The following is a 288,358-nucleotide window of genomic DNA, read 5'->3' on the forward strand; positions in this document are numbered from 1 at the left end:
CTCCACCCAGAACAAGCCTAGTGCAAAATAGGTCTGAGAATTCTAGCTTTTCCTAGTATTTCAGATCCAGGGGTTCCTTTGCTAGAAGCCAACATGACAATTAAAGTGGTCTGAAAACTGATTTACATTTTTAGTGTAGAAGAAGAAGAAGAAGATATTGGATTTATATCCCACCCTCCACTCCAAAGAGTCTCAGAGCGGCTCACAATCTCCTTTACCTTCCTCCCCCACAACAGACACCCTGTGAGGTGGGTGGGGCTGGAGAGGGCTCTCACAGCAGCTGCCCTTTCAAGGACAACCTCTGCCATCTGTTTTGTTAGTACCTCCTTCATTTGGTTTAGCGCATCTAAAAAATTTAGTTGGATGTCTTTCAACGTATCCTGTGGTATTGCTGCACCGACAGCCTTTGGCTGCCCTGGCGAAAATTTTGTTTTCCCTGGTTGAGACATTATTCTAGCATACAAAGTCAGACTAGCCTGGTTATTCACTTATTTAAACTAGACAGGAGCACCAGATTAAATAACTATACCCACAATTTGGCGAATTTGAAATATTACCCAGCAACTAACAGAAAATAACCCTTCTCACGCTAATACACAGATTTGTAACAGACCTAAATAAAACAATAACATAAGAAAATCTACTTAGAAACCAGTCACAGGGGTATTAACCCAGATCTTTCCAGAATCCGCCACCAGCTAGGAGTAGTCTCCAACATCCACCGGCCAGCTGGAACCAATACGACTTCAGTACAGTAGAGTACAATACAGTATATAATTCAATACATAATATAGTTCAGTATACTATTAATACTGTGGAGGTCTCATCTGGAACCTTTGACAGCCAATATAAATGAACCTGGAACGTCTATACATTCTCAGTAGTGCCTTTTCTTCTATCCGCTCTATCCACACTAACCGTTCTTGTTAGCAACAAAAAAGAAGGGAAAATAAACACAAGCAGTGAGTCAAACAAACCCTGTCCTGACAGGATTCGGCTTCTTCCTGTCTTCCTGTCTTCCTATCTTCCTAACGTGCTACATCTATCTTCAGCTTTTCGCCCCTTCTTCCCAAGGCTCTTGTGTCTCCTCTCGCCAACCAACGACCAATGCGCCCGCACGTCCGAATGTCAAATACACCAGCGCGTCAGTACGCCCTCCACCACTTCACATTAACCTCTAGTCCCTGGAGCGTTCCTCAGAAAGAAACAAAAACAAGTGAAGATGGCTGATACTTTCAGCTTTAAACTTCACCTCCCGTTGTTTGGTTGTATGTCCGGTCTTCGCAAAACCGCATTGCCCAACAAAGAAAACAAAGCTGGTCTTCTTCCCGGTCGTTGCAGCGAACCTCGAAGTCCATGCTGCCGCACCGACTCGCTTCACCTACCCCTCCCGCAGAAGGGGGGGAAACACCAAACAAGAGTTCCCACTGACGAACGCTGGTAAAGAAATTAGCAAATAAATAAAACTTCTCCTTCACCGCTTGTTTTCTCCTCAGTCACCAACCACAGTCCACCTCAGTGATCCGGTGGCTGGGGCTATTTCGCCCGAAGACGCCTTCAACCACGGTGCAAAGACGGAGGGTAAACACTTGGGGAACACTTATGCGGGCTCCCCACTATTCCCCTTGCTCTTTCTGCGCACTTTGCCTCCCCGACTGGAGGTTGTGCGGACCCGAAGGCCCCCCCAAAAAGGTTGAATTCGCGGTTCGCCCCGAGAAGCTAGCTCAGGACGCTGCGGCACCGCCCCGCCGGAACCACTTTTCCGCAACAAGCAGAAACCACTTGTAAGAGGATCTTGCTTGCTGCGGAAAAGTGGTGTGCCAACTTGCAGCTGCGAGGCAGCTTATACGAAAACGGAGAGAAGTGCCGGGAGCAAAGGGGCTCTCCACCCGGAACAAGCCTAGTGCAAAATAGGTCTGAGAATTCTAGCTTTTCCTAGTATTTCAGATCCAGGGGTTCCTTTGCTAGAAGCCAACATGACAATTAAAGTGGTCTGAAAACTGATTTACATTTTACATTTTTAGTGTAGAAGAAGAAGAAGATGATATTGGATTTATATCCCACCCTCCACTCCAAAGAGTCTCAGAGCGGCTCACAATCTCCTTTACCTTCCTCCCCCACAACAGACACCCTGTGAGGTGGGTGGGGCTGGAGAGGGCTCTCACAGCAGCTGCCCTTTCAAGGACAACCTCTGCCAGAGCTATGGTTGACCCAAGGCCATTCCAGCAGGTGCAAGTGGAGGGGAATCAAACCCGGTTCTCCCAGATAATAGTCCGCACTCTTAACCACTACACCAAACTGGCTCTCCTAGAAGTCATGTGCTTCACTTAAAAACTACAGAAACTGTAGAAAGAGGGGACACCATGTAGCGAAAGGCATTATAGGTCACAGGATCACTGCTTCCTGTGCTAAATTTTTCTGCCAGGGCTTGTATAGCTGTTTTTTATTTACAACATGTCTGTCCTGCCCTTTCACAAAGTCCATAGTTAGGTAAACACAATCTAAAATCAACAGAATATGATATTACCATCAATAATACATATAATACCACACCTGTAATGAGTAGCAGCAAAATCCAAATAATAAAGAGTCAATAAAAATTCAACAAGTATAAAACAATTTCCAGACAATCTCCAATCTTCCATCCTTGGGCAAAGTGCTAGAATGGATGCTTCTCAGCTCCAGGGGCTCTTGGAAGAGACTCATTCGGGGAGGGATGGTGGCTCAGTGGTAGAGCATCTGCTTGGTAAGCAGAAGGTCCCAGGTTCAATCCCTGGCATCTCCAACTAAAAAGGTCCAGACAAATAGGTGTGAAAAACCTCAGCTTGAGACCCTAGAGAGCCGCTGCCAGTCTGAGTAGACAGTACTGACTTGATGTACCAAGGGTCTGATTCAGTATAAGGCAGCTTCATATGTTCATTTTCTGGACCCAACTCAGTTTAGTTTTGACTGGGTTTTGTAAAACAGTCTGCTTTGGTCACCTTGGTTCATGAGCTGTACCAAATAAACTAGTCAGGGAAATGTGACCCTGCTAGTTCTTCTGGATCTCTCAGTGGTCTTTGACCATACTATCTTACTGAACCACCTCTTGGGGCTGCCATGAAGGGGGACCATGTTACAGTAGTTCAAGTCCTATTGGGGTGTGTGTGTGTGGTGGCAACAGAAGGCAGTGTTGAGGGATTCCTGTTCCGTCCCATGGTTAGGGCCAGCACGTTGAAGTAGGCCAAGAAGGCAGCTGTTTAGGGCACCACTTGGCCTAGGGTGCCCCCTCTCCCACACCCCGTGCCGCTGCCGTCCTGACTTTGCCAAGGTCTCCTGAGGCTCGGGAGGCCTCAGCAAAGTTGGGGGGGGGCGGCTGGCACCAGGTGCGCTCTAAGCATGCCCGCTGCCCTTCTGGACTTTGCTGTGGTCTCCTGAGGCTCAGGAGGTCTTGGCAAAGTCGAGGAGGGACAGTGATGTCATAGGCACACATGCGCAAAGTGCACATGAAAAAAATGGGGTGGGGGGGCGGAGTAGCAGGGTTCGGCCTAGGGGCACAGGCAACCCTAGCCCTGGGCCTGCCCATGGCCATTGACCTGTGGATTTCCACAGGGTTCAGTCTTATGTCTCATGCTATTTTATATCTTTATGAAGTCACTGTGGGAGGTCATCAGGAAGTATAGGCTGCTGCATCACCAATATGTAGATGATGCTACCTTTCTTTTCCACCTAATTCTAAGGATGCTGTTCATATTTGGAACTGGTGGTTGGGGTCAGTAATGGACTGGATGAGGGTGAACAAGCTGAAACTTAATCTTGACAACTGGGGACTTGAGCTCTGTCCTGTTTGGATTCAGTTACAGTGCTCTTGAAAAGCCAGGTTCACAGCTTAGTGTGCTGTTTATTGTTGTTGTTGTTATAATTTATATCCCGTCCTTCCCCAAATGGGCTCAGGGCAGGTCACAACAAACGATATAACGATACAACCAGTTAGTATATTACTATTAAAAAACCATAAAACAATTGAACAATTGAAAGATGGCGACAGGATAAAAGATATTAAAATAGAAAAAAATTCAACCACTGAATAGATGGTAGCAAGAATACACCATTCATAGGATATTAAAACTCCTAATGGGGCATATGGTCAGGGCAACTTCTGTTCAGGGAGGCCAAATAATTTGGTATCCACCACTTCAGCTCAAAGCCTGGTGGAACAGCATCATTTTACAGGCCCTGCAGAATTGCAATACATTCTACAAGGCCCTGATCTCAGGTGGAAGCATGTCCCACCAGGTAGGGGCCAGGACAGAAAATGCCCTGGTCCTGGATGAAACTAAGTGGAAGTCCTTTGGGCCAGGGCCCGGGGCAACCAGTAGATGTTGATCTGCAGAGCACAAGGCTCTCTGGAGGGTATATGGGGAGAGATGGTCCCTTAGATATTCTGGTTCCAGGTCGCTCAGGGTTTTAAAAGTTAATACCAACACCTTGAAATGGATCCAGTATTCAATTGGTAGCCAATGCAACTGGTGGTGGAGCACCAGTTGAATATGAGGCCACATAGGTGTTGCAATCAGCAGGCAAGTTGCTGCATTTTGCATCAGCTAGAGTTCTGGATCAGGTTTAAAGGCAAGTCTGCATAGAATGAGTTACAATAATCTTACTTGAAGTGACCCTTGCATGGATCACTGTGGCCAGGTCCTGGGCAGAGAGATATGGAACTAATTGCCTGATCTTGCTGAAGATGACAAAAGGCAAATCTGGCAATAGTGGTGACCTGGGCCTCCATAGAAAGTGAGGCACCCAGAATCACCTCTAGGCTTTTAACCCTCAGTGCAGGCACCAATGGCACCCTATCAAAGGTTGGGACTCTGATTCCCAAACCTACCATGCCCTGGCTCAAGCACAGGACCTCCATCTTTGATGGATTCAGTTTTCACCAGCTCAGTTGTTACCACCCAGTCATGGCTTCTAATGCCCTGTCCTGATTTTCTGGGGTGGAGTCTGTGTAGTTGTCCATAAATAGATAGAGATGGGTGTCATCAGCATACTGATAACAACCCAGCCCATTCTTCTGTGCCAGTTTGGTGAGGGTGCACATATAGATGTTAAAAAAGCATCTGCTCTTTTTGACAGAACAGACACCTTAGAAAACGAGGTGACTGCATTGGCTTGGAGTGCTTTTGACCATTTTCAGCTGGTGGTCAGCTGTGTCTGTTCCTGGTTCAGTCAGACCTAGCCACAGTGTTTGATGCCTTACTTGCATCTAGGCTGGTCTATTTTGGCATTTTAAGCTGCACCTTGCCAAAGGCTGAGCACATCTCATAGAGGTCTGAGAGAGAGCAGAACAGAGCAGAGCAGCTCTGATAGCTGAGACAGCTGGAGAAGTTGCTGAGAATTTCGGAGTTTTCAAAGACTTCATTCTGAGGTTTGTGGGACTGCCTAAAATTCTGAGTTGTGATAGCTGGGGAACTGCTGTTTGTTTGGTTGAGTGGGCTAAAGGTGAAAGTGATTGAGAGTGATTGCTGCTGATTGCTTAGGAGTGCCTCTGCTCCACCCTCTTTGCATTTTAAGCTGCGCCTTGCCAAAGGCACGAGCCAAAGGGCGAGAGCTAAAGGGCTCTTGGCCTGTAGCTCTTCGCCTAGGGGCTTTCTAAGGACCAGGAACCCAGATCCCTAATTTCGTTCTCCCAATAAGGTAAGTTGACCCTCCAGAAGGGGAGCCACTTAAACAAACAGCATTTAAAGAGGACTGTATATTTTATATATATATATATAATGAAGATAAAATGCCAGCAGGGGGGTGGGGGCTTTCCAGTGTTTTGCACTGAGTGTCACATGTATGACTATCTACCCAAAGGACAGAAGTCTTGGGTGTGTGCTTGATGCAAGGAGCTCCTGGTGTTCAGGAAACGAGTTCGTACCCTTGAGGCCGAGGTGACTGCCCTGGAGAAGCAGAGACGGTCAGTTAGGCACTTGGAGAAGACTCTCGGGGGCATATTAGATGAGCCCCGCTCTGAACGTAGCAGCCCCGTTGCTGCCAGCGAGTGTGAGGGTCAAGAGGGAACAGGGCACCGTGCTGAGGATAAGGGGAATACGCCCTCAGAAGGGACCTCTTCTTTGATTGGTGAGCGGGAATCCTTTCACGCCAAGGAACCATCCCTGGGCAGGGGGAGAGGGGGGGTAGTTGGTGATTCGCTCCTTAGGCAAGTAGACAGCTGGGTGGCGAAACCGTGTACTGACTGTATGGTGACTTGCTTGCCTGGTGCGAAGGTAGCGGACATTATGCGTATAGTAGATAGGCTGATAGACAGTGCTGGGGAGGAGCTGATAGACAGTGCTGGGGAGGAGCCTGTGGTCGTGGTGCATGTTGGCACCAACGATGTGGGGAAACGAGGTTCTGGAGGAAAAATTTAGGCTGCTAGGCGGGAGACTTAAGGCCAGGACCTCCAAGGTAGCCTTCTCAGAAGTGCTACCTGTTCCACGTGTAGGGCAGGAGAGACAGGCACAAATTAGAAGTCTCAATGTGTGGATGAGATGATGGTGTAAGGAGAAAGGGTTTAAGTTTGTTAGGCACTGGGATGCTTTCTGGAACAAGCGGGAGCTGTACAAAAGAGAGGGTCTCCACTTGTCCCCAGATGGAACCAGGCTGCTGGCGCTTAAAATCAAAAAGGTGGCAGAGCAGTTTTTAAACTAAATCTTGGGGGAAAGCTGACAGGAGATGAAATGTCTCTGGATCGGGATGACTCATCTCAAAGTGATGAAGGGTTGGCTGCTATTTTTCTACCAGGTAACGAATCAGAGTTGTCCACTGAGATGGTGACAAACAGTATGGACTGTCTGCCAGAGTCTCGAGGTGGCAGGAGGAAGGTGGCGGGCTTAGCTTGCCTGGGAAATTATAGATGTTTGTATGCAAATGCTAGAAGTGTTCGAAGTAAAATTGGTGAATTGGAATGTTCAGTGTTGGGAGAAAACATAGACATTGTGGGAATTTCAGAAACTTGGTGGAATGAGGAGAATCAGTGGGACACGGTGATTCCTGGATATAAGTTATATCGGAAGGATAGGGAGGGAAGGGTTGGAGGTGGGGTGGCTCTGTTTGTCAGATAGGACATATGGTCCAGTAAGACTGAGGTCAAAGAATTAGATTCCCTTTTAGAAATGCTTTGGGTTGAAATAGAGGGTCCAAAAGGAAATTTAACTGTGGGAGTTTTTTATCGCCCACCAAATCAAAAGAGAGAGGACGATTATAATATGATGGAAGGCTTAAAGATAGCGGCTAAACGTAAAAACTGTGTCGTAATAGGTGATTTTAACTACCCGCAGATTGATTGGGTCAATATGTGTTCTGGTCGAGAGAAAGAGATTGAGTTTCTTGATGCTCTCAATGACTGTGCTATGGAGCAGATGGTCTCAGAACCTACCAGTGGTGGGGCGATCCTGGATTTGGTCCTAAGTAATGCCCAAGACTTGGTGAGAGATGTAAAAGTGATTGCGCCGCTTGGGAGCAGTGACCATAATGTTAATGATATCACCATTTGTATAAATAGGGAGTTGCCCAAAAAGACCGCCATAACCACGTTTAACTTTAAAAGGGGTAAATTCTCTCAGATGAGGAGGCATATGAGGAGGAAACTGTAAAGAAAGGTAAATATGGTCAAAACCCTTGGGGAAGCTTGGAGACTATTTAAAACTATAATCCTAGAAGCTCAGATAAAATACATACCACAAGTTAGGAAAGGCACAAACAGGCATAAGCAAAGGCCTGCATGGTTAACAAAAAAAGTAATGGAAGCTGTAAAGGGTAAGAAGGACTCCTTTAAGCAGTGGAAAACCAGTCCAAGTGAGATTAATAAAAGGGAACACAGGCTGTGGCAAATCAAATGCAAGACTGTGATCAGGGAGGCAAAAAGGAACTATGAGGAGCATATTGCAAAAAACATAAAGACCAACAATAAAAATTTCTTCAAATATATTAGAAGTCGAAAACCAGCCAGGGAGGCAGTGGGGCCCTTGGATGACCATGGGGTAAAAGGATTACTGAAGGAGGATAAGGAAATGGCTGAGAAGCTGAATGCATTTTTTGCCTCCGTCTTTACTGTGGAAGATGAGAACTTTTTGCCCGCCCTAGAACCACTAATTTTGGAAGGGGTGTTGAAAGACCTGAGTCAGATTGAGGTGACAAAAGAGGAGGTCCTACAACTGATAGACGAATTAAAAACTAATAAGTCACCGGGTCCGGATGGCATACATCTGAGAGTTCTGAAAGAACTCAAAGTTGAACTTGTGGATCTTCTAACAAAAATCTGTAATCTTTTATTGCAATTTGCCTCCGTTCCTGAGGACTGGAAGGTAGCAAATGTCACCCCCATCTTTAAAAAGGGTTCCAGAGGAGATCCGGGAAATTACAGGCTAGTCAGTCTGACTTCAATACCGGGAAAGTTGGTAGAAACCATTATCAAGGACAGAATGAGTAGGCACATTGATGAACACGGGTTATTGAGGAAGACTCAGCATGGGTTCTGTAAGGGAAGATCTTGCCTCACTAACCTGTTACATTTCTTTGAGGGGGTGAACAAACATGTGGACAAAGTAGACCCGATAGATGTTGTTTACCTTGACTTCCAGATAAAGTTCCTCATCAAAGGCTCCTTAGAAAACTTGAGAGTCATGGAGTAAAAGGACAGGTCCTCTTGTGGATCAAAAACTGACTAATTAATAGGAAGCAGAGAGTGAGTATAAATGGGCAGTCTTCGCAGTGCAGGACGGTAAGCAGTGGGGTGCCGCAGGGCTCGGTACTGGGTCCCATGCTCTTTAACTTGTTCATAAATGATTTAGAGTTGGGAGTGAGCAGTGAAGTGGCCAAGTTTGCGGATGACACTAAATTGTTCAGGGTGGTGAAAACCAGAGAGGATTGTGGGGAACTCCAAAGGGACCTGTTGAGGTTGGGTGAGTGGGCGTCAACGTGGCAGAGGCGGTTCAATGTGGCCAAGTGCAAAGTAATGCACATTGGGGCCAAGAATCCCAGCTACAAATACAAGTTGATGGGGTGTGAACTGGCAGAGACTGACCAAGAGAGAGATCTTGGGGTCGTGGTGGATAACTCAATGAAAATGTCAAGACAGTGTGCGTTTGTAATAAAAAAGGCCAACGCCATGCTGGGATTTATTAGGAAGGGAATTGAAAACAAATCAGCCAGTATCATAATGCCCCTGTATAAATCGATGGTGCGGACTCATTTGGAGTACTGTGTGCAATTCTGGTCGCTGCACCTCAAAAAGGATATTATAGCATTGGAGAAAGTCCAGAAAAGGGCAACTAGAATGATTAAAGGGCTGGAACACTTTCCCTATGACGAAAGGTTGAAATGCTTGGGGCTCTTTAGCTTGGAGAAACATCGACTGCGGGTGACATGATAGAGGTTTACAAGATAATTCATGGGATGGAGAAAGTAGAGAAAGAAGTACTTTTCTCCCTTTCCCACAATACAAGAACTCGTGGGCATTCAATGAAATTGCTGAGCAGTCAGGTTAAAACAGAGAAAAGGAAGTACTTCTTCACCCAAAGGGTGATTAACATGTGGAATTCACTGCCACAGGAGGTGGTGGCGGCTACAAGCATAGCCAGCTTCAAGAGGGGGTTAGATACAAAATATGGAGTAGAGGTCCATCAGTGGCTATTGTGTGTGTGTGTGTGTGTGTGTATATATATATATATATATATATATATATATATATATATATATATATATTTATTTATTTATTTATTTATTTATTTGGGATTTATATCCCGCCCTTCCCACAAGTGGCTCATATATATATATATATATATATATATATATATATATATATATATATATATATATATATATATATATATATATGTAAATTTTTGGCCACTGTGTGATACAGAGTGTTGGACTGGATGGGCCATTGGCCTGATCCAACATAGCTTCTCTTATATTCTTATGTTCTTAAATTCACCTATTATGACACAGTTTTTACGTTTTGCTGCTATCTTTAATCCTTCCATCATATTATAATCATCCTCTAGTTTTTGATTTGGTGGGCGATTACAAACTCTTGTAGTTAAATTTCCTTTTGGGCCCTCTATTTCGACCTAAAGCATTTCCAGAAGGGAATCTAATTCTTTGACCTCAGTCTTACTGGACTGTACACCCTCTCTGACATACAGAGCCACCCCACCTCCAACCCTTCCTTCCCTATCCTTCTGATATAACTTATATCCAGGAATCACCTGGATTAAGGGGGCCCACTTGCCACTGGGCAAGCTGACACCCTGGCCAGTCCACCAATGTGTGTCTGGCTCTCTCACTCTAATCCTTAGAAGCCCTCTGGAGACAGTTTTATTCATGACCACATTTGAGTTGTTATTTTTAAAAAAATGTATTGGCAGTTTTTAACTTTAGATTCTAAATTGTGGTCTTTTATGCATTTTAATTATTATTATTTTAGTCATGTTGTAAGCTGCCTTGAATTCCACAAGGTAAAAAGATGGCTAATCAATGTTTTAAATAAAGTAAATCAATAAATGATAAACAATTCTATATAATGAAGAATAATTGAAAATTAAAATATAACTGAAAGGCAATTAATTTCTTGAAAAAAAGATGAAGGACCCTCAGTGGAAACCCATCCTACACCCACGCATTCCAAATTAGTAAAGTATGAAGTCCAGATGGGTCAGCAGGTCTCAAGAGTTATAAAAGTATTTGTACATTTCTAAAATTATCACCTATCTACCAAATTACATAAATTATTTAGGATTAAAGCTCCACCATTAGGAGTTAGTAAATTTCATGGAACTAGTAATGGATCTTTTTTATTTTGAAAGCATGTTTCATTTCTTTTCTAGTGGAGATCAGATTCTGTGGCCTCTAATAAGTGAGTGAAACCAGTGGTAGTGGACTGCCAGAAGTGGAAGTGATCTTCATAAAAATTACTAAGGATGGGCATGAACTGGTTTACAAATAAAAGTTTATGATGAATTTTGACTGGTTTATGATTCATGAAGGGGAAGGTCAACTGGCACAAACTTTTCATGAATTTTCAAGCTGTTTGTGGAGGTTCATGAATGAATAAATATTTATCAAACTTCAAAGCAACATAACTTGGAGGTCATATGGAGGAGCATCTGAGGGAGGTCCCCTGTGACTTTGATGTCTCCAGCTTGCACAGGATCCATTCTATGCACTCCTGAACCTCATGAAACAGCATCTGTCAAAATGGCTGCCTGTCAATGGCATCTGTCAAAATGACAGGTGGTTATTTTGTCAGGTGCAGGTTCAGGAGTGTATAGAATGGATCCTGCACAAGCTAGAGCAGGGGTCCCCAACCACTGGGCCTGGACCGGTACCAGGCCTTGGCCTGCTAGCAACCGGGTCATGGAGCGAGGCAGAATAGCCCCGGACTAAAAGGTTGCAGGGGAGGCAGTCTCAGAGTGAAGCCACACTGCCTCTTTCATCCACCTGTGTCCCGGACCAGCAGAAGGAACAGCACTGCTGTGATCTTAGCCTGCACCTCATTTATAGACCTTCACCTATCAGCTGATTGTCAGGAGTCTTTAAATGGGAGGGGGTTGCAGAAACTGCACCAGTCTCCCCCCCCCATTTAAAGACCTCTATGGGGGGCAGGGATGTGGAATGGGTGAGGGGGCAGCCTGGGGTGGCAAAAGAAGAATTGAAGATTTATACCCTGCCCTTCTCTCTGAATCAGAGCCTCAGAGTGGCTTACAATCTCCTTTATCTTTTCCCCCCACAACAGACATCCTGTGAGGTGGATGAGGCTGAGAGGGCTCTCACAGCAGCTGCCCTTTCAAGGACAACTCCTGCAATAGCTATGGCTAATCCAAGGCCATTCAAGCAACTACAAGTGGAGGAGTGGGGAATCAAACCCGATTCTCCCAGATAAGAGTCCACACACTTAACCACTACACCAAACTGGCTCCCAGTGTGAAAAGGTCTCATAGACAAAAAAAAAAAAAAAAAAATACAGTAGGCCAGTACTTAGATTTAAGCAAACTCTGGTGCTTAGTTGGAATTTATCCAAACAATACCTGATGCATTTTTAAAACATTACTTTTTATGTTCTTGCAGAAGCCAGTTTAGTGTAGAAGGCAGTTAAGGGTATGAGAAGTCATCTACAAAGAATCAGTTGGCCTTCAGAACCATGCAGGTGTAATATTCTATATTAGAAAGGGCTTTTCTTTAGTACAAAGTCCCCCCTCCCCCCAATTTGGGTCTAGCACAGAGAGAGAGAGCACTGACATCCACCCATTTCTGCAGATACAGTAAGTGACAGTTATGAATCTGAGGAACTGATACATATTACAGGACAAGAAAGGTTTTGAGAGGAAGTTGATAATTGAAGACTCACTGTATTGCTCCTTACCAGAGTTTTGTGGCCAGCTAACAATAGCATTAATGTTAATTCATGCATACAAAAAAAGCACATGGTTGAATACTTCCTGAATGTTACAGTTTCAGGCTGCAAGTGCATTATCCCTGGATGCAGCAGTAACTTTGAGAAGGGAGAAAAAGGAGTAATGCATTTTAATAATTATCAGCCTCAAAAGGCTGATACACCTTAATTTGTTCATGTGATGCCTTTACATTATCTTGCGAAGTTGTGGTAAGATCACAGCTCACTCATTACTTCTGTACATATCATTATATAAGGCAATAAAAGAAAATGAGACACTTCTGAGTATACATTTTAAGGCATGTGTGACCATTTTGAAAAGAAATTGACCTGCCTATATAATTTTTACTGGCATGAAAAGCACTGCATATGTGAAACAGAATTCTGGACTAGATGGACCAGCTGTTTAATCCAGTAGAGCTTATTTAAGGAGGAGTGGGGTGAGGGGAAAATGAGGGTACTAGGCAGGGGTCCCTTTGTAGAAAAATAGGTGGTGGAGCTCATCCAGGGATTGTTATGCAGCTGCACCTACTATTCAATGGACAAGGTGGGGAGGAGGAGGGGGAACCCTCAGAAAGGTTAAGGAGCTCTGCTCCTGTGAGCTCCTGCTGAATCCGCCTGGTACTAGGTATTCATAAATGGGCTGGGGTGTTATCAGAGCAGAGAGTAAAGGCCAGTTTTCTTCTTGTTGATTATGCATAGTATTTGAACTGGGCAGCAGAGATGGAGGGAGGTATCTTCATTCTCCCAGAAATTTTTGAGATGAAAAGATCAAAAACTGGAATGAAACTAATTTGGAAACTAGTTATACTTGCGATGTAAAAGAGTAAACAAGCAAATACTCACTGACTTTTTCTAGTAATAGCTGATTAGTGAAGCCTTTAGTATTTGTGTTGGAGTTCATTTCTTTGTTCTGTGCTGGAGCAAAATGATGTCTTTTCAAACCAGTGGCACCATCTTGTTCAAGATGAACAAGCACTCCAAAACATCATTAGCATGACAAATGACTAGAAGCAGAAAGATCGATACATGTGGTGGATAAACATTGTTGGACTCTGTGTGCTTACCTGAAACCTCATTTTTCCTGTGAAACCAAAGAAGGGGTAAAGGGTGAGAGGGCTCAAAGGGTAAACTCTTGTGCCTTGTCACATGGTTCAGATTTGAAAGGAACTTTGTTGGAGAGGTATGTCCATGCTGCTGTTCATGCTATTTTAAAATAAAGTAGTAGATTAAGTTAGAAAATAGAAATGAGCACAATATGAAAAAAGGGTGTTTTTCAAAACCCTAGAACAATACGCTCAAAATTTCAAAATCTTCAGAGACATTACAGCAAAGGGCGGAAGCTGGTTCAGGTAGCTGGCTCCAGGTCAACTCAGCCTTCCATCCTTCCGAGGTCAGTAAAATGAGTACCCAGCTTGCTGGGGGGGAAAGTGTAGATGACTGGGGAAGACAATGGCAAACCATAAAAAGTTTGTGAAAACATTGTTAAAGCAACGTCACCCCAGAGTCAAAAATGACTGGTGCTTGCACAGGGGACTACCTTTACCTTTTTTAACCACAATGAGAGAAGGGGCCATAGCTCAGTGTCAGGGAGTGTATTTTTTGCATGCATAAATCCCCAGTTTATCTCTGGTATTTGGGCTGGGGTGAGAAATCCTCTCTCTATCTGACATACTGAGATAGACAGACAAATTGATTGGAGGAAGCTTATAATGGTTTACTGGAGAGAAGCACACAGCCTTTAAAGAGGCTTCTGATGCTGCTCTTGCAGATTTGCTAGAACTGTCAACTCCTTCTCCACTGCAGACAGAAAGCATCCAGTAGTCCCTCTGGATTATAGGAACAAAGAACGCAATCCACTGGGGCAAATGCTTTAAGGAGAAAACAGACAGGTGTGCTGCAAGGCAAGGATAAAGGCCTTGGCAGAACATCCTCCATGTGCCTCTTTCCTCTTTTCATGGAAAAATGCTACTGTTGATACTTGAACCAATTCCACTCTAGCTGCAGTATGGAGAGTACAAGTAATTTTCCTTGTCATACTGGAGAGATGTCATGGGAAGAAAGTGTAGACCTATTTCTTGAGCAGTAACTAAATGGTAAAAAACTCCAACACTTTCACAGCTGAGTAGCCTGGTCCTATAAATGGAAACTGTGTAGCAACTTCACCATAGCAAGACTCCCTCTGTGGCTGGAAGGTTTCACTGAAGGCTTGTGAGCATAAAGATTGAAAGCAGCACCACTGAAACAAATGGCAAGCCAGCCTTCATCACCAGCAAAGTGCATGGCTTCTTTTAATCTGCAATGGTCTCCAGCAGCAGTTCACCTTTACCCCCTCAACAAATCCTTACAAGCTATATATGTGCAAGTCTAGCTAGAACAGTTGAACTGTAAACAGAGGCTGAGATCAAAGGTGAGACAAACAGGAGGCCGTGAAAATCAAGTAGCATAACCAAGAAGCTCTCAGATGAACTGTGTGGAGACTGAGCTGAAGTCCAAGAAGCAAGCCCAAACGCTGCTGCTGTTTGCTTGCCCTCAGGAGCAGAGAGTTCTGTTTGTTTTCCAGATTCCCCATCAGGAATTTTGCTGACTAATGCTAGCAAGGCAATGGGAGGCCATAGTAGTTAAACACAAGACTATATACTTTGCGATAATTAAATTAAATGGCAGTATTTAATGAATATGTTAACACACCAATAAACCAGCACTTTGCTTCCACATTACTGCTTGTTGTTTATATTGTTCAAATAGCACAAAACAATGGCAGTGAACATAGTGCAGTTATTTTCTTCATGATGATCCCCACGCCCCATGATGATCCACACCACATCCCCACCCCCATGCCCCAATCCAGAAATGTTGAAAGATCTGTGATAGGATCTTCTGGGTGTTTTTGAAAGCTAAATTGTAGCATTTGGATCGGGGAAATGATGGTGGTGCAGTTTAACTCTTTCCATTCTGTTGCGTATGAGGACTAATGTTGCAATTACCCGTGTTCCTGCCTGCCTCATTGGAGCCTTTAGGACTAAGTTTGGGGACTCAGGAACAATGGGCAGTAGGATCCATATCCCTGCTGCCTTAGTCCAATCTCAGGCCCCCTGCTGGTTCGAATGACCCAATGGCGTTCTAACGTGGGAATCTTGAACTGTATATAGTTGGCCCTGTTGGCCCAGTTTAGGAGTCTTCTAGTTCAGCTGTAACCATGCTGTACTGAATAAAGATCACTGAATAAAGATCTCCTTCATGCATTGAACCCACTATATTATAGTGGTGATGAGTATGGGATCCTGTTGAGCGAGCCCCAGCAACGGGCCCCACACCGTGCATTCCTGTCTTCCATTTTTCCAGCTCCGTGCATCACATCGCCACTGCTGACTGAAATGGCTACTGCTCCAGGATTGTTCCCTGAGTTCAATCTGGCTCACGCTGAGCTCTGGGAGACATGGGCAAAGATGCTCAAATACTACCTCGTGGCCGAAAAGCTCGGAGACAGAGATGAAGACAGAGAGAAGAAGAAGGCCTTGCTACTGAGTTCCTGTGGCATCGCCACCCTGAGACTAGTGGAGAGCCTGGTCATGGTGGCAATGGTCAATTTCTCCCCACAGCAGACCATGATGACCAGGAGGCTTCAATTTTATGATCGGTACCAGCAGCCGAATGAGTAACAACTACCACCAGCTACCTCGCCTCCCTTCATGAACACGGTGTCAAAGTGGATTTTGCACAACTAGAAAAAGTCCCACTTGACCATTTCATGCATGGTCTCTGTGAAGAGAGAGCTCACCAAAAGATTGCTGAAATGGACAACCCAATGCTCCAGAAGGCTCTGAAGATCGCTACCATGGCACAGAAGGTGAGCAAGGAGAAAAGCCGCCATTCCAAAGCCAGTGCCCACCAGTTCCCCACCTCATCATAGGAAGTCTCTGATGGCAATGACACTCTCAAGCTGCACCATGCAGCCCCGAGATGCCCGACACCACATGCGATAGAGATCGTGCCTTCCCGGGCTTGTGCCAGCTGCGGGGAGCCCGATGAGCGCTGCTCGTGCAAATTCAGGGACATCATTTGCCACCAGTGTGGAAAGACGGGCCATCTGGTGTGGGTCTGCCAGTCCAAAATGACCTGCTCTACATCTGGAGGAGCAGCCCAGAGACAACATGGCTGATGTCACGTGGCTGCCAGAGTCAAGGAGCTGCACTCCCTCAATGCATCCACCACACAAGTATGCCAGTTGTCCATGCCCTACTCAGACAAATTAAAGACGTGGTTATCAAGGGTGCTTCATGCAAGATGGAGATAGACTCAGGGAGCACTTTCTTGGTGATCTCGGCCCAGACCTTAAGCAACTGTGTCCAAGGGGGGGGGACCCCGTTTGCACCCCTCCCCAGTGATCGTGCAGGACCTCCAAAACCAGGAAGTCACCATGAAGGGGTCGGGTTTTTCCAGGTTAAATATGGGCAGTACGAGGGAACCCTGCCCTTGTTGTCATTGCTGGATCCCTCTCTAGCGTATTGGGATGGTTGTGGTTCGATCCTCTAGGGATCAAAGTCACTGGCATACACCAGGCCCATGTGGGCATGGACTTCCAACATATTTGTGGGGAGTTCCCATCTGTCTTTGATGGAACTCTGAGGACTTACACTGGACCCCCTGTGGCCCTGCAACTTAACCCCACCATAAGACTGAAGGCCCACCATGTCCCCTTTAAAGCCTAAAATCAAAGAGGAGCTGGATCACCTCATGGCACAAGGGGTCTTAGAGCCAGTCTCCAACGCATGGTGGGAAACCCCCATAGTGACTCCAGTGAAGCCCAACGGCAACATCTGCATCTGTGCAGACTACAATTGTACCATTAATAAAGCCCTGAAGGACCATGCCTACCCAGTCCCTGTGGCTTCACTGGTGGGAGCCAAATTTTTCAGAAAATTAGACCTGGTCCAGGCCTACCAACAGCTCCTGGTAGATGAAGCTATGGCAGAGGCGCAAACCATTGTTACACACCGGGGAACTTTCTGGGTTAAGCACCTACAATTTGGTGTCAGTGTGGCCCCGGGGATCTTCCAGAACTTAATGGATTCTTCATTAAAAGGTATCCCCAGGGTCCAGCCATTCTTTGATGATGTGCTGATCACCGCTGCCACTGAAGATGAGTTCGAGATAAGATCCAGGCCCACCAACAAGGCAGAACTACTTTCTCAGCCTCTTGAACTTCTATCACACGTTCCTCCTCCACAAGGCCGCAGTAGCCAAGCCCCTCCACTGGCTACTGACAAAAGGGCACCCTGGGTCTGGGACCACCGGCAAGTTGCCACCTTCCAAATGGTAAAGGACCTTTTAACTTCCAACAGCTTGCTGGGGCACTTCTATGAGCAGCTACCCGTCGTCTTGGCCTGTGATGCCTCTTCCTACCGGGTAGGCACCATTTTGGACCATCAGCTACCAGATGGCCACGGGGTCCTGGTAGCCTATTACTCATGGACTCTGCAGCCCTCTGAGCGCAGCTTTGTGCAGATAGATAAAGAGGGTCTGGCAGAGTTTCTTCTGGGCCAGCACGCTATCCCCTGCACTGTCATGGGCCGCAGCCCAGCGGAACTCCTCATGGGCTGGTGGCTGTCCATTCTCCTTGACCGACTGCACCTGGACAGGGCCTTGGACTTACAGAGCTCCCCAAGGTGCTCTGGGCACCCCATGGGTTCGCTCTGGGGGACACAGTCTAAGCACAAAACTTTGCAGGCAGCCCAGCTTGGGTCCCTGCTAGGGTTACTGGGCCATAGGGACTGTTTTGTACGAGCTGCAAACGGAAGGCGGGTTCCCCCTTTGGTGCCACATTGACCAGCTGAGGTCCTGTAGCCTTCCCAAGGAACAAGTCACCAGCTACAGCCCCATTGGCTTGCCGGAAGCTCCATCACCACAACTGACTGAGCTGACCATATCTGAGGACCCAACTCCAGTGCCACCGGCTGAGCGGACGGCACCCGAGGATTCTGCTCTGCCTGCAGAAACACTGGCATTGCCCACCCCTTTGCTTGCCATGTCTGGAGCCACGGGCCTGGGACAAGTACCCCTTGATTCTCTTCCTACCCTGGTGCCCAGGCTGTCAACAAGGGAGCACCGCAAGCCAGCTCACCTCAAAGACTATGTCTGATAGGCTGCGGACAGGGTGGTGGTGGTGGTGGTGATGGGATGTTGTGTATGTTGCTGCCTGGCTCATTTGAGCCTTTAGTACTGAGCTTGGGGACTCAGGAACAATACATTCCATTCCACTGATCAGAATATCCTTGCCTCACCACCAACTGTTATTGGTCTAGGAAGGAAAAAGACAGACACTCTACCCTTGTCTCTCTTTTTCTCTTCCTACGCTAATAATGTCTTGGTGGTGAGATTCATTTTTAATAGAGAAACTGAAGGATGGGAAGAGGTGGATCCCTTCTATCCCTTGCCACATCTCCAGTGCAAATAGGGCCTTGAAGCTGCAATTTCTATTGACAAATGTTGGGAAGACCCAGTCATGGATTTTTCATCCTTTTGTCTGCATTTGTTCTAAAGCTTGCTACATATAATAATGTTTTCTTCCATGGGGAAATAAGGAAAATTCAACACATGCTTAGAATTCCCTTGTTTCAAACCCTGTTCCAGATCTGCTAGGTTTTTTTTATTGAGAGATAGGGTTGCCAGCCCCCAGGTGGGGCCTGGAGATCTCTCACTTTTACAACTGATTTCCAGCTGGCAGAGATCAGCTCCCCTGAAGAAAATACCTGTTTTGAAGGATAGACTCAATGGCATTGTACCATGCTGAGGCCCCTCCTCTCCCCAAACTCTGCCATCTCAAGGATCCACCCCTGAAGTCTCCAGGTATTTTTTTTTTAATTTTTATTAATTTTATATTCCATCGTTATCTGTTTCAAGGACTTACGTTTCATAAATCAACTTTATTTATGTTCTATCTCCTTCTGTTTGACAAACCATACTAGTTTACCAAGTGTCCATTTCATAAATTAACTTACTGCCTTCAGCCAGTCATATAATGGCTTCCAGGTTTCTTTACATTCTTGCATATTTCCTTCTTTCAACTTAACTGTTAAAAAAAACCATTTCGGCTGACTCAAGCAATTTTTGAAGAAATTCCTCTCTTCTTGGTATCTGCTGAGTTTTCCAGTACCTAGCATAAATCAATCTTGCTGCAGTTACAGCATGTAATAGAAATCTATTTGTTAATTTAGACAGAGAGTTCGGACACATATTCAACAAATACAGTTCAGGTAAGTATTGAATATTTGTTTTCAATATTTTTTGGCTCTAGCTATTAATTTGACCCCAATATTTCCTAGCCTTATCACATTGCCACCAAATGTGTTAGAGTGTACCCTTTACCCTTTTACACTTCCAGCATTTATTGGAGATATTGGGATACATCTTAGACAATTTCTCTGGTGTAGTGTACCATCTGTACACCATTTTGTAAAGGTTTTCCTTAAAGGTGGATGATCTTGTAAATTTTATATTTTCTCTCCATAGCTTCTCCCATTCTGAAAGTTCTATAGTGTGCCCAATATCTCGCATCCATTTTATCATGCTTTCTTTAATAATTTCATCTTGCATTCTAATCTCTAATAAGAAATTATAGATTTTTAATCTGTTTCTCATTGGTTCCAGAAATTATAGCATCGAATTCATTCATCTTTTTAGCAAATCCAACTTCTTTATCACATTTATATCTAGATTTTACTTGCATTTTTATTAACCAATCTAATTGTACATTTTTCTCTATCTTCAGATTTCCCCTATCATCTAATAGGGATCCATAGGTATGTGTTTCTTTCCATTTAAATAGGTTTGGGTGTACTGAAGCTTCCACTGGTGATAACCACTTTGGCATGTATTTATAAATTTGCAATTTAATTCCCACTCAAATTCTATAAATAGATTTTCTGATTTCATGTCTAAGGAATGTACTATCTTTTGAAGGTATTTGGTACCAGATGTAAGAGTGCCAGCCTCTAGGAAGATCCGCTCCCTCAAAAATCAATAACTTTTATTCTCCAGCAACATCCAGTCTTTTGCCCACATCAATGTACACACTTTATAATATGTCTGCCAGTCCGGCAATGCAAATCCGCTTCTTTGTTTAATGTCCTGTAAAATTTTCAGTTTAATTCCGGGCCTTCTGTTTTGCCATATAAATTTAGATACTATCTTATTTGACTGTTGAAAAAAGGATGATGGTAACATGATCGGGATCATTTGAAACAGGGACAACATTCTAGGTAAGACATTCATTTTTATTGTCGCAATTCTTCCTAACAGAGAGATTTGTAAATCTTGCCATTTCTCTAAGTCTATTTTTATTTCTTTCAAAATCTTATCATAGTTGTCATTTTTCAAGGTTTTCAATTTGGCTGTTAAATGAATTCTCGGGTATTTTACCCTTTTTTCATATCCAAAACCAGATTTATTCTCTAATTAAATAATTTGTTCCTTTGACATATTTTTTGCTAAAAACTTAGCTTTTTGGTAATTCACTTTAAAACCTGCTACTTCACCAAACTGTTTCAGCCTTTCTTTTAACTTATCAGTTGAGTTAATCGGTTCATCTAATCGGTTCATCAGCAAATGCCTGGACTTTAAAACTTTCGCTTTTAATCTTTGTTCTTCTTATTTCCTGATCTTTTCGAATAGGATCAATCAAATATTCCAATGTCAAAACAAACAATAATGGCGAAAGAGGACATCCTTGCCTTGTACCTTGTTCAATAGAAATTAAGTATGATGGTTCTCCATTAACATTAATTCTGGCTCTCTGATTAGAATAAATGGCTTGAACCAAGCATCTAAAGTATTCTCCACAACCAATATCTTCTAGGCATTTTAACATGAATTCCCAGTTTACATAGTTGAATGCTTTTTCTGCATTCAACATGATACAGGCCATTTGCTTATCTGGATGTTCTCGGTAAAATTCCAAAATATATAAGATAGTTCTTATATTTTGTCTCATCTGTCTTTTTGGGATAAAACCAGATTGATCTTCATGTATCACATCTGGAATGACTTTCTTAATTCTTTGCACCAAAATGGCAGCAAATATTTTATAATCTGAGTTTAAAAGTGATATAGGCCTGTAATTCTTTATGTCCGTTAAGTCAGATCCCTCTTTGTGTATCAAGGAAATCAGTGCTTCATTCCAAGAGTATGGTACCTTTGATGTTTGCTTTATACCCTCTATAACTCTCTTATGTGGGAGTAATATCACTTCTTCAAAACATTTAAAAAATTCTGCTGGTAATCTGCCTGGGCCCAGAGTTTTATTGTTTTTTTTAATTCTTATCATGTCCACAATCTCTTGTACTGTTATAAGATTTTTTGTTGTTCTCTCGATATTTTCTTTATTTTGACCTGATTTATATATTCTTGTTGTATTTCCAATTTTCCCTGTTTTTTATACAGCTTTTGATAACAATTTCTAATAATCTCTTCTATTTGTTTTCTTTGTGAGACCTCCTCCAGATTTTCATTTTTCAGGGTCCTTATCATTTTCTTCTCCCTTTCCTTCCTTAATCTGTAAACCAACAATCTGTTAACTTTGTTGGCATTTAAAAAAAAATTGTTTAGCCCATTTAATTTTTTTCCTCCAGTTCTTCATTTAACAATAAATTAATCTGATGTTGTATACTCTGGATTTTCATTCTAATTTCCTCTATATTTTTCTCTTTTTGCATTTTCTCTTGTATATGCAATTTTCTTACAAGTTGATTATACATTTTCATTCTATCTCTCTTCCTTCTTGAGGAATATCGAATTGCAATTCCCCTAAAAAAGGCCTTAAAAGTGTCCCATATTGTTTGGATTGATGTATCTTTTTCCAAATTCTGTTCAAAGAACATTTTAATTTCCTTTTTGGCTTCTTTCAAGAATACTTCTTCCTTTAGAATCTGGAGATTCAAAGTCCATCAAGCGCTTTTTACAAGAGTTGAAAATGTAATCTGTAATGGGTTGTGGTCTGCAAATGTCTTGGGCAGTATGACAGCTTCTTCTAATAGAGAGGATAGAGGGGTTGAGATCCAGCACATGTCTATCCTGGACCACGAATCATGTACCTCAGAATAGTAAGTGAAATCTTTGGTTCTAAGATTTTTTTTGTTCTCCAGGCATCTATTAGACGTAATTCATCCGTCATCTTAATAAAAGTTCTAGGCAGTTGACTACAATGTTTCTTTTTAATCTTTTTTTCCATTTTTTTGTCTATGTCAGCATCAAAGACTGTGTTGAAATCACCTATAATACAGTGCTCTTGGTAGTCAAACTCAATAATTCTATCATGAATAGCCTTATAGAATTCTTCTTGCTTTTCATTCGGAGCATATATATTTCTTAGTAATATTTTTCCCCATTATTTATTATTTCAATCAACAATACTCTGCCACTGTCTGCTGCGTATAACAGTCTAGATTCAATCTGGTCTTTGATATAAATTGCAACATCTCTCTTTTTCTTCTGTTGATACTTATAGTTGGCCTAGCTTTTTGTTTTGAAGATATTTCACATCTTTTTTAGTAATGTGTGTCTCTTGCAGACACACATTGGCCCATAATTTTTTTAATTGTAGGAAAATTTTCTTTCTTTTTTGTGGTGCATTTAATCCATTAACATTTATCATAGTTATTTGTAGTCCTACCTTGCCCATTATTCCTTTAGTATATTATTATCTACTATTTTTCCTTGCTCTTTTTGTGTTTGTGATCTTGTTTTCATTTTATCTTTTTTTCTTTTTAAAACTTCTTCTCTGTCGCGCTCTGGGTACCTCCCCCGGTCTCCCGGCACCGCCGTCGCTCCTCCCGGGCACTCTGGGGCGTTCCCTGGAGGTCTCAAAAACAGGGGTGGGAGCCAGGTTACTTCACCGCAGGCCCCCGTTCCCCTTCTGGCTGTGCTGCGGCTCCTGTCGCTCTCTCTCGGGAGGCAGCCTCCATAAGCACTGGCCAGCTTCCTCCCCGACCTCCTCCTTCCCTCCCTTTATCCCCCCGTCTCAGTCCTCCCCCCTCCTGGGTTCTGCCCCTCTCTGGCTCCTCCCCCCCTTCAAAGCCCCAGACGCCCGGGAGAGGCGGGCCGGGGCTGGGCTGCCTGGGCGTGCCTCGGGCGTCTCGGACTTCTGCAGCGTGCTGGGGTGTGGCGTCTCTCGCGACCATGGGTCAGGCGGCTTTCCTCCTCTCTGCCCAGCGCTGGGCTCAGCTTCTCCCTCCTGCTCTCTGACGTCTCGCTCTGGCCAGGCTCCTCGGACCCGGAGATGGGCGCGGTGGCTGAGAGGCGCCGTTCGGGCGGCTGTTGGCACTCCGTCAGCCCAGGTGAGGGGTGGGGCCGCCGCGGGGGCTTGGGAAGGCGTGGGAGGCTCTCGGGGCGGCGGCGGGGGCCGGGAGTGGCTGGCAGGCGCCGGGGGGTCTCCCTTGCGTAGTCCTCGCCCGGGCTGGGCGGGACATTCTCCATCTCTATTTTTATTTCCTTCTTCTTCATCATCTTCTCCTCTTTCCTCTTCCTCCAAATCTGATTCTTGACCGTCTTCTTCTACGTATCTATTCAAAAATTCTTGTAGTTTAAACGTCGATGTTATGTTAAATCTTTTACCTTGAAATGTGAAGAAGATACCTTCTTCACATTTCTTTTTGTGTTTGTGATCTTCTGGTACTAGCCATCTAAATTGGATAGCCTTTTCAATCAGCCATCTTGTCAATTTCTTAGAGCCACTTCTTCTCTGTCGTATACTCCAGGGTATTTCTTTTAAGATTCTTATTTTGTTATCTTTCCATGTTAGGTCAACTTCTCTAGTAGCCCTCAAAATCACCTCACGTCGAGACTTTCATGAATTTAACATGTACTTCTCATGGTAAATTATATTTCTTTGTGTAAGCTGAGGCAACCCTTTTAACCCAGTCTATCTCCTGTTTAATATCTTTTACTGCCTCTTCTTCACCAAATGTCACGAGATCATTGATTTTCATATATATATCTTCCCCCTTCTCTTTTGGAAGATTCTGGAACCTCAGAATATATGCAGCTTTGTCCATTTCAGATTTAACAGTTCTATCCTCAATGAACTGTTAGTCCTCAATGTTCGAACATTTAGTTGATAACTTGTGTGTTTGTTGATTCTTGAGAAGGAGTTGTCTCTGAAATTCATCAACTTTACCATTAGTCTTTCTTATTTCTTCTTTTAGTTCAAGCTTAATATCCTCTAACGCCTCTTGGTTTTGTTTAAAATCTGTCATCATTATTTTCTGCAGTTTCTCAATAGCATCCTGGTTTAATGCTGCTGCCACTTGCTTGTTCACACCCTGCCCCAGTTTTTTTTATCTTAGTTTCCATATTTTTTTCCCCCCGTTTCACCTTACTACCTTCACAGAGGTTGAAGATTGCTTAGATTACACTTAAACTGTAGAACTCTCCTGAAGGCACTTGCTTCTATTATCTACGTATAATCCTCTATATGATCCTTAATGCCTTCTTATCAAATTTAATTCTTATTTACTTCATTGGCATTGGTAATATTTACACATTCACACTTTCCTTACAATTCATTACACTCTAAATATTCTTCATCACTCTAATTAATTAAATTCATTCACTCAAATTAAGTTCATTAGCTCAATTAATCACAGTTATTCATATCATTACTTCTACAATTAATTACAATTAACTAGTTCTTATAATTTTTAAAATATCACCAATTATATTAAACCTATCAATTTTATCCTAGTTCAATTTAAATTATTACATTCATTACTTCGTTTCTGTCATCTCCGTCACGCACATTACATATATTAAGTTCCAATCTGCATTCACTTTCATTTAGGTATTAGCAGTCTTACTTCCTCCTCCACATCGAGTTCTGTTTTTAGAGCATCTCAGTGCACTGTTTCTAGTTCTTCCTTCTTCCTCCTTCTTCTTCCCAGAAGCCCCTGTAACTCAGTTCCAGACTTTCTCAATAAGCCATTTTAGTTTTCCACGTCTCTATTACATACCCCACATAAACACAGTACAGGGTTCTCCAGATCACTCTTTTTGTTTCTTGACACAACATTCCAAATCAGCGACCCACTCTTTGAAGAAGAGGCAGCTGCGGCCCCGGTAAAAATCGCCTCTTCCTCCTTTTGTTCTCTCTAAAATGGCACCTCTTCTAACATTCTCCAACACCAACTCTCTGCACCTTCTGCTTCACTCATCTCTCCTTACAGCCTGTCTGTACCTTTAACACTGTCTCCTTAAATGTATCTCTATACATCTCTATTCATCCTCTCACTCCCCTCACACAAGACGCATGTTCTCGATCTCTCTTCACTCTCTCTCTCTCTCTCTCTCTCTCACTTTTCACCTCTCTTTACCGCTGCCTCCACCGAACACCATGTCCTCATTTTACTTCTTTCTTTGCTTTCTTAACTCCCTCTTTTGCTCCCTCTCGGTCTTGCTGCCTCACTTACTTTTTAAACTCTCAGTCTTTTAAAGTCCGTACTCCGCTCTGTCGCTCTGTCGCTTTGTTGTTTTCCATCTTCATCCAAAACCGCTACTGCTTCCCTTCTCTGCTCTGTCCCATCAACTTTAGGTAAATCAGTCTTTTATTCTTTGTTGTCTTACATCAATCCAAATTAAATTATTCTTTTTTCCCAGATGGTCGATAGAATAAAATAAGTAGATGGATTATCCAGTATCCTCATTACTCCATATTCCGGCAACCCAGTTCAAACGCACACGGCATTTACAAACCTTGGCATGGGAAAGGCAAGAGCTGGTAGGGAACTTCTGCTTCCCTTCCAAAGTTCCTGCCAACTCCCTTTGCTACAGAGCATCTTCCTGACACTTTTTAAAGGGGTGTCTCAAGAAGGAGGCCCCCTCTAAGGCTTGAAATCGGAGGTGCCTGCCAAGAGCCCTCAGTCAAGCCCTCTACATCACTGCCTCATTTCCCCAGAACAGCCCCATTTTCCCAGAACAGCCAAAGTCTCCAGGTATTTTTATGGGCTTGCATGCATGACAGGGCTATAGAAAGGTCAGGCAATGTTCAATTGAAGTCAGTTATGTTTTTTAATTGTAGTTAATCCATGCTTACTAACCCCATGCCTAATAAAATGCTAACCCACTAACACTTGCGCCCCACAAATGAAGGAGGGGTGGGAAAGGAGGTTGCCAGAACTCCAAAGGGCAGCACAGCCTTTGAAGTGCAGAATACCCTGGCGCCTCCTGGGCGAGAGCAAGGACACCACCGAGAGGGAGGATGTAACTCTCCCTGGTGAAAGATAAGTGGTGTGTGAAAGTAGCAATTGTGGGGACGACTGTAGATTTATTATGAGAAGCAATTTAAAGCCCTAGTCTTTGAAGTATATTCATAAATACCAATGGCTCAGACTATAGGTTATCAGTTTCAATAGTTCTATGTAGAGAGTAACATTGTTGTAATCAATAAATGAAACTTGGTTTCTTAACCAAGTCGACTTTGATCATTTCTGGGACTTCAATGAACCCTTTGCTGACAGTAACGACTGAGTTCCCCTCAGCATTCGAACAAAATCAGGCTCTATCTGTCCCTCCCAATTCACTTGTATCAATCTGATAGAGTGTTGGACCTCCGAAATAGAGAGAACCTTGAATAAATACTCAACTCTAATTTCTAAACAACTGCTTAATAAAGCTAAAAATTGCCAGCATCCAGGTGGGAACTAGAAACACAAAAAAACTGTGGGAAAATAATGAACTGCTATTTAGAACCCAAAATTAGACCAATTTTCTCCATGTCTGATGTTGTGTGTGAATGATGCATTGCGAATTGATAGATGGGAGACACCTCTCCGAGGAAGGTCCCATCAGAAACTGTAACAAATATGAGCATTGCTGTAAGAGGCTATTTCTGAACCCACTTCTGCAAAATCATTATAAATAAGTGGAGCCTTTAAATGTGTGACTTGGAATTTGAAAGAAATATACAGCAAAGAATATGAGAAGACATCTTTGCACAGCATCATTGCAAGCACTGATACTTTAATTTATCTGCAAGAACGGCTGAATTGTTCTTTAGCATTCGAAGTTGGAAATTGACATGCATTGATAGAACTTTGACACTTTGATATCTGAACTTACACAACCAGCAATTACATTTTGTAATACTTTCAAATTAATATACTGTTTAGAATGAATTGCAGTTAAATATATTTTTTCATTTATATTGTGTTATTGGTTTAATTTTGGGGTCTAAATTGCGGTTCGTTATTTTTCTACTTTTTTGTGTGTTTCTAGTTCACCCTTTACTGTGGTACTCTAGGGTTACTCAGCATCCAGGTGGGGCCTAGAGATCTCCTGAAACTACAACTGGTCTGCAGAACACAGAGATCTCTTCTCCTGGAGAAAATGGCTGCTTTGGCAAGTCAACTGTATGGCATAATACCCTGCTGCCTCCCTTCTCCAAAGCTCACCCTTCCCAGGCTCCATGCCCCAAAACTCCAGGAATTTCCCAACCCAGAGTTGTCAACCCCAATTTTAGCCCTCTCTTTTAGCCCCAATTTTAGCCCTCTCTTTTAGCCCCAATTTTAGCCCTCTCTTTTAGTCCCCGTTTTAGCCCTCCATTTAGCAAATGGAGGATTACATTACAGAAAATTTTCTCATGTCAAAAATGCTTGATTGGTGTCAGCATTTTTTATTACTCAGCTCCTCTGACTTTTGGTATTGGCAAAGAATGTTGAAACCAGTCGACTGAAGGAAACAAGGCACAGGAGGTGGCAAGGTTTTGGTCCCCTCACTTGCACTCTATTTTGATTAAATTAGACACTGATAGGAGTGTTGCATTTACCCATGAATGGGCATGCTTACAGATAAATTCCTGTTGGGCTCTTAACTAAAAAGGTTGTATACCCACCCTGCCCCAGGGGCTGCCTCCTAGCTAAATGCAGCCCACCCTGTGACTAAATGAAATATAGAGAAAATGAAAGACCTGATAAATCTGAATCTCTTTAATGATGTCTCATGTGAGAAATGCAAGGCTAAACTACACAAGCTGTTTTGTTTTTTTAAAACAAGCTGGGGCTGGATACACTGGACTTGACTTGCTTTACCTATAGTCACACTGAAGCTGCAAGGAGCATCCATTTAAACTCTTCAGGCGTGCAATTTGGCCCAGGACTGTGGCTAGGGTTGCCAGGTCTGACTCAGAGAATATCTGGGGGCTTTGGGGTGGAGCCAGGAGACTTTGGGGGTGGAGTCAGGAGCAAGGTTGTGACAAGACAATTGAACTCTGAGGGGAGTTCTGGCCATCGCATTTAAAGGGACCACGTTCCTTTTAAATGCTTCCCCTTCATTGAAAATAATGGAGGTTGGGGGCACCTTCTTTTGGAGCTCATAGAATTGGACCCCCTGGTTCACTATTTTTTGAACCTTGGGCAGTGCTTTTGAGGAAAGGCACCAGATACTATGCTGAAAATGTGGTGTCTCTACCTCAAAAGCACCCTTCCCCGAACCCCAGATATCCACAGATTGATTTTCCATTATACCCTATAGGAACTGGTCTCCATAGGGTATAATGGAGTGCCCAGTGGACATTCAAACCTCACCCCTGCTTCCTGATAACCCTGAAGCAGGGGAAGGGCCTCCAAGTCAGGGGATCCCCTGTCCCCAGCTGGGGATTTGCAACCCTAAGAACATAAGAGAAGCCCTGTTGGATCAGGCCAATGGCCCATCCAGTCCAACACTCTGTATCGCACAGTAGCCAAAAAACCCAAGTGCCATCAAGAGGTCCACCAGTAGGGCTAGAAGCTCTTCCACTGTGCCCCCCAAGCACAAGAATACAGAGCATCACTGCCCCAGACAGAGAGTTCCAACAGTGCTAATAGCCACTGACGGACCTCTGGTCCATATGCTTATCCATTCCCCTCTTGAAGCTCTCTATGCTTGTAGCTGCCACCACCTCCTGTGGCAGTGAATTCCATGTGTTAATCACCCTTTGGGTGAAGAAGTACTTCCTTTTATCAGTTCTAACCCAACTGCTCAGCAATTTCATTGAATAAACATAAGAACATAAGAGAAGCCATGTTGGATCAGGCCAATGGATCCAGTCCAACACTCTGTGTCACACAGTGGCCAACACACACACACACACTGTGGCTAATAGCCACTGATGGACCTCTGCTCCATATTTTTATCTAACCCCCTCTTGAAGTTGGCTATGCTTGTAGCCGCCACCACCTCCTGTGGCAGTGAATTCCACATGTTAATCACCCTTTGGGTGAAGAAGTACTTCCTTCTATCTGTTTTAACCTGACTGCTCAGCAATTTCATTGAATGCCCACGAGTTTTTGTATTGTGAGAAAGGGGAAAAAGTACTTCTTTCTCTGCCTTCTCCATCCCATGCATAATCTTGTAAACCTCTATCATGTCACCCCGCAGTTGACGTTTCTCCAAGCTAAAGAGCCCCAAGAGTTTTAAACTTTCTTCATAGGGAAACTGTTCCAAACCTTTAATCACTCTAGTTGCCCTTTCCTGCGCTTTTTCCAATGCTATAATATCCTTTTTGAGGTGCGGTGACCAGAATTGTACACAGTATTCCAAATGAGACCGCACCATCGATTTATGCAGGGGCATTATGATACTGGCTGATTTGTTTTCGATTCCCTTCCTAATAATTCCCAGCATGCCGTTGGCCTTTTTTATTGCAATCGCACACTGTCTTGACATTTTCAGTGAGTTATCTACCACGACCCCAAGATCTCTCTCTTGGTCAGTCTCTGCCAGTTCACACCCCATCAACTTGTATTTGTAGCTGGGATTCTTGGCCCCAATGTGCATTACTTTGCACTTGGCCACATTGAACCTCATCTGCCATGTTGACGCCCACTCACGCAGCCTCAACAGATCCCTTTGGAGTTTCTCACAATCCTCTCTGGTTCTCACCACCCTGAACAATTTAATGTCATCTGCAAACCTGGCCACTTCACTGCTTACTCCCAACTCCAAATAATTTATGAACAAGTTAAAGAGCATGGGACCCAGTACTGAGCCCTGCGGCACCCCACTGCTTACCATCCTCCACTGAGAAGACTGCCCATTTATACTCACTCTCTGCTTCCTATTAATTAGCCAGTTTTTGATCCACAAGAGGACCTGTCCTTTTACTCCATGACTCTCGAGCTTACTAAGGAGCCTTTGATGAGGAACTTTATCAAAAGCTTTCTGGAAGTCAAAGTAAACAACATCTATTGCATTGCGTCTCCTTTGTCCACATGTTTGTTCACCCTCTTAATTGCACACTGTCTTGACATTTTCAGTGAGTTATCTACCACGACCCCAAGATCTCTTTCTTGGTCAGTCTCTGCCAGTTCACACCCCAACAACTTGTATTTATAGCTAGGATTTTTGCCCCCAATGAGCATTACTTAGCACTTGGCCGCATTGAACCTCATCTACCACGTTGACACCCACTCACTCATCCTAACTGTGGCTCAGGGGGAGGAGGGACTTTTACTTTCTCCTTTTGTTGTTTTCCTGAGATGAAATGGCCTGGAGTGAGTTATTCGCTCCATTTTGCAGTTAAGTGGGGCAATTAACTCCCCTGGGCCATTTTTGCTTAGAAAAATGGAGCAGAGGGAAAAGTAGGAGTCCTCCTTTTCCTGCTTCATGGTCACAAGCTGGGGCAGGGGGGAGCAGACTCTACTCATTTTAGAACTCTTGTTTAAGTTTGGCATTCTGATCCTTCCTTATTATTGAATCCTCATATATTATGCAGTTTGTAGATGCTCTAAAACTAGACCAGTGCTAAAGAAGTTAGAGTTTCAGAGCAGGGGTACCCAATTCATAATCTAAACAAATATGTGCAGTGAAAATGTCAGTCTGTTATTTGCAAACATATAATATTTTGTTTATCATACCATGGTAGGGTTGTGAACACTGCATGGGCAAAACCTGGGACGTGCTCAGGGAAGGTGCAGTTTTAGGGGACATGACATCATATCTTCTGTGACTGATGGGTACAGTTGCTTGCTAGTACAGCATACTGTTGGCTAGCTATCCTGAGGGGGAAAACTCCTGGTCTTTAACTGAGATTTAATGTGCGGAAACTTTTCATAGCATGGAAATAAATAACATCACTATGTAAATACTGTACCATTAAGCCTGTATTAAAGTGCCAGGACGTTTTCCTCCAAGCTATTTGGCAACTCAAGTTCACTATTAGGGTCAGCAGTACATCAGACCAGGGTTTTTTTTTAGCAGAAACACACAGGAATGTAGTTATGGCTGGCTTGGTGGCAGGAGGTGTAGCCTGATATGCAAATAAATTCCTGTGTGAGACTATGGTGATGTCAGCATTGTGGCCTAATATGCAAACGAGTTCCTACTGGGCTTTTTCTACCAAAAAAGCCCTGCATCAGACCCTTTTTTCCCAGACCTTCACAGTAAAATTGGTTTGTGTAAGAAGCCTGGAGCTTTCTCTGATTTCAGTCTTCTGAACTGCCCCCCATGCTTTACCTCATAGATTTGCTGTCATACTCCACTGTCTCCTTTCTGCTTCCCCTGCTTTCCCCCAATCTCACTCTTCCCTTTCTCCCTCACAGGAAGGGCAAGTCTTTTTCCCAGGTTACACAGTGAAGAATCAGAGGCTGCTGGGAAAGGAACTGTGGCCTCAGCTCTGTAAAGTGATAGAAAGATTTTGGCAGCGATGTGGCTGCCCAGTGACAGATGAGCGGTTGAAAACCTTCCAACCAGTTGATGCCAGAATTTCACCTAGAGCTTTGTGTTGACTCAGGTGTGGGATTCAAATAGGTTCTCAGTTGGTATTAACCACAGCTATGCTATAAAATGCTGTTCTTTCTAATCTCTCTGTGTATGGATAGCAATTATAAAACCACACAAATTAATGCCTAACTGTTCTGACAAACTGCCAGCACACAAGAACGTGCAGGAAATTCCTTGAGTCACAAATGGCATTCTAAGCTATTCAAGCATCTATGAATTAAAAAGGTTTAGAAAAAAAACAAACAAACCTTGACGCAACAGGCAGGCATGCTTTGCAACACATGTTGTGGTGTCAGTTGTGCCTCAGAGCGTAGGTCTAAATCCCAAATGAATGGTATATTACGAAACTTTCTTGCATCAGCCAAGAGTGAATGAGCATGTCAATTGTACCCATGTAACACATACACATATATTTTATTTTTAAAAATTTATATTCCACCTTTCCAAGCCAAAATATAGGCAATCATATAAGACAATAAAACTGCCTCAAATCTGCATAAAATCCAAAAGGAAGTGACCAAAGCAAAAACAATATTAGAAACTGTTACAAGGTCTGACATTAAATTGACACTGCTGTGATGTTTCTTACCACTCCATCTCTGTCTTCTGATTTAAAAGCATTTTAATAAGTTGAAAACAGGGACAATCTACATATACATCTGGTTCAGTCATGGAAGTTGTAAATCAATAGGATAACCAGCCCCCCAGTTGGAGTGAGGTTTCCCCTGATTTCGGGGGCTCCAATCCACCATCGGACACCTGGCCTGAAGGGGAAGCACCAACTTTGAACAGCCCCCTCCTGCATCAATGTTGTTGGTGCAATGATGTCAACGGGTAGGGACATCATTGCACTGGGCATGTCGTGGATAGACACTCTGGCATTTTGGCCAAAATGCTAGAGTATTGTTTGTGTTGTTTATTATTGTTGAAAACAGCAACAATATGGCAAGAAGATCCTGGAATGGTCCTAGGAGGCCCCCAATGAAAGCCCAGTAAGACCTGGCAACCCCATAAATCAAACATGTTATGTAATGCAGAAAATCCAGACCAAGTCAATCCTTTCTGTCGCTTTTAACTACCTCATGAACCTAATCTTCTCTTTCAGGGCTAATTGCCACACCTTACCCTCAAGTCTCAACTTTTAACCTTTTTATTTATTGTTAAATGTTTAAGACCAAACCTGTGCACAACATAGCAGCGCTATAATCACCACCATATTGAGTATTGTTACCCAGGAACAGGACAGTGGTTGTGCCTTTGTCAGAATAACAGTGAAAATGTTGAGGGCCAAACTCATTCCACTGAATTATTCCATGACAGGATGAAAAGCCACATTAAGATGGTGAAACATGTGTCAACTGAAATTCAAATCTGTTAGGAATGTGACCAAGGGCATCCCATACTGACAGGCATAGGCATAGTGTCAATACAGCAGAGGGCCTGGTAATGATTACAGTGTGCACCACCTATCACAGCTGGCTCCAGCACCACATTATACCACTGCTACTGGAAGTATTCGCTGGCACCCAAACTGTGGCTACTGGGAGCAGAGGCACCCAGATTAGACAGGGACTGATGAATCTCCAGATCAAACAGAAAACCAATGCTAAATACTTTGGTCTTTTTATGCTTGTTTCTACATTCTGCATACAAACCCTGACCAAACCTCCCAAGTTGTCTTTCCTTGGTGTTAGCAGCAAGTCAGTGGCACCTGTAATCAGGGCATGGACACTGGCGCCTCCACCTAAGGAACTTCACACCCTATTTTTTATGAGCAAATAATGCAATAGATTTCAGCATTCCTAATAGCAGTCACTTCATGCTGTAATGCCACAGAGTCCACATTTCAGAGCCTCCAATTTCTCCTGGCGAACTGATATTTGTAGTCTGGAGATCACTGGAAGTTGACACCCGTATGTTTACTTCAGTAGCCAGATGGGTGGCAAACAAAGAAGGCCTGTTTCTGAGGTGGCTCTTTACCTATGGAATGTTTTCCCCTTGGGTATTCACTTGACAGCTGATCAAATTAGTTTCAGAGGCCAGGTTAAAACACACACACATGCACGTGCACACACACATGCATGCGTGCGCGCACCCATGTTCCCACTGATGTTTCAACATTTATAGATTTATTTAATAGGATTTCTATTCCATTCATCTTGCCACAGCAGGCTCAGCATAAATAAAGTACAATATATCATTAAAAACATAACATTTCTCAATGTGAACAATATGCAATATGCAGTTTTTAAGATGGCAGTATCTCCCTAAGTCTGCTCACTAACATTTTAATTTCACTTCAGTTCATAGTAGTATAGGTTCTATAAGCAGCTGAAGAGCAGGTTTGGGCCAATTTGTTGCAGGAAGGACTGATCATATCATATGTCCATGGCCTCAGCTAAAAGCCTGGTGGAAGAGCTGTTTTATAGACCCTGCAGAATTGTAATAAATTCCACAGGGCCCAGATCTCCATGGGAAGCTCATTCCACCAGGTCAGCGCCAGAGATGAAAAGGTCGTGGCCTTAATGTCAGACGATGGGATCTCCAGGCCTTGAATTGTTGCAAAGTTAGGCTTTATTTGATAATCCATAAGCATCAGAACGAAAGAAAATTGAGACTGATACATTGTAGCAGTAAGGAGCAGGCTATAAGGCAGTACATCAAAGGGAACTACACAAAGCCACAATTCTAAACATTGCTGAGTTGAGGTGCAAAGATTCACATGGTCTCCTTCTCTTATCTTATTGTTACTGTTAGTCTTCTGGGGATGGCCAAGCGGCTGTCCCTGGAGGCGCTTTATCTTCAAAGGGGAATTTCTGCCTTTGTTAATATCAAGGGAAAGAAATGTTCACACCAAGCACTAGCCACAATCTACAACTTTCTACTTTGATATGCAAGGCCTTTCTCATGGTTAGTGACAGCATTTCAAAATGGCTACAGTTCAGCTATGCATTTCATTTCAAGAAAGTCACATCGGCTGACATACTGCCCCGCCCTAAGCTCTTGCTCGGGGTTTGTCTGGGTGCAGCAGGTAAAATCTTTTTAGGAGGAAGGGGGCTCGTAGGTTCGATGATTTGACCCATTCGTCACAGCTAGGAGGGAAGTATTTCCAGTGTACTAAGAAGTACAAAATCCCCCTCTTCATTTTTGCGTCTAGCACCTCCCGCACCTCATGATGACTCTGACCCCTCACTTGAATAGGTTGGGGCTCTGGAGGGTGGGGGTGCCAAGACGTAATCCCAGGATCTTTCCGAAGAACACTGCAATGGAAAACAGGGTGAATTTTACTAAACAGTTTAGGTAATTCCAGTTCTACTGTCACCTTGTTTATTACTCGTTTTATTTTGAACTTTCCCAGGTATTTGTATGCCAGTTTTCTGCAGGTCTGTGGCAAAGGCAAGTTCTTAGTGGATAGGAAAACTGTCTCCCCCACTTTAAACTCCCACTCGGGTGAATGTTTTTTGTCGAAGTGGGCTTTATAGTCTCTTTTAGCTGTTTCCAAGTTCACCTGTATAATGGTCTAACCTTTTTTGATTTCCCCCCACCATTGTTGACAAGAGGTGGAAGACAAGGTTGCTTGGCTGCTGGGCAGCAGGGGAAAAGGCTTTCCTTCATAGCCGTTCACGATCTGGAATGGGGAGGCTTTAGCAGAGCTATGCAAACTGTTATTGTACCCGTATTCAGCAAAGGGAAGTAGCTCAACCCAGTTTGTTTGTTGGTAATTTACATAACATCTCAGGTACTGCTCTAGAAGGGCATTTAGGTGTTCCGTCTGTCCATCCGTCTGTGGGTGGTAGGCGGAACTCAGCCCCTGTTCCATGCCTATTAATTTGCAAAACTCCCGCCAGAAGTTGGCAACGAACTGCAGCACGTGGTCACTAATGACCTTGTCAGGGAATGAGTGTTATTTAACAACATGCTGGAAAAATAAATACGCTAGCTTCTTCGCTGTGGGGAGTTGCTTGCATGGAATAAAGTGGGCTTGTTTTGAAAAGGTGTCTACCACTACCAAAATCACCGTCTTGCCCTGAGATGCTGGCAGCTCTACTATAAAGTACATTGACACTACTGACCATGGTCGTTTGGCTGTGGGGGTGGGCTGAAGGAAGCCCGGTGTCTTACCCCCCCCCCATTTTTTTGCCATGACGCAAGTGGGGCAAGAGGCCACAAACTCTGAGATGTCTTTCTTCATGTGCGGCCACCAAAACTGCCTATTGACCAGGTGCAGTGTTTTTACATAGCCAAAGTGGCCAGCCAGCTTGCTGTAGTGACAATGCTGTTAAGACTTCCTGACGGAGGGTTTTAGGAACGTACAGCTTCCCCTCATAGTACCAAAAAACCCCTTCTCCCTTCACAATCCCATCCGGTCTGCTAGTTCCTTCCCCCTCCATCTCCTCAATCAGTTTGCTGCCCCCCCCCCCCACGGCTCTGGAGGTTTCATCCCTTTTCCTGATTGAGTGGTCACCGCTCCCGCCACCGCGGAGGGGGAATGATAGAGTCTATTACTTCCTCCCTCTGGCTCTCATGTTGAGGCAGTCTGGACAGGGCGTCGGCTTAAAAGTTTTTTGACCCTGGGATGTGTCTGAGGGTGAAGTTGAATTTGGCAAAGAATCCGGCCCACTGAATCTGTTTGGCAGTTAGTTTCCAGCGCCCTGTGAGGGCCTCTATGTTTTTATGGTCTGTCCAGATCTCAAACGGAACCCTCACCCCCTCTAGCCAGGACCGCCAAGTTTTCAAAGCAAAAGTAACTGCGAACGCCTCTTTATCCCAGACCGACCAGTTACGCTGCTCCTGTGAAAACTTTCTAGAAATGTAGGCACAGGGTCTCAGCCTTCCGGCTCACTCGTGAACAAGCGCTTAAGTTTATCGAAAGCCTGTTGGCACTCCGGCGACCAGCTTAATTGAGCTCCGGGCTTCTTGGCCTCCAGTCCCTTCCCCTTAGTCTTAAGCAAGTCCGTCAGGGGTAACATCACCTGGGCGAACCCTTGAATGAACCCCCTATAAAAATTTGTGAACCCAAGGAACGATTGAAGCTGTCTACGTGTCCTCGGGGGTTCCCAATCTAGCACCACCTGTATTTTGGCCGGGTCCATCACCAACCCCTTTCCGGAGACTTGGAACCCCAAGTAGTCGAGTTCTGTCTGGTGGAATTCACATTTGGACAATTTCGCATATAGCTTGTGCTCGTATAAAGTGGATAGCACTTTCCTCACCAACTGTACATGGGAAGGTAGATCTTTCGAATAGATAATGATGTCATCCAGGTACACCACCACCCCTTTGTACAGATATTCTCTCAGCACTTCATTGATAAAGTTCATGAACACTCCTGGGGCCCCCTGGAGACTGAAAGGCATCACCAAGTATTCAAATTGTCCCATTGGCGTGTTGAACGCCGTTTTCCACTCATCCCCCTCCTTGATTCTCACTCGGAAGTAAGCATCCCTTAGGTCCAATTTGGTGAAGATGGACCCTTCTGATACCGTGCTTAACAAGTCTCTGATTAGGGGGATGGGGTAGGCATTGGACATCGAAATCCCATTGATGCCGCGAAAGTCAGTGCAAAGTCTAAGGCTCCTGTCCTTCTTCCGGAAGAGGAGGGGTGCGCTTTAAGTTTTTATCAATGAGCTTTCGCAACTCTGCCTTCTCCGCCCACCCCATGGAATATAGTTTGGCCTTCGGGAGCTCCTGGCCCGGTATTAGTTCAATGGCGCAGTCGGTACTGCAGTAACTCATTGGCCTCCTCCTCGCTAAACACCTTGTGCAAGTCCCGGTACTCCTTTGGGATTGTTCGGATCTCCTCTACCGACACGGACATCTTTTCGTTCTTTGGGGGTGGATTCGGCCCCCATTTCTCTAACCAGTGGTGATGCGCGCACCGCTTGTCTGTAAAGTCTATGGTTTGTGCTCCCCACTGTATATCCAGTTGGTGTCTGGCTAGCCAGCCCATCCCCAACACCACATCGAAAGAGGACAAAGGGGAAATAACAAAAACTTCCACCTCCCAATGTTCTTCTATCTCTACCGGCAAGCCCTGAGTCTCTTCTACAAACGGTTCCCCTCGCATTATGGACCCGTCCATCTGTTCGAACTGGATCGGGTGTGGTAGAGGGGTCCAAGACAGTCCAAGGCGATCCACCAGTCTGGGGGTTATGATCTCTCGGGTGCACCCAGAGTCAATTAGAGCTCGGGCGTGCATAAATCATTTGAGTTTTGGGTTCAATAAAGTCAAGGGGACAAAGAATAGGGCCCCAGTTATTCTCACCCGTAGTGGTGCCGTTAAATCCACGACCTGCCTCCCGGCACCCATCAGTGCAGGTCGCTCTCATTTCCCGCTGGCTTGGGCTCCCACGACTCTTCGCTCAAGTCATCAACAATTATAGTATCCTCGTCAAGCACCATCGAGGTGGCGGTGCTGCCCCAACTGGGTTCTTTGGCCTTTGCTGGTATCTTCTTTGGTCCCACCGCTGTCGGCTTCAGGTTCGGGGGGGGGGGCTCGAGGTTTCTCCAGGCAGTTAACTGCTAAGTGCCCAGGGTCGCCGCATTGGAAGCACTTTCGACCAGTGGCGACTTTAGGGGTCCCACCCTGGGCTTGCACCTTTTTTCTTCAGTCTTTGTGCCCGGCCGAGCCTCACATCCCCCCTTCCCCTCTTGCTGCTGTTGCTGTTGGAAGGCTATGCGCTTCATATTGGTTTAGACTTCCCCTGCCATCTGCATCCACCCCAACAGTGTGGTGGGACGAGCTTGGTGAAAAGCCCTGTCCAGGAGGCTGGCGTTGAGGCCCCGCTGATAAGCCTCGATCTTCATCATCTCACTCCAATCCTGGACTTTCACGCAGTGAGCTCTGAAGTCCGCCGTGTACTCTCTCACCAATTTCGACCCCTGCTGCATATCGCATAGGGTGGTAAGGCCCGAGTCTCCTGGAGGGGGTCTTCGTACTGGAGCAGCATGGCTTGCAGGAAACCCTCGACACTGTTCAGCTCTGGGCTCCGGCTCTCGTACAGGCTCACGTACCATCACCTAGCCACCCTTTTCAGCTTCGAGCCCAGATAGTCCACCCGGCTAGGTTCGTCAGGGAAGGTGTTCCCCCAATAATGCATGTAGCTGTTGGCTTGTATGGTGAAATACTCCACCTCTTCGGGATTGCCATCGAATATGATGTCTAGTCCCCGGCCCCATACGAGGTCCCATGGCCCAGGCAGTCCTGGTGGCCTTGGGACTGCAGGGCCCGCCGGTGGAGCAGGTGCTGCCAGTGGTGCTGGCAGGTCCCGGGGCGCCGCTGGGACGTCCGGACTGGCCGGTCCCGTTGGAGGTGGGCCTGCCAGCGCTGGCTCGGCCAGCTGGCCTTGCCCGAAATCACAGAGCAGCAGACGGTCGATCTGCCTCTGCACCTCTCACGCCATGAGAGCAGTGTTGGAGTGGATCTCATCCCGGAGGTCCTTGGTCATAACTCTCATCTCCTTCCTCATCTTTTCCATGATGTCCTCACCATTCGGGGGGGCTCCCATTTCCCCCCTCTGAGTCGGTCCCCTGGCCGCGTTCCTCGTCTGACCCGACTCGGTCTCTCTCCCCGCTGTCTCGGTCCGGGTTGCCCTCACTCCCCGGGTTCTCGCCTTGACTGGGTCTGGTCAGTAGGTTCTCATGGCACCCCGGGGTCTCGTCCATCAGGGTGGTTGAAGTTCTCGGTTGCCATTTCTGCGGGGTGATGAACAGCGTCTGGATGTGTAGTGGGGATCCCCCAGTTCTCCGAGCCCCGGAGATGTGCCAGGGGGGAGTCTTTATTTTCCTTAAAGGTTCAGCAGGTTCTCTGTTATCCGGAACTTTTTCAGCCATCCGACTTAAAAGTGGCCGGTTCAGATAAGCTTTCAAAGGGATCAGTCTCAAAATGTCAGACGATGGGATTTCAAATTAATCAGGTCTTGAATTGTTACAAAGTTAGGCTTTATTTGATAATCCATAAGCATCAGAACGAAAGAAAATTGAGACTGATACATTGTAGCAGTAAGGAGCAGGCTATAAGGGGGTACATCAAAGGGAACTACACAAAGCCACAATTCTAAACATTGCTGAGTTGAGGTGAAAAGATTCACACTGTCTCCTTCTCTTCTCTTATTGTTACTGTTAGTCTTCCGGGGATGGCCAAGCGGCTGTCCCTGGAGGCGCTTTATCTTCAAAGGGGAATTTCTGCCTTTGTTAATATCAAGGGGAAGAAATGTTCACACCAAGCACTAGCCACAATCTACAACTTTCTACTTTGATATGCAAGGCCTTTCTCATGGTTAGTGACAGCATTTCAAAATGGCTACAGTTCAGCTAAGCATTTCATGTCAAGAAAGTTATATCGGCTGACACTTAATTGAGGCCAAACATCAGTGGGGAACCCACCAGACTGTCCTATGGACTGGCACACAAGCTGGCATCTAACACAAGAACTATTCAAGCCCAAGAGGTTTACTGGGGATTTCTTGTTGAGGGGTGGCATAACTTCCTTAAATAAATACATTACCATATAGAAAGACCATCTTCTTGGGAAACATGTATTGCCTTGCCTTGGCCTTTTTCAAGATTAATTTCACCCCCTCCCCCCGAAAGGCATTCTCTATATACTAGTATAAGTTATAATCACATGAATATTATCATATCAGCTCTCATGCTAGTGTATACTATCCTGCTTCTTTTTTTTTAAAGTTTCTAGACTAGAGCATTGTTTGCAAATCAGTTCTGGTCCTGTCTGGGAAAGACAAAGGATTGGTTTATTATTTTAAAGGTGCCCTATAGCATTGCTGAAAGTGAAAGTTTTATTCTTGTTCCTGCACCTGTTAAGGAAATGCTGCTTCTGGATATCTGAGAAAGATTTATTAGGCCGTCAAATTAGACAGGCTGCAGTGATAAGGAAGCCCATGTGGGATGGGTTGACTTTTTGAACTGGTGTGATTGCATTTGGCAGTCATGGCTTACCACAATGAGTTTGGGAAAGGTGTGGTCCATCAAATAGGAGTCTCTGCCAAAATTTCAGAGCACATGTGTAGTGGCAATTTCTTTGCTGAGTGCATATAAGCATGGGAAATCCTCCTCAGTTTATTGTGTAATGCTGATTAGTTACTTCACACAGGTAAATTAATGGTGGTTTTTCTTACATCTTTAAAGTCAGTATTATGTGTTTGCAAATAGTCTTGCTGATTTTCATTACAGAGGAAGAAAAAAAGTTACTTAAATGAGCTCATTCAAAATAACTATTAGTGGTTGCCTCCAAACCTTCTCCTTCTATCACACACAGTACATTAATAATCCACCTACATACCCTTCATCCCATCCATAAACTTCATGCATTTGCACAGCCTTACATCCCATGCAAAATATTTTAAAGGTTGTGAAAATCTAACAGGCCCTTTGATATTCTTTTTTCACTTCCTCAACCTATATTTGATAACAGTTAGAACTCAGAGACACTTCCTCACAGTACCAGAAGACAATGTTGCCAACTGCCTGGAGAAAAAAAATCCCTGTCCTTTGAGACTGGGTAGGATTTTACGGCTGCTGACTGGATTGAAAAATTCATGGTGATTTGGGGTTGGAGCCTGGGGTGGGTGGGCTGTGGGGAGCAGAAGGACCTCAGCAGGGTATAATGCCATAGTAGATTATACTCTTCAAAGTAGCCATATTCTCAGGGGAACTGATCCCTGTTGTCTGAAGATAAGTTGCAATTCTGGGAGATCTCCAGGCCTGGCAACCCCATGGCACAGAAAGTTTCAACTGCTCATTTCTACATGTTAAGTCAAAAGGCACATTTTCCTCCTCCAATTATGGGAAACAGCAAGTAGCTAAGCTGCAGTTATTGAATCTATAAGCCACTATTATCAACATTATTATTTTCTTATTTCATGTGTTTATATTTAATACAGTGAGATTGATCATTTATGCATGCCACATAGCAATATTCTGAGGCTGTTTGTCATGAGGAATAAATTCTGTCCAGAGACTGGACCCTTAATAGGTTCCAAGTGCGTTATCGTGGCATACAACCATAGGGAACAAGGATATCAAATATTTGACTTTACTCTGTAATTCTTTACAAGTTCAGAGTAAACAGGCTATACAAAAGGGATTGTGGATAAGTACAGATACACTGTTCACCTTCGAAGCATTCTGCTGTCCCACACAAATCAAAATGCTGTTTGACTGTATCAGTGGAACAATAATCTACATATTTTGCTCATTATTGAAAAGATGAACAAGTGATTTATATTTAGAAAACTTTCCCATGCAAAAGGCCTGTGTGCTTGAAAGCCACAATTATTTAGCGTACAGAACTCTCATGTTCTGAACCTAGGAAATAGGAGTATGAGTTTGCTCAGAATGCCAATATTTTATTTCATTTACAGGGCTGGGGGAGGTGACAGGTAGAGCCCAGTAGGCTCTGGTCAGTCAAGAGGGAGACTCAAATTAGGGTTGCCAAGTCCAATTCAAGAAATATCTGGAGACTTTGGGGGTGGAGCCAGGAGACATTGGGGGCGGAGCCAGGAACAAGGGTGTGACAAGCATAATTGAACTCCAAGAGAGTTCTGGCCATCACATTTAAAGGGACAGCACACCTTTTTAAATGTCTTCCTTCCATAGGAAATAATGAAGGATAGGGGCACCTTCTTTTGGGGCTCATAGAATTAGACCCCCTGGTCCAATCATTTTGAAACTTGGGGGGTACTTTGGGGAGAGGCACTGGATACTATATTAAAAATTTGGTGCCTCTACTTCAAAAAACAGCTCCCCCAGAACCCCCGAAACCTCCAGATCAATTCCCCATTATACCCTATGAGAATCGATCTCCACATAGGGAATAATTAAGACGTTTTCCTCTCCTCCCCCTCCCCCCCGTTTCTGGCAAATCTGATGCAGGGGATTGGCCTCTCTACTCACGAGTTGCTGCCAGCTTCTTCACAGCAACACAGACACACCATCCCAAATTGAAGCCTTTCAATCAAGCCTCCAGAGGTGCAAAGGCACATGGTCCTTTGCAGGTGGGGCGGGGTGGGGCTCCCCCCCCCCGCCAGCCAGCTGAATGGAGGCGGGAAGCAGCCTGGGAAAACAGAAGAACGGCTGCTGCGATCGGTGCTGGGTGGGAAGGGAAGGGCAAGGAGAAGCTGGTGCAATCCAGGGTGGGAAGGGAAGGGACGAGGAGAAGCATTGGGGATCGGTGGGAAGGGAAGGGACCAGGAGAAGCTGCTGGGATCGGGGCTGGGTGGGAAGGGCCGCCATTCCCCCTCCCCCCCGCTTTCTGGATTTTTGGCGAGCGAGGGGAGGAGGCTCCAAATCGGGGGTCCCCCGCCCAGGCGGGGGATTTGGGAAGCCTAACTCAAATATAGAAGTGGGAATAACAGCCATACCTATTACTCTGTCAAGCATCATTTTTTTCCTTCCGGCAACTGGTTAAACTCCTTCCTTCAAGTTAACAAATACTGTGTAGGCCATAGATAGGTCATAGATATGTGTTCCATGACATTGATTGCTAAGGGCAGTCAGCGTAGCTCTTTGCCCTCAGAGAAAACTGATGACATATAGGGATGCTGTGAATTTTGCTGTGGAGATGTTTGATGGTCAAACTTACTGTGTTCTAAGATAGCAATCAGATGTGAGCCAATCACGCAGTCTCTTCAGTTTGTGCCAAGCTGCAGCAAAAATCTGCCAAACTTGTTTGCACCAGGTTTTTCCAAAGCTGCATACACACAGGAATGCTGCTGATTCAGAATCAAACTGATCTGCATCCATTAGACTACTTAGATGAACACCAAAGGGTAGGATTTTATTGAAACACAGCATCTATTGATGACTAATTTATACAATTTGTGAGCAATCTAATTACCTATTTAAACAATTGCCTGCAGTTATGCAGAAAGGATGGGGAGGTAATAGACCTCAACTGGGCTGTGTGAGAACCCACATGCTCAAAAAGCCTATTATGCAGTATGGCATACTTAGTAGGGAATACAAGGAAACTATCAATTGAACGCCCTCATTACAGATCACATGGATATTGAACTAAGTAAAAATATCGTGTCTCTCTTCACAACTGGCAAAAAGCCAAATTGGTGGGTATTCGTGCATCACTAATGATGTATCACATATTTCTCTAGCCTTTTCTGTGATGGCAACCAGCCTTTGGAATAGGTTGCGAGCTGGAAACCATTTATTTCTGGGCACAATTCAAAGGGTGCATTCACACACACGAAATAATGTGCTTTGCAACTGGATTTTTACTGTGTAAGAACAGTAAAATCCACTTGCAAACAGTCACTGTGGAAAAGCATGTGAAGGCTGGGTCCAGACGGGCAGTTTAAGCTACATCCAAATGTGCACATCTGGCTCTCATCCTGCTCTCACTCCGTCCTTACCTGTCCTTTTGCTGTCTCAAAAAGCTACCACATACAAACTGGCAGCAAACCGGTGAGGCATTTCTGAGGCACCTTTCCTGGCTGTCTGAGCAGCCGGGAAGTGCTCAGGGAGTGGCGGAAAGCTGCATGAGCACTGTGAATGCTTCTCCAGGGTGCCTGCAGCCTGTCCCTGTTTTGGCGGCGGGCTACACATCATCTGACCACTCCAGGTCGCTTCTCTATATGCTGGCTCACTTTTGGGATGGAATGCTGCCACCCCAACCAGCCGTCTGGACCCAGCCAAAGTGTTGTTTCTTACCTTCAAAGGCCTATTGACTTGGGCCTGGGTCTTAGACCAACATGCCATATTACATAAATGCTTAATTGTTCACAATGATACTGTGGCCTATAACTGATTTGGGCCTATAACTGATTTGGCTATTCATGTATCATAATTTTGATTCTGTGACTCCATTGTACTAATGGCACAACCTTCATCTAGCTTAAGGAACCTTCTACCAGTGGAATATGTTTATTCTCTTGGAGCAAGGCTCTTTACAACATCCAAAGTCTCCAGTGCTAGTGGGACAACATCACAGGGTAGAATCTAGCAATACACAAAATGCAAACTTACTTCCTGCAGTTCTGCTTATGCAACAAATGTGTATGTGTAAAGTGCTGTCAAGTTGCAGCTGATTTATGGTGACCTCCATAGGGTTTTCAAGGCATGAGACAAACAGAAAATGTTTGCCATTGCCTTCCTCTGTATAGTGACCCTGGCAGGGCCATAGCAAATGGTGGTGGTGGGGGGGGGGCACAGGTCCAGTGCCCCCTATAAAATCTGCAGCACTGAAAGAGAAGATTAGGGAAGATTGGGTGGGGGTGCTGCAGATTCTATAGGGAGCACTGCACCTGTGCCCCCTGCTGGCTACGGTCCTGGACCCTAGAATTTCTTGCTGGTCCCCTATCTAAGTACTAATCAAGGACAACCCTGCTTAGCTCCCAAGATATGACAAAATCAGGATAGCCTGGGCCATCCAGATCAAGGCATGCAAGAAATAGTTCCTGACAAATCCCAACTTAATCCCAGCAAAATGGAGATGCCACTCCTGGGAGGAAGGTCTAATTTGGGAAATGGGTTGTGCCCTGTGCTGGACGGAGTTGCACTCCCCACAAAGAAGTAGGTTTGTAGTTAGGGGGTGCTCCTATTGGATAAACAGATGGAAGCAATGGCTAGAGCTGCCTTGCACCAGCTTTAGCTGGTGAGCCAGCTGTGGCCCTTCCAAGGCAGAAAATATCATGTTACTGTGATGCTTAGTTTACTGCAAGTTGCAGAATAATAGAATCACAGTTGGAAGCAGGGCCAGTGTGAAGGAGTAGGCAAGATAGGCAGCTGGACAGGACACAGGGGTGGCTCCCAAAGGCAGCAACACCTTGCCAGACTCCATTTCCCATCCCCATGGGCTGGCATGCAGGTGGAGGCAGACTGGGGCTTATAGTGTCCCTGTGACAACTCAGCGGTTGCCTTGGCTCCCAGACACTTGTTTTCCCAGCAGCACTCATTTTCCCAATGTCCTGCTGACATCCTGGGTGGTGATTTAGCAGTGGCACCCATATGGCACTGGAAGGGATGGAGAGGGTGCATGCAGGAGCAGCTTCCTGTTCTAGAAAGTCCACTGCTGGAGCCCAGAGCCTGCTGCTACCCATGGGCTTGGCACTGGAGTTTCACCACAGCACCGGGCTCTCTGTAGCCAACTCCAGCAGAGGGTGAGTTTTGTTTGTCTCTTCTGGCCAGTGCAGGAAAGTTGTGAAGAGGTGGCCGGCCAAAACTCAGTCTGCTGGGCTGCTCCCGCAGCTTGCTGGCTGTGGAGAGGCTTCTATAGTCGGTTGAAAGTGAGGTCCTCCAAGTGAGGAGGTTGTGAGGCCTCCTGGGCAGTGCTCCTCGTGCCTGGCTGATCCTGTGATCCAAGGCTGTTCCAAGGATTCCCTGCAAGGAAGTGGAGCGCCTGGCCCTGGCATGGCACAGGGCTGCAGGAGATTTGGGAGAAGAAGGGCTGAGCACAGCTTGGGGCAGAAAGATGGGAGGGTGGCAAAGGTGCTTTTGGAAGCCCTGTGAAAGTTCTGGCTCTGGAGGGGGAGAGCCTATGCTTGGCATGCTGAAGGTCCCAGTTTCTGTCCCCGGCAGCACCTCCAGTTCAAAGGGCTAGGGAGGAGTGGGAAGAGGAGAGACCCTTTCTTCCTGAGACCCTGGAGAGCTGCTGGTGGTCCAAGGAAACCAGACTGACCTTGAGGACCAAGAGGGGTCTGGTTTGATGGAAGGCAGCTTCACATGTTCATGTCTCATGCTTTTTAGAAGGGGCATGGCTCAGTGGCAGAACAACTGCTTTGCATGCTGGAGGTCTCAGATTCAATTCAAATCCTCTCCAGTGAAAAGTAGCAGATAGTAGGTAAAGTGAGTTAATCACATGTCCCTGGAGTTCACAGTGTCCCTCCTGGTTTCTAGACTGGGTTCAACACATGTGTGTGATTAAACCACTTGTGGGTTGCTTGTCTGCAGTTTTGTCCACCACTCTTGCATACAACACAAGAGATCTTGTTCGTCTTGCACAGGAGGGCAACAGCGATCCTCTGCTCAAGCAGGCTCAGCAAAGGGAGAGTTCTGCTCCCCCCCTTTGATGTTGTGCAATTTTTCCCTTGGTTGTGTTGTGTCAGCAGACAGGTGCTTCAAATCTGGGGTGGGGTGGGGGGGCTGTTCTCTGCATAATCCCCCCCCCCCCCGGAGGCTAGCATTGCCTGTGAGAAACAGTGCAAGGCTGTGCTGCAAATCAGCACCACTAGAGACCTGATTTGTAAAGGAATGAGGGGCTGGTGGGTTTGTAAGTTTGCTGACTTTTGGTGACAATTTGGGTGGTCGTCACCATGATGTGAGTGGGAATGGTGGGAAAGGTTAAGTGTTGGTAATAACTGATCCTCTAATCATATTTCTAGTGCTTTTTGGCTGTTTCTCAAGCAATGTTAGTATTCTTTTCAGACTCATTCTACAAAGTGGCAGGAGAAGAGGGTAGCCTGAGCAGATTGCAAATGAAGTGATTGTTTACTTAGCTACCAGATGAGGTTCAGGATGCCTATACTGAAGTTTTGCCCTTCACTAAGTGACAGCCCTTCAGATACTTAAAGATAGCAATCATGTCCAGTTGGTACTGAATGATGCAGCCAGAATGTTGATTGGCCTGGGTTATAGAGACCATATCACTTGAGTCCTGTTCCACATACACTGGCTTCCAGTGTGCTTCCAGGCTCAATTCAAGGTACTTGTATTGACCTTTAAAACTCTGTGCAGCCTGAGACCAACATACCTTAACACCTTCTCCCATATGAACCTACCCACTCACTCTGGTGATCCTTGGAGGCTGTTTTGGTTTCCTCTGCCATCTGAGGCTAGATAGGTGACAACTTGAGAAAGGGCCTTCTCCATTGTGGCAACATAACTTTGGAATTCCCTTTCCAGGGAGATTGATCTCTCTCCTATTGGTATATTTCCCTAGACTTTTCAAGACTTTTGTTTTGTTTTGCCTGGCATGTCTCCAGTAATGATTACTGACTCTCCTTCTAGTGTTTGTTTATGTGTCTTTAATTGAATTTTATAATTTTAACCACATTTAAATTGTTTAAACATTTTAATGCTTTCATGGTTGAGGGCCTGCCTATCTATGAAACTGCCTTTCTCCATATGTTCCCCAGAGAGCAAAACCTGTTATCTATCCCCAGACCAAGGGAGGCCAGACTGTGCTCTACATGGGCTAGGGCCTTCTCAGTGGGAGCACCAACAAAGTGGAACGCCCTCCCAGAGGCCATAAGGGCCCTGTGAGATCTCTCCCAATTCCACAGGGCCTGTAAAACTTTATTATTTCAACAGGCCTTTAATACCTAAATGGGAGAGGACTGCCACCCTACACTGCTGAATGACATCATTCATGAGGAATTATGATCACCATAGGATCATTGTTAGAGGAAAGAAAGTTTCCCGCCTATACTGAAGTTTTGAGTAGCACCATGAAATGTATTTTAATTGTTATTTTATTGTTTTAAATTGTAACCTTAAATTGTTTTTTAAATTGACTGTTAGCTGCCCTGAGTCCGCTTGCGGAGAGGACGGGATAGAAAACTAAAGTAATAAATAATAAATAAATAATAAATGTTCGCTGCTTCGTTGACCTGATTGGTGGAAAGGTAGCTTTAAAATGTTTTAAATAAAATATGGATATTGTGATCTGTCATTTCCTTTGATAGCCAGTTGGAGTAGTGGTTAAGTGTTTGAACTCTTATCTGAGAGAACCAGGTTTGATCTCCCACTCCTCCACATGCACCTGCTCATGTCACCTTGAGTCAGTCACAAGTTCTCACAGAGCTGTTCCTCTCAAGAGCAGTCTCTGTCAGAGCTCTCAGCTCCACCTACCTCACAGGGTGTCTGTTGTGGGGAGGGTAAGGGAAAAGAAATTGTAAGCCACTCTCAGGCTCCTTCGGGTAGTGAAGGGTGAGGTATAAATCTCCTCCTCCTCCTCCTCCTCCTCCTCCTCCTCTTCTTCTTCTTCTTCTTCTTCTTCTTCTTCTTCTTCTTCTTCTTCATCATCATCATCATCATCATCATCATCTTCTTCTTCTTCTTCTTCCATCAAATAATTACTTGCACAATATTTTGCGCAATTTGAGATACAATAAGCTTGATCCAGTGCAAGCTGCTAGCATTGCCCTTTTCATTTGTTTTAACTGGCATGGGTGGAAATTTTCTCCAACTCATAGAAGCCAATCTCACATTTCTATGAGCTCTTTGATAACCAATGAAACCAAAACGTATTACAGCAACACAATCCAGAACTCAACCATACATAGATCTTAGGTATACTGTACTGACCCATATTAATCCATGTCTTCACCCCAGCAACCAATAATCTTTTATTCCCTGGATTGCACATACTGCCTATTATGGTCTTGTGGATTTGAGTTCCATGCTATTACTCATTTAGTGTTTGCACCTGTTGTTGGAATACGCAAAAAACTAATTTGATCAGCTCCACCAAATCCTATTGGCTGGAACCCAGCTTGTTGGACTGATAGCAGATTCCATATTCAAAAGAATGTTTGAAAGGCAAGGATATGTGTTGACAACACTGCTTGATCTTCATGTCAAGAGTAGAATTAACACCATACTTCAGCTCCAAGCAGGCACAGATCACTCAATTAATATTGTTAGAAACTAAATTCTAGGAATTATAGCATCATCTTATTCTTTTCCTTCCTGCTGTGTTGTTCAAAGATATCTGTTAATATATAGTCGGTTTAATAATGTATGGGATTTGTTAATATCTGATAAGTTGGCAACACAGTTATAATCAGTTCCGCAGGGCCTGTAAAACTGTCCTTTTTCAAATGGCCTACAAGATGGAATCCTGAAGTGACACCTAGCCATCTGATATATTCTGTGTTGTACTATAGCACCTTTAACTGTTGTGGTTTTAATTAATTTATTTGAATGTATTTTATTGTATAATGTATTTATCGTAATCATGGCACATGCCATGTCTGTGAGCCGCCCTGAGCCTGCCTCGGCGGGGAGGGCGGGATATAAATAAAAGTTATTATTATTATTATTATTATTATTATTGATAGCTGATAATCCTTTATATAAAACAAATTTTGAGGAGAAATGGTTCCCTTTTAAAATTACATTGCTTCTTTTTACTCACCCATTTTATTTCTTTCATTCTGATTTATGTTATTCATTAAAAACAATAATTCCAGGAGTATAATCGCAGTTTCTAATTGATTAATTCATCATTACTCCATGAATTTCAGAATTCTAGAAATTCTTTTAATGTTCTGTTTCAACTGAGATGGCTAACTTTTTGTCCAGCATTGTTGTTTTGCCCCACAAAGCAGCTCGAGCTGCAGGGATTAGTGTAACAGACAGAATAGTTTTGTTGGTTAGGAAAACAGAATTACTTGGAATTAAATATAAAAGAAAAAGAAAACATTTCAAAATTTATGTAAGTTTGATTTGTTCCAAGATGCACTTGACTTCAACAAGATGCACTTGACTTCAACAAGTCCTTTTCAGGCCATGTCAGTAAAATGGCTGGGCCACATTTTGACACATCATATCCATCTTGTGGTATCAGTAGAAATATGGCTGCACTGAGTTACTGCCCTTCTGCCTAGTAGCAAGCTAATTAGAATTTTAATGCTAATGTAAGTACAGGTATAATAAACGTACAGTCTCATCAGCCCTACCCATTTGTAAAAAAATCAGCCATTCAGGACTGAAAAAGTGACATGGAGTACTGAAACAAACTAATCAGTTTCTTACAAGACCTTTAAAGGTATTAAGAGGCAAGGCTTGTAATCTGGGTACAAATTACATGTATGTACCTTTATCCAAAAGAGCCTCATGGGGCAGAGTGGTAAAGCTGCAGTATTGCAGTTGGAGCCCTCTGCTCATGACCTGAGTTTGATCCCAGCGAAAGCTGGTTCAGGTAGCCGGCTCGAGGTTGACTCAGCCTTCCATCCTTCCGAGGTCGGTAAAATAAGTACCCAGCTTGCTGGGGGGAAAGTTAGATGACTGGGGAAGGCAATGGCAAACCACCCCGTAAAAACATTATGAAAGCAATGTCACCCCAGAGTCAGAAACGACTGGTGCTTGCACAGGGACTACCTTTACCTTTATCCAAACTAGTAACATGTTTATTGGAATTTCACTTGTTAATTCCAGAGAAGATAGAATTCTCATCTGATAAATTATCAGGAACTGACAAGTTTCCTCCAGTTTTTTTTTTTTTTTTACTACCTGCAAAAATGGTTTCACCGTATTTAAAATAGGAAGCCAGTAATATCAGGTTTTCCAAGACTCAGAAATCATGGCCACATTTGTCACACTTAAACATTTATTCTATTTTAATACCAACTGTAAATTAGTGATGCTGAGTCACTTTTGTTTAATTCATATTTGCTCACTATGACCTTTAAACCACAGTAACGTTTGCACTGAGAAAGCCCACTTCCTTCTTTCCTGCCTGCAACACTCGTGATCCTACTGTTGACCAAAAATAAAATCTGGGTGAGCCATCAAGATTTGGCTGCCTCTATCTTAAGAGTAAAGGAGATGTGGGATAATTGTGTCATTTTGCAAGGTAGAAGCATATCCTGCATTCAGAAACATATCCTGTGTTCCTCCTGCCTCTTAACTCCACAATTAGACCCAATTACTTCTGTGAAACTCCTCCAGAGTTAAGCAGTTTGATGACTGTAGTGTTTTACTGGTTCTGTAGGACTGCAAAGAATGCATGGTTAGCATGTATTCTTATCAACATGCCACCCAAGAGGCAATGGCAAGGATTAATCTTTGGGACATGACACCCAATACAATAGCATTAAAAGATTATACCTTTGCCAAGAGATAATGGCCAAACTCCCATGATTAATATGTGGGTCTTCTAGTTTTTCCCTTTGACTATTTGATAATCATGTCAATTGAACACTGAGTGCATATCAGGAACTTCATGACAAACTCTGGTACCACCTACTACTATAGCATGTTTGGTGGTTGTAGATGCCTGCATATCTTTGTATCAATTCATCCTTTACTGAATTTGGGAAGGATGTGGGAAGTGCTTTAATACTGTGTATATATCCACACATATGAGTATGTTTGTATACCCTGTTGTGTAGAGTGTGTGTTAAATATCACCTGGAAAAAATGCTGTATGTTAAATAATATTGCCTGGTCTTTATCTTTTTCATGTATGGCTTCCTCCTAAGACTTTACAAACATTAAGGAAACAAACTCCAGCTATAAAAATAGCTTCTGCCCGCCTCACTTGGTCTATTTCAGGAATCCATATATTATAACTGTCCCGCCCGGCCCGGGCGAGGACTGCGCGAGGGGGACCCCCCGGCGCCTGCCAGCCGTTCCCGGCCCCCATCGCCGCCCCGAGAGCCTCCCACACCTTCCCAAGCCCCCGCGGTGGCCCCACACCTCACCTGGGCTGACGGGGTGCCAACAGCCACCCGAGCAACGCCTCACAGCCGACGAGCCCGTCTCCAGGTCCGAGGAGCCTGGCCAGAGCGAGACGTTGGGGAGCAGGAGGGAGAAGCTGAGCCCAGTGCTGGGCAGAGAGGAGGAGAGCCGCCTGACCCGTGGCGGCGAGAGACGCCACACCCCAGCACGCTGCAGAGGTCCAGGACGCCCGAGGCACGCCCAGGCAGCCCAGCCCCGGCTCGCCTCTCCTGGGTGTCTGGGGCTTTGAAGGGGGGGAGGAGCCAGAGAGGGGCGGAACCCAGGAAGGGGGAGGATTGGGACGGGAGGATAAAGGGAAGGGAGGCAGGAGGTCAGGGAGGAAGCTGGCCGGTGCTTATTGAGGCTGCCTCGCGCGAGAGAGGGACAGGAGCCACAGCACAGCCAGGAGGGGAACAGGTGCCTGTGGTGAAGTAACCCGGCTCCCACCCCCTGTTTCTGAGACCTCCGGGGAACGCCCCAGAGTGCCCGGGAGGGGCGACGGCGGCACCGGGAGACCAGGAGGGGTGCCCAGGGTGCGACAATAACATACCTCTGGAAACTATAACCAGGCAGCTCCCATTCAAAGCTAAACTTACTCTTGTTGAACCTAGAATGATGCCTTTGCACCATGTCTCCTTGCACTCCTTAAAATAAAATTGAGTCTCGTTTTTCTTTTGCTTCTTTTGCCTGTCAGGTTTGGCAAATTTGTATTTAATGGCAGGACTTTAGACAATATTGTAGTGGCATCACAGATCCCTGACCTACTAAAGTTATAGAACAAAGTTGGAGTCCAGTAGCACCTTTAAGACCAACAAAGTTTTATTCAGAATGTGCGCATGCACACTTCATCAGACAATGAATGGATCTATCTCCTGAAGTTATTTCTGAGATTCCTGAAGTAATCATTAGAATACAAATAGGCATGGTATGTCTGTTTTTGGTTTTAGAAGGCTATGTTCCTAGAAGATGGCTGTGAGCCTAGTTTAAAATTGAAATCAATAGGCCTGATAAGACTGCCATAAATTTAGCATAATACTGGTGAATCAATAAGCTGCTCATGAAATATTACTACAGCATTGTGGCACTATTTGGTGAAGGCTCGGAAGATGTGAGATCATATGCAATTTGTGAGGAAAGTCTAAAGGTTAAAAAGGAATATGGCTTTGGCAAGAGAACACCAATGACTAATACAGAAAAGGCTTGAGTAAAAATTTTGTCCTCAGACTGGAGTGTCTCACTTACAAAAGCCACCATAAACAATAGCATGATTGGAATAATGAAATTTCTAACCTAATAGATGTTTTCTTTGCAATTCAGTGGAGTCAGAAAAATCTACTATCACAAATTATCTTAAATGACTTAGTTCTTAAAGGGAGGAGAATGAACCAGATCAGAATTAGATAACTTTATTCAACCCCTGGGCATAAGGTCTGTTTAAAGGCTAGAAAGCGTCATAGCTGTACACATAAAGCGTGGTGTCATCTGTTATTCTTATCGAATAGGAAGGCGGCTAGGCGGTGGTCCCAGTCCCCCTGCACTATATGGCCCAGTGCTTCCTTCATGGTGCGCACCATCCGCTCGGCTTGGCCGTTGGTGGCTGGATGAAAGGGGGCGGACCAGATGTGCTGCATCAGGTATCGCTGCATGAACTTCCGGAATTCCCGGGATGTGAAGGCTGTCCCGTTGTCCGATACGATGGTGTCCAGGATCCCATTTGTGCATAGGACCCTGCGTAATGCCCGGAGGGCCACCACCGTTGAGGTTGAAGCTACTGGAATCACTTCCAACCACTTGGTGTACGCATCCAGCAAGATAAAAAAATATTTGGCCCTGGAAGGGCCCTGCGAAGTCTATGTGTAGTCTGGACCACGGCTTCCTGTGTGCTTCCCAGTGTTGTGAGGGGGCGCTGGGCGAATCGGGTCGGGACTCCTGGCAAGCTTTGCACCCTCGGACCCAACCCTCTATTTCTTCATCCATCCCCGGCCACCAGACATAGCTGCGTGCTAAGGCCTTCATTCGTACAATTCCTGGGTGTGTTTCATGAAGGGCCCCCAACACTTGTTTCTGCAGCGGGGGAGGAACCACCACCCTGCTCCCCCATAACAGACATCCCTTGTGGGTGGATAGTTCTTGCCTGCCCCAGAACCACTAATTTTGGAAGGGGTGTTGAAAGACCTGAGTCAGATTGAGGTGACAAATGAGGAGGTCCTACAACTGATAGACAAATTAAAAACTAATAAGTCACCGGGTCCGGATGGCATACAACCGAGAGTTCTGAAGGAACTCAAAGTTGAACTTGTGGATCTTCTAACAAAAATCTGTAATCATTCATTGAAATCTGCCTCCGTTCCTGAGGACTGGAAGGTAGCAAATGTCACCCCCATCTTTAAAAAAGGTTCCAGAGGAGATCCGGGAAATTACAGGCCAATCAGTCTGACTTCAATACCGGGAAAGTTGGTAGAAACCATTATCAAGGACAGAATGAGTAGGCACATTGATGAACACGGGTTATTGAGGAAGACTCAGCATGGGTTCTGCAAGGGAAGATCTTGCCTAACTAACCTGTTGCATTTCTTTGAGGGGGTGAACAAACATGTGGACAAAGGAGACCCGATAGATGTTGTTTACCTTGACTTCCAGAAAGCTTTTGATAAAGTTCCTCATCAAAGGCTCCTTAGAAAGCTTGAGAATCATGGAGTAAAAGGACAGGTCCTCTTGTGGATCAAAAACTGGCTGAGTAATAGGAAGCAGAGAGTGAGTATAAATGGGCAGTCTTCGCAGTGGAGGACGGTAAGCAGTGGGGTGCCACAGGGCTCGGTACTGGGTCCCATGCTCTTTAACTTGTTCATAAATGATTTAGAGTTGGGAGTGAGCAGTGAAGTGGCCAAGTTTGCGGATGACACTAAATTGTTCAGGGTGGTGAGAACCAGAGAGGATTGTGAGGAACTCCAAAGGGATCTGTTGAGGCTGGGTGAGTGGGCGTCAACGTGGCAGATGCGGTTCAATGTGGCCAAGTGCAAAGTAATGCACATTGGGGCTAAGAATCCCAGCTACAAATACAAGTTGATGGGGTGTGAACTGGCAGAGACTGATCAAGAGAGAGATCTTGGGGTCATGATAGATAACTCACTGAAAGTGTCAAGACAGTGTGCGTTTGCAATAAAAAAGGCCAATGCCATGCTGGGAATTATTAGGAAGGGAATTGAAAACAAATCAGCCAGTATCATAATGCCCCTGTATAAATCGATGGTGCGGTCTCATTTGGAGTACTGTGTGCAGTTCTGGTCGCCGCACCTCAAAAAGGATATTATAACTTTAGAGAAGGTGCAGAGAAGGGCAACTAGAATGATTAAAGGGCTGGAGCACTTTCCCTATGAAGAAAGGTTGAAACGCTTGGGACTCTTTAGCTTGGAGAAACGTCGACTGCGGGGTGACATGATAGAGGTTTACAAGATAATGCATGGAATGGAGAAAGTAGAGAAAGAAGTACTTTTCTCCCTTTCTCACAATACAAGAACTCGTGGGCATTCGATGAAATTGCTGAGCAGACAGGTTAAAACGGATAAAAGGAAGTACTTCTTCACCCAAAGGGTGATTAACATGTGGAATTCACTGCCACAGGAGGTGGTGGCGGCCACAAGTATAGCCACCTTCAAGAGGGGTTTAGATAAAAATATGGAGCAGAGGTCCATCAGTGGCTATTAGCCACAGTGTATGTGTGTATATAACATTTTTTGCCACTGTGTGACACAGAGTGTTGAACTTGATGGGCCGTTGGCCTGATCCAACATGGCTTCTCTTATGTTCTTATGTTCTTCCTTGTGTGTTGTGTATGCCCTGAACTCTTCGCCCTGTTTTCCCTCTGGCCAGCCCCTCACCACCCAGTCGAGAACCCCCGCGAGTATTTTATCTTGCCCCGTTGCTTTCGCTACCTCGGCTGCATGTAGGGGTCTTTCTGGCAGCGTTTCAATGAGCATCACATGGTGGGCTGGGGCTGGGTCGGGGTCCATGGAGGGCAGCAGGAGGCAACTGAGTGCGTCTGCATGGCCCATCACCTTGCCCGGCCGGTGGACCAGGGCATACGTATAGGAATTAAGAAACTGATTCCATTGCAAAACGCGCTGCGATAGGATCTGTGGCGTTTGGCAGTCCGGAACTAAGAGGCCCAGGAGCGGTTTGTGGTCTGTGGCAATGGTGAACCACCTCCTGTACAGGTAGTCGTTAAACTTATGCACACCTGCTACGATCGCTAAGGCTTCCTTATCTATCTGGGCATAGTTCCGCTCTGCTGGGGTCAGGGTCCTCGAGTAGTAGGCTACTGGAATCTCCCTCCCGTCCGGGAGTTGGTGACCCAAGACAGCGCCCACCCTGTACGGTGACGCGTCGCATGCTAAGATCACCGGTAGGCTCTCGTCAAAATGGTGTAGTACATTTTTTGATACGAGCAGCCCTTTTACTGCTTGGAACGCTACGTCCTGCTTCTTCCCCCAGACCCACAGGGCATTTTTGTCTAGGAGTCTGTGGAGGGGTTCAGCAATGGCGGCTTTGTGGGGGAAGGACAAATGGTAGAAATTTAATAACCCCAAGAAACTTTGTAGCTCCGCCTTGCTCGTGGGAATGGGGGCTTCCACTATGGCCTTGGTTTTGTCGTGTGTGGGGTGGATCCCTGCCGCGTTGACCGCAAACCCAAAGAACTCTACCCTCGGTACCCCAAGGGAACACTTTTCTCACTTTACTTTCAGACCGGCCTCTTGGAAACGGTGGAGGACTTCTCGCAGCCGGTTGCTAAATTCCTCCGCGTCCTGTGCGGCGATCAAAACGTCGTCGAAAAACGGTTGCACCCCGGGGATCTTTTTGAGGAGAGTATCCATCAGGCTCTGAAACACCCCCGGGGCCACGCTCACCCCAAACTGCAACCTCCGCACCTTAAACGCCCCCCTGTGGGTAACTATGGTCTGTGCTTTGGCCGTCGCGGCGTCCACGGGCAGTTGCTGGTACACCTGGGCCAGATCTAGTTTTCCAAAGATTTTGGACCCCGCTAATTTCGTCAGGACGTGGCTTATTACTGGAACGGGGTAGGGGTTATCCTGTAGTGCCCTGTTAATGGTGCACTTATAATCAGCGCATATGCGCACCTCCCTGAGGTAACTATTGGGGTTTCCCATGCGGCATAGGCCACAGGTTCTAGCACTCCCTGGGCTGTGAGGAGGTCTAGCTCTGCTTCGATTTTAGGCTTCAGAGCGAATGGAACCCGCCTGGCCTTTAGCCTTATGGGTCACACGTGGGGATCTAGGGGTAAGGATACGGGAGGCCCCTTGTAGCACCCCAGGGCCCCATCAAACACCTCCAGGAACTCCCTGCACACATTTACGAATCCCCGCATCCCCAGCTGTTGCACCCCCACGATCTTTATTCCCAAGCTGAGCTGCCTCTTAACCACCAGTATGTCGAGTTTGTCCCTAAACCCGTTGTATTCCACCCCCACCGTTGCCCACCCTAAGACTTCAACAGGGTTCTTTTGAAAGTCCCATAGCACGAAGTGTGCCGGTCGCAGTCTGGGCAGGCCACGTGGGCACAGATTTCTCAGGCTTTCCTCCGTTACTATGGATATGGAGGAACCCGAGTCCAGTTCCATCAGGCAGGGTTTGCCCTCGATCCTGACCAAAACCTTGACCTTCTTGGGGGTCTCGTTGGGCAAGTTCATTACCTGCATGCTGGTTGAGGCGGTCGAGTAGTCCCCGGTCGATTCCTGGTTGGTCGACTGGCGGCAGTGGGTGGCCTTGGCCCTGCAGGCCCTCACAATGTGGCCCATCTTCCCGCAGCTCCTGCAGACCACGTTGCGGTAGAGGCAGTCCCGTCGCTCGTGTGGGTCTCCGCAACTGGTGCACTTGGTGGAGGTGGGTCTCTTGGCCGCTCGGGGTCACTGGGCTGCTCGTGGGCCCGTCCCCGTTGGGTGGCGTAGCTGTAGTGCCTCTTCTTTGTCCGGTAGGCTGGGGTCCCTCTCTTCCCGATGGACGGCTTTGGCCCTCGTCTTGGGGAAGGTTCTCGTGGTCCGCTCGAACAAGACGGCCTTGTTGAAGGCACTCTGGAGGGTGAGCTCTTCCCTCGTCAAGAGCTTTTGTTGCAGCCTCTCATCCCTCAGGCCCCACGTGAAACAGTCCCACAGGGTCTCCTCTAGCTTTTTGAAGCTACAGTTGCCCGCGATTTGGCGGAGAGCAGCCAGGTAGTCCGCTGCCATCTCTCCCGCCTCTTGGTCTCTCCTGTGGAAGAGGAGCCGGCGGGCAACGAGTGAGGGTTGGGGCAGGAAATGCCCGGTGAGGAGTCTGATTATCTCCTCGTAGGATTTTTCTGTGATCCTCGCAGGGGCCGAGAGACCCTTGGCGATCTCGAACGTAGCCTCTCTGCAGACGCTCAGGAGGATGTCTCTCTTTAGGCTATCCTCCGTTATCCTGTTCGCTCGCAGGTAGCACGCGACGCGCTCCGTGTAGGTCTCCCACCTCTCCGGAGTAGCGAGGTTGAACTCTTCGAGACGGCCAGTGGATCTGCTCTAATTAGCCATGGTGGCTGTGGCAGCGGGCCTGTCAGTCTACCTCGCTTTGCTTTCGTCGCCTCCCACCGGATCTGCCGGCCCTATGGAGTGGGCTGGCTAGAATCCCACCTTCGTCGCCACTGTAATGTACTGAGAACCAAGACGGTTTGAAGGCAACATAGTTTATTCAGTAGCACATTACAAGAGAGAGAGCACGTGGGCCGGGCCCCGCTTATATACAATGCCCGGTACAGCCCCCTTGTCCGACCAGGCCAATCCTGGTCGGTCAAACTTCCCGCCACAGATCTTGATGGGCGGGGCCTCAGGCGAGCTCCATCTGGGGACCCAAGGGTCACCTTTAGTCGCGATCACCATGAGGTCTGGTTGCTTATGTTCAATACATAACAGCCACTAATGGACCTGTGCTCTATATTTATCCAATCCCCTCTTGAAGCTGTCTATGCTTGCAGCTGCCACCACTTTCTGTGGCAGTGAATTCTATGTGTTAATCACTCTTTGGGTGAATAAGTACTTCCTTTTTTCTGTTCTAACTCGACTGCTCAGCAATTTCATTGGGTACTCACGAGTTCTTGTATTGCGATAAAGGGGGAAAAGTACTTCTTTCTCTACCTGCTCTTCTCCGAGTTCATGAATAAAATCTCTATCATGTCACCCCTCAGTCTGACCACTTGCCTCTTAGAACTGTGTCCCTTATGGCTGGTGAAAGCCAGTGGTGAAGGAATATGGGGGCCCCTGGTAGACATTAACAATCTGTCCCTGGATTTGGGGGTCTATCTGGAAGGATTAAAAGAGTCTGTGGTAATACTGCTCTTAAAGAAGCCATCCTTCCAATTACTGCCCAATCTCAAACCTTTCGTTTCTGGGTAAGGTAATTGAGAGAGTGGTGGCAGAACAGCTCCAGAATTTTCTGGAAGACACATTAGCACAGGACTTGTTCTAGTTTGGCTTCTGCCCCAGCCATGGAATGGAAATAGTGTTGGTTGCCCTCACAGATGGCTTATGCAGACAACTGGATTGAGGTGGGTCCTTGTTGCTGCTATTGCTTGACCTTACAGTGGTGTTCAACATGGTTGATCATGACCTTTTGATCCACCACCTTGCTGACATAGGAGTTCATGGGGTGGTCTTGAAGTGGCTTACCTCATTTCTCCAAGGTTGAGGACAGAGGGTAGTGTTAGAAGAGGGAGTCAACTAGAGACCCCTTAATATGTGGGGTCCCTCAGGGGGTGATCTTCTTTCCAATGTTTTTCTAAATGTGCCCCCTTACCCAGCTGGTATGGAGTTTTGGGCTGGGATGTCACCAGTACACGGATGACACCCAGTTGTATCTGTTGATGAATGATCAGCCAGATGCTGTACCCCAGTAAATCTGGCTGACAGGTTGGAGGCTGTGGTGGGATGGTGGAAACAGAGCTGGCTGAGACTGAGTCCTGCTGAGGTTCTGGGTATGGGTGGATGGGACTCGGGATCCAGGCACCAACCCCCACTCTTGATGGTGTGCCCCTGAGTCCAGTATCAACTGTCAAGAGCTTGGGTGTGGTCTTGGATATCTCCTTACCAATGAAGGCTCAGATCACAAATGTTGCCAAACTGGTGTTTATCCAGCTACACCAGGTTAGGCAATTGGCTCCCATTCTGTTTTGCCCTAACCTAGCCACAATAATCCACATAATGGTCACCTCTAGACTCGACTACTGTAACTCACTCTATGCAGGGTTACCCTTCAGGCTGATCCAGAAACTGCAGCTGGTCTGGAATGCAGTGGTGCAAGTTCTTACTGGAATACCACAGGCAGCACATATTTAACCTGTGTTGCACCAGCTGCACTGGCTCCAGGTGGAGTACTGAATTTGGTTCAAGTTTCTGGTACTGACCTTTAAGGCCCCAAATGGTCAAGGATCCACATATCTTTGGGACTGCCTTCTCTGGTATACCCCCACCTGAAGAATGGTAGACTTTGCAGAGAAAAGCCTACTAATGATCCCTAGCCCAAAAGATATTCAACTGTCAATGACCAGAGCCAGGGCCTTTTTGGCCTGGCTCTGACCTGGTAGAACTCTTTGCTCAATAACATCCATGCCCTGTGGGACTTAACACAGTTCTGCATGGCCTGCAAGGCAGAGATGTTCTGCCAGGCTTTTGGTTAAGGACAGTGAAGGGTTCCATCTAATCTGGCACTCCACTTCCCTGTTTTTCTGGTCCCTCCACAAGGCAGTGGCACAATTTGAAATTTTTAGTGCCATCTGGAAATACGTATTATTCTGGGTTGTTCTATTAAGCTATGAATGTATTTTATTATTGATCACCGTTGATCACTTCTGTATACAAAGGAAGGTGATCTAAAAGTTAAATAAATAAATATTTTACCAAAACTGGATGATTAAGACTGCAATCCTGCACATAGCATGGATCCTCCATAAGTCGGAAATGCTTCCAAACTTCTGAGGTGTATGGATGCCCAAGCTGACTGGCTGCTTGGGTGTCCAGAGCCACCTCCTGTGAGTAGGGATGTGCATTCGGTTCGGCCGAACCGTATTTACAGCCGAATCACCACTGATTCGGCTGTATACGGAATAGGCTGCAGCCGATCCCCATAGGCGCCCATTATACGGCAGCCGAATACGGCTCGCCGTATACTTACGAATGGCTATTCGGAAGTATATGGCTGTCACTTCAAAAGGCGAGAAAGTAGCTTCTGCAGCCTCAAAGGAGCTGCTTGCCTACTTTCCCGCCTTTAGTTGCTTTTTCCCGCCTCTCCCATAGCCTCCCTGGGATCAGGGAGGGGGGGGAGGGGGAAGAGGAGCCCCAGCAGCCAATCCAAAGCATGCATTTGCAAAATGCATTGCAAATGCATGCTTTGCAGGGCTTTTTAAGGAGTCTTCCTTCCTGGCTGGACTCCTCCATTGCTGCTGTGTTGAGAGATTGTGCTGCTGCTGGCTGGCCCTTGGCTTCAGCTGCTGCCTGCTGCTCTCTCACTCAGCCTTACCAGACTTCCCTGGACTAGAGAAGACAAGGTAAGACAGTCTTGGGGTTCTTGTTTTTATTTATTGTTGGTAAAAGGACTTTTTAAGACTTAGAGTCCCTTTACTTATCCAGATTTTGGTGGTGGTGGTGGTGGGGTAGCTTATTTGGGGTTAGGGGGTTAGGGGTTTCTGTTTGGGGAGGGGGCCTGGGGTGGGGGGTTGCCAATTTGCCCATATCTTAATTTAGTGAGAGGACTTTTAAAAGTGCAGTGTCCTTTTACTTCTCCTGATTTGGGTGGCTTGGATCTCTTGGGGTTAGGGTGAAGGTTTTTTTTTGGGGGGGGAGGGGTTGGCAAAGTTCCTGTATTGTTAAAAGTTAATTTTTTTACTGTTTTAAAAGTATTCAGTGTTTGATTTGTTGCTGCTGTGTTGTGCTGCTGCTGTTATTCTTCTCTTCAGGTTCTTGGGGGGGGGGGTGCTGTTTGGCCTAATTTCCATTGTTTAAAAGGCCACTTTTGTCCCCCTTTTCCTGGTTCTGGTTTTAGGGGGGGGGGTTGTTGACTGATTTGGCCTGAGCTTTCTTATTGGTGAAAAGGCCATTTTTTAACACTTGAGTTGCTTGGCCTTTTCTCTTGTTGTCCCTTTTCTTGGTTTGGGGGTGGGGGTGGGGGTGTTGTTGACTTATTTGGCCTGAGCTTTCTTGTTGGTGAAAAGGCCATTTTTTTTAACACTTGGCCTTTTGTGATTCTGCTGGTTTTGTTTTGTTTGTTTTTTTAAATTACCTCTGGTTGGTGTGGGGGTTGGCGAGGGTGTGTGTGGGCTGGGTCACTTTCTTGTTTTTATAGAGTAGATTGTGTGTTCTGTGGCAGGGAAGCTGGCACCTGGGTGAGAGACCCAGAACCAGCAGGCTTGTTGTGGTTGGCCAGCTCTCCCCGTGTTGTTTGGGGCAGGGCTGGAGAGCTGGCATCTGTAGATTGTGTGTTCTGTGGCAGGGAAGCTGGCACCTGGGTGAGAGACCCAGAACCAGCAGGCTTGTTGTGGTTGGCCAGCTCTCCCCGTGTTGTTTGGGGCAGGGCTGGAGAGCTGGCATCTGGGTTTGCTGCAGCCAGGTCTGCAGAGCAGACCTTGAGCAGATTGTGTTTTGTGTGGCAGTGACATTGGCAACTGGGTTTATATTGCTTCCAGGCCTGCAGGGTTCATAGAGTAGATAGAGGGATGTAGTGCATTTGGGTCCTATAGAGATTCTCTGATGTGGTTAGGTTTGGCTTTGGGTGCCCCAGGAATTGGACCGCCTGGCCCAATTTTTTTTGACCTTGTGGGTTTTGTGTGTGACTGCCCTGAAGCTGCACAGCAGTTTGGGGGGCTCTCCTCAAAACCCCCTGCTCCCCAGAGCCACTTTTCCCATGACAATTACAGTGAGGAAGTAGCTAATTGGGCTTTCCCCATCATTGTTGGCAATGGGGCCTTTTGGGGAGCCCAAAGACAGGGACCCCCTGGCCCAATCTTTTTGGGACTTGAGGGGGTTGGAGGGGAGAGTCCCCTGCAGGTCCCCTGCAAATTTGGGGGCTCCCCCTCAAACCCCCTGCCCCCCAGTAGCCTCTAATTATGCCGTATTTTGCCATTGATTTCAATGGCCCATAGGGTATAATGATGGAATAGGGGCACCCTCTTTGGGTGCCCCTGGAATGGGATCCTCTGGCCCAATCTTTTTGGGACTTGGGGGGGGGGGGGGTTGGAGGGGAGAGTCCCCTGCAGGTCCCCTGCAAATTTGGGGGTTCTCCCTCAAACCCCCTCCCCTCCATTCGGCTTCAAATATACCCTATTTGCCATTGATTTCAATGGCCCATAGGGTATAATAGGGCCATATATTCGGTAATAGCCGCGCATCTACCGTATATGCGGCTATTCCGAATGCGGTATTCAGGAGTATACGGGGATTCCGAATATTTTCCCCCCGTATACTTCCGAATCCGTGTAAAACCGAATTTTTTTTTTTTGCACATCCCTACTTGTGAGGTGCTCGGGGCAGACACATTGTGTCTCGGGGTGGCAGGAGGAGCTGGCTGCGGGGGGGAAGGCACCTCGTGTTTCTCCAGCCCATGTGGCCTTCCCTCCTGGCCATCCCCTGAAGGACTGCTGGTGCCCGAAGGAACCGAAGAAGGGGGATGGTCCTCCTCAACCAGCTTCTTCTCCAGCTCCTGCACGACACTCTGTCCCCAAAGCTAATCTCCAAGGAGGGCTGCTCTTGCTGCCCCTCCTCCGGCTGCTGAGGCCAAGCAACATCAGCTGGAGGAGAGACTGCTCGAGCAGCAGACCCCTGCTCAGTGCCAGCACCTAATGGCACCTTGCTGAGGTTGCCCTAGCAGCAGCCTCAATGAAGGGCCCAAGGCAGGCCTTCTTCTTCATCACACTCCGGCCAGAGGTTGGAGTGCTGGAGGGCAGCTGTGGAGTGGCCCTACACACAGGTGGGGGGAAAACCTGGGTCCTCCCCTCCACCCCTCTAGTCTTCTTCTTGGCCTTGCCCCCAGGGCCCCTTTTCTGCTGCCTGTCACTCATGTCACCCTTGGCCAGTCTCACACAACCTGAACTGAGAGTGGGTTTTTTAACAAACCTAACTCACTGCACTGTACCCTGAACTAACAGGTGCCCTGACTTCTTTTTAAAAACCCTCCCACCAAAACTTGTTTGTTTGTTTTTTTGGTTCCTAACCTGTCCTTCTTTGGGTTGGGGGTAGTAGTGATCTGGTAAAGTTTAGGAGACTAGGTGATCCTGCTCTACCTGGTTACAGTTTTTAAAAGGCTACCTTGAGATGAAGGCAATCCTTGTTATATCCTGCTAGTTAAACTTCTCCTAACTAGATCCTGGACAAACTGGATTTCCTTGCAAACTAGAAATCAGGTGTCCCCTATAACTTGAGAGAAGCTGTGGTTTACCCTATGGAGATCTAAGGATGCACCAGCTTTCAGTGTCTGAAAGCAAGATGCACTGCAACCCTAGTCTCTTTAAAAGGGAGCCTGATGTGGCCTAGTAGTCTGTCTTTTATGAGAAACCTAAAATCTTTTAAAATTACCCCTATCTGGCCTAGTTGAATTTTGAAAGAAGATAAAGCCCTAAACTGGATTAATTTTTTTTAAAAATTTCAAAAAACACAATCCCTAAAAACACCCTTATTAGTGGGGCAGCCTATTTAGTGGCCCTAGCCAAACCAAAAGCACCCTCAGACTCCAAAAATAACTCTATAAAAACATGAAAGTGACCCACCCCACACAGCCAACACACCAACCCCCACACCAACCAGAGATAATTTTGAAAAACCAAAACGTGACAGAAAGAAACTTAACTTTTAACCCACCCACCCGCCAAAACCAGAACCAGGAAAAGGGTCAACAGAACAGGAGGATTCAAAACCAGCAACAGAAGAGAATAGATCCAAACAGATCACAGAAAAGGCCAACAAACTCAACTGTTAAAAAAGTGACCTTTTTAACAATGAAAATTAGGCCAAACAGCCCCCCGCCCCAGAACCAGAAGAGAAAATGAACAACAGCACCACAACACAGCAGCAACAAATCAAACACAAAATCCTTTAAAAACAGTAAAAAACTTGATTTTTAACAATACAGGAACTTTACCAACCCCTCCCCCCCAAAAAACCCTTCACCCTAACCCCAAGAAATCCAAGCCACCCAAATCAGGAAAAGTAAAAGGACACTGCACTTTTAAAAGTCCTCTCACTAAAGTAAGATATGGGCAAATTGGCAAACCCCCCCCCAGGCCCCACCTCCAGCAGAACCCCCATAACCCTAACCCCAAATAAGCTACCCAGTACTCACCCACCCAAATCCGGATAAGTAAAGGGACTCTGAGTCTTAAAAAGTCCTTTTACTAACTAAAATAAAAACAAGAACGCCAAGACTGTCCTACCTTAGATGTCTTCTCTTCTCCAGGCAGGTCACGCAAGGCTGAGAGCAGCAGCAGCTGAGGCCAAAAGCCAGTGCAGCACAATCTCTCTCTCACACCAACACAGCAGCAATGGAATGGAGTCCAGGCAGGAAGACTCCTTAAAAGGGTTATCTGGCCCTACACAGAGCAGTTACAAAAAATACCACTGCTCTGGGATTGGCCAGAGAACACTGTTTACTTGGATACCCAAGTAACAAAAGAACAACAATGTTGCTGATGGCTGGAAGATTAGCTCAGCCATCAATTACACAACAGCCCTGCAAAGCATGCATTTGCAATGCATTTTGCAAATGCATGCTTTGGATTGGCTGCTGGGGCTCCTCTCCCCCTCCCTCCTTGATCCCAGGGAGGCGGGAAAAGGCTTCCAAAGGTGGGAGAGGCGGGAAAAGGCTTCCAAAGGTGGGAAAGGAGGCAAGCAGCTTCCCTGAGGCTGCAGAAGCTCTTTTTCCGCCTTTTCCATGGGCTTCCATGGCTCCCGTATAATGGCTTCAAAATGGATTCAGAAGTGTACGGCACCGTATACTTCTGAATGGGGGGTTTCTTTGATTCGGCTGAACCGAATGCACACCCCTGGCTTGATTCCCCACTCCTCCACTTGCACCTGCTGGAATGGCCTTGGGTTAGCCATAATTCTGGCAGAGGTTGTCCTTGAAAGGGCAGCTGCTGTGAGAGCCCTGTGAGAGCCCTCTCAGCCCCACCCACCTCACAGGGTGTCTGTTGTGGGGGAGGAAGATATATTGTAAGCCGCTCTGAGTCTCTGATTTAGAGAGAAGGACGGGGTATAAATCTGCAATTCTTCTTCTTCACAACAACCCATCAGACCCTAAATTGTCCGTTCTGGTTTTCTTTATTCAATGTATGTTTTTACTCAGAGACACTTTATTCACTCCTTGGGTACTATTGTTAAATTTCCTGGTAACCATTGACTGACTCGGTAATCCCTTCACTGGACCCTGCCCCAGGTCACAAAATTGTCTATTCAAGGCAGAACCTCCTGTCATTCATGTGTGACTTTATCCTGATCAGTTTGAGTCCTTTCTCCACATGGTGCTGGTTGTCTCATGCCCCCTCCCCATCTCTCTTGCTGCTGAATCTCTGCTTCTTGCCTGGACAGGTAACATATTACCCACCAATGATACTCCTACTAATGCAAACATATCTTTTCTAGCTATTTTCCTAGTTCTGGACTGCACATGTTGAATCTATGATTTTCCCTTTTATGCTTGAGTTTCCCTTTTATGCTTGAATAAAAATAATTTGCTTTAAAGCTAAAATTTCAACATTGATTATGGTGTGTAAAAACAATTTTATTATACTGTAATATACTGTATCCACATATAAACATTTATCATTAAATGTTAGTACACATATATAACTTTTTCACCACCCCACCCCTCCACTTTTGTGACCCCCAGCAGTGCATACCTCTTATCAAGCGTCCCCATATTGTTATTTAATCATATTTGTTATAAGGTAATAAACTCCATCTATTAAAGACTCTTTTTCCAGAAAACCCCCCAAAACCCAAAAGTTATAATAATCCATCATCATATTATTTCTTCTTAATCGTCAGGAAGTAAAAAAATAAAAAAATAAAAAACCAAAAATCCATTAATCCAATAATCCAATAACTGTAATCCATATATTGTTTCTTTAAAAGTTAACCATTGTCAAAGATCACCAGATGTCTTTTAACATTCCATTGTTTTTCAATATATTTTTGAAATTTTCTCCAGCCGTTTTTAAAGTTCTCTAAATCTTTTTCTTTTAAGATTCTTGTAAATTTGTCCATTTCACTTCAATACATAACTTTCAAAGTCCATTCCCATACTTCTGGTATTTTATCTTGTTTCCACATTTGCGCATATAAAGTCCATGCAGCTGAAAGCATATACCAAATTATTGTTCTATCTTTCTTTTGGAATTTTTCCATTTGTAATCCCAACAGGAAAATATCTGGTGCCTTCTTAATATTATCTCCCAATACTTTCGAAATCTCCTGCTTAATCATTTGCCAAAATTGTTTCACCTTTTCACAAGTCCACTACATATGGTAGAAAGATCCTTCATGACATTTACATTTCCAACATCTATCCGACAACTGATTTTTCATTTTTGCCAGTTTCTTAGGTGTCATATACCACCTATATAACATTTTGAAACAATTTTCTTTGATGTTATAACATGTAGAAATTTTTATAGAGTTCTTCCATAAATGTTCCTATGACTCCATTTGTATTTCCTTATTTATATTTATCGCCCATGTTATCATTTGTGATTTGACTACTTCATCTTCCGTAGACCATTTCAATAATAATTTATATGTCCTTGAGACCAGCTTTTCGTTTTCTCCAATCAGCATTCTCTCCAGTTCTGTTTGTTCTTGTCTTATTCCGTAATCCTTGATGTCCTGTTCAAGCAAGCTCTTTATTTATTGCAATTGAAACCAATTATATTTATATTGTATTTCTTCAGCTGTTTTCAACTCCACCTTTTTTCCTTGAATTTTTAAGAGTTGGTTATATGTTAATCCCTTCTCTTCTTTGATATCTGAATACAATTTTATTACTTCTGCTGGTGCAATCCAAAGTGGTTTCCTTTCATCACCATATCTTTTATATTTTGACCAGGTATTAAACAAATTACTTCTGATATAGTGATGTGAAAAGAAACCATCCATCTTATTTTTCCCATAATATGTTTAAGCATGCCATCCAAAGACATTTCCATGTCCCTCTAATGTCAATAATTTTCTATTTGATAATGCCATCCATTCCCTAATCCACACCAGACAAACAGCATCATGATACAGCTTTAAGTTAGGCAGTTGGAATCCACCTCTTTCTTTCGCATCAGAATTTTCATTTTAATTCTTGGTTTTTTCCCGGCCCATACAAATTCTGAAAGTTTCTTTTGCCATTTATTAAATTGTTTATTGTCTTTTACTATTGGAATTGTTTGAAACAGGAACATAATTCTCGGTAAAACATTTATCTTAATTGCAGAGATTCTGCCCAACATAGATAAGTTCAATTTATTCCATTTGATCATAAAATTTCATCATTGATTATGGACTCTGATTCTGTTATACATAGGTCAGGGGTGGCCAAAGGTAGCTCTCCAGATGTTTTTTGCCTACAACTCCCATCAGCCCCAGCCAGCATGGCCAATGGCTAGGGTTGATGGGAGTTGCAGGCAAAAAAACATCTGGAGAGCTACCGTTGGCCACCCCTGACATAGGCTATCGACTCTGTGCTATTTTTGCCATCTTGCTTACTTAACTAAAATCCCCCAAAATTCACTTGAAAAGGCATTTTGGCTAACAGTATGGAGTCTCTTCAATGGCAGAGAGATACACTGATGAAGGGGAATGGTGTTGTTGCAAAAGGAGTCAGAAGATCAAGCAATCAAGAGAGGATGATTCTACAAAGAACATAAAAAAACAGGACCCAGTCACGTATTTGTTGTAGGGAAAATGTATATTGAAGTTACTATTTTAAGCCTAGGGCATAATCCAATCAGGACTGGCCCTAGGGTGTGGGGCGCCCCAGGCAGGCTCATTGCCCTCACAGCTTCCCTGCCCTCCATTCCCCACAGAGACTGCATGCCGGCCAGCCTCCCCACCCCCTCTCTGATGATTGGAGTCATCAGAGAGCAACTGGGGAGGTCACTCGCGGCTGGTGCACAGTCTGTGTATCATTCTCTGAGTGTCCTCCACCCAAAAATGGAGGACACTCAGAAAATGTTACAGAGACTGCACACTGGCCAGGCACCCTCCCCACCTACTCTCTGATGATTGGAGTCATCAGAGATCAGGCAGGGAGGGTGCCTCACCAACACACAGTCTCTGTAGTATTCTCTGAGCATCCTCCAAAGCAAAGGATGGTCAGAGAACATCACAGAGACTGCGCACCGGCCGGGTGCTATCCCCGCTCACCCTCTGATGATCAGAGTTATCAGAGAGTGGGCGGGGAGGGTGCCAAAATTTGGGCATTTGCCTATGGTGTTGGGCCAAGAGGGCCCAATTTGGTGCCCTCACCAGTGTGGTACCCTAGGCAAATGCCTAATTTGCCTAGTGGGAGGGCCAGCCCTGAATCCAGTGTTCTCTTGCAAAAACCAGCTGAAGGAAACAGTAACTGTTCCCACTTTTCACACTTGGGCTAGCCCAAGAGAACTTCCTGTCAAGCTGAACCCTTCTTTGGATTGCACTTGCCTCTGGACTCCATGGATGTAGTCATTCATTTGGATTGCTCTCTGCTTTTTAGGAACTCTCTTGTTCAATAATGGAAAAGGTAATTATGTCACTTTGACCTCATGCCTTTTTGTAAAGCTGTAAGCCAATCACTTTAGGTGCAAAAAAGGACAACAATATATAAGCAATAATCCAAATACTTGGCAAAATATAGCTCAGATATGCGAATCCTTTGTTAACTGACCAGAGAACTATTGCCTTAGTGAAATGTTGGAGAGCATGCAATAATGATCCCATTCAAACCAATCCTATTCAAAGTGTCCTTGGTATCTTAAAAATGCATTGTCGATGCCCTGTTAAATCAGGTGGGACACACACAGCTCAGACATGTAAATTATTTCTGGCACCTTTGATCCCAGTCTATGCTGTTATTGTTGAACATAGTCTGTATTTACTGGATGACATGGTGCTTGGATTGTCAAAGACAATGAGCCCAGCCCAGGGTGAAGGCACTTATAAAACAACTATAACTATTCATCACAAAAAGCCAGAAAAAATGAATGAGAACAATAAAACATAATATTTATGGAATGTGATACAAGCCAAAGCAATATAGTGGAAAAACTGAGGTGGGGTGAGGCCACCATCATCAATACACAGGAAACAATGGCTCTGTGTAAACTAATCTCTATGTTTTCACCTCAGACACCATCCAGAATCACAGCATGTGAATTCATCATGCTATTTCCAACAAGGAGGCTTATACAGCAATGTGTGAAGAAATGCTGATATGATGGAGATGCCGTGACTTTCCCTCTTCAATAATTTTGTATGATTGCTATGTGAATTCTGTGCAATTCTCTATGCAATCTGACATTGACTTAACAGTTTTCACTCATGCTTAATCTGATGCAGTGAGATCTGACACCCAAGAGCATATGCTGGAATATAAATTTGTAAGGTGCTATTGGACTCTTGTTTTTCCTCAACATTTAAATAATTGCATATGCAGAGGGAACTGCAGGTCAGTGGTGGAATAATGGCATTTCCAGATAAAAGAATCTTGAGCAACAGGTGAGAAATACCTCTCCTTGCATTCTGGAATGTCACTGCCAGTCAGAGAAGGTAGTATACTTGTTGGAGCAATAATCCATTTCCGCACAAGGCATTTCCATAGGTTCATAAAATACCGCCCCCCCCCCGAGTTTATAATTCAGAAGCAGTTCTAAAAGTAGGCATATATTACTCAGCAAGTTTTATGCATATAAACTGCACATGCTTTCACTGTAACTGGCTGAACTGTAGACAGACCCAATGTCCTCCATTCCTTTAGCAAAATAAGCTTGACTTTCCCTTATAATGTCTTATGTGTGAATTGTTTCCCAAACAACCAGTTTTTGAGCCCAGTATGTTTGTTTCAAGTACCATGTGGATTACATAACATGCATTTCGTGTTATTTGTATGTTGATACTGACAGCGACCCCTTTGAGAAATGGATTTCTCTTTCCTAATGTGTTACTTGCCATGCATTTTTCTTCATTCTCTGGCTGGGACCTAAAAGAACCTCAGAAACATCTGTCTTAAAGCTGTCAGAGGTTACATTCCCTTCTTACATTTAATGCCATCTATGCCTCTTTTGTTTCTTGTTTAAAATAAATATTGTCCTTGGACTGAAATCTGCTCTGTAAAAAGCCTTCTTATTGTTCAGAGGAGACATCTGTCTTCTACCAGAGCATCACTCTATGCACTTAAAGTTGGCTTGTCTTCTGACAGCTTCCTCCACCTATGAATTTGCCTTCCTTCTCCAGCTGTCTTTCCTCCCGTATCTGTATTGCTGCAAACTCTCTCATCCTTTCATATCTGTTGATATTCCTCATTGCTGGCAGCTACTGGAAGCCTTTATGTTTGAACTGAATGCCAACCAGAAGTACCAAAGGGACTATCTATGCAAAAGGTTGTTTTGTGCTGCTGAGGGATTCCTTTTCCACAATCAGCTGGAAGCAGTTAATCACCAACCTTCCACAGCTGTTTGGCAGTTGCTTGAATTAGTCCTTCCCAGGGGTCATTTTGTAGAAAAATAGGTGGTGGAGCTCATTAGCATAACTTATTAGCATATGCTACCACCCCCCAGCAAAAAGCAACCCAATGCAAGAAAAGAGAGCTGCAAGCAAGCGAGGCTTGCTTGAGCTGGCTAGAGATCCAGCCAGCTCAAACAGGCCTCACTTGCCTGTGGCTCTCCTGGGCTCTCTTCCCCAGTCAAAAGGCCAGCAAGCCACCTGCCACCCAAAATCATATAAGAAACAGAGAAAGGGTGGTGCAGGCTTCTCCAGGGGTTAATGAGGGCTGTTGGGGGTGTGGTAAAGCTCCTGATGGCTGGCTGGCTCTTAGTCCAGGGATTGTTATGCAGCTGCACCTACTATTCAATGGACAAGGTAGGTGGCAAGGAAGAGGGGGAACCCTCAGAAAGGTTCAGGGGCTGCACTCCTGGAGGCTCCTGCTGAATCTGAGACCTGGTCCTTCCTCATAGTACCTGTCCATGTATGTGTGTTCCCAAACAGCCTGATGGAGTTTTACTGATCTCCCTTTGCTACAAAACTGTTCCGCTCTCCATTGAACAGAGAGACAATTTGGTGTGATGGTTAAGAGCAGCAGCCTCTAATCTGGAGAACCTGGTTTGATTTGCTACTCCTCCACATAAAGCCAGCTGAGTGACTTTGGGTCAGTCATAGCTTTCTCAGAGCTGTTCTCTCAGAGTTCTCTCAGACCCCCCTACCTCACAGGGTGTCTGTTGTGGGGACAGAAAGGGAAGGAGACTGTAACTGCTCTGAGACTCCTTCAAGTAGTGAAGGGAAGGGTATAACAACCAACTCTTCTTCACTCAGCAGACAGTTGTTTAAATAGATAATTAAATCAATCACAAATCATATATGTTGTATTCCCGTTGGACTTTAAAACTGCATTCCTATTTTTTACATGTTCACACTGATGATGAGAGATCTGCTGAAAAAAGTCTTTAAATAACGCATGTTGAGATTTCAGCAGGCTTGCCCACTCACTTTAGTGCACTGTCAGAGGCCATAAGGACTAGTGTCTTTCTTTTTTAATTGAAAGCTAAAAGCTGCCCTAAACCATCATTTTTTGAAAATCAAAAAGGCAGGGTATAAATATTTTAATACATAAATAAATGTATAAGAGTCTCAGAATTCTATGTAAAGCACCATATTCTACACTTTTCTTGCATGTTTTAAGGTTTTAAGGTTTTAAATGTTTTGATTGTTTTAATTGTTTATATATTTAAACATTATGTCTTATTTTCTGTTGTGAGCCGCCCTGAGCCACTTTTGCGGGAAGGGCGGGATACAAATCATAAATAAATAAATAAATAAAAACCCTTCTTAGTTACTGTCACTACACTGTAAGGCCATTATATGCTGCCAACATTCATTACATTACAAATAAGGTATTACCCAGCCAGTTCAAATGGAAGGGGTGTATGTGTTTGCCTCCTAAGTAGCATTTTTTTTTTGACCTGCAAACTTTAAAAAGGCAAATTACCAAAAATTTACTTCTGTGCTCAACTATGTCCTGGTCTATGTATCAGACTAATGATACACAGACCAAGGTTTGTGGTAGGGTATTCCTAGCACAATACCCTACCTAGGGTTGTCAAGTCCAATTTAAGAAATATCTGGGGACTTTGGGGGTGGAGCCAGGAGACATTGGGGGTGGAGCCAGAAGCAAGGGTGTCAAGCATAATTGAACTCCAAAGGGAGTTCTGGCCATCACATTTAAAGAGACCATACACCTTTTTAAATGCCTTCTTTCCATAGGAAATAATAAAGGATAGGGGCACCTTCTTTTGGGGCTCATAGAATTGTATTTCCTGGTCCAATCTTTTTGAAACCTGGGGTTTTTTTGGGAGAGAGGCACTGAAAGCTATACTGAAAATCTGGTGCCTCTATCTCAAAGAACAGCTCCCCCCAGAGTCCAAGATACCCATGGATCAATTCTCCATTATTTCCTATGGGAATGTCTCCATAGGGAATAATAGAGTTCCCAGCAGACATTTTCCTCCCCTCTCCCCGCTTTCTGATGACCCTGAAGCGGGGGGGGGAGGGCCTCCAAACTGGGGGATCCCCTGCCCCCACCTGGGGATTATCCAAATTTCACTTTGACCTGATAAGCTCCCGGTGCAACCAGGAGACAACAAACCAGCAGTTCAAAATGCACTTAAATCCACTGCAATTATTCAATTGATTCAGAGGCAGAAACCAGTACAATTCTTCAGAGACTGTCTGTGGCAAAGAAGCTGAACCCCAATTCCATCAGTTGATCATGGGGTCGCAAGCTGGAGCCGGCCGTTTCACACAGAGACTTCGTCAGATGCTCACACTGGAGTTACACAAATATTCATATATTCATAATTCAAAAACATTTCAAGTCAAAGGCTGTATTTAATGGCAAGCCAGCACCTTTGACTCAAAATGTTTTTGAATTGAGTATGAGTACTTTGGGTTGGGAGGGAGGCTGCCCTTGCCTAGACATTTTTTAAAACGTTTTAATTGCTTTGTTGGGTGGCATAGTTTTGACTTCCAGAAGGTTGTTTTTCAGGGGAAAGCTGGTTGGTCTGAGAGTTGTTCAGTGGGTGCTTCTGAGTTTTTACAACTTAGTTAGGGCTATTAGTAGGCTTTTTTAAATAATCAGGGTCCGAGACAGGAAATTCTTTGAGTAACATTGTTGGCATAGAGCTTTAGCACTTCCCCTGTAAGTAGGCCAGATAAGATCTTAAAAGCAGGAGATCTCCAGGCCCCACCTGGAGGCTGGCAACCCTAATTTAAGCAGCTGTTTTCTCCAGGGGAGCTGATCTCTGCGACCTGGAGAGCACACCAGACCTCACCTGGAGATTGGCAACAATGGTTCCCCAGGAAATCCCTCCTACTCAGTTTGATCTTTGTTCTGTTTTGGGGGGGTTTTTTGGCAATGCCATAGTAGCATCGCCTCTGCTGGGCACATGCACTAGTTCTGCTGCTGACTGAAAAAACAGTTTTTTAGGTAAGAGATTCTCTTATTTGACCTTAGTCATTCCCCCCCCACAATTGAAACCAATGGAGTTTTTGCAGCCATTGATTTCAATTGGGATAGGGGCACCCTCTTTGGGTGCCCATAGGATTGGACCTCCTGGTCCAATCTTTTTGAAACTTGGGGGTTCTTTTGGAGAGAGGCTTCAGCAGGTACCCAGCAAATTTGGTGCTTCTCATTCAAACCTCCTCCCCCCCCCCCCGAGCCCATGGAATGTACTCTGAGGGATTTTGCCATTCACTAAAATGGCCCATAGAGTATAATGGAGTTGAAAAAAATTGGGATTTTTTTTCAGGTTTTTTCCCTTTACCTAATATGAGATTCGGCTTTCCAAGGGAATAACATTTTTTTTTGTTTAATCAACCCAAAACTGATTTTTAACGATTTTTTCCATGCACACCCCTAACTGTGAATACCCTTCCAAAAGTACTGGATAGAATGAGCTGCCATACTGACTCAGCACAAGATTCTGTCCATAATTTACTGGGAATTGTATTTTGACTTTTTAAAAGTGCTTTTTATTCAATTTGTAAGACTAGGCTTAATTTATCATCTTGTTATACTACCTTAATCAAAGGAACTCAAGATGATATATATACACCCAGAACTTTTTTCCTGTAGAAAAAGCCCAGCAGGAACTTATTTGCATATTAAGCCACACCCCCTGATGTCACCAGGGGTTTTTTTGGTAGAAAAAGCTCAGCAGGAACTTATTTCCTATTAGGCCACACCCCCTGGTGTCAAGCCAGCCAGAACTGTGTTCCTGTCTGTTCCTGCTCAAAAAAAGCCCTGCATGTGCCCTCCATTTAATCATCATGATATTCCACTAAGATAGGTTAAATTGAGTGACTGATTCAAGCAAATTGGGTGGAGATTGAACTGAAATCTTAATAAACAAACATTTCAGTAAAATGAAAATTGATTCCTAAGCATATATTTATTAAATATTTAAGATTACTATTTAACAAATATATATTTAGGAATCACTTTTATCTCATTGTTTTAATCCATTTACTGTTCTTATTTGACTCTCAGGAAATGTATTATAATTTCATTATGCTTGTCATGTGAACATTATTTAAATTTTAACCTGCCCTCTTCCAAGACCTGAGGTTGGCAGTAAAAGTTTTAAAAGAGAGTGAAATCTGTTTATAAAACACATCTTCAAACACAAAGTGCTATTTGTGAAAGCGACCTCACACTAAAGGAACTGCAGGCATCCAAGGTATGGGCAGATTTTCTAACTGAGCACTCAGCAGCACACCCTGTTGAAGGTGCTTAGTTCTGGACTCATTCTGGACTGATTCTATCATTACTGGGGCATGTGGGCAATGAAACAGTAACGCAGAACAATGTTCCAGAAAGAGACCCCGGTTACATATGCCTGTGTGTATGCAATTTTATCCAGAAATGTTTTGCTCTCCCTCAGTTTTACTCAGAAGCTGATAAAGTATCAGTTGCTGCACAGTCATATGAGTGACCCTTGGCCAGGCTGCAACAGCACACAACTCATCCATTCCAAGCACACATTGCTTGGCTTGAGTTCCCAAGGTCATGTGCTGTATATACGTTGCCTGTGGCTCTGGATTGCAAAAGAACGACTGCACCATAAGTTACAGGGCTTGCTACAACACGCTTCCTCTTTTTTGTACTGCAAGCTCCTGAGGTCGCACTCTGAAGTTCCTACTCATTTCCACCATCAGCTCCCCCCACTCTAGGTTCACACCCAGATTTTGACAGAAGACATAATGGCAGATCATGCTACAAAAGCAAGTATTATGTATATCTTGGACTTAATTTTCACAGGCTGCTTACTGAGCAGCATCTATGCTAGCTTGGAGCATCTGAGCTGCATTGCTGGCAGTAAGAGTAAGGAAGCATCTCAGAATGGATGTAACGTGTAGGCACTGAAGACGATTTGCCATTCTGAAGAGCACATTTCATAGCTTTGGTATAACACAGGTACAAATTCCAATTATGCCAGAATATTATGGAGCTTTATCTCCATTGGAGAAAAAACTCCCATTTATTTATTTCTTATGTTCTATCCTGCCATTCCTCCAAGGGAATGATGATCCCACTTTATCCTTAAAATAACCCTGAGAGTTAGGGGGTGGAAATCCGGAGCCAGAGTGGCAAAACCTTACTCCACAAAAGCTTGATCAGCAGAGAAAGAGCAACAGTGTTCCATGGGATGCAAATGAGTCTTTGAATAATTCTGTAATGTTGTTTGAATAATTCTACTCTTCACTGAGGGGGGAGGGGTGGGCTCCCTCTTGGGTATCCTGCCCCCCCTAGGGAAAGTGTATGCGCAATACATAGCCTCTCCTTTCCCAGTGTAGTGAACGCCGCGTGGTCATTGTCCGGCTATGCCTGGCAGATGGTCACTGCAATGGCCTCTCCTGCATTACTGCATCCGTGGCAACACCTTCCCGCTGGTCCCCCCCATTTCTCACAGAGTTTGCCACGTCATGGTGCGACCGAATGTCCGGCAGTATAACCGGATGGACAGGCTGGGCTCATCAACCTCGACAGCCAAGTGAAGAAAAACTCTAACATCAAACCCGGGCAGATAGAGCTCGTTAATGTAACACCTACCACCTGGAGGACTCGCTGCCGGCGTCCCGGCTTACTGGGCCATGGCAGATGACTCCAAGGTGAAAGGGTGGAGCCAGTACCGTGCACACTGTGCTTCACCTAAAAATTCCTCTGCGCAGGCCTGAAGGGCATATCCACATCCACAACCCACAACACACCAAGTCCTGCAGCGATGGGCAAGGGGCGAAACGGCAAGTGGAAGATGCCACTGGAAGCCGCAGTCCCGATCCTGCATGTAGGCGGTTCAGGGTATTGGTCGCCTGATGCTGACCCGGAGAAGAAAGCATTTTTCGGCAGCACCCTGAACGACCAAGCAGCCTTATCTAGGGACAGCACTGCTTGCTCCAGACGGAGAGGGGCCTAGAAAAGGTGGCCTAAACAAAGCTCGTCTCCCCCACCCCAGTTGGCTAGCCGTGGTCAACGGGCATCCTTACTTGCGGTCAAAAAATAACAACAAAGAAAAGGCATGCACCTGCCTCACAAAGTGTGCAAAGACTAAAGCTTGTGTGTCGGAACATCAGAACCATGCTTGACACAGTAGACAGTGGTCGCCCTGAACGACGCTCTGCTCTAGTTGCCCACGAACTTCTCAGGTTGAATATTGACATAGCAGCTCTCAGTGAGGTCCGTTTCCCTGAGGAAGGTAGTCTTCAAGAACATGGTGCTGGCTATACCCTCTACTGGTCGGGTAAGTCAAAGGCTGAGAGCCACCTTTCTGGCGTTGGCTTCATGGTCAGGAACTCCATTGCCTCCAAACTCGAAAACCTGCCAACAGGTCACTCAGATCGCATCATGTCCATGCGCCTCCCACTTCAAAACAAGCAGCATGCAACACTCTTCAGTGTGTATGCCCCAACCCTTCAAGCAGATCCTGCAGAAAAGAACAAGTTCTATGCTGATCTACGCAACCTCATACGGAAGACCCCTACAGAGGACAAGGTGATCATCCTTGGTGACTTCAATGCCAGAGTAGGTAAAGACTTGGAAGCCTGAAAAGGAGTACTTGGCAAACACGGCATTGGCAACTGCAATAATAACGGGCGCCTCCTGCTAGAATTCTGCACGGAGCACCAGCTCACCATCACCAACACTATCTTTCAGCAGAAGAACAGCCTGAAGACAACCTGGATGCACCCACGGTCCAAGCACTGGCACCTTATCGACTACATTCTGGTGCGCCAGACAGACCTTCGAGATGTCTTACACACCCGAGTAATGCCCAGTGCGGAATGTCATACGGATCATCGTCTTGTACGCTGCAATCTCCATCTTCACTTTAAACCCACACCCAGGAGAGGAGGTATCCCTCGGAGGAAGCTTCAGGTTGGCAGCCTTCAGTTAGCCGAAGTTAAAGCTGCCTTCCAGGCAAAACTCCAGTCAAGAATTGAGGACCCCAGTTGCCCCACAGACCCTTCTCCAGAAGCACTCTGGGAACACCTAAAAACTACCATCCTGTCAATCTCTGAAGAAGTCCTCGGGTTCTCCACAAGAAAGAACAAGGACTGGTTTGATAAGAACAATAAAGAGATCCAAGAATTACTAGTGAAAAAGAGATCTGCCTACCAAGCACATCTTGCTCAGCCCTCCTGTCCTGGGAAAAAAGCAATCTTTCGCGCTGCATGTAGCAACCTCCAGCGCAAGCTTCGAGACATTCAGAATGAGTGGTGGACCAATCTTGCAGAGACAACCCAGCTGTGTGCAGACACTGGTGATTTAAGAGGGTTCTACGAAGCCCTGAAGACAGTATATGGCCCATCATATCAGGCTCAGAGTCCCTTGCGTAGTGCAGATGGCCAAGTGCTCCTCACAGACAAGGCATCCATACTGAACCAGTGGTCGGAGTATTTTCAGGTTCTCTTCAGTGCCAACCGCGTAGTTCAAGATTCAGCAATCCACCTCACCCCACTTCAACCAGTGAAAACAGAGTTGGATGAGATCCCCACCCTAGAAGAGACTGTTAAAGCCATCAAGCAACTGAAAAGTGGCAAGGCAGCGGGAGTTGATGGAATCCCACCAGAGATCTGGAAGCATGGAGGCACAGTACTACATAGCACACTTCACAAAGTACTTGTCACCTGTTGGGAACAAGGCAAACTACCACAGGACTTTTGCGATGCAATCATCATCACTCTACACAAGAACAAAGGGGAAAAGTCAGACTGCTCCAACTACCGGGGGATAACCCTGCTCCCCATCGCAGGCAAAATCCTTGCCAGAATACTCCTGAACAGACTGGTGCCCACCATTGCAGAAGAACTCCTCCCAGAGAGCCAGTGCGGCTTCAGAGCTAACAGGAGCACCACCGACATGGTATTTGTTCTCAGGCAGCTCCAAGAGAAATGCAGGGAACAGAACAAGGGTCTATATGTGACTTTTGTCGACCTTACCAAAGCTTTTGATACCGTCAGCAGGAAAGGCCTGTGGCAAATCTTGGAACATTTAGGATGTCCCCCAAGGTTCCTCAGCATGATCATCCAGCTACATGAAGACCAGCGAGGCCAAGTCAGACACTGCAACGACCTCTCGGAGCCCTTCCCAATAGGCACAGGTGTAAAGCAAGGCTGCGTTCTCGCGCCAACTCTCTTTACGATCTTCTTTAGCATGATGCTTCAAAGAGCTGCAGTAGATCTAGATGATGACGATGGTGTCTACATCTGCTATCGCACTGATGGCAGCCTGTTCAACCTGAGGCGACTAAAGGCTCACTCCAAGACAATGGAAAAACTTATCCGAGAGCCACTGTTTGCTGATGATGCTGCACTCGTCTCCCACTCGGTATCAGCTCTGCAGCATATGACGTCCTGCTTTGCAGAGGCTGCCAAGCTATTCGGCCTAGAAGTTAGTCTGAAGAAGACAGAAGTTCTCCACCAGCCTGCACCCCAGGAAGATTATCACCCTCCCTGCATCACTGTGGGTGAATCAGTTCTGAAGACAGTCCAGCAGTTCAGCTACCTGGGGTGCATCATCTCCTCAGACGCCAAGTTCGACAAGGAGATTGACAACAGGCTGGCAAAGGCAAACTGTGCATTTGGCTGACTGCACAAAAGAGTGTGGAGTAACAAGCATCTGAAAAAAGGCACAAAGATCAATGTTTACAAAGCGGTTGTGATTACAACCCTCATCTACGGCTCCGAATCGTGGGTTTTATACCGTCATCACCTGCGACTCCTTGAGCGCTTTCATCAGCGCTGCCTTCACACCATCCATAACATCCACTGGAGTGACTTTGTGACCAACACTGAAGTCCTCAAGAGGGCGGAGGTTACAAGCATCGAGGCACTGCTGTTGAAGACGCAGCTGCGCTGGGCAGGGCATATTTTTAGGATGGAAAACCACCGCCTTCCCAAGATTGCTCTGTATGGCGAACTTTCCACCGGCCATCGAAATAGAGGGGCACCAAAGAAGAGGTACAAGGACTCCTTGAAGAAATCCCTTGGCACCTGTTGCATCAACCATCACCAGTGGTCTGACCTAGCCTCAGATCGCAAAGCATGGAGGCACACCATCCACCAGGCTGTCTCTTCCTTTGAGAACGCACGCATAGCTGGTCTTGAGGACAAAAGGAGATTGAGGAAGAATCACACTGCTACAGCACCAACCCCAAATCAGACTTTTCCGTGCAGCCACTGTGGCTGGATCTGCCTGTCCCACATTGGTCTTGTCAGCCACCAGTGAGCCTGCAGCAGATGTGGACTACTGCACCCTTCTTAAATCTTCGTTCATGAAGTCAAGCCGAGAGAGACTCTTCACTGACAGAGAATCAAGCACCATAGGAATCCTGAATGGATTTTCATCATAATTTTTGTGAAGATAATTGCATATTGGACCCTAGACAAAGGAGAAATCCAAAATGGAGCACTTAACCAGTGATCTGTCGGGGCTACTAACTCCACATATTGGACTAATAATTTTTGGTGCCAGGAAAGAGAATAGTCTACAGAATTACTGCCTATTAGGACTGTACAATGGGAATGTGTGGAGCTTTGTATGTGTAGTGTATCAGTAACAACATGCGACCAGGCGCGGGGGCAACTGGGCTGTCCCAGACGCCCCAGCGCCGGGCGCGGAATCCCCTGCCAATCAACAGCTGGGGCGGGAAGTTTAACCGGTCAGGATTGGCCTGACCGGCCCAGTAGGCTGTACCGGGAATTGTATATAAGTGGGACCCGGCCCGCGTGTTCCCTCTCTTGCAACGTGCTCCTAATAAACTATGTTGCCCTACTCTCGTCTCCGCATCGAGTACGTTACACTGGCGACGAGGATGGGATTCTAGCCTCATCGGCTACGAAGGAGACCAAGGGCACCACCCGGCCACGACCGCCGCCGCAGGCACCATGGCCAGCCAGGGCGGAAACACCGGTCACGTCGAGCCGTTCGAGCCCGCGAATCCAGAGGCCTGGGAATCCTACCTGGAACGGGTCGAATGCTACCTGAGGGCCAACAAGGTCACGGAGGACAGCATGAAGAGGGACGTTCTCCTGAGCGTCTGCGGGGCGGCCACGTTTGAGATCGCCAAGGGTCTCTCGGCCCCCGCCCGCCTCACGGAGAAGTCCTTTGCCGAGGTCAGCAGACTCCTCACCGGCCACTTCTTACCTCAGCCTTCACGGGTGGCCCGCCGGTTCCTGTTCCACAGAAGGGACCAGGCAGCCGGAGAATCGGCCGCCGACTACTTGGCGGCCCTCCGCAGGATCGCCGGGAACTGCAACTTCCCCCAGCTGGAAGACACCCTGGCCGATCGCTTCACGTGGGGCCTCCGCGACGAGAGGCTCCAACAGAAGCTCTTCGCCAAAGAAGAACTCACCCTCCAGAGCGCCTTCAACGAAGCAGTGGCATTCGAGAGGACCGCGAGGACCTTCCCCAAGACTCGGGCAGATGCCGTCCACTGCGAGGAGCTGGACCACGACCGCCCAGAGGAGGAAGAAGCGTACCAGCTGCGCCGCCCAGCCGGGCCCCACAGTCGAGCAGCCCAACGCCCTCGAGCGCCCGAACGACCCCCAGCGACGGAGAGGGTCCCCACCACCAAGTGCGCCAGCTGCGGCGACCCCCACGACAGGAGGGACTGCCAGTACCGGACCTGGGACTGCCGGAGCTGCGGGAAGACCGGCCACATTGCACGGGCCTGCCGGGCCAAGCCCAACCGGCGGAAGCCGACCACGCATCACGAGTCGGCGGAGTTCCACTCCACAGACTCCACGTCCCTTCAGGTACTGAACTTGCCCCTCGCCACCCCCGACAAAATCAAAATGGCGGTCCTCATAGAAGGGAACCCCTGCCAAATGGAGGTGGACTCGGGTTCCTCCATCTCCATCATAGCGGAGGAAACCCTGAGGAAACTGTGCCCCCGCCAACGGCTGCAACTAAGGCCGGCGGACTTCATACTCCGGGACTTCCAGAAGAATCCGGTGCAAATCGTGGGGTGGGCGCGGGTGCAAGTCGAGCGGGGGCCCTTCTACGGCCCGCTGGACATCCTGGTGGTAAAGCGCCAGCTCACCACCCTGCTAGGACTGGCGTGGTTCAAACCCTTGGGGATCCGCTTGGAGGGGGTGGGGCAAACCCTAACGCCCAGAGGGTTCGGGGAAATATGCCGAGAGTTCCCGGACGTGTTCGATGGGTCCCTAGGGAGCTACAAAGGGCCAGCCATTTCCCTACCACTAGACCCCACAGTCAGGCCGATCAGGCTCAAGGCGAGGAGGGTCCCGTTCGCCTTGAAGCCTAAAATAGAGGCAGAGCTAGACCGCCTAACGGCCCAAGGTGTTCTCGAGCCGGTGGACTACGCCACCTGGGAAACCCCCATCGTAACCCCCATCAAGCCAAACGGGGAGGTGCGGATCTGTGCCGATTATAAATGCACCATCAATAAGGCACTACAGGACAACCCCTATCCAGTGCCGGTGGTGAGCCACATCCTGGCCGCTTTAGCGGGAGCTAAGATATTTGGGAAGCTAGACCTGGCACAGGCCTACCAGCAGCTGCCAGTAGACAACAAGACGGCGGAGGCCCAAACGATCGTGACGCACAGGGGGGCCTTCCGGGTGAAGAGGCTACAGTTTGGGGTTAGCGTCGCTCCGGGGATTTTCCAGAGCATAATGGACACTTTCCTTAAAGGGATCCCAGGAGTCCAGCCATTCTTCGATGACGTTTTAGTCGCCGCCCCGGACCCCGAAGAATTCGGCAACCGCCTTCGAGAGGTGCTCCACCGGTTCCAGGCAGTAGGGCTCAAGGTTAAGAGGGAGAAATGCTTGCTGGGGGTCCCACGGGTGGAGTTCCTGGGGTTCGCCGTAGACGCAGCAGGAATCCACCCAACGGAAGAAAAGACCCGAGCCATCGTGCAAGCCCCGTCCCCCACGTGTAAAGCGGAGCTACAAAGCTTCTTGGGGGTGCTCAACTTTTACCATTCATTCCTCCCCCACAAGGCAGCCCTGGCGGAGCCCCTTCACCGGCTGCTGGACAAAAAAGCACCTTGGGTTTGGGGCAAACGACAGGCCGCCGCGTTTCAGGCGGTCAAGGACGTCCTGGTGTCCAATGCGGTGCTCCACCATTTTGACGAGGCCCTCCCCGTCATCCTGGCCTGCGATGCGTCACCTTATGGGGTGGGAGCAGTCCTGGGGCACCAGCTTCCGGACGGGAGGGAGGTACCGGTCGCTTACTACTCCCGCACACTCACTCCAGCCGAGCGCAACTACGCGCAGATAGATAAGGAGGCCCTGGCAATCGTGGCGGGGGTCCGCAAGTTCCATGAGTATCTATACGGGAGAAGGTTCACCATTGCCACGGACCACAAGCCCCTCTTAGGTCTACTGGCCCCAGACCGACAAACCCCCCAAATCCTCTCACAGCGCGTGTTGAGGTGGAACCAATTCCTCAACTCATACACGTACACACTGGTTCACCGGGCCGGCAAGGCTATGGGTCACGCGGATGCGCTCAGCCGCTTGCCGCTTCCTGAAACGGGTCCAGACCCCGCCCCCGCACACCAGGTCATGCTGATGGAGAGCCTCCCGGAGCAGCCCCTCCATGCAGCGGAGGTAGCCAAGGCCACACAGAAACACAAGACACTGGCACGGGTGCTCGACTGTGTGGTGAGGGGCTGGCCAGAAGGGAACATGGGGGAAGAATTCAAGCCATATAAGACCAGGCGGGAGGAACTAGCAGCCCACAAAGGGTGCCTATTATGGGGAAGCAGGGTGGTGGTCTCGCCCCTGCTGCAGAAGCGGGTCCTGGAATCCCTACACGAGACCCATCCCAGCATAGTCCGAATGAAGGCGTTAGCCAGGAGCTACGTCTGGTGGCCGGGGATGGCCGGGGAGATTGAGACCTGGGTTCGGAGGTGCCAGACATGCCAGGAAACGCGGCCCGAGCCTCCCAGCGCCCCCGCGACACAGTGGGAGTCTACCAGGAAGCCATGGTCGATGCTCCACCTCGACTTCGCGGGGCCATTCCAGGGGCAGATCTTCATGATAATCGTGGACGCCTACACCAAATGGCTGGAGGTCATTCCCGTAGGGTCCACCTCGTCAGCCGCCGCAATCAAGGCGCTGTGCAGGGTCTTATGTACACACGGTATCCCGGACACCATAGTCTCCGATAACGGGACCGCGTTCACCTCAGCCGACTTCCAGGCGTTCCTCCAGCGATATCTGATTAGGCACATAAGGTCGGCCCCCTTCCACCCGGCCACCAACGGCCAGGCAGAGCGGATGGTCCGCACAACAAAGGAAGCCCTGAGCCGAATTGTACAGGGCGACTGGGACCACAGGTTGGCCGCGTTCCTCTTCGATAATCGGATCACACCCAACCCGGTCACAGGGGTTAGTCCGGCAGAGCTCCTCATGGGGCGCAAGCTCATAACCCGACTGGACAGACTACATCCCAACTGGGCTTCAGACACCCGCGAGAGCCCCGAGGTCCGGGACGCAGTCAGGGGTTTCTTTGCGGGCGACCCGGTTTACGCCCAGAACTACGCAAAGGGGCCCGATTGGGTGGTGGGCCGAGTGCTACGGGTGACCGGGTCCCGCCACTACGATATATCAACCGAGGGGGGCCAGGTACTACAACGGCACATAGACCAGTTGCGGCGCCGCACGCTACTGGAGGAGCCGGCGGACACAGAAGAGGCAAGATCCGGGGAGGAGCCAACCAGGGGCCGACCTGAGGACACGGCCCCAACACCCATAACGCCGGCGCAGGAAGCACCGGAACCGACAGAGCCCGAAGGATCCGCAGAACCAGTCCCGCCGCCTCCGTCCGCACCAGGGCCCACCGAAGCACCAGCCACGGTAGCCGCGCCGCCCCCACAGGACCTCCCTAGACGGTCCACCCGGGAGCGCCGTCCTCCCGCGTATCCGCAAGACTATGTTCATTAACCAGGGGGGGAGGGGTGTAGTGTATCAGTAACAACATGCGACCAGGCGCGGGGGCAACTGGGCTGTCCCAGACGCCCCAGCGCCGGGCGCGGAATCCCCTGCCAATCAACAGCTGGGGCGGGAAGTTTAACCGGTCAGGATTGGCCTGACCAGCCCAGTAGGCTGTACCGGGAATTGTATATAAGTGGGACCCGGCCCGCGTGTTCCCTCTCTTGCAACGTGCTCCTAATAAACTATGTTGCCCTACTCTCGTCTCCGCATCGAGTACGTTACAGTATGATTAAAGAATTTTGTAATATGGTATTGTATACACTGATAATGTTGATTGCGGTTGTATATAGTCAATAGTTAAACAAATACAAGCAGATATTGTTGTGTACATAGCATAATTATTTATTTGCACATATTCACAATCAACATGGTGATTATGTTACAGAATAGTCTGAGTTTTCTGTGTTCCCATTTGTTGGTAGCTTTTCAGCCAGAAGGATCTGCGCAACCCAGATTCAAATCTCAGCTCAACCATGAAGTTTGCTGGGTGTATCTGAACCAGTCATACTGTCTCAGTTTACCACACAGAGTTGTTGTGAGGAAAAAAAATGGATGAAAGAAGACCTATGTACACTGCCCTGAGCTCCTTGGAAGAAAGGCAGGATAAAAATGTAAGTAATAAAGAGCTTTTTTTCTCATAATTCCAGAACATAGGGATACTAAAGGAAGTTAAAAGGCAGTAGATAGGCAAAAGTACACCACACAACACAGAATTAAGAGACTTGCTATGACAAGATGTAATGAAGTATTTTAGGTGTGATTTTCACATAGTTTCTTATGAAAACACAGCTGATGTGATATGCTTTCAAGTTACCACATACTAGAAATTACTAATATTCTAATATATAATTCCCTATATCTTAAAATATTTCACCAAGCCACTCTGAATATCAGTAATTCCAAAACTGTTGTCTGATGGCCCCATCTCTGTTGTCCTGCTCACATAGGGTTGCCATTCCCTGATTAGGGTTGGGATCCCTAGTCCTCAGCTGGCATTTCTGGCTGATGCTCTATGCAGCAACAGGAGAAAAATAAAATTAAAAAATGTCTGATGGACAAGCATGATGTCACTGGGAAAACCCTAAGCCACAGAGTTTTTGGCAATTATTAGGGTTTTCCATGAAAGTGACATCAAACCTCTCTAGGATTTGCCAATCTATATAGAGACATGATGTCACTTTTGGGCTTCCTCAGAAGTGATGTCATGCTGTCAGCTGATGGGCACTCCCATGTCTCCTCTCCACCCCCTCAGTCTCCTATTAGTTACCAGGTTGGACCTGGTAACCACATGTACCCTCAGGTCTAGGGCTGCCAAGTCCAATTCAAGAAATATCTGGGGACTTTGGGGGTGGAGCCAGGAGACTTTGGGGGTGGAGCCAGGAGCAAGATTGTGATAAGTGCAATTGAACTCTGAAGGGAGTTCTGGCCATCACATTTAAAGAGACAGCACACCTTTTAAAATGCCTTCCTTCCATAGGAAATAATGAAGGATAAGGACACCTTTTTGGGGGGCTCATAGAATTGGACCCCCTGGTCCAATCTTTTTGGAACTTGGATGGTATTTTGGGAAGAGGCACTTTCTGATGACCCTGAAGTGGGGGGAGGGCCTCCAAACTGGTGGATCCCCTGCCCCCACCTGGGGATTGGCAACCCTACTCAGGCCTTGTACTGCTAGAACAAGGTGACCATAATTAAAATGCTTGCTTTTACTGGGCCCAGTTTACTGGAACTGTGCAGAAAATAAGCACACTTTCCACCCCACCCCTCTCAGCATTAATCTTTCTTTCTGTCAAGATCAGGGCAGCCCGAAGAATTATCATAACAGATTTCAAAGTCCCTAGAGCATGTGCGTAAGTGTTTGCTTTTTGTATTTGAAATGCCACTCCCATATTTATAAACTATGACAGCTTAAGACGTCCCTCCCCCATGTTTATGTAATTAAAAACAGTGATTTGGTGCCATAAAGTAGAACTGCTTGTCATTTACTCAACCCTATTACAAAGCAAAGAGCAACAAAATGCCAGACCAGAGGGATTGGTTAGGAAGCCTACAAGTAATGCCAGGTTGGAACAAGGAAGGAGGAGTGATGTAAGGCAGGGGATTTTGAAGGAGAAAGTGATTATATGGAAAGTTGTAGGGTTTGGATGGGACATCTTAAGGAGGGCTGTTTGGGGGAGTGCCCCAGAAGTGACATCACAGGAAGGGATGGGTTTGGAGAAATGTTCAGGAAGTGAGAACAATGTGCTAGAATTGACAGCAAGGGACATGACATCACAAAGTGTGAAGCCCTACCCTCCAAAACTCCAGGTATTTTCTGAGTCAGACCTGTCAATCCTATTTTATTCCCTGGTTGTCTTTATGGTGTTTTTACCCTATAGCTGAGTTTTATTATTTGAGGTTTTAAAAAAATAATTTCATCATATTGTTGTTGTTGTTTTGAGGTTTTTTGAGCATGTTTTTATTGCCTTGAGCAGGTCTGTGGTGAGGTGGTGTATAAATTTTCTAAATAAACTTTTATCGGCATTTGTCAAAAATTAAAACAACCCAAGACCTAAAAATTACCATGCTATGCTACTGAAAGAGGGAGATCTCTTATATCTTCCATGTTTGCTATAAATTGGGGTGTATCAATTGGGTTATCAGTGTATATAACGGAAGAAATTATTTCCCTAATGTTTCATGGAGATCCTGAACAAAAGTTATGGAAATGAACTGAATATTTTTACATGAGCTTGAGCAACCCAGCTTTAGGACTGATGGTCCTTCTCCTACTCAACCTGCTAATGACTTCAGAGCACATGTTGGAAATGTAGGTCTGTGGTTGCTTTTAACCCTACCACCAGGAACATCTACCATTACTCTAGAATTGCTTGTTGAAGGACCCATCTGTTTCTTCCTACAGCCTAATCTCCTGGCATGATTGATGTCATCACTTGGAGCAGACAAAGTGCCCAAAATATCATTGCTTGAAAAGAGATGAACTAACAGAACCTTCAGATCTGGATCACCCTGAAGACACATCAGGCAACAGGTTTGCTGTAGCAGGTCAATGACACAATCTGCATTCAGATGTTTTCTTGAGGTGGAGCTAAAGTGAGGAAATCAGTCTCTGCTTTAAAAACTGGTAGTAAGAATTGGATTAAGCTTTAACACAATTGTTTTATCTCAGATATCTATTTTTTTTCTCAAAACATGAAGGACTGTCTTTATGTACTTTAACACAAATTGTTTTATCTCAGGTATCTAAAAAGTTGATTGGTTATTACTGATGGCCTAGCAAAATGCTGTCAGCAAGTAAGAGGAGTAAAAGTGGCAGATGGATACATACCAGGACAGACAGTCCTTCAAGCTTTAAAGGTACAAAACAGCACCTTAAACAGAGCTTGGAAACAAATGAAAGCTGTTTTAAGACCAATACTATATGTTCATATTCGCTAAGATGAGAAACTGCATGTCTCACTTATGGGGAGTTTCTGGGTTATCTTTAAAGGCAGCAATGAAGTAATCTGGCCTTGAGGTTACAGTAGCATGCAAACATAAATATTCATAAACTGCTTGAGTTTGATTAGCCAAGTTACTTGGTTGTCATTTTTAAAGAAGGAAATGAGAATACCAGGGAAAGCAATTTTGTCATCTCACAGATCATTCATTCCAGCATGAAAGCAACAGATCTATGGCCAAGTGATTCTGTGGCTTTCACATTTTCATTGTGGCTCCCAAATCACCAATTTTTTACTATGAATACAATCGGTCGTCTTGTTTAGGGGAGAACACATAATTCATAGAGAATTCTACAGATAGTTTGAGTGGCCCACAGCAAGACAGAGTCTGGAGCCATTGTTTGTCATTGGCAATGAAGGATGGCCAGGGTTCCAATTCAGCATAACATCCAGTGTAATCTCTCTCTCTCTGCCACACAGACACTCAGGCATATTTCTGATTACCCCTTCAGCTCTGAGTCCTAGGCAGAGATCTGAAGAACAGCAGCTCAAAGACATTTCATCTATCATGAAGGGCTTCCAAAGGTATGCAGATCAGGTCTTTTACAGGGGTGCATTAAAATTCTAAGCTTCTTTTTTGGAAAGGCTGCCAAGCAAAACAAGGTGGTGGGTTTTCAGTTTGAGTGGTACTGTGTAACATTTCCCCCAGTTTTGCAAAGCTTGTGTAGCTTTGACCAAGGTCACATTTTTTCTTCTATAAAGTTTGCGAAATAACCAGCTTTTCTAATAATAAACAATTCAAACAGAAAAATAAATGACAGAGTTTTGAGGTAAAAGTTCCTCAACAAAAATAATGAAAAAATGGTAATAACTTGGTTTGCAGAGTCAGCTGTTAAAAAACAGGGTAAAGATAGCTCAAGGTATCTAATCAAACAAGGGATGCTGCAACCTTTGACATAAATATGATTGCCAACAGAATGCATCATCATTTATACATGAGGCAAGCCCCTTCATCAGATCTGCTCAATATTGTTGTTCAGTTTGTAATTAGAATGCCATGCCAAAGCCACTTTGTGCCAGTGCAGTAACTGTTTGTGCTTCAGGGTCATGGACCAGCTGTGCCTTGGTAAAAGTTTTTGTTGCAGCTTGTGCTTACATTTCAGCTTGTGCAGTACACAAACTAAATGTGCAATCCTAAATACACTTTCCTAAGAGTAAGTCCCATTGAATAGACTTGACTAGGATCCTGAGTAGACCTAATTAAAACTTAACTGTAAATCTTCCCAGTCCATAGAAAAAAGGCACATATCCACCAGGATCATCATTACCTCATTAAAGCGATCTAATTACTGAGCACAGAATCATTTGTGCTTTGTCCTCTTCATGTATTTGGAAGCATCCTTTTAATTACCTGCAGTAGATACATTGCCTAGTTTTTGCACCTGCATGGTCAGTGGCCAGAACTGCCAATAGCCTGAAGAAAAAATGTCCTGCTCCTTTAATAGAGACTTGATGAGATGTGATATTGATGCTATTTATCTTCATGCTATAAAAAAACGTCAACTGCTCATTTCCATATATTTAAGCCTCTGTTAAAAGGACAGGAATCCTGTCACAGGATATTTGTGAGAAAAATATCCCTAATTCCAGAACATCGTAGTCACCCGCTTGGTTGGCAGGGTGCCTGGAGATTCAGCTCACACACCTGCCAGGAGAACATGGGTTTTGTCTACCAGACTGGAAGGGACTTATGAGTATTTACAGGCACCCCATTGCAGCAGCACTCCATGTCTCTGGAAGGAGTGCTAACCAGGAGAACAGATGGTTTCCAGTCGCCCCGTGCGATCCCCATCTTGGCTTTGGAAGCTGAAGAAGGTGCGCCGCCAGGAACTGTCCAGGCAGACGGTTTCCAGCCTCAACCATAGAATCCACTTTGGGAGGCTAACACCACCAGCAGCTATCTTCCTGCAGGATCAGACTCCATTACAGTGAAGCGGGAGGCTCACGTACTCAACAGGTGTCACCTATGCATAAGAGCCATCAAGCTTATCTTAGGCGTGGATCCTGTCAGACCTCCTAAGCCTTTGTCCAACGGAACCCAAGACAAAGACTGGTGCCAATAGAAGATCAAAGAGGAGGAAGAACATCTTCACCCAGAGCCAAGTTCCATTGCATAGACCGGGTATTACCTAGGTAGCAATTTGGCCATCTATTGTCACTTTTTAGATAAGTTTGATAGACTTAAGTACCCCCCACCTTAACAATTTTTCCACATTCTCTCCTTTAACGGTCATCCTGGAGCCTTCCCCTTGGTCCATTGTTACCTGGAAGTCCAATCAGGTAACTAAGGCCAAGTCTGCTCATTGGCTAGCTATGAGCATCCAATCAGGGATTGCCAATTAACTGGCTATTGGCTACTGCAGAAGTCACTGCAGGGCCTCCCCTTTTTCTGAGGTCATGTACCAGCTGACCACTGTCATCCACCCCTGTACCTCCCATTCCCTGAGGGCTCAAGGTAGTCCTTATAACCTGTGACCCAGCTCCTCACAGGTGTGCATCTAGCAGTACCCCAGTTCCGCTGTCTAGATACATCCCCGATTCTTGGCAAGTTGAGGGTCCCCTCCCCCGAGTCCTCATTTGTCACCATTGGAGCCTTCCTAGAAGACTACGATCGGTAATTATCATCCTGTTTGTCTATCTTTGTGTTGTCTCTGCATCTCTCTCTATTTTTCTTAGGACTGTATGCATGTTTTATGAATTTATTATCTTGTATATGTGTCTATATTTTTCTGGAATAAATTTTAATTGTTTTTACTTAATTAGTGTCCCTGGTAATTTTAAGCAATAATTTCTGGACGTATATCCTGTATACATAAAAGATCCTGTTTAAGCCAGGTGCCCACCTGTCAATTCCCCTACCTCAGTTTGAGGGCATTTTGGCTTACATATTCCCCCCCCCCCAGGCTGATGGAAACCCTGTCAGTGATACTGATCATGACTGCAAAGTTTTGCAAGATTCATCACCTAGTATAATATAGTGGGTTCAATGCAAGGAGGAGACACAGCTGCAGTGATCATAGCTCTCTTTGTTACTTACAGCTGAACTAGAAGATTGCTTAACTGGGCCAACGGGGCCAACTATATACAGTTCAATGTTCCTGCCCTGGGATGTCATTAGATTATTTAAACCAGCAGGGGGCTCGTGGTTGGAACAGGGCAGTAGGGATTTGGATCCTTCTGCCTATTGTTCCTGAGTCCCTAAGCGCCGACGTAAAGGCTGCAATAAGCCATGCAGGAACCTGGTTAATAGCAACATTAGTCCACATACACAACACTTGGGTTCATGGAAAGCCCGTGCACTTTTGTTAAAAGAAGTTACTTGCACAATAAATGACAGCTCTTCTTTTGTACAATTTCCATAAGGTAGTTCATGTTTGAATTTATCTGATTTAATGATCAAGACAGTTTGACTTTTTTCTTTTTAACTTAAAATTTTTATTAACTTTTACATATAATTTTACATAATTAATAAAAATAAAAAATCCATCAGTTAACATCAAGAGATAATATTAACAATACAACTGAGTATTCTATCAATAAGATACAAAATCTTTATACTTAGTGGGTAAAGTACAAATATCTGAAGATTGTTCAGTTATATAATAAAAAATCCAAAACATTTTCTTACTTAACTTAGGGTTTTCCATTTGAACAAGTTGCAAAGCCAATTGCTCCATGACCACAATGTCCCAAAATTTCACAAACAAATGTTTCAAAGTACAAAGTCTTTTGGTTTTCCAAAATTGGGCTAATACTATTTTTCCTGCCAATAATAAAAGAGATACCACTTCAATATTTGATTTTTGAGGACTATTTGGCTAAAAATTAAGTAAAATGGATTCTGGTGTATTAGGAATTGTTGACCTGCTATCTTACTTATAATTAGGGGTAATTTTGAGCATGAATGCACAGGAACACAGTCCTGGCTGGCTTGGTGTCAGGGGGTGTGGCCTAACATGCAAAATTGCTCCTGCTGGCTTTTTCTACAAAAAAGCCCTGTACAAAACAATGGTGACATCAGGGGGTTGTGACCTAATATGTAAATTGGGGAAGGACGGTGGCTCAGTGGTAGAGCATCTGCTTGGTAAGCAGAAAGTCCCAGGTTCAATCCCCGGCATCTCCAACTAAAAAGGGTCCAGGCAAATAGGCATGAAAAACCTCAGCTTGAGATCCTGGAGAGCCTCTGCCAGTCTGAATAGACAATATTGACTTTGATGGACCAAGGATCTGATTCCGTATAAGGCAGCTTCATACATTCATATGTAAATGAGTTCCTGCTGGTTTTTTTCTATCAAAACAGCCTTGTAAGTTATAATTGTTAGTATCTTTTTCCAATAATCATAAACTCTGGGACATGCTACAAACAATGTAAAAAAGTACCTACGTTTACACAGCTCTTCCAACAATTAGAATCTGGTTTGAATTTACAACGAAATAGATTATATGGTATCTTATACCAATGTGAGTAAATCTTATAATTTTGAAATTTAATGCTTGTCAATTTAGATTTATATAGAGGAGATGACCAAATTGTTTATTGGTCATAATTTATATCCCTATTGCAGTCATTTATATCCATATTGCAGTCCTTTTCCCATGGCAATTGTTTAACCGGTTGTGACCATTGTTTTGTGTTTAATAGGACATGTAAGGAGATTAAACCCTTGGTGTTAGTAATTCCTTGTTTTATATTGTTCTCAAAAGAGATAAGTTGTCTGTTTATTTGAATAGCTGAAATAATTTAATGTAGTATATGGTGAATCTGGTTATATTGAATCCATGGTATTTTTATATTTCTGTTCCAATCAAGAATATGTACCCAACCTGCCATTTATACAAATTACTTAGTTTTTATATCCCATTTTAAGATTTCTCTGATCTTAAATTCAGAAATTGATTTGCCAGGCTCAAACCAGGTTTGTCCAAAAAATGCCATAACAGGTAAGGTTGCTGGGGCCAATATATTTCTATGCTTATCTCATAAATCTTGTACAGCTTTAAAAGGGGTTAGATGGTTTATTAAAGTTTCAGTCTCTAGATTTGTTCCATATGTCTTCATGTAAATATACAGATGAAAGGTCAGTACCTGGAATACTGTAATGGAACAATACCTGAAACACATCTCTTTTAGTTGGGTAAAACATTTTAAGCAATTCCCTCCCCCCGCCCCAATACTGACAGCTCAGCATCTGAGCACACAGAAATATCTAAGTAGTAAGTCCAACTCAGAATGTCAAACTTTGTTTTCTTCTGATAATTTGCCTTTTAAACTGGAGGGATGGCAGCTGTGATAAAGCAGATTATAATTTATGCTTGCACTGTTGTCTTTTTCCACAGTCAAAGATGCTGAACATCCTTCTTCCATGATCACTACCTGTAAGCAAGTCATGCACCAAATCAACAGCTGATTGAACATCCCTGCAAGAACCTCATCCATCCATTTTCAGTATCTGAAGAGTCATAGTTTCACCATCTTCATGATCAGAGTAAAATATAGGCATTTCTGTTGTTGTTTAAATGAGCAAGACTTGTGCTTTAGTGTTTAAAATGAAGAACAACATTCTGGAAATCATTAGATTTTCAGTGGGATTCTTCTTGTGGATGAATTTTGGCTGATATTCCAAAAATGCATGTTTGTAATTGTTTATATGCCCAGATTGCCATGGGTATTCGGTTGTGACCATCTGATTCCTGAGAAACCACTCATAGTTCAAGGCAGGAAAATAGCACCAGATATAGTTTCATATTCCCACCATGCTTTGAAATGCTGGGTCACCCAAACCCCTTACGCTCCTCATGTTTTGACTTCAGCCTTCCTGGCTCTCTACTATGGGATGCAGGAAGACATCTCTGGAAGGCTGATGAATTTCCTCACAGCTCCTTCGTGATTCTTTTGATTTCTCCTCTCCTGACTCTTTTTTGTGAACTTCTTCTTTCGTGTGTGTGTGTGTGTGTGCTCTGCATTGGTTTTACCCCTGGATTAAGGCACGTTGATTAAGGCATGCTGAGGCCAAAAGCTATGTCAGATTTTGTTACTAGTTGCCTCCCCAACATTTTTACCATTGCTGTGATTGTATTATGCTGTCAGATATTGGCCTATATGCTGTTGTTGTGGCTATGCCTTCCTATGTCTGTTCATCGATATGTTATATTGCCCTCAGACTTTTATAGTTTTAATGTTTTTATGACGTTCCTATATTTTAATCCGTAATATGTGTTAAATTTTGTTGTAAAACGCCTGAGTCCACTTGCTGGAAAGGGCGAGATATAAATCCCAAAAAATTAAATTAAATTCAAGAGGCCTGTAACATGACCAAGGCATGTTTTAATAAATTTAGGCAAGTTTTTAAATGATTATTTAGAGGCCACTCATAATCTGAAGCCCCTACCTGTGATTATCATCTTGCACATAAATCCAGTTCAGCCTGGTCCAGCTATATCAACCATATCCTGGCTGTCTCCTACCACTGATAAACAAGGGCTGTTTCCATGTAAGTGATTTTGCCCAGGTTCCATGCTGTTGGGAATGAAGCTTTTCTTCCTGCTTCTCCACAGCATTCTGTGCATAACTTAAGTCTTCCTTAAGTTTTCAGTGATCTTGCCCAAAGCTGCTTTACTCTAATGGTTCAGGAAAGATCACAGCAAAGTCAAGCTGGCTGCCAGTCATGCGGGTGGGAAAGTCTGGATTTCCCTGGTCCCAACAACACAGCAGCAATTTTCCATGTCCGTGTCCCCACAGCAGCAATCCCCCCCCCCCCTACGCATTGCTGCCAGGATTTTTAAAATTTCTCTCTCTCTCTCGGCTTGGCTTCGCGAACGAAGATTTAAGAAGGGTGCAATAGTCCACGTTTGCTGCAGGCTCGCTGGTGGCTGACAAGACCAATGTGGGACAGGCAGGTCCGGCCACAGCGGCTGCAGGGAAAAGTCTGATTTAGGGTTGGTCCTGTAGCAGTGCGATTCTTCCTCAATCTCCTTTTGTCCTCAAGACCAGCTATGCGTGCGTTCTCAAAGGAAGAGACAGCCTGGTGGATGGTGTGCCTCCATGCTTTGCGATCTGAGGCTAGGTCAGACCACTGGTGATGGTTGATGTGACAGGTGCTAAGAGATTTCTTCAAGGAGTCCTTGTACCTCTTCTTTGGTGCCCCTCTATTTCGATGGCCGGTGGAGAGTTCGCCATACAGGGCAATCTTGGGAAGGCGGTGGTTTTCCATCCTAGAAATATGCCCTGCCCAGCGCAGCTGCGTCTTCAACAGCAGTGCCTCGATGCTGGTAACCTCTGCCCGCTTGAGGACTTCAGTGTTGGTCACAAAGTCACTCCAGTGGATGTTGAGGATGGTGCGAAGGCAGCGCTGATGAAAGCGCTCAAGGAGTCGCAGGTGATGACGGTATAAAACCCACGATTCGGAGCCATAGATGAGGGTTGTCATCACAACCGCTTTGTAAACATTGATCTTTGTGCCTTTTTTCAGATGCTTGTTGCTCCACACTCTTTTGTGCAGTCGGCCAAATGCACGGTTTGCCTTTGCCAGCCTGTTGTCAATCTCCTTGTCGATCTTGGCATCTGAGGAGATGATGCACCCCAGGTAGCTGAACTGCTGGACTGTCTTCAGAACTGATTCACCCACAGTGATGCAGGGAGGGTGATAATCTTCCTGGGGTGCAGGCTGGTGGAGAACTTCTGTCTTCTTCAGACTAACTTCTAGGCCGAATAGCTTGGCAGCCTCTGCAAAGCAGGACGTCATATGCTGCAGAGCTGATACCGAGTGGGAGACGAGTGCAGCATCATCAGCAAACAGTAGCTCTCGGATGAGTTTTTCCATTGTCTTGGAGTGTGCCTTTAGTCGCCTCAGGTTGAACAGGCTGCCATCGGTGCGATAGCGGATGTAGACACCATCGTCCTCATCTAGATCTACTGCGGCTCTTTGAAGCATCATGCTAAAGAAGATCGTAAAGAGAGTTGGCGCGAGAACGCAGCCTTGCTTTACACCTGTGCTTATTGGGAAGGGCTGCGAGAGGTCGTTGCAGTGTCTGACTTGGCCTCGCTGGTCTTCATGTAGCTGGATGATCATGCTGAGGAACCTTGGGGGACATCCTAAACGTTCCAAGATTTGCCACAGGCCTTTCCTGCTAACGGTATCGAAAGCTTTGGTAAGGTCGACAAAAGTCACATACAGAGCCTTGTTCTGTTCCCTGCATTTCTCTTGGAGCTGCCTGAGAACAAATACCATGTCGGTGGTGCTCCTGTTAGCTCTGAAGCCGCACTGGCTCTCTGGGAGGAGTTCTTCTGCAATGGTGGGCACCAGTCTGTTCAGGAGTATTCTGGCAAGGATTTTGCCTGCGATGGAGAGCAGGGTTATCCCCCGGTAGTTGGAGCAGTCTGACTTTTCCCCTTTGTTCTTGTATAGGGTGATGATGATTGCATCGTGAAAGTCCTGTGGTAATTTGCCTTGTTCCCAGCAGGTGACAAGTACTTTGTGAAGTGAGCTATGTAGTACTGTGCCCCCATGCTTCCAGATCTCTGGTGGAATTCCATCAACTCCTGCTGCCTTGCCACTTTTCAGTTGCTTGATGGCTTTAACAGTCTCTTCTAGTGTGGGGATCTCATCCAACTCTGTTTTCACCGGTTGAAGTGGGGTGAGGTGGATTGCTGAATCTTGAACTACGCGGTTGGCACTGAAGAGAACCTGAAAATACTCCAACCACCGGTTCAATATGGATGCCTTGTCTGTGAGGAGCACTTGGCCGTCTGCACTATGCAAGGGACTCTGAGCCTGATATGATGGACCATATACTGCCTTCAGGGCTTCGTAGAACCCTCTTAAATCACCAGTGTCTGCACACAGCTGGGTTCTCTCTGCAAGCTTGGTCCACCACTCGTTCTGAATGTCTCGAAGCTTGCGCTGGAGGTTGCTACATGCAGCGCGAAAGGTTGCTTTTTTCCCAGGACAGGAGGGCTGAGCAAGATGTGCTTGGTAGGCAGATCTCTTTTTTGCCAGTAATTCTTGGATCTCTTGATTGTTCTCATCAAACCAGTCCTTGTTCTTCCCTGTGGAGAACCCGAGGACTTCTTCAGAGATCTGCAGGACGGTAGTTTTTAGGTGTTCCCAGAGTGCTTCTGGAGAAGGGTCTGTGGGGCAACTGAGGTCCTCAATTCTTGACTGGAGTTTTGCCTGGAAGGCAGCTTTAACTTCGGCTGACTGGAGGCTGCCAACCTGAAACTTCCTCCGAGGGATACCTCCTCTCCTGGGTGTGGGTTTAAAGTGAAGACGGAGATTGCAGCGTACAAGACGATGATCCGTATGACATTCTGCGCTGGGCATTACTCGGGTGTGTAAGACATCTCGAAGGTCTCTCTGGCGCACCAGAATGTAGTCGATAAGGTGCCAATGCTTGGACCGTGGGTGCATCCAGGTTGTCTTCAGACTGTTCTTCTGCTGGAAGATAGTGTTGGTGATGGTGAGCTGGTGCTCCATGCAGAATTCTAGCAGGAGGCGCCCGTTGTCATTGCAGTTGCCAATGCCGTGTTTGCCAAGTACTCCTTTCCAGGCTTCCGAGTCTTTACCTACTCTGGCATTGAAGTCGCCAAGGATGATCACCTTGTCCTCTGTAGGGGTCTTCCGTACGAGGTTGCGTAGATCAGCATAGAACTTGTTCTTTTCTGCAGGATCTGCTTGAAGGGTTGGGGCATACACACTGAAGAGTGTTGCATGCTGCTTGTTTTGAAGTGGGAGGCGCATGGACATGATGCGATCTGAGTGACCTGTTGGAAGGTTTTCGAGTTTGGAGGCAATGGAGTTCCTGACCATGAAGCCAATGCCAGAAAGGCGGCTCTCAGCCTTTGACTTACCCGACCAGTAGAGGGTATAGCCAGCACCGTGTTCTTGAAGACTACCTTCCTCAGGGAAACGGACCTCACTGAGAGCTGCTATGTCGATATTCAACCTGAGAAGTTCGTGGGCAACTAGAGCAGAGCGTCGTTCAGGGCGACCACTGTCTACTGTGTCAAGCATGGTTCTGATGTTCCAACACGCAAGCTTTAGTCTTTGCACACTTTGTGAGGCAGGTGCATGCCTTTTCTTTGTTGTTATTTTTCGACCGCAAGTAAGGATGCCCGTTGACCGCGGCTAGCCAACTGGGGTGGGGGAGACGAGCTTTGTTTAGGCCACCTTTTCTAGGCCCCTCTCCGTGTGGAGCAAGCAGTGCTGTCCCTAGATAAGGCTGCTTGGTCGTTCAGGGTGCTGCCGAAAGATGCTTTCGTCTCCGGGTTAGCATCAGGCGACCAATATCCTGAACCGCCTACATGCAGGATCGGGACTGCGGCTTCCAGTGGCACCTTCCACCTGCCGTTTCGCCCCTTGCCTATCGCTGCAGGACTTGATGCGTTGTGGGTTGTGTGTGTGGATATGCCCTTCAGGCCTGCGCTGAGGAATTTTTTAGGTGAAGCGCAGTGTGCACGGTACTGGCTCCACCCTTTCACCTGGGGGTCATCTGCCATGGCCCAGTAAGCCGGGACGCCGGCAGTGAGTCCTCCAGGTGGTAGGTGTTACATTAACGAGCTCAATCTGCCCGGGTTTGATGTTAGAGTTTTCCTTCTCTTAGGCTGATGAGGTTGGTGGGCCCAGCCTGCCCATCCGGTTATACCGCCGGACACTTCGGTCGCACCATGACGTAGCAAACTCTGTGAAAAACGGGGGGGGACCAGCGAGAAGGTGTTGCTACGGATGCAGTAATGCAGGAGAGGCCATTGCAGTGACCATCTGCCAGGCATAGCCAGACAGTGACCACGCGGCGTTCACTACACCGGGAGAGGAGAGGCTATGTATTGTGCATGCACTTTCCCTGGGGGGGGTAGGATTCCCAGAGGGAGCCCACCCCCCACCCCCACACATCAATAAAATGGCATATCAGTATGTTAATTATTAGCTAAAATAAAACCTTGGATATAAGAACATAAGAGAAGCCATGTTAGATCAGGCCAATGGCCCATCCAGTCCAACATTCTGTGTCACACAGCGGCCAAAAATACACACACACACACACACACTGTGGCTCCATATTTTTATCTAACCCCCTCTTGAAGGTGGCTATGCTTGTGGCCGCCACCACCTCCTGTGGCAGTAAATTCCACATGTTAATCACCCTTTGGGTGAAGAAGTACTTCCTTTTCTTGGTTTTAACCTGACTGCTCAGCAATTTCATCAAATACCCACGAGTCCTTGTATTGTGAGAAAGGGAGAAAAGTACTTCTTTCTCCACTTTCTCCATCCCATGCATTATCTTGTAAACCTCTATCATGTCACCTCGCAGTTGACGTTTCTCCAAGCTGAAGAGCCCCAGGTGTTTTAACCTTTCTTCATAGGGAAAGTGTTCCAACCCTTTAATAATTCTAGTTGCTCTTTTCTGCACTTTTTTCAATGCTATAATATCCTTTTTGAGGTGTGGTGACTAGAATTGCACACAGTATTCCAAATGAGACTGCACCATTGATTTATACAGGGGCATAATAATAATAATAATAAATTTTATTTCTATCCCGCCCTCCCCACCTCGGCAGGCTCAGGGCGGCTAACAACATTTTATGGGAACATACAATAATGGATAAAAGCCTTTAAATTTAACAATATAAAACATTAACAATAACTTAATAACATTACAAAACCAATCTAATAAATACAGTTATTCGGCGGTATAGATCTTCAAACCGCATTGGCGGATCTTAGTTATTATGATACTGGCTGATTTGTTTTCAATTCCCTTCCTAATAATTCCCAGCATAGCGTTGGCCTTTTTTATTGCAATCGCACACTGTCTTGACATTTTCAATTAGTTATCTACCACGACCCCAAGATCTCTCTCTTGGTCAGTCTCTGCCAGTTCACACCCCATCAATTTATATTTGTAGCTGGGATTCTTGGCCCTAATGTACATTACTTTGCACTTGGCCACATTGAACCTCATCTGCCACGTTGACGCCCACTCACCCAGCCTCAACAGATCCCTTTGGAGTGCCTCACAATCCTCTCTGGTTCTCACCATCCTGAACAATTTAGTGTCATTTGCAAACTTGGCCACTTCACTGCTCACTCCCAACTCTAAATCATTTATGAACAAGTTAAAGAGCATGGGACCCAGTACCGAGCCCTGCGGCACCCCACTGCTTACTGTCCTCCACTGCGAAGACTGCCCATTTATACTCACTCTCTGCTTCCTATTAATTAGCCAGTTTTTAATCCACAAGAGGACCTGTCCTTTTACTCCATGACTCTCGAGCTTTCTAAGGAGCCTTTGATGAGGAACTTTATCAAAAGCTTTCTGGAAGTCAAGGTAAACAACATCTATCAGGTCTACTTTGTCCACATGTTTGTTCACCCCCTCAAAGAAATGCAACAGGTTAGTGAGGCAAGATCTTCCCTTACAGAACCCATGCTGAGTCTTCCTCAATAACCCGTGTTCATCAATGTGCCTACTCATTCTGTCCTTGATAATGCTTTCTACCAGCTTTCCCGGTATTGAAGTCAGACTGACTGGCCTGTAATTTCCTGGATCTCCTCTGGAACCCTTTTTAAAGATGGGGGTGACATTTGCTACCTTCTAGCCCTCAGGAACAGAGGCATATTTCAATGAAAGATTATATATTTTTGTCAGGAGATCCACAAGTTCAACTTTGAGTTCTTTCAGAACTCTTGGATATATGCCATCTGGACCTGATGACTTGTTAGTTTTTAATTCGTCTATCAGTTGTAGGACCTCCTCTCTTGTCACCTCAATCTGACTCAGGTCTTTCAACACCCCTTCCAAAATTAGTTGTTCTCTAGCAGGCAAACACTTCTTGTCTTCCACAGTGAAGACAGAGGCAAAAAAATGCATTCAGCTTCTCAGCCATTTCCCTATCTTCCTTCAGTAATCCTTTGACCCCATGGTCATCCAAAGGCCCCACTGCCTCCCTGGCTGGTTTCCTGCTTCTAATATATTTGAAGAAATGTTTATTGTTGGTCTTTATGTTTTTTGCAATATGCTCCTCATAGTCCTTTTTTGCCTGCCTGATCACAGTCTTGCATTTGATTTTCCACAGAACTGTGTTCCCTTTTATTAATCTCACTTGGACTAGCTTTCCACCGCTTAAAGGAGTCCTTCTTACCTTTTACAGCTTCCATTACTTTGTTTGTTAACCATGCAGGCCTTTTCTTATACCTGTTTGTGCCTTTCCTAACTTGTGGTATATATATTTATCTGCACTTCTAGGATTGTAGTTTTAAATAGCCTCCAAGCTTCCCCAAGGGTTTTGACTGTATTTACCTTTCCTTTCAGTTTCCTCTTCACATGTCTCCTCATCTCAGAGAATTTACCCTTTTGTCTGTTGTGGGGGAGGAAGATAAAGGAGATTGTGAGCTGCTCTGAGACTCTGAAATTTGGAGTAGAAGGTGGGATATAAATCCAATATCATCATCATCATATCTGTAGAGAGGTGATATAGCACTGCCCTCGTGTGTAATAACGAGCAGAGAAAATGTGGAGAAAGCTGCATCTAGATGTACTGTATTGACAGCTGCAGGAACACTGGGTCTTCCACTAGGAAGTGCTGGCATTCTTGTTTCAAACAATTTTATTAGTAACATATGGTAATAAATTTCAATTTCTTACATCATTAATAATAACTTTTTAAATCTATCCCATATATTACTTTCTACCCACCCCTCCCCCCGTTACTTGACCCCCGCTGGTATTATATACTTAAAATCTTAATATTAAAGGTACCCTTAATTAATAAGAACCAAAATTAATATCCTCCTCCCTCTTATGCTTAGTCATTATCAAAAATTGTCCAATGTCCTTTTATTTTCCACTCTTTTTCTACGTATCTTCTGAACTTTTTCCACTCCATCTTAAATACTTCAAAATCATAGTCTCTGAAGGTTCTTGTTAACTTGTCCATTTCACTCCATGTCATAACTTTTACAATCCAATCCCATTTCTCTGGTATTTTTTCTTGCTTCCACAACTGCGCATACAATGTCCTAGCAGATGAGAGCAAGTACCAGATTAAAGTTCTATCTTCTTTTGGAAATTTTTCCATTTGTAATCCCAACAGAAAAGTCTCTGCAACTTTGTTAAATTCATATCCCAAGATCTTAGAAATCTTTTGTTGAATCATCTACCAATACTTTTTCGCTCTTTCACAAGTCCACCACATATGGTAGAAAGAACCTTCATGTTTTTTACATTTCCAACATCTATCTGGCATCTTATTGTTCATCTTTGCCAACTTTTTAGGAGTCATATACCATCTGTACATCATCTTAAAACAATTTTCTTTAATACTCTGACATGTTGAGAGTTTCATAGAGTTCTTCCACAAATATTCCCATGTGTCCATCTGTATTTCTTTATTTACATTAATTGCCCACTTAATCATTTGAGATTTCACTACTTCATCTTCCGTAGACCATTTTAAAAGTAACTTATAGATTTTTGAAATTAATTTTTCATTATATCCAAGCAGAATTTTTTCCATTTCTGTTTGTTCTCGTCTTATTCCTTCAGTTTTAACATTGCTTTCCACCAAACTTTTTATTTGTTGCATTTGAAACCAATCATATTTATTATTCAACTCTTCAGCAGTTTTCAATTCTATTTTACCACTTTGTATATTTAGTAATTGATTATATGACATCCCTTTATCCTCTCCTGTCTCAGCTGTTATTCTTATTACTTCTGCTGGCACTATCCATAGTGGTTTTCTCTCATTGCCATATTTCTTGTACTTCATCCAAATATTTACTAGATTATTTCTTATATAATAGTGAGAAAAAAACCCATCCAACTTTTTCTTTTCATAGTACATATAAGCATGCCAGCTAAATTTATTTCCATGACCTTCCAACGTTAAAAGTTTTTTTATTCAACAGCGTCACCCAATCTTTTATCCACATTAGACAAACTGCTTCATGATATAATCTTAAATCTGGTAGTTGAAGTGCTGGCATTCATGAAAGGGCAAACACATGGGCAGAGAAGACAGAGCTCAGATGCTGAAAAAGAGTAAAGGGACATCTATGGTAGAAATATCATTGGACTCCTGGGCTAATGTCTAGGACTGAGGAATGGGTAGAATCTGACAGCCCCTTTAAATGTTGCTTTCTTTGTGTTTCTGTGCTTTATACAAAGTGGACAAGTTACAGACATTAATGGATGGGAGATGCACATTCTCTTAATCAGGGAAGAGTAAAAGCACCTCCCAATAGTGGATATGGTCATCACCTCTCTCCAGATATGATGATGATGATATTGGATTTATATCCCGCCTTCTACTCCAAATTTCAGAGTCTCAGAGCAGCTCACAATCTCCTTTATCTTCCTCCCCCACAACAGACACCCCGGTGGGTGGGGCTGGGAGGGCTCTCACAGCAGCTGACCTTTCAAGGAAAACCTCTGCCAGAGCTATGGCTGACCCAAGGCCATTCCAGCAGGTGCAAGTGGAGGAGTGGGGAATCAAACCTGGTTCTCCCAGATAAGAGTCTGCACACTTAACCACTACACCAAACTGGCTCTAGAGCTAGACACATGGTGAGGAGGAAATGTAAATTACTTCTATGCAGGGCTTTTTTTGTAAAAAGAGCCCAGCAGGAACTCATTAGTATGCGAGGCCACACCTCTGACATCACATCATTTGCATAGCCGGCCACACCTCTGACATCACCATCATTTGCATAATAGGCCATGCCTCTGACATCACCATCATTTGCATAATAGGTCACACTCTGACATCACCAAAAGTATGGTCATCTAGCCACATCCACCTCTAAGATGAGTTAGTGTGAGCTAGCTCATAGTTTTTTAGCGTCTGGCTTACACATTTTTGTCTTAACTTGGAAAAATGACCCCAGGGCACACTAATTTATGCAGTAGCTCACAATTTTAATGCCAGTAGCTCACAAAATTCAATTCTAGCTCACAGGACTACACAGCTTAGAGGGAGTACTGCTTGCAGTGTTCCCTCTAAGCTGAGTTAGCGTGAGCTAGCTCACAGATTTTTAGCCTCCAGCTCACACATTTTTGTCTTAGCTCAGGAAGGATGACCCCAGAGCACACTAATTTATGCAGTAGTTCACAACTTTAATGCCCAGTGCCTCACAAAGTAGAATTTTTGCTCACAAGACTCTGCAGCTTAGAGGGAACATTACTTGGGAGGTCCTCCCATCTAAATACTAACCAGGGTCAACATACAGGAGCACATGAAGTTGCCTTATACTGGTCCATCAAGGTCAGTATTGTCTACTCAGACTGACAGCAGCTCTCCAGGGTCTCTGGTGGAGGTCTTTCATATCATAGGTGCGGTTGGGCCCTCCAACCCCGGCCGGTGAGTGGGGAGCCCAGAAGAGGCCGCGCAGGTGTGGTTGGGCCCCCCTACACCGGCCAGCAAGCGGGGAGCCTGGAAGAGGCCCCACAGGCGCGGTTGGGCCCCCAGACCCCGGTCGGTGAGCAGCGAGCCCGGAAGAGGCCCCGCAGGCGCGGTTGGGCTCCCAGATCCCTGGGGCTGAGTTGGAATGCTAGCGCAGGCAGCCGTAACACTGCCTGTGCCAGCCGGAATGGCGTTCCAGTGTGTTCCGGCTCAAAAATAGCCCTGCTTCTATGTTCTTTCTGTCTCCCCCTTTCTGTTTCTTGAGTATCTGCAGCAACTCTACAGATGTAAGACTTCCTTGCCAATTTTAAGGGCAGGTTAAAGACCAGTCACAGCTTGATGATTTTCGCTTGGCATAGATGACACCCTGAAAGGCAAGAAGTTCCACTGGTTTCCTAAATCTCCAGGTATGACTTTGAGGTACTCAGAGGTTCCAGCCTATGGAACTAAAGGACCAGCATGCCAGCACCTGGCATAGCCATATATCACTTCAAAATTTCCAACATTAAATCATGATTAATAGTTTCAACTGAAGTAATACTTAAGGACCTCATTGGCTCTAGGGCTCAGCTGGCAAGAACTTCAAACACATATTATTTTAAAAAGCAAAACTTGCCCCTCCAAAGGCTACTGTTTGAACAAGTGATGAGAAGCCATTTAACCCTAAAGCAAGTTTCATAGCACAGGGAAAGCTTTGAAGTGCATTTGTAGATAAAACAGCAATAAGAGGTCTTTAAGGACCACTATGGCAAGGCAGCCTCCAGAAAACATTGGCAGAAGCATACCCCCTGAACAAATATCTAAGAGCAACATAAAAACCTGATGCTGCAAACTAGCAAATCTTGTATGAACCCGATACATCCAAAATTATGCTGCTTTTCAAGGAAGAAGGCATAAGCATGTGAAAGGGGTGTAAATCTTAGTATCACTGTACAGATTTTTTAAAATGTAATTTGAACAGGGATGTATGTATAATATATTATTGAGACCCAAGAAGATTCATATTTGGTCTGCTCTGAAAGCAGAAAATGTTACATATTGAATTGTTACTATTAAGATTGCTGAGGAAGATATTTATTAGCACACATAAGGCTTGGCTTATGTCTTGAACTGATGGGCACTGTAGCATACACAGGATTTACCTAAGTGACTTTTTGATATCCTTACCAATTAATTGCAGAGTATATTTCAGTGAAGATCTGTTGTTTGTATGGAATGTTGGCTTAATAGTGAAAAGTCAGGGCCCAAATGTAATAAAATCTTTTGTTATCCAGCTTTAACCCCATGCTTGACTCAAACAAACTGTATTTCAGTTCAAAGCTTGTGAAGTCACTTTGAGCATCAGTGAGTGCTTTCATAGCATCTAATCCACTCACCTCATCTCTTTAATCGCATTATATATGAACACGAAATATAACTTAAGCTGGCACCTGGGAAGCTCTTGGCACAGGCCTTGCAGTCAAGAAAAGAACATGGAAAACGTCGATTAGAGAATTAACTTTGCCAAGTGGTCTTTTCTTCTCTTTCTTTAAACAGACAGTGAACATTGTTGTAGTTGTGGGGAGCTGTGAAGGCATGGGGTGGCATCTGAAAAACAAATCGTCTGAATGGTTAAAGAAATCAATGGGGTGCAAATTGTAGTATGTACTGCTTAAGAGATTTGCCCACTTTCACTGGTGCTACTTAGAGTTGCCAAGTCCAATTCAAGAAATATCTGGGGACTTTGGGGGTGGAGCCAGGAGACTTTGGGGGTGGAGCCAGGAACAAGGGTGTGACAAGCATAATTGAACTCCAAGGGAGTTCTGGCCATCACATTTAAAGGGACAGCACACCTTTTTAAATGTCTTCCTTCCATAGGAAATAATGAAGGATAGGGGCATCTTCTTTTGGGGCTCATAGAATTGGACCCCCTGGTCCAATCATTTTGAAACTTGGGGGGTACTTTGGGGAGAGGCACTAGATACTATACTAAAAATCTGGTGCCTCTACCTTAAAAAACAGCTCCCCCAGAGCCCTCGAAACCTCCAGATCGATTCCCCATTATACCCTATGAGAATCGATCTCCACATAGGGAATAATGAAGTGCTCAGCAGACGTTCCTCCCCTCTTCCCCCCCCCCACCCCGTTTTCTGGTGACTCTGAAGTGAGGGATTGGCCTCTCTACTCACGAGTTGCAGCCAACTTCTTCCAAGTAACACAGACACCCCATCCCAAGAGGAAGCCTTTCCAATCGAAGACTGGAGCCTTCGGAGGGGGAAAAAAAATCACATGGTGGCTTTGGGGGTGGGGCTTCCCCCTGCCGGCCAGCTGACTGGGGGCGGGAAGGAGACTGGGAAAGTAGAAGAACCCCCGCTGGGACCTGGGGATTGGCAAGCCTAGTGCTACTAGAGGTGGGATAATGTCTAGGAAACTTTCTATGTATGTTCAAGGATTGAAGAGAAGGACTGGATAAATGGAGTTTGTAACCTTGCTCTGTATAGCTAAATCTGAGATTCATCAGCAGCAATGTCTCCTGTATATCAGACACAAGTTGAACATGGAATATTAGCCCAAGCACAGTTCTGGAAAGTGGTTTCCAAATATATTTACTGAGGACCTATTATCTCTCTCTTTCTCTGTTTTTTTAGAACACAAAAATATATTCATTTTCTTGCACTCATTCCTTAAAAATACAGAAATTAGCATTTGAAGAATGCATTTGATTGATCCTACCCAAGTTCATGTGAAAGGGGCAAACACTAAAAACCATGTGTATGTGTACCTCGCTTCTTATAAATCTCACACATTTTTTCCTGGGATATGATTAGTAGACATATGATTGTGCAGCTGTGCTGAAGCTGAGCAAGTCTAGGTCTTTTCAATGCCTCGAAAGGATGCATCCTATGAATTCTACACATATAACTTCAGCTCCACAAAGGAAGAGATGTGACATACAATAAAATATCTGGCTATTAACAGTACCCACTTTTTGACTGTTGTCTTTGAGTGATCAAAAATGTGGTGGAAATAGTAAGAAGACACATTCACTGTGTTCTGAAGTATTTGCTTTTGGATGTGACAGAGATCCAATGTTATTAGAATGTCTAGCATATTATCATGTCCATCTACCTTTGCTGTTGTCTTCATTCCATTCTGACTAAGACATCTCTCCTCTAGCAAGTATCCTGCAAGTCAATTGAGATCAGGACTGACAATTTGAGACTTACTGTTCCAGGGTTTGCTTCCTCAGCAGGACCTTTCCTACAGAAAGGTGTTTTGTGCTCATTTTCCTTTATCCACTCTAGCTGAAGCAGCTGTGTACACATACTATTCCACCGTTACACCATTGAACAATTTGAATTGTTCATCAATGAAAGGCATGTGATTTATTACTTTAGTGCTCCACACCATCCAGGGGGGAGTGGAGAGAAGGAGAGCAGGAAAAGATGAGTTTATGTCCTCTCCTTTCCTGCACTAGGGCAAGATCAAGCCTGCATAAACCAATAATTTCATTCTTTTATAATTGCGCCCAAAAGAAGACTATGATTGAAATAAGGACCCAAAAGAAAGAAAATTGGCTGCAAATCAAATCCAGCAAGGATAGAAGCAGTGATTGTTGGCAAAGGAAATATCTGAGAAGGGTGGAAATCGCTGGTGCCAAAATTATCGGCTGACGATACATGTCTACTTCCAGCCTTAGTGAATTTACTCATTATTTATGAGACAATAGTAATAGCCCTAGGTAGGAACTAATAAATGCCATGAATCATTAAGGGAAGAAGGAGTACAGGCAGGAATATACTTACCAAAGTAGTGTTAAAGAGCATGATATATAGAGACATAACTATATATTGGCAAAAGTACTTCATTAAAAAATTAGAAAGTATATCTGCATTTTTAAAAATCAAGACTTTCTACTCCTAACATTGGATATTCTTTTTTCAACAATTCAAGGAAGCAATAAATAATCTTTTGCATGCTTGGGTACAAAGCAAGATATTGTGTTAGGTCTGGAATGTGGAAAAAGATTAGCATGGGGGAATGAGGTCAGAAGAGAAGGAAGAGTTAGAATGACAATAAAGCCTATTGAAGGGAGGGGGCTTACAGTGTGAGCCACTGGCCAAATTCTCACAAGTGATTTATTTGGAATTATACGAGGACATAAGTTTTTTCTGCTCTGTCATCCATTTCTCCTTTAGTTTCTATGGACGGTGCAGATGCACAGCAGCATTAAACTCCCCCCCCCCCCAAAAAAAAGCTCTTAACACATTGGTTAAACACGTAGCTTGTTACTTTGAACTGGAACAAAGAACTAGATCACCATAGAATTAGGATTGTCAGTTTTTGAATCAATTAAAAAATCTTTTAAAAACTCTCCATGTTACACTAACATTAGTTCAGGTGCCTGTGGTGCCCTCTGGGTGCTGGGAAATATCATATATGGGTTCCATTGGGTCTTTAAAGCACCAGCCCAGCCACTGCTTTCTTGTACAAGCTGTTTATTGGAAGCTGACCGATCCAAACGTCTGAAGGTGTAGTTAGCTTCACCCACCAGAAGATTACCATGCATCACAGGGGAAAAGATCCACAATCCTGTGACCTCCCACTGACCTAGGAACTTCCCTGAAACAACCCCTCCCTTTGGAGCTGCTTCTTCTTCTTCTTCTTCTTCTTCTTCTTCTTCTTCTTCTTCTTCTTCTTCTTCTTCTTCTTCTTCTTCTTCTTCTTCTTCTTCTTCTTCTTCTTCTTCTTCTTCTCCTCCTCCTCCTCCTCCTCCTCCTCCTCCTCCTCCTCCTCCTCCTCCTCCTCCTGGCTGTCTGGTTTTCCCTTTCTACCTGTTCTCCTGCACCCTCTCTCTCTAGCCAGCCGTCTCCTGTTTCCCCTGCCTCCCTTTAAAGTCCCAGACCTGTGCTAGGCTCTTCGTTGTTCCCTACTCCTTAGCCAGCTCTTCCTCTCCATAGCCAAGGCCTGCCTTAAACTACCTGGGTCCAGAAAGCCATTGCTTCCTTGTCCTGTCTGCTATCTCCATGCCTCCTGAGCCTTGTGGTGGCACACTGCCTAGGGTGACCATAATGTCTGAAGGCCAGCCAGGGACACCTTTGGGGGGGGGGGAAGGTAGGGGTGCCACCGCCAGAAACAGGAAGTGACGTCACTTCCGGTGACGTCATGCCACCGCCGGAAACAGGAAGTGACACAACTTCTGGTGACGTCACTTCCGGTGACGTCATGCCACCGCCGGAAACAGGAAAGTGACACCACTTCCTGTGACATCATTTCCCCGCGTCACCTGCCGGAAACGGGAAGTGACATCACTTCCTGTGACATCACTTCCCCAAATGACATCATTTCCCCCAAATGCCACTGCCGGAAACAGGAAGTGACTTCACAGCACTTCCTGTGACGTCCCCAAAAATCCCCCAAATATCACCGCCGGAAACAATTTTGTTCTCAAATCCTGTATATACTTCATCAGTATATGGGATAAGGCACTTTCTCAACTGTGCTGCATAATGCAGCCTATTTATTTTGTCCTGTTTGCTCTGTTGGCTCTATCTGCGCCACCTTCATCACTTTCGGGGTGTGGATCCCCCAATGGGGTGGGCTCCCGACTCCCTCCGCCGGCTGTTTCTGATAGCCCTGCGCCCCCTCTTTCATTTGATATGTGTCCCGTGCGGGTGCCACCCTCCCGCCAGGAGATGCCGCAAAATGAGCCCCCTTGAGGCTTATGGCGGCAGGGCTCGGGGGAAGCGAGCTAGACTGCTGTTCTTTTGAGGGGTTATAGAGTGTTTCGAGCCCGTCCCTGTGGCATCGGTCCCATCGTTGTGGGACCCAGGGGGCCGGCGCAGCGGCACGCCGAAGCAGCCTGTCACTAATAACACAGGTCGAGATGCAGGACAGGAACCCGGAAGTGACCGACAGGCTGCTTCAGCGTGCCGCTGCGCCGGCCCCCTGGGCCCCACAACGATGGGACCGATGCCACAGGGACGGGCTCGAAACACTCTATGACCCCTCAAAAGAACAGCAGTCTAGCTCGCTTCCCCCGAGCCCTGCCGCCATAAGCCTCAAGGGGGCTCATTTTGCGGCATCTCCCGGAGGGAGGGTGGCATCCGCACGGGACACATATCAAATGAAAGAGGGGGCGCAGGGCTATCAGAAACAGCCGGCGGAGGGAGTCGCGAGACCACCCCACTGGGGGATCCACACCCCGAAAGTGATGAAGGTGGCGCAGATAGAGCCAACAGAGCAAACAGGACAAAATAAATAGGCTGCATTATGCAGCACAGTTGAGAAAGTGCCTTATCCCATATACTGATGAAGTAAATACAGGATCTGAGAACAAAATTGCACCAGAAGACACAAACACAAAGCTCCCTTACACTGAATCAGTGCTTGGGTCCACCAAAGTCAGTATTGTCCACTCCAGTCACAAACACAAAGCTCCCTTACACTGAATCAGTGCTTGGGTCCACCAAAGTCAGTATTGTCCACTCCAGTCACAAACACAAAGCTCCCTTACACTGAATCAGTGCTTGGGTCCACCAAAGTCAGTATTGTCGCATAAGAACATAAGAGAAACCCTGTTGGAGCAGCCCAGTGGCCCATCCAGTCCAACACTCTGTGTCACATAAGAACATAAGAGAAGCCCTGTTGGATCAGGCCAGTGGCCCATCCAGTCCAACACACTGTGTCACATAAGAACATAAGAGAAGCCCTGTTGGATCAGGCCAGTGGCCCATTCAGTCAGAAAGGGAGGAGGGAGGGAGGGAGGGAAGGAAGGAAGGAAGGAAGGGAGGAGGGAGGGAAGGGAGGGAGGGAGGGAAGGAAGGAAGGGAGGAGGGAGGGGAGGAGGGAGGGAAGGGAGGGAGGGAGGGAAGGAAGGAAGGAAGGAAGGAAGGAAGGAAGGAAGGAAGGAAGGAAGGAAGGAGGGAGGGAGGGAAGGAAGGAAGGAAGGAAGGAAGGAAGGAAGGAAGGGAGGGAGGAGGGAGGGAGGGAGGGAAGGAAGGAAGGGAAGGAAGGAAGGAAGAAAGGAAGGAAGGGAGGGAGGAGGGAGGGAAGGAAGGAAGGGAGGAGGGAGGGAAGGAAGAAAGGGAGGAGGGAGGGAAGGAAGGGAGGAGGGAGGGGAGGGAGGGAAGGAAGGAGGGAAGGAAGGAAGGAGGGAGGGAGGGAAGTAAGGAAGGAAGGGAGGAGGGAGGGAGGGAAGGAAGGAAGAAAGGAAGGAAGGAGGGAGGGAGGACAGAGGGAAGGAGGGAGGGAAGGAAAGAAGGAAGGCCAGCCGCCCCCCCTCCGCCAGCCGCCCCCCCGCCAGCCGCCCCCACCCGCTTTTGGCTTACCTTGATCCAGGGCGGTGGCGGCCTCTCCTCCGGGCTGCTGGCGGGGCTGGCGGCGGCTGCGGAGGCCGGGAAGGCGGCGGAGAGGCCGGCGCTGGTCTCTGAAGGGCCTCCAGGGACCAGCGCTGGCCTCTCCGCAGCCTCCGCTGGCCTCTGGAGGACCTCCAGGGACCAGCGCCGGCCTCTCCGTGGCCTCCGCGGGCCTCTGGAGGGCCTCCAGGGACCAGCGCCGGGCTCTCCACTGCCGGCGCTGGCCTCTGGAGGCTTCCAGGGACCAGCGCCGGCCTCTCCGCGGCCTCCGCGGGTCTCTGGAGGGCCTCCAGGGACCAGCGCCGGCCTCTCCGCGGCCTCCGCGGGCCTCTGGAGGCCCTCCAGGGACCAGCGCCGGCCTCTCTGCGGCCTCCGCGGGCCTCTGGAGGGCCTCCAGGGATTCGCGGGGGCCTCTCCGTGGCCTCCGCGGGCCTCTGGAGGCCCTCCAGGGACTCGCGGGGGCCTCTCCACTGCCGGCGCTGGCCTCTGGAGGCCTCCAGGGACCAGCGCCGGCCTCTCCGCGGCCTCCGCGGGCCTCTGGAGGGCCTCCAGGGACCCGCGGGGGCCTCTCCATGGCCTCCGCGGGCCTCTGGGGGGCCTCTCCACTGCCAGCGCTGGCCTCTGGAGGCCTCCAGGGACCAGCGCCGGCCTCTCAGCGGCCTCCGCGGGACTCTGGAGGGCCTCCAGGGACCCGCGGGGGCCTCTCCACTGCCGGCGCTGGCCTCTGGAGGCCTCCAGGGACCAGCGCCGGCCTCTCCGCGGCCTCCGCGGGCCTCTGGAGGGCCTCCAGGGACCCGCGGGGGCCTCTCTGCGGGCCTCTGGAGGCCCTCCAGGGACCCGCGGGGGCCTTTCCACTGCCGGCGCTGGCCTCTGGAGGCCTCCAGGGACCAGCGCCGGCCTCTCCGCGGCCTCCGCGGGCCTCTGGAGGGACTCCAGGGACCCGCGGGGGCCTCTCTGCGGCCTCCGCGGGCCTCTGGAGGCCCTCCAGGGACCCGCGGGGGCCTCTCCACTGCCGGCGCTGGCCTCTGGAGGCCTCCAGGGACCAGCGCCGGCCTCTCCGCGGCCTCCGCGGGCCTCTGGAGGCCCTCCAGGGACCCGCGGGGGCCTCTCCACTGCCGGCGCTGGCCTCTGGAGGCCTCCAGGGACCAGCGCCGGCCTCTCCGCAGCCTCCGCGGGCCTCTGGAGGCTCTCCAGGGACCCGCGGGGGCCTCTCCACTGCTGGCGCTGGCCTCTGGAGGCCTCCAGGGACCAGCGCCGGCTGCTCCGCGGCCTCTCTGCGGCCTCCGCTGGTCGCTGGAGGTCCTCCAGAGTCTCTGGAGGGCTTCCAGCGACCAGCGGAGGCCGCGGAGAGGCCTCCGCCACCGCCGCCAGGCCCCGCGCGTGGGCGGGGAACGCGGCAAGTGAGGGAGGGAGCGGCCCTGCGCACGCGCAGGGACGCTCTCTCCCTCACTCGCCGCCTTCCCCGCCGGCGCCAGCGGCCCTCCGCCTCCGGGGCTGGCTAAACCGGGACCTCTAAATGGTCCCGGTATAGCCAGCCCGGGAGGTGGGAATAGGGGGCCAGAACCGGGACATTCCCGGGCGCCCGGGACGGTCTGGCCAGCCTTACACTGCCAGACCTTCTGAAAGAACTCAAAGTTGAACTTGTGGATCTTCTAACAAAAATGTGTAATCTTTCATTGAAATCTTCCTCTGTTCCTGAGGACTGGAAGGTAGCAAATGTCATCCCCATCTTTAAAAAGGGTTCCAGAGGAGATCCAGGAAATTACAGGCCAGTCAGTCTGACTTCAATACCGGGAAAGTTGGTAGAAACCATTATCAAGGACAGAATGTGTACGCACATTGATGAACACAGGTTATTGAGGAAGACTCAGCATGGGTTCTGTAAGGGAATATCTTGCCTCACTAACCTGTTACATTTCTTTGAGGGGGTAAACAAACTTGTGGACAAAGGAGACCCGATAGATATTGTTTACCTTGACTTCCAGAAAGCTTTCGATAAAGTTCCTCATCAAAGGCTCCTTAGAAAGCTTGAGAGTCATGGAGTAAAAGGACAGGTCCTCTTGTGGATCAAAAACTGGCTGAGTAATAGGAAGCAGAGAGTGAGTATAAATGGGCAGTCTTCGCAGTGGAGGACGGTAAGCAGTGGGGTGCCGCAGGGCTCGGTACTGGGTCCCATGCTCTTTAACTTGTTCATAAATGATTTAGAGTTGGGAGTGAGCAGTGAAGTGGCCAAATTTGCGGATGACACTAAATTGTTCAGGGTGGTGAGAACCAGAGAGGATTGTGAGGAACTCCAAAGGGATCTGTTGAGGCTGGGTGAGTAGGCGTCAACGTGGCAGATGCGGTTCAATGTGGCCACGTGCAAAGTAATGCACATTGGGGCCAAGAATCCCAGCTACAAATACAAGTTGATGGGGTGTGAACTGGCAGAGACTGACCAAGAGAGAGATCTTGGGGTCGTGGTAGATAATTCACTGAAAATGTCAAGGCAGTGTGCGTTTGCAATAAAAAAGGCCAACGCCATGCTGGGAATTATTAGGAAGGGAATTGAAAACAAATCAGCCAGTATCATAATGCCCCTGTATAAATCGATGGTGCGGTCTCATTTGGAGTACGGTCTCATTTGGAGTACTGGTCGCCGCACCTCAAAAAGGATATTATAGCATTGGAGAAAGTTCAGAAAAGGGCAACTAGAATGATTAAAGGGCTGTAACACCTTCCTTATGAAGAAAGGTTGAAACGCTTAGGGCTCTTTAGCTTGGAGAAACGTCGACTGAGGGGTGACATGATAGAGGTTTACAAGATAATGCATGGGATGGAGAAAGTAGAGAAAGAAGTACTTTTCTCCCTTTCTCACAATACGAGAACTCGTGGGCATTCGATGAAATTGCTGAGCAGAAAGGTTAAAACGGATAAAAGGAAGTACTTCTTCACCCAAAGGGTAATTAACATGTGGAATTCACTGCCACAGGAGGTGGTGGCGGCCACAAGCATGGCCGCCTTCAAGAGGGGGTTAGATAAAAATATGGAGCAAAGGTCCATCAGTGGCTATTAGCCACAGTGTGTATATGTGTGTGTGTGTGTGTGTGTATATATATATATATATATATATATATATATATATATATATATATATATATTTGGCCGCTGTGTGACACAGAGTGTTGGACTGGATGGGCCATTGGCCTGAACTAACGTGGCTCCCATGGTTGCACCCTCCTGCCCAGGTGAGTTTTCCTGCTGGACCCCAGGCAGGTCAGAGTGCCATAGTGTCCTTTTTATTACAATATATATTGGCAAGTATAATTTCTTATAAGTGTGAGATGTATAATGTAATCAACAAGGAGCTGACACTCTTTAGAAGGAAACACTAGTTCCTTGTTCAGCAGTTTGGGAAACTGGAATGCGGAGTATCCTTTTTATACATTACTACATTGGAGCTAAAATTGTTTAAAACAATAAACAGCTCTGTTGAAGAACCATTTGGCTCAGCTTCTCCAACTGTAGTTTTCCTGGCCTGTATGTCAGGCAGAAAGATGCAAAGTGTGCACCAAGATATTAGCTGGCACCATTTTGTTTGTGGAGAAGAATAGTCATTCTGGCTAGCATAATACATATGTTTGCTTAGCTATTCTCTCCCCTCTTTTCTCCACCAGAACATAAGAACATAAGAGAAGCCATGTTGGATCAAGCCAATGGCCCATCCAGTCCAACACTCTGGTCCACTGATGGACCTCTGCTCCATATTTTTATCCAATCCCCTCTTGAAGCTGGCTATGCTTGCAGCCGCCACCACCTCCTGTGGCAGTGAATTCCACATGTTAATCACCCTTTGGGTGAAGAAGTACTTCCTTTTATCCGTTTTAACCTGACTGCTCAGCAGTTTCATTGAATGTCCATGAGTTCTTGTATTGTGAGAAAGGGAGAAAAGTACTTCTTTGTCCACTTTCTCCATCCCATGCATAATCTTGTAAACCTCTATCATGTCACCCCGCAGTCGACGTTTCTCCAAGCTAAAGAGCCCCAAGCGTTTTAACCTTTCTTCATAGGGAAAGTGTTCCAAACTTTTAATCATTCTAGTTGCCCCTTTTCTGCACTTTTTCCAATGCTATAATATCCTTTTTGAGGTGCAGTGATCAGAATTGTACACAGTATTCAAAATGAGACCGCACTATCGATTTATACAGGGGCATTATGATACTGGCTGATTTGTTTTCAATTCCCTTCCTAATAATTCCCAGCTTGGCGTTGGCCTTTTTTATTGCAATCGCACACTTTCTTGACATTTTCAGTGAGTTATCTACCATGACCCCAAGATCTCTCTCTTGGTCAGTCTCTGCCAGTTCACAACCCATCAACTTGTATTTGTAGCTGGGATTCTTGGCCCCAATGTGCATTACTTTGCACTTGGCCACATTGAACCTTATCTGCCACATGGATGCCCTTTCACCCAGCCTCAACAGATCCCTTTGGAGTGGCTCACAATCCTCTCTGGTTCTCACCACCCTGAACATAATCTACAAACATGTAGATTATGGTGACCTGGTAGACATCATATAATTGAAGTTTCAAGTGGCTTTTCACAAGACACCTCATCAAAGACTTTTGAATCAGCTTAGCAGTCATGTGATGGGGATGGATTCTGTTATGGATAAAACTTGGTTAAATGACAGAAAGCAGATAGTAGGAATATATGAACAGTTCTCACAATGGAGGGAAGTAAGCAGTGGGGTCCACAAGGATCAGTATTGAGGCTGGTACTATTTAACTTTTTCACAAATGATTGGGAACTGCAGGTGAACAGTATGGTGGCCACATTTACAGAAGACACAAAATAATTTAGAATGGTGAAAACCATTTGTGAAGATCTGCAGGAGAATTTCCACAAATAGAGAAAGTGGGCAACAATGTGGCAAGTGAAGCTGAATGTACATAAATGTAAGATGATGCACACTGGAACAAAAAATCCCAGCTTCAAGTATATGCTAATAGGGCCTGAACTTGCTGAGAAGGGACCTTGGGGTTGTAGTGAATAGGTGAATAAAAGTGCTGCATCAGTGAGAAAAGACAAATTCTATGCTAGGGATTATTAGGAAAAGGAATGAGAATAAAATAGCCAATATTATAATGGCTCTGTATAGATCTACGGTGTGACCTCATTTGGAATACTGTGCACAGTGTGGTCACTGGATCTTTAAAAAAGAACATTGCAGAGCTGGGGAAAGTACAGAAGAGATGATTAAGGGACAGGATTATCTTTTCTATGAGGAGAGTCTGGGACTTTTCAGTTTAGAAAAGAGATTACTAAGGAGGGATGTGATAAGAGGTTTATATAACCATGCAAAGAGTAGATAGAAAGGACAGTGGGATTTTTCCCTCTTTTCCAAAGTTCAAGAACTCAAGGGTGTTCAATGACATTGATAGGCATCAGATTCAGGATGGATAGCAGGAAATATGAGTTATTCTTTCTTTTTTCTTTAAAGGCAACCTTTATTGGCATAACCAGGAAAAAAAAGAGAGAGAGATAAATACAGGCCAAGATAGAAGTAAACAATCCTCAGGAGTTTTTTAGTACAGACAACTTAAAGAACATAGTTATAGTCAAGTCTTAATCAAAAGGATACAGCAAAATTGTCCCCTATCTAGTATCCCTACTGCTTTTGGTTCCTATCTCTTTCACTGCTAGAGTCAAGAACTCCGGCACCTGCTCGGTGATTGGGGGACATTTGTCAGCTAGCAAGAATTCTGTCCGCTTATTAATTACAAAATTAGGGTTTGAGAGAAAAGTGGTTTAATCAAATGTTGGTGGTGAGAGATCAGCAATGGGCAATATAATAAGATGTGTCTTAAAGAATGAGGTTCTCTACCACACTTGCACAATCTCTGTTCATAAGGAATACCCATATACTCACCAAAGGCCATGCACTAGGGGAATATATTGAGTCTAGCCAGCATAAAAGCTTGTTGTTGGCTAGGTTTATTAGATTAGATAAGTACTAAGACATGCAATTTGGAGGAAGGGAAAGACCCTGAGAATGGGGCAAACATATGCCCTTAGCTTCAGCAATTATTAGTTGGAAATCAATGTCTAAAATTCTTCTGCGAATCAGTTGAAATATGTAAACTGCATTAGAGTTTGACAGAGAATCTAAGTCGATACCAAGCAACTTTATTTTCCCAAGTACTGATCAGGACCACTTGGGTGTAAAGAGGTCAGGCTTTTTATCTTTCTGCTAAAGATCTTTCAGTTTTATTAGTTAATATTTATATTCCCCCTCAGTAGTAGATAAGGGTACCCTTTTATCATCAAACCGCATTCCAAAGTGACAGCTGCCCCCCAAACACACATGCGAGCGCACACACAAAAACGAACGTCATATGTTTCCTTATGGGGGAGTGACGCAACAGTCCCCGAAGGGACCGCTAGGGATCCGCCCCCCCAAGGAATGCCAGCTGTTTCCTAAGGGGGGGGGAAGGAGGGGGAGCCACTGGTGTAGCAGGCTTCATATTGTTTGAGGAAAAGCGTGTTTTGCAACACAGACATTATTTAGAGAATTGTGGAGATGCAACAGTTCTAAGCGACCATGGTTTGGAGAGGAGACATACCCAACGGATAAAATGATGGCCTTAAAACTGAGCACAGCTAATCTTATACGCGTAACGCGTCCCTTTAACATCAGGTTGCATGTTGATACAACTCATGCTCTTTAACTTGTTCATTAATGATCCGGAGTCGGGAGTAAGCAGCAAAGTGGCCAGGTTTGCAGATGACATTAAATTGTTCAGGGTGGTGAGAACCAGAAAGGGGTCTGTTGAGTCTGGGTGAGTGGGGCGACAGCGTGGCAGATGAGGTTCAACATGGCCAAGTGCAAAATAATGCATATCGGGACCAAGAATCCCTGCTACAAATACAAGTTGATGGGGGTGTGAACCAGTAGAGACTGACCAAGAGAGAGAGAAAGAGAGAGAGAGAGATCTAGGGGGTCGTGGTAGATAACTCACTGAAAAAAATGTCAAGACAGTGTGCAATTGCAATAAAAAAGGTCAATGCCATGCTGGGAATTATTAGGAAGGGGATTGAAAACAAAGCAGCCGGTAATATAATGCCCCCCTGTATAAATCGATGGTGCGGACTCATTTGGAATACTGTGTACAGTTCTGGTCACCGCACCTCAAAAAGGGTATTATAGCATTGGAAAAAAGTGTAAAAAAGGGCAATTAGAATGATTAAAGGTTTGGAACACTTTCCCTATGAAGACAGGTTAAAACGCTTGGGGCTCTTTAGCTCGGAGAAACGTCAACTGTGGGGTGACACGATAGAAGTTTACAAGATTATGCATGGGATGGAGAAAACAGAGAAAGAGGTACCTTTCTCCCTTTCTCACAATACAAGAACTCGTGGGCATTCAATGAAATTGCTGATCAGTCAGGTTAAAACAAATAAAAGGAAGTACTTCTTCACCCAAAGGGTGATAAACATGTGGAATTCACCGCCACAGGAGGTGGTGGAGGCTACAAGCATAGCCAGCTTCAAGAGGGGATTGGATAAAAATATGGAGCAGAGGTCCATCAGCGGCTATTAGCCACAGCATTTTAATGGAACAGTCTGGGGCAGTGATGCTCTGTATTCTTGGTGCTTGGGGGGGGGGGAGTGGAAGGGCTTCTAGCATCACTTGTGAACCTTCTGATGGAACATGGGTTTTGTTTTGTTTTGTTTTTGCCACTGTGTGATACAGAGTGTTGGCCTGATCCAACAAGGCTTCTCTCATGTTCTTATTATGATCTGGAACTTGTGTTTCACAACTTGGTGTACGCTTAAAGTCACTGTTTCTTACTTGATCCCTTTTTAAGATTGGAAACATATGACGTTCGTTTTTGTGTGTGCGTGCACATGTGTGTGTGTGGGGGGGGGGCAGCTGTCACTTTTGAATGCGGCTTGATGATGAAAGGGTACCCTTATCTACTACTCCCCTCACATTTCTGTATCCAAATCCACCTCTGTTTGGAAGTCGTTAAATGCTTACTTAGACAAACTCTCGGGAAAAGCCTCTGAGGCTGCCTTTCTTATAATTGATGACTTCAGTACTAGAATTGGCTCTAGTAATATCAAATTAGGTAATCATTAGGATTGGGGTAGTGAAGAGTTCATACCTCTTCCTTTCTTAACCCTCCAGCATTCTATGGATACCTTCCTGAGCCAGACTGGGTGTTACTTAGCAGATCTCTGTGCACAGTTCAACCTTTGTATACTTAAATGGATCTCCCCAATATGACCCTGCTGGCCGATTTACATACATCTCAACACATGGTTGCAGTGTGGTAGATAATGTGATTGCCTCATTAGATATTAATTGAATTATTAAAATGTGGAATTCATTGCCAGAGGATGTAGTGATGGCCACAGGCACAGACAGCTTCAAAAGGGGTTACAACAGATTCTAGAAGAAGAATTGTAGATTTATACCCCGCCCTTCTCTCTGAATCAGAGACTCAGGGAGGCTTACAATCTCCTATATCTTCTCCCCCCACAACAGACACCCTGTGAGGTGGGTAGGGCTGAGAGGTCACAGCAGCTGCTCTTTCAAGGACAACCTCTGCCAGAGCTATGGCTAACCCAAGGCCATTCCAGCAGGTGCAAGTGGAGGAGTGGGGAATCAAACCCAGTTCTGCCAGATAAGAGTCCGCACACTTAACCACTACACCAAACTGGCTCTCTACTACCAATGATGTCTAAAGGGAACCTCCTTGTTCAGAGGCAGGAAAACATCTGAATACTGGTGTCAAAAGGCAGCATCCCTGTTGGTGGCCCTCTAGAGTAAATGGCTGAAAATGTAAGTATGTGCGCTGGACTAGAAATACTACTGGTCTGATCCAGCAGGAATGTTCTTATGCAATAAATAACTCTTCACTCTGACATCTTTGTGTAAGGAATTCTTTAATACAGGCAGGCAGCGGTCATTTTGTAGAAAAATAGGTGGTGGAGCTCATCCAGGGATTGTTATGCAGCTGCACATACTATTCAATTGACAAGGAGGTGGAACTCTGAGAAGGAGGAGGTGGAACTCTCAGAAAGGTTCAGGAGCTGTGCTCCTGTGAGCTCCCACTGAATCTGAGGCCCGCAGGCAGGTCTTGAATTTGAAGTTTCCCCCATCTAGAATGGTACAGTCCATGAAGAGTTTTATTATGTATTTTTAGTTTGAAAACAGTATAGACCAGTCATGAAGATACTGATGTTAGAATAGGTTGGTGGACGAGACTACAAATAGAATCTAGATATGCCAAAGATAAGACAATGGGTTTTAATATGGAACAATACTCATTTGATAAAAAATTTTGGGGTCCTCAAGAGAAATTGCTCAAAACTGTATTCATATCTATTACAGATAAAAATGCAAGACAAGAACGTAAAGGACTGCATGGTCCAATGGACCAAGAATGTGGGCCGCAACATCATGTTAGACAAATGGGAGACATTATAGAAATCTAATATCAAACTAACTAAATCAGTAGCTTTCAAAGAAAATTTGTATAAAATGTTTTATAGGTGGTATGTGACTCCCCAGAAATTGTCTAAAATGTACTCTAATATGCCTAATAAATGTTGGAAATGTATGAAACATGTAGGGTCATTTTTCCATATGTGGTGGACCTGTGAGGTGGTGGAAAAATACTGGAAGATGGTCCATGAACTCCTACAGAAAATTTTGAAGACACAGATTCAATTTAAGCCAGAACCATTTTTATTGAATATATTTCTCAGTAATTATACAAAAGATATGAGACATTTAATAGCTCATATTACTTCAGCAGCTAGAATCCTTTTGGCACAGAAATAGAAACTTCAGGAAACCTCCAAGAGAACGGACTTGATGGAGAAAATCTATCTTAGTTGTTGGCTGGCAAATCTAAGGAAGAAGCAAAGAAGTACTGGGAGAAGCTATATGCATGGTTAGACACTTTAATCATACTGGTGTGAACTCTTATCCTCTTTTTTATCTATTATGATGTATATCAAAATGTGGAAAGGTAATCCAATGTGGCTAGATAGATGCTTTAAGTAACAACTTACAATCTTTATAATGTTTTTTATAGATCAGAAAGACATGGTGTAAAATGAATAACAATATATCAGTGATATTTTATTTGAAAGACCTGTCAACATGCAGACTGGATTACAAAAGTATTGTTAATGATAACTTTAATCTTTGTTTCCCATTCTCCTTTCCCCTTTTCTACTTTGGAAAATCAATTAAAATGCAAAATAAAACAAGAAGAAAAAGATACAGTAACATTTGTAATACTCAATGGTACTTAATCCTGTTTGCACTTAGATGTTTCTCCTGTCTGCCTTGGGAGTTGAAGCGTCTGTTTATTTTATATATTATTTACAAGATTTATGCTCTGCCTTCTTGCCCTCATCAAGGCCACTAAGGTGCCTAACATGCATAATAACATTGTCTCTTAACAACCATTAAAACCAAAGCTAATACATGTATACAAAAACACGAAAACTATAAAGAAAACATTGATCAGGAAGGAAGGATCACTGACGGAATTCCAAATGAAATAAAAATGTCTTTATCCACTGGAAGAAGATGACAACAGAAAGGGACAGATGAGTCTCCTGGGGGAGAGAGTGCCAGCATTTATCACAACACTTTTATCATGTTCACATGAACTGTTATTCTTTCTTCCAGCTCACCACACTGAATGCCGACAAGGAGAGCATATGGTTTTGACAGCATATCTGACATTACTAAATCATCCATGGGATTCAGCTGTTTTGCATCAAATGGCTTTTCTGAAGCAAGAGGAAGATTTCACATGTGCCACTTGAAGTGCTTTTGAGCATCTCTCTCTCCTGATATTCACATATGAAAAGCAAAAAATGTGCTTGTAAATGTGCTTGTATCACATTTTAAAATTAATTGATGACTATGAGGGAAGGTAGATAGATTTACAACCATGTTTTAACTTTGTGTGTGTGTGCTGAGTAGATGCATTCAACAAAGCATGATTTTAATCCACTGCCCTTCATTTTTCCCATAAAGTTTCATATATTTATGAATTTTTCCATATTGTAGAATGCCCTCCGTGTGTCACTTTTATTGCTCATTATCAACTGGGGCTTCCTTACCTAATTAATAATCTTTTCCTAAGACTAAGGCCATCTGCTCCATGGTCATTTCCTTTATTGGTAACTCTAGAATCTTAGAGTTGGAAGGGACCTCCAGGGTCATCTAGTCCAACCCCGTGCACAGTGCAGGAAACTCACAAATAGCTCCCTCTAAATTCACAGGATCTTCATTGTTGTCAGATGGCCATCTAGTCTCTGTTTAAAAACCTCCTAGGAAGGGGAGCCCACCACCTCCTGAGGAAGCCTGTTCCACTGAGGAGCCGCTCTAACGGTCAGGAAGTTCTTCCTAATGTTGAGCCGGAAACTCTTTTGGTTTAATTTCAACCCATTGGTTCTGGTCCTACCTTCTGGGGCCACAGAAAACAATTCCACACCATCTTCTATATGACATCTCTTCAAGTATTTGAATATGGTGATCATATCACCTCTCAGCCGTTTCTTCTCCAGGCTAAACATGCCCAGCTCCTTCAACCTTTCTTCATAGGACTTCATGGAGATTCATGGCTGGGCTGCACTTAGTGAACCCGAAACCAGTCAAAATTCATCACAAATAAATCCATGAGCTGTGCCCATTTCTAGTTGCTGGTAGCATCGTGGAAATTTGTGTGTTGGTCTCCAATCCTTTAACAGGGCCACAGCATTCTGATGTTTCTTCTTTTAAAACTGCTCAATATGATGTTTTTATTTGCCCATCTTACAAACCTTTGAATCCTGGGCAAATCTGGTGTGAGGAAGTAGAGATGTTATATTTAGAAGCTGCATCAATTACCATTGCTATTTATTGCCTTCATACAGAGTTCAGCTAGGTTAGGCAAAGAACAAGGAATAGGTCACCCATTGTTTACTCTGGTCTTTTGAAGACCAGACACTTATGTTTTCCCACTATTACTTTAATGGTTCTGTGTACAAATAACTCTTAAAACTCTCTTCAGAAAGTCCTGGGTTAGTTTGAAGCCAGAAATGGTGACTGTTGACTCACAGGAAAGTAAATAGGTGTTGTCAGGAAGCAATGTTAACTTTTCTGTTATACTTTAACCTACAGCACAGATTTTAATTTCCTAGTTTGTGACAATCTATTGGAATTTTGGAAATATTTTCAAAAAGGTTGATGTAATTAGAGCTGAAGTTATATGTTCTCACATGTCCAGCTTGGTTTGCACCTAAAAAAATCCTCAGCCAATCAAAGAAGATGCATGGGCAGGATTTTGTAGAACTCATAGCTTGTTGAAGTGCATCATTATTTACCTTTGGCGCATGGTTTAACCCCTCCTGATTAATAGATATGCATGTGGTCTTGATGATGGTCCTCTGAGATGGCAGGCACCCCAGTCAAAGGTCAAGAAATCACAGGGTGAGGTTGCCTGGAAACTGGAAGAGGAGTTCACCTAAATAAAAGAGTAGGAGAAATGAAGTCACTTAGGAGGGATCAAACACAAAAGTGATTAATCTAGAGGTGAGACATTAATAAAATGCTTACATCACAGAGGCACCAAGAATCAGATGTTGAGGCAAAAGTCCAGAGCCATAGTCACCCAGCAGGAAGCTTTTTAAAAGCAGCTATATGCATAGGGTTGCCAAGTCCAATTCAAGAAATATCTGGGGACTTTGGGGGTGGAGCCAGGAGACATTGGGGCAGAGCCAGGAGCAAGGGTGTGACAACCATAATTGAACTTCAATGGCCATCACATTTAAAGGGACCACACATCTTTTAAATCCCTTCCCTCCATAGGAAATAATGGATAGGGGCACCTTCTTTTGGGGCTCATAGAATTGGACAGCCTAGTCCAATCTTTTTGAAACTTGGGGGGTATTTTGGGGAGAGGTACTAAATGCTATGCTGAAAGTCTGGTGCCTCAACCTCAGAAAACAGCCCCCCCCCCAGAGCCCTAGATACCTGTGGATCAATTTTCCATTATTTCCTATGACAATAAGTCTTCATAGGGAATAATAGAGTTCCCTCCCCTCTCCCCATTTTCTCTCTCTCACTCACACACACGCTTAACCGTCTCTGGTGCAAGTGGGCAGCAGTGTTGGTCTGAAGCAGTAGAACAAAGCAGGAGTCTCTGGTGCCTCCACAACCAGGTCTGGCAAGTACAGGGGCTGCTGCGATGGGGCTGGGTGGGAGGGGAAGGGAAGGGGCAAAGAGAAGCTGCTGCGATGGGGCTGGGTGGGAGGGGAAGGGAAGGGGCAAGGAGATGCTGCTGCGATGGTGCTGGGTGGGAGGGGAAGGGAAGGGGCGAGGAGAAGTTGCTGCGATCGGGGCTGGGTGGGAGGGGAAGGGAAGGGGCGAGGAGATGCTGCTGCGATGGGGCTGGGTGGGAAGGGAAGGGGCGAAGAGAAGCTGCTGCGATGGGGCTGGGTGGGAAGGGAAGGGGCGAGGAGAAGCTGCTGCGATGGGGCTGGGTGGAAAGGGAAGGGGCGAGGAAAAGCTGCTGCGATGGGGCTGGGTGGAAAGGGAAGGGAATGGGCGAGGAGAAGCTGCTGCGATGGGGCTGGGTGGAAAGGGAAGGGGCGAGGAGAAGCTGCTGCGATGGGGCTGGGTGGAAAGGGAAGGGGCGAGGAGAAGCTGCTGCGATGGGGCTGGGTGGGAAGGGAAGGGGCGAGGAGAAGCTGCTGCGATGGGGCTGGGTGGAAAGGGAAGGGGCGAGGAGAAGCTGCTGTGATGGGGCTGGGTGGGAAGGGAAGGGGCGAGGAGACACTGCTGCAATGGGGCTGGGTGGAAAGGGAAGGGGTGAGGAGAAGCTGCTGCGATGGGGCTGGGTGGGAAGGGAAGGGGTGAGGAGAAGCTGCTGCAATCGGGGATGGGTGGGAAGGGAAAGGCCGCCATTTCCCCCTCTGCTTCTGGATTTCTGGTGAGTGGGGGAGGAGGCTCCAAATTGGGGGTCCCTCGCCCAGGGCGAGGGATTGGGAAGCCTATATATCCCCCTCCTGCCTTGGGTCCCCTGGTGTTATTTCATGTTAAAATGTGCTGGAGGGGGGGCACATTGCAATATCAGGAAGGAAAAGTGGAGAAGAAGAAAAAGAAGTAGTTGTAACAGGAGGAGTAAGTCCAATAATAGCTTACCCTTTGAACATTTATGGCCCAGCTAGCTCAATCTCATCAGATCTTGGAAGCTAAGTAGAGTCAAGCTTGTTTAGTATTTGGATGGGAGACCACCAAGGAAGTCCAGGGTTGCTGCACAGAGGAAGGCAATACTGTCTTTCAATCAGACATAAGTTATAAGTTCCCCTCATTTCCCATGTTTGGATCAGTACCATGATCCTCAAAGAGAAAGGGTGGGGGGTTTTTGTGTGTGGGTGGGTTCCTCAGCACCAGTTCCCCGACCTGAAACAGTCCTAGGATGCTATTCACCCCATGGGGCATATGCACACAGGAACTGAAGGGAACCTGTGGCTCACCTCAGGCTGAAAGGCAGAGTGAGAAACCCAGATTCAACCTGTGTAAATCATAATGTGTGAATCGTCTCTTAGAATGTATGCATAGACTCATTGCACTGTAATGGGGACAAAGTTGGAGTCCAGTAGCACCTTTAAGACCGACAAAGTTTTATTTAGAATGTTGGGATTCCTCCCCAAAGGTCTATAGCAGAATATTTCCTCTGTTTGACCACTTCACATTATCAAACAGCCTTTATGTTGGCCTGTTTTAATGTGCTACCTTCAGCTGTATTGTTTGGAAGGTTTTGTAAAATCCCATACGCTGATAGACTATGCACTTGTGATGCTAATGGAATAGAAAGCCTAGATCATATTCTTTTGCATTGTACCTATTATTGTGATCTCCAAGCCTTGTTTTTGGAGCCATTACTGAGAGACCAAAAAAATCAACCTGATGAGAGGAAGACACTTCTTCTACTCTCTAACTGTTGTGTAGTGATTATGGAAATGGTGGCCAAATTTTTGTATCTGACCTCCAAGAAGAGAGACAGTATTAATGTGTCAAAGATTTAGTACTGTTATTTCCTTGCCAGTCTCTGATGCTGTCATATGCTATTAAAGGTTGTTGTTATTTAGAATGTAAGCTTTTGTGTGCATGCACATTTCATCAGACAATGAAATGGGGTACAGTGAGCAAAGTTGCTGGTGGGCAGTGATTAAACATACAAAATAGTACCAAGTCAGAATCTATGCCAAAACAGTACAATTAACAAATTGAAAGAACAAGCATTTTGGTTTAGATAGCATGTGTTGTGTTGGAAAACAGCAAAGTCAATAAACATGTCAGAATTGAAGAGTGATGATGAGAGCAGAGTCTGTTAATTGCTCTAGAGCTCCTTAAGCTACTTAAGGCTGGGTTCAACTGAGAACATGTTTTTCATAGAGGTATTCCTGTCCACCTAGGTTACTTTTTAACATGTAGCATACATATTAAACATCATTCCAGTTTGTCAATATAAAAAAGAATACCTTAGAATATAGTGGAAGATAAGTTTAGTATATGTAACAAGATAAACAACCAATATCCCTTATTTAAGTCTGCCAATACAAAAAACCCCCAACATTATTCTGATACACTATTCTAAAAGAGAAATACATTGGAATACTGTGGATTCTTGGTGCTTGGTGCTTGTGGGGGGCAACAGTGTGGGGGGCTTCTAGTGTCCTGGCTCAAATGATGGACCTCCTGACGGCACCGGGGTTTTTTGGCCACTGTGTGACACAGAGTGTTGGGCTGGATGGGTCATTGGCCTGATCCAACATGGCTTCTCTTATGCTCTTATGGATATGTAGTTCTACTTGGTGAGAATGGTTTTAGTATATGTAATGAGAAAAGAAACTAATATCTCTGTTCAGTCCTGGGGAGGTGTTTGTTCCAAGTTTGATAATAATTTGTAATTCAGCAATTTCCTCTTTCCATTCTGTTCTTTAAGTTCCTTTTGCAGTGAAATAGCTTCTTTGAGGTCACCCATTGAATGTTCTGGAAAGTTAAAGTGTTCTCCTGATGTCAAATTTGTGTCCATTTATCTTTTGGCATAGGGTTTGTCCTGTTTGCCCTACATAGAGAACTGAAGGGCATTGTTGGCATTTAATGGCATATATGATGTTGGAAGATGAACAAGTGAATGAGCTTTAGATGGTGTAGTTAATATTGTTAGGTCCAGTGTTTGTGTGGTCTGGGCATATGTGGCAGCAAAGTTGGCACTAGGGTTTATTGCAACCTCTGGTACCAGTGTCCATGCTCAGATGAGATGTTGTATTGTTGTGGGTGAGGAGTTGTTTGAGATTAGGGGGTGTCTATGTGCAAGAAAAGGTTTGCCCCCAGTACTTTTGAAAGAGTGCTGTCACTGTCCAATAGAGGTTGTAAGTCATTAATAATATGTTCAGGGCTTTTGTTGTAGAAAAAGCCCAGCAGTAACTCATTTGCATATTAGGTCACACCCCCTGATTTCACCATTGTTCCTCAAAGGGCTTTTTTGTAGAAAAAGCTCAACAGGAGCTTATTTGCATATTAGGCTACACCTCCGGATGCCAAGTCAGCTGTTGTTAGCTGCCCTGAGCCTGCTTTGGCGGGGAGGGCGGGATACAAATAAAAGGTGAAGGTGAGCTGGAACTGCGTTCCTGTGTATTTCTGCTCAAAAAAAGCCCTGGATATGTTGAACTGTTTTCAGTTGAGTGTTGTGTGCAACAACTAGTGGTGTTCTGTTATTGCCTTTTTTGGGTTTTCTCTGAGTATCATTCTGGTTTTCTCTGAGTATCATTCTGGCTTTGTTAATCTGTTTCTTTTTTTCTGATTTCAAACTTTATTTTTTTTTTTTGCCATAATAGTTTTTATTTTCTTTGTATCAATGTCAATGGCATTAATACACCCACTTCATCAACTTACTGTCACATAATATATACACGTTATTTACATAAGTAGAGTTGAATAAACTTCCTTGAGGAGAATGTCCGCGGCATCTATCTTAACTTAAATACAAACAGTGTTTAACTTTAAATCGTTACATTACAATTACACGACTTTTTATCTGCTTTATAGAATTCAGAACAAATTATAAATACAACAAATCATTTTTAGATAATTTTTAGATAATAATTATTTTTAAGTTTTTTCGGTTTTATCAGTGATAAAAATATTTTCTTTTTTCTCGTACCATTCATAAAACTTGCCCCAGTTTCTAACAGCGTCATCTTTAGATTCTCCTCTTAACATATTTGAAAGTACATCCATTTCGGCGGCATCCAAGACTTTTTCGATAACTTCACTCAGGTTCGGACCCCTCTCCTGACGCCAGTACTTAGCGTACACTATCCTTGCCGCAGTTATAATATAAATCACCATGTATTCTTCTGCTTGTGGAACTGTATTCTTAATAAATGATAATAGCATCACTTCTGGTTCAAAGACAAAATCTCTAGCTAATATTTCCTTTATCATACAGTGTATCTTTTTCCAGAAAGTTTTGGCCACTTTACAGTTCCACCACATATGATAAAATGAACCAATATCTACTTTGCACTTCCAACATACAGGTGACATTGCACGGTTAAATTTAGCTATCTGTACCGGGGTAAGATACCATCTGTGAAATAGTTTAAAAATTTTTTCCCTGTAATTAATTGGCTTTATCACTTTGTAATTCTTTTTCCAGAAATTGGACCATTGTTCTAAACTAATATTACGTTGTAAATTCTGCGCCCATTTCACCATAGAGTTTTTAACCACTTCGTCTTCTAATTTAATTTGCAACATATAATTATAAACTTTCTTAATTATTTTCTCCTCTTCCCTTAATAGCAATTTGTCAAAATCGAAGTTTACTTTTGTAAATCCTTTCGCCTTGTCTGAGTTATATTTGGTTATTACTTGATTTCTGGTCCACCAATCCATACTTATCCCTCTAGAGTCTAGATCTTCTTTTCCTCTTAAGTTATCTTTATCATCCAAAATATCCTGATATCTAATTATCTTTTTAAAGTTAACCAGTTGAGGCAGAATTGACGCCTCTTCAGGAGATATCCATCTTGGTGTCTTAACATAAATCAATCTTCTAATTTTTAACCAAACCTCATAAATGGTTTTGCGGATCAAATGATTTTTAAAATATTTCTGCCCTTTTTGCACATACCATAGATTAGCATGCCAACCTGATTGTAGATCTGAGCCTTCTAAGGCTAATATACGCGTATTCTCCAGCCGGATCCATTCTTTTAGCCAAAGTGTGACACACGCAACATAATATGTTTCCCAATCTGGGAGTCCCAATCCGCCCATATCTTTTTTGTCTTTTAAAGTTTTCCATTTTATCCGAGATCGGTTACCTTGCCAAATAAAGGCTCTTACTAGTTGGTCTATTTTAGTAAAGAAGGGTTTCCTTATCCCAAAACTAATCATTTGAAACAGGAACATGACTTTAGGAAGGACCATCATCTTAATTAACGCTATCCTTCCCATAAAAGACAGTTTCATATTCGCCCATTTTTTTAAAGAGGAGTCAATTTCCTTTAACAGAGGTACATAATTATTATCGTATAGATTGCTACACTTATTGGAGAAAGTTATCCCCAAATATTTTATTTTTGTTTCATTACTAAATCCGGTTAATCTTTCAAGCTCTCTCACCTCTTGTGGGGAGATATTTTTATTGAGCATCTTAGATTTTTGCTTATTTATTCTTAGACCCGCGACCTGACCATAGTCTTCTAATTCTTTTAAAATCTCCTCCACGGATTCTCTGTTATTCTGTGATATCAATACCAAATCATCGGCATACGCTAAAATCTTATACGACTCTTTCTTAATTTCTAATCCTTTGATTTTGCTATTAGCCCTGATTAGGTTATTTAAGATTTCCAGTAATAAAATAAAGAGCAGCGGAGAGAGTGGGCATCCTTGTCTTGTGCCTTTATGTATCTTTACCTCTTCTGTTAAGTCTCCATTAATAATAAATCTAGCAACTTGTTCTGTATACAGAGCTTGTATGTTCTTAATAAAAATCTCGCCAAAACTCATCTCCCTTAATGCTCTGATCATAAAATCCCAATTAACATTATCGAAAGCCTTCTCGGCATCAATAAACAAAAGAATCAATTGTTTTTCTCTATGTAAGTCGTAATATTCTAATATATTAGATATAATCCTGATGTTTGTTCGCATATATCTTTTCGGGAGGAATCCAGCCTGGTCAGAATGGATTATATTTGCCAGAATTTTTTAAAGTCTATTCGCTAAAATAGAGGTATAAATCTTGTAATCTATGTTTAATAGAGAAATCGGGCGGTAGTTCTTAATATCCTCTAGGTCTTTTGATGTTTTGGGAATAAGTGATACATTTGCCCTTTTCCAAGACTCCGGAATTAGCTGAGTTTCCCAAATCTCCTCAATCAGGTTTTTATATTGGATTATAATATCCTCTTTAAAGCATATGTAATATTCGGCTGGCAGCCCATCTGGTCCTGCTGCCTTGTTCTTTTTTAGTCTGGCCCATACTTCTTCAATTTCATCAATTGTAATTGGACTTGCTAGACTAATCCTTTGCTCTTCGGTTAAGTTCTGTATCATTTTTTTGTCTTTAAAATAAGCTTCTATCTTATCAGAATTTACCTCATCTTTACTATATAATTGAGAGTAAAAATCCCATATTATTTTTTTCTTTTCTTCTGTTGCTGCTTTCTGACTACCATCTTTATCTTTCAAGACCCTTATTATTTTCTTTTCTTTCTCTTTTCTTATCTTGTATGACAACCATTTACCTGGCTTATTTGCATTTTCAAAAAATTGAGATCTGGTATATTGAATCTTCTTTTTCATCTCATCTAAGAATATTAAATGTATCTTGTGTTGTACTAACTTCATTTCAGCTTTAATTTGTTGAACCGAAGGTTTCTCTTTTAAGTAACTCTCTTTCTGCCTAAGCAATTCAGTTAAATTTGTTAAAATTTTATTCTCTTCTCGTTTTTTGAAATTATTAAAACTTATTGCTAACCCTCTCATATACGCTTTACTAGTCTCCCACAGTAATCTGTGGGAAGTCTCTCTCTGGGAATTAATCTGAAAGAATACCTTCATCTCCTCCTTAATAAATTTCACAAATTGTTTATCATCTAAAAGCCTCATATTAAACCTCCATCCTGGTCTTTTCTTAACATCTTTTATAGATATCATAATCGGATTATGGTTTGCTATTGTGCACGGTAATATTTCTGCATCTTCCAATATTTTAATTAGTCCAGCTGTCACCCAGAACATGTCGATGCGCGACCAGGAATTATGTCTCCCAGAAAAAAATGTAAAATCACTTTTGTTTGGATATATGACTCGCCAGGGATCTACCAGGGTAAACTCATCTACCATTCTGAAAAAAATATCCGGTAGTGTATTACTACCTAATTTTTTCCTTCCTTTTTTATGATTTATAGAATTTCTATCTTGAATGGGACAAGTAACCGCATTAAAATCTCCTAATAGACAAATCTCATCATAATTGTATACACTGATCTTTGCATATAAATCTCTATAAAATTGGGTCTGTTCAACATTAGGTGCATAAATATTAACTAACAAAAACTTTACTGTTTCCGTAATTATTTCTATACCTTGCATCCTTGCATCCTCTGTTTGAAAAATCAGTTTGGCTTGCAATCGCTCATTAACATAGGTCACCAAACCCCTTTTTTTTTCCAGTTGTGAGGTCACAAACATATTACCTAGCTTCTTATTAAACAAATATGCCTCATCCCGTTTTCTTAAATGAGTCTCCTGCAAGCATATAATGTCCAAATTTAATTTCTTTAATTGCTGAAAAACACGTTTCCTTTTTTGGGGCGAGTTCAGGCCATTTACATTCTGCGACAAAATCTTTAAACTATTCGCCATTTAGGAATCTAAACAATATCTTAATCTTCCTTTAAAAAAATTCTTCTTTTTCTTTTGAGCTCTTGTCTCTCTCTGCCCACGCTCTTGCGCTTGTTCAATTTCAGTTTCGGTCTTTTCTTCTTGTGAACGGTCATCTACAGCCTCAACTGGGTCTAATTGCCTTCCTGGGCTCCAATTTCCTTTAGAAATCCTTCTATCCACTTTCTTCTCCCACGTTCTAGCTTGATTAAGTATAAAATCCTCTGCCTTCTCTGGGGAGTCAATCTTGTATCTTACACCACCATATGTAAACAGCACCCCCTCCGGAATCATCCATCTGTAAATTATCCCTCGATCTTGCAGCCTACCCACTAAATTAGTATAGTTTCTCCTCTTGTACCTTATTGTCCACGGGATCTCTCTCATAACTTTTATCTTTGTACCTTTAATTGTGAGAGATTGGTCTCTTAACTCACGCCACACACGTTCTTTCATACACCTACGTACAAACTTTATATGAACCTCTCTTGGTAGATCGTTCTTTTTCGCGTATTGGGTACCAACTCTATGTATAAAATCAATCTCTTTTATTATATCCTCCTTCTCTATTTTTATAACTTCAGTCAACGCCTCCGCTGTTATTTCCAAAAGATTCTCCAATTTTTCCTCTGGGATATTTAATAATCTAATAATATAGTCTGCTTGAACCATCTCTAGCTTAGCTAGTTTAGTCTCATGTTCTTCCTGTTTTATCTCTAATTCTTCTATTCTATCCTCTGTTTTATTAAACTTCTCTTCTATTGATTTTGTAATATTTTTTATCTCATTAATGTCTTCCTTGGTATCCCTGTAATTCACCTCTAAGGTCTCAAATTTGCCTGTTAGAACTTCTATCTGCTTGCTTAGTTCTGTTTGAACTTGTTTTAATGCCTCTAAAAAAGTCTGTTGAGTCTCTTTAATCTGTTGAATCTCTTTAAGAGAGTCTTGAGCTATGGAATCTGCCACCGTTTTGGGTTGACCCGGTGAACCTTTGAATTTAGCCTGTTGTGACATTTTATCTCAGCCAACCTCTGAACTCCCACTAGTAACCAATAACTAACTAGGAGTGGTGTGCAACTTAACAAATTACCAGTTAACTCACAAATATCTTACAGGTAATCAATAATTAACACACAAGCAAAGTGAGTCAGACAAAAGTCCACCTTTCTTCTTCTCTCCACCGCTTCCAGTTACACAGCCTTTTAATCTTCTTTGATCTCCTCTTAGGTAAAATCCAGTCAGAGTCCTTGCTACCGCTGATTTGCAGGGCGTCACCCTCCGCTTTCCTTCTCCACAGTTTATCCAGTCAGCCCTTTAATCCCATCCAGCGGGCACGATAGCAACCCACCAACAACACTGTCACTAAATGCTAGTCCGTCCGTGAAAAGAAAGTTTAAATAAGCCTCTTTGTTCTGTCCGTCTTACCGCTCCTGGGAGTTGTCGGTCCTACATTCTCACCTCCGAAGGGAGCGGGGACAAACGTAGCCGCCTTCCTTTTTTTTTTTTTTCCTTTTTCAAGTCCGAGGAACCGCAAACAAACAACAACTTCTCCACTATCTTGGTTTGGAAGTATGCAATTGAGCCTTTAGCTTTTCAAAGTGAAACAAATCGCCTTGCCGCGGCTTCTCCTCCTCTTTCCGGAGGTCGGAGCTAAGTCGCCATTAGGCGCGCTTGGCTTCAAGACAGGGAAGGGAGAAACGTCTTCGAGGTGAAACTCCTCCAGACGCCTCCCCTAGCCCCCTCAGTGTACTGGCCCCCCCAACAGGGGTCTGCACGGACTAAAACGTCCCTCTGTGAAGCCAAGTTCGTCTCGTCTCTTCGGAGCTCCTCCGAGACGCGACCGCCTCGCTCTGCCGAAGCCGGAAGCTCTCGATTTCAAACTTTATTGATATTAAACAACAAGGTGAGATAACGAAGGAGAAGGAAGTTAACATATGAAATTAGCAAATCAAAATAAATCAGCATGGAATATATAGATTTGCAATGCCAGTACAACAAAAGCAATACATTACCACAACAAAAGTAATATTTAACTTAATTGATACATAGATTATTCAAAAATGTGTATAAAGGTCAGTATTGAGCATTACAGATCAAGAAAGAGTAAAGAGCAAGCAACTGTTGAGTTCAGTGAGGGGTGTGATGTATGATGTCTTCTGGAGAAAAGGAAACCATTTCTTTAGCAGGTATGAATGATCAGATTGAAATTCACGAGTATACAGGTCAGCTGTAATTTTGTCAAATATAAAATAATCCCAGATTTTCATATACCATAACTATACTGAAGGGGGGAGGGCTACATCTTTCCTTTTTAAAGCCATAACTTTTTTTGCCACAGTGAGGAGAATCATCATCACGTCTTTTTTTAAGGGACGGTATTTTGGTGTTCTCCCAAAAATAATAAGCTGGCTTCATCAGTTGGGTACTTTAGTCCCAAAAGGTTTGTTGTAGATCCCTCAGGCTAAAATCTGTCAGTATGACTGGAGCAAATCCAGCTGTAGTGTAAAGCCTGGCTGTATACAATGGATCGTTTGGTATATTTAGGATGGTAGCTAGAGGCATGCAGGTATGTTTGTCAGTCAGTAGGTTTCTAGTATAAAGTAGTGTCTATGCGTCCATTGTTTATTTTTATGGTGGTGTCCAGAAAATGTATTTCTTGCATAGACTGGTTCATTGTCAGGCTGATAGGAGGGTAGAAGTAATTGAACGCCTGGTGGAATGCATCCAGGGCTTCTTTACCATGTGTCCAGAGAATAAAAATGTCATCAATGTAATGCAGATATAAGAGAGGTATGAGTGGGTGGGAGTCTAGGAAGCATTGCTCCAAGTCAGCCATAAAGATGTTAGCATACTGTGGGGCCCTGTGGGTGCCCATGGCTGTATCATTGATCTATAGGAACAGTTCATTGCCAAATCTGAAGTAGTTATGGGTGAGAACAAAATGGCACAGTTTGGTGGCAAAGTCAGCTGTGTTTTTTTCAGAGATTATATTCCTTACGTTTTGTAATCCATCTTGGTGTAGGATGTTGGTATGCAGAGATTCGTGGGCATTCGATGAAATTGCTGAGCAGACAGGTTAAAACGGATAAAAGGAAGTACTTCTTCACCCAAAGGGTGATTAACATGTGGAATTCACTGCCACAGGAGGTGGTGGCGGCCACAAGCATGGCCACCTTCAAGAGGGGGTTAGATAAAAATATGGAGCAGAGGTCCATCAGTGGCTATTAGCCACAGTGTGTATGTGTGTGTGTATGTATATATATATATATATATATATATATATATATATATATATATATATATATATATATATATATATATATATATATATATATATATATATATATATATATATATATATATTTGGCCGCTGTGTGAGACAGAATGTTGGACTGGATGGGCCATTGGCCTGATCTAACATGGCTTCTCTTATGTTCTTATGTTCTTATGATTCCACATTCTCTGGAAGATTGTTCAAAGATTGTATTTTCCTCAGAAAATCTGTGGTATCATGAACATAACTAGGTGCACTGGTGGCATAGGGTCTTAAAATACAGTCCATATATCCAGATACCTCCTCAGTGATAGTGCCTATCCCCAAGACAATTGGGCATCCCAGGTTGCCTGGTTTGTGTATTTTGGGTAGAAGATAAAAAGTACCTGGTCGAGGTTCCTGTGATGTGTCTGAAAGGATCTGTTCCTGAATGTAAAGCAAGTAAACAAAGCAAACATGTCTTCTCTCTCTCCCCACCTCAATATGAGACCAATATCACCAAGCCCTTCTTAAATAACAGTGAGTGTTAGCAGAAGCATTTGGGAATGGAATTCAGGATTACATGTGTATTGCAAATAGACTCTTTGCCTGTTATCTAGACAGCACGTGTGGTTGACATTTGCATATCTCTCATTAAGTTACTCAGATTTCCCTCTTATATCTTAAAATTTACAATTTCCACACTCGTTTGATGAATAAATATGTCCCCATGAATTCAATATACTCCCAAGTAAGTGGTCATAGGTTTGCTGGCCACAATACTTTAGTCAGTTAGTGGTTGAATCCTACATCAAGGCAGGCCCCCCAGAAGCCTATGAAGTTCAAGCACACACACACCAAGAACACCACACAGCATCATTGCAAAATCATGCCAGACATGTTTAGTTCTGCCATTTAATTCATAAACATACAAGAGATTTATTCTCTAAACAGGCAGAATGGGCATGGATGTCAGTGTATGTCAGTAGTAAAGGTTCACATTGATATATTTGCATGGCAGGTCTTTGACCCATTAAACAATTTCACTGAAAAAGTATTATTTGGCTAATTAGTTGCCTCTGGCATATGTGTCACAAGCAAGGAAGAAAACAGAGGAAAGCACAGTTGTACTTTCACACAGTTCCCATTCATTTGAATCCCACTGGACTTTGCCCAAAACATATTCACAAGTCAATGTGTTTTGCAGGCATTGTAGTGATTTTTTTTTTGTTTAAAACAATTTATTGTTATATATTGTGATAACATATCTTCATTTGTCATTAAATGTTGGTATACATATATAACATTTTCTCCACCCCACCCACCCCCCTTTTGTGACCCCCAGCAGTGCATGCCCCCTTATCAAACGTCCCCATATTATTATTTAATCTAGTTTGTTATAAGGTAATAAACTTTGTCTATTAGAAAATCTTTCTCCGACAAACTGAAAAGTTATAATCCATCTTCATGGTATTTCTTCTTAGTCCTTGGGAAAAAGAAAAAAAGGTTATAATCCAATAATCATGTCTTTTAAACTGTAATCCATACATCGTTTCTTTAAAAATAACCATTGTCAAAGACCACCAAATGTCCTTTAACGTTCCATTGTTTTTCAATGTATTTTTGAAACTTTCCCCAGTCATTTTTAAATTTCTCTAAATCTTGTTCTTTTAAGATTCTCATAAGTTTGTCCATTTCACTCCAATGCATAACTTTCAGAGACCATTCCCATACTTCTGGTATTTTGTCTTGTTTCCACATTTGCGCATATAATGTCCATGCAGCTGAAAGCATGTACCAAATTATTGTTCTATCTTGCTTTTGAAATTTTTCCATTTGTAATCCCAGCAGGAAAATATCTGGTGCTTTCTTAATATTATATCCCAAAACTTTCGAGATCTCCTGCTGAATCATTTGCCAGAATTGCTTCGCCTTTCCACAAGTCCACCACATATGGTAAAAAGATCCTTCATGGCATTTACATTCCCAACATCTATCCGACAACTGATTGTTCATTTTTGCCAGTTTCTTATAACATGTAGAAATTTTCATAGAGTTCTTCCATTGATCTTGCGCCAAAGTTTTTCATAATTATTTGCATACAAATCAATATTTTTCGTTATTTCCACACCTAAATATTTTACTTTTTATGTTTAAAACCAATTTATTATACTGCAATATATTGTAATAATACTTATCATCTATTAAAAATAATAATAAATATACATTACATTTTCTCCCCCCTCCCCCCCTTTTCATGACCCCAACAGTGTATTTTAATTAAATTGCTAAAAAAGGTAATTTTATCTATTAAAGATTCTTCATAAAAAATCTTAAAACAAAAAGAGAAAAGGAAAAAAACAAAACAAAACCATATGTTATAATTGTAATCCATCTTCATAATAATCCTTTTGTCCTTATCAAAAAAACAGAAAAACTATGTTCACATAGTCTCACTTTTTGACTATAATCCATTTAGCATTCCTTTAGAGTTCAATCGTCAAAAAATCGCCAAATATCCTTTAACCTTCTATTGTTTTTCAACATATTTTTGAAATTTTCCACACTCATTTTTAAACTTCTCTAGATCATATTCTCTTAAGATTCTTGCAAACTTGTCCATTTCAGTCCAATGCATAACTTTTAGAGTCCAGTCCCACTTTTCTGGTGTTTTTATCTTGCTTCCATATCTGCGCATATAATGTCCGTGCAACTGAAAGCATATACCAAATTATCGTTCTATCTTGTTTCGGAAATGTTTCCATTTGTATCTGATTTTCCATTAGTTTACAATCTTCTAGTAATGCTTTCTCCTGCATTTTTTGAATACTGGAATCCACTGTGTTTATTCTTAAATCTTGGCCTTTCACCTTTTCTTCCACCTCCTGAAATTTCTTTAGCGCTGCTTGAGAATCTTTTCTTAGATCTTCAAATTTTTTTTAATTTCTTTTTTAACTCCTTCTGCACTGGATTCAATGTTTTTTTTATTTCCTTCTTACTTTCTATTAGTGACTCCTTTATTATTTTTTCCAATCTTGCCTCCATAGCATCCATTGCCTCCTGCCATTTAGCCATTTTTACTTCTTCAAGTGACCCAGTCCTCATTCGAATCTACTTTGCACCTAATTTTTACCTGCGATGCCTGCCCATTGCTTAAATAGGCTCCAAGGTTGACCTCACAAATTCAATTTTTAGTTACACACTCTTATAGATTAGACCATGCCCTTTTGTATGAGCCCAAAATCGCCGTTCCCTGAGGCTCCTAAGTCCAGATATTAATTTTTTAAAGTTTTAATTTCTTCAAAATGGCTTCCGAGGCTTTTCTGTCCTTTTAAAAAGTTTTTCCTTTTTTCTCCTGGACTGCACCAAAATTGATTCAAAGCATATAATCCAATAGATGTCATCTTTTAGTGATGATATCTGCCAGCTCCCCTATTTTTAAAGTCCCATTTTCTTTAATTAATTTTTAAAATTTTGACCTTCTTTTAATGGCCGCTGATACTTCTCTATGATTTGGGGTCCTAGAGAGGGCTGGGAGGCTTACTATTTTCCCTTCTCTCAATGGTTTCTTCCTTCCTTTCTTGCCACGAAGTCTCGTCTTCAGTGGTTAAGAAGTCTCGTGTTGTTTCTGTGACGCCATTTCCTGTGTCGTCTTCACCAATTCTGCAGTTCTGTTTTGGAGGGAGTTGTCTGGCCCGACCACAGGTATTCAAAACAAAGTTTGTTTTTCCTTTTTTAACCTTATTTCTCCAACTTCGTTAGTCCCAAAATTACCCCCTCCTTTATCTTCCTTATTTTAAGATGACATAGTTGGATCCAGACTTTTCTTTTTGTTTTAGATTAGTCTTAGTGCCAGAGTGATAGATATAGATCTTTTACCTTTAATGCCATTATCTTTATGCACACTGCTCTTTCCAAAGATAGATGTTAATAAGTTCCAAAGAAGCCTTGAATCTTGGTGAATTTAACTCAATTTTATGACATCAGAAATCCTCTTTGAATGCAACCCTTCTCCGGGGACTCTTCAAAGCCAAAAAGGAACCCCACTGGAATTCATCGTCAGCCAAAGTAAATCCCCTCAGAATTTAATATGCATGTCTTGGCCTTCTCCCTGCCTGGGAGAAGTAGGCAGCAGGTGGAGGCTCTGGTCTGCTCCTCGACTGAGAAGCTGCTCAATCCTCCATGACCCAAGCCCGAAAGTCCTAAATATTTTACTTTTGAGGTAATTTCACACTCTGTTAATTGCTGTAGTTCTTCTTGATTGCTCTTTACCATATTGTTACACAAAATTTTTGATTTTTCTTTATTTATATAAAAACCTGCCAATTCTCCATATTCTTGTATCTTACGAAGCAGCAATGGTGTTACATGAGTGGGATTTTCATTTATAAACATCACGTCATCTGCAAATGCTCTGTATTTGTAAGAAAAACCTTTCATTTTTAGCCCCTCTATCTCTTTATCGTCTTGGATTTGAATTAACAAAACCTTTAAAGTCATTATAAATATCAGCGGAGATAGAGGGCAACCTTGTCTTGTTCCTTTATTTATTATAATTTTTTCTGTTAAGTCTGCATTAATGCAGAGCCTTGCTGATTGTTCAGAATATATCGCCTTTACCATTCTAATGAAATTTTCTCCCAATCTCAATTTCTCCATCACTGCAAACATAAAGTCCCAATGCACATTATCAAATGGTTTCTCTGCGTCTGCAAAAAATAATGCTACTTCTTTTTCAGGGTGTTTCTCATAATATTCAATAATACCTATACCTGTCCTTATGTTGTCTCTGATTTGTCTCTTGGGAAGAAATCCTGCTTGTTCTTCTTTAATAGAACTGTTCAAATGCTGTTTAAGGTGTTCTGCTAAGATCCTTGTGTGTATTTTATAGTCATTGTTTAGTAATGAAATTGGTCTATGATTTTTCACATTTGTGGTGTCTCTGTCCTCTTTTGTTATCAAAGAAATTACTGCTTCTTTCCATGTACTAGGAACTTTCCCATCTAATCTTATAGTGTTCGTCAATGTCTGAAGTTTTGGTAATAACGTCTCAGTGAGAACTTTATAAAATTTTGCCATAAAGCCATCTGGACCAGGTGCTTTTCCTAATTTCATTAAGTTGATCGCCTCTTCTATTTCTCCTCTCTCAATTGGTTTATTCAACAAATTCTCCATATTTTTTTGTTAATAAGCTGACCTTAATATTCTGTAGATACTCATCAATTCTTTTTCTATCAACGTTTTGGCTTTTAAACAGCTTGGCAAAATATTTGTAAAATTCCCTTTTAAAGCCTTCATGGTCAACAATGTCTATTTTCCAGATACAATTTTGTTAAATACATTATTTTCCCTTCTTTTTTTCATTTGCCATGCAAGATATTTTCTGGGTTTATTTACACCTTCAAAAGATTTCTGCTGTAGTCTTTTTAAATTCCATTCCAATTCTTTATTCAGCAAATGACTGAGTTGGCTTTGTAGTATTGTAATTTCTCTTATAAACTTTTTCCCAGGTTGTTTTTTAAGCTCTTTCTCTTTTTTGCCAATTTCTTTCTGAATGTCCATCATTTGTTTATTTTTGGCTCTTCTATCCTTGTTGTTCAATGTAATCAAAATGCCCCTCATTACTGCTTTATATGCATCCCACACAATTTGAAACTGGGTATCTTCTTTTTCATTTATTTGGAAGAAGCATTTAGTTTCCTTTTCCAGAGAAACCACTATTTCCTGTTTCTGTAGCAACTCCTCATTTATCCATGATCTTAGAGTCTTTATCCCTGATTTTGCAAACCACAATATTGGATTATGGTCGGCTCTTATTTTAGGAAGTATCTCTATTTTCTTCGTTAAAAGTCCAAAATCTTTTGTGGCCCAAATCATGTCAATTCTCGAAAAAGAGTTGTGCCTTGCCGAGAAGTAAGTATAATCACATTCTTTGGGGTTTAATTCCCTCCATAGATCCTCTAAACTCTCTTGTTTTACCAGTTCAGAGAATGATTTTGGTAGTTTCCCTTCATTATTTTTTCCCCCAGTTCTGTCCAGAGTATTTTTCACTGTTCCATTAAAGTCTCCCATTATCATAATTTGATCGTGCACAACTTGGTCCAATTGTTGCATTATATCTTTAAAAAGAGTCTTTCCCTCCATTTGGAGCATATACTCCCAGCAACAAAGTTCTTTTATAATTCAGGGTCACTTCTACCACAATATATCTGCCATCATCATCTTTAAATACTAATTTCGGGTTAAGTTCTTGTTTGATATAAAATACTACATCTCTTTTTTTCTCCTTAGCCAATGAAAAAAATTCCACACCAAGTTGTTTATTCCATAAAAAATTGTAATCCGTTTGTTTGATGTGTACTTCTTGTAAACAAACTATGTTACATTTTTGTTTTCCAATCCAGTGAAAAGTTGTCCTTTTTTGTGGTGAGTTAAGTCCATTTATATTCCAAGATATTAATTTGTAATCCATAATGGTTTTTATTATTGATCTGGTTCCCCAAAGTCTTTATGCTCCCTCAAAAAGTTTGTCATTTGTTGACTGGTTGTGATGGTAAATCTCCGTCCTTTGAATTCAAAACTCAAACCTTCTGGAAGTTTCCATATGTATCTTATTTCTTTTTTTCTCTCAGCTTTTCTGTCAGCCTTTTGTAGTGTCTCCTGTCACTGATAACTTTCCTTGCCAGTTCTTTCATGATTCTAATTTTGCTGCCATCCACCTCCAGTGAGCTCTTAAATTGTTTACTAAGAATTTTTCCCACCATGTCTCTTATCACAAATCTTACCACCACATCTCTTGGTAGTTTATTATTATTATTTTTTTGGCGTATTCCAAATTTACTATGTAAATATAATCATAATAATGATCAATTTCTTCTGGGTCCTCTCCTAAAAATTCAGCAATAATTTTAATTATATATGTCCTTAGATCAGTAATAGTAGACTCAGGCACACCTCTTAGCCGTAGTTGGTTCTCCATAAATTTAAAGTCAGCTAGTAATGCTTTCTCCTGCAATTTTTGCATAGTGGAATCTGCATGGTCCTTTCTCATATCTAGGTCTTTCACCTTTTCTTCTACTTTTTGCAAAGCTGCTTGTGAATCTTTTCTAAGATCTTCAATATCTTTTTTCAAATCTTTTTTCACATCTGCATTTGTCTCAATGTCTCTTTTTAGCTCTGTTTTTGTTTCTCTAATTATGTTTGCCAATATTGCTTCCATAGCATCCATTGCTACTTGCCATTCTGTTTTTTCTGTCTTGTCTGGTTTAGATTTAGCCATTCCCTCTCTTTCAAGTGATCCAGCCCTCGTACATTGCTGCCTTACTGCTGATCTCAGCTCCGTCATGACTGCTTGGCTGTTGCTTTAAATAGGTTCAAAAGCTGACCTCTCAAATTCAAGTTTTGAGCACACAGTCTTATAGATTAGATCATGTCCTGTTAAATTAGCCCAAAACCGCCATTCTCCGATACTCCTAAGTCAAAATATTAATGTTTTGAAAAAAAAATGTTTTGCACAAAATGTCAGCCGCAGTTTTCTATCAGTTTAAAAACTTTTTTCCTGTTTTCGCCAAAACAACACTGAAATTAGTTTTAAGTATAATAATAATAATAAATAATAATAAACTTTTTATTTATACCTTGCCCTCCCCACCTAGGCAGGCTTAGGGCAGCTAACAAGACATGGTAAAAACATGATACAAATAAAACAATATATAATATAATTAATAATTTAAACAGTAAAACCAATAAAACAATATGACATTATAATACAATCAAATTATGTGTAAGATGGCTCGGTGTTATTGATCTTATCAAGAGTTCCGTCTTAAAAAGCTAGCTGGAAGAGGGCAGTTTTACAGGCCCTACGGAACTGGTTAAGATCCCGTAGGGCCCGCACCTCTTCCGGCAGTTGATTCCACCATTGGGGGGCTTTTGTAGAGAACGCTGCTCTCTAGTAGTTTTTAATTTGGTTTCTCTTGGCCCAGGGATTTTGAGAAGATTTTTTGAGCTTGATCGCAGTGCTATATAGTCCAATAGTTTTTACCTTTTAATGATGATATCTGCCAGCTCTGCTATTTTTCAATGTCCAAATTTCTTCTTATTAACTTTCAACATTTTGACCTTCTTTTAATGGCGTCTGATACTTCTCTATAGTTTTGGGTCCTAGAGAGGGCTGGCGGACTTGTTATTTTCCCCTTCTCTTAATGGCACCGTCCTTTACTTTCCTTCCTTTCTTGACCCGAAGTCTCGTTTTCTATGGTTATGATGTCTCACATTGTTTCAATGACGAAACTTCCTGTACTGTAGTCACCAGCTCAGCCGATCTTCTGGGAGGAGCTTTCTGTTCAAACCGCAGCTATGCCAAGTCTATTTTCCCTCTTTTAAGCTTGTTTCTCACAATTTTAAAGTCCCAATTTCAGCCCCTCCTTTACACTCCTAGATATATTATTGCTTTTCTGGCTCCAGACCTTTGCTTTTAGTTTTATTTAGTCTTTTATTTGCCTCAGAGTGATAGATATAAATCTATTACCTTCAGTTCATTTATCCTTCTTTGCACTGCTCCATAAGTTCTCAAATGCTAATCAGTCTCATAGAAGCTGTGTATCTTGGTGGATTTAAGCCAGTTAATGGCCTCAGAAATCCTCTGTAGACGATGGAATGCAATCCTTCTCGGGGGACTCTTCAAAGCCAAAAAGGAACCCCACTGGAGTTCCTTGTCAGCCAAAGTAAATTCCCTCAGAATTTCACATGCATTTCTTGGCCCCCTCCCTACCTGGAAGGGGTAGGCAGCAGGTGTTGAAGTCACCTTCTCTGCCCAAAACAGAGGTTCTTATCTGCCTGTCTGCTGAAGAGCAGTTCAATCCTCCATGACCAAAACCGGAAGTCCCAGGCATTGTAGTGAATTCAGTGATCTTTTCTTGTTGCTACCTGGGATACTGTCCATGTTTCTGATGGGCATCACATGTGCATTGACAAGCATTTTAATGATGCTTTGAGAATCATCTTCCAGTTTAGTTCATACTCTTTATTATAATTCCCAAGTTATATTATTAAACATCACCACACTCTTTCCAGCTAGCAAGAGTGAATACAGTACCTCAGATACTAGCCAGTACTCCCTTGCATCTAGACTCAGGGCCAAACTACACAAGCCTTTTAAAAAAATGTGTCTGGGTCCCATAGCATGACTAGCTACACAACAGCTGCAGGGAATATCATTCAAAAGTCTGTGAGTGCCAGATTGAGACTGAAACTAGTCAGTCCTTGGGACATGCTGCCTAAGAAAACTCCTTAAACATCTGAGCCACATGGAGTAAACTGCTCAGAGTGTCTCAGCTGTTTAACGAGGATTTCATGGGTTCAGCTCCCGGTCATTTAAACCACCATTTTCTTATCTCTGTGGCTTTTTTCTCCTCTCTACAGCTTATTGCCGGCAGCAGAAAGCAATAGTTTAAATGGCTTGGAGCCATTTAAACTACTTGGAGCCATGAAAATTGGTGGGGAGCAGAAAACAGGGTTCACAAACCCATACAAACTGGTTTAACTCATGAACCCACCTCCCAATTCATATAGGTTCGTAGTTCAGTTAGTAGCTCAGCCCCAGAACTGCAAACTTTTAGAATCTCCAGAATGGCACAGTTTTGCTTATAACATGATTGAGAAAAAATAGCCTCTAAAACCTCACTAAACATTACACTATACACAAGTTATTTGCTTTGGCTTGGATGCTATTTGGAAACAGTTTTTTTCCTTCTTCTCCATAGCACTGTGATGCTTCTGTGCATTCCCAGGTTTTTCTTCTCTTTTCCTCAATATTTCCCAGGTTTTCCTTCTCTTTCCTGCAAAACTCCTTATTCTGTACTGTTTTGGGAAAGATAGTGGCAAAGCCAGGGTGAGAAACGCTGTATTTTCCTGATCCTCAGCTACATTAGTGCCCTTTGCCCTTTCCCAGTCCCCTATGGCTAGGTTTGCTAGAACCACTGGTGGACATGGGGGTCCCCTGCTGCTGATTAGCTGGTCACCAGTAGAAAGAAGAAGGCCTAGGCCATGTTGCTTGTGTCACACAGGAATTGACATAATCACACTAGTGACTTCCAGATGACACTTTCCGTTGCCTGAGGCTTAATATTTTATTTTTTGCCAGGCATGTGCCTGGGGTGGCTGACAGATGCAGATGCATCTTTCGCAAACAGATGCAGAGGTTTCGCCAGCTGGCCCTAGATGCAGATCTTCTCCTGACAATGATGCTCCCCAGGATATGGATGATTGGCGGGTTGAGGCCGGCAGAGCAATAAGTCTCGCCATTGCTCCTAGTACCAGAGAATCGTACAACAAAGTTTGGGAGAAAAGTTGGTTACAAAAGGGGTGGTCCCTTCCGGTGGAGCAATTACTCCACTATAGTGTATTTTTAAGGTGCAAGGGGTTAGCAGTGCAATCTATTCGGGGCTGGCTGACTGCATTGGCCTTCGCTAGTGCGGCTTTGGGTTTCCAGGAGAATACCGGTGACTTCTGCATTAAGAAAAGGTTGGTCTAGAGAAGTTGGGCCCTGCCGGGATTCTCAACAACCGTTTTTCTCCTGCAGTTTTTAGAGGTTTACGATCGGTCTGGGGCCAGGTGTGCGTGTTGGAGTATGAAACGCTGCTCTTTCACGCTGCCTCTCTCATGGCATTTTTCAGGGCTCTTTGGGTGAGTGAGCGGGTGGCTCAGTCCAAAAGGGACACGTCGGGGAGGGCCTTGATGGCCCATGACATTCATCTGGCTGACAGATCTGTATATGTTACAGTTCATCGCTCCAAGACCATTCAGATGCAATGGGGGGATACTATTAATTTGGGTTCCTGTTTTGATGTCGAGATCTGACCTGTAATGGCTTTAACGTACTACAGTCCCTTGACGAAGCATCAGTTTTGGACTGTGACGTGCAAGGCCCTTACTATGCTGGGCCTGTCGGGGGTTAAGTTCAGCACCCATTCCTTCCGTATAGGAGCAGCATTTACTGTGGCTGCCCCAGGGTATTACCCGCCTTCCATTCAGAAGCTGGGTAGGTGGCATTCCTCGGCCTATAAGGGCTGTGTTCGCCCTCTTGCACTGCAGTAATTGGCACCATGTTATTAAGGAGCCATGTTATTCATCATTTCTTCTTTTCTCAGGTAATGTGGTCTGTGGAGAGAGACAACGCGTCCTCATATGCAGACACAGCTTCATCTTTTGGGCTGCCCATCAGGCCAGGAGGACTTCGGCCGGGTCACAGCTGGGGCTCAGCAAGTGGGCCACCATTGAATGGCATGGACGGCGGGGGTCTCCATTGGTCGGGCTTGTTGCCCCTCTTGTTTGAAGATGTGCATGTGTTGCCGCCACATTTTGTGGTGATACATCTGGGTGGTAATGTTTTAGGCCTGCTCAAGGGAAAAGCCCTTGTGTTGCAAGTCAAAGATGATTTTAGAGTAATCAAGATGCGTTGGTCGCAGGCTTTGATCATGTGGTCGGCCATGATCCCACGCCGGGTATGGCATGTGGCTTGGGACCCACGAGCAATTGAGAAAGCTCGTTGCAAAGCCAATTTAGAACTTAAAAGAGCCCTTGAGGGGGGTGGGGGTTGGGCCACTTTCTTCCTCACCCTTGGATCTGAGCTGATTGTGTGGATTTATATAGGAGCGATGGCGTCCATCTGTCGGACAAGGGTAATGACGTCTTTTTAGAGGATTTGAAACTTGGGCTTCAGGAAGTGTTAGGCGTTTAGTGGGCGCGGCTGCCTAAGCAGAGGCTTGGCCTTGTGGTGGCTGGGTTTTGGCCTGTAGCACCCCAGTTTTGGGGTACGGGGTCTCGCTAAATCATTCCTGGACCGTGTGGTACGGATGAGTGATGAAGCGGACTGCCTTGGGTTTGCATGGATTGATTCGCCCGTTAGCCGTGCGGCTGGGGGTTGGAACTCCAGGGCATAACCTTTGCTAGGCTGCCTGGGTATGAGCCATGTATTTTGGCCAGACTTAGGGGCAGGGTGGCTCGCCCATCATGCAGCAGGGGAGGGGTATTTTGTCCCCTGGCCCTGCCGTGCTGCCTGTTATGTTATAGCCCTTGTGTTAATGTAATAAATAAAGAAAGTGGCCCTTTAGTTACCCAAACCCTTGTGTCCGACTCTTCGTTCCGTCTGGGGGGGCAATGCAGCTCCCATCCTGAAGCAGGCTGCACAGCCTTGATTCTGGGGGCCGTTTTGCTTCCTCACAAGGAGGAGGAGCAGACATGGCAGCATCAGAGGTGGGGGCGGAAGAAATATTTTTTGTTCTTTGGAATGAATGGAAGTTTCCAGTATAATTAGGACAGTTTCCAAGTCACCCCCTCTCCCATTTGTTATGCTTCACTAGTCATTTAATCAGACCCTCATATTCTTTAATGGGTATTTGTAGATTTTTGGAGTTATTTTATACTTAGTTTCTGTGCAGGAGAAATTATGTACAGCCATGTGTGGCTCCAATATACAGAAACTATTTTCTTGGTGAGAGAGAGATCTCAGATCAGTCTATGAAAAGATCTGACAGGACAATCCTATGCAAGGTTATTCCAGTTCAGTCTAAACTCAACGATTCCAACTCTCCATAAGATTGCACTTTGGGTGGGCTTGTATTGGTTTTACTGAAAAGGCTGTATATGTTAGAGAAAAGGAAATAATATGTGAGATGGAGTCACAGGAAGTAAAAAAAATAATGCTCACAGAGCATATTAAAAGAAAAAACTGGTTTCAGAAAATGTATGTGGTCACATGATCAGTAAGTCTGGAAATACCAGATAGTTGCACTGAGATGATTTCTGCTATTCTAGACAGCACATCTTGCATGTTACATGGGGATGGCAGGAGGGGAATGAGATGGAGGGACATATGATTGCTTCAGGAGAGGCTGTAGAGAAACAAAAACCCCTGTAAACTTAAATCTCACTCTGGAGCGAACTTAGCAAACCTTTCCCAGATGTTTAAGGATTTTGATTTGGTTGATATATGGCATGTGTTGCAACCTAAGGAAAGAGATTACATTTATTTTTCCAGCTTGCATCAGACGTACACAAGGATTGACTACATTTTTATTTCATCCTCTCTAGTCTCAGTAGTAACATCAGCAGACATTGAACCAAAAGTGTTGTCAGACCATGCAGCAGTCACTTGCACTTTAATTCCTACCCTCAAAACGTTAAAAAAAGTTTACATGGTGGGTGGACAACCTCCTTTTAAAAGATCCTTTGGTAATAACTCAGCTATCTAAATTAACTCAAGAATATTTTGAAAACAACTGTACAGAAGGTGGTCAACTCTCGACAATCTGGGACACCTATAAGGCAGTTTTACATGCCCATCTAACTTCAATGTCAGTGGCCCAAAACAAGAAACTAGATAACTGAGATCAGAACTTGTTACAACAATCAAAGCATTAGAGATGAAACATAAAAAGACATGCAATAAAAAAATTTACAAAAAATTAACAGAAGCTAGAGATAAATTGGCAGCTCTTGAAACAATAAAAATCAAATGAAGCCTGCTCTTTGCTAAGCAATCCTACTGGTATAAAGGCCCCACTTCCTCACGTCTATTGGCATGGATGGTTAAAAATCATACTTGGGCGCTTAAAATTCATTCAGTCAAAGACACCTCAGGTCATCAGCACTTTAATTCTGAATCAATCGTTGATGTTTTTGAAAAATTTTATTTTAATTTAAATAAATCCACTAACTCCTCTATTAATTTAAATAATGAATTATTCCAATTACATGGTGCTCCTAACCCCTTATCTGATGAACATAAAAACCTTATGGACCGCCCAATAGATGAGGTAGAAATCCTAGAGACAATTAAATTAATGAAAGCCAACAAAGTGCCTGGCTTAGATGGATTTACATCTGAGTATTACAAATCCATGCAAGAGTTGTTAACTCCTCATTTACAAAAAAGTTTTTAATCATGTTTTAAAATCTGGATCTATACCTGAATCATGGAGAACTGTTAAAATTATAGTTATCTTGAAACATGATAGAGATCACATGGATCCCAAGTCATATAGGCCAATCTCCTTAATGAATTCTGATTATAAATTATTTACCAGTATTTTAACAAAATGTTTGCAACAAATCATAGGCCAATACATATCTGTTGAACAAACAGTATTCATCCCGTTACGAGATATGACAGATAACGTCCATAAGTTGTTTAGCACTTTATTTCACTGCAGTCAAAGAAAAATCCCAAATTCATGCTTTTTGGTGCTCCATATTGAGAACGCCTTCGATACTGTTGAGCCCACTTATCTCCACACAGTTCTAAATGTGGGTTTTAATTCCTCTTGCTCTGCAGAAGAAAGCTTCTGTCAGATTGCACCATTATACTCCAGGACTGGAAAGAAAAGACTGTTGCTGCAGTTGGGCTTTACTGCAAGCCATGTTCCTTTTATTTCATTACTGGGATTTAAATTATATAAACTATTAAATGCATTTCAGGGATGATAGATGAATAAAATGTACATAAAATATACTATTAAAAGAAATATTTAACCATAAGCCTAAGAATGCTTCTGTGTTCCTGGTGGTTTAATAGTAATAGCGATACATTTTATATAAGGACAGACTATTTCCCATCAGTTAGATGTATAGGGTTGCCAGGCCCAACTCAATAAATATCTGGGGACTTTGGGGGTGGTGGAGCCAGGAGCAAGGGTGTGACAAGCACAACTGACCTCTAAAGGGAGTTCTGGCAATCACATTTAACGGGACCACATACTTTTTAAATTCCTTCCCTCCATTTGGCAATAATGAAGGATAGGGGCACCTTCTTTGGGGGCTCATAGAACTGGACCCCTAGTTCAATCTTTCTGAAACTTGGGAAGTATTTTGAGGAGAGGCATTGGATGCTATACGAAAAATTTGATGCCTGTACCTCAAAAAACAGCCTCCTCTGAACTATCCGCAGATCAATGCTCCATTATACCATATGGGAATCAGTCTCCATAGGGTATAATGGAGTGCTCAGCAGACATTTCTCTACCCCCCCCCTTTCTGATAATCCTGAAGTGGTGGGAGGGTCTCTAAACCAGGGGATCCCCTGTCCCCAACTGGGGATTGGCAACCCTAGATGTATTAAGCCTTTGTTGTCTATGCTATTTCTGCTCTTAACTTGCAATATACTGCAAGTTATCACCCTCCAGTGTTTTTTCAGCCCTGCTTTGTTCTAACACTAACAAACATAGATCCCTATTTGTGATTCTTTTAATCTGCTAAAAACATTCCTATGATTCTACACTGCCCACTTATATTAAGTATTGCTGCTTCCATTCCCATTTTGTCTGATGAAGTCTGCTTAGGAGCATACAAAAACTTACATTCTGAATAAAACTTAGTTGGTCTTAAAGGTGAACTTGTCTACTGCTTTATTCTATTGCAATATACTGTAGATGAAGAGGTGAATGAAGCTAAGTACAGCAGATACAGGCCATGTAGAGCAGGTGTGCTGTCAAGATACTCCCATTTCTTTTCTGCAGGAGACAACTTTAGCTATTAGCCTAAAAAGCTGACACAGTAGTGAATATATGGGAATGCCTTCCACAACCACAACCTAGAATAAACAAACATCCTGAAATAATGGCACCCAAGATGTTATCTCGGGTTTGTATCTGGGGGTCATAGAAGATAATGGAAATGCCTTCCCCAAGTTTATATTTTCTTGTGACATGATTTCCATCTCTGTGCCCATTTGCAAGAGTGGGAAGACTCTTTGGTTCCCAGGGTTTCTGCCAGGGAGCATAGCAGACCAATCTGTTATTGTTAGTGGAACAGCAAAGTAACCGAGTCATTTAAGAAGCTTCTTCTGTCTCAGTCCATGGTGATCAGTATCCCCAAAGTCTCTCTTCAAAGTGTTCATTTGCCACCTTTTGGTTTGCTGAGGGAGGGACACACACTGCATAATGTTCCTTTAAAAAATTGGCAAGATTCTTAACAAGAAAAAAGTTATGTAACAGTTTTTATGGTTGCCTTGTAAATGATTTTCATGACCCATCTCAAAAGGGCTTTGGAATGACATGAACAAACGTTATTTTTGGTTTTTTATGTTGACTAACATATTCACAGTGCTCTTATAACATACTCATTTGGGTCTGCTGTGGTTCACTCACAAGAATGAGTCATGCAGGTATGAATGCCATTAATTTCTAACAGTATTTCTAATGAAAGACATGTGCTTGTGTGAGGAGGTAATGGTTGCATGTGTTCTCTTCAGTCCTGTGTCAAAAAAGTGACCAGAAATTATCTGACCAGTTGTTTTCTTTGGTTTTTTTTTTTAAAGCATAGCTAGAAAATGTCGAGTAGACAGGCTCCTCCCCACCCCAGGTTAGACTGTGAAATAGGTTGCAAGGTTCAACTGTATAGTCACAGTAAACTATGAAACAAGAATAGGCAGCCCAAGATAGTAGACATTCTGTGAAATGACTGATACTTGCATACTATATCTTCAAAAACTTTTGTATTAATTTTGAAACTGAATTTTTAAAAAGGGATGATTTTTTTATACTGGTATTTCTAGTCCATGGTTATGGACTAGAAATGCGTAGATTTTATGAAGAAAATAAAGAATTTGCACCATGATGGATTACAAATTATTGTCTTGGAATGTAAATGGACTAAATTCACCATAAAAAAAGAAGGGCAACATTTCATTGGGTTAAGAAACAAAACTGCAACATAATCTGTTTACAAGAAGTGCATATTAAACAAAAGGATTATAAATTTTTATGGAATAAACAATTGGGAGTAGATTTTTTTTCATTGGCTGAACAGAAGAAAAGGGGGGGGGGTGATTTTTTATATTGAACAAGAATTGGAGCCAAAATTAGTGTTTAAAGATAAAGATGGAAGATTTGTAGCAGTAGAAACAATATTAAATGGAAAAAAAAACATTGTTATTGGGACTGTATGCGCCTAATGCTGCAAAGGATGCTTTTTAAAAAGACATTATACAACAGCTTGATGATCTGACTTATAACCAAGTTTTGATAATGGGAGATTTTAATGGAATAGTTAAGAACTCATTGGACAGGTCTGGAGGGAAAAAACAACAACAGCAAAGAAGGAAAATTACCAGTCTTTTTTTGAATTGGTCAAACAAGAGAATTTGGAAGATATATGGAGGAAATTTAACCCTGAAGTTCGGGACTATACTTTTTTTTCAGCAAGACACAAAACTTTTTCTAGAATTGACATGTTGTGGGGAACTAAAGATTTAGGTCTCATAACAAGGAAAATAGAAATTTTACCTAAAATTGGGGCTGATCATAACCCAATAATGTGGATTACAAAATTGTCCAAGAAGTTGAGAAAATGGAGATTGAATGAAGATTTGCTACAGAATAAAAAAACAGTGGCATACCTAGAAAATGAAACTAAAGCTTTTTTCCAAATGAATGTCACAGAGGATATAGATTTTCAGATGGTCTGGGATGCTTATAAAGCAGTAATGAGAGGAATGTTGATTACTCTGAATAATAAGGATAAGAGAGCAAAAGAAAAACAGTTGTTGGACATTCAAAATGAAATAAAGAAAAAAGAAGGGGAGTTGAAAAAAAGGCCAGGAAAAAGAAAATTATAAGAGAAATTACAATATTACAAACTCAAATGAGACATTTGTTAAATAAAGAATTGGAATGGAGTTTGAAAAGACTGCAGAAGAAAACCTTTGAGGGAGCAAATAAACCGGGAAAGTATTTGGCATGGCAATTGAAGAAAAAGAGGGAAAATAAAATTATTAATAAAATTGTGGTAGATGGAAGAGAAGTAGTTACCCAAGAGGGAATAAAAAGAGAATTTTTAAGTACTATGCCAAATTGTTTAAAGGTGTTAAAATAAAAAGAGAGAAGATCGATGAGTATTTACAAAAGATAAAAATAGAGCCATTAACTGAAAATATGCGAAAAGTTTTGAATGATCCAATTGAAAAAATAGAAATTGAAGCAGCAATCAACGCAATGAAAAATGGAAAAGCACCTGGGCCAGATCGATATACAGCTATATATTTTAAAACCTTTAAAGATGAGTTAATACCAAAATTACAGACGTTGATGAATACGATAAGAATAAAAGGGAAAATACCAAACACATGGAAGGAAGCTGTTATTTCGTTGATACCTAAGGAAGATAGAGATGTCACAAACGTTAAAAATTATAGACCAATTTTGCTATTAAATAATGACTATAAAATATATACAAGAATCTTGGCTGAACGGCTTAAACAGCACTTGATAAACTTTATAAAAGAAGATCAAGCAGGGTTTCTTCCCAAAAGGCAAATAAGAGACAATATTAGAACTGTTGTAAATATTGTGGAATATTATGAAAGACATCCAGAAAAAGAAGTAGCATTATTCTTTGCAGATGCAGAGAAAGCATTTGACAATTTAAACTGGGACTTTATGTTTGCAGTAATGGAAAAAAATGGAGCTGGGAGAAAGCTTCATAAGAATGATAAAAGCAATATACTCTGAACAAAGTGCAAGGTTATGTATAAATGCAGATCTTACAGAAGATATGAAAATTAGCAAAGGTACTAGACAAGGTTGTCTACTTTCACCATTGTTGTTTATAATGACTCTTGAAATATTATTGATGCAGATCCAAGAAGAAAAAGATATAGAAGGATTAAGAATAAAAGGATTTACTTACAAATACAGAGCTTTTGCTGATGATATAATTTTTATAAATGAAAACCCCATACAAGTTACACCTTTGCTATTAGCTAAAATTCAAGAATATGGGGAGCTGGTGGGACTTTGTATTAATAGAGAAAAATCAAAAATTCTGTGTAAAAATATGCAGATAAACAAGCAACAAGAATTACAGAGACTAACGGGCTGTGAAGTCACCTCCAAGGTAAAATATCTGGGGGGGGGGGGAGATAACAATGAAGAATATCGATCTGTTTAAAAATAATTATGAGAAGTTATGGCGTAAAATGGATGAAGACATGCTAAAATGGAATAAGCTTAATTTGTCACTATTGGGTAGAATAGCTGCAATTAAAATGAATATTTTACCAAGAATAGTGTATTTGTTTCAAACTATTCCTGTTGTGAAGAATAGTAAACAATTTGATAAATGGTGAAGAAAAAAATCAGAATTTGTGTGGACTGGGAAGAAACCAAAGATTAAAATGAAAATCTTGACAGAAGCAAAAGAGAGAGGTGGATTTCAATTACCAAACTTAAAATTATATCAGGAAGCAGTTTGTTTAGTGTGGATAAAAGAATGGATAACGCTGTAAAACAAAAAACTTTTAGTGCTGGAAGGTCATGGAAATAAATTTGGCTGGCACGCATATTTGTATTATGGGAAAAAGAAGATGGACTGTTCTTTCTCTCACCATTACATAAGAAATAATTTGTTAAGTATATGGATGAAATATAAGAAGTATGGAGATGAGAGAAGTCCATTGTGGATAGTACCAGCTGAAGTAATAAAAATAACAGCTGAGATAGGTGAAGAAAAGTGGTTGTCATACAATCAACTATTAAAAATACAAAGTGGCAAAATAGAACTGAAAACTGCTGAAGAGTTGAATAATAAATATGATTGGTTTCAAATGCAACAAATAAAGAGCTTGGTGGAGAATGGCATTAAAACTGAAGGAATAAGAAAAGAACAAACAGAAATGGAAAAAGTTCTGCTTGGAGACAATGATAAATTAATTTCAAAAGTATATAAATTACTTCTACAATGATCTACAGAAGATGAAGTGTGAAATCTCAAATGATTAAATGGGCAATTAATGTAAATAAAGAAATACAGATGGAAACATGGGAATATTTGTGGAAGAATTCTATGAAACTCTCAACATGTCAGAGTATTGAAGAAAACTGCTTTAAGATGATGTATAGATGGTGTATGACTCCTAAAAATTGGCAAAGATGAATAACAAGATGCCAGACAGATGTTGGAAATGCAAAAAGCATGAAGGTTCTTTCTACCATATGTGGTGGACTTGTGAAAGAGCTAAAATGTTTTGGCAGATGATTCAGCAAGAGATTTCTAAGATCTTGGGATATGAATTTAACAAAGTTGCAGAGACTTTTCTGTTGGGATTACAAATGGAAAAATTTCCAAAAGAAGATAGAACTTTAATCTGGTACTTGCTCTCATCTGCTAGGACATTGTATGTGCAGTTGTGGAAGCAAGAAAAAATACCAGAGAAATGGGATTGGATTGTTAAAGTTATGACATGGAGTGAAATGGATAAGTTAACAAGAACTTTAAGAGACTATGATTTAGAAGTATTTAAGATGGAGTGGAAGAAGTTCAGAAGATATGTAGAAAAAGAATGGAAAATAAAAGGACATTGGACAATTTTTGATAATGTTTAGTATAAGTGGGAGGAGGATAAGGACGCTGGTTCTTATTAACAGGAGTCCTGAGCCACTTTAAAGGTTTAATGAGATTCTGTTGTATCATTTTTATTTTCTAGGCATCTGTACCTTGCTTTTCTCCCTAAAAGGGTACCCAAAGCAATTGCCACAGCAGCTTTCATTGTACGGTGGGGCTTATGAATCTGGGTCTCCCATTAGTCCCCATGTTGGAAACTCGGCACCACGGATTGTATCTATGTCTTTGTGGAAGGTCAGGTCTCTAAGTGGAACTGAAGCGCAAGGTCAGTGGGAGCAGACTTGAGATTTGGAGGAGAGTGGATTGGTGCAGATGAATCACACAAAGGTGGTGTGAGAAATGCGCTGATTCAGGAGTTCTGGTCATTGACAGGTGGCTGGTGAATTTGTGGTGGGTTCATGATTTTTATGGTGAATTAAGCAAGCAGTTCCTTGGAGAATTTATATTATATGTGTATGTCCTGGAGTGGACCTCTCTAAGTGGGAAAGAAACCTTGCATCACACACAAAAATGCTTCCAGGGTTGCCGAGGAAAAAATTGCTGATCCAGTGTAGTGAGGAAGGGAATTTTCAGAGAGGGAAGAGGACCCCTGGGATTACTTGTGCTTTGGGGGGTTGACTCAATGTGGGAGGTGTACTCTCAAAATGGATTACACACAGTGAGCCAGTACAGTTGACAAAATGGTCCATTCACACTGCTCTGCACCTAGCAATGACAGGATGCCACAAATCATGGGTAGTGAGGCAAAGGAAGTTGGCCCCAGTAACAGCTGTTAGTCAGTGTCTCTAATTCCTTTAAACTATACCCACTGACGTACTCAGTGATGCACCAAAATAGGCCTGTTAGGCAGACAGAAGGTGTTGCTATAGTCTTTTGAGACTTTATCCCCTTGGCTCAATATCCTGCCCCAAGACTCTGCCAGTTTTGAGAAAATGTATCTAATGATGAGAAAGAAACAGGATAGAGATTCTGTTGGTGTACAATGCCCACCCTATTGACCAACCATCTCCATGCCTGCTGGTGGAGGCAGTCTCAGAGATGGTGTTAAAGACTCCTCGGCCGGCTGTTTTGGGAGACTTCAACATCCATGTTCCATTGTCAGGAGCAGCTCATGATTTCATGATCTTTACATAACCAGGGCTGGCATCAGGGTTATGTAAGCCTCTGGCCCCCCTGCTCCCCACCTGCGGTGGCAAGGGTGAGCATGGAGGCGGCAGTTGGCATGGCACTGAGTGCCTCCAAGCACATCTGCCATCATGCCACCCCCACTCCCAGCAGAAGCACAGACCTAGGGAGGCTGAGCGGGGTCAGTGGGCGGTACGTGTGCTCAGAGGCTCTCAGAGCCTGACTCCAAGCACTTCTGAGTGCACCCACCACTGTGCTGACCTGCTGCTGGTGTCCCTTTCCAGCTGCTGCCACCACTTGCTTGCCCAAAGGTAGGCGGCAAGGCAAAGGAGGGTGGCAGAGAGATGGGCAGTAAGAGCGAGTGTGGTGGAGAGAAGGGGCACCAGGGGTGGCAGGGCACATGTGGAGGGGGCACACACCAGCCACCCCTGAGGCCAGGTAGTGCCCTAGGTCTACTGGGATGCGCTGGTCCTGTATATAGGTAACGGACTGTCTCATGTAATAACTGGTTCAACAGACTGTTCAGGTCACAACCCGCTCTGGGCAGGAAGAATGTGATAGAAAGTGGGGGGGATTAAAGATGGTCACCTCATCATGAACAGATCGCTATCCACTGTGGTTTAGACTTACAGGGATACCAAGACTCTGAAGAGATGGGGAATTGATTAATATGATCCATTCCTGTAGTGTGATGGATCCTACTGGTTTTCAGATGGCATAGGTAAGCAGCCTTATACTTTGCATGGACTGAGATGGCTCTGGGTGGATTTAAATATTCTTTGAACATGGCATGTAAAATAATTGTTCTCAATCCCACCAATGCGTCATGGCCTTTCCCATGCACGATCCACCCATTAAGGGAGTGAAAACTGCTATGCCATCATTTATTGGGAGGATGCTTACTGACTTATCTGATACTAATTTGCTTATATCTCCTAATTTATTGTATTTTAACTGTTAAATGTTTTATTAAGATGTACACCACCCTGAGTCCTTCAGGGGAGGGTGGTTAATAGCCGTAGTCGTAGTAATAGTCATCGTTGTAGTAGTAGTTGTTGTTCAAAGCTATGTCTAGTGCTGCTGCACCCATTATTTTTTTTTTTGTACGATGGCTGGTACAGACAGAGTGGTGTTTCTGTGCATTGTTGTTTGCAATAGATCACAATGAAACAGACTGTGGTATTGCACTAGGGAAATTACTACTACACCTGATCCTACACCTGGTTTGCTGTTAGTTTGTCTACCTTTGTCTATGCTGCTTTTCCCAGTTATCATCAAGAATAACCTGAGCCTAGGAGTGGCGATCAATAGCCTGTTCTGGGTCTGCCATGAGAAATTTGCATCTAAACCAAAAGAAATACAAAGAATATAGCTGCTGCAAGACTGCTTCTTTAGGAAAGCACCTTGGATCAGTGTCATGGCCTGGATAGCCCAGGTTAGCCTGATCTCATCGATCTTGGTAGAAGAATCTGGCCCCTTCCCGCCCGCGCCGACTTCAGGCGGCTTTAGGGCGGGGGCCAAGTTTGCCTCCCCGGATGGAGCGAAGCAACGGCCTCTTCATCCGGGGATGCTAGGGCGTGGTTTTCTGGGGCTTTATAAGCCCGGCCACGCCCGAGGCCACGCACTTCTGCTGGCCGTTTTGGAGGAAGAGCTCATCCTCCTCCAGCCCCTTTGAGGCGCGGCAGCAGGGCTCGGGCCTCCGTCGGGTGGTGAAGCGCAGCGGCTTCGTCGGCTATTTACCTCGCGGCCTGGGAGCATCCTCTGGGAGTGGCTTGCAGCCGCGGCGGTTTTTTGTCTGTTTGTGAGTGGCTGGGGCCCGGGTTCGTCTGCCGCACGCAGCTTTCAGCTGCGGCAGTGTTGTCGGGCGGAAAGGCCCCTTTCGGTGCGCCGGACGGCACCTTTCGGTCTCCTGCCCCCACGCTTATTTTGCGAGGCCCAGTGTGGCCTGGGGGTTCCTCCTTCCTCTTTCCTCCCCCCGCGGCTGGACGCACCCAGTCAGTGTGTTGGGGATCGGATTATCCCTTCTTTCCCGGGCCTGAGCCTCCGGCTCTGGGGTGCTGGGAGGGTTTAGACAACAACGTCGTCAGTTGGTGTGGTGTGGGTGGGCCCAATCCCCCCGCCCCCCCTGCCAGTTATTTTATCAGCTCACCTTCTGAGGTGGCCGGTAGTCAGTGCTGGGCTGTCTGGTGCTTCCTCTTTGTAGATATGGCACTAAAGAAGGGACAAGGTAAGTCAAAGGGCAAGCAGCCCTTGAGGTCTGGTCAGAAGAGGCCTGGTTCCGGAGGTCCCCCGGGCACTGAGGAGGAGGCCCAGACCAGGCAGGCTATTGTGGATAGGCTGGAGGCCTTGGAGCGGCATCATGGTTTGGCTCCAGGGGCAACATGTCCGGCCCGGGGGTGTAAGGCCGCCCGTACTTCCACCAGGGCCTTCAAGCAGGAGGTCCTGGCTCATCTCTCCTCTTTGCAGGATATGGCGGCCCTCCCAGGGCCTTCGGGCGTGTCCGGCCAGGAGCGTCGTGATGATAACTCTGACTCAGAGGAAGGTAACGCTTCAGAAGGGCCGGCCTGCCCGGGCGGAGCAGGCGGCGCTACTCCAAGCGTGGTGCCTGTTGTTGAGGAGCATGATGGTAAGCAGGGGCGGCCGGGTATTACTGGCGCGTGGCCGTGGGGCGGGTGGAGTTCCTGGTATCCTGTGGGAGTGGCTGGTCAACCGCCTAATTTTAGCTAGGGGGCACCGGTTGGGTGCGTGGGCGCGCCCAGTGCAGCTGGTTGTTCTGGTTCATTCGGGCAGGGGCAAATATTGCCTTAGGGCCCGTCCCCGGGGGCTGGGGCGGCTGGTGCTTCTTCAACATCTCAGGGTGCTCCGAGCCAGCAGGCCTCAGCAGGTTCCTTGCCCTGGGGGCACCAGTGGAGCAGCCCTTTGGCAACGGGTTGGCCTATGTCTCAGTGGGGGGGCTGGTGTTGGCCCCCGAGTGCGTTAGGGGCGGTCCCCTTCCAATGTCGCCCTTTTGGTGATACCGCTATGCCGCTTGGGGATCACCTATCAATGGCCACTCGTGAAAAAATCCTTCAAGGGGAATATGTCAATGTCTTTGGCCTCCTTCATCGTGAACTCGAGAAGAAGGACAAAGACGATTTGGACGAGAAAGACAAAGAGAAGATAAAGCGCCGTAAGATTGAGAGGAACTGGGCCAATTGGTTGCCTGGGTTCCTGATTTATGCAGGGGTTATAGTGCGAGCACAGCCTTTACGGGCGGCTCCGCTGTTTCAATACATAGATATTATCTACAAGGCCTATACGGACTTCTCGGGTGCTGCATGGCTGCAGTACAACGAGGAGTTCCGCATGAGAGCGGCTTTGAACCCCGTCATCCCTCGGGACCACATTCACCAGCAGCTGTGGTTACAGCTTATGTCTCCTGCCAAGCCCAACACAGGTGACAGGTCTGATAGTGGTCACCTTGTGAGCAAGCTCATCCACAGGGCAGTCGGTTCAACCCCGGCTGCTGTGTTGGGAATATTCGTCCCAAGGGGTATGCAACAGGAAGTCGTGCAAATACAAGCACGAATGTCCATTATGTGGCGGTTCCCACCCTCTGTCCTCATGCAGTAAAGCTAAGCCCCGAGGCGGGGGTAAGCGGGCAGGAGGGGGTGGGAGCAACCAAGCCACTGGCAAAGGGCCCCAGTCCCATCAAGGTGACGGTCCTTAGGAGGTTGTTGGCTACTTACCCTCGGGTTTGTGATCGAGTTTATTTGTTGGAGGGTTTTATTCACGGTTTTCGCATTTCGCATATGGCCAGGAACTTGCAGTCTATTAGGGGGATGGAGCAGGTGGTGAGAGATACAATTGTGAAGGAGTGCAGGGAGGGCCGAGTGTTGGGCCCTTTCGATTCACCCCCGGTCCCCAACCTACGGGTATCCCCTTTGGGGGTAGTTCCGAAGAAGGCGCCCGGGGAATTTCGCTTGATCCACCACCTTTCTTATCCAAAAGGAGGGTCCGTGAACGATGCCATTCCGGACTCCCTTTGTACGGTTAGGTACACCTCCTTCGACCAGGCAGTCAGGATTGTACGGAGTTGCGGTTTGGGGGCAGAAATGGTGAAATGCGACATTAAGTCTGCATTTCGCCTGTTGCCTGTGCACCCTCACGATTTTGAGCTCCTTGGTTTTATGTTTGAGGAGAGGTTTTATATGGACCGAGCTTTGCCTATGGGGTGTGCCTATCTCTTGTTCAGCCTTCGAGCGTTTTAGCACGTTCCTTGAATGGGCTCTGCGCGAGCGGTCGGGCTCCACCACCATGGTTCATTATCTTGATGATTTTTTGTTTGCGGGCTGGCGGGGGTCAGGACAATGCACCCATCTGCTACAGTCCTTTTTGGAGTTAGCAGCTGATTTGGGTGTGCCGCTGTGAAAAGACAGAGGGCTAGATTTCAATGTTGACTTTTTTAGGTATTGAGCTGGACTCCGTTAGGCAGGCTTCCAGGTTACTGGCCAATAAAATCAACCGGTTAAGGCAGATGTTGTCATCGGCGATGGGTAAGCGTAAACTGTCGCTATTGGAACTCCAGAAACTTGTGGGCCACCTTAACTTTGCTTGTAAGGTGGTGGCCCCTGGTAGAGCCTTTTTACGGCATCTATGTGACACTATGTCTGGGTTGCGTAGGCCCCATCACCGGGTTAGGATCACCCAGGGAATGAGGCAGGATTTGGAGGTGTGGGACCGTTTCCTGGTTGACTTCAATGGAGTGTCTTTTTGGCGTGACGATTTGAAGCTAGAAGCCGAGCTCCAGGTCACATCTGACGCCGCTGGTTCTATTGGTTTTGGTGTTTATTTTCGAGGGCATTGGTGCGCCGAAGGCTGGCCTGCAGAGTGAAGAAGAAGAAGAAGATGAAGATATTGGATTAATATCCCGCCCTCCACTCCGAAGAGTCTCAGAGCGGCTCACAATCTCCTTTACCTTCCTCCCCCACAACAGACACCCTGTGAGGTGGGTGGGGCTGGAGAGGGCTCTCACAGCAGCTGTCCTTTCAAGGACAACCTCTGCCAGAGCTATGGCTGACCCAAGGCCAATCCAGCAGGTGCAAGTGGAGGAGTGGGGAATCAAACCTGGTTCTCCCAGATAAGAGTCCGCACACTTAACCACTACACCAAACTGGCTCTCCTAGCGACCTTTGCCGTAATTTAACTTTTCTCAAATTTTTTCCAATAGTCGTTGCACTTCAGTTATGGGGATCAGACTTGGCCAATCGCGTCGTCCATTTCTGGTGCGACAATTTTGCGGTGGTTCAAGTGATTAACACCTTGTCTTCTAAATCGGTTCCGGTTATGCGCCTGGTCCGGGAGTTCGTTTTGCTTTGCTTACGTTTAAATATTTTGTTCCTTGCTAAGCATGTGCCCGGTGTGTGCAATGGAGTTGCGGATGCTCTGTCTCGTCGGCAGATGGGGCGATTTCATCTTCTCGCACCAGAGGCCGATCTTCTGCCGGCTCAGATGCCTTCAGAGATGTGGCGGCTTGGAGACTTGAGGCCAACCAGGCAATGATGCTAGTGCTGGCGCCTTCTACTCAGAAGGCTTATGATCATTCTGTTGAGCAGTTCCTGACCTTTAGGGAGCAGGCGGGGCTGGCCAATTGGTGTCCTATACCTGTGCCTCACCTTATGCAGTTCTGTGTGTACCTGAAAGGTAAGGGGCTTGTTGTCAAGACTATTAGGGCCAAGTTTAATGTCAAGACTATTAGGGCCCTAGCGTTTAATGCAAAAATTAAGGGTTTACCAGACAGGTCTGATGATTTCAGACTTCGTAAGATGCTGGAAGGTTGGGTGCGTGAACAGGGGCCAAGGCCCAATACCCGACAACCTTTTTCTCCCGCTGTCATGAAAGGATTGAGGGCGGTTTGGCCTTCAGTATGTTTTTCAGAGTTTGAGGCCGCACTATTCCACGCGGCGACGATGACTGCATTTTTGGGGGCACTCAGAGTGAGCAAGCTGGTTGCAAGTTCACGGAAGGATCGCTCAGGGAGGGCCCTGCAGTCGGGTGACGTAAAGATTCAAGGGGACCGCGTAGTCATTTCGATACGCAAGTCCAAGACTGACCAGATGCAGCGAGGTATGTGTATCACCTTGGGCTCATGCCGGGATTGGGACATTTGTCCAGTGGTAGCTTTGAGGGACTACATTGCTGTTTGAGGCGACGAAGTCAGTCCTTTATTTCGCCACAGCGAAGGGTCGCCGTTGACCAAATTTCAATTTTGGTCCATAACCAGCCGTGCCTTGGACAAGCTTGGCCTCGGCGGTGTCCAGTTCGGGACCCATTCTTTTTGTATTGGAGCGGCATCTACTGCTGCTGCCATGGGGTATCCGGGACCTGCCATTCAGAAAGTGGGGTGGTGGAGGTCCGCGGCATACAAGGGTTATGTTCGCCCCATTCCCCAGTGAGGGCATTATGTGTTATTGTCATGGTTGGTTACTTTGTTCTTTCTGTTTCAGGTGCTGTGGTGTGTGGCAAGAGAACAAGGATCTTGATTGCCGGCCACAGCATGATATTTTGGGCTGCCCACCATCCTCGGCGTTTGCCCTTTGGTTTGCAGCTGGGCTTCAGCGAGCGGGCAGTCATTGAGTGGCAGGGGCGTCGGGGCCTGCGTTGGGATGGCCTCCTGCCTCTTTTGTTTCAGGGGAGGAATGGTCCTCCGCCTCAGATTCTTTTGATCCACCTCGGGGGTAACGATCTGGGTTTGGTGCAGGGGAGGGCCCTGTCTCTTCAGGCGATCGAAGACCTCCAGGTGATATGGAGCAGGTGGCCCGAGGTGCTTATTATTTGGTCCGCCATCCTCCCTCATCGGGTGTGGAGGGCTGCTTGGAACCCCGCCGGGGTCGAGAGAGCTCGTCGCAAGGCCAATAGAGCGATCCGAAAGCCGCTCGCTGGCGGCCTTGGCATTTATTTGCCGCACCCTGGGATAAGGTCGGATTGGGCGGACCTGTATCGGCAGGACGGTGTACACCTGTCTGTAGGGGGCAACAGGGCGTTTTTGTTGGACCTACAGCTGGGGCTGCGACTGGCTTTAGGCCAGTCGGTGGGCCCAAGTGCCTAAGCTGAGGCTTGGCATTGTGGTGGCGGGACTTGAAATCAGGTTTGTTTTGGTGGGCACCCACGGTTTTCCCAGTTTAAGGGAAGTAGCGGGGGACGGACGGCAGCTGGGCTCGACGGCTCTCTGCTGTCTTTCCCGCTACAGGGTTACCTCATCTGGCGAGCCGTTCCTGAGTGGGCAGCAGGGCCAGTTTGAGGGGATACCCGACCACTGCCGGCCTGGCAGCAGCTGGTTTCAACCGGCTGCTGCTAGGGGCTGGGTGGCTCGCCCCATCCGGACAGGGAAGGGTTTGGGATTTCCCGTCGCCTGTCCGGTTAGTTGTTAGGTTGCCCCAGGCTGTTGGTTCAATAAAGTTGCCCTGTTTTAATTCCATACACTGTGTTGTCTCGTTCTTCCGACTGGGGGGGCAAGAAGACTGCAGATTTATACCCTGCCCTTCTCTCTGATTTAGAGTGGCTTACAATTTCCTTTATCTTCTTCCCCCACAACAGGCACCCTATGAGGCGGGTGGGGCTGAGAGAGCTCTCACAGAAGCTGCCCTTTCAAGGACAACTCCTACGAGAGCTATGGCTAACCCAAGGCCATTGCAGCAGTGGGAATCAAACCCAAATTCTTCAAATAAGAGTCCTCACACTTAACCACTACACAAAACTAGCTAATCAGAATTGGTTCTGGCTAGTATTTGCTTGGTAGACTTCCAAGGAGAACTGGGACATGACATGTCTCTTGCCTTGAAAACCCTTCGGGGTCTCCATAAACTGTGAGCTGACGGCACATTCCACTCCACCTTGCCTCAGTGTTAAAACTGCTCCGCATGAAGGTTTAATCCCTGGCATCACCATTCAAAGTAGGGTTGTCTGGCGATCTCCCACTTTTATAATTGAACTCCAGATAACAGAGACCACTTCCCATGGAGAAAATGGCTGCTTTGGAAAGTGGACTCTAAGGTGTTGTACCCTGCTGAGGTCCCTCCCTTCCTCAACCCCCACCCTCTTATGGCTTCACTCTCTAAATCTCAAGGTATTAAGGCCCAGAGTTACAGTCTTCGAAATCTATTGAAATCGGTGGGCTTAGAATGGTATGACTGTTAAGATAATGCTGTAAGCTACTCATATATTCAGTTACTCTTGGTCAGTCCTGCAGCACTTGGTGGAATCATAGGCCCTATACTACACACATGCAGAATGAAGGGGGGATCTACTGCTGCATTAATATAATATGAAACCAATTGGCTTAAAAAGCACTGAAGACATTTTTAGGTGAAACTCTGGCACAACGTAAGTAGGAAACGTGTGCTAAATTGACACAGTGCTGATGTCTGGGAAAGAAAGAATACAGAAATTTAAGTAATATATTGGCCATTTGTGCAGTGAGTCATTCATCCCTGGGCCAAGTTTACATACATATTCTCACATTTAGTATCATCTTTTTGAGGAAAAACAAGGTATTATGTTTTTCTTATTGCTCACAAGAATACCAGCAGAAACAGGAGGATTTGGAGAGGGAGCATCAATTCTTGCGAGGCTTTTTGTGGACAGGCCAGATAGGATTCATGAAGATGATCATTTTTTATGCTTTTTAGTCTGACAAGAGGTTTTGTGACTGTTTTGAGATTTTCGCATTCAAATCAACTTAGCAAATAAAGACAGAACTAAAATGTGCTTGTGTTCCAATGCAAATGCAAAATGTTCTATAATTAGACAGGTGGTGGTGGTGGTGGGTAATCACCAGCTTTTAAACTTGGTTAAATGGTGTTTTAGGGAATGGTCCACTTTATTGGAACTCACATGTTCACCTCCTCCAGCTTTTTGATGGCTTCTTGCTTGCTAAGCAGTCAGCTGCAGCAGCCCAGTTGCCTCCCTATGCAATATGCTGACTAGATGAAGTGATATACCACACCAGGAAGAACCCCTTCACCCCCAAACCCAATTTGTTAGCCATTTCCAGGTAACTGAGGACATGTACATTTCATGGAGATCATTTCAGTTCCCCCAGCTGTCTTTTGGGGAGGACACATGCAAAAAGCACATGCAGTGGTCACTCAGATTATGACACCAAGCCCGAACAATGAAGTGTGCTAGGTCTAGCAGCTTTCTCAGGCCAGTGGCTGGGAGATATCCAAGGAATGCAATGAGAACACGACTCTGCTGGAGCACTGCCAGGGGCCTGAGGATCATATGCCTACATGATGCTTAATATGCAATATGCTTCCTTTAGCACTGGTTGCCAAGCCGGGTCCTCATGTGTGGGTTTAAAATCTGAATTAGGAAAGAATCCAACCAAGGAAAGTCTGAGGAGTTGTGAGAGGCTTTTCTATGGCACGGTATGAGCTGGCTCACAATACTCCTTGAATTTCTCAGTCACTTGGCATGTAGAATGCCTTTTGGCTGTAGATCCATAGCAAATGTTGCAACTTGCTAAAGGTTTGCCCTGAACACTATTTGCTCATTTTCTTACAACTCAATTTGTGTGTGTGTGTGGGAAAGAATAAGAAAGTTGGCTGTCTTCTCTTCTTGTCAGCAAATGCTGGCTGCTTTGCCAGGACTGGCATCCCCAGTGCAATTATCACATGACCTTGGTAAAGATGCAGGGCCAGCTGTGGCTATTTTACATAACAAAAGATCATTGGAATTTAAACATTTTCTCTTTGTCAAGTGCATCCAGCTTATTCTGTTTTACTTAATCCACACACCCCAATGTACTTTGGTTCAAATGAAGACAACAGTGGGAATTTGAGAGGGCTGAAAACTAGCAGGAACTAAGCAATTGAGGAGTGTTTTAAAAGCAACTATTTCCCAGGACTTTGTCTGAAGCAATTTTTAAAAACCCTTTCATTATACCTGGAGTAGCTGTGTCTATTTGAATTTTGTAGGACTCTACTACAATATCTCTGCCATTAGACATTTCAATATTTAAACCTATGTAAAAGTGGGAGTTTTGTTCCTGAAAGGTTTGTTTATGAGGCAGCCAAAGTTTTCTGGGTTTGGGAAAGAAAGAGCCAAACTCCACACAGACATGTTGCTGTAAAGTTTTGTTATCTTGCATGGAAATTTCCTTTTGGAGAAACATTGTTGGAACAATTTCTTTCATGTGCAATGAATACACTTGCTTGTGGCTGGGTATTCCTGCCTAAATGGCCTTGTGTTCATCATGTTCATCATGGTTACATTGGAATAATTTCCCATGAACAAAAGATAAAATGCCACCCATTACCTATTAGAAATAATTGCATGTTTGCCATTTATGGGGATACTTTCTAGCATTTCTAATGGAAGAATCTCAATAACAAAGATTATGATTTTGGAGATAAGCTGGAACTCATGCGATATATGGACCAGTGATCTGATTTAATGTAAGAAAATGCCTTATAAAGTTATGGAAAAGAGTCATAGTGGGGTGAAGAATCTCATGTTTTTTAATGTGCAAAGTCACAGGTTCAGTCTCTAAAATCTTATTCTTTTCTTACATTTCTAGGCTGCCTTTTGATAATCTGGTCCTCAAAATGGTTCAAAGCACAAATTAAACCCAAATAACGTAAAATAAAAATAAAACAAGAACAAACATTTTTTAGGTACAGATTTTTGGAAAATGGGGAAGCAGGTTTTTGGAAAATGGGAAAGGTAAGGTGCAAATTTCTGTGCCCCCTAGTCAACATTTGGATCACATCTGGTGCTGTTTTCTCTCCTACCCACCATTCTCCCTCCACACATACAGCTGCCAGAGTTTTTGCTGTTTTTTTAAGTTATAACCCAAGGCTTTTTTTGTAGAATAAGTCCAGCAGGAACTTATTTGCATATTAGGTCACACCCCCTGATGCCAAGCCAACCAGGACTGCATTCCTGTATGTTCTTGCTCAAAAACCCCTGGTTATAGCAGTAAATATATTCAAATATATAATGATATAGAAACTTTTTTAAATGACAAAAAGCCTGGTGGGGACAAAAGAAAAATAATGAGTGCAAGGGGAAAGAATGGAGAATCACTCTATGCAGAGGCTCTGTGCCACAGTGAATGCTTGGTGCCAGGAGACCAAATTAGGAATTCCCCCCAGTATAGAAGCAACTGGAGTTGTATATCATCAGCTTAGTCCAGAATATTTCTAGAAGATCACTCTCAGCAGCTTCATGAGGATGTTAAAGATAAATGGGGACAAGACCAAGTTCTGTAGTATCCTATAAGTTAAGGGCCATGGGTCTGGATAGTCCCCAAGCACCGACATCTGGTACTTACTTTCCAGGAGGGAATGAAACTAATGAAACACAAAGCCTCTTGAGTCCATCCTCATCAGGCACCAAAAAGTACACCATGGTTAATGGAATTGAAGCCACTAAAAAGTCCAGAAGGACCAGCAAGGGAACACTTCCCTATTGGTCAAATGTCATAGATAATTTAACAGAGCCACTAACATGTTCCATGCCATTGCTAGGCAGGCCTGAATACTGACTGAAAACACTGCCTTGCAAACTTGGTACAAGTTCTCTTGAATACAAGTTCTCTTGAAGGCTTTAAAGGGAGATTGCTTGTCTGCAAGTTGATTTTTTTTTAACCTCTGGTAGCATAAATGCCAAAAGTAGCTGTTGACTCACATAACATGTTAATGCAGTTCTTTCTACAACCCGGTAGTAGAGTATATGGGAGGGCTAGCCAATCACACAGCATCTCAAAGGTGCCTAAGCCAAGATTGCCTCACTGAACAACAGTCAACAAGGCTTGTTCTTGGTCTTTAAGCTGCCACTGACAGCCCTCTCTGAGGGCAAATGATGTGCCAGAACAGTTATGTCTCTCATCAGTAGTGGATTAACCACATTCCATACATGATACAGTAGGGCCTGTGATTCTAACACAATTTTATCTCACACAGTAGTCACAATAGCATTGACTATACTACTTGAGGGGAGTTTTACATTTATTCAGAAATCAAATCTTACCATGCATGTGTAGAGAGGGGCAGCAACATACTTGGTCACATGAAAAGTGCAAGTCTGAGGGAAAATATGTCAACTGTGTACAACAACTGGGAAACCAATATGTATTCACAATCAAGACACCCAGGCAGGGTGGAGAGGTCCACTGCATTTGTTAGTAAGATTATCATTAGAAAGATTCAGCAAGTCACTCTAAACTGGGAAGGAAACAGCTGGGGAGAAAACAATGATGCAATGTTATAGGTAGCATAGGAGAGCCAGTTTGGTGTAGTGGTTAAGTGTGCAGACTCTTATCTGGGAGAACCGGGTTTGATTCCCCACTCCTCCACTTGCACCTGCTGGAATGGCCTTGGGTCAGCCATAGCTCTGGCAGAGGTTGTCCTTGAAAGGGCAGCTGCTGTGAGAGCCCTCTCCAGCCCCACCCACCTCACAGGGTGTCTGTTGTGGGGGAGGAAGGTAAAGGAGATTGTGAGCCGCTCTGAGACTCTTCGGAGTGGAGGGCGGGATATAAATCCAATATCTTCTTCTTCTTCATTAGTCAATGAGGCATATGAAGACCCAGGCAAAGACTCTGTTTTCAAAATTAAGAATGACAGAGGTTCACAAGCTGTGCCATTTAAAAATAGACACAGGAGCTGGAGGAGAACTGCCTGATGTTAATGGAGTTCACAGAGTAAACAGAATGAAATCCCATTGCACAATAGAGCTTTACATTAAGTAAGCTGTTCTATCACTCTGAAACAGTGCTTAAATGGCAGAGAAAGAGAAAGCCATGCCTCACAGATATTCATGTCACAATGCTGCTACTGTGTGGGGACTAAAATATAAACCAAGTAGATATCCAAGCATAAGGCAAACAGTTCTAAGAGCAACAAAAGAAAAAAGGAGATTGACAAATATTAATACAATCTATACCAGAATATGAGCACGTTCTCTCAGGTACATGAGGATTATTATGAAGCACTGAGGAGAAAATCTTTTTACAAAACCAATGGAAGCATGCTGGGGAAATATGTTTATGCAAACTCTTGAATAGCAGGAAAACCACAGTCTAAATAAACTTCGAAAAAATCAACTATGCAAAAAAAATTGAAGTCTTGCTTGAGACAAAATGCAGCAGGATGACAATTGGAAAACCATGGTGTACTCCACAAGAAAGGTCCCTGTCCACTGACTTTTTCAGTGAAAACCCTCTGTGCCCAATCAGGAAAAAAAGAAAAGAAAACAATTGAAACCACCCAAGGACTACTCCTTCAATATCGGCTCCATATTTCAGCCAATGGCTATGAAAGAATGGAATGGTGGTCTACTGTGTCAAAGGCCACTGGCTAATCTTACAATGATTAATAGAGATGGCTGTCCCCTATCCAGCTTCAGATGAAGATCATCCATTAGTGCAAAGTTGTGGTATATGTTGCCAGTACTGAAAAAGACTTTACTGATTGCTTCTTTGGTTCTGAGCTCAGTTCAAACTACTTCAAACTGATCTGAGACCAGGTTTTTAGGATTTTGTCTGGCTTTAAGATTTTCACAAACCCTCCTTTGAATTGTCCCCACCGCCATCTATGGAAGTGAAGAAGATGAAAGGACAGGACATATTCCTTATGGTGTCTCACCTATGAAATGGCCCTTTTCTTCTCCTGGCACCAAACCTTAAAACTTTTTGCCACTGGGCCAATTTAAAAAAAAAAATCTCAGGCTTTTAAATATTGATGTTAACTATTTGTGATTAGTTGCCCTTCCCTCTTTTTGTGCTGTGATGCTGCGTACTAATTGATGCTTTTTAACATTTTCATTTATGGTGATAAATTTTATGTTAGATTCTGATGCTAAATTTTTATTAACTTTTTGTTGATCAATCCTTGTTGCTGTTGGCTTTTATTGTTCTTATTGTATTTATTTGATTATGTCAGAAACCACTGCAGATGGCATGTTCTGAGAGTATATAACTAGCATAATTAAGTAATTGGACATCATAGCTGATGTTGGGATTAGTTGGGATAGATTTTGCTAGGGCCTCTTGAGGGACTCATCAGTGTGTGGCACTGTCATTTCCTTTACCAGTGTTACAATGTGCATAAAAGGAACAGAAATTATTGGGATGAAGTGCAGATGTAGATTTCATGAATATATAGAATGAGATGGATTGGTGGAAATCACAGGATAAGATGCTCCTTTCTCCAACCTCAGATATTTTGAAAATGACTGCAGTTGTGCAATGGTAAACAAACGCATTTTGTAATTTCTCAGAGACACAGTCTTTTTTGGCCACATGTTTTGGGTTAATGCGATTGCAATAAAGAAGGCCAATGCCATGCTGGGAATTATTAGGAAGGAAATTGATAACAAATCAGCCAGTATCATAATGCCCCTGTATAAATCGATGGTGCGGTCTCATTTGGAGTACTGTGTGCAGTTCTGGTCACCGCACCTCAAAAAGGATATTATAGCATTGGAGAAAGTTCAGAAAAGGGCAACTAGAATGATTAACTTTCCCTATAACTTTCCAGATAACTTTCCCTATGAAGAAAGGTTGAAACGCTTGGGGCTCTTTAGCTTGGAGAAATATCGCCTGCGGGGTGACATGATAGAGGTTTACAAGATAATGCATGGGATGGAGAAAGAGAAAGAAGTACTTTTCTCCCTTTCTCACAATACAAGAAATCATGGGCATTCGATGAAATTGCTGAGCAGTCAGGTTAAAATGGATAAAAGGAAGTACTTCTTCACCCAAAGGGTGATTAACATGTGGAATTCACTGCCACAGGAGGTGGTGGCTACAAGCATAGCCAGCTTCAAGAGGGGATTAGATAAAAATATGGAGCAGAGGTCCATCAGTGGCTATTAGCCACAGTATGTATATATAGATATAATTTTTTTGGGGTCACTGTGTGACACAGAGTGTTGGACTGAATGGGCCATTGGCCTGATCCAACATGGCTTCTCTTATGTTCTTATGTTCTTATGTCTGTTAGCCGCCCTGATCCAACTTGTGGGGAGGGCAGGGTATAAATTTAAATAAATTAATTAATAAATACATTTTTCTTAGTTGATATTCTTATTCATACAAGGTAGGAATCCACAGGGGTAATCACATTTTACCCCATACCCCATTCCCCACTATTTCCTCTTTCCCTTTCCTGGCAGTCCCATATCCTGTCTGCTCTCCCTGCTTTTTCTTCTGCTTCCCCTCCATCTGCCAGCTTACTTTTATCTGCCCCTACTGTCTTCAGATCCCCACCTCCACCCTGGGTAACTTCTCCCTAGGAAAGGTCTGACTGAATATTTTGATATACATGCAATAATGAAGTTCAGAATTAGATATATACAGGGCTTTTTTTGAGCAGGAATGCACAGGAATGCAGTTCTGGCTGGCTTGGCATCAGGGGTATAGCCTAATATGCAAACGAATTCCTAATATGCAAATAAATTTGTAGAAAAAGCCCTGTGCAAACAATAGTGACATCAGAGTCTGACCTAATTTGCAAATGAGTTCTTGCTGGGCTTTTTCTACAAAAAAAGCCCTGGATATATAATATGTTTAATGCAGCCCCATACATCTGCTAGAATCAGGGGTGGCCAACGGTAGCTCTCCAGATGTTTTTTGCCTACAACTCCCATCAGCCCCAGCCAGCATGGCCAATGGCTGCGGCTGATGGGAGTTGTAGGCAAAAACATCTGGACAGCTACCGTTGGCTACTCCTGTGTTAGATCAATGGTTACCAACCTTTTTGGTATGGTGACCTAGAAGTCTAAATTTGCTTGGTATGGTAACCCATCCAGGGCTGGCCCAAGGTTTTTTTGTGTCCTAGGCAAACTATGACCTTGGCACCCATCTAGTTCAGGTTTCCATAATCTACAGTAGCTAACTAGATTTGTTGAGAAAACAACAAACATTGCATAAAGGGTGTGACAGCCCCCACTATGAACCCAAAGCAGGTGGCATTCCAACATACACAGCCTTTGATCACCCTTTCCTTCTTCATTGCTCTCTCTGCTTCCCCCATAAGATTCAAAGAAACTCACTCGAGGAACCATCAGGACACCTTTTACTTGAGCAACATGTATATGCAGTGAAGAAAAAATATCAACCAATGAATGACATGGAAGAAACTGTTTCCAGGGTCAGATCTTAGTTTCCAAAATTCAAGAGATCAATGAAAAGGACAGAAGTGGCCATTAGGGAGGGCTGGCCTGCAACCCACTTTCAGAGGCTTCTGGGTCCTGACACATATGTTGGAAAACTGTTCTAGAGGAACCTGAACAGTCAACTAGATGGTTGCAACTACAGACAAACATGTGTACCTGGGTATACAATTGCTTGGAAAAAATCAGTAATGGGAATTGTCTATAAACACTCTTAAAATCGGATTCACACAAACAGGTGTTTTCAACAAATGTATGAGATGCAAAATGTGAGAAACCATGTGTTTAAGCACTGCCAATTAAGATATTTTATTCTTGACTTTCACTTTTCAGGATCTACTCAACAAACTGCTGGAATGTTATCAAAGTATCTTTAGAGCCTCCTTGTCAATCAGTACAGACATTAACAGAATTCTAAAAAGCCTGTCCCTGGTGGGAAGTATCCATAGTAACATGACACATCTATGCAGGAAAGGTTAAAGGTTGGACCTGTGTTTCTGGTCTCTACATGATATATGGACAAGTGGAATGGGTACACAACGCTGGTGGTTTCAGCTAGTACATCAATACATGGTGATTTATGCATTGTATCTTGCACCAGGGGGAGAAGTTACACCGCTGACCACAGGTCCAGGTGAGCAGGCCTGTAAGGTTTTAGCACACAAAAGCTTACATTCTCAATAAAATTTTGTTGGTCTTAAAGGTGCTACTGGACTCAACTTTGTTCTGCTGACCATGAGGTTTGGGATTTCAAATCTGTTTACATGTTGTCATTTAGTATCACTCATAATTGGATTGCTATTCTCTATTACTACACATGTATTGCCTTAAAGTTACATACAGGGCACTATCAATTCTGTCAAGGAGGAATTTTAGATGTAGGACAATTTATTTATTGCTTTCTGATGGAAATAGAAATAGAAAATTACAGTTAATTTTCAAGACAGAACTTGAAAAAAGTATTAGTGGATCCTAAACTCCCAGCTGTATTCAGGCTTACTCATTCTGTTGAGAGACTGGGAATTAATTATTGATGTTTCAAATACTTAAAAAATGAAAATAGTAGCAGTACAGGGTCCCAGTTCTGACCATGGCCATGTGGGATGGTACTAGAGAGGATTTTTCAACCCAGCCCCACACAGTTTATTCATCAAACTGACCTACTTGTTAGGGCAACCAGGTATTGTGCTGTAGTCTTCTTGCCACCAAGCTCTCCAGGCTTTGGGCTGCCATTTCTGGTTATGGCACCCTCATAGAGAGATGGAAATTCCTGGAGTATCACCACAATACCATGATGTCACTTCCAGGTAGATCACCACAAGTGATGTTAAGATAACCACAAGTGATGCTGGTAGACATTGAAACCACTGCTTGCTACTTGGAAAGCCGTGGTAAATAGAAAGCAGGGGGGTTAAATATCTCACAGCCATTTTACCCCCTGCTTTCTGCTCCTCACAAAAAGCAGCAGGGAAAAGAAAGCAGGGGCTTAAACTTTAAATAGTCCATGAACCAATACGAACCAGGTGAGTGCATGAACCAACTTCCTTGTTCGTATGAGTTCATAATTCAGTTCATGGTTCAGCAACGAACCATGAACCAAACCACAAAAATGTGGTTTGTGCCCATCCCTATTTTGGAGCGTATTTGTTTCAGAGAAAAATCCCTACATACAAGCAACTATTAAGGGAGGGGATTGCAACTACCTTATCCCACTTGCACAATTCTGCTCTAAAGTTGGGCCCCATGCAGTTGCTCTTCCTATTTTTTCAAAATGCTGTGAAGATCTGGCCATGCAGCTCATAACATTTTTTCTGGTTAGGCATTAAGAATGAACTATTTAAAATTATTTCCCCTATTCCTGCTTTCTTCATGTAATGCACTGAATTCTAAAGGGGTTGCCAGGTCTGTGGCAGCACAGCTTTTTCCTGACATGGGGAGAAGTGAATAGGGACTGCTTCCCCTGTTTAATTCTGCATTTGTAGAAGTTGTTACAGACTTGGGGAAAAGACCAGAAATAAAGCTGGTTACCCCCGACAGCAGTCAATCAGCCTATCTGTCTGCTGTGCTTCTTCCAGACAAACTGAGTTGTTGAAAGAAGGTCCAGTGGGAGATTTTTAACAACCCACATATTTTCTTTTTAGAACTTGTTTTCAAGTATAATCTTGTAGTAAGTATGCTTGTATGATCTTGTAGCAACTGTGATTGTAGTAACTATATTTCAAGTATGATCTTGAAGTAACAATGATTCTCTTGATATTCCCCAAATCTTCATGGTTTTTACAGCAGAGATTGGGAAATTCCTAGGGCATTGTCACATCTAGCTGCACCCCCCACCCCAATTTTTTTCCCTTGGAGTGAAAAAGCCAACTGACTGTCAGCCCTACGCATCACCTCCAAGGAATTTCCCAAGACAGAGTTGGCAACCCTAAGTTTCAGCTGTATGGTTCTTGATTCAGATGGGAGATGGTAGGCAGTGGTGGGGTTTACATTCCATCCCTGCATGGTTTCACCTATCAGACTGCTTCTCCCCTTCCCCCAACCTGCTATTAAACTTCCAAGGAAGACAGGAGAGGCACATGTCTTTGCCTCTCTTTTCTTTTTTCTAGGTGAAAGTGGTTTTTCACTTTTGGAAACATGGACTGACAGCAGTATTTCATCAGAGCATCACTCCTTAAATGGCCACCATTTGACTTTATTTGAGCCTGTCACAAGGAGAAGTTGTTACAGTTGTGTCTGAAAATAAATGCAATGGCTTTGAAATTTCCTTCTAGATATTATTTTATGTGGCTTCTGTGTATTCACTGCAATGTAGAGGTCCTAAGAGACTGTTCCCCAGTCCAGTTCTAAACTGTTTCACCACCCACTCTATTTTAACCACAAATTTTGTTGCCACATTGATCTTGGGAAATGAAAGAGTTGCTCCTGTTCTCCAGTTTGTTCTCCAGTGCTCCGCTAATATGATAGTGTCCAGTTCAGGGCATCTCTGCCCTTTAGGAAAAACAGGATTCCCAGTCTCTGGAAACAAGGAGGCGGATTTACTTGTATTCATTTATATGCATATAGGCCCACTATAGACTTTCAAGTGAATATACAGTAAAGTACCTCATGTGATTCTGCTTCCTTCATATGCACATCCAAATAACATGTATACAGCAGGGGTGGCCAACGGTAGCTCTTCTGATGTTTTTTGCCTACAACTCCCATCAGCCCCAGCCAGCATGGCCAATGGCTGGGGCTAATGGGAGTTGTAGGTAGAAAACATCTGGAGAGCTACCGTTGGCCACCCCTGGTATACAGTATGTCACAGAAGTGAGTACACCCCCTCACATTTTCTAAATATTTAAGTATATCTTTTCATGTGACAACACTGAAGAAATGACACTTGGCTACAATGTAAAGTAGGGAGTCTACAGCTTGTATAACAACGTAAATGTGCTGTCCCCTCAGAATTACACAACACACAGCCATTAATGTCTAAACTGCTGGCAACAAAAGTGAGTACACCTCTAAGTGATAATGTCCAAATGGGGCCCAAAGTGTCAAAATTTTGTGTGGCCACCATTATTTTCGAGCACTGCCTTAACCCTCTTGGGCATAGAATTCACCAGAGCTTCACAGGTTGCCACTGGAGTCCTCTTCCACTCCTCCATGATGACGTCATGTAGCTGGTGGATGTTAGAGACCTTGCACCCCTTCACCTTCCATTTCAGGATGCCCCACAGATGCTGAATAAGGTTTAGGTCTGGAGACATGCTTGGCCAGTCCATCACCTTTACCCTCAGCTTCTTTAGCAAGGCAGTGGTTGTTTTGGAGGTGTGTTTCAGGTTGTTATCATGTTGGAATACTGCCCTGCGGCTCAGTCTCTGAAGGGAGGGGATCATGCTCTGCTTCAGTATGTCACAGTACATGTTGGCATTCATGGTTCCCTCAATGAACTGTAGCTCCCCAGTGCTGGCAGCACTCATGCAGCCCCAGACCATGACATTCCCACCACCATGCTTGACTGTAGGCAAGACACACTTGTCTTTGTACTCCTCACCTGGTTGCCGCCACACACATTTAACACCATCTGAACCAAATAAGTTTATCTTGGTCTCATTGGACCACACGACATGGTTCCAGAAATGCATGCCCTTAGCCTGCTTGTCTGCAGCAAACCGTTTGTGGGCTTTCTTGTGCATCATCTTTAGAAGAAGCTTCCTTCTGGGATGACAGCCCTGAAGACCAATTTGATGCAATATGCGGCGTATGGACTGAGCACTGACAGGCTGACCTCCCACTCCTTCAACCTCTGTAGCAATGCTGGCAGCACTCATACGTCTATTTCCCAAAGCCAACCTCTGGATATGATGCTGAGCACGGGCACTCAGCTTCTTTGATCGACCATGGCGAGGCCTGTTCTGAGTGGAACCTGTCCTGTTAAACTGCTGTCTGGTCTTGGCCACTGTGCTGCAGCTCAGTTTCAGGGTCTTGGCAATCTTCTTATAGCCTAGGCCAGTGGTGGCGAACCTATGACACAGGTGCCAGAGGCGGCACTTGGAGCCCTCTCTGTGGGCACGCGCGCTCCCTCGCCCCACCCCCACCCTGCGCATGAGGCTCTGGAAATATATCTCATTGAAGCTCCTCCTCTCCCCAAACTCAGGCTTCTTTCCCCAAATCTCCAGGTATTTCCCAACCCAAATCTGGCAACCCTAACTGGGCCTCCTTCAGAGAGACTACAGGGCACTCCAACCTTTTTGAGCTCGTGGGCACCTTTGGAATTCTGACATGGGGGTGTGGGTGCAACTACAATGCAGTCCCCAAGCACAACACACAGGAAAATTCCTTGCAGGTGTTCCTGCAGTTTTAGGGAGGGGGTTAGATGGGACCCACTAGGACAGGAGTGGCCAAACTTGCTTAACAAAAGAGCCACATAGAATAAATGTCAGATTTGTGAGAGGCACCAGACATGAATGTCAGATGTCTGAGAGAAGGAAGGAAGGAAAGAAGAAAGGAAAAGAGGTGGGGAGGGAGAGAGAGGTGGAAAGAAAGCAACTTGAAATGCATTCTCCAAGTCACTGGCTGGTTTGGCTTGAAGAAATGGTTTCAAGAGCCACACAATGTGTGTAAAAGAGCCACATGTGGCTCCTGAGCCACAGTTTGGCCATCCCTGCACTAGAGAGATGTATATAAGGCAGCTTCACATTTTCATGTGGCCAAACCTGGTTGAGTTTCATATTTCAAAACTGTTGTGGCATGGTCGAAGCCGAAGGGAAGAAGAGATCATGGGTGTGTGGGGATGGGGGGTGGGGAGGAGAGATCAGGACCTTGAATCAAGCATTTTTTTTTGAAGGGATGTGGGTTTATTACAGGAAATGTTGGATCTCACTAATCTGGCAGAAACAGCAGCCGGCATCACCTCTGGTTTAGGAGTGGAAAGTAAGGAACTTCAGGCTTTCTTGCTTTCAAGTACAATGCTTCTGATAGCAGCATCTGAGCAGAACTCTTTCAAGTTCAGGGGCCATAAGGCAAATTGTTGATAAGCTTTTCTTGAACTGTTGCACTGCTGTTCTGGTTTCGCAGAACATCCCTGACATCCCTGACAAAACTTTCTCCAGTAGAACACGGCACTTGATCCCGAAAGATTCTACAAACCCTAATGATGTTACCAGCCGTGAAAACCTGAAATCTTTGATCCCTGACAAGTGTTTGTCCAGCTGCTGCTTAAAGACTGCCAGTGAGGGGGTTGATTGCACTGTTGTTCAACTCTTACTGTTAAAAAGTTTTTCCTATGCCAGTCCTCTCCTCTGCTGCCAGCAGGAACAGTTCCCTGCCCTCCTCTAAGTGGCAGCCCTTCTAATACTTCAAAAGAGCAATCATGTCTCCCCCCCCTCAATCTCTTCTTCTCCAGACTGAATATCCCCAAGTCCCTTTGCCTTTCCTCATTGGGCTTGCTCTCCATGGTTACTCGGAAGTAATCTACAGTGAGCACTGTGGCACCTATTCTCTACACATGCACAGGATTGCAGTTTTAGTTTAAAGAAAGAAGATGATATTGGATTTATAGCCCGTCCTTCACTCTGAATCTCAGGGTCTCAGAGCAGCTCATAATCTCCTTTATCTTCCTCCCCCACAACAGACACCCTGTGAGGTAGGTGGGACTGAGAGAAGCTCTCCCAGAAGTTGCCCTTTCAAGGACAGCTCTGTGATAGCTAGGGCTGACCCAAGGCCATTCCAGCAGCTGAAAGTGAAGGAGTGGGCAATCAAACCTGGTTCTCCCAGATAAGAGTCCATGCACTTAACCTCTACACCAAACTGACCTCCTTACTCACTTCAGACTTTCTAGTTAATACAATTCAGACTATCCCTGAAGTTTCCAAGGGTAGTCGTGCTGGTCCATAGTAGAACAACTAGAATTGAGCTCAGGAGCACCTTAGAGACCAACAAGATTTGGGGGAGGGGGCACAAGCTTTCCAGCAGTAGAGCTCCCTCGATTAGATAAAAAGAGCTTTGACTCTCAAAAATCTTGTTCTCTAAGGTGCTGCTGGACTCAGCCATATAAATCAGTGGACTCCTTCCATCAACTTAATTTATTAACTAACATCATGTATCCCCTGCCTTCCTCCCCCAAAAGGACACTGAAGTGGTTTGACACACTCTCCCCTTCTCTTTATCCTCACAATGAATCTATGAGGTGGGTTAACTCAGAGTATATTACTGGTATACAGCAAGCTGCCAGGGCAGAGTGGGCATATGAATCCGGACCTCCCAGATCTGATTTGGACACCCTAACCACCAGCAACTACTAAACACACTATATTTTAATGTATTCTTTTTTCCTAATGGCAAACTAGAATGATGTTTATAATGTATGTTGCATGTTCAAAAGTAAATTAGGTGGACAGGAACACCTCTGGGAAAGGCATGTTCTCAGTTTAACACAGACTTGCAAGCAACAGAGCAATGAACAGCCTCCATCTATTTCCTTATGACACTCTCACCATCATTCTCCCATTCTGACATGTTACTATTTTGTTGGTTTCCTAAGCAAATGCTATCCAGACCAAATGTTCTTTCAGTTTGTTAATTTCACTAAGAGTTCTTTTCTAAACGAAAACCTCAGTATTCAGGTTAAATTGCCGTGTTGGCACTTTGCGATAAACAAGTAGGTTTTGGGTTGCAGTTTGGGCACTCGGTCTCTAAAAGGTTCACCATCACTGGCCTAGGCCATCTTTATGTAGAGCAACAATTCATTTTTTCAGATCCTCAGAGAGTTCATTGCCATGAGGTGCCATGTGGAACTTCTAGTGACCAGTATGAGGGAGTGAGAGTGATAACCTGCTCCCTCTTCACACCTGATACCTTGTACCATTAATGAGACACATGACACCAGGCAGGGAAAATGGCTGCTTGGGCCCCATTTGGACATTATCACTTAGGGGTGTACTCACTTTTGTTGCCAGCAGTTTAGACATTAATGGCTGTGTGTTGCGTAATTCTGAGGGGACAGCACATTTACACTTGTACAAGCTGTAGACTCACTACTTTACATTGTAGCCAAGTGTCATTTCTTCAGTGTTGTCACATGAAAAGATATACTTAAATATTTAGAAAATGTGAGGGGGTGTACTCACTTCTGTGACATACCGTATATGGTACTGTGAAATGTTTCTTGCACTGTCAAATGGTGAATGCTGCAGACAAATAATTGACTGTGAAATGCTGATCTGGCAAGTATTCTCTAACTATTCTCACATCCAGGCAATATTTGCTAGCAAAATTCATAGAGAAGCTTTGGAGGAAAGGCAAGCACATAACAGTTAAGGAAGCACATGGGTCACCTTGATGGTTTGTAAAGGAGATGCAGCTGCTATGACTGTTTGTTTGGCTTGATTCTCATTTTTTTTTAGCAGATAGCAATGCACTAGAACTAGAGTGAGCAGCAAGCATTTGCAGATGGCCAAGTAATCCATATATTTATACTTCGTTTTATGCTACCTGTAACAACAACATAAGCTAATTTGCATGTATTTCATGATGGATGTTCAAAAACAAAGGGATAAAGGTGAACCTGCTTTTGATCTTTCCGGATATTCCAACCTGTTGACCATGCCATGGCATTTCTTTCATCTCTACTCACACAAGCACATGGTCATGGGAACATACTGCTGAGACAGTCATGCTGAGACACATAAAACCATGTCACATGGGAGATTCATAGAGGTGGACATATTCCATGTTGCCCCTCCCAACCAGTTTTGGCTATAGAGATTGCATGTAGAAAAATACTGCTTCAGCTAGCATTCCATGTATATACTCTTATGGATGCTGACAATACCAGTGAATAAAGCCTGTCTACAGAGTGAAATTCTAGAGTAGATGATTTGTTTGGCTGGAGTCCAAAGAAGGCATATGAAAGCACTGTGAAATCAACAAGCTTAAGCACAAACTAACTGTGTTGGATTGCGGCCATATTCTTTGGAAGTGGCCGTGAGTGAACCCAGGCTGAGTTTGGTTCCCATTCGATGACTGTTTCTGACATACAAATCTATATTATTTTATAATAGTATAACTAGCGTAGCTTTTCTCAAGGAATGCTAGGCATCATAGTTTGTCACGCTGAGAATTTCCTGCTTAAGATTCCCAGCTCTCCTCTCCACAAATATTAGTTCCTAGGGTTTCCTAGGGAAATGGATTGTGTCAAACCAATTTTTATCTATAACACATGCACTCATACATTGCCTGAAGTAGTGCTACATAACCATCCTAAAGTCTCTAAATAGAGATTATTCCAGCTCAGTCCTTTTTTTCTTTCAAAAAATTCTGATTGCAATGGAACAGCTGGCATGTTTCCTCTCAACCATACCATTGCTTTTCTCGGTTAGGAGTTTTATCTCCTCTTCAGAATCTTCCCCTTTGACTACTGGAGTGAATGAGCTAAAGAGACAACTTTCAGATAATTAATGGGTACTTCTTGGATGGAAGATTTGAAGCGACTGTTGTCAAAGGCTGGCGCCATTAAAATGGTGGTTAAGAACCAGAATGTACTAGGGCAGATGGAATGCATCCAAGGAGGTAAGTGAAATCTAAAACCAGGGGTTTAGAACACCCTCCTAGATCTGAGACAGATGTGCACAGTGACCCTGAATAGACCCATCTATTGATAAATGGTGATTTTTCTGTTTATTTATTTTACTTGCCTGTTGCAATATTGGCCAGGAAAACCTGCCCCACCAGTGTTGTGATTCCAATTTCTCATTTATCCTTGGTTTCTAGCCTCTCAAGAAAGTCAACAGTAGTCAAGGGAACAATAATGGGAGAGGAGGACCAGGATTAGTGGCACAGCTTGTCTCTCACCAGCAAACATGTGACTCCAGGATTGAGTGCTAGCTCCTAATTATCATTAACAAAAGCGACCTGGAGGGTGGAAGGAAATGTGATCTTCCTGTAGTGTGGTTTGCAAAGACTTATTCTGGAATACAGGAACAGAAAATATAACCCTTTAAGGGGTGGCGAAGAAAGAAGTGCAGCATTTCCATGCAACTATCACTGGTGTTGTTGCAAGAAATTGCAGCATACTGTGGGAAAGTTTCCCATTTTGAGGGCCACATGGATACAGCTTGTAGTCTTGTTTATGCACTCCCTCACACACACCCATCCCCTCACATTCAGAGTCTGACAAAAGGATCTTTGGCTAGGAAGCATTGAATCAAATTCCAATTTACCATGTTCTGTGCCAGAACTTGCCTGCTCCTGCCTGGAGGCCCTATTCCCCCCTGTCTTCCTAGGTGTTTCTCCATACCTGGAGGGGCTTTTCCTTCACTCTCAGGGTAGCTCGCTGCCACCACCTGATGTGTGTACAGCATTGCCCACTGAGACAGTCAGGACTCCCAGCTTTCTTTCCAAGTTCTGAGGCCTTGTCTCTGTGTCTCCAGCACTCAGTCACTATAGGGACAGTTCACTGCTTTGTGGACCCCTGGAGGAATAGCCACTGGCCAACTGCATTCCTTCTTCCTGGCGCTCTTTGTAAAATCTCATGTCCAAGTCAATGGAGGTCTGTGCAGTATAGAGAACCACTACCAGCATCAAAAGTTATAAAGTATTTTTACAAAGAAAATGTTTCCAGGTATACTTTTAGCACCAAACCAGACTGAGCAAGGGATGCAAAAGAAATGAGGAAAACATATATCCTCTGTCTGTTAAGAGCTAGGTACAGTCACAGTCAGAGTCCAGAGTCAGACCAATTCCCCACTAGCTTTATGCTGCTCTCACTCTCCTCTTCTCCATGAGGCTTCAATTGGATTTTGCACAAGCTGCCATGGGACTGCAACTCGTTCCTCCTCTTTTGCGCAGCAAACAAGATCCTTTAAAAACTGTTTTCTGTTTGATGCACGAAAGAGGCAAAGCGAGTTGCAGCCCCGGGCCAGTTTGTGCAAAATCCGATGGAAGCCCCACGGAGAAGAGGAGCATGAGAGTGGCATAAGGCTAGCGAGGAATCGGTCTCAGTGTCAATGTCAGTCTAAAGTCGGCTCCAGAAGTCAGGAAAGGCAAGTTAATTAAGTCCAAAGTCAGCTCCAGAAGTCAGGCAAAGCAAGATTGTTCAGTCCAAGGGTGGCCAAACTGTGGCTCAGGAGCCACAGGTGGCTCTTTTACACAGATTGTGTGGCTCTCAAAGCCCCCACCACACCATCAGCCAGTTTGGAGAAGGCATTTGTCTCTTTAAATCACTTCTGCAAGCCAAGCCAGCTGGCAGCTTGGAGAATGCATTTAAATTGGCTGTTGTAGATTTTCCAGGCTGTGTGGCCATGGTCTTGGCATTGTGAGACCTGACGTTTCACCAGCAACTGTGACTGGCATCCTCTGAAGTGTAACCCAGAAAACTGGAGTTCTCTCTGGGTCAAATAGAGAAGAAGTTGGTAGGCAGGTAATTTATATCTACTCAGGCAGGTGGGGTAGGGTTGAGTCATTATCTTGTGGGAGCTTCCTGGGCTATGACATGCTAATGGAGGAGATTACCTGAGGGGGTTCTTTTGTATATGGATTGGGTATTGAAATTCTAATCTTATCTGTAGTGCTGTTGTAAATTGTTGGGCATTTTGTGTTTTTCAGGACTGGAAGCCATGCCCTATTCATTTTTAAACTTCCTTCCTTTCTGTTGAAATTGTGTTTATGTTTCTGGATTTCAATGGCTTCTCTGTGTAATCTAACATGGTAATTGGATGTGTTTTCCAGCATTACAGTGCCATGGAATAAGAAACCATGTCCTGTTTGAGTTAGGTTATGTTCAGCCACTGCTGATTTTTCAGGTTGGCCAAGTCTGCAGTGTCTTTCATGTTCTTTTAATCTTGTCTGGATGCTACGTTATGTGGTCCTGATGTAAACTTGTCCACAACTGCAGGCTATGTGGTATACTCCTGCAGAAGTGAGGGGGTCTCTTCTGTCTTCTGCAGATCATTGCATCCGATGAATTTTTCTGGTGGGTCTGAACACTGTTTGTAGGTTATGTTTCTTCATAAGTTTTCCCATCTGATCAGTGATTCCTTTGATATATGACAAAAACAACTTTTTTGTGGGAGACAGTTTTTCTTCAGTTGTTTGTTTAATCCTTGGTTTAATTGCTCTTCTTATTTCATTCTCAGCCATTTGCTTGAAGTGCATGGTTTAGATGGCATGGTTTACAAACAGTATTCAGACCCACCAGAAAAATACATCAGATGCTACTATCTGCAAAAAACAGAAGAGACCCCCTCAGAAGCTGTTGTTGCAGAGTTAACGAGATGGTGACTTGTTGCTTCCACATCAAGCAGTCTCCCTTGACTGACTTTTATAGGCCTCTGCTGGAAGGTCTTACAGTCAGCTGCTTGGGAGTAATAAGCCAGGAGATGTGCACTTTGTCTTCTCTCTTGGAGTGCCATTCTAAGCCTTCATCTCTCTTGTGGGCTTGAGGCTCTTTAGCTTGGAGAAACGTTGACTGAGGGGTGACATGATAGAGATTTACAAGATTATGCATGCGATAGAGAGAAGGTAGAGAAGGAAGTACTTTTCTCCCTTTCTCACAATACGAGAACTCGTGGACATTCAATGAAATTGCTGAGCAGTCAGGTTAGAACTGATAAAAGGAAGTATTTCTTCATCCAAAGGGTGATTAACACATGGAATTCACTGCCACAGGAGGTGGTGGTGGCTGCAAGCATAGCCAGCTTCAAGAGGGGATTGGATAAACATATGGAGCAGAGGTCCATCAGTGGCTATTAGCCACAGTGTATTGTTGGAACTCTCTGTCTGGGACAGAGATGCTCTGTATTCTTGGTGCTCGGGGGGAGGGGCGCATTGGGAGGACTTCTAGTGTCCTGGCATCACTGATGGATCTCCTGATGGCACTTGTTTTTTTTTTTTTTTGCCATCGTGTGACACAGTGTTGGACTGGTTGGGCCATTGGCCTGATCCAACAAGGCTTCTCTTATGTTCTTACGTTCAAAGGGTGTGGGTGAAACTGGAAGGTTAGTAATGACCACTTGTATTTCCTCTTGGAATGGACTGGAAGGTGCTGGTGCTCTGCATCAGCTGTCAGTTGTGAACTCTGATACACCTGCAGCTCACCTTCTTGCTTGCCAGCTTCTGCTGATTCAAAACATTCCTGAGAAGTCCTTCTCTCCTGACTGACCCACAACACCGTGCCTTTCTCTATACATCCCTAACAGATGCTGAAATACAGGATAGGTCCCTTCAGCTCAGGTAGTTACAAATCCCTACAAAGTTGTATTATCTTGAAGCTTGCTCCAGCTCTGGAGGTGAGCACATGGCCAATGGCTGCCTTGCCTGTGGAGAGGTCTGTTGGACTCCTGGATGCAGCACCCAAGGAAAAGAGATCTTCCTCCTGGCTGCCAGGAGCTTTATCTTCCTATCCCCACTCCCTGACCAGGTCAGAGTGTCAGAACTCAAGAACTTCAAACGGATCCCATACTCAGTTACAAAGCTAGGATTTTATTGAAGAGAACTAGGTGCTGGAAAAGGCAAGATAACAGTAATGGCGAGAGCCAGCATCAGCTTGATTTTATACACGTAAAGCAAACATCTCACAAAGCCACAATTCACATTGTAGGGCGCAGCTGTCTTCTCACCATCACTATCAGTAGAGAGGATGCCTCCCTACTCCGAAGGCCATGCAGTTCGGCTTCAAAGGGTCCCAGTGTGAGAATGTGCAGAGACAAGACATAATTCATTCTACAGCCCCAAATATTTTGGATACCAGTGGGGCAAGGTTAATTACTATTCAGGCACTCTGGGTTAAGCAGAGGTTACAACATGGAGTCAGTTTGGTTCAGTAACAATACAGCTTTAAGCCACAATAAAACTACCATACAGCATTGGTCACATTATAGGGGACCAGCAGCAAAGATACAAGTTCTGACATACTGCCCCCCCTAAGCGCCCCCTCCCGCGGGGCCAGCCTTGGGCTTGTGCGGGTACAGTAGGTGAAACTTTTTCAGCAGTTGCGGAGCCACTACATTCTGAGATTCGACCCACTCGTCACAGCTCGGGGGGAAGTGTTTCCACCTGATCAAATAATACAGTTTCCCCCGTTTGACTCTGGAGTCCAGGATCTCCTGGACTTCATGGTGACTCTGACCCCTCACTGTCGTCGGAGGGGGCGGTGGGGCCCTGGGATGGAAGGACGTAGCACCAGGGTCTTTCCGAAGCAAGCTGCAATGAAAAACAGGATGGATCTTACTTAGAGATTTGGGTAGTTCGAGTTCCACCGTTACTTTATTTATCACCCTTTTGATTTTGAAAGGTCCAAGGAACTTCAGTGCCAGTTTGCGGCAGGACTGGGGAAGGGGGAGGTTTTTTGTTGACAGGAAAACCGTATCCCCCACCTTTAGATCCCACTCCGGAGAGTGTTTTTTGTCAAATTGTTTTTTGTAGGCTTTTTTCGCTTCCTCCAGGTTTTCCTGAATTCCCTTCCAGCCTTCACGAAGTCCCTCCCACCATTGTTGGCATGATGTTGGTTGGGATGGGTTGGCTGGGAGGGCGAGCGTGGGGAACGGCTTGCCCTCGTAACCATTGATGATTTGAAAAGGGGAGGTTTTGGTTGAGCTATGGAGGCTATTGTTGTAGCCGTATTCTGCAAAGGGGAGGAGGTCTACCCAGTTGGACTGTTGGAAATTAATGAAACAGCGGAGGTATTGTTCTAGAAGGCCATTAACCCTCTCCGTCTGTCCGTCCGACTGGGGGTGGTAGGCAGAACTCAATCCTTGCTCAATGCCAGCTAGTTTGCAGAACTCCCGCCAGAAGTTGGCAACGAACTGTGTTCCGCGGTCACTAATGACCTTGTCTGGGAATGAGTGTAGGCGTACAATGTGAGTGAAAAAGAGCTGGGCAAGTTTTTTGGCGGTAGGTAACTGTTTGCAAGGAATGAAGTGAGCCTGCTTTGAAAAGGTGTCGACTACGACCAAGATGACTGTTTTGCCCTGCGAAGGCGGGAGCTCTACAATGAAGTCCATGGAGACTACCGACCAAGGTCGGGTGGCCGTAGGGAGGGGGACTAGGTGGCCCGGAGGTTTGCCCCCCCTCCGTTTTGCCATGAGGCACGTGGGACATGACAGTACACCCCCAGTCGGACCACCCCCAGTCGGACGGACAGACGGAGAGGGTTAATGGCCTTCTAGAACAATACCTCCGCTGTTTCATTAATTTCCAACAGTCCAACTGGGTAGACCTCCTCCCCTTTGCAGAATACGGCTACAACAATAGCCTCCATAGCTCAACCAAAACCTCCCCTTTTCAAATCATCAATGGTTACGAGGGCAAGCCGTTCCCCACGCTCGCCCTCCCAGCCAACCCATCCCAACCAACATCATGCCAACAATGGTGGGAGGGACTTCGTGAAGGCTGGAAGGGAATTCAGGAAAACCTGGAGGAAGCGAAAAAAGCCTACAAAAAACAATTTGACAAAAAACACTCTCCGGAGTGGGATCTAAAGGTGGGGGATACGGTTTTCCTGTCAACAAAAAACCTCCCCCTTCCCCAGTCCTGCCGCAAACTGGCACTGAAGTTCCTTGGACCTTTCAAAATCAAAAGGGTGATAAATAAAGTAACGGTGGAACTCGAACTACCCAAATCTCTAAGTAGGATCCATCCTGTTTTTCATTGCAGCTTGCTTCGGAAAGACCCTGGTGCTACGTCCTTCCATCCCAGGGCCCCACCGCCCCCTCCGACGACAGAGAAAGGTTCCCTGAAAATTCTAGATATTATCTTCCCGGTGTTCCTCTAGCATTTAATTCCTCCAAACTCTGTTCCCTGCTTGGAAGAAGAGGGAGATCTTGATGCACCCATTATTTCGCCTGCTAGATCTATTAGCATTTGTATGAAAGTGGGCTGTCTGGAAAGCAATTGCACTGACTTCTCCTCTCCCCCTGCCTGTTCTCTGCCCAGAGGGGAAAAAGATCATTTTTAAAATGTGGAGTGGAGGTTTTGCTAATTTCAAGCCTCCGAGGAAAAAAAATGCATTTCCTTACTGTGGAGAAACGCCATTTTAATCCATGTTGGTGCTTCATTGGGAGGGATCGCTAAGCTGCCAAGCAGGCTTGGGCCTAGCCTTCCCCTCCTCCCCCCCTTCCCTTCCAGAGCCAAACCGACAACTCTAGGGGGAAAGTCTCCTAGAGAGGCAGGAAATTCTTTTGTTCTCTGCATGTGAGTTAGGAGGAGGAGTTTCTCAGTTCTCAGCTGCAGCTCGAAGGAAGAGGTTGCCAGTGGGGGAACTCCTGCCTGTGCATGCGGCCTATTCAAAAGAGAATGAGGCCTCCAGGCAGTAAGACAAAGTAAGTCATCCAAAAGGGCAGGGCATGTTTAGATCAGGGCCAGCAGGATGCGTTTATAATCAACTTTTCTTTGTTATGCTGTGTGCTGTGCGGGTGCTGTGCTAACTTTTTAAATGCAACTGTTTTTGTTTTGTTTTTCTTTCCCTTTCTTTTTCTCTTGTAAATAAATATTTTTTTCTGTTTTAAATGCTGGCAGTCAAACTCTGTACTACATAGATCCCCAAACCGCTTTAGACCACGCTGTGTTAAGAAGGGGGCCCCAGGTGAAGGGGGGAAGGCATGCAGTTGGATAAGGTGCCAATCCTCCAGGGGTGCCCCAAAGAAGTGCTGAGGTCTCTGTGAAACCCAAGTGCAGGGTGGCAGAGGACCTTGAGGCCTGGCCTCATAGCTGGAGAGGGGGATTGGGAGTCCTGTTCCTCTCAATCTGAACCCCTAGACTGAGCAGGTGGTGGCAGCGAGCCCAAGGGGCAGGAGGAGAAATAGCTCCCTCCAGGAGTTGGCGACTCAATAGGGAGCTGACGGGACCGGGTCTGAAGGCAGAATCGGGCCGGTTCCGTCACACTTACAATTTGCCATTTTCTGGGCATGGAGCTGGTGTCATTGTATGTGTGTGTGGGAAGATGTATCCTCCTTACCAGAGGGGCTCTTGCCCTGTGGCTCTTAGCCTGGGGGCCCTCTAGAAAGGAGAGTACCTCAAGTAGTCTCAAGAGACAGGCAGTTTGGGGTGGAGTTTTCAGGGAACAAATTTTGAAATGGATTGCAGCAGCATGGCTAGTGAGGGAGCTGAGGCACTGATGTGTAAAGTCTGTGGTATGTTTGTATTCTTACCTGAGAGCAACAACAATTACACTTGCAGCGGGTGTAAGCTGGTAGCCCTACTGGAGGAAAATTGTATTGGCAAACTATTGGCCAGTGTCAAACCTTCCCTTTTTGGGTAAGGTCATAGAGCAGGCGGTGGTGATTTAGCTACAGGGATTCCTGGATGACACTTCCGCACTGGATCTATTCCAGTCCGGCTTTTGGCCAGGTCACAGGATGGAGATGGTTCTGGTCACCCTCATGGATGACCTCCTATGACATCTGGATTGGAACGGCTCAGTGGTACTGTTATTATTAGATCTCTCAGCCGTGTTTGACATGGTTGACCATCAGTTACGGTCTGGCTGCCTTGTCGACGTGGGGATCCAGGGGTCCACCTTGCAATGGTTGGCCTCTTTTCTCCAAGGTTGGGGACAAAGGGTGGAGATAGGGGAAGAGTCATCCCAAAGGCACCCACTTATATGTGGTGTGCCACAAAGCGTGGTTCTCTCTCCAAAGTTATTTAACATCTATATGCACCCCCTTGCCCAGATTGTCAGGAGGTATGGGCTGGGATGTCACTAATATGCAGATGACACCCAGCTCTATCTATTGATGGGTGGCAACTTTGACTGTACCCCAGAAAAACTAGACCTGGCCCTTCAAGCCATAGCAGCTTGGCTCAGGCTGAGTCAGTTGAAGCTGAATCTGACAAAAATGGAGGTTCTCCATCTGAGCCAGGGTGGCTCGGGAAGGGAGATCCCTTTGCCGGCTCTTTACAGGGTGCCACTGATATTGGTCCCTAAGGCCAAGAGCTTGGGAGTGCTCCTGGAGTCCTCTTTGACAATGGAGGCCCAGGTAGCAGCCATTACCAAATCTGCCTTTTTCCATCTTCAGTGGGTACAGCAGCTGACCTCTTTTCTGGAACATGACGACTTAGCTATGGTGATCCATGCCATGGTCGCCCCGAGAATAGATCACTGTAATGCTCTCTACATGGGGCTACCCTTGAACCTGAGTTGGAGACTACAGCTAGTGCAGAACATTGCAGCGTGGCTGTTAATGAGGCTCCGTAGATGGGAGCACATTCGGCCAGTGCTGAAAGAACTGCACTGACTGCCTATTGTGTTCCAAGTCCATTTCAAGGTGTTGGTTTTGACCTTTAAATCCCTTTAGGAAGGAAGTACTTCTTCACCCAAAGGGTGATTAACATGTGGAATTCACTGCCACAGGAGGTGGTGGCAGCCACAAGTATAGCCACCTTCAAGAAGGGTTTAGATAAAAATATGGAGCACAGGTCCATCAGTGGCTATTAGCCACAGTGTATGTGTGTATATAAAATTTTTTGCCACTGTGTGACACAGAGTGTTGGACTTGATGGGCCGTTGGCCTGATCCAACATGGCTTCTCTTATGTTCTTATGTTTATGGTTGGGGGCCTGCCTATCTAGGGGACCACCTTTCTCCGCATATTCCCCAGAGAGCACTGCATTCAGGGACACAAAACCTATTGTCCATCCCCAGACCAAAGGAAGCAAGGCTCTGTTTCACACGGGCTAGGGCCTTCTCAGTAGCAGCTCCAGAAATGTGGAATGCCCTCTCGGAGGGCATAAGGGCCCTGTGGGACCTTTCTCAATTCCGCAGGGCCCGCAAACCCGAATTGTTCCGGCAGGCCTTTAACACCTACCCAGGAAGAACTGCCGCCTCACATCGCTGAGAAGTTATGAACATCATATGATCACTAACAGCAAAAAAGAAAAGAAAAGAAAGAAAGATCCTGCCATACCAAATTTGCATAGCACCATAAAATGTTTTAAAATGTATTGTACTGGTTTAAAAAGTTGTATTATACTATTGTTAGCCGCCCTGAGTCTGCTTGCAGAGAGGGCAGAGTAGAAATTGAACATAATAAATAAGAAGATATGGGGACTTGAGGCATGCTTGTCCACACTACAGTGTATGAGGGAAAGTGAGGATTTCATGAGTAGAATGCATGAAGTATTCTTAAGGGGACAACAGGAAGAAAAGGAAAAGGTATCTCAGAAAACGGAAGAGAACCTAACACAGGAGGAGGGTGCATGGAAAAATGTAACCTACAGGAGCAGGAAAATCAGGAAAAATTCTGAACCTCTGCTGCTAAGTAGAAGAAGAAGAAGATATTGGATTTATATCCCGCCCTCTACTCCGAAGAGTCTCAGAGCGGCTCACAATCTCCTTTACCTTCCTCCCCCACAACAGACACCCTGTGAGGTGGGTGGGGCTGGAGAGGGCTCTCACAGCAGCTGCCCTTTCAAGGACAACCTCTGCTAGAGCTATGGCTGACCCAAGGCCATGCTAGCAGGTGCAAGTGGAGGAGTGGGGAATCAAACCTGGTTCTCCCAGATAAGAGTCCGCACACTTAACCACTACACCATACTGGCTCTCCACACCATACTGGCTCTCCAGTAATTGGTTCCAGGATCTCCCCATAGGTACTGATTCTTAACCACTGGAACAAGGGCTACTTCCACAGCCTCCATGAAGCTTGAAGGAAGTTTCTCAGGCTTCTGCTCCTCAATATAGGAAGAGGTGGGTGTTGGTAATTGGGGATTCCCTACTCAGAGGGTAGAGCCCAAAGTGTGCTGACCAGACTAGAGGTATGCTGTCTACTGGGTGCATACATCCAGGACGTGACAGAAAGGGTAGGAAGACTAATCAAGCCCATAGATTATGATCCTTTCTTACTGATCCATGTGGGAACAAATGATAATGCCTGGCACAGCCTGGGCTGGAACATATCTAAAAAGACTGTGGCTCTGGGTCAGAAGGTGAAGGAGCTGGGAACACAGGTTGTGTTTCATCAGTTCTTCCTGTTGATGAAGAATACTTCAAATAAATGACTGGCTATGTAGATGGTGTCATCAGGAAAGGTTTGGATTTTGGACCATGGTTTACACTTTTGAGATGAAGCTCTCCTATCAGGAGATGGTTTGCACCTCATGAACGTAGGGAAAAAGGTGTTTGGTAAGAACCCTGCTAACCTAAGAAGAAGAAGGGATTGGATTTATACTCCACCCTTCACTACCCAAAGAATCTCAGAGGGCTTACAATCTTCTTCCCCTCCTCACAACAGACACCCTGTGAGGTACGTGGAGCTGAGAGTTCTGACAGAAACTGCTCTTGAGAGGAACAGCTCTGTCAGAACTTGTAAGTGACTCAAGGTCACATCAGCAGGTGCATGTGAAGGAGTGGAGAATCAAACCTGGTTCTCCCAGATAAGAATCTGCACACTTAACCACTACACCAAACTGGCTTTAGTATCAAGGACTTTAAACTAAATTGTATAGGGGAGTGAGTCAATAATTCAAAGCTTAGTATGATTACAATAACTGGAGATAAGAACACTAAAGTTTTGTGGGGAGTGGTGCATATGCTAGGTAATATTAACTCGCAGGTTTGTTAGGAAACAAAAATCTCAGGGTGCATAAAACATGGGTTCTGCTGTCTCTACACTAATATACTGAGTATAGGAGACAAGCAGAAGGAAGTCCTACTACAGGAAGGGAACTCTGACCTGATAAGCATCACTGAAACTTGGTGGGATGATAAAAATGGAATATTAGGATTGAGGGGTACAACTTATTTAAAAGGGACAGACAACTAAGGAAGGGTGGAGGAGTTGCACTATATGTGACAGAGGTTAATACTTGTGAGTAAACGTGAATCTGAGCACGGCAGTTCAGTTGAGAGACTGGGTAAAAATAAAAGGAGTAAGAAATAACAGTGATATTATGGTGGGGGTCTGCTATAGACCTCCAAACAAGGCAGAGTACTTAGATGAGATACTGCTACAACAGATTGCAAAGTTTTCAAAGAGAAGGGACACAGTGGTCATGGGAGATTTCAATTACTTGGGCATCTGTTGGAAGACCAATGCTGCTAAAAATGAAAGGTCAAATAAATTCCTTACTTGTCTTACTGACGACTTTATTTTCCAGAAAGTGGTGAGGGAAACAAGGGACCTGCTATCTTGGAGTTAATTCTTACAAACAGGGTTGATGAGGTGGAAATAGTGGGCAGGCACCTTGGGTAGTAGTGATCATGTTATTTTGGAATTTGCAGTCTTGGGGAAGGGGAAAGCTGTACATAGATATATAGGTTGGACTTCAGGAAAACAAATTTTGATAAACTTAAAGGTTATGTTGGCCTGGGTAGAATCCCATGGTCAGAAACACTTAAGGAAAAGGCAGTTCAAGAGGGGTGGGAATTTCTTAAAATGGAAATATTGAAGGCACAATCACAAATGATTCCTATGAGAAGGAAATCTGGGAGGAGCCTAAGTCAAGGTGGCTCCATAAACAGCTCTCTAAAGACTTGAGAAATAAAAAAGGCTCATTTAGAAAATGGAAGAAGAGCCTTATAACCAAGGATGAATATAAACAAATAACCAGCGTTTGTAGTGAAAGAGCTAGGAAAGCTAAAGCACATTGTGAGCTTAGGCTAGTGAGAGATCCTAAAAGAACAAAAGAGCTCTTTTCTTATGTTTAAAGTAAGAAAAAGAGCAAGGACATGGTAGTCCCATTGCGAGGACAGGAAAGTGAAATTGTAACAGGTGATGAAGAGAGGGCAGAACTGCTCAATTCCTACTTTTCGTCAGTCTTCTCTTGTGAAGGAAAGAGTGCTCAACATGGCAAAAACAGAACATACAATGAGGGTGGAGAGTTACAATCTAGGATCAGCATATGGGTAATACATGAACACCTAGTTTATTTAAATGAAACTAAGTCCTCAGGGCCAGATAAACTGCATCCATGGATACTAAAAGAACTTGCAGATGTAATTTCTGCACTTCTGGCCATTATTTTTGAGAATTTTTGGCGAACAGGTGATGTGCTGGAAGATTGGAAGCAGGAAAATGTTGTCCCCATCTTCAAGAAGGGGGGAAAGGAGAATCCGGGTAACAACCAACCCATCAGATTGAAGTCTAAACCTAGAAAAGTTTTAGAACAAATCATCAAACAGTCCTTGAGCATTTAGAAAGGACTGCTGTGATCACTAAGAGCCAGCATGGGTTTCTCAAGGACAAGTCATGTCAGGCTAGCCTTATCTCTCTTTTTTAAAAGTTACTACCTTGCTGGATCAGGGGAGTGCTGTAGACATAGTTTATCTTGATTTCAGTTGTGAGGAAAAACCCCTTACAGAACATCGTAGTTACCAACTTGGTTGCCAGAGCACCTGGAGAAGTAGCTCACACACGTCTGGCCAGAGAGTGTGAGTGAACCTATCTAGGGGTGAAAGAGACTTATGCAGTACTAGCAGCCATAACGCTATGAAGGCACTCAAGACTGGTACAAGAGTGCCCACCAGGAGAACAGAGGGCTTTCCGCCATTCTGTATGACGTCCATCTCGGCCCTGGAGTGGAGGAGACTGCGCCACCAGGAGCTATCCAGGAGAACGGTTTTGAAGCACTGACCATGGAATCCACAGTGGGGAGCTAACACCACACTCAGCCATCTTCCTACCAGGCCAGACTCCATTCCAGCGAAGCGAATGGCTCACGTACTTGCCAGATGTCACCTGTGATTGTAGGCAATCGACCCACCCCAGGCGTGGCTAATTGTCCAACCGCCACTGTCTTTGTCCAGCGGAGTTCAAGACAAAGACTGGTGCCAAGAAGAAGACAGAAGAAGAGGAAGACCATCTTCAGCCAGAGCCAAGTTCCTTTGTGTAAACTGGGTGTTACCTTAGATAACAATTTGGCCCTCTATTGTCACCCTCTTAGATAAGTATGATAAACTCAAGCACACCTCCACCCAGTGTTCCCCCCCCCATTCTTCTCTGTACTGTCCCCTTGGAGCACCCCCACCCTGGTCCATTTCAACCTGAAAGTTCACTCAGGTATCCAGGACCCAAGCCTGTTCATTGGTCAGGAATGGGCACCCAATTAGGTGCCACCAATGAACTTTCTATTGGCTATCGCAGTAGTTCAGCCCTTATGGTCACTGTGAAGCCTCCCCTTTTTGGGAGGTCATGCATCAGCTGACCATCTTCCTCCTCCCTCGTACCTCCCATCCCCTAAGGGCTCAAGATAGTCCTTATAACCTGTGGACTAGCTAACCACAGGTGTGCTTCTAGCAGTATCCCAATTCCGCTGTCTAGATCCATCCACGATTCTAAGGCCAAGTTTTGAGTCCCCTCTCCCCCATCCTCTATCGTCGCCATTGGAGCCTTCTTGAAGACTACAATCGGTAAATATCACCCTGTTCGTCTACCCATGTGTTTCCCTATCTCTCTATTTTTTTAGGACTGTATGTATGATTTTATGAGTATTTTATCTTGTATGGAAGCCTATATTTGTCAGAACTTGTAACTTTCCTATATGCTGAGCAACTATTGTTAGCCTAACTGACTCCATATTAGAAATGTATACTAACCCTGTAACTCTGCATTTCAAACAAACACTAACCATTGAATGGTGACAGATAGCCCTGGGAAACATCTGCAGGTGGCCTTTGAAGCCAAGATGCCAGAGAGGAGCAGCGGGGTTCCTTCCCCCGCGTTTAGAGATAAGGGGCCTGGGAACAGACGCCTGTCTCTCTGGGTGTGAGAAATGGTTTTATTGTTTCTGTTACCACTGCATAAGAATGTGCCGATAGCTGGGAAAAGCTATCAGAGTCAACCTGCTTCTTTCCTGGATACTAAGTTCTCAATAAACGTCTTAACTTTTGAAACAAAGTAATGAGTCTTTCTTGAAGTTCCCAGTTCTGACATTTTGACTCTGATCCTGCTTTTGGAGCTTATCCGAACTGGCAACTTAGCTGGATGGCAGCAAAGGCTCCAGATAACGGAGAGCCCAACACCCCACCCAAAGAACAGCCAGTCGACCCCGGAGTGACGGTGGTGAGGCAAAAGGTGAAGGACCTTACGCACTTTTCAACGCTTCTCTACACCCCGAAGAGTTGGAAGCCGCACAAGTCGACCGCGCTCATGGACGAGGCCGCGGACCACTACGCCGCGCTGATAACGGGCACTGGAGCCAAGGCCGGGGCAACCCCGACGGTGCAGGACCGCGAGGGAGAAGGGGCCCCGATCCCCACGGGGGAGGACGATGCCCGCATGTTACGAGACGAGATGTTCCTGTGGGCCCGGGAGATTCATGACGAGGTCCACGCGAGCCACGTACAACTTGCGGGGGAGCTTCAGCGGCAGCTGGATGCCATCCGCGAGCAGATCCAGGCGCTACACGGAGCCGGGGCGCCCGGCAGAGGGGCACCGGCGGGGCCACCTGCAGGAGTGCCGGATCAGCCAGCGGCACCGCCTGGAGGGGGAGAGGGCCCGACCGGGCCGCCCGCGGTAGGCCCCGATGGTCAACCGGGAACGCCTTCGGGGGGGGCGCTGCTGGGGCTGCCGCCGGGGGTACCTGTGGGGCCAATCCCCATGCCGGCACCCCCACCCGGGGGGCCTGCAGAACCCGCAGCACCACCCACCCCGGGCCCGTGGGAGGGGGCGAGGAGCCGGGAGCTGCAGATTACCTTCGACGGGGATCCGGAGGAGGTGGAATATTTCACCATCCAGTGCAACAGCTTCATGACCCACTGGGGCCCGAGCTTCCCCTCCGAGGCGAGCCGAGTGGACCCCCTCGCCTCTAAGTTAAAAGGGGCCGCTCGAAAATGGTTTGTGGGCCTGTATACGGGGAGAAGACCCGAGCTAACAACCGTGGCGGGGTTTCTCCAGGTGATGTTACAGCAGTATGGCGACCCCCTACAAGAAGTGAAGGCAATCGCCGCCCTAAGGGGCATAGACCAGGGAGCCCACACCATACGAGAATACGCCACCAAGTTCATGGTGCATTGCTTACGGGTGCGGGGCTGGAGCGAGCAGATGAAATACACCGCGTTCCAGAACGGGCTAAACGCCAACATCCTCGACCGGTGCTACCACCAAGGGCGGCCGGATACCCTGGTGGGCTGGATACAACTGGCCGGGGAAGTGGAGACCAACTTGCAACATGTAGGAATCCGCCGCCAGCAACAACTAGTGAAAAAAGGGGGGAAAGTAACCCAACCCCCTGCGAAAGTCGAAGGGAAGAAGGCCCCGGCAACTGCCACCCCGCCGGGCCCGCTGGGGGGGAGACGCTGCTTCAGATGTGGGGACGCGGGACACCTGGCGGCAAACTGCCCAGAGAAGCCGCGGATGACCACCCCTCCCCCCAAACCCATCGCCACGGTTCCAAAGAAAACCGGAGGGAGAGTGAAGGAGCCCAGCCGGGGCGCCGTCGCAACATCCATGGTGATTGATGAGGATACTATAACTATTGAGGAGTCGAGCGAGGAGTCCTGGGACCCCGAGCTGACGGGAAACGACAGCGACCTGCTCTGATGGGTGCCGCGAGGCAGGTCAAAGAAGTGATGGCACCAATGACAGTGAGAGTAACTGGGGAACTTTTGTTTATGGCCGTGACTTTGTTAAACCCCAAACTAAAGCGATTTATGCACACCCGCACTCTCATAGACTCGGGGTGCACTAGAGAGATCATCACCCCCCGCCTGGTAGAAGCACTAGGGTTGGCCAAATCCCCGCTGCCGCATCCGATCCAGTTCGAACAGATGGACGGATCGGTGATGAAGGGGGAGCCCTGCACGGAGGAGACGCAGGCGGTGCCGGTGGGGACGAAAGAACACTGGGGGATAGAAGTATTCGTGGTGGCCCCCTCCTCCTTTTTCGATGTGGTCGTGGGTGCGGGGTGGCTAGCAAGGCACCAACCGGACATACAATGGGAAGCGCAAATTGTCAACTTCCCGGATTGGAGGTGCGAGCACCACCACTGGCGGGGGGAGTGGGGCCCCAATCCTCCGCCTCAGAACGAGAGGCTCTGCTTAACCATAGAGGAGGTCAAGTCGATCCCCAAAGAGTATCGGGACTTGAAAAGGGCATTTAGCGAGGAGGAGGCTAACGAGCTACTGCCCCACCCCCCTACAGACTGTGCGATCGAACTCATTCCGGGCCAAGAGCTGCCGCGGGCTAAGCTGTACTTGATGGGGTGGCGGAAAAGGAGGAACTAAGAAAATTCATAGATAAAAACTTGAAACGGGGCTTCATACGCCCCGCCACGGCACCCCACGCAGCCCCAGTCCTCTTCCGGAAGAAGAAGGACGGGAGTCTGAGACTTTGCACTGACTTTCGCGGGATAAACGGAATTTCTATGTCCAACGCCTACCCGATCCCGCTGATCAAAGACTTGTTGAGCACAGTCGCCGAGGGAAAGGTGTTCACGAAGCTCGACCTTAGGGATGCGTACTTCAGAGTACGAATCAAAGAAGGGGACGAGTGGAAAACCGCTTTCAACACCCCGATGGGGCAGTTTGAATATCTAGTGATGCCATTTGGGCTACAGGGGGCACCGGGAGTGTTCATGAACTTCATAAATGAGGTGCTGAGGGAGTACCTGTACAAGGGGGTGGTAGTGTACCTGGATGACATCATTATTTACTCAAAAGACTTAGAATCGCACGTGCCCCTGGTCAGAAGAGTGCTGACCATGCTGTACCAAAACAAACTGTACGTGAAGCTAACCAAGTGCGAGTTCCACCAAATGGAACTAGACTACCTTGGGTTTCGAGTGTCTGGGGAGGGGTTGGCGATGGACCCCGCCAAAATACAAGCGGTGCTAGAATGGGAAGCCCCCGAACCCAACGGCAGCTACAATCTTTCTTGGGGTTCGCAAATTTTTATAGGGGGTTCATAAAGGGGTTCGCGCAGGTGATGCTACCCCTCACGGACCTACTCAAAACCAAAGGGAAGGGGGAGGAGGCGAAGAAGCCTGGGGCCCGCCTAGATTGGACACCTAAGTGCCAAAAGGCATTCGATTAATTAAAGAGACTGTTCACTAGCGAGCCGGTGTTAACCCACCCCGACGAACTGAAACCCTTCGTGGTGCAATGCGACGCCTCCGACGTCGTGGTGGGGGCAATATTAATGCAAAGGGACGATGGGGGGGACTGAGGCTGTGCGCATACATCTCCCGCAAATTTTCAAACGAGCAGAGGAACTGGTCGGTGTGGGACAAGGAGGTGTTCGCGGTGACGTATGCTCTCAAAACATGGCGCTCCTGGCTAGAAGGGGCGCGAGTCCTGTTTGAGATATGGACGGACCATAAAAATTTGGAGGTGCTAATGGGCCGACGCAAACTAACGGCCAAGCAAATTCGGTGGGCAGGATTCTTCGCCAAATTTGACTTCGTGCTAAAGCACATACCCGGATCTAAGAACTTTTTAGCAGACGCCCTCTCTCGCATGCCGCAGCACAAGAGTCAGAGGGAAGAGATAGTAGACTCATTCCCCCCTCCCAGATCGCAGGGGGGGGTCACCACGCGTTCTGGGAAAAAGACCGGCCCCCCTGAACCAGAGGGGAAAGAAAGACTGATAGCGGAAACGGAGAAGGAGGGGGAAGAGAGGCCGGAAGGAGTGGAGAAGGGGGAGGGAGGACTGTGGTATTACAACAGGAAAATATACGTGCCAAAGTGTCTAAAGGGGGAAATCCTGACGCAATGCCATTCCAGTCGGCTAGCAGGGCACTTCGGGTACGTGAAAACGGTGCACCTAGTGGCGCGACAGTTCTGGTGGCCGCAAATGAAATGGGACATCTCAGAGTTTGTGAGCTCCTGCCCCACCTGCATTATGGCCAAAAGAAGGGGGGGGAACCGCCCGGACTGTTACAGCCACTACCCACAGCTGTGAGGCCATGGGTAGTAGTCTCCATGGACTTTATCGTGGAACTACCACCCTCCCAAGGGAAAACTGTAGTCCTTGTGGTGGTCGACACCTTTTCAAAGCAGGCTCACTTTATCCCGTGCAAGAAATTGCCCACCGCCAGGAAGTTAGCCCACTTGTTCTTCAACCACGTGGTCCACCTTCACTCATTCCCAGATAAAGTGATTAGTGACCGCGGCCCACAGTTCGTTGCCAACTTCTGGCGGGAGTTTTGTAAGATCACGGGCATGAAGCAGGGACTAAGCTCCGCCTACCACCCCCAGACCGACAGACAGACGGAGAGGGTGAACGGGCTGCTAGAGCAGTACCTCCGCTGCTATGTCAACTTCCAACAGACCCATTGGGTAGAGCTACTACCCTTCGCCGAGTATGGGTACAACAGCCTGCACAGTTCCACCAAAACTTCCCCTTTCCAAATTGTTAATGGTTACGAGGGGAAGCCCTTCCCACTACTACCAGGGCAGCCAAGTGAGCCAACCTCAACCTCTTGTCAACAATGGTGGGAGGGAATCAGGGAGGGTTGGAAGGTAATACAAGACAACTTGGAAAGTGCGAAAGAGGACTACAAAAAGCACTTTGATCGGAAACACTCCCCCCAGTGGACATTCAAGGAGGGGGAGAGTGTATTCCTATCGACCAAGAACCTCCCCCTACCCCAGGCCTGCTGAAAACTAGCCTACAAATATCTGGGTCCATTCAAAATCAAACGGGTGATCAACGCAGTCACGGTGGAATTAGAGTTACCCAAGATGTTTAGTAAGATCCACCCTGTTTTTCATTGCAGCCTTCTTCGCAAGGACCCTGGAGCTACATCCTGGCACCCTCGCCCTCCGGAACCACCACCTATTCAAGTGAAGGGCCAGAGCCACCATGAGGTTCAGGAGATACTGGACTCTAGGGTCCAGAGGGGGGTGCTATATTACCTCATCAGGTGGAAGTACTTCCCGAGTAGCTGTGATGAGTGGGTCAAGGCCAGCGACGTACGGGCTCCTCATCTGCTTAAGAAATTCCACCTACTGTACCCGCACAAGCCCCGGGTGAAAGCTTAGGGGGGCAGTATGTCAGAACTTGTAACTTTCCTATATGCTGAGCAACTATTGTTAGCCTAACTGACTCCATATTAGAAATGTATACTAACCCTGTAACTCTGCATTTCAAACAAACACTAACCATTGAAGGGTGACAGATAGCCCTGGGAAACATCTGCAGGTGGCCTTTGAAGCCAAGATGCCAGAGAGGAGCAGCGGGGTTCCTTCCCCTGCGTTTAGAGATAAGGGGCCTGGGAACAGACGCCTGTCTCTCTGGGTGTGAGAAATGGTTTTATTGTTTCTGTTACCACTGCATAAGAATGTGCCGATAGCTGGGAAAAGCTATCAGAGTCAACCTGCTTCTTTCCTGGATACTAAGTTCTCAATAAACGTCTTAACTTTTTGAACAAAGTAATGAGTCGTTCTTGAAGTTCCCAGTTCTGACAATATTTTTCTGGAATAAATGTTAATTGTTTTACTTAATTAGAGTCCCTAATATCTTTAAGCATTAATTTCTGGACATGGAATCCTATATACACAGGTAAAAGATCCTGATTAAGCCAGGTGCCCACCTGACAATTCCCCATCCTCGTTTTGAGGGCATTTTGGCTTACACAGTAAGGCTTTTGATAAGGTTCTACATATCTATTCTTGTTGACAAGTTGGTAAAATGTTATTGGGATCCTGTTACTGGCTGTTTCTACACAGGGTTCATTCTGATTTTATGAGCATTGAGTCTGCCTGCAGAAAACTCTTGTAAAGTGAGGAACAACTCCAGGATGAAACCACTTTCTGTGCCAATTCAAGAAAATTAGTGTAGGCAACTTAAGATAATGCAAAGCAAGACAGAAATTGCAGCGGTATGCAATGTAGATGAACGTTTTAAATGCGCACAGAGAGAGGATCTTTTGTCAAGTGTAGAAACAGCCACTATTAGGTGGATCTGTAACTGGTTGACAGAATACACCCAAAGAGCACTTGTTAATGGTTCCTCATCCTCTTGGAGAGGAGTGACAAGTGGAGTGCCACAAGGATCTATGTTGGAACCTGTTTTGTTCAACATCTTTATAAATGATTTGTGAACGCTTATTAAAATTGAAGATGATGCTAAATTGGTAGGGGTTGCAAATACAGTAGAAGACAGAGACAGGATATAGGACTATCTTGACAGGCTGGAAAACTGGGCTAAAACCAATAAAACGAATGTTAATGGGGATAAATGTAAAGTTTTGCATTTAGGTAGAAAAATAAAATGCATAAGCATAGGATGGGAAAGACTTGTGTTGGCAGTAGTATGTGCGAAAAAGATCTAGGCTAGGGGTCTCAGTGGACCATACACTGAACATGAGTCAGCAATGTGATGTGGTGGCTAAAAAGGCAAATGTGATTTTGGACTGTATCACAGAAGTATAGTGTCCAGATCACATGAGGTGATGGTATCACTTTACTCTGCTCTGGTTATACCTCACCTAGAGTATTGTGTTCATTTTGGAGCACCACAATTTAAGAAGACTATAGACAAGCTGGAACATGTCCAGAGAAGGACAATGAAGATTGTGAGGGATCTGGAGACAAGTCCTATGGAGAAAGGTTGAAGGAGCTGGGCATATTTAGCCTGGAGAGGAAACAACTGAGAGGTGATATCACCACCTTCTTCAAGTACTTGAAAGGCTGCCATATAGAGGATGGTGTGGAGTTGTTTTCGGTTGCCCCAGAAGGTCAGACCATTAAATGAAATTAAATCAAAGAGTTTATGATGAAACATTAGGAAGAACTTCCTGACAGTTGCTCAGTGGAACAGGCTTCCTCAGGAGGTGGTGGGCTCTCCTTCCTTGGATGTTTTTTAAACTGAGGCTAGATGACCATTTGACAGGAATGCTGATTTTGTGAATTAGGCAGCTCATGAGAAGGAGGGCAGCATCAGTACTTCGTTCATATGACCCTTTCTTACATGCCCAGTCAACAATTTTTTTCCATGGTAGTTTGGTAGATGGATCCTGGAGGTTTTTGCCATCTCCTGGGTATGGACCAAGGGTGACTGGGAATGTTTGTGTGTGGGGGAGGTATTTGTGAAATTCCTGCATTGTGCAGGGTGTTGGACTAGATGACCCTGGATGTCTCAACTCTATGATTCTATGAGATCTCCAGCTACCACTCCTCTGTAAAATGTGGATGCTGGAGGAAGATTGTAAAACTCTTAACTGCCAGCAGGTATATGCTCAATTCTGTTCATGTCATGTACATACTTGCTACCTTTTTTTTTTTAATTAAAGTGCAGCAGCACAAAAGGGGGGAAAGTTGACTTGAGTGAGTGTGTTACAGAGAAACTGATATCTTAAGCTCTTTGATTGGTGGTGTCATACAAGAATGAAAGAAGCACGTTTTGTCTGAAGAAAATAATATTTATCTATCTGAAAAAATATAATTCAAATATCCTTCTAGCACCCATAATATATGTTATTCATAAAGCTTCCATTTTTATTTGTGGCTGACTTTTCAATGATGTCATTCAGTTCTTCTTGTGTAACTTTTTCATTTACGCTTTCTTATAAGTAGCCACTGGATTTTCTTGTTCTTGATGTTTGTATCCCTTCTATGTAATTATATATGTTTTTCAAGATAATTTTTTCCAGGGGTCGTTTTGTAGAAAAATAGGTGGTGTAGCTCATCCAGGGATTGTTATGCAGCTGCACCTACTATTCAATGGACAAGGTGAGAAGGAGGAGGTGGAACTCTCAGAAAGGTTCAGGAGCTGTGCTCCTGTGAGCTCCCACTGAATCTGAGGCCTGATTTTTTCATAAATTATTCAGGTTAGTGGGTAGTTCCCCCTATATGCTGTTTTTTTGTAGGTTGTCTTGAGGGACTGCCATTATCATGTATGTACTTACACCCTGATTTGGATGGCCTAATCTCATCAGATCTCAGCAGCTATGGAGGGTGAGCCCTGGTTAGTACTTGAATGGGAGGAAGCCCAGGGTTGCTGCATCAAAGCAGGCAATGGCAAACCACTTCTGTTAATCTTTTGCCTTGAAAACCCTTATGAAGGTCACCATAAGTCTGCTGTGACTTGACAGCACTTTGCACCACAATATATACTTGAAGAACAGTTGAAGACATCAGACACAGAAAATACAGACAATTACTTACTTATCTTTTTTTGAGAGAGAGAAAGAAACTGAAAATCACATTCTGCATTTCAGAGGATGAAGACTCTAGAAGTACAGTTATGTGAAAAATGTAAATGAAGAGAAGGTGGTTGTTAAAAGAATTGAAACACAGATAACAACACAAAGAACCAGACAAAGGAACAGGGTGGTGATGGAACTGAACAAGCATGGAAATTCAAACTATTAAAAGAAAGATAACAGGTCACTCCCAAGCTCTATAACTTTTGTAATCTAGGACTTGTACAAAAAAGGGATTTAAAAAAATCAATATATAAATAAACCCATTTTGTCTGCTATTTTAATCTACTGCTTAAAATGGAGCATTGCTAAAATAAAATGAAAATCATAATGCTCATTTGCCAAAATCAATACAATTAGAGATTGGCTGAACTATTTTTCAAACAATAAATAAATAGCCCTCTTTGCTGGAGTCTTCCCTGTGTTGTGTTCCAGAGCCTTTTGTCCTGATTGGTCTAAGTTTCTGATCCAAAAATACACAAGGTTCTGCCAAACCACTAAATGCACCCAACATACAGTTGAAGAGAAACTGAGCCAAGCAAACTTGTGTGTGAAAGTGGTTTCCCTTTATGTTTGTTTAAATCACATCTCAGTTTCTTGAAAAATGCCTGGGCAATATTTTAAGTGGAAATGCTGTTATCCTAAGTTGACCACACAGATCACCAGTGGGATTGTTTGTTTGAAAGGAATAAGAAGAAACATTTCAATTCCAGGGTGACATACTTACAGGGAGGTTATCCCATTTTATCCCAACTGCCTTGTGAGGCAATGTCTCAGACATGGCCACCCAAGGTGACTTATGGCTAAAACTGGATTTGAACCCAGCTCTCATTAGTCCAAATCTAACACACTATTTCATTTATTGGACTGGTTCTCCACAGTCACCTTGTAAACAGGGTACAGATCAGTTCACTTTCCAAAAGGATCTGTATAAGTACTCTATACAGCTCCTGTAAGCAGCATTTCTTGGCCTGTTGTTCTGGATGCTCCTCTCACCTCTTTGCAATTAAAACAGATAGAGGGGGGTAACTTATAGGTCTTGGCACTGCCTGATGATCCAGGATCTGCCTCACAGCTAAACCCTGCAATATGATTTTTGGTGAGCCAAGAGAGGACTCAGCAGCTTCAGGGAATATTTTTAAAATCAATGGGAACCTGATTCAGATCAGAACTGGTGTGGAGGGCAGCCCTCCTCTCCCCTGCACCATTTTCCCAAGCTGAAACAACCTTGATAGGGACTTATTTAGAAAACTATGTTCCTCTTGCATTGCTCTGTTCATGTGGGTGCGTCACTCGCCACAACTCTTAAGTGCATAAATTAGGGGCCATTTCTAGTTATACCTTGGCCCAATTTACCTGCCTTTGGGAGCAGAGAGAGTTCTGCTTTTTGATGGTCTGGAGACTCAAATTTTAGAAATTGAACACTATCTGGAATGTTCATTCATACAGTCAGAGCAAGCTAACTACTCACCTTTCTTTTCTATGGCACTACTAGAATCAAACCATCATCTAGAATTCTAGATGACCTATAAAATGGGATGGTGTGTTATAGGCATCTCTAAAGAGAAAGAAAAGAAAAGAAAGAAAGAAAGAAAGAAAGAAAGAAAGAAAGAAAGAAAGAAAGAAAGAAAGAAAGAAAGAAAGAAAGAAAGAAAGAAAGAAAGAAAGAAAGAAAGAAAGAAAGAAAGAAAGAAAGAAAGAAGCCCATTGGGAGCACAGATGCTTTACGTAGAATCCCTGAGCCTCCAAGTTTCCTGGTTAAGGAAAAATGCAGTTCAAACAAATTACAAAGATTACCTGATTTTAATCGTAACAAGAAAAATAGAAACACATCTTACATGACATGTTCATGTAGATACATTTAACTTATTTTGAAAATATTTTCAAAAGGTTAACTTGCTACAGCTCTGAGCCCAGGTAAGAGAGAGAAGAAAAGAAGGCAATCAATGGCCAGATAGGCTCAACATCTAACCAATGAGCCAACTGCCAAGTCTACCTGAGTAAGAGTTCTTTTAACCCTTTCCCTCCCAGATCCTCTTGTATGCAAAGCTACAATATCAAGGTTTTGGTAATTTAAAGCCTTACATAGTCTGGGACCAACATACCTGAAGGACCGCCTCTTCCCATATATGCCCCAGAGGTCATTGCGATTGGCTACACAACACCTCCTGACCACCCCGGCCCTAAGGACGTCCAACTTGCCTCAACCAGGGCCATAGCCTTTTCAGCCCTGGCCCCTGCCTGGTGGAATCAGCTTCCTGCGGAGATCTGGGCCCTACCTGAACTACTGCCATTTGGTAGGGCCTGCAAGACGGAGCTGTTCCGTCAGGCCTATGGTTGAGGCAGCGGGTGTCCTATTATTCCATCATTTGGCCTCCCTTGTGGTGACATCATGCTTTATTACAGTGCTATCTTATTGTTATTACCATTGTTTAAGGTGGGCCTACAACTGGTTATTGATATGCTGTGCCCTGTCCACCGGTGGTGCGTTTTATTTATTGTTTTTACTGTTAATTTTAATATAGTGTTTTAACTTTAAGTTTTTAATTGTTATTATTATATGTTGTGATTCGCTTTGAGCTCATTTATGGGAAAAGGCAGAATATAAGCCTACTAAATAAATAAATAAATAAATAGAATTCTAAAGCATCCATTTTCTCCAGAAGAGCTGATCTCTGTCATCTGGAGATGAGCTGTGATTCTGGGGAATCCCCAGGTTCCACCTTGAGGCTGGCATCCTTATCAGGATGGAATGTAGTCGTGTGCATTGCAAAAATTTTCAATTGAATTTTGAGTGTTGGTATTCTCCAGGGCATGCTTTTTTGTATGATGGAACTTGATGGGAGGAGTCTGTTTTGGTTTTAGTCTTGGGTGGGAGGAGGAATAGAATTTCTAGATTCTGGTATTCTGGCACCCAAAAAGTGTGTCCTCTTGAAGAATCCATCCTGAAATTTAAAAGGAAATCCTTCCTGCCAATGGCACTTTCTGTCACATTCTTAGGGAGGCAGGAGTCCAAAGCCAGTCCAAGGTCAAAGCCCAGGAAGTCAAGCAGAAGCCAAGTCACCAATGCAGAATCACAAACCGGAATCAGAAGTCTATGTCCAAAAGCCAAAAGGTCAGGGTGCCAAGGAAATCAAGCAGGTCAGGATCAGGAATCAGGAAGGAGCGTGGATGCAAGCCAGAGAATAGACTTGTTGCTTCCACAAGGTTACCAGGTCCTGGGTGGGAGCTATATGGGAGTCTCAATCAGCCTGCTCCCTGGGTGGCAGTAACTCTGCTAGAACTCAGGGCTGAGAGACCTGAAGCATCGGTGTGCCTCATGCCTTCGCTCTGAAAGTTCTTTCCGGAGCCTGCTTCGAACTCTTGAGATGGGAGAAGGAGAGCTTGGAGGAGATGGATTGTCAACAGCTGACACTGGAGCCTGGAGAGTGATTGATGGGCCAGTTGCTGTTTGTTCAGCTGAGGAACTGGCTGGCAACTCTTCCAGGTCTGTTAACCCTTCCAGTTCCTCCTCGTGAGGGCTCATGAGACTTTCCTTTAACCAAAAAAAGAAGGGAAGCCATGAGTTCTTGGGCCCACTGGCACTGGCCCACTGGCAGTTGTCCAGGGACTCATTACAACCATCCACTGGCTTTTTCTTCTATCAATAATCAGTTGAGACCCCCTCCCCCGGGCCCAACAGCTAGAACAGCCACTAGGCTGGCACATGAGCTCCTGGATGCACACTGGAGCCAGTCAGGACATTGTAAGACTTTGGAAGTGTCTGAAGTCATCCAAAGCCTTGTGAAACCTGGGCAGTCATGATTTGCAGCCAGGATCCAATGCACAAGCCTGATGGCCTGGCAGGTATTCCCTGACAGTTAGAGCATGGGTGGGCTTCACTGTCAAAAGGAAGAGTCACTGGTTGACTGCAGTGCAGCCCTGGAGAGCTATCAGCAGATCAGTGCCAGCTGGCCTGATAAGTCATGTATTCTTTTCCTTTTTTCTCCTTAAAAAGGGATAAAGGATCATATTATAGGAGACTTGGTCATCCCCTCCCAGAACCACCACCCCCCTCAAAAAAATCTTGAAATTCCAGGAGATAACTTTTTGTTATTCCTGCACTTTGGAATTTGGGGTGAGGGGGGGGTCGTCGATATACTGGAGTAGAGGTGAAAAGGCTAATTTTGGCTGATAACAGACTGGCACTTTGGGCCAACTCAGAGACACCTCTGAAATCAGCCCCAAAAATTATTGCAGACGGCAACGTCTGCCTCCCGTCCCCACCCCGCACTCACCCCGTCCTCCAGGCCAATCCACCCGGCTCAGAAAGCTACCACTTTGAATGTGGTAGCTAATTTTTGGGCTGGCTCCACATCGTCTGAAAGGGGAAGGGTGCACATGAGATGACTTGGCAGTGTTGAAGTGCCAAGCTGCCCCAAGCCGTTTCCGGCTCTTTTCCCCTTGCAGTCCAGCGGGAGTGCTTGTGTGAAAGAGTGCTCTGCCCCTTTAAGAAAAACAGAGCAGTGGCTTCAGAGGTGCCTCCCCATGTGGAGGCACCTGGCTGCTGCATGGACAGGATGGGGCCACCTCCCCGGTACTGTGGGGAGGATCTGGGATGGCTTTTTTTGAGCCGACCTGCTTTCGGCCACCTCCCACCTGCCCCAGAATGCCTGTCTGCTATCAGCCTTGGGGTATCTTTTTAACTAGAATCTGAAGCAGGACCTCTGCAGAAGATCCTTAGTGAGTGAGCAGGCTCAGATGAACAGGAATGTTCCCTGGTATTTGCAAAGAACCCTGGGTTTTAGTTGAACACACCATTGCTCAAATTCATTTGGAAGTTTTATGATGGCATGCCCACCTGTGATCTGCCCTTGTCCTGAAATTCTCATTTGACATCACTTGTCATAAGGAAATTGCTGTCTGAAGCTCATGCTAGAAACATGAAAAAAACCATCTATAAACATGAAAAAAAATAAATGCTAGAGAAATTTATCTGAAAATGACTTTACTCAGAATCCAGTCTATGCAGCAATTGACAGCAGATCTGGATTTCTTTTCTGTTTCACAGTATGTGTAAGATTTGTCTGTGTTTCAGGAGTATAAGGACAAACAGGGAGAGCTGTGCTACCAACATACAGTGAATACGCAGCAACAGAAGTACTCAGTATGTACATTAAATCCCATGATGACAGATGGGAGGAGGCACGTCCAGCATCCATGATGCATGACTGTATTTGACAACCTAACCCTTTTGTGTTTCTAATCTTTTCCCCCTGGGTTCTCTCCCTTAATGGGAGCTCAGGCCCCTGGCATTGGCTCTAGCCTCTTCACAGGTAAGCAAAAGCCACATCTGATGTAATTAATTAATGACAAGCAGTACACTGTTGGTTACTTAGTACTACCTGCTATGTATATATCTATTCAAGTCTGAGTAAAGGTTGCAGGCAGTTCTGCTGCTTTTGGCTACAGCCAGGTGTGTGAATGCCCCATTAGAGAAATGGTGCATATAACAGCAGTGGGAAGAGGTGTCAGAGAGCACTCCAAGATATGAATAGCTCCACAGCTAGCTAAAGAAGGATTCCATATGGGAATCACTGAGAAAATCAACCCAAAATTGTAATATCATCTTGGAGAACTTTTGAAAGAACCAAACCACACCATTAACTATGACTTAACCTGAGGTACATGAGCCCTCCAGGAAAGGGCTAAATTGTATTTTCTTTGTAAAGTGCCCCATAAACAATACTCTGTGTTGAATCAAAGCAAATGTGTACATTAGTGAAATGTAAGATAAAATTGCTAAGAAGTCCTGGGCTGTTCACTCTCTGCCATTCAAGAGCTTCTAAGAATGTTTCAGAGGCTACATCCCAATGTTAATTTCAAAAGCAGATTAGCAACCACCATGCTGTGGCAACCATGAAGCAGCTTATTTCAAAAATAAGTGATGTCATGCCACCGCCGGAAACAGGAAGTGACGTCACTTCCGGTGATGTCATGCCACCGCCGGAAACAGGAAGTGACACCACTTCCTGTGACATCATTTCCCCGCATCGCCTGCCGGAAATGGGAAGTGACATCACTTCCTGTGACATCACTTCCCCCAAATGACATCATTTCCCCCAAATGCCACTGCCGGAAACAGGAAGTGACTTCACAGCACTTCCTGTGACGTCCCCAAAAATCCCCCAAATATCACCGCCGGAAAGAATTTTGTTCTCAAATCCTGTATATACTTCATCAGTATATGGGATAAGGCACTTTCTCAACTGTGCTGCATAATGCAGCCTATTTATTTTGTCCTGTTTGCTCTGTTGGCTCTATCTGCGCCACCTTCATCACTTTCGGTGTGTGGATCCCCCAGCCTGTCACTAATAACACAGGTCGAGATGCAGGACAGGAACCCGGAAGTGACCGACAGGCTGCTTCAGCGTGCCGCTGCGCCGGCCCTTTGGGCCCCACAACGATGGGACCGATGCCACAGGGATGGGCTCGAAACACTCTATGACCCCTCAAAAGAACAGCAGTCTAGCTCGCTTCCCCCGAGCCCTGCCGCCATAAGCCTCAAGGGGGCTCATTTTGCGGCATCTCCCGGCGGGAGGGTGGCATCCGCACGGGACACATATCAAATGAAAGAGGGGGCGCAGGGCTATCAGAAACAGCCGGCGGAGGGAGTCGCGAGACCACCCCACTGGGGGATCCACACCCCGAAAGTGATGAAGGTGGCGCAGATAGAGCCAACAGAGCAAACAGGACAAAATAAATAGCCTGCATTATGCAGCACAGTTGAGAAAGTGCCTTATCCCATATACTGATGAAGTAAATACAGGATCTGAGAACAAAATTGCACCAGAAGACACAAACACAAAGCTCCCTTACACTGAATCAGTGCTTGGGTCTGCCAAAGTCAGTATTGTCTACTCCAGTCACAAACACAAAGCTCCCTTACACTGAATCAGTGCTTGGGTCCACCAAAGTCAGTATTGTCCACTCCAGTCACAAACACAAAGCTCCCTTACACTGAATCAGTGCTTGGGTCCATCAAAGTCAGTATTGTCCACTCCAGTCACAAACACAAAGCTCCCTTACACTGAATCAGTGCTTGGGTCCACCAAAGTCAGTATTGTCACATAAGAACATAAGAGAAGCCCTGTTGGATCAGGCCAGTGGCCCATCCAGTCCAACACTCTGCGTCACATAAGAACATAAGAGGCCTCCAGGTACCCACGGCGGCCGCGGAGAGGCCTTCGCTGGTCGGCGCTGGTCACTGGAGGCCCTCCAGAGTCTCTGGAAGGCCTCCCGGGACCAGCGCCGGCTGCTCCGCGGCCTCTCCACGGCCTCCGCTGGTCGCTGGAGGCCCTCCAGGGACCTGCGGGGGCCTCTCCGCTGCCTCCACGGGCCTCTGGAGGCCCTCCAGGGACCCGCGGGGGCCTCTCCGCTGCCTCCGCGAGCCTCTGGAGGGCCTCCAGGGACCCGCGGGGGCCTCTCTGCTGCCTCCGCGGGCCTCTGGAGGCCCTCCAGGGACCCGCAGGGGCCTCTTCGCTGCCTCCGCGGGCCTCTGGAGGGCCTCCAGGGACCCGCGGGGGCCTCTCCGCTGCCTCCACGGGCCTCTGGAGGCCCTCCAGGGACCCGCAGGGCCTCTCCGCTGCCTCCGCAGGCCTCTGGAGGGCCTCCAGGGACCCGCGGGGGCCTCTCCGCTGCCTCCGCAGGCCTCTGGAGGGCCTCCAGGGACCCGCGGCGGCCACAGAGAGGCCTTCGCTGGTCGGCGCTGGTCGCTGGAGGCCCTCCAGAGTCTCTGGAATGCCTCCCGGGACCAGCGCCAGCCACTCCGCGGCTTCTCCGCGGCCTCCGCTGGTCGCTGGAGGCCCTCCAGAGTCTCTGGAGGGCTTCCAGCGACCAGCGGAGGCCGTGGAGAGGCCTCCGCCACCGCCGCCGGGCCCCGCGCGCGGGCGGGGAAGGCGGCGAGTGAGGGAGGGAGCGTCCCTGCGCGTGCGCAGGGGCCCTGCGCACGTGCAGGGATGCTCCCTCCCTCACTCGCCGCCTTCCCCGCCGGCGCCCGCGGCCCACCGCCTCCGGGGCTGGCTAAACCGGGACCTCTAAATGGTCCCGGTATAGCCAGCCCGGGAGGTGGGAATAGGGGGCCAGAACCGGGACATTCCCGGGCACCCGGGACGGTCTGGTAACCCTAGCTGAGGCCCCTCCCCTTCCCAAACCCTCCCCTCTCCGGGATCCACCCCCAAAGTCTCCAGGTATTTTCCAACACAGACCTGGCAACCCTAACTGAAAGTGATGTCACTTTTTTCATGCTTCACAAGTGGAAGGAGATGTCCCCAAGATAATGGAGTGTGATCCAGAATCCCTATGATTTGGGTTCAAGCATAATTGCAGTTCACATGAGGAGCTGGCCATGTATGAGATTCTAGATGTGAGCACTGTCGTGGATGAGAACAGAAGAAACTATCACATCTTAGGGATGGCTGACATTTATGGAGATGAACCAGTGCTTGTAGGGACAGCTGTGTCCTATTTGTACAGTGACTGATTCACAATAAGAATTGATTACCTTTCTCCTGAAAACTCCCATGTTGTGGCCTTTCACACACTAAAAGTGTCTTCCTTTGCAAACTTCCTCCCCAGCTTTTTCTGTTGATCAGCCATTATGGAATGTATTAAAACAAATGACAGGAATGCCTACTGGGAAGAATGGGAGAGGCTGGAATGCCCATTGAATATAATAAGAGTTAGGGATGCATAGACTCCAGCGAAATAAGTCACAGTACACAAAAGTTGCACCAGAAATGCAAAATAGATTGCAAGAAACCTGCCCTGGGACTGGAATGAAAGCCTTCAGAGTACAATGATGATTCCTGGGTGTATGCCAGTCTGGGTATGCACACCCCTACTAGCAGTCTTCAGCATACCAATATCAGACAGTTTCCATGACTTCAATTTATTGAATTTTGAAACTTAATCAGAGGAAATAACTTGTGCTATTATTGTTGCCTGCTCCCAGTTCCCAGTGTGGATTCCCATGCTTTTGGGCGCTTCAGCCCACCACTGACCAGCTGGCTGGTGGGGACCCCCCCCCCCCCAACAGTGGCATTGTTGTGCCACATCCCCAATGCAACATCTCTTCTGGGTGATGTTATTGTGTTGGTGATATCGCTCTGATTTTTGGGCAAACTCTATAGTTTTGAAGTCAAAAAACACAGAGGTTTTGCCCCCAAACCAGAGCATTGTGCATGATGTTGCCAACATGATAACATCACTTCCAAGTGATGTTATCACATATGGGACATTGCCTACCCCTGGAATGCCCCCCAAATCTCCCTACCATGATGACAAGTGGACCTCACAACTCTATGAGCTATGTCTAGCACACTGAAAATATAGTGAGAGTACAATCACTTTCACTTACTGCAAGCAGGCAGAGAGGCAATCTTGGTGCTGCTGCTTGCTCAAGGATTGTTATCCCCACAGAAATCTTCCATGGGATCCATGTAACCCCAGCCATGAAGAACCCGAATGTTGTGTTGCAGTGAAGAATCCTGCCTGGTGGGCAGAAGACAGATTTGCTTCCTAGGAGTGGTCACATTGTGAGTGAAACCAATGTATATGTTCATTTCAGCAAATCAGTGTGGACTGGAAACTTTCTTCTGATGTTGAGGAAGTCTGTCATCCTTCAAACATGCCAGCAATGGGAATTCAGGCTATAAATCTTTCTAATAATACGTAAGAATTTATATGTTAATATATATTTACTTTCACCTTACTAGAAAACCACATTTTAAAAGCAGTTTCAGAAATGTACTAAGGAATTTGGGGGGGGGGGGTGATAACCAGATGCTAACCAATAGTCACCCATCTGACCCTCCCCCTCTTCAATGAACAACACCAAAAACCAGTTGGATCCCTTGATTTGAGACTCACATCAGGACAAAAGAACAACAATGCTCTGAGAGCAGCAACAGCAAGATCAGAGTCAGTAAGATCACCTCAAACTGTTCCTGTTTCAAGGAGGAGGAACATTCAAATTCACTAGCTGTATTGCTAGGAGCATTAAGTTGAATTAAATTAAAAACTTTTACTTTCTGGTACACAAGGAGATTGACTTGTATTTTTGCTTCTATAAGGTGAAGAGAGTTGAATAAAGACAAGAAGAAATAATGAAACTGTTTGCCAGTTCAGCCCTTCCTCTTCCAAGGCAAAATAAGCTCTCTATTATCCAGAGCTATTATGCTCATTTGGAGGTGTCAGGAAACTAAATCCATTTTTTTTAACATGAAGTTGGGGGAAAATAATCATGTGCTTCACTAGAACAAACAAAGTGAATTGGCTGGTTTACTGAGAATATTCTAAGAGCAGATTGCTCCACCAAAAGCAAAACAAAAAACGCTTCTGACTCAGCCTTCAATTTTCCTGGTTTTGAGGGCACTGGAATGTGTTAAGAGGCATCCTGTGCCCACAGAGCCTGACACTCACAGCCACAGCACTCTGTGTGGCGCCAGCAGTTGTTCCAACTTTTGGCTCTCAGGAGGTAACGTTCTTTCAGCTTCTAACTGCTGTTCTTCCAAAGATTGCTAGGACAGTATTTTGGCTTTTCTCTTACCACCTTGAGCCCACCTCAGTTGTATTTATACACCTTGCTCATATCCATTTGGTGACAGATTAGGAAGCTAGCTGTGAGTAGCAAGTCAATTTGCCAGGATTGGTGGCATGGGTTGAATATAATTATATCATGCGTACCTCATGAGGTGTCTGAGAAAGGAAGTGGAAACATGCTGATTTTATAGCCAGTTGTACATTTTATAGCCAGTTGTACATACAAGAAAAGAGTGTTTGTGTGTTTTTACAGTAAACCAGGGGCACCAATTTAAGGACAGTAGCAGGAACCACTATTTCCTTACTGTTGCATTTTAGACCACATGTAATTATTCCTTGAGAGCACCTATATCTCTGACTAGCTCACTGGTTCTATCAACAAAATGACTATTGTGATAAACTAAGAATAACTTCGGTTGTGACAATAAATACAATGGGGTCTAGAAAGGGGTTCTGAGTGAGTGCCGTGGCTAGGCTTCCCAATTCCCTGGTCCCAGCAGGGGAAACCCTGGTTCTCCAGGCTCCATCCCACCCCCAGCCAGCTGACCAGTGGGGGGAAGCCCTGCCCCCACAGCCACCATGTACCTTTAGATCTCCCGCAGGTTTAGAAGCCTGAAAACACCTCACATTTTAAAATGTGTGTGTGCCTTTAAATTTGAGCAGGAAGTGAATGCTACATTGGGAGGGGCCAGAAGCAGAGCCACCTATGTGACAGAGCCAATAACAGTGCCTTCCCTCTGCTTGCTTTGCTTCAGATGTCTTTTTATAGGAACCAGAGCCAGTAAGGTTGTGTGTGTGTGTGTGTGTGTGTGTGTGTGAAAGAGAGAGAAAGAGAAAGAGCACAGTCTCTATGCTTGTTTTGTATTTCTTTTAGGTGTCTTTTGTATTGGAACCTGTTTATAGGGTGGAGAACAACTCCACCTCTCTCTCTTTTCATTTCCCTGTGTTAGTCTGAAGAAGTTGATTGGAAATACAGCAGCTCCTTCATGTAAAGCCCCAAATGAGATCAAAAGTGTGTGCTTGCAAATGCTGTTTATTTTGGCTGCTTTGTTAGTGTGTATTCACTTACATTTACTGGAATTGCTGGGGGGGACAAGGAAATGAAGACTATTCAGGGGAATTGCACTGATTTTTTTTTATTTCAGGGAATGGGAAGGTCTCCTGGTCCCACCCCCCAAAGTCTCCTGGCTCCACCCCAAAGTCCCCAGGTATTTTCTGAATAGGCCTTGGCAACCCTAGCCCTAGCACTGGGCACTCAGTGTCAATTTGCTGAGGAGTCATGCATGACAATGATCACACAGATGCTGATGCTCACCCTTTTTGCCTGTAGTAAGTTTTCCTGTTGTATTTGGCCTTGTGGCAGTTAGCATCAGTGTGTGCTCATGGCATGATCTGTCTTCTTTAGCCTGGCTGTGTTATGACATACCATAGAGTATGCACCTCAAGGCAGCCGTTTTCTGTAGAGGAAGTGATTTGACTTCAGTTTTCCATCTCTCCCCCCCCTTCCTGTATCCTCTACCTAGGAAAAGGACAGTCTTTCTCTACAATGGGGACCAAAGCTGGAGGGAAGCAACTTCAGCAGGGTATAATGACACAAAGTTCACCCTGCAAGGCAGCCATTTTCTTCAGGTGAACTGATCTCTGCTGTCTGAAGAGCAGTTGGAATTCTGAGTGATCTCCAACCCTCACCTGGAGTTTGCCAACAATGGTTCCCCAGGAGGAAATTGCTGGTTTGGAAGTAAAGAAATGAAGGGAAGAAAGGGAAAGAAAGGAAAATAAAGAAAGGGGGAAGAAATGGAAAGAAGGGGAAAGAAAGGAAAATGAAGAAAGGGGAAGGAAGTGGAAGAAAGGGAAATAAAGGGAAATAAAGAAATGGGAGGGAGAAAGGAAAATAAAGAAAGGGGGAAGAAATGGAAATAAAGGGAAATAAGGAAAGGGGGAAAAGGTGAATTAAGGGAAACAAATAAATGGGGGGAAGAAATAGAAAGAAAGGGAAATAAAGAAATGAGGGGAAAACTGTGGCAGTGTCTTTTCCAGGCCCTGCAGAGATCCTGGCTGGCCAGGCCCCAGGGAGGCCACCGTGCAGCACGGCTGGGCCTCAGGATCCCTGCCAGCCTGTCGGACCCTAGGGAAGCCGCTGCACAGAGTGACTGGGCCCCACGAGAAAAGTCCTTATATTGAGACTAGGACTTGTGTAGCCCCAGCAACTGCCAGATTTCAGTCTGCTACCCAAAATAAGAAGTTACAATCAATGTGGTACTGTCTATATCTCTCAATATAAGGACTTTTCTCAGACAGTAGACCAGCTTACAAAATTAATGGAAAAGACTGTCATTTTGATTTATTCATAAATGATGAAAACAGTTTTGGTTTGTGAAGAAAATACATTTATGATATATATAAAATAAATTTGTTAAGCATATATTTGCAACGTATAATTTCACAGTGTTTTTTCCAAGTTGTTACCCACCTGGGGATTGGCAGCCCTAATAGGAGCACATGGGATTAGAGTTGCCAAGTCCAATTCAAGAAATATCTGGGGACTTTGGAAGTGGAGCCAGGAGACACTGGGGTGGAGCCAGGAGCAAGGATGTGACAAGCATAATTGAACTACAAAGGGAGTTCCAGTCATCACATTTAAAGGGATTGCACACCTTTTAAATGCCTTCCTTCCACTTCCGGGCTTTGGTCATGGAGGATTGAGCTGCTGCTCAGCTGAGGAGCAGACCAGAGCCTCTGTTCTGGGCAGAGAAGGTGATCTCAACACCTGCTGCCTACTTCTTCCAGGCAGCGAGAAGGCCAAGACATGCTTATAAAATTCTGAGGGGATTTACTTTGGCTGACGAGGAATTCCAGTGGGGTTCCTTTTGGCTTTTGAAGAGTCCCCGGAGAAGGATTGCATTCCAACGTCTACAGAGGATTTCTGCGGTCATTAAATTGACTTAAATCCACCAGGATTCAAGGCTTCTTTGGACTGATTAACATCTACTTTTGAAAAAGAGCAGTGTTCCGAAAGATAATGGCCATTAAGGTGAAAGATCTTTATCTATCACTCTGGGACTAATACAAGACTAATTTAAAGGGACACTTGGCGATCTTTGACAATGGTTAAACTCTAAAGGAACGTTAAGTGGATTATAGTAAAAAAGCAAGACTATGGGAACTTTTTTTTTGCTTGTTTGTTTTTGATATGATTAAAGAACTACTATGAAGATGGATTATAGTTATATGGTCTTTTTCTCTCTTTTTGTTTCAAGATGCTTTTTTAAAGAGGATTTTCTAACAGATTTATTTGACTACATTTTTTCTTTTCTTTAAGCAATTTAATTATTTTGGAGTAAGATTCTTTAATAGATAAAGTTTTACCTTTTAAACAATTTAAATAAAATACTCTGCCGGGGGTCATCAAAAGGGGGGGAGGGGGAGAAAATGTAATGTATATGTATTAATTTTTAATAACAAATGATGAGTGTGATTACAATATATTACAGTACAATAAATTGTTTTATACATAAATGCCTTCCTTCCATAGGAAATAATGAAGAATAGGGGCACCTTCTTTTGGGGCTCAAAGAATTGGACCCCTTGGGGGGTATTTTGTGGAGAGGCACTGGATGCTGTGCTGAAAATTTGGTGCCTCTACCTCAAGAAACAGCCTCCCCAGAGCCCCAGATACTCCCGGATCAATTCTCCATTGTTTCCTATGGGAATAAGTCTCCATAGGGAATAATAGAGTTCTCAGCAGACATTTCCCTCCCCTCTCCCCGCTTTCTGATGACCCTGAAGCGGGGGAAGGGCCTCCAAACTGGGGGATCCCCTGCCCCCACCTGGGCATTAAGCAAACATTACAGGAAACCACAGCTTGCAGATAATTAAACATTTCATAACACAAAATCAAAAAAATCCATTCTTGGATGCCAAATTTCGTTGTAGATACCAACGCCTGCTGTCCAGTGTGACTTTTACTCACAGGAAGTACCGTGTATTCAAATTCCTTTCCTTTCAGGCAGCAGTCCGCTTATCCGCCAGGTGCAGCAACACGATTCCGGCTATTCCCGTATTTCATTTAAACTTCAACAGGCTGCATATTTATGCTAGGAACTAACAATATCACAAATTAATAATTATACCAACACATAATTCCAAAACACCAAATAATGCACATAACAAATGTTACATTTACAAAGTCTCACCCCATGCTTAGGCAACTGCTCTCACTGGCTTTTACACTCCATTCACAATCTGCACGATACGGTTCTCTACCACAGACTTCCCCCCATTCATTATATACTTTAACACAGGTGTTGCCAATTACCCCACCCTGTAGTTATTTTACAGTATATACAATATCTTTCACCAATTTTTAACAACTTCAAACAAAAACAGATAAATCTAAAGACGCATTTAGTCCCGTATGAGGCATGGTACGGAACTTATGAATGAAGAACGCCTCTTTTTGCAGCAAAATCTTTGTGGCGTTCTCAACATTGTATCAGTGAAGTCTATGGTAGAGAACTGTGTTGTGCAAATTATGAATGGAGTGTAAAAGCCAATGAGAGCAGTTGCCTAAGCATGGGGTGAGACTTTGTAAATGTGACGTTTGTTATGTGTATTATTTGGTATTTTGGAATTATGTGTTGGTATAATTATTAATTTGTGATATTGTTAGTTCCTAGCATAAATATGCAGCCTGTTGAAGTTTAAATTCTTAATTATAGCACCATAGTCGTATGTTTAATGTAATTTTAATGATTTTAAGGATGATTTTATAACTGAAATTGTATATGTATTTAATTGATTGCACATGGTTTTATTGTATATTGTATTTACATGTTGTGAGCCGCCCTGAGCTTGCTTGCGGGGAGGGCGGGATACAAATAAAAAGTTATTATTATATTATTATAAATGAAACACGGGCAGGCCTCAGATTCAGTGGGAGTTCATAGGAGCACAGCTCCTGAACCTTTCTGAGAGTTCCACCTCCTCCTTCTGAGAGTTCCATCTCCTTGTCCATTGAATAGTATGTGCAGCTGCATAACAATCCCTGGATGAGCTCCCCCACCTATTTGTCTACAAAATAACCCCTGAACACGGGAATAGCCGAAATAGTGTTGCTGCAGTTGGCGGATAAGCGGACTGCTGCCTGAAAGGAAAGGAATTTGAATACACGGTACTTCCTGCGGATAAAAGTCACACTGGACAGCAGGCGTTGGTATCTTACAATGAAATTTGGCATCCAAGAATGGATTTTTTTTTAATTTTGTGTTATGAAATGGACTGTGAAGGATTCTGAAAAAACTTATAAGGACAGAAGTGTTTGAAAGAAAAAAAAGGTTATATAAATAAATGCTGTGATGAATACTTAAATCATATTTACACAGCTTTGGTTCTATGTGTTTAATTACCCACCTGGGGATTGGCAACCCTACATGGGATATTTCGAAAAAAAAACTGGCCTATATGTTGCCTGACTGCCTGATTTCAATGGAAACTTCCTTTGGGACTCTTTGAAAGTCTTACCTGAAAACAGTGTTAAGAAATATTCAATTTCTGACATCTTCACAGAAAAAAAGAAGGTATTATGATTCTGAAAATTAAACCCTATATGTAGGTTCTTGCATACCAGTTCCTAGCATTGGTTCCCCACATTTGAACATTTTGGTCTTTATCTCCTCTTCAAGCAATTGCAGTATTATACACTCTGTCTTCTATTTTTGTGCCCAGCTGCCTACTTGAAAACACAGTCTCAGTTAAAATAGCCAGATCAAAGTAATTTTGGACATTTTTCCTCTTGCCATCGCATTCATACTGTCTATTTTTTGTCTGAGTTGCATAGCTTAAAATAAGTCCAGCAAACCTCAAGAGAAAAAGGCTTGCCTATTGTATCAGAAGAAAAGAGAAAAGCCAAGAACCCTCAACACTTCAGCCAAATAGGCTTGGAGGCAGTCTGAACATTCAGTACAGACAGGAGATGTGGTTCTCAGTTAACTGATCCATCTCCGGAATCTATGTGGAAACTTTCAGAAAGTAGCCACTCATCAAGGGTGGAAAGCTAATTAGGCAAAAGAAAATTCCTAGGCTAACTTCTCCTCTGATGCATTGGCTTTCACATGAAGGGAAGCTTTAAATGGAGGGGGGGCGCATTTTCAACAACACAGTCCTCTAAATGTACTCCAGCAATACTATAGTCTAGTTATCAGGCCTGTAGCCAGAACATTTCTGGTGGCGGAACCTCAGAAAAAAAATGGGGGGGGGGTGCAGGGCTACAAAAACAATAGTGGGGCGATCGGTGGGGGCAGCAGCAGCTCTAGGGCAAATAGTGCCCTAGTCAGGTGCCCCCCAGTGCTCTGCTTACCGCCGTCCCTCCCTGCTGCTGCCACAGTACTCCGCTCGGCCCCCCTGCTGCTCCACTCCCCCCCACAGCCACCACGGTGCTCCGCTCGGCCCCCTTGCCACTCCGCTCCCCCTGCTGCCGCCACAGTGTTCTGCTCGGCCCCGATGCCCCTCCCCCCATCGCCGCTGCCGCCACCGCATCACTCCACTTGCCTCCTTCTCTGCTGGCCGCGACTAAAACTTAGCCCTGCTCCCAGCTTTTTCTCACAGCCCGCGCCTACACGCATATTGTTAAGAGAGTCTCTGAATTCAATTCTGGTTTAACTCTCAGAATGGCTACCATTGCTGTCACTTTAGTCCCTCTGTGAGAAATTTAGTTCCTGCATGAGACAGAATAAAAACTGCCACTAAAAAGAGAAGCAGCCATTTCTGAGAACTTGCCTAAACACCTTGCAATAGAGGTGCAGTAGAACCAACTTTCTTTGAGGTTATTCTGGCACTGACAAATGTAATCCCGTATTTTCAAACCTTAAGAAAGACTACTCTTTGTTCAAAAGAAAGTCTTGACCTTGAGATAATTGAGACAATTTCCTTACTATAATTTTTTCAAATGGGTTGGGCTATTTTAAGGTTATATATTTAAAAAATATATTAAAAGCCCAATCCAGAGATAAGGGATGGACGGCCATGGCATAGCTGCCGCGCCGCTAGTAGACTTCCTGAGGACTTTGGCACGTTGGAGTGTGGAGAGGGGAGAGGTGTAGCTTGCCGTGAGGGAGATGGTCATCATGGCAATGCTGCTGGCGGAGGCATGCAAGGGAGGCTGAGGCAGCCGGAGGGGAGGGCCAGTCCTGGTGCATGCACCACGTCTCATGACAATCAGGAATGGGGAATGGTGGCCCCAGAGAGCTTCTGCAGTCTTGTTGTGGGTGGGGCTCCATTCAGAGTGTTGGGCAGAAACAGCTGAGGGAGTGGGGGGGCGGTGGAGTGACACACGCAGAAGCCTCTGTGTTGGAATCCCACCTGCAAAATGGAGATAGAGATCAAGAGCACCTGCAGGGGTGGCAACTGGAAGAGTAGGCTGCGTTTCAGCCTGGTGCTCTCTTAAAGGGACAGTCTCTGACCCACCTCCCCGCAATGGGGCAGCTGCCACACACACACACACTGTGCCCTGCGAGGGGTTGGGAACGCAGCAGAGGGGAGATCAAGGGAAGGGAGCAGGCAGCAGCACAGGAGAGCAAAGTCAGCAGATGCCCCCTGCCGGAGCCCACTGCCTGGTTCCAGTGCCAGAGATACTTGCACACTGAGCGGTCGACAACGAGGGGAGGGGGAGGCTGGTGGGGGGGACAGTGGAACTTACCCAGCCATGGGTGACAGTCCTTGCATGCAGAGCCTCTGGGAGCCCAGAACCTGTGGAGACCTGGAAACAAGAGCAGTTAGCCCCAGGGGAGAGACCTCTCTCTCCCCCTCGCAAGTCAAAGATACAATCAAAGCAACCATGCAGTGCAAAACTCGTCACCAACGTGCCTGCCTGTCCCTCTAAGTCTGTATGGCCGGGAGTTCGCTGGCAGAACTTCCTGCCACGCTCTCCTCTCCCTAACAACTGAGTTGTGCGAGGCCAGAGTGGAAGTATTTCTAGGAGAGGGGGAGGCCGCAATTGGGTGCTGGGGAGGGGGCTCGTCAGCCTGAGGCGCAAGGGGATTGGTGAGGCAATTCCGCTGCTCCCTAAGGGGTTTGTGAGCTTCTGCAGTGACGGAGGCGACCTTTGTTTTTGGTTTCAACGAGTGCCTTTGGGGCACGCCGCCATTTTTTGCACCTCTGGGGGGGGCGTGTCATGAGCCAAACTACTCAGGAAGCCGCCTAAGCCTGGCCATACCCCCAATTCCACCCCCTCCTTCACCTGAACCCCATGCTCCACTTCACTTTCACCCACGCTTGGGTGTAGCCCTCAGGCACCACTGCCCTCGGGTGGAGCGATGCTCGGGCGGCCCCCTGCCCACATAACTCCCTCCCGCTGTGGCGGTGCTGGTCGTAAATTGGTGCAAACCCTTCCTGCGCCCACGTAACGGCTCGTCTGCTCCCAAAAGACTTTCTGCCCCCCCCTCTGGATTGTGCTGCTAGCTTGCTAGTTTCAGGTCTATTTTCTACATCTTAAAAATAAGCATGCTTTATAAAGTCATAAGAACATAACATAAGAATATAAGAGAAGCCATGTTGGATCAGGCCAATGGCCCATCCAGTCCAACACTCTGTGTCATACATTGGCCAAAAAAATTATATATATATATATACACACACACACACACACTGTGGCTAATAGCCACTGATGGACCTCTGCTCCATATTTTTATCTAACCACCTCTTGAAGCTGTCTATGCTTGCAGCCGCCACTACCTCTTGTGGCAGTGAATTCCACATGTTAATCACCCTTTGGGTGAAGAATTACTTCCTTTTATCTGTTTTAACCTGACTGCTCAGCAATTTCACTGAATGCCCATGAGTTCTTGTATTGTGAGAAAGGGAGAAAAGTACTTCTTTCTCTACTTTCTCCATCCCATGCATTATCTTGTAAAGTTCTATCATGTCACCCCGCAGGCGACGTTTCTCCAAGCTAAAGAGCCCCAAGCGTTTTAACCTTTCTTCATAGGGAAAGTGTTCCAACCATTTAATCATTCTAGTTGCCATTTTCTGGACTTTTTCCAATGCTATAATATCCTTTTTGAGGTGCGGTGACCAGAATTGCATACAGTATTCCAAATGAGACCGCACCATCGATTTATACAGGGGCATTATGATACTGGCTGATTTGTTTTCAGTTCCCTTCCTAATAATTCCCAGCATGGTGTTGGCCTTTTTTATTGCAATCATACACTGTCTTGACATTTTCAGTGAGTTATCTACCACGACCCCAAGATCTCTCTCTTGGTCAGTCTCTGCCAGTTCACACCCCATCAACTTGTATTTGTAGCTGGGATTCTTGGCCCCAATGTGCATTACTTTGCACTTGGCCACACTGAACCTCATCTCCCACGTTGACACCCACTCACCCAGCCTCAACAGATCCCTTTAGAGTGCCTCACAATCCTCACTGGAGCACTAGTGTGTCCTCTTTGATGTACTTGTTATGGGTATTTGAATGTTTTCTCTTTGTTGGCAACAGTAGCTTTATGGGCACGAAATTTATATTAGGGAGTCAGCTTAGAGAAGGTGTGCTGCAATGCACTATTCCCCGATATGTAGCCCAGATCCTATTATTCCCCCTTTTTGAAAGTTGCATTTAAATGACTGCTATCTCATATCTTAGAGTTTATAAGAGCCACAAGAGTTTATTCTGTTTTGGGGGGAGGAGTTGTAATTAGGTGAATGGTATTTCAGGACGAAGCCAGAAAGACAAATACAGAATTCCTTGGATGTATAACTCTCTCACTTGTTAGCAGAGGAGAAAGACTAAAGTCACTAAATATTTCCCCGAGAGTTGAGTTTTGAGGAGGAGCTGTGGGTAGAGGTAAGGCAGGGGTGTCTGGTCTAACTACAGAACAGACATTTGTTAGTGACCTTCATGGAATATTCTGAGGGGCAAGGCAGTGAAAAGACTCTCATGGAGTTGGATTTATGTCAGCAGTGTAGATCACAGCAGTTCAGTAGATATTTAGAAGAACCAGTTTAGAAACTATGAATGCAATGTGAGAAAGAAATGTTACACAACATAAAGTTTCCTTTGAAATTTTGTCCCATCCATATTCTTTCTGTTCCTAAGAACATCTACCTATCATGATTTGCAAAAAAACTGGAAGCTTGGCAGGGGGTACTGCTACTATTGTGGGTTATACCAGTTTCCTTTGCTCTCTGCAAAGGGGCAAGAGATTTTAGTTCATTCTGAACATAGGAATATTTCAACCTGGTTTCATTTTGTAGCATTCAAAAAATGTTGGTAATAAATTCTGAAGTCTCATGTTCTTTTAAGCAGAAATTTTGCTTATCACTTTCAATCATTGTATCAGGCCACCAGAAAATATTGGTTGATTAATTGGAGGACAGGAAGACGTTTGTGTTGGGAAATGCTGTTAAATACATTTGTTGGTAGTATTTTTCTGAAACATTTTCAGTAAAACTACTACATGACAATATGGTTTCATGGGAGAAAAAACAGTATTACCTCTAGGAACTTCTATCTGGGCAGAGGGAAATGAAAAACTCAGATAATGAACACTTGTACATATCAATCTATCTAAATGTCCATCAACAAAGTATCTATGCCCTATTCCACCTGTTTTGCATTACACATTTAATGTAATGTTATACTCCTTTAGGAATACAGCCCTAAGAGAAAGTGTTCCTTAAAACATAAAGATATGACAATGCTCCTTTAGGAGGTTTACTCCAGACTTCAGTTATTGGAAAACTGAATCCTTAGGGCTGCTGTGACAGTGGTGGCCAACCAGCTGCATAATAGAAGCAGGATTGATCTGATCTCTAAGGACATTCTGTGTGTGTGGGGGGGAAACAACATGCACCCCTCTGCAAGCCACAGACTGCTTAGTGAACATGCTGGAGCCCATCTCAATCCCAGCAACACCCACCAGTCAAGCAATGGGACCTAGTGATGTTCCTCCGAGTGGCATACACAGAAGCAGCCCCCCATTGCCTCTCAATGCCCCTCTCCAGGAAGTGCTGGAAGACAGAGAGGGAAAACCCAGTGATAGTGCAACCCAAACAAAGGCACACAGCCTGAGCATCCTCCCAATAGCTCATAGGAAAAGGGTGTCCACATGGCAGACCAGATACCTACGTGCACCCTTCCCTTGAAGGAAAAAAGAAGAAAGAACCTAAGAAGACAGAGACCAGGCTTAAATCCATAGTTCCCACACCCAAGACTAGCATCCTAGTCACTGGGCCTTAAGGCAGATCCAAAGAGGCATGCCATCAGACATTAGGTATTACACTGCAACCCCAATGCCCCCACCAACCATATGGTGCCGAGCACAGAACTCTACAAAGTGAGGCATGGTTTAGTTGAAAGGCATTGGGATAGCTTGCATCTTGGTTTAATCTGCATGTGAGGAGAGGCCGGGGTAGACAAAAGTTTCAGAGCTGATATTTTGCTCCTGCAAACCATGAAAGGCAGAACAGGACAATTCACCTGATGATCCCTCCCAGAAAAGGCCACAATTGTTTGTGAAAAGCATTTTCTTGTTTACCCATATATCCAACAGGAGGACTGGGTCTAGCAGCATCCCCAAGCAGGTTTATAGCTTTTCTGTGGGAAGTTCCCAGAATGTGTCAGTTTACAGAGCCTCTTCCCTGACTGGCACAGGGGGTTGGGCTGGCATTGCTCCAGTGGGGGTTCTACAGCAGGGAGCCATGCTAGTAGCCAGCTCCGGTGCAGCCACAGCAGGGTGCTATGCCAGTGTAGTGGGTGGTCTGTTCCATGAGCACCTCCCCTGGATTGTGCTATAAATATCACAATTATTCAGGTTGTTTATCCCTCAAGTAAACCTATACATTGGTCCGTCCAGACCATCATTTGTTTTCACTTGGTAAATATGTATTCGTTATTCATTTGTTTCATGAGATTAAGAACATAAGAACATAAGAGAAGCCATGTTAGATCAGGCCAATGGCCCATCCAGTCCAACACTCTGTGTCACACAGAGGCAAAAAAATTATTTATATATATATATATATATATATATATATATATATATATATATATATACACACACACACACACACACACACACACACTGTGGCTAATAGCCACTGATGGACCTCTGCTCCATATTTCAAGAGATTCCAATGCCCAACATTTCTCATAATAGCACTTCTGCTAGAGTGATATTGCATTTGCCAAGAAGTCAGACAATAATAACTTGTAGATGGGAAAAAGTAATATTTATTTTGACATTTTGGGGGTGGGGCATGGAGAGTTCATTGCACAACATAGTGATATTACTTCTGGGAAGACTTGGAAGTGACATCACCACATTGTGCCATGCTCTAGGAATTTTCCTATATTTCTCTGGTAAAGTCCGTAGAGATTAGATCAATTCCTAGAGTGTTTCAGATGCAGTGGCTGCAAGTAACATTGCCACATTCCCCCATTTTCTCTAGCTTATAGAATGGAGAGACCCAGTGAAGGTGGGAGGTTGTCTGCCACATCAGGCAACCTGGAAGGCCTGTGTCCTGTCCAAGTTCCTGGGGAAGGAATTCTCTTGGTTAATACCAGAAACTTTATGCTGGCATACAGGAACAGCCTTGACTGACAGCATCTCTCATTGTAGTTTTAATGTGCAGGCAAGGACAAACAAAGTGTAGCTATGTAGCACTCTGGGCTTGGAGCTAGAGTGGGATTGCCCATTGGATAGTCTTTTTAGGATGCCCAAGCTCACCTATTGCAGCAGAGCTTTTTATATAATTAAAAAAAAATTCAGTTTAATCCTGTGTTGGTGTTGAGCCTTTCTTTGAGGAGGCGACTGAAATGTTGTACCAGAGAGTGGAGAGAGACTGTGTGGTGCAGTGGTTAAGAGTGTTGGACTAGTATCTGGGAGACACAGTTTCAAATCCCCATTCATGCCATGGAAGCTCACTTGGTCACCTTGGGCCAGTCACATGCTGTCAGCTTAACCTATCTCACAGGATTGTTGTGAGGATAAATAGAAAAAGAAGAGAATGATGTAAGCCACTTTGGGTCCTCTTTGGGGAGAAAGACAGGGTATAAGTGAGTTACATAAATAAAATAAAATCAGGCTGCAAGAGTGTGTGATTAGGGCTTCTATGACATTCTATCATTTTTATTTTGGAACTATCAGGGGTGTGCTATACATCCAGAAGCAAGAACCTCCACAAGTCTACTGCACCCTCTCCTTTTCTGTATAATCTTAATTGTGATCATTTTGTTGAGTGGATTCTTAGCTGCCTTTTTAAAAACATAAGAGATCTAATCTTAATGAATCTCAAAAGGGTTGACATCAAGACTAACTTGCCTGCATTCACATGTCATTGGAAACATTAACATTAAATCCCCCAATTTCCTCCTGGAATCTGAGGCCCACAGCTGGGATCCGGTTGTTGGTTTTATTTCAGGTCTGCTTTGTATTATATTTCTGTAATGAAAACACCTCCATCTTGCAAATCATGAACAGTTCTGACTGCCGTACACAACATGAAGAAGAACCCTTCATTTGACAGACAGTTTTGGCGTCAAAATAACTTCCTCAAAGCGCAAGGAAATGCCAAGGCAAAAGCCAACATTTTCATAATTCTTGGAACATGCCAGAAGTGTGAAGGACTGTCAAGTAAATATCAGAGAAGCCTGCCAAGAGGACACAGTCATTATGCCATTATTTACGTATGCTGTCAAGGTCCAAATTATTCTCTGAATCCAGTTGTGCTTTTGAGTTTATCCCAAAGGTAAGTAGCACTGCCCAATCCCGTGGCAAACCAGGCCAAACTAGTATACTGGACATGCAAACCACCCCCTGAATTGGATAGCCCAGGCCCCTGGGTTCCAGGCCCCTGACTTACTGTCAAGGCCCCCCAACTTCCCAATTCCCTCCCCCCCACTCCCATGCTCCCCATCTTTGAAAAAAAACCCTCTTGCTGCTTGCTGCAGCAGCCCTGAGCCAGCAGGTCCCACAAGAAGTCTCCATGCTGCAAGGATGCTGCCACCTCCTTGCCTTTGTCCACTGCCATCCCAGCCCGCCTGCCTTCCCTTGGCAGCTTGCTGCAGCCATGCTGTCTGTGCACTGCCTTGCCATGCCTACTGGCTGGCCCCTTGGCGGCCTGCTACATCCGCATTATTCGTGTACCTTCTCACCTCACTGTGCCTACCAGCCAGCCCTTCAGCAGCACCACTTCCACCGCTCAGCAACACCACTTGCACTACTCAGCAGCACCACTTCCACCTCAAGCTGCCCAGTAAAGGAATGCCAGAACTTGGGAACAAGGAAACCAGGAGGCTGTCTGGCTCTCCTGGACAGCTTCCACAAGTGGTGCTGGGAGCCAAGATGGGTGCTCATTCCTGGAGGAACTATTTTTTTTTTTTTCATGCCATGCCATGCCATGCCCCTGCCTGCCCTGCTCTGGCTGCCAGCACACTACCCTGCTCCATGAACTCACACCTCCTCCTTTTTTAATTTTTGATTTTGTCACACACACAGTTCCCCTAGTGTCTCCCCAACTGGAAAAATCCTGGCTATGGCCCTGGGCTAGCCCAATCTCATCAGGTCTCAGAAGCTAAGCAGAGTCAGCCCTGGCTAGTATTTGGATAGGAGACCTCCAGGGAATCCCAGGGTCATGACAAGCTGGCAGGCAATGGCCAACCACCTCTGAAAGTCTCTCACCATAAGTCAGCTGTGTTGTGACAACACTTTTCACTACAAATTAATCACTTCAGGTTGATATAACGATGCCCATATTTGGAAATTCCTTCTTCCTCCTACTCCCTTAAAATCCAAACCTTCTAATAGTATCCAGAGTTTCTAGATGGGACCCAATCCTGCCATAGCAAAGACACTATCCCCTTTCTCATCAAAAAGCCACCTTTCAGCCCCTCTAAACCTTTGTAAGGTAAAGGTAGTCCCCTGTACAAGCACCAGTCATTTCCAACTCTGGGGTGACGTTGCTTTCACAATGTTTTCACGGTAGACTTTTTATGGGGTGGTTTGCCATTGCCTTCCCCAATCATCTACACTTTCTCTCCAGCAAGCTGGGTACTCATTTTACCGATCTCAGAAGGATGGAAGGCTGAGTCAATCTTGAGCCGGCTTCCTGAACCAACTTTTGCTGGAATCGAACTCAGGTTGTGAGCAGAGGGCTCTGACTGCAGTACTGCAGCTTTACCACTCTGCTGTTTCAAATTTCCTCCTGTTTCCTCCATGTTCAATTGGCTTTTCTATTTCTTTACCCCATTCTGATGCACCTCTGCCATCTGGTCAACATCTCTCTCCTGAGCTGCATGGCAAACTTCAAGAGCAGACTTGTATGGAGTTTTTTGTTTTCCCCTCCTTTTTCTTAGCCTTATTAAATACCTTGCAAAACACGTGTCTGCACCGTGCCAGCAGAGCATCAACTATAGTCATTAGGGTGCCTTCATGTGAACAGCAATTTGGGTAACAGGCCCCCATTCTTGCAGAGATTCTGAGTGTCTGTGAATTTAAACCCCACCACATAATGTTCAGGCCATGTAGTCCCATGTAGTCATGACTAATGATGATCTTATCCTCTTGGAACTTTTCTGAGCCGCTTTCCCAAATATTAACAAAAAATGGCCTCAACACTGCCAAATCCATTTGGAATTTAGAGCAGTTGAGGAGAGCAACTGTTTTCCACTGCATCCTGCCTATGTCCTGCCCCGTGGACTACATACTGAATGCCATCAGAGGTAGATTTGGCAATGTTTTTATTCTGATTAATTATTGATGTTTTAACTAAGTATTGTATGTGACTTTTGTCGACCTTACCAAAGCTTTCGATACCGTTAGCAGGAAAGGCCTGTGGCAAATCTTGGAACGTTTAGGATGTCCCCCAAGGTTCCTCAGCATGATCATCCAGCTACACGAAGACCAGCGAGGCCAAGTCAGACACTGCAACGACCTCTCGGAGCCCTTCCCAATAGGCACAGGTGTAAAGCAAGGCTGCGTTCTCGCGCCAACTCTCTTTACGATCTTCTTTAGCATGATGCTTCAAAGAGCCGCAGTAGATCTAGATGAGGACGATGGTGTCTACATCCGCTATCGCACCGATGGCAGCCTGTTCAACCTGAGGCGACTAAAGGCCCACTCCAAGACAATGGAAAAACTCATCCGAGAGCTACTGTTTGCTGATGATGCTGCACTCGTCTCCCACTCGGTATCAGCTCTGCAGCATATGACGTCCTGCTTTGCAGAGGCTGCCAAGCTATTCGGCCTAGAAGTTAGTCTGAAGAAGACAGAAGTTCTCCACCAGCCTGCACCCCAGGAAGATTATCACCCTCCCTGCATCACTGTGGGTGAATCAGTTCTGAAGACAGTCCAGCAGTTCAGCTACCTGGGGTGCATCATCTCCTCAGATGCCAAGATCGACAAGGAGATTGACAACAGGCTGGCAAAGGCAAACCGTGCATTTGGCCGCCTGCACAAAAGAGTGTGGAGCAACAAGCATCTGAAAAAAGGCACAAAGATCAATGTTTACAAAGCGGTTGTGATGACAACCCTCATCTATGGCTCCGAATCGTGGGTTTTATACCGTCATCACCTGCGACTCCTTGAGCGCTTTCATCAGCGCTGCCTTCGCACCATCCTCAACATCCACTGGAGTGACTTTGTGACCAACACTGAAGTCCTCAAGCGGGCAGAGGTTACCAGCATCGAGGCACTGCTGTTGAAGATGCAGCTGCGCTGGGCAGGGCATATTTCTAGGATGGAAAACCACCGCCTTCCCAAGATTGCCCTGTATGGCGAACTCTCCACCGGCCATCGAAATAGAGGGGCACCAAAGAAGAGGTACAAGGACTCCTTGAAGAAATCCCTTAGCACCTGTCACATCAACCATCACCAGTGGTCTGACCTAGCCTCAGATCGCAAAGCATGGAGGCACACCATCCACCAGGCTGTCTCTTCCTTTGAGAACACACGCATAGCTGGTCTTGAGGACAAAAGGAGATTGAGGAAGAATCGCACTGCTACAGGACCAACCCTAAATCAGACTTTTCCCTGCAGCCGCTGTGGCCGGACCTGCCTGTCCCACATTGGTCTTGTCAGCCACCAGCGAGCCTGCAGCAAACGTGGACTATTGCACCCTTCTTAAATCTTCGTTCGCGAAGCCAAGCCGAGAGTATGTTTTAAGCATGATGTACACTGCCCAGAGCCCTTCAGGGAAGGGCAATCTAGAAATCAAATAAATAATAAATACATTTAAGTAACCACTAATTCCCATTCCTATATCAAGGGCAAAGTTATGTCCCCAGTTCATAAGCTTAAAGGGCTGACCATCTTGTTGTCCTTGAGCTAAATAGCCCAAATGGAACCATTGGAGCAAGGGCATTACTCCTTCACAATGACTTTCTGGCCAAGGGATTGCTGTGTTCTTATGAACAGTATGTTGTCTTTCTTTTGATGATTTGTTTAGCCATTCAAGCAGCAAAGATTTCTTACTACATAAACGTACCTACATTTCTACAGTGGAGGTCTGATTGTGTTGGTGGTCTGCAAGCTGTGCTGCAGTAAGGGTGATTTATCAAGCCTTGTAACTTGATTAACTTCCACATGTTTATTCCTGCTCCAGAGATACGTTTTCAGAGGCTTCCCTGAATTTCTACCTGGCTTCGCTCCAGTACACAGGAATTTATCTAAGTAGACTGTATTTTGTTTGTGACCATCCAGGTGGGATGCAGATGCAAACATCAGACACCTTTGTACACATCTTCCTGCTTCCTGGATGATTGATTAATCATTTTCTCCCTTATCAGCCTTTGTTTCTTGTCCTAGAGAGGTCAGCTTGCATGGACCAACACCTCCAGTGTCATTATTTCCTACACATCGGCTTCATTGATTTCCTATTATCTCAACCTGATCTGAACTTTTGTTCAATTCAAGAGGTAATTAAATTCAAAGCCAAAACAAATGTCAGAGTGATAATGAGACAGAGAAGCTGTGAAAGAGAAGCCCTGACACACACCTGTAATCTGTGCTGGCCAATTGCAAATGGAAAGTTACCTTCAAAGTTTGGTTATAATCAAAGAAATGACCACATACCAGGCACTTTCTGGACTCTTGTGTCTGCCACTCACAAATGTCCCATTTTAGCAAGCAAGCAAGCAAGCAATTCCATAGGACTGAGGCAATTTATTTACATAATTAATATCATGATTAAAAGGATGTGCTTCAAATGCTTTGTTGGTATGAGCTCCAAATAAAGCCTCAGTTTTGGTAATGTTTTGCCACTGAAATCATGGGAAAGTCATCCTTCATGCTAACAGTGAATTCCTCTTCACAGTGGCCTTCTAAATAAATCATTCAATCATATTGACTTTTATGTTTAGCAATAATTATCATTGTGTTACCATAGCACCTGGTTTCACTGTCATGATCAGACCAGTTAGAGTTCAGACCAGGAGCTTTCTGGTCTGTGCATTTATGTCCCCTGCAGTAAACTCATAATACAGTGAATAGACTGGACTAGGGGTGGACAAACTTGCTTAATGTAAGAGCCACACAGAGTAAACATCAGATGTTTGAGAGCCGCAAGAAATGAATGTCAGATGTTGGAAGGAAGGAAGGAAGGAAGGAAGGAAGGAAGGAAGGAAGGAAGGAAGGAAGGAAGGAAGGAAGGAAGGAAGGAAGGAAGGAAGGAAGGAAGATGGGGAGGGAGAGGTGGAAAGAAAGCAACTTTAACTGGCTTGGCTTGGAGAAGTGATTTAAAGAAACAAATACCTTCAAGTTGGCCCATGGGGGGGCTTCAAGAGCCACACAATATGTGTGAAAGAACGACATGTGGCTCCTGAGTCACAGTTTGGCCACCTCTGGACCGGACCATAGACTGTAATAATCTCTGCTCTGCACTGACTCTCTGTACATAAGAACAACTTCTTCTTCAGCCTCACTGTGGAGATCTGAACCAACTCTTGATTCCAATTGCTCTCAGCCTTTGTGGAACTTTCCCAGTTTCTAGTTACAGTACTGTATAGGTCTACTAGATTCCAGTTGCCTCAGTTTAAAAGACATCTGAAATCACCTTTGGCATTGAATATAAGCATGTTTTCATGGAAGTAATTTCCACAATGCTAACTTAGAAGTAAATATAGAATGTTAGTTTTTCTTTCCTATGAAAGAGATTTTCATACTTCAGAGGCCAACTGCAAGAATTTATATATGCTGAGACACTTCCCATTTTTTACTCAATGGGCAATATATATGACCATTAACAGCACAATCCAGAGAGGGGGGGCGGAAAGTCTTTTGGGAGCAGATGAGCCACTACGTGGGCGCAGGAAGAGTTTGCACCGACATTCAACTGGTGCTGCCACAGTGGAGGGGAATTACGTGGGTGGGGAGCCACCCAAGCACCGCTCCACCCGAGAGCAACAGCGCCCGAGGGCAAAGCCCGAGCGTGGGTGGAAGTGAGGCGGAGCGTGGCATTCAGGCAAAGGAGGGGGTGGAGTTGGGGGTGTGACCAGGCTTAAGTGGCTTCCTGAGCAGTTTGGCCCATGACACGCCCCTCCCAAGAGGCACAATTGTACGTCGGCAAAAATAGCAGCATGTCCCATAGGCACTCGTTGAAACCAAAAACAAAGGTTGCCTTCGCTGCTGCAAAAGCTTGCAAACCCTTTAGGGAGCGGCGTGATTGCCTAGCCAATCCCCTCGTACCTCGGGCTGAGGAGCCCCCTCCCCAGCACCCAATCGCAGTCTCCCCCCTCCTAGAAATACTTATACTCTGGCCTCGCACAACTCAGTTGTTAGGGAGAGGAGTGCGTGGCGAAAAGCTCTGCCAGCGAGCTCCCGGCCATACAGACTTAGAGTGAGGGACAGGCAGGCACGTTGGTGATGGGTTTTGCACTGTGTGGTTGCTTTGGCAGTATCTTTGACTTGCGAGGGGGAGAGAGAGGTCTCTCCTCTTGGGCTAACTGCTCTTGTTTCCAGGTCTCCACAGGTTCCGGGCTCCCAGAGCCTCTGCATGCGAGGACTGTCACCCATGACTGGGTAAGTTCCACCGTGCCCCTCCTGTCCTCCCCTCCCCTCGCTTTTGACTGCTTGGTCTGCGAGCGTCTCTGGCACTTGAACCCGGCAGGGGGCTCCAGCAGGGGGCATTTGCTGACCCCGCTACCCTGTGCTGCTTTCTTCTCCCTTCCCTTCATCTGCCTTCTTCCGCTTTCCCAACCCCTGGCAGGGCACGGGGTGTGTGTGGCAGCTGTCCCGTTGTGGGGGGGTGGGTCAGAGACTGTCCCTTTAAGAGAGCGCCAGGCTGAAATGCAGCCTGCTCTTCCAGCCGCCGCCCCTGACAGCAGGAGGGTGTGAAGGGATTGATGACTTCTCTGTGGTCCCATGCGGGCCTGTCCCACCTCCACCCCCACTTCACCACCAGGCCAGGCTTCTCGTGCGCGCATGCCCAGCCTCACTCGTGTTCCCTCCCCATGTTGGTGGGACGTCTCTCCTTTGCCTTTGATGGTCTGCCCATCATTGGCTCCACTGTATTTTGGGGGGTGGGGTGCGGATGGCTATCAGCCTCTCTGGGGCTACCTCTCCCCATTGTCACGGCTGGGGCCGGGTCAGGCAAAGTCCAGAGGCAGTCCGAGGTCTGTAGTCAGCAAGCAGGAGTGTCCAAGGTGCCAAATCCAAATCGATGTGCAAGTATCACAGGTCCGAGGTCCAGAAGCCGAGGTCAGGGAGTCCAGAAGTCAAAAGCCAAAGTCAGGGAGTCAGGAACCAAAGTCAAGCCGGAGTGGATGCTAGAACGTCAGGGAGATGACTAATTGCTTCCACAAAGCCTCCTCCCAAAGCCCACAGCTATATAGCCCTCTGCTGGCTGTTGCCCATTTGGGCTAATTGCTGGCTCTGGGAGGCAGCCAGGATCCTGTTACAACTCAAGCATCCTTGCTCTTAGGAGTGCCAGAATCCTCTCAAAACTCAGGACTCAGGGAGCGTCTTGCTTGTGAGCATGCCGCCCTCCTCCGATCCCTGAGGTCCTGACGGAGGCGGTCACACACACGCGCCACCCGAGAGGGCAAGGCAGGGGGGCTGGGATCTTCTTCAGCAGGAGGCAGGGGTACTGGTGCAGGTAGCAGGGGTACAGTTTCCTCAGCAGACTCGTCTTCCTCTGCAGGGTCCCCAGCACCCATGACACTATCCCCCCCCCCAGGGCCCCCCTCCGTCGAGGGACCTGGGAGGTTGGGGTGGTCGTTGTGGAACTGTTGCACCAAGTCCGGGGCATGAAGGTTGTCCATGGGCTCCCAAGATTGGTCTTCTGGGCCGTATCCCTCCCAGTCCACAAGGTACTGGAGGCCTCTGTGATGGTACCAGGAGTCCAGGATCTGGCGCACCTCGTATTCTTCCTCATCATCCACCAACACCGGTGGTGGCGGCGGTGGGCAAGGAGGCCGAGCTGGGTCAGGGGGTGCAGCTGGAACAAGGAGGGAGCGATGGAACACAGGGTGAATGCGGAGCTGAGGTGGCAACTGGAGCCTGAAGGCGACGGGGTTTATTTGGTCCATGATGGGGTAGGGTCCTATGAACCGTGCATCCAGCTTGTGAGACCGACCAGGCCGGCGCAGGTAGCGAGTTGAGAGCCACACCTGATCCCCCGGCTGGATTGGGGGGCCTTCCTGCCTCTTCCGGTCCGCAGCCAGTTTATAGGCTTCCTTGGCCCGCTGTAGCTGCTCTCGGAGCATGTCTTGGCTGGCGCGGAGTTCTTGCAGGTAGGCCTCGACGGCGGGGACATTCGTGGGTGGCAGGATCGCCGGGAAGAACCGAGGGTGGTAGCCGTAGGTTGCAGCAAACGGGGTCATTTGGGTAGACGAATGGACTGCGTTGTTGTATGCAAACTCCGCTAGAGGCAACAGAGTGGTCCAGTCGTCCTGCTGGTAGCAGGTGTAGCAGCGGAGATATTGCTCTAGCGTGGCATTGGTGCACTCTGTCTGACCATCTGTCTGCGGGTGGTAGGCTGAGGACAGGTGCACTCAAGTACCCAGGCTGGAATGGAGAGCTTGCCAGAACCGAGAGGAGAACTGGGGCCCCCGGTCTGAGATCAGGTGGGCTGGGAGTCCGTGCAGATGAAAGATGTGTTGCAGGTAGAGCTGAGCTGTCTCCTGAGCTCTGGGAAGTTTCGGGCACGGAATGAAGTGGGGCATCTTGGTAAATAGGTCGACGACCACCAAGATGCAAGTCTGACCTTTGGATCGTGGGAGTTCCGTGATGACGTCCATCGAGATGGTATCCCAGGGTCCTGAGGGTGCGGGCAAGGGCTGTAACAACCCCGAGGGTTTGGCCAGAACGTCTTTGGCCCGCCGACAGACGTCACAGGAGCTGACATAATGGGCAACATCGGAGTGAACTCGTGGCCACCAGAATTCTCGCGTCAGCAAGTGGGTGGTTTTATGCTGTCCGAAGTGCCCGGCGGGCAACGAGTCGTGGGTCAGGCGTAGCACTTCTGCCCGTTATGGCCCGGGCGGCACATAGAGGCGTTTGTGGTGTAGCAAGAGACCGCCTCGAGTTGTGAACTCGCCTGCCGAGTCATCTTGGAGGACCTGGAGGTGTTGCTGGACCCAGGGATCGTTGGCCTGGCTAGCACGAATGTCCTCCACGAGTGTGGGTGAAGTGGAGGTGGCTGCAAACACTGAGGGCGGCAGGATGGGAGCAGCGGGCGCGGCCTCAGTTGACGCAGGGGTGTATTCCGGTTTCCGGGAGAGTGCATCTGCTTTCCGGTTCTGGGTATGGGGGATGTAGGAGATCTGGAAGTCAAAGCGAGAGAAGAATAGGGACCACCGGATCTGGCGCTGGTTGAGACGGCGGGTGGTCTGGAGGTGCTCTAAGTTCCGGTGGTCGGTGAGCACTTGAACAGGGTGGTGAGCCCCTTCGAGGTAATGCCTCCAAACCTCAAAAGCCGCCTTGATTGCGAGCAACTCTCTCTCCCAGATGGTGTAGTTCCTCTCTGCAGCGGTGAGCTGGCGCGAGTAATAGGCGCAGGGCTGGAGTGGCTGAGACGGCTCCTCGCGCTGGGACAGCACTGCTCCCAGGGCCACGTTGGAGGCATCAGCTTCCACCATAAAGGGAAGCCGGGGGTCAGGGTATCTCAGGAGTGGCCTGGTGGCAAAACGGGTCTTCAGAGTGGAGAAGGCGTTATCGGCCTCTGGGGACCAGCAGAAGGGTTCTTTGGGGCGGAGTAGTTGAGTCAGGGGTGTTGTTAGGGAGGCATAGGCCGGGATGAACTGCCGATAGTAGTTGGCAAACCCAAGGAACCGCTGCAGGTCTTTGCGATTCTGAGGAGCCTGCCAGGTCAGGACCGCTTCCACTTTTTTCGGGTCCATGAGGATCCCCTGCGGTGACACAAGGTGACCGAGGAATTCGACAGAGCGCAGGTCGAAGTCGCACTTCTCCAGCTTGGCGTAGAGGCCATGGGTTCGTAGGCGCTGCAGGACCTGGCGGACGTGCTCGGCGTGCTGGGCAGGGTCGCGGTGTCACTATTATGTGTAAACTGACAGCTTATAGCATGTGCTGCAAAACAGAAAGTAGATCTGAGAGGCTTAGATGATCTACTTGACAGCTGGTGGCTGGCTGCCAGAAGGATTGCATCAGCCAAGCAGAGTCAGCATGACACAGCAAGTTGCTGATTGGCTGTCCCATGTATAAATGTACAGAGCAACAGTGGTGATTGTGGGATAAAGGAGTTGGAGTGCAGTGGAGCGTTTTGTCAGTCAGGAGAGTGAGTTGGTGTAAATAAATGTATATAGTGGTTTTACAGCTACTGTGTACAGCCTTCATTCTTGCGTCACTAAGCATCACCCTCTGGGTCTCTCTACGCGCATTGACAGGGTTATGGGCCCAGCACACTTCCGCTGCACCTAGAACCTGAGACCTGAGAGAGAGGTGGTAAAGGAAGGACGCTGACTTGCTCCAGAGGCTGCCTAGGAGGTGAGACCAGCAGTGGCTGAGAGGAGTCTGAGCAGGATGGCTACAGCAGCAGCTACAGTGCTGGTGGAGAAGCTCACCACTACCAACTACAACACCTGGTCGCTGAGGTTAGAGCATTTCCTGAAGAAAGAAGGGCTTTGGGACTGTGTGTCAGCTCCTCCAGCTAATCCCACCGCGGCAGAGGCCGTCAAGGATCAAAAAGCTCTAGCCAACATCATCCTAAGTGTTGCAGACGACCAGCTGGTGCATGTCTGTGGGCACCAGAAAGCAAAGGAGGCTTGGGAAGCTCTCAAGGCTGTGTATGTGCAGAAGTCAGCCGGCACGCTGATATCCCTATGGAGGAGGCTCTACAGGAAACGTATGCTGGCTGGGGAGTCGATGAGGGACCACCTCGACGGTATGTCTAATTGTTTCCAAGACCTTGAAGCAAGAGGGAAGGCCGTGGCTGACGAAGATAAGGTGTACATCTTATTGAGCTCTCTGGACGAGAGATATGACATGCTGGTGTTAGCATTTGAAGGGCAGGATGCTGACAAGCTAACTTTGCCTTATGTGACCGGCAAACTCCTGGCTGAAGAGCAGAGGCAGCTGGAAAGCAAGAGAGAGCAGACTCGAGCCAAGGAAGAAGAGAAGCCGAGGTCTGTTGTGGCTGGTTCCAGCTGGCAAGCTAAAAAGGAGGAAAAAGCCTTACAGGTGCGGAGGAGGCGCTGCTATCTGTGTAAACAGCTCGGACATCTACAAAGATTTTGTCCTCAGCAGCAGCAGAGAAAGAGCCGGCAGCAGTCTTCAAGGACACCCCAGGTGACTCTGGTAAGAACTGGTCCGGGACTGCAGAGTCAGCCTTGGGTTGTGGATTCTGGGGCTACTCAGATATTCTGCTGCTGTGATGAGGAGCTTCAAGACTGCAAGCCAGCTGAGCAGAAGACTGTCAGCTTAGCTGATGGGAGGCAAGCTAGTGTTCTTTGCCAAGGTGCAGTCTATTTTCCTGGACTCAAACACAGGTTTGAAAATGTGCTATGTGTGCCAGAGCTAGAAACTAACTTGTTAACTGTCTCTGTTCTAGCAAGAGCTGGGTTTGCCGTAGTATTTGATAAGCAGGGCTGTGCAATTTTGAAACAAGGTAAACAGCTGGCTAAAGGCACTCTAAGAGCCAATGTGTATGAGCTCATGCAAAATGTGGGAAAAGCTCATACTGTGTGGAATAGACAGCCACACAACAGGTGCATCCACAGGCTGCATAGAAGGCTGGGTCACGCCAGCTACCACACAATAAATAAAACTCTAGAAATACTAGAGGGAGTGAAAGTTGACAAATGCAATGCCTTTTTAGATTGCAATGTATGTAAAGAATCCAAAGCAAGGGCAGTTCCATCGACCAGAAAGAGTGTGCGTGTGTCAGAGAGACCACTCCAGTTAGTACATGCCGACCTGGTGGGGCCGTACGCACCCAGTGTTTCTAAAAATAGGTTTGGCTTAATTTTGGTCGATGACCACAGCAGGTTTGAATGGGTATATGCCATTAAACACAAAAGTGATGTCTGTGCCACCTTCAAATACTTGGCTAAGAGAGTGCAGAAACAGTTAAATGCTAAGATTGCCTCAATTCAGACTGACCAGGGGGGTGAGTTCCTGAATAAAGAGTTTGCCAATTATTTGAGGCAAAAAGGCATAGAGCACAGGGTTGCCAATGTTTCCTCCCCATGGGAGGATGGGATTGTGGAACGGAAAGCTGGAGTACTCCAAGGTATTTGCCATGCTTTGTTGCAAGATAGTGGTCTCAGGCAGGCATACTGGGGGGAAGCCTTAAAGGTGTCCTGTTATATTTCCAACCGTTTATGGACAGAGGCTATAGACGATATACCCTACAGGGTTCTGTATGGGAGAAAGCCATCTCTAGATCACCTCAGAATATTTGGCTCAAAGGCTTGGGTGAACATCCCTCTGGATGAGAGGAGAAAGGGAGGTCCCAAAGCCAGAAAGCTTGTGTTTATAGGGTACCAAAATGGCATGAAGTCCTGGAGGTTTGTGGACAATAATAACTTGATAAGGCTGAGTAGGTCTGCCTCGTTTTGCGAGGATGAAAACTGGTCAAAGATTCATGCCAATGAAATGCCTGGAGATAATAAACTGCAACTGTCTTTGACAAGTGAGGAGGGGCAAAAGCCAGAAAGCTCACTGAAGCAGGAGGAAGACAGTGACAGCAGAGCAGGCAGCAGTCAACAGCAAGAGACTTCTGAGGTTGTAAAAAGGGAGCCGGTTGAAGTCAGAGTCTCTGCAAGAGAAAATAAGGGGGTGCCGCCAAAAAGATATGGTGATGACACTGATGTGAATTATCTGGGCAAGGGAAGCAGTTTGCCAGATTCAAAGCCAAAAGGCTGTGTAAGTGCACCAGAGGTACATGTGGATACTTCCTTCACTAGGGAGGAAAATGGTTATACTTATGTATATGATGACCATCCTAAAACATATCCCAGTGTGCTGGAACTGTTGAATGAGATGGGTCTTGGAGAAGAAGGAGACACATGAGCAAAAGCCTGAAAGAGAGGCTGTAAGCAATAACTGAATTAAAGGGTGCAATGTACAATGGATATGTGCTGTAAAACAATGCTGTAATGTTAAACAAACTTACTGTTTGAAACTAAACTATATGACTATTGTAAAAACTGAGCTGAGATGTAACAATTTCTAAAAAACTATAAATGTCATGCTATGTGTAAAAGCTGTGTTCTGTAAAAAGTCTGTAAGAAATGTAAATGTCCATCTACATGAAACTCCACGGTAATGTATGTTACTAACAAGTCTGGGAAACAAGCCAGCAAAAAAGATAAGGCAAGTGCTCAGTCTGGGCAGAGCGCCAACTGAGGAGATATGGTCAGTCTGGGCAGAGTGCCAACTGATAACAATGTGCTTGCAGGTTAATTGGCAAGCGGAGAAAAATGTGTGTGTGTCCAGGAAGAATGGAACTGTGCTGTAACAGTAACTGAACTGTAATGTATATATGGAAAGCTATGTAATCAATATATTGATGGTGAAGTAATCAATATGTATAAGCAATGTTGTAATGGATGGATGTCAGCACCGCTATAACCTGAGGAGGGGTGTCACTATTATGTGTAAACTGACAGCTTATAGCATGTGCTGCAAAACAGAAAGTAGATCTGAGAGGCTTAGATGATCTACTTGACAGCTGGTGGCTGGCTGCCAGAAGGATTGCATCAGCCAAGCAGAGTCAGCATGACACAGCAAGTTGCTGATTGGCTGTCCCATGTATAAATGTACAGAGCAACAGTGGTGATTGTGGGATAAAGGAGTTGGAGTGCAGCGGAGCGTTTTGTCAGTCAGGAGAGTGAGTTGGTGTAAATAAATGTATATAGTGGTTTTACAGCTACTGTGTACAGCCCTCATTCTTGCGTCACTAAGCATCACCCTCTGGGTCTCTCTACGCGCATCGACACGCGGGAGTAGATTAGGTTGTCATCTAGGTATATGATTGCGAAGCCGTCGAGCAGGTCCCGGAATATGTCGTTCATGAACCTCTGGAAGACAGCGGGGGCGTTGGTCAATCCAAAGGGCATCACCAGGTGCTCGTACTGCCCATATCGGGTCCCAAAGGCGGTCTTCCATTTGTCTCCGGGCCGTATGCGCACCAAATTGTACGCTCCAAGGAGGTCCAGCTTGGTATAGAGTTGGGCCCCCTTTAAGCGATCCAAGAGTTCAGGGATCAGTGGTAGAGGGTACCGGTCACGGATGGTGATTTTGTTCAGGGCCCGGTAATCATTGCACAGTCGGAGCTCCCCACTTTTCTTCTTCACGAAGAGGACTGGGGCAGACAGGGGAGAGGTTGAGGGTCGGATGAATCCGCGTTTCAGGTTCTTATCTAGGAAGTCTCGCAGAGCGGCCAACTCAGGCTCTGACATTGGATACAGACGCCCCACCGGGAGTGGTGCCCCAGGTACCAAGTCAATGGCACAGTCATAGGGCCGGTGAGGGGGAAGCTGATCCGCCCCTGTCTCCTCGAAGACATCGGCGAAATCCGCATACTTCTGAGGGAGCTGAGGACCACCACTCGGGATGCCGGCTGCCAGAGTGGTGGGAGGAGGCAGGTGGGGGCATGGGTCTCGGAAACATAGTTCCTGCTGGGCCCAGTCCACGATGGGGTTGTGCAGCTTCAGCCAGGAAAGGCCCAGAATCAGTGGGAAGCAAGGCATGCGGGCGACATTAAACTGCAGCTGTTCTTGGTGCTGTTGGACGTGGAAAGTGATGGGACAGGTCTCCTGGGTGACGGGCCCAGAACGGAGGAGGCGCCCATCAATAGCCTCCACCAGCGACAGAATCGCTTTTGTCTGCACCGGAATCTGGTGCTGCTTCACAAAGGCGGCATCTATAAAACAGTGGGCTGCTCCCGAGTCCAGCATGGCATACACGAACAGCCAGCGTTCGTCAGGCAGACGGAGTTTGACAGGTAGCAGGAACGGGCCCGGGGTCTCAGCCCACTGTTCGGAGGACCCAGCTAGTCGCCCCAGGCTGGGGGGTCCACTTACGCCTGGGGCTGCCCTTTTGGCGGCGGTGGCAGCGAAGGTCCGGGTGTCCGATGCTTAGCAGGACAGCCGGAGGCATAGTGGCCTGCCGTACCGCAGTAGAGGCACAGATTCTGCGTGTGGCGTCTGGCCTTTTCCTCTGGGGTCAGGCGGGGTCGAGCAGCTCCAAGCTGCATAGGCTCATCCTTGGCGCTGGTACTAGCTAGGGACGGGCTAGGAGCCAAGTGGCATGGCGCAGGGAGCTGGCGCCCTCTGGTCTTGGCTTGGCAGCGACTTTCCAGGCGGCCATCGATGCGGAGGCAGAGGGTGATAATTTGTTGGAGCGTGGGTGGTTGCTCCACCCTGGCCAGCTCATCCAGGACCTCCTCTGCCAACCCCTCGGTAAACTGGTCCATCTGGGCAGCCTCATTCCACGCCAGGTCTTGGGTGAGGAGCTTGAATTCGGTGGCATATTGGGCCACCGAGGAGTTGCCTTGCTTCAGTGCCCTGATCTTCCGGTTGGCTGTGGCTGCTTGGACTGGGCTAGAGAAAGCAGCAGACAGGTGGGCCTCAAACCCCTGGTAATTAGTTAGTAGGGGAGAGGACGTGACCAGCAGGGGTGTGGCCCATTTGGCCGCCTGCCCCTTTAACAGACTGATGATGAAACACACCTTTGTCTTGTCATTGAGGAAGTCCCGTGCTCTCAGTTCAAAGTACAGCCGGCACTGTGCTAGGAAGGCAGGAAATTCTTCCACGGCACCCCCAAACCTGTCAGGTGGGGGAACTGGGCACTTGGCTGGAGCACTGGCCGCAGGCTGTTGCTGCTAGTGCACTACTGCCTGTGTTAGCTGCTGTACCTGGGCTTGGAGCGCAGCCAGTAGTTCTGTGGTTTCACTTGCTTCAGCCTCCATCCTGTGGAGTGGGTGTTTGTCGGGTGGAAGCAATCTGTCACGGCTGGGGCCGGGTCAGGCAAAGTCCAGAGGCAGTCCGAGGTCTGTAGTCAGCAAGCAGGAGTGTCCAAGGTGCCAAATCCAAATCGCTGTGCAAGTATCGCAGGTCCGAGGTCCAGAAGCCAAGGTCAGGGAGTCCAGAAGTCAAAAGCCAAAGTCAGGGAGTCAGGAACCAAAGTCAAGCCGGAGTGGATGCTAGAACGTCAGGGAGATGACTAGTTGCTTCCACAAAGCCTCCTCACAAAGCCCACAGCTATATAGCCCTCTGCTGGCTGTTGCCCATTTGGGCTAATTGCTGGCTCTGGGAGGCAGCCAGGATCCTGTTACAACTCAAGCATCCTTGCTCTTAGGAGTGCCAGAATCCTCTCAAAACTCAGGACTCAGGGAGCGTCTTGCTTGTGAGCGTGCCGCCCTCCTCCGATCCCTGAGGTCCTGACAGAGGCGGTCACGCACACGAGCCACCTGAGAGGGCAAGGCAGGGGGGCTGGGATCTTCTTCAGCAGGAGGCAGGGGTACTGGTGCAGGTGGCAGGGGTACAGTTTCCTCAGCAGACTCGTCTTCCTCTGCAGGGTCCCCAGCACCCATGACACCCATTCCTGACTGTCATGAGCCGTGACGCATACACCAGGACTGGCCAATGGGGGGGGGGTGGGCTGGCCCTCCTCTCCAGCTGCCTCCGCCTTGCTTGCGTACCTATGCCAGCGGCATTGCCATGGTGACTGTCTCCCTCACAGCAAGCTACACCTCTCCCCTCCCCGCACTCCAGCATGCCAAAGGCCTCAGGAAGACTACTAGCAGTGCAGCAGCTACGCCATGGCCGGCTGGCACTTATGTCTGGATTGGGTTGTAAGTATCAGACAGCATTTTTTTACATAGTTGGTATACTGTATATACAGCCCAAAGTGTTAATAGTAGTGATGGGCACTTGACATCTAACAGCCACCAATCAGTGCTGCTACTTACTGGAAGAACCAGGGCTTGGTCTGATGGCACATGACACAGCATCCTTGACCCTAACCAGATGTGCTTCTGGTAAATGCCTAGATGGGGAAATCTTTTCTGTGAATAATATACCAGCATGGGTTCCATAGAACAGGGGTCCCCAACCCCCAGTCCACAGACTAGTAACTGTCTGCAGACTGCTGGCAACTGGGCCGCATGAGAGCTGATCTCCCTTTCCACCCCCTCTGTTTGCAAAGGAAAGTTGAAGCCACCTGAGTGGGATCGGGGGAGCGTTACGACGCTTGTGTAGCATGCTATGCTTACTTAGTGTGCTCCTTGTGAGGAGAACACTACACAAGCTCTGGCCTTGGTTCCTGGCCCCACTCAGACTTCCTGCATCATGGGAAGCTTGAGAGGGGTCAGGGATGCTGTGGTGCTTGTGTAGTGCACTCCTTGCAAGCAGCACACTATGGAGCGCTGGCCCTGGCTCTGCTCAGTTTTTCCAGGTCGCAGGAAGTCTGAGTGGGGTCGGGGGAGTGCTACGATGCATGCATAGCATGTTCCTTGTGAGGAGCATGCTACACAAGCACTGGCCCCAGCTCCTGGCCCTGCTCAGGCTTCCTGTATTGTGGAAAGCTTGAGAGTTAAGATCTGTTTCCCTTCCTCTCTTCCCCTCCATCTCAGTTTGCAAAGGTAAGTTGGAGCACAGTGGCCCTTTAAGATCTGTTTCCCTTCCTCTCCCATCCCCCCACCATCTCTGTTTGCAAGGGAAAGTTGGAGCCCCCCCCCCCCCATTGTGTGTGTGTGAGAGAGAGAAAGAGAGAGAGTTCACCCAACACATTTTATTTTATAGCCTCAAGATTTTGAATTTAAGCCTCCCAAATTGTAGGCTCACACTGACTGCTGTATTTGGCTGTCTCTCTATTATTGTACTGCCTATTAGGAGTTGTAGCTATTTTTCTGAGGAAGACTATGGTTTTGTAGACAAACACTCTAGTTAAGTTTTATAGACTCCCCCACTCCAGGCAGCACTGAGGCATCAGCAACGAAGTATTGCAAGACTGATAATGTTTTAAGTATGTTCATATTTAAAGTAAAAAAAGTAAAAAATGGTGTTGGGGGGGGGAGCATTTGTGATTTTCCTAGAAATAAAGTGCACAATTGTACCATCCCAAAACCATCACTCCCTCCCTTGCCCTAGCCCGTGGAAAAATCATCTTCCACAAAACTGGTCACTGGTGCCAAAAAGGTTGAGGACCATTGCCATAGAAGAATGGTGGGTGAAATATAAAGGTAAAAGTAGTCCCCTGTGCAAGCACCAGTCATTTCTGACTCTGGGGTGATGTTGCATCACAATGTTTTCATGGCAGACTTTTTTACGGAATGGTTTGCCATTGCCTTCCCCAGTCATCTACACTTTCCTCCCAGCAAGCTGGGTACTCATTTTACTGACCTTGGAAGGATGGAAGGCTGAGTCAACCTTGAGCTGGCTACATGAACCCAGCTTCCGCCAGGATTTAACTCAGGCTGTGAGCAGAGTTTGGACTGCAGTACTGCAGCTTTACCACTCTGTGTCAATTACACAATTACAAAAATCAGAGGTGCTGCTGATTACAGAAACTCTCTTTTGGGGGAATTAATGCTATATGAGATAGAACATCAGTAGCATACTGTTATGATTTAAGTCCTTTTCAGATACTCAATGTTGTCCCATCAAGCATACATAACGGAGGAAAAAGGAAAGGTCCCCTGTGCAAGCACCAGTCGTTTCCGACTCTAGGGTGATGTTGCTTTCACATTTTCATGGCAGACTTTTTTACAGGGTAGTTTGCCATTGCCTTCCCCAGTCATCTATGCTTTCCCCCCAGCAAGCTGGGTACTCATTTTACCAACCTCAGAAGGATGGAAGGCTGAATCAACCTCGAGCCAGCTACCTGAAAACTCAGCTTCCACCAGGGATTGAACTCAGGTCATGAGCAGAGCTTAGGGCAGCAATACTGCAGCTTTAATACTCTGTGCCACGGGGCTCTCTTATATAATGGAAGCAAACACTCAATATGTGTTGTCACCATTTTGTGTGAAAAGGCAACATGCATATTTTTCGATAGGTGTGCCAATTGTATCAGAACTATACCAGGAAGATCATAGGTTCTTAATGCTCTCATTATGCACTGTTGCTGTGCCAAAACTGAAAGTTTGAAAAAGGCTGTAGTCCTCTGTTCCTGCCACTGATGGTTTAACTCCATGCTCCATTGTATTTCTACCTACTTCTGGTGCTGCTATAGAGATACATTCCTAACAACAGTTAACAATGTCAGTGTCTACATCATCTCTGTTATAACTGTGTTATAAAAACATTGGTGTAGGTCATATTACCTAATATTATAGGTAATATTAGGTAATATTACCTAAGGGTAATATTAAGGCTTCTGGGTAGGATATACTTATCACTAAATTTATGCCCATTGACTCTTTATTTCTTTATGGGTAAAAATGCCTATATATTTAAGAGGGATTGTACAGCAATTAGCAGAAAGTGAATTCCTCTCCTAAATGGCATTGTGTGATTCACTCCTAGTACAAGTTAGCACATGATGGTAGGCATTTGCCAAGATGCTGCTTGGGCACAACTCTTCTTTCTTTGCAAATGGAATGAGTTTATAATCTGAAGGGAACCAAGCCTGTTCTGCAATTATCACCAGGAAGGGGGAGAGGCTAGTGATGTGGATAAGTCTGGCACTTTGACAGAGGATGGGTGCAGAGCCCAAGAAGCAGAGCAGCCTGGGAAGGAGACACATGTTGTTCGTGCCACATGGTTAATGTTTTAATTATGCCTATGCATTCTTTCCACTGGATATTTTATCCCCTGAAGTCTTCCATACCTGGCTGTTTACTGTAAATATTTCTTCCACATGCCTGCTAACTGAGTAGGAGAGCTTGTGACTATGGCCATGCCCTGACATAGAAAACTAGAAGTGTTCAGCTTCCCAATATATAATCCATACTTAGTTATGGATTTAGGATGCACTTTAAAACAATTGTCATGTGCAAACGTGTAACAAAATTGTGCTAAAATTATCGGCTGAATTCATCTGCTACCAGTTTAAACTGGACCACTGGGAGCCATATCTAAGTACCCTCAGCCATATAGGCTGATTCCCCTTTTTCCCGGTGGCTATTGGTTACTTTCACCCCCTGAGGTGTCCTGACCCGGCCCTTGTTTTGGATTTACCGCAAGCTGAGGAGACGTGTGACACCCCCATAGCGGGAGCTCATATTTAAATTTTCATGCCTTCCAGGAACACACGCCCTTAACAGTAAATTCCCGCATAGCAGCCGGGGCTGACCCACCTGGCCCGCTGCACTGCGGGCACCCACGCAAATCTGTAGTTTATGCACTATGTGCCTGCTATCGGCCCTATCGCCTAAAAGGCCCCATCGTATTGCAACCACGTCGCTCCAGTGAAGTCCGAATATACATGGTGCATTATGTCACCATCGAACAGGGCTGCGGGTCGTAAAGGCTGTACCCTAGGTATTACACCAACATAGATCAGGAAACCTGGCAGCCAATTGGACCAAGTCCTATCCACCTTTCCCCGTTTCAGCTTCTCATTCTCCTTATCAACTAGGTCACCTTTAACCTTCTTTTCCACCTCTCAAAAGAGGGGCTGAACATGTCACTTGTTGGCCCCACAAAACATATCCCAGGTAGCCACTGCAAAGTGGTCCCCCAAGGCCCACGCCGGATCACCATATGGGAAACCATGGAAGGGGACGGCCCCATAAGAACTCAAAAGATAATTCCATGCACCCCACCAATAACCCGGCCACTCTCCCTGCTGTAACCACTAGTGTTGCCCCCGCAATGGCAGCTTGCCCGGCACTGCTTGAGAAGCAGAGGCGCCTTGCAACGACGCCTTAACCACTGTAAGAGGAGGGAGCTGCGTGGCGGACCGACAACTCTGGCCTTGAGGCGATGCACAAGCACGACCCCAGGCCCATGAAGGTCCCCCTTTATTGCCATTCTTGCCGCATGTCCGCATCCCCGGCTCCACCCTGCAATGCAGGGAGACGAGCCAGAACCTCCCTTTCACAAGTTGGCTGGAACGACCGGCCTGTTACCCTTCCCATGTGGGAGCACCTGCTGCGCCCCTCTGCCTCTCCTAATCATCCCCTGGCCCCTAATGGCCTGCTGAAGCTGGGCTTCCGTGCCAAGTCTCCTGGGGAACTGGGATGCTGGGCCCGCCTCTTGTCAGGAAGTTACCCTCTGAACCACGCTTGAACCTAGTGGCACCTTTAAGACCAACAGGGTTTATGTTCAAGGTATCAAGTTGTGTATGCACACACATTGCTACCGATATGAGGAAATGGAATTATAAATCCTCCTTACCCATAGGTAAAAGGGTGGGGGGAGCAGTAAAATAGCATATGACCCTATGAAGCTGCAATATACTGAATCAGACCCTGAGTCCATCAAAGTCAGTATTATCTACACAGACTGGCAGCAGCTCTCAGGGACTCAAGCTGAGGTTTTCCATGCCTATTTGCCTGGACCTTTTTTAATTGTAGATGTCGGGGATTGAACCTGGGCCTTCTGCTTACCAAGCAGATGCCCTGTAACCGAGCCACCGCCCCTTTCCAAGACTGCAAGTGGAGGGGGGGGCGCCTACCCACAACTCCATATGATGGCAAAAAGGGGGGGGTGCCCACATACCTCAGACCACCCCTCTAGCTCAGCCACCTGGGGGGAGGGAAAAAAGGGGGCGGGGGGCCCTCTGGCCTCACCATGTGCCCTACACCCCCCACTCAGGGTCCTTTCACCCCCCACGATCCAACTCCGCATCCACTGCCACCCTGAACAACCAACTCATGCCGCCCAGCAGCCGCCGCTTGCGCGGTAGTTGCGGCAGTCCCGGGCCATCTCGAGCCGCTCCTTGCAGCCCCAACCAGCCGCCACATCAAAAAGGCCCGCGCCGCGCCTGCTTGCGCCTTGCGCGCTGAAGCCTCCCGAAGATGTGGCTCTCCCTGCCGAGAGCCACGAGGAACTGCATCGCACTGGCGGGAGCTGGGGTTTTATAGCCCCGACACCACGGCCCCTCCTCCAACTCCTGTCAGTCTCCCTCCTTCCGGGAGAGCAAAGCACGGCCCCCAGCCTATAACTGGCGTTGCCAGTGCGGCTGGGAAGGGGCCGATTTCCCTGTGGTCCTTCCAAGCCGCTCTTTCCCTTGCTGTTTCTGTCATTGATTGTGGATATCCTCAGTTCTTAACTTGTCTACTTAATATATGGCACTCTCTCTGATAATCTAAGGGTGAGGTGGAATTACATTTTATATGCAAAAACTGTCCGTAGGGTAAGTTGTGTCTCAGATGATGAGCATGGTGAGATTGAAATAATAAATATGAATTTATGTCCATTTCTTTTCTGTATAATTTCACTGCCAGCTTTAGATCTGTAGAAATAAAAACCTTGGTGTCCAAAAAATTAATATCACTACTACTATGTTCTCTAGAAAATGTAATAGTGTGGTGAATAGTGTGAAACCATCCAAAAAAATTATTTATGCTACCATCATCCCTATATAAGAGGAAAATGTCATCCAAGAATCTTTTATAAAATAAAATGTTTTTATATTATGGATTACTATGATTAATAATTTTGGATTTTTTTTAAAAAAAGGATATAAACAAACTTGCTGTGTTAGGAGTGAAGCTCCCCTGGGTCTGTAAATAAAATTTATTATCTAAAGTAATTCTTTTCAAGTATGGTGTCCACCAAATCAAGTAAGAAGTGTGTAGGTGGCATAAGGTTAGGTCTGCTGTTTAGTATCTCGTCTAAAGTAGATCTCGCCTCCTCATGAGGTATGAACGTGTATAGTGCATTCACATCTAAGCTTATTAATGCCATATCAGCATCTATAGCTAATCCTTCTACTTGTTTAATGAAGGCAGTAGTATCTTTTAAAATTTCAGGTACGTCAGCCACAAAGGGTTGTAAGAAATTATCAATATATTGGGAAAGGGGTTCCAAAATAGCCTGGGAGGTGGCATCCCTGTTTTATGTATTTTGGGTAATATATAGAAAATAGGTACCCTCGGATACTCATTGATAAAAAAAAATTCAGCTTCCTTCTGCGTAATATATCCCATGCATAATGTACCCCATGCTCAAGCCTTCTTGAACTACCACCTTAATAATCTTAAAATATTTTTTGGTTGGATCACCTCATGAGGAGGCGAGATCTACTTTAGACAGTTTTTGCACATAAAATGTAATTCCACCTCACCCTTAGATTATCAGAGAGAGTGCCATATATTAAGTAAACAATTTAGGAACTGAGGATATCCACAATCAGTGATAGAAACAGCAAGGGAAAGAGCAGATTGGAAGGAACACAGGGAATTGTTTTTGTAATCTAGTTTTCTTAAAGAATCCACGCAGATAAATTGGGCGCTAGATTATACAGCCAGGGCTAGAGCAGTTAAACATATCATATTGAAAAACTGGCATATCCTTAAACAAATACCAGGATGTGAGAAGGAACCAAGATAGGATTCTGCAGGACAAGAAATTTAAGGGACATCCTTATTAGAGCAAATATTTTGCAGGAGCAGAAGGTTATTAACCCAATAACAGGACAGAGGAAATGTAGGTGTTGTAAGGTGTGCATTCAAGTATAGCTCATTGACAGGATTAAGTTACCCAGGGTTGATTTTGATATGGAAATTAAAGCATTAGTCACCTGTGTGATGAAGGGCTGCATATACCTTTTGATATGCAAATGTGATCTTACGTATGTAGGCATGTCAACTAAATCACTCCATACATTGATTATTGAGCATAAATCCACCATAAAGAAGGATTTGGCTGAAACAGCTGTGGTGAATCTTTTAATGAAATGCGCCACACAGTGGAAGACTTTAAGTTTGTGGTGCTGGAAACAGTAAGGCATCATAAATATAACAGAATTAACACAGAGAAGACATTATTACAAAGGGAATCCTTTTATATACATTGTTTAAGGACTTTAGTGCCTAATGGTTTGAACCAGAACATTGATTTCACTTGGGGTTTTTTTGTAAATATGGCAATATCTCTTTAAGAAATAGATGTGGTTAAGACTGTTACAGTATTTAGAGGGGCAGAACGGGCTCTGTAATAAGAAGCCCATCTGATTGAATGTTGGCTTAATTCCACATATTGCATCATTTTGAATGTGGGTTGAGTGCAAACTTTGTAACTTTGTAATTTTTGTAAAAATTGAGTATTTTGTAAATTGAGTAGCAATACATAATTGAAAGTCATAACTATTTTTAAATTTTTATTTCATTATTTAGCATAAAGGAGGAGGAAATTCAGAAATATAACAGAAATAATTCCTTGATGGTTACATATACTTGATGACCGGTATTATATATAAAATATGTTAAGAATGAATTTATAAATAAATTGGTAAGGTTACAAATTTATACTATTTTTATTATTTTTTTTAGAAGAAGGCTTGGTATCATAAACAAACAATTTTATTGACGTCTGAATTAATTTGATTGAAGGTCAGCCTGTAAAACAAAACAAAACAATTTAAAAGGCAATTTAATTTAAACAATTTAAGAACAATTTAATTTTCATAATGTAATGATGTATTGAGTAACATGTAGCTTGTATATTTGTTTTGTTATAGCTCATACCACTGAAGAAAAATATTGAAACGGAGTAATAAAACCCAGGGTCTCTGTCTGGGACCACTTGGGCTGAACACATTGCAGTGTGGGACTTATTAATTTGCATATTGCCTAGTGTTGGGTGTTTTTGCTCTTTATTGAAGGAAGGAAAGAGCCAGAGCCTCCTTTGCCCAGTTCCCTGGATCCCATGGGAGAGATACAAAGATAGCACCTTTGAGACTAATGAGTGCTAACATTTTAAGCATGTTTTATTTTAAGGGTTTTTTTTAAAAAATTATGTTTATGTCCTTTATAAAGTTTATATATCTGCTACCTAATCTTAAATAGGTGCACACATGGCCTGGCCTGACATGGCTCAGCCCAACAAGGTCTCATTTATATAAGATCCATTCCTCATAACAAATGAGTTTGACACTCCTGGCCTAGGTGATTGACTTCTCCTTCCTTGTTTAGTTGGGATATAATCTCAGCACAGTCATTTTGATTTTCATGCAAATAATCAGATCATCAATAAAAGTCAAAATGCCCATCTTCCTATCTTTGTGTCTACTGCAGGGGTGGCCAAAGGTAGCTCTCCAGATGTTTTTTGCCTACAACTCCCATCAGCCCCAGCCAGCATGGTCAATGGCTGGGGCTGATGGGAGTTGTAGGCAAAAAACATCTGAAGAGCTACCATTGGCCACCCCTGGTCTACTGTATCAACAATAAGACCTACACTCTACAAGACTACTTCGTAGAGCAACAGATAAATCTGGCATGTGTGACCGAGACCTGGGTGCGAGAGGGTGAGACTGTCACCCTGAATCAACTTGCCCCACATGGGTTCTTGGTCTTTCATCGGTCTCAAACGACTGGGCGGGGGGGGGGGGGGTAGTTTGCAATGTTCATTCATGAATCTTTCTCTTTCAGGGCACTCCCTGCACCAAACATAGCCAGCATTGAATGTGTCAGTTTGGTATGGGAGGCCGAGGAGAGTTTGGCTATCTGGGTGGTGTACCAGCCGCCTAACACACCCCCAGAGAGCCTGCCTGCCCTGCTGGATGCTGTGTCGACCTGGGCACAGGACTTCCCCAGGCTATTGGTCCTGGGGGATTTCAATTTCCATGTTGATGACGTGGTGTCTCTGCAGGCGCAGGACCTGGTGTCCTCCATGGAGACACTGGAACTCAGCCAGATTATATTGACCCCCACTCACCAGGCTGGTCACACACTGGACTTGATCTTTGGGGCCGGGATAACACCCAATCTAATAGCTGTTGATACAGTTCCATGGTCAGATCCTTATGCCCTGAAAGTACAACTGGATTTGCAGCCCTCCTCCTGTTCAGGCGGTGAGCAGATTTATGCTCACCCGCAGAGCCAACTGGACCCAGAGCAGCTTTGAGAGGCTCTGCAGGATCCGATGCCCCCTGGCGAGTCGTTAGATGAATTAGTAGAGGACTGGTACTCCCGGTTCTCTGCGGCTGTTGATGACATCGCCCCCCGGTGCGCTCTTCGTTGCCGCACCAAAGCAACTCCATGGTATACCCTGGAGCTGCAGAGGATGAAATGGCAACTTAGATGGCTAGAAAGAGTGTGGCGAAGATCTTATGACGAGGAGTCTAGAACTTCTTATAGAGTGTTTATGAAGACCTATGAGTGTCGATGCGCGTAGAGAGACCAAGAGGGTGATGCTTAGTGACGCAAGAATGAAGGCTGTACACAGTAGCTGTAAAACCACTATATACATTTATTTACACCAACTCACTCTCCTGACTGACAATATGCTCCGCTGCACTCCAACTCCTTTAACCCACAATCACCACTGTTGCTATGTACATTTATACATTGGACAGCCAATCAGCAACTTGCTGTGTCATGCTGACTCTGCTGGCTGATGTAAGACTTCTGGCAGCCAGCCACCTGCTGTCAGGTAGATCATCTAAGCCTCTCAGATCTACTTTCTGTTTTGCAGCACATGCTATAAGCTGTCTGTTTACGCATAATAGTGACACCCCTCCTCAGGTTATAGCGGTGCTGCCATCCATCCATTACAGCATTGCTTATACATATTGATTATTCCTTCATCAATATATTGATTACATAGCTTCCATATATACATTACAGTTCAGTTCAGTTACTTCCATTCTTCCTGGACACACACACATTTTTCTCCGCTTGCCAATTAACCTGCAAGCACATTGTTATCAGTTGGCACTCTGCCCAGACTGACCATATCTCTTCAGTTGGCTCTCTGCCCAGACTGAGCACTTGCCTTATCTTTTGCTGGCTTGTTTCCCAGACTTGTTCTTAACACATAGTACCGTACCTTGTGGTGTAAAGGTGCACATACATTTCAATTCACATTTGCTTACAGACTTGTTACAGATTTCAGGTTTTTTCACACATTGCATAACATTTGCAGTTTTTTAGAAATTGTTACATCTCAGTCCAGTTTTACAATAGTCACATAGTTTAGTTACATTGTTTATCATACATTTTCAAACAGTAAGTTTGTTTTATTTTACAGCATTCCTTTTGCCAGCACTTTACATTTGCACATTGCAACCTTTCTAATTCAGTTATTGCTTACAGCCTTTCTTCCAGGCTTTGCTCAGGTGTCTCCTTCCTCTCCAAGAGACATCTCATTCAACAGTTCCAACACACTGGGATATGCTTTAGGATGGTCATCATATACATAAGTATATTCTCCTTCTTCCTTAGTGAAGGAAGTATCCACATGTACCTCTGGTGCACTTACACAGCCCCTTGGCTTTCCATCTGGCAAACTGTTTCCCTTGCCCAGATAATTCACATCAGTGTCAAAACCATATCTTTTTGGCGGCACCTCCTTATTTTCTCTTGCAGAGACTCTGACCGGCTCCCTTTTTACAGCCTCAGATGTCTTTTGCTGTTTACTGGCGTCTGCTAAACTGCCCATACTGTCTTTCTCCTGCTTCAGTGAGCTTTCTGGCTTTTGCCCCTCCTCACTTTCTAGAGACAGTTGCAGTTTATTTTCCCCAGGCATTTCATTGGCATGAATCTTTGACCAGTTTTCATCCTCGCAAAACGAGGCAGATCTACTCAACCTAATTAAGTCATTATTATCCACAAACCTCCAGGATTTCATGGCATTTTGGTACCCTATAAACACAAGCTTTCTGGCTTTGGGACCTCCCTTTCTCCTCTTATCCAGAGGGATGTTCACCCAAGCCTTTGAGCCAAATATTCTGAGGTGATCTAGGGATGGCTTCCTCCCATACAAAACCCTGTAGGGTATATCGTCTATAGCCTCTGTCCACAAACGGTTGGAAATATAACAGGACACCTTTAAGGCTTCACCCCAGTATGCCTGCCTTAGACCACTATCTTGCAACAAAGCATGGCAAATACCCTGGAGTACACCACCTCTCTGTTCCACAATCCCATTCTCCCACGGAGAGGAAACATTGGCCACCCTGTGCTCTATGCCCTCTTGCCTCAAATAGTTGGCAAACTCTTTATTCAGGAACTCACCCCCCTGGTCAATCTGGATTGAGGCAATCTTAGCATTTAGCTGTTTCTGCACTCTCTTGGCCCAGTATTTGAAGGTGGTACAGACATCACTTTTGTGCTTAATAGCATATACCCATGCAAACCTGCTGTGGTCATCAACCAAAATTAAGCCAAACCTATTTTTAGAAACACTGGGTGCGTACGGCCCCACCAGGTCGGCATGTATTAACTGGAGTGGTCTCTCTGACACACGTACACTCTGTCTGGTCGATGGAACTGCCCTTGATTTGGATTCTTTACAAACATTGCAATCTAAGAAAGCATTGCATTTGTCAACCTTCACTCCCTCTAGTATTTCTAGAGTTTTGTTTATTGTATTGTAGCTGGCGTGACCCAGCCTTCTGTGCAGCCTGTGGATGCACCTGTTGTGTGGCTGTCTATTCCACACAGTATGAGCTTTTCCCACATTTTGCATGAGCTCATACACATTGGCTTTCAGAGTGCCTTTAGCCAGCTGTTTACCTTGTTTCAGAATTTCACAGCCCTGCTTATCAAATACTACGGTAAACCCAGCTTTTGCTAGAACAGAGACACTTAACAAGTTAGTTTCTAGCTCTGGCACACATAATACATTTTCAAACCTGTGTTTAAGTCCAGGAAAATAGACCGTGCCTTGGCAAAGAACACTAGCTTGTCTCCCATCAGCTAAGCTGACAGTCTTCTGCTCAGCTGGCTTGCAGTCTTGCAGCTCTTCTTCACAGCAGCAGAATATCTGAGTAGCCCCAGAATCCACAACCCAAGGCTGACTCTGCAGTCCCGGACCAGTTCTTACTAGAGTCACCTGGGGTGTCCTTGAAGACTGCTGCCGACTCTTTCTCTGCTGCTGCTGAGGACAAAATCTTTGTAAATGTCCGAGCTGTTTACACAGATAGCAGCGCCTCCTCCGCACCTGTAAGGCTTTTTCCTCCTCCTCGGCTCGCCGGCTGGAACCAGCCCCGACAGACCTCGGCTTCTCTTCTTCCTTGGCTCGAGTCTGCTCTCTCTTGCTTTCCAGCTGCCTCTGCTCTTCAGCCAGGAGTTTGCTGGTCACATAAGGCAAAGTTAGCTTATCAGCATCCTGCCCTTCAAATGCTAACACCAGCATGTCATATCTCTCATCCAGAGAGCTCAATAAGATGTACACCTTATCTTCCTCAGCCACGGCCTTCCCTCTTGCTTCAAGGTCTTGGAAACAATTAGACATACCGTCGAGGTGGTCCCTCATCGACTCCCCGGCCAGCATACGTTTCCTGTAGAGCCTCCTCCATAGGGATATCAGCGTGCCGGCTGACTTTTGTACATACACAGCCTTGAGAGCTTCCCAAGCCTCCTTTGCTTTCTGGTGCCCATGGACATGCACCAGCTGGTCGTCTGCAACACTTAAGATGATGGTGGCTAGAGCTTTTCGATCCTGAACGGTTTCTGCCACTGTGGGATTAGCTGGAGGAGCTGACACACAGTCCCAAAGCCCCTCTCTCTTCAGGAAATGCTCTAACCTCAGCGACCAGGTGTTGTAGTTGGTAGTGGTGAGCTTCTCCACCAGCACTGTAGCTGCTGCTGTAGCCATCCTGCTCAGACTCCTTTCAGCCACTGCTGGTCTCACCTCCTAGGCAGCCTTCTGGAGCAAGTCAGCGTCCTTTCTCTACCACCTCTCTCTCAGGTCTTCCACCCCTAGGTTCTAGGCGCAGCGGAAGCGTGCTGGGCCCATAACCCTGTCGATGCGCGTAGAGAGACCAAGAGGGTGATGCTTAGCGACGCAAGAATGAAGGCTGTACACAGTAGCTGTAAAACCACTATATACATTTATTTACACCAACTCACTCTCCTGACTGACAATATGCTCCGCTGCACTCCAACTCCTTTAACCCACAATCACCACTGTTGCTATGTACATTTATACATTGGACAGCCAATCAGCAACTTGCTGTGTCATGCTGACTCTGCTGGCTGATGTAAGACTTCTGGCAGCCAGCCACCTGCTGTCAGGTAGATCATCTAAGCCTCTCAGATCTACTTTCTGTTTTGCAGCACATGCTATAAGCTGTCTGTTTACACATAATAGTGACAATGAGAAGGCAGTGAAATCTGCTAAGAAGGAATTCTTTGTGGCCTCCATTGCGTCAGCGAAATTGTGCCTAGCCCAATTATCTAGGATAATTCACTTATGAACTACAGTGCCAACAGGCAATCTAAAAGTTAGGGAATTGGATATAGGCTGTTAGGCTTTTGCAACCTACTTCACAGACAAGATCTTGACTCTCCACCAGGATCTTCCAGCCAGAGTTGATACAGTACGGGAACTGGAAGCCTCTTGTCCGTCCTCTGGTCCCATGTTGGACCACTTCAGTCATCTTTCTCAGGAAACTGTGGACAGGATCTTGGCTGCAGTGAAGCCGACCACTTGCCCATTGGACCCCTGTCCATCCTGGCTTCTTAAAGCAGGTGGCGAGGGTATCCAAGGTCCTTTAGCTGATATTGTTAACTTGTCTCTGGAAACAGGGACTTTTCCAGCTAAACTTAAAGAGGCAGTGGTTCACCCGCTTTTTAAAAAGCCTTCTTTGGACCTGATGGTCCTGGCCAATTACCGCCCAGTTTCAAATTTACCATTCCTGGGTAAGGTAATTGAGAAAGCGGTGGCAGAGCAGTTCCAAGCTTTCCTGGAGGATCCTTGTTCCCTTCCAGTCCGGCTTTCATCCTGGCCATGGGATGGAGACTGCCTTGGTCACCCTCATTGATGACCTTAGAAGGCATCTGGATCAAGGCGGGTCAGCGCTGCTATTGTTGTTAGACCTTTCAGCAGCGTTTGACACGATTGATTATGATCTAATGACCCACCGCCTTACCGATATTGGAGTCCAAGGGGTAGCCTTACAGTGGTTCTCCTTTCTCCATGATCAGAGACAAAGGGTGGCGATTGGCAAGCAGATTTCCCTGCGGCACTCACTTGAATGCTGTGTGCTGCAGGGAGCTATTCTCTCGCCAGTGATGTTTAACATCTACATGTGCCCCCTTGCCCAGATTGCCCAAGGTTTTGAACTAGGTTGTCATCAGTATGCAGATGACACCCAGCTCTATCTGTTGATGGACGGCCATGCAGACGCCGCCCCGGACCATCTGACCAGGGTGCTAGAAGCTGTGGCTGGATGATTGCAGTTAAGCCGGCTGAAGCTAAATCCAACTAAGATGGAGGTCCTGTGCCTGAGTCAAGGGGGGCTAAGATTGGACATCCGCCTCCCCACCCTGGATGGTGCTCCTCTTGTGCCATTCCAGAAGGTGAGGAGCCTGGGCATGACACTAGATGTCTCCCTTTCTATGGAGGCCCAGGTCATAGCAGTTGTGCAATCTACATTTCATCATCTTCAGCAGGTCAAACAGCTAGCACCCTATCTGACCCCCCATGACTTAGCTACAGTGATCCATGCAACGGTCACTTCCAGGTTGGACTACTGTAACTCACTCTATGCAGGCTTGCCCTTGGGGCTGATCTGGAAACCTCAACTGGTGCAAAATGTGGCAGCACTGCTGTTAACTGGATTGCCTCTACGGGTAAGCAGTCAGCTGATGCTGTGCAAATTGCACTGGTTACCAATTGAGTACCGAATCCACTTCAAGGTTTTAGTACTGACATTTAAAGCCTTACGCGGCTTAGGACCGACATACTTGCAGGACTGCCTCTCCTCATAAGAGCCCCGAAGACTGCTGCAATGGGCCAATCAGCACCTTCTGGCCATTCCTGGTCCAAGGGACGTCTGGCTTGCCTCGACCAGGGCAGGGCTTTTTCAGCCCTGGCCCCAGCCTGGTGGAATCAGCTCCCTGTGGAGATCTGAGCCCTACCTGATTTGTTTCCATTCCATAGGGCCTGCAAGACGGAGCTGTTTCGCCGGGCCTTTGGTTGAGGCAAATGAACATCCTCTCATTCTACTGTCTGAACCATCTATTGCCCCCACAATGGGCTGAAAAGCTACAATGAGTTGAAAAATTATGCTTTCACCTGAAATATGTGCCTGCCTGTGTATATTTCTGAGTTTTAAAGTTATGTTTTATTTATACATTATTAACTTATTGTTGTATTTTAACTTTTACCATGACTGTTATCTGCCCTGAGCCTGTATGGGAAAGGGCAGAATATAAATCAACCAAATAAATAAATAAATACTGTAGACACGGGTCAATTTTGCCTTGTCTCAAGCCCTGACTGAGTAGCATCTTGGTCAGTTTATCTGCCCATGCATTGGCAGCTTGTTTAAACCCATAAAGCCCCTTTTTGAAGTTTACAGAACAGATGTTTATTCTTTTTACTGGTAAACCTTGGTAGCTGCTTCATGTATAATTCTTCCTCTATTTCACCATATAAAAAGACAGTCTTAATATGCAAGTGTTCTGTTTTCATGTTTCTGGAAGTTGTAATGTTTAGGAGCATCCAAATTGTGGAATATTTTACAACTGATGCAAAAGTTTAGTCATAGTCTGATCCATATATTTGAGAAAATCCCTTTGCTACTAGTCTGGCTTTGTATCTCTCAGTGTCACCTTGTGGAGGTTTAGCACCTTTCAGACATCCCAAGACAAAATAAATTTCTTCTCAGACCCCTAGAATAGTAGTAGGCTCTTGCCTACAAAGGCTTACATAACAACAACAACAACAAAAACCAATTAGCCACCCTGTGGTATTTTTGCCTGCAACCAGGGCCTTTTTGTAGAAAAATCCAGCAGGAACTCATTTGCATATTAGGCCATACACCCCTGACACTATGCCAGCTGGAACTGCATTCCTGCGCATTCTGCTCAAAAAAAGCTCTACCTGCAACAGAAAAGCTCTACCGGTTACATAGGGCTGCCCTTGTCTCAAACTCGGAAGCTTCAACTAGTGCAGAACGCAGCAGCCAAGTTGTTAACAGGCCTTCCTTTACGGGAACACATTCAACCTGTGCTGAAAGCGCTGCACTGGTTGCCTATTGCATACCAGGTTCATTTCAAGGTGTTGGTTCTCACCTTTAAGGCCTATATGGCCAGAGGTCTGCATACCTTAGGGATCGCCTTTCCCCATATGTTCCCCAGAGAGCACTTCAGTCTGGATCACAAAATCTACCTACAATCCCCAGCCCTAAGGAGGCCAGGCTCGCTCATAACAACTAGAGCCAGAGCCTTCTCTGTAGTGGCGCCACCCTGATGAAATGAGTTGCTGGAAGAGGTCAGGGCCCTGTGAGAGCTCATACAGTTCTGCAGGGCCTGTAAGACGGCACTCTTCCACCAGGCATTTGTAAACTAGACTGCTGGCCACTACAGTCCTAGGTAATTTATGAACCATCCCTTGTAATCCGCTGTACAGCAGTTGCGGAGAAGACAATTTAAAATTGGATTACAGAGAATCGAAAACTAAGATTATAGCACTGAAATATTTTATGTATTTTATGTTTTTGTATTATTCTATGGTTTATGGTTTTAATGTATTACTGTGTTTATTCATGCACATGCATGTCTATGTGAGCCGCCCTGAGCCCGCCTAGGCGAGGAGGGTGGGATACAAATTGAATAAAAGAAATAAACAAACATGTTTTTCTTCTGTAATGGGTGTGCATTTGTACATATGGACGTATGAAGCTGCCTTATACTGAATCAGACCCTTGGTCCATCAAAGTCAGTATTGTCTAAGTCTGGCAGTGGCTCTCCAGGGTCTCAAGCTGAGGTTTTTCACACCTCTTTGCCTGGACCCTTTTTTGGAGATGCCAGGGATTGAACTTGGGACCTTCTGCTTACCAAGCAGATGCTCTACCACTAAGCCACCGTCCCTCCCTATCCATGCTGGAAAAATACCTTATTGGAATTTATTGGCTATTCTTTCAGCTAGATATAGTGTGTTTTTGGCTATTGAGCATAACCAATCCCAGGTGAAGCTGCAGCTTCACAAATGCACTTAAAGCAGGGGTGTCAAACTCAGTTGTTATGAGGGCTGGATCTGACATAAATGAGACCTTGGAGGGCCGGGCCATGCGTGTCATAAAATGCAATGCCAGGTAGCCAAGATAAAAAATTAATAAAGGACACAAACACAATTAAGAACATCATTTTTTACTTTAAAAACAAACCTGCTTAAAACATAACAATTAATAATTATTAAATTAACAATAATAATTAAAACATTAACAAATAATTATTAAAACACTAGCAAAGATCCATCTGAGGTTGCTGTGTTGATCTGACAAAGCAGAACAAAGTCTGACACCAGTGGCACCTAAATTAAGACTGATAAAGTTTTATTCACAGTAAGCTTTTCAGCATAATCCGGGGGGTGAGGTGGGGCTGAAAGTGCTATGGAGGTGGACTTACCGCTACACCAGTGGTAGAGACAGATACTCCGGCGTATCCCCCTCAGTGCTGGTGGAAATGGGGTGTGCACCACTCTCTGGCTGTGCACCACTCTCTGGCCACTGCTGGCTAAGCGCGGAGTGGCATTCTGCCGAGTTCGAGGCATAGCAGAGGGCAGTGCGTTGGTGCAGGAGGGGGCCGACCCAGGGGCAAGGCCGCTGCTGATTGGGTCCCAGAAACCTTTCAGTGTGGGAACACTCCCCCACCAGGCGCAAACCCGCACCACGGAAAATGCTGGCGTGTCCCATAGACACTCATTGAAACCAAAACCAAAGGTCGCCTCTGTCGCTTCGGAAACTTGCAAACCCCTTAGGGAGTGGCATGATTGCCTCGCCAATCTCCTCCTGCCTCGGGCTGATGAGCCCCCTCCCCAGCACCCAATCGCCGTCTCCCCCCTCCTAGAAATACTTTCACTCTGGCCTCGTACAACTCAGGTGTTAGGGACAGCTTCACATAGTGGGAGGCTCTGCCAGTGAGCTTACAGCAATTTAGCATGAGGAACTTAGAGCGAGGGACAGGCAGGCACGTTGGTGATGGGTTTTGCACTGTACAGTTGCTTTGACAGTATCTTTGACTTGCAAGGGGGAGAGAGGTCCTTCCTCTGGGGCTAACTGCTCTTGTTTCCAGGTCTCCACAGGTTCCCGGAGCCTCTGCATGTGAGGATTGTCGCCCATGACTGGGTAAGTTCTACTGTGCTCCCCCTGTCCTTTCCCTCGCCTCGCTCTCAACCTCTCGGTGTGCAAGCATCTCTGGCACTTGAACCCGGCAGGGGGCTCCAGCAGGGGGCATTTGTTGACCCCGCTACCCTGTGCTGCTGTCTGCTCCCTTCCCTTCATCTGCTCTCTGCCACTTTCCCAACCCCTGGCAGGGCACGGGGTGCGTGTGTGTGGCAGCTGGCCTGTTGCAGGGAGGTCGGTCAGAGACTGTCCCTTTAAGAGAGTGCCCAGCTGAAACGCAGCCTGTTTTTCCAGCTGCCACATCCTGCTCGGGCTGACAGCCTACCTGACCCCAGGGCTGTTGTGCACAGGGCACTAACGGGGGGCTGATGAAGTAGACTCTGAGTTCTGCGGCCCCCAGGGGAGGAGTTCTGTGCACACTGCAGGGGCTCGTCAGGGCAACACAGGGGTCTCTGGGTGGGGGGTGTCTGCTGATGGGTTGGTCACTCCCAGACACACATTCCAATCACTGTCTATGACAGCGAACTCCTGCACTTGGTACTTCCTTCTTGTCTGCCTGCCATTGGCAGAGTCTCTGACAGCGGGAGGGTGTGAGGAGATTGACGGCTTCTCTGTGGTCCCATGCGAGCCTGTCCTGCCCCCATCCCAGCTTCTTCACCAGGCCAGGCTTCTCATGTGCGCATGCCCAGACTCACTCCTGTTCCCTCCCCGTGTTGGTGGGATGTCTCTCCTTTGCCATTGATGGTCTGCCCATCATTGGCTCCATTCCCTGTTTGGAGATGGCTATCAGCTTCTTCGGGGCCGCCTCTCCCCATCCCTGACTGTCATGAGCCGCTATGCATGCACCAGGACTGCCCAATGGGGAGCATGGGCTGGCCCTCCCCTCCGGCTGCCTCCGCCTCCCTTGTGGCGGTGTTGCCATGGCAACCATCTCCCTCACAGCAAGCTACACCTCTCCCCTCCCCATGCTCCAGCATGCTGAAGTCCTCAGGAAGTCTACTAGTGATGCGGCAGTTACACCATGGCCGGCTGCCATGTATGTCTGGATTGGGCTGCCTGTGTGCAAGCACACTCAAATAACAAACATCTGCAAATATTTTGATTATTTATCAGTCTTTGATGATTGACACCTCTTGTTCTGAACTATAGCATCAAAATCTGGAGACTGTGTCTGAGCTGTAGCAAGCTTGAGTATGCTATTCAGATGTGCATCTGTAAGCTGTGAACATAATTTTGATTTACTGATGTTCATGACAGATAAAAGTTGCTCACAGACATATGTTGTCCCAAACATAGACAGAATTCTAGAAGCAAAGGACTTAATTTTGGGGTAATTAGGACCAAGAAATTGGTAAAACTTGCTAATGCCAACTTCAGAAAGTTTATCTTTCAGTACAACATCACATTGCAGATCAATGATTTTCATCTGGAGCTCTTCTGAAACCTCATGAACATCCACACTGAATGGATTATGAAAAATTTCAAAATCTCTCTTCAGGTTGTGGAAGTCAGAAAATCATTTTTGGAATTCATTTCTGAGTTCAGAAATTTTTCTACTGTACTTCTCTGTGGGTATATGGTCTTCAAGGTGGGAAAATGTGCCAAATTATTTTCTTGAAGTTGCTTTTCCCAAAGCTGAAGCTTCATCTCAAAGGCACAAACACTATCATAAAATTCTGTCACAACCTTGTTTCGACCCTGCATCTTAGTGTTCAGAGAGTTCAGGTGTTCTGTAATATCCATCATGAAAGCAAGATCTTGAAGCCACTGACTGTCTTGTAATTCAAGGACAGCCTTCTCTTTCATATCCATAAGAACTTGTATTTCACTTCGGAGTTCATAGAAGCAATACAATACAGTCCCACGACTTAACCATCTCATTTAAGTGTGATATGGTACCCCATGTTTGATTGAGCTTTCCTCAAGAAGGCTGTTAAATTTCCTATGGCACGAATAAAATTAACAGTTTTTATGACCACACGCAGTACGTTATTCATTTTTAGTGTTTTGCTGCACAGAGTTTCCAGGTGCAAAATGCAATGGAAATTGAAGAACAGATGTTGTGGGTTTGCAGCTACCAATTTTTCTTTGAGTTTTGCAGCAACTCCAGCTTTTCTCCCCATCTTCTGAGGTGCTCCATCTGTGGCCAGACTCACCAGTTTTGTCCAGTCTGCATCAACTTTATCCAGAGCTCTTACCATGTTCTTGAAGATGTCATCACCTCTAGTTGTGTCTTTCATAGGAATGATTTCTAAAAGTTCTTCTGTAACAGCTCCACGGATAAAGACTGCAAGTTAGGCTACATCGGTGATATCTGTGCTCTCATCTATTGCAATTGAAAATGCAATAAAGGAGTTAGTTTTTTCTGTCAGTTGCATGTGTAGATTCTCAGACAGATCACAAATTCTCTCTGCAACTGTGTTTCTTGAGAGACTGCTGATCGGGGCAGACTAATTCTGCAGCCATGAGCATACACTTCTTTACAAACTCTCCATCTGAAAAGGGTTTTGAAGACACAGCAAGCTCATGCGCAATCATATAGCTTGCCTTAACTGCAGCTTCATTAATTTGATGTGACTTCTTGAAAAGTGACAGCTGTCTCTTCAATGACTGCTCCAATCCAGAAGCCTTTTCCTCTCGTTCTTTTCCATTATATTTAACATGCTTCCCAGCATGAAGAGTCTCATAGGGCTGTCGAATGTTATACTCTTTGGGAACAGATACCTGCTGTGCACAAATCAGGCATGTTGGTTTTCCATTCTGTTCCACAGAAAAATAAAGACTTCTCCATTTTTCTTGGACAACACAATGCTCTGCATCTACTTTTCTCTTCTTCAAAGATGTCACTATTGCCAGTTTCTCACCAAATCACACAGTTGCCAAAACAATGCTGCAATGGAAAAGGCAATAGTTTTTTAAAAAGGTTCATACGAATCCAGGCTACTTGATTTTAGCTATAACAGTGCTTTTTCACTAGCTTAAATTGCACATGGCATTCTATCACTTTGGGAAGGCTGTCCCTTTCAGCAGCTTCCCAAATTGACATCAGGCAATGCCCAAGCACCAAGGAGGGTTGTAATGGTTGTAAAAATACAAGCAAGCCTGGATTGAATGGAGCAACTGTGACACAAGTGTTGCTTTTTAACACTCCAGCAACCAACCAAAGAACCATAGAATTGAAGGGACCTCCAAGGTCATCTAGTCTAGTCCAACCCCCTGTCTGCACAATGCAGGAAATTCACAAATACCTTCCCACCCCACCCCCAGTTACCCCTGCTCTATGCCAAGAAGGGGGGGGGGGAATCCCTCCAGGATCCCTTGCCAAAATCACATCTCTTCACATGTGAAAGGATTCTAGCCACTCTGCTTAATAACCAGATTACTGGGAACCCCAAAAGCAGCAGAAAGGTGTTGTGGGTACGCACTCTGTTGCAAACCAGCTGTCTTTGGATTTTAAAAAGGAAAGCAAATTCCCCTGAGGCTGCTACTGTCTTAATAGAATAACTGTGTTCCAAAAGATTCATAGCAATCCCAGGACCACGGATTTTTCAAGGCAAGAGATGAAAGAGGGGGTTTGTTTTTGCCCACAAGTTTTCCTTAGTGGCCTTCCCACCCAGGTACTTCTCACTAGCTATAACAATTCCCCTCAAAGCCAAGAGACTGGTTTATAACGATTGATAGGTTACTATGATTGCTAGGTAAAGATGACTCCCCATCCTACCGCAGTCTGGGCACCACATGAAGCATGGCAGTTGTGGCAGTCTGAGCCCCTCTCAAGATGGGTGAACCAAATAGAGTTGGTGACTGAGATCATGCCAGCCAAATGCTTCCAGATGTTAAGCACAGAAACAATGAGTTGTTATTATAATTATTAGATAAAGCTGACTCTCTCTCTCTCCCCATCTCTGGTCTTTTCCTCTCCTCCTGCTACAGAGGCTGGGGCACATCTGCCTACCTCTCCATCTGTACAAAACATTCTTCACCTGAAGCTGTAAAAAAGAGGAAGAGGACCCAGGGCAGGATGGAAGGCAGAGACCCATGCTAAACTGGGAGGGCAGAGTTCCCACTGGAACAGTGGGTCTGCTGGGGATGCAAAGCAAGCCTAGGTCATCAAAGATTTCAGGTTTTCACGGCTGGTAACATCATTAGGGTTTGTAGAATCTTTCGGGATCAAGTGCCGTGTTCTACTGGAGAAAGTTTTCCTTCCAGACGTTTCGTTCTCAGCTGTGGAGAACATCCTCAGTGGCGTTGCAGCCAGAGCAGGCGCTCAGACCTTCTTGGCTGCTGTGCATTCAATGCACAGCTCTCAATGCACAGCAGCCAAGAAGGTCTGAGCACCTGCTCCAGCTGCAACGCCACTGAGGATGTTCTCCGCAGCTGAGAACGAAACGTCTGGAAGGAAAACTTTCTCCAGTAGAACACGGCACTTGATCCCGAAAGATTCTACAAACCCTAATCAAGCCTAGGTCATTTGGAAGCCCTTCCCTCCACTCCCCCCCCCCCCCATCAAACCAAAGCAACTGACAAGCATAGAAAAAGGTCCTTTCTTACTGGTGTTTCTTGATGCTGCAAGCCAGGAGAGAGGCAGCCCCAACTTCATGGCAGTCACTATGGGCCTTGACCCTCTGCAGCAGGCCACCATAGGGCTGCCAATCCCCAGTTTGAGGCAGGAGATCCCCTGGTTCAGAGCCCGCTCCCTCCTCAGGGTCATCAGAAAGCAGAGGGGGGGAGGGAAATATCTGCAGGGCACTCTGTTATTTCCTATGGAGACTGATTCCCATAGTTATAATGAAGAATTGATCAGCAGGTATCTGGGGCTCTGGAGGGGTTGTTTTTTGAGGTAAAGGCACCAAATTTTCAGCATAGTATCCAATGCCTCACCTCAAAACATCCTCCATGTTTCAGAAGGATTGGATCATGGGGTCCAATTCTATGGGACCCAAAAGATGGTACTTCTATCCTTCATTATCTCCAATTAAGAAAATGCATTTAAAAGGTGTGTGGACCCTTTAAAAGTGATGACCAGAACTCCCTTTGGAGTTTAATTGTGCTTGTCACACCGTTGCTCCTGGCTCCACCCCTAAAGTTTCCTGGATCTACCCCAAAGTCCCCAAATATTTCTTGAACTGGACCTGGCAACCCTAGGTCACTGGTTCCCTCCCTCTGCCCAATCTGCATGCTGCGGCTGCTGCTCAGAAACATTGCAACTCGTCCCCTCCAGCCTCCTCTGTCCTATCCAAACAAAAAAAGACCCTGCACGCCCAGCTGCTGGCTCCATCCCACAGCTTGAACTTCTTGCAGTTGCTAACGCCCCCCCCCCCCAAACAACTCATCTGGCCAGGGCCTTCCAACCTCCTCCATGGATCTGTGCTGGTTGTCTGCTCCCTCCTGGTGAGCCCGGGGCTGGGCAGCTGCTCATGGGGCTGAGGCCCTTCAGACCTCTTCCAGGGCTCTGTGCTGGATATCTGCTCCCTCCCCCATCCCAACGTGCACCCTGCCACCACCCAAACACCTCCACAAGCCCGGGGCTGGACAGCTGCTCGTGGGGCCAAGGCCCTTCAGACCTCCTCCATGGCTCTGTGCCGGCTGGCTGCTCCCTTCCCGGCCCGAACTGCACCCTACCTCAATGAGGTGGGCAGCAGGAATTGAGCAGCCTGACTGCTTGAGCTGTGCCAGGCCAGCTGCAAGCGGAGCCATCCTAGTGAGTTTTACATGTGCCTCCATCTTGCTGCCTGTCCCTGCTGCAGCCCACCCATTCCTGTTTGTTTGTTTGTTTATTTATTTATTTATTCTATTCGATTTATATCCCGCCCTACCCCACCGAGGCGGGCTCAGGGCGGCTTACAATAGTAAAAGCTAACAGAGATCGGTTTAAATATGATTAAACACCCCACCAGCCCAAATGGAACATTAGTTTTTAAAAGAAAATATACTTTGAAAATAAACTATTTGCTCACAGTTATCAGGAAGTCAGTTTTAGGTAGGACCCATGGGCACAAGATATCAATTACCCTGTAGAAAAAAACGCCAGCTGGATACAACAGGAAGGCAAAATAGACCAGTGGGGCCACGTGTTTCTATTAGTCACATGAGGCAGTTCAGGCAGGATAGAAACAGGAAGCTGCTGATCTAAGCTCTCGAAACTGCCGGCCAAAACTGGCCCGTGGAGGGCCCCAATCCGGCCTGCAGGTATAATAATGCAGCCAAAAAAACATTCAGGATTTCTGGAAAAACCTGAATCCAAATATCATATTGGCATTGGAATTTGGGAGTTTTTGGAATTCCAAATTTTTGGGGTTCAATATATCTCAAGAATTCTGATTTTTTTTTTTGCACCCCCTAGTAATTAGTCCTTCTATATCTGGTACAAAAGAAGCAAGAAAGCATTTACAGAATATTTTGTTTCACCATGTGATACAGTACTGGCAAAGCAAAGTAAAATAGACTGGGACATCTCAATACATGTTTTCTGTAGTTGAATTAAAGTCTCCACAACTAAAGGGATCTGTAAATTTGCAGGGGTGTTGATTGTACTTAGATACTTGGATTCAAAGATTTACTGTGCATCTCTGGTGTTGCTGATACACTGCGTGTTGTAAATAGTCTCCATGCTATCTGCTGTGTTTACCTAACAATAGCCTGTGTGTTACCTGCTCAAGCAGCACATTCCACAGTACAAAGCCACCCTGATTTACTGCCTCTTATAGATCTCCCATTGTGCTTGAGGAGATGTGATGAACATTTCTACCTGACTTTAGAACTTTTGCCCACATTTTCCTTTCTTAGTCTCTACATACATGGCGCTTCTGAGATAATCAGTTCAAAATGTCCAGTAGAAGAGAAAACTTCAAGAAGAACAGTATTGGCCCACTGGTTGGCTAAAACCTGTTCTTCAGAGGAAACCAAATTAGTATCTTGTTACTCCCTGCAAGGAAACCCAGGATAGCCATTGTAGCATAAAACATGAGTATGAACCAAGCAAATGCTGGGTAACTTCACTTGGAACAAAAATATTTGGATGAAACAAAAACTTAATTACTGGCCAAATTTCAGGAGAAGAAGCAGATGGAGTTGATATAAAAACTGTGTAATAAAAGGTAGGCCAAAATAGGCACAATGTGACTCGCCTGTGTTTTTCACATTTCCTTAAAGCACAAAACTCTTGACATTTGGCCTGTGTTAGTGGACATCAAAGTTATACGTGCCAAAACCACAGATGGGCTCAACTGACTCCATTTAACAGGTGCAGTTACTGTCCCTTTGTCCCCATTTGTGCTTGGGATCACTACCGGTGGTGTACCTAACCTATTTGGCACCCAGGACAGATGATTCTCTCTCTCCCTCCCTCCCTCTCCCTCTCTCTCTCTATATATATATATTTCACAGCTGACTTACGGCAACCCCACGGAGTTTTCAAAGCAAGAGATGTTCAGAAGTGGTTTCCGTTGCTTGCCTCCACGTCAGGCCTGCTTAGCTTCTGAGATCTGACAAGATCAGACTTGGCTGAGGCTATCCAGGTCAGCATCCCTCCTCTATATGACAAAATTATGTTCAATAATAATCATGAAATAAAACCAGGGCTTTTTTTGTACCAGAAACTCCTTTGCATGTTAGGCCACACACCCCTGATGTAGCCAATCCTCCAAGAGCTTACAGGGGTGTGTGGCCTAACATGCAAAGAAATTCCTCCTACAAAAAAAGCCCTGAATAAAATGAATAATAATAATGCCCTGAAAATAAAGCTTGTTATAGGTGCCTTGCAATTAGATATAGTATCAAGAAGAAGAAAAAAAGAACTGAAAATTTTCAAAACTTAATGTCACAAGCTGGAGAAGCTGAAAAGAATCTTAAAAAACAGCCAACAAAACATGAATTTCAAAAAAAGGTGAAAGAAATGCAACACAAATTGAATTTGATTCTTATGGAGGAGATGGAGATTAAATTGAGGTTGTCATGGGTGCTGGGGACCCTGCAGAGGAAGTGGAGCCTGCAGAAGAAACTGTGCCCCTGCCACCTGCACCAGTGCCCCTGCCTCCTGCTGGAGAAGATCCCAGCCCCCCTGCCTCGCCCTCTCAGGTGGCGTGTGTGCGTGACCGCCTCCGTCAGGACCTCAGGGATCAGAGGAGGGCGGCACGCTCACAAGCAAGACACTCCCTGAGCCCTGAGTTTTGAGAGGATTCTGGTCCTTCTAAGAGCAAGGATGCTTGAGTTGCAACAGGATCCTGTCTGCCTCTCTGAGCCAGCAATTAGCCCAAATGGGCAACAGCCAGCAGAGGGCTATATAGCTGTAGGTTTTGGGAGGAGGTTTTGTGGAAGCAGCTAGTCATTTCCCTGATGTTCTAGCATCCACTGCGGCTTGACTTTGGTTTCTGGACTCCCTGACTTTGGCTTGTGACTTCTGGACTCCCTGACCTCGGCTTCTGGACCTCGGACCTGCGATACTTGTACAGTGATTCGGATTTGATGCCTCGGACCCTCCTGCTTACTGGCTACAGACCTCGGACTGCCCCTGGATTTTGCCTGAGCCGGCCCCAGCTGTGACAGATTGCTTCCACCCGACAAACACCCACTCCACAGGATGGAGGCTGAAGCAAGTGAAACCACAGGACTACTGGCTGTGCTCCAAGCCCAGGTACAGCAGCTAACACAGGCAGTGGTGCACTTGCAGCAACAACCTGCGGCCAGTGCTCCAGCCAAGTGCCCAGTTCCCCCACCTGACAGATTTGGGGGTGCCGTGGAAGAATTTCCTGCTTTCCTAGCACAGTGTCGGCTGTACTTTGAACTGAGAGCATGGGACTTCCTCGATGACAAAACAAAGGTGTGTTTCATCATCAGTCTGTTAAAGGGGCAGACAGCCAAATGGGCCACACACTTGCTGGTTGCGTCCTCTCCCCTACTGACTGATTACCAGGGGTTTGAGGCCCACCTGTCTGCTGCCTTCTCAAATCCAGTCCAAGCAGCCACAGCCAACCGGAAGATCAGGGCGCTGAAACAAGGCAACTCCTCGGTGGCTCAATATGCCACCGAATTCAAACTCCTGGCTCAAGACTTGGCGTGGAATGAGGCTGCCCAGATGGACCAGTTTACCGAGGGGTTGGCAGAGGAAGTCCTGGATGAACTGGCCAGGGTAGAGCAACCACCCACGCTCCAACAACTTATCACCCTCTGCCTCCGCATCGATGGCCGCCTGGAAAGTCGCCGCCAAGCCAAGACCAGAGGGCGCCAGCTCCCTGCGCCGTGCCACTTGGCTCCTCGCCCATCCCCAGCTAGTACCAGCACCGAGGATGAGCCTATGTGGCTTGGAGCTGCTTGACCCCGCCTGACCCCAGAGGAAAAGACCAGATGCCGCACGCAGAATCTGTGCCTCTAATGCGGCACGGCAGGCCACTATGCCTCTGGCTGCCCTGCTAAGCATCGGATACACGGACCTTCGCTGCCACCGCCACAAAAAGGGCAGCCCCAGGCGTAAGTGGACCCCCCAGCCTGGGGCGACTAGCTGGGTCCTCCGAACAGTGGGCTGATACCCCGGGGCCGTTCCTGCTACCAGTCAAACTCCGTCTGCCTGACGAACGCTGGCTGTTCATGTATGCCATGCTAGACTCAGAAGCGGCCCACTGTTTCATAGACGCCGCCTTCGTAAAGCAGCACCAGATCCCGGTGCAGACAAAAGAGATTCCGACGCTGGTGGAGGCTATTGACGGGTGCCTCCTCCGTTCTGGGGCCGTCACCCAGGAGACCGTCCCATCACCTTCCACCAAGAACAGCTGCAGTTTAATGTCGCCCGCATGCCTCGCTTCCCGCTGATTCTGGGCCTTTCCTGGCTGCAGCTGCACAACCCCATCGTGGACTGGGCCCAGCAGGAACTATGTTTCCGACACCCTTGTCCTCATCTGACTCCTCCCACCACTCTAGCAGCCGGCATCCCGAGTGGTGGTCCTCAGCTCCCTCAGAAGTATGTGGATTTCGCCGATGTCTTCGAAGAGACAGGAGCGGATCAGCTTCCCCCTCACCGGCCCTATGACTGTGCCATTGACTTGGTACCTGGGGCACCACTCCCGGTGGGGCGTCTGTACCCTATGTCGGAGCCTGAGTTGGCAGCTCTGCGAGACTTCCTGGACAAGAACCTGAAACACGGGTTCATCCGACCCTCGACCTCTCCCCTGTCTGCTCCAGTCCTCTTCATGAAGAAGAAAAGTGGGGAGCTCCGGCTGTGCAATGATTACCGGGCCCTGAACAAGATCGCCATCCGCAACCGGTACCCTCTACCACTGATCCCTGAACTCTTGGATCGCTTAAAGGGGGCCCAAATCTACACCAAGCTGGACCTCCGTGGAGCGTACAATTTGGTGCGCATATGGCCCGGAGACGAGTGGAAGACCGCGTTTGGGACCCGATGCGGGCAGTATGAGCACCTGGTGATACCCTTCGGATTGACCAACGCCCCCGCTGTCTTCCAGAGGTTCATGAATGACATCTTCCGGGACCTGCTCGACCGCTTCGCAATCATATACCTAGATGACAACCTAATTTACTCCCACGATCCTGCCCAGCACGCTGAGCACGTCCGCCAGGTCCTGCAGCGCCTACGAACCCATGGCCTCTACGCCAAGCTGGAGAAGTGTGACATCGACCTGCGCTCTGTCGAGTTCCTCGGTCACATTGTGTCACCGCAGGGGATCCTCATGGACCCGAAAAAAGTGGAAGCGGTCCTGACCTGGCAGGCTCCTCAGAATCGCAAAGACCTGCAGCGATTCCTTGGTTTTGCCAACTACTATCGGCAATTCATCCCGGCCTATGCATCCCTGACAACACCCCTGACTCAACTACTCCGCCCCAAAGAACCCTTCCACTGGTCCCCAGAGGCCGATAACGCCTTCTCCACCCTGAAGACCCGCTTTGCCACCGGGCCACTCCTGAGATACCCTGACCCCCAGCTTCCCTTTACGGTGGAAGCTGATGCCTCCAACGTGGCCCTGGGAGCAGTGCTGTCCCAGCGCGAGGAGCCGTCTCAGCCACTCCAGCCCTGCGCCTATTACTCGCGCCAGCTTACTGCTGCGGAGAGGAACTATACCATCTGGGAGAGGGAGTTGCTCGCGATCAAGGCGGCTTTTGAGGTTTGGAGGCATTACCTCGAAGGGGCTCGCCACCCTGTTCAAGTACTCACTGACCACCGGAACTTAGAGCACCTCCAGACCACCCGCCGTCTCAACCAGCGCCAGATCCGGTGGTCCCTCTTCTTCTCCCGCTTTGACTTCCGGATCTCCTACATCCCCCATACCCAGAACCGGAAAGCAGACGAGCTCTCCCGGAAACCGGAATACGCCCCTGCTTCAACTGAGACCGCGCCTGCTGCTCCCATCCTGCCGCCCTCAGTGTTTGCAGCCACCTCCACTTCACCCACACTCGTGGAGGACATTCGTGCTAGCCAGGCCAACGATCCCTGGGTCCAGCAACACCTCCAGGCACTCCAAGATGACTCGGCAGGCGAGTTCACGACTCGAGGCGGCCTCTTGCTACACCGCGAACGCCTCTATGTGCCGCCCGGGCCCTTGCGGGCAGAAGTGCTATGCCTGACCCACGACTCGTTACCCACCGGGCACTTTGGATAGCATAAGACCACCCACTTGCTGACGCAAGAATTCTGGTGGCCACGAGTTCGCTCCGATGTTGCCCATTATGTCAGCTCCTGTGACGTCTGCCGATGGGCCAAAGACATCCCGGCCAAACCCTCGGGGTTTTTACAGCCCTTGCCCACACCCTCAGGACCCTGGGATACCATCTCGATGGACTTCATCACGGAACTTCCACGATCCAAGGGTCAGACTTGCATCTTGGTGGTCGTCAACCTATTTACCAAGATGGCCCACTTCATTCCGTGCCCGAAACTTCCCACAGCTCAGGAGACAGCCCAGCTCTACCTGCAACACATCTTTCATCTGCACGGACTCCCAGTCCACCTGATCTCAGACCGGGGCCCCCAGTTCTCCTCTCGGTTCTGGCAAGCCCTCCATTCCAGCCTGGGGACTCGAGTGCACCTGTCCTCAGCCTACCACCCACAGACAGATGGTCAGACAGAGCGCACCAATGCTACGCTAGAGCAATATCTCCGCTGTTACACCTGCTACCAGCAGGACGACTGGACCACTCTGTTGCCTCTAGCGGAGTTTGCATACAACAACGGGGTCCATTCCTCCACCCAAATGACCCCGTTTGCTGCAACCTACGGGTACCACCCTCGGTTCTTCCCGGCGATCCTGCCACCCACGAATGTCCCCGCCGCCGAGGCCTACCTACAAGAACTCCGCGCCAAGACTTGCTCTGAGAGCAGCTACAGCGGGCCAAGGAAGCCTATAAACTGGCTGCGGACCGGAAGAGGCAGGAAGGCCCCCCAATCCAGCCGGGGGATCAGGTGTGGCTCTCAACTCGCTACCTGTGCCGGCCTGGTCGGTCTCACAAGCTGGATGTGCGGTTCATTGGACCCTACCCCGTCATAGAACAAATAAACCCCGTCGCCTTCAGGGTCCAGTTGCCACCCCACCTCCGCATTCACCCCGTGTTTCATCGCTCCCTCCTTGTTCCAGCTGCACCCCCTGACCCAGTTCGGCCTCCTTGCCCACCGCCGCCACCACCGGTGTTGGTGGATGATGAAGAAGAATATGAGGTGCGCCAGATCCTGGACTCCCGGTACCATTGTAGAGTCCTCCAGTACCTTGTAGACTGGGAGGGATACGGCCCAGAAGACCGGTCTTGGGAGCCCGTGGACAATCTTCATGCCCCGGACTTGGTGCAATGGTTCCACAACGACCACCCCGACCTCCCAGGCCCCTCGACGGAGGGGGGCCCTGGGGGGGATAGTGTCATGGGTGCTGGGGACCCTGCAGAGGAAGCGGAGCCTGCAGAAGAAACTGTGCCCCTGCCACCTGCACCAGTGCCCCTGCCTCCTGCTGGAGAAGATCCCAGCCCCTCTGCCTCGCCCTCTCGGGTGGCGCATGTGCGTGACCGCCTCTGTCAGGACCTCAGGGATCGGAGGAGGGCGGCACGCTCACAAGCAAGACGCTCCCTGAGCACTGAGTTTTGAGAGGATTCTGGCCCTTCTAAGAGCAAGGATGCTTGAGTTGTAACAGGATCCTGGCTGCCTCTCTGAGCCAGCAATTAGCCCAAATGGGCAACAGCCAGCAGAGGGCTATATAGCTGTAGGCTTTGGGAGGAGGCTTTGTGGAAGCAACTAGTCATCTCCCTGACGTTCTAGCATCCACTCTGGCTTGACTTTGGTTTCTGGACTCCCTGACTTTGGCTTGTGACTTCTGGACTCCCTGACCTCGGCTTCTGGATCTCGGACCTGCGATACTTGTACAGTGATTCGGATTTGATGCCCCGGACCCTCCTGCTTACTGGCTACAGACCTCGGACTGCCCCTGGACTTTGCCTGACCCGGCCTCAGCCGTGACAGAGGTATGCTAAACAAAAATTTTTTGAACATGCCAACAAGCCTGGAAGGTGGTTGGCTTATAGGATGAGAAAAGAAAAGGCCAAAAGAATAATTACGAGACTGAAAGATGAGAACAATAAAGAGAAAACACAAAAGCAAGAAATATGTCAAATTGTGAAACAGTTCTATAAAAAATTATATGAAGATAAGCAAGTTCATAAAATAGATTTATAAGAATATATCAACCAAAATAATCTCAACTTTAAATGAGCCAATAACAATAAGGGAACTTGGAGATGCAATGACATCTCAAAAGAATGGTAAAACTCCAGGTCCAGATGGATTACCTGCAGAATTCTACAAAGCTTATGAAGTCTTTACTCTTACCATTTAAGCGTCTTATTGAAAAGATTCAAGAGGAAGGCCAAATATCAGTTTCATGGCAAGAAGCTACAATATCTTTGATTCCCCCCCCAAAAAAAATAATAATGATTTGAAAGATATTAAAAATTATCGTCCAATTTTCCTTTTAAATGTGGATTATAAATTTTTTGCTGCAATATTGGCACAACGTTTGAAGAAAGTTTTGCAGTCTCTAATACATCATGATCAAGCAGGGTTCCTTCCTAGAAGATATTTGAATGATAATGTCAGAACAGTTTGTAATATCTTGGAATATTATGAAACTCATCCAGAGAAACAAATGACTTTAATTTGTTTAGATGCTGAGAAGGCCTTTGCTAATGTACATTGGCACTTTATGCTACAGCAACTGAAAGGCATGGAATGTGGTGCAAACTTCTTGAGAGCGGTAGAAGCAATATATTCTTCACAAAATACAAGGGTGACAGTGATCGGCGAATTAACAAATGTAATCAGCATTCAAAAAGGTACAAGACAAGGCTGTCTATTGTCACCTCTACTTTTTATCTTATCTCTAGAGGTACTGAATAATCAAATAAGGGAAGATACAAGTATAAAGGGAGCTGTGATAAAAGATGAACAATATAAACTCAGAGCCTTGGCAGATGATCTAGTCTTTATACTAGAACAACCGATGGATTCAATAGACTATCTCACAAATAAGATTAAACAATTTGGTTACTGGGCAGGATTAAAGATTAATTACCATAAAACAAAATTTTTGACAAAGAATATGACAATGGAACAAATTCAATCCTTTCAGCAAAAATCAGGGGTTTTGTATGAAAAAAGTATCAAATATCTAGGTGTTGTTATTTCAAATAAGTGTAGCAACTTAAAAACAGATAATTATGACACACTACTTAAAGAAATTTAAAAAGATTTGGAAAAATGGCACAACTTGAACCTATCCTTAATAGGAAGAATAGCCTTAATAAAGATGAATATTTTCCCAAGGTTACTATTTGTTTCAAACTATTCCAATATTTTTAAATAGAGGATTCTTTCAAGAACTGAACAAGATGTTTGCCAAGGCAAAAAACCTATAATTAAATTAAAGACATTGCAAAACTCTAAATTAAGAGCAGGTATGGGCCTTCCAGACTGGCAATTGTATTATAAAGTTTCTGTGCTTTTATGGATAAGAGACTGGATACTACTGAATGATAAGAGACAATTGTTGTTAGAAGGGCATGATCTTACTATGGGGTGGCATGCATATTTATGGTATCAAAGACTTGAAGGCCATTTCCATTTTAAGAATCATTGGTTTCAAAAATCCTTGTACCATACATGGTCATGGCTAAAGACCAGAATTTATCAAAAAATTCCAAGATGGGTTTCTCCAGTAGAAGCATTTACTCATCCAAATCTCCTAAAATCAAATCCAAATTATAGGTATGATGACCTGTTGGGAAAATATAATCAATTGAAAACCAGAGAAGAGCTGGAAATTATGGATATCAAAATGAACTGGTGGTTGAGAATGCAAGTTGAATCCAGATACATCAAAGACAAGGTGACAGGTTTCAATACAGAACAATCCTCATTTAACAAATTTTTGGGGGGTTCACAGGAAAAGCAAATCTCCAAATTATATGCATATCTACTTCAGATGAAGACACAAGACGAAGTTGTAAAAGATTGTATGGTCCAATGGGCAAAAAATTTTGGTCATAATATTACATCAGAAGAATGGGAGAAACTGTGGAAGCTCAACGTTAAATTAACTAGGTCAGCAACTTTGAAAGAAAATTTGTATTAAGATGTTTTATAGATGGTACTTGACCCCACTGAAATTGTGTAAGATTTATACTAATATGTCTAACAAATGTTGGAAATGCACTAAACAGGTTGGTTCTTTTTACCTTATGTGGTGGACATGTGAGACAGTGAAGGGTTATTGGAAAATGGTGCATGAAATATTACAGAAGATTATAAAGACACAGATCCAATTCAAACCAGAACTGTTTTTATTGAACGTATTTCCTGAGGACTATTCCAAAGAAATGAGACATTTGTTGGCACATTTTAACATAGCAGCCAGGATTCTCTTGGCACAGAGATGGAAATCTCAGGAAATTCCCACGAAAATGGACTTGGTGGGAAAAATTCTGGAAACAGCAGAGCTGGACTTTCTATCCCAGCTGTTGGCTGGGAGATCTAAAGAAGAAGCAAGAAAATACTAGATGAAATTTTATGCCTGGTTAGACACTCAAGACTCTTAAGATTCTCTGGTGTAAACTTATTTCTCCTTTTTTCCCTGCATTTTATATTACAAAATTGCCTTTACTGGAATTGTCAAAACTAATAGAAAACTTTAACAAAAGATATATACTATAAAATTTTAAAATGTTGATGATGTTTAGTATAGACATAATAATATGGGACAATTTATGTAAAGAAAGTATTGTAGATGTAAGCTTGTATTTTTTGGAAGTATTTTTATGCAGAATAAGGTCAAAATGTATTGTGCTTTCTATTTCCCCTATTCCCTACCCTTACTCTTTCTGAAACCTGTTAGAGAATTTATACGCAGCAGAAGACACTGAAGAAGAGGGACAGGGAACACAGGAATTAATAGACAAGAGAGACAACTGTATGCAACAATGGAATATATTTACCAGGACAGTATCCAATATTCAGAATCATTGCCAGGCCAAGGTCATACACAGTAATCAGTTCACACTACAGTAGATAACAGTATACACCAGTATACACAGAACGATCCAAGCACAGTAGCACAGGATCAACACCAGCAGTGTTCACTGCCACCCGGACGGTAAGTAACATAGTACCCACAATCCTTACAGGCAGGAAGAGCAAGCTCACTGAGCTTCTCTTAATACACACACCAATCATGCAATCTCACCAGAGGTTGCATCAGCTCTGTGAGTCAGCACAAAGCCTAGTTACAGGTGAGGTCATTCCACCTTACCTCAGTAACAAGAAACAGCTGGGCCATGATTCAGCATGACTCAGCATGACATTTGCAGAAACAACATCACTATTACTAAGATGGAGTCAGTCAGCCATTTTAGGACTGATTTCCAACAAAACCAATAAAACTTTTTAAAATTGGAAAATATATTTAGGTGGGTAACCATGTTGGTCTGAAGCAGCAGAACAAAGTTTGATCTTAAAAGTGCTGCTGGACCCAAAGTCAAAGGTCAGAAAAGAAATATAGACCGTGAAAAAAATGTTTTGCTTAAATGTTTTCCAACATGCGAATCCATCACAAGACCTAGTGTGATATAAAGGTTGAAGTGTCAGATGATGCTCTGGAAAATCCAGGTTCAAATTCCCACTCGTGCCATGTATCCTTGCTGAGTGACCTTGGGCCAGGGGAGGTTGGAAGCCCAGCAGAACCAGTGCAGTGTACTGTGCCCAGCAAACCCAGTGCCTTCTGTTCATAATATTAATAAATATTAATTCATAATATTTGTTACTATACTACTTTAAATACATTCTGTCACCAAACAGAATAGAGCTGAGATCTTGAGACCAAGAAGCAAAAAATAAAGGGAGGGATATAGGTTGATATGATTATTTTATATAATTCTGTATATATATATATTTTATTTTTACCTAGCTATTTTGTGGTGGTGTTGCTTGGAATTTTTCTTAATAAAAATTATCATTATTTTTTTTTAAGATTGGTCCAGGGGGTCCAATTTTATGAGCCCCAAAAGAAGGTTCCCCTATCCTTCGTTATTTCCAAATGGAGCAAAGGCTTTTAAAAGGCATGCTGTCCCTTTAAATTATTATTTGTTTATTTGTGATGGCCAGAACTCCCTTCAAAATTCAATAGTGCTTTTCACACCCTTGCTTCTGGCTCTACCCCCAACATCCCCAGATATTTCTTGAGTCAGACCTGGCAACCCTATTCCAGAGCCATAAGGGCCAAACCTCTGACATGAGGTAGAAAGTGAGGATGAATGCATCTTGCCCAAGTATACACATTCTAAGCCAACTTCACCCAAATAGGGTTTCCAAGGTGGCATGCATCCAAACATCAAGACATTTGAAACAGAACTTAAAATAAGGTATATATAAACAATACAACACTATACAAGCATAACACAACCACAACATAACCAAAAATGAAATTAAAGAATCATGTATTGAAGCGTCTGCTATCTGGGATCATTTTGAATTTATGATAAAATTGTAGGAAAGTTTGGTATTTTTAAAAGTCCATCTCAAGATCAAACATCACCAGTTTCACTTTCTATATCAGTGAAGGAGAGAATTGCAGTGTAAAAGAATACTGTGCATTATGAGTGGGTATGCAGTGTCCAGATCAGGCTTAGATCTCATGACCAGTGTGCCATCTTTGGACTGATTTCTATCTAGAGTCTGCCCAAATTGAGAACCTTCAGGGTTCTTTAGTGTCCTTTTAGTGGGCATATCCTGCTCTCTGCCCTCACTTATGTAGCAGCATTCTCAAGTACTTTTTCTGGCTGTTTTGCCAAAGGTCCCATTATCACCAGGCATATTCTCTGCCTTGCTGAGTCATTATTATTGTTGTTATTATTATTATTATTTAAAAAAAAAACCTCTCAAATTTAGTCTACATTCTCCTAGCAGGAAAAACAAGCTGCTGTTAGTAAAAAAAATGTGGAAAACAATATGAAAATCTTGAACACTGATGGAGAACAAACATATATGAGTTTAGATCCAAATGGGCAACCATGTTGATCTGAAACAGCAGAACAAATTTTGAGTCCAGAGGCACCTTTAAAACCAACAAAAGAGTATTCAAGGTGTGAGATTTAATTTGCATGCACACTCATTTTTTTTACATGAAAATGTGATATCTGATGATTTGCCAGCTGAGAAGTCATGAGATGAGACAATAATCCTGTTACACCTTTAAGGTCTACAAGCTCTGATAAAAATACTTTTTATATGCCTCCATGGCATGACCCAGAGCACATAATGGGTGTATTTTAAAAGATGGCCTCACTTTCCAGGGGAGGAGTCCAGAAGCTGACTGCCAGGAAATGTAGGTTCATATCAAAGGCACTGAGTAGGAAAGGTGACAAGTTTTTTTATTGGTCTATATTACAGTGGTTCGGCACCTTCATCTTTCTCTCTCATGCAAGTAGTCATTTGAGTAAACACAGGTCCAGAACTATCAAAAGTGCTCATTGTTCTAGCAATGAAAGGCTAAAGCCACTATCAACAGGGAAGTTAGTCCATGAAACATGGAACAGCAGAAATATACTCAGGACACTACAACTGAAGGGCAAGGTTGCAGGCTATAGAGAATGTTGCATTTTAAGATTGTGTTACTGAACATGAATTAAGAATCTGAACAAAATATTAGCCAATCAGGGTTTTTTTAGGCCACCAATGGAAGCTCCAATAACAAAACTATTCCTCCCAATGCCTGAAGGACAGAGGTTTTTAGTAGCTTTTTATTTGATATGCCATTTTGTCAATGAGATAATATATGACCATGAGCTAAATATATAAGGAGCAAATTGACAGCTCCTTATATTGATATAAAGGAAAAACACCCTTTATGAAGTAAATAACATATCTGCTTTGGAGGATTTGTAGCAAAAATGATAAGTTTTGGGCATACCAATAACAAATTGCCACCACTATTTCAGTTCTTTCCTATCAGACATGCTTCTTAACTACTGAGTGTGAAATGCTGTCAATTCGCTTCCAATTTATGGCAACCCTATGAATTAACAATCTCCAAAACATTCAGCTGTTAACAGCTTTGCTTAGGTCTTGCAAACTGAGGGCTGTAGCTTAGGTCTTGCAAACTGAGGGCTGTAGCTTCCTTTATGGAGTCAATCCACCTCATGCTGTGTCTTCCTCTTTTGCTCATGCCTTCAACTTTTCCTGGCATTATTGTCTTTTCCAGCCTCAGTTTGGTTATTTTAGCTTCAAGGGAAAGTTCAGGCTTGATTGATGAACCTGCTTCTTTGTTTTTTTTGCCAGTCCATGGTATCCGTAAAACTCTCATCCAACACCACATTTCAAATTAACTTCTTCCTGTCAGTTTTCTTCACTGTCCAACCTTCACACTTATACACAGTAATGAGGAATACTATGGCATGAATGATCTTGGTCTGATTGCCAGTGGCACATCCTTACAGTTAAGAGTCTCTTCTTGCTCCTTCATGGGCAGCATCCCCAGCCTCAATCTCCTTCTGATTTATTGGGTGCAGTCTCACTTTTGGTTGATGATGGAGCCAAGGAAAAGGAAGTCTTTAACAATTTCAGTTTCTTCATAATCAACAAGTTGTGTAATTCCTCAGTAATTACTTTGTCTTCTTAATATTCCTCTATAATACTGTTTATAATCCTGCTTCAACACTTTCTGCTTTAATTTCCAACAGTAGTCATTTCAGATTTTCACTGTCTTCTGCCTGTTATGTAGTATTATCTGGATATCTCAAACTGTTGATCTCAAATTGTTCCTTCCACCAATTTTTGCTCCACCTTCAATTAAATCTAATTTTAAGATTACCCCTCAACCATCTGCTAAAACTCTTTTGAGAATTAGGGGGAAAGTTACAACTATCAAATGAAGTTAAAATAGAACAGAATATTAATAACTTCAAAAGAAAGGTGAGAGAGGCTTGCAACATAAAATATTGAATAAGCAGTGAGTATGAATATGTAAGAATATTCTGAAATGCCTGATGAACTTTAAACTGAAAGGCATTAAAAATACAACAGCAATAGTATATATGTACATATGTGCTGCTGAGCAATAATCAACTTGTCGAACTGCAAATGTGCCCTAGCAGGGGCTTTCAGCAGAAGTGAGAAGCAGAGGTGGTTTTCTATTGCCTTCATCTGCAGAGCCTTCCTTGTTGATGTCCCATGCAAATATTGTCCTTGCATAAGCTTCTCTAATACGATGTGATTAGACTATAGCATGCTTCCATTAGCAATAGTACTTCAAACTGAAACCAACTTACATTCTATAAAATATAAAAAACATTTTAGATCAGATTAAGGCAGGAATGTCAAAAGTGTGGTCCAAGGGCTGAATAAGGCCCCCGATGAGTTCCTGTCAGGCCCACAAACAACTCATTGTCATCTGCTTCCTTCTCTTTCTATCTTGCTTCCTTTTGCATCACAGCTTACTTTGCACAGGTGCTACAGAGCAAAGCCTCTGTTTTCTCCATTGGCTCAGCAGCACATGAAGCAACTTATGTACAAAAGCTCAAAATGTTTCAGCCATTTAATGTTTTCCCTTGGGTCTTAGGCTCAAAGCATTGACCATGAGATTTCTGTAATGAATGTTAATAAATCAAAAGTAGGTTTGCTATTTACAGACACACACCTGAACAACACCTGAACAGCATACTCAAGATTGCTACAGCACAGACATTGTCTCCAGATTTTGATGCAATAATTCACAGCAAGAGGTATCAGTTATCAGAAACTGTTAAATAAAATATTGCAAGAGCGCTAATCTTTTAAGAATCTTTTAAGCTTTAAAAAAATCTTTAATTGTGTTTGTCTGTGTCTTTTTAAAGTTTATAATTCTGCTACCTGGCATTACATTTTATGAAACACATGGACTGGCCCAACAAGGTCTCATTTATGTCAGATCTGGCCTCATAACAAATTAGTTTGACACCCCTGGATTAAGGAATGATTGTTTACAATGTTTCCTAAGATGCTGTAACTGCATAAATGAATAGGGCTGATATGAACTGCACTGGGTGAAAATTGGAGAGATGGGGTATAATTTCTAACAAATTAAAGGAAGAAGGATTAGGGTTCTTCCAGTGTGGGTACAGTGTCTGGGTGTAGAGGAATTGGCATAGGGATTGACAGATCACCTTTCCCCTACTGTAGCATCCCAGGTAATATCTCATGGGAACAGGAGGATCATGTTTTCTCTATACATATCCAGCCCTGTATCATGGAAAAAATATAATTAGCCAAGCACGGAGTGTGAGTAACTTGCAGCTGATCCAGGCGAGGGGGTGCAAGGACCTCTCATTCCCTGTTGGTCACTAGTGATGCTTTGGCATGTGCTTATAGGTCAAACGCTTGGTTGGTTTTTTCATATTTGAATCCTGCACACACATAGGATGGATTATATCTTCAGAACTTTAAAAAAAAAATCCTGCTGAAATGTCTGTGGGAAGAGAACCAGATTGGTGGGAGAAGAAAAATGTTCCAGTTTTAATGATGAGGCAATGAATTGTACCACTGAATTATACAACTGAATTTCAGATGTTTCATTAATGACTAATTTAACAAACATCACATCAGTGCACAACAGAAGACAGCAGACTACCAAAAATGCAATTAAAAAGTCACG

This window comes from Heteronotia binoei, chromosome 1 (genome assembly GCF_032191835.1).
Source record: "Heteronotia binoei isolate CCM8104 ecotype False Entrance Well chromosome 1, APGP_CSIRO_Hbin_v1, whole genome shotgun sequence".
Lineage (NCBI taxonomy): Eukaryota > Metazoa > Chordata > Lepidosauria > Squamata > Gekkonidae > Heteronotia > Heteronotia binoei.